Here is a 288358-nt window from a genome sequence, read left to right on the forward strand (position 1 = left end):
CTTGCATAGAAAAGTAAATGGGAAACCCATCTGAGGTAATTTTAATTTATTTGAAAAAATACCCTATTGGAGGATAATGTTTGAAATATTAATAAAACACTGATGAATAGCAGACAGAAAAAATTATTATACTCTTAAGAGTGGCCATATATATGTATGAAGTATTTTTCACAAAAATACCATTAGTAATTAAATAAAAAATAAACTGTCACACCCACTCTATTTTCTTAAAAGCCCTATTTCAAGATCATAGAAATAAATGAAAATATAAATGAGTAACTTAAATCAATCTGTTATGATTTCAATAAACTAGAAATGACGCTTTTGCCTCTTGGATAATTTATTGTTGGGGGGGGGTCTGGCAATCCAACTTTTATTTGTGATTATTTCTCTCCGTTTTAGTTTTAAATATCACCGCTTCGTTTTTACTTTAAAATTCCCTTTTACTTTAAAAACTCTGGGATTGAAGAAGATAAACCCTCAGGACCTAAAGGATATACTACTGCCACTACTAACAACTCATTCCAGCACCAAGGCGCTTGATGCCAACACAGCTGTACAAGGTCCTTCGTTCACCCCCAATCTATCCAAAGTTTTTCTCTCTATTCCCTCACACGAAGTTCAAATTTCCATTCAAATTTCCTCCAACCCATCTATTAAAAGTTTTACTCTCTATTCTCTCACATTAAAGTCAAATTTCCATTCAAATTTCATCGAAGTTTCAAAGTTTTAGTCTCTATTCCCTCACACGAAGTTCAAATTTCCTCAAAGTTTCAGTGTTTTACTTTCTGTTCCCTCAAACGAAGTACAAATTTCAATTCAAATTTCCTCCCACCCAATATATTCAAAATTTCACTCTTTACCCTCCTTCTATGGAGTTCAAAGTTTTTTTTAGATCCCTTCGTATGACCTCTTGCCACCCCATTTGTGGACGATCTTCTTTTCATTTGGACCCAGCTGGATGGCCAAAAACCTAAATCTTCTGTAATCTATCATCTTTTATTTGTAAAAAGTAGCCTAAGTATTTTAGCCTTTGATTCAATTTAACCCTAGAGAGTTGGACCGAATAACATGTCTTTTGCTGCTACAGGATCAGTCAAACGAGCATCTAAAGACGTCCTTATACAATTCCTTTAGAAAACATCTAACTCCAAGCTCCCACAAAACTGGAGGTCCCGACGACTTCATGCTGTCTGGTTATAAGCTGGCTTCAGCATTTTTTGTAGAACTGAGAAGGAGCTATTAGTCTCTGGCTGGCCATTGTTGAACCCTTAGCTTATCTTGAGGTCAGAACAATTTAGATGATTTGAATAATATAATATGGTGACATTAAACTTTACGGTGTGGAATCATAACTACCATTTTTACATTTTTACTGACGAATTCGGATGTTTTGAACTGGGCTTATTATGAATTTGAGGAGTTTTTCCCCCAGGCTTAGGAAACTTAAAATTAAGTATTAAAAATTTGCTAATTCAGGTAGTAGCACTGGGATACTGAGACAGGGAGTAAGGCTCACGGTAAACAAATAAGTTTTTTTTCTTGCAGGACAAAGCGTCTCATGGGTAATTATGACGTTGATAGATGCAAGGGCGAGTATTTGAGAGAAAATTTCATAGTATAGTTAGATATGAACGTAGAGAGTTTGTAGTTTGATAATGGAAAAGATGGAGGGAGTAATTTTGAAAAAAATAGTTAATGAAGATAACAGAAAATGTATTAGGGAGGAAAGTTTGAAAGGCAGCTTTGAATATTAGTGAAAACACTTTAAGCTTAGTAGGAAAAAGAAGTGACTTATGCAAGAGCAGTGCTTCCACTTTTCGATTTCAATTTTCCCTATTTTCATACTAATTTTCCCTAGAAGTCCTCGTGTTTAGGTCTGATTTCTCCCTATTTTTCTCCCTAGAAAAAAGGATATTTTGCCCTAGATTTCCACAGAATTTACATGAGATCTTTTTACTTCAGATAATGATAACAGCATCTTTTACACTAACGAGAATACATACAAAAGTTCAAACTGAGATCTTTTTACTTCAGATAATGATAACATCTTTACAATAACGAGAATACATAAAAAAGTTCAAACAAGTGTTATCTTCAGCACTTCATCGCACGTAGCGTTTGCCTTCGTCTTGAAGCCAGCGACAGCTTTCGGTATACTGACAGTTGATGAAGTTTTATCTTCGTTTTTCAACCAGTAATTGACTCGGATCAGTGAGACTAGGGTGACATTTTCGAGACTATTTCTCATGTCTTTTTTGATCAATTTCAGGAGGCTGAACAAACGTTCAGCTGGAACGTTGCTAAAAGGTAGCGAGAATATCAGTGAAATGCACTTTCGCAGTTCCGGGTACTTGATTTCGCCACTGCGAGTCTTCAGACCAAGTATTTTCTTCCAGTATTGTTCAACTGACAGGTCTTCAACTTGGGCATCTCCCAAATGAAGCTCAGTGACATCAGTCATTGCCTGTGACCCCCATTCTACGTCCGTTTTCTGGAGGGAACACTTTTCTGTTAGAACAGGAAATCTCACAAATAGTGGCCTTAGAGATCTTGGGTTCAAATTTCTTGCATTCCTTGGTTCAACTAAAGCCACAATGTCATAAATTTCGTCTTCAAACTTGAACCGGTCTTTGATCTGCTTGATCAGGACTATATAGTAGTTTCGACACGACTGGTAAAAGAGAGATCAATGTTATCACTTGGCTCTTGAGCATCCTCGAGTTCTTGCATGGAATCGATTGCAGCTATTCCAACATATGTCTGGTTTAAAGCCAGGTACTCACTTGAAAGGTAAGGATCCAGTTCAGTAAACGAACCAACACGGCGAATATAGTCCAATTTCATGAAGTTAGACGCAACATCATTCACAAGTTTGCTGACACTAAGCCTCAGGGAGTGAAGAAATGGGAGTTCGGATTGAAAAACTGTATTGAATTCGTTGGAGAGGCCAAGAGAGTAGTCCATGAATTCAAGGTATGGCTTTGTCAACTTGCTTTGTAATGTCGACAAGATAAGGTCATTTGTTGCAGTTGGGTCTTCAAACGTGGTTTCTACGAAATACTGAATAAGCGCAACCCGTTGCTCAATAAGCCTCTTCACACAGGCCTGAAGGGATAACCAACGGGTCTGTCCCGGAGCAAGAATTCGGTGTGCTTCGCATCGGAAGAACTCCTGAAATTCGGCTAACTTCTCTCGCCTGGAAGCGCTTCTGGAAAAGTGGGCATAGATATTTCGCGCCAAGTCTTCGAGTATCTTGGGAAGTGACAAACATGCATATGACGAGCATAAGTGAATAAGATGGCATGAGCATTTCACATTCAAGATGTGTGGCACCATGGCTTTCATAAGGGTTGAAGCAGATCTGTTGGCTCCAAACATGACGTTAGTTGTATCTGCACAAAATCCAACAATATTTTGCCAGGGAATCGATTTTTCTTCAATGACTTGCTTGATGCGGTTAGTCAGGCCCTCAGCCGATCCATCACTACACTTAACCATATCCAATACTTCGACATGAAGTTTTAGATCTTTCTCGCTAAAAAATACAACCATGATAGCTAGCTGTTTATCAATAGTACGATCAGTGGTTTCGTCAATTATCACAGAGAAAAAAGTGGTTTTGAGCAACTCGACTAACTGGTTCTGTAGCACCAACGAAAAATTCTGTCGCAAAATATTTGTAGCTTTCTGTTTACCCAATGTGACCCCTGCCAGGGCCTGGTCTTTGGGAAATAATTTTCTGAGGAAAGGAATCAAGCTGTCTGCAAGACGTAATGGCAGATTATGTTCTGCCAAAAATATGCAGATGCGCTGTTCAATTTCTTTGGAATGACTGCCTACAGTCAGAAGTTTTTCAATGCTACCAGACTTCGTCTCGATTTCACTGCTTGCTTTTATATGCTGCTTGGTCAGGGCATGCTTCGTCAACTCCGATTTCCCACAATACACATACTTCAAACAGAACTTACAGTATGTTACATAAGTCTTTTTCTTTGACTTGTTTGACACTCTTTTCTCTATCCATTTTTTACACATTGGTAACTGAAGCCACTTGTCAACAAACTTTTGCTCGTATGTTTTCTTTTGAGAATTCTGCCCTGAACCCTGCTTTTTTTTGGAGGAGTCACCAGGAGGTGAACTTCAGGAACATCATCATCTTCGTCATCCAGTCGTCTTTCGGGACTAGATGCAATTTGAAGATTATCTTCCTCTGAGTCAGTACACTGGCTTTCAGACGAACTTTGCATGTCAATGATCTCTAGAAAAAGTTTTTTATTAGTGATCAAAACTGGTCTATTTCTATAATCACTTGTACAAGGGTACACAATAACTAGATCATGCTAAACTATGCTCATGGGCATTAAGGTGCATATCGTCAATTAACTTAAATTACCTCATGTATATTTTAAGTTTGCAGTATGGAGTACGGATGGACCGAAAATTTGCAATGGTTGCATTGCACTAGTTTGCAAAAATCAAAACGAAGTTTTTCCAGCTTGATAAATGATAATTAATTATTTATTATGTTGTTTGTTGGTTGGTTTAGAAAATGGTTAACCTTTACTACTGCACGCCAGCAAAAACGTAGGTTTTTCCATTAGTGCAGTAGATGTAAATAGTAAAGAGTTAAATTGTCTTTATTAATAAAGTAAGTATCAAAGTAAAGTATCTTCGGATTTGGAACACCACTTTAAATGGAAAAAGAAATTTGTGACCGACTTCTTCACTAGAAGAGCTTTGTTTTGATGTCTTCTAACCTAGGAGGGACCAACCCAAGCAAAAACAACACAATAGAAGTTTCTCTGTAAACCTAGCTTAACAAAATACTTTAATTTGCTACTTTCATATCGCTGCAGTCCAAGGCAAAACAGTTTTTCCATTAGTGCAGTAGATGTAAATAGTTAAATTGTCTTTATTAATAAAGTAAGTATCAAAGTAAATTATCTTCAGATTTGGAACACCACTTTAAATGGAAAAAGAAATTTGTGACCCACTTCTTCACTAGAAGAGCTTTGTTTTGATGTCTTCTAACCTAGGAGGGACCAATCCAAGCAAAAACAACACAAAAGAAGTTTCTCTGTAAACCTAGCTTAACAAAATACTTTAATTTGCTACTTTCACATCGCTGCAGTCCAAGGCAAAACAGTTTTTCCATTAGTGCAGTAGATGTAAATAGTAAAGAATTAAATTGTCTTTATTAATAAAGTAAGTATCAAAGTAAAGTATCTTCAGATTTGGAACACCACTTTAAATGGAAAAAGAAATTTGTGACCCACTTCTTCACTAGAAGAGCTTTGTTTTGATGTCTTCTAACCTAGGAGGGACCAACCCAAGCAAAAACAACACAAAAGAAGTTTCTCTGTAAACCTAACTTAACAAAATACTTTAATTTGCTACTTTCATTATGCTGCCGTCCAAGGCAAAACAGTAGATTTTACATGATTCCAAATGGCAAGTGGCAGGCAAGTGGACATGAACAAAAGACTAGACTAAATATTATTGTGTGAATCATCAGATTAAAAATAAGGGTACTCACAGCTAGTTTTAACAGAATGCAGGGTCCTTTATAGACAGTATAGATTTCAACTTTTCTGCAAAAAAGCCACAGTTTGCACCAACACCAGCATCTGTCCCTAAATTTTGACACAGAAGCCACAGTCTGCACATGTTGTATAGGAGGGTGACCTTAGGTCAGTGTCTTTCAAGACCGTACTTGGTAGAAATAAGTCTTTCAACTTCCGTAAATGTCTTGTATACCTTCTTCTATGATCAGATTGTAGCTGGAGCCTTGTTTTTTTTTTTAGCTAAGCAATGGAGAGTGCCATTTTGTGTCAGGATGAAACATCAACGCCTGCCAATTATCAAGTCAAAAACTGTTCTTTCATGGTTTAAATTATATTTTCTTACTTCATAATTAAATTTAAGCCCTTCTGACCTGTTTAAAATTGATGTAGTCACAAAATCAATTAAAATATTCATTTTTTAAGTAGCAGAATTGCTTTTTCTTTTTTACTCCTAAGAGGTCAGATGTGCTTTAACTGGACTGTACAATCATAGAAGGGAATGTATAAAACTGAAAGAAAATTTGAAAAATTATAGTTTCTGACCTTTCACCCATCAACCTAAGGTCACCTCCTTGGGCAGCTGGTGCTGCCCAGGCTCTCGGCTAAGGCAGCTGGTGCTTTATTTGGATAATCCCCTGTGGATTTGCAGATAGATGACCACGGGAAAAGAGGTCACCAGCAGATTGAAAGAATCCCTAATGCTAAGTGCATAGGTCGCATGCTCCTATTCTACAATTGCTGCCTAACCAATACTCTTTATGTTGGGCAGTTTACACCCAATCAAAGGCATTGCTTAAAAATAAACTAAATACTAGGCTACCTAAACTAAATTACTAAATACCTAATGAATGAAAATCCAAGGGATTAAAGTCGTCCCTTCCTAATGAATGTCATTCCACGCTTTAGCTTTTTTTTGAAATTTCGCGCTGATCTTTGCAATATAAGCCAGTGTTGCGGCATAAGTATGTTCAAGAAGACTGAGCATAATCTGCAATCTTTAAGAATTTGTCAGCCTTCGTTTGAAAAATTCGAATTTTCCCTGAAGATCCCTAAAAACCCTTACTTTACCCCAGATTTCCCTGAATCCCTAGATTCAAAATAAGTGTCCCTAAAAGAAGTGATTTTCCCCTAAAATAAGGTAATCTCCCTAGAAGTGGAAGCCCTGTGCAAGAGGTTTCTGAGCAGTGGTGTCAATTCATAAAAATGTAGGAGAAGCGGGGGTATGTATTTTTGAAGATCTGACAGGTATTTTTTCAGTGAAAAAACCTAGTCAAAGATTACAATTAAATGAACTGAAACAATAGTTACAATTCCTGAATTAGCATTAAACGACAAATGCTTCTTACTAGACATTGTTTTTCAATATTTATTTCATTTTCGGTAAAAAAAAGGGCTAGGGCTCTCTTTGCTACGTTGCCCCTGGGGGTGGCGTGATTGGAACGGGACTTCAATTAGCGATTTTGTAATTGTCTAAAAGACATGGGGAAAACATACTGAGAATCCCTTAAACGATGGAGTTGATGTAGAAAAGAATAAAAGTTTCGACAATTCGGAAATGAAGGAATATGTACATCGTAAGGAGGAGTTAGATATAATATTAAAGGGACGAAACATTATAAAGCATCATGTGCTGATAGCATGGTAAATTGGATTTTGAAATAATGTGATTATGAAATCAGAGATAAAAATAAGATTAAGAATATGTTTTTGAAAACGGGGAAATACCTAATGACTTTAGAAAAACTTTAATGAAACCCCTTTTTGAGAAAGGTCCCATCACGTGTGTCATTTTTCATTTAAGCTTTGTCCAATTTTTTTTACTTAAATTTATATCAGCCGTCCTTACATTTGTATTGCAGGTTGGATAATGTAAATCGAGAGCACTTATATAGACTGCTAAGTCAACCATTAGTGGATCGATACTCAAACCAGCCTAAATGTCCGAAATATAAAACAGGCAGAGGATTTACGAAGTATTCAACTTCGCTTAAGCACTTGAAGCCGATACGAAGACGAAAAGACCCGTGAGTCTTGTGTTTTATTCTAAATAGGTAATAAGTCGAATCATTGTAAACCTTCCAGGATTGCTGGGAAGTTAGTCACCAGGTTTTGAGCCAAAATGCTTAAACACATCAATACAGGAAACTTGTAAAAATCATGAGATCGGTTCTCGAACTCCCATTTTTAATGTATGACAATTTGTTTTGTTCATTAATTTTTTATTAGTAATATTTTTCAGCATTAAAGTTTCTCTAAGGGGTTTCCATTGCTCCCTTATCCCAGACCTTCGTGAGTTTGGGAGCTTACGGTCAAACAAATTCCCATGAAATTCCCATTGAAGTGAGGTGGAAAATGCCTAATCCTGCTATAAGTACAAGTACTTTACTCAGGAATCATAGCTTGCTTCCTTACTTTTTTCAACCCAGCTGCATGTTGAAGAATTTCTTGACTGGTCAGGTAGATTTTATTAATGGTATTCGAAGAAAATACCGTACTGGTTACAGCTCTCTTTTCTATTTCGAAATTTTATGAGTACCCGCAAACATTGATTTTACATGCGTGTTTTCTTGTTTTAACTTCCCTTCATTCCGTCCGTTCATATAATATATACAGCATTAGCCATGCTGAGCAGAATTAAAAGTATCAAAGCAACATTGTCACATGTAAGCTAGTAAATAAAAATTGGGAAAAAAGATATATTTCTCAGACTCCATAGTTATGCCTAGTTGCTAGTTGCTAGATGACACTTTCTTCTTCTGGGCGGGTTTGAGTAGCATTTTTCTGAGTCCCCTTCGCAGTCAAATCGTTAGAGCTGATTTAGAACATAAACGCAATTTTGCCGGCCAGCGAAGAAACATTTCCAACTCTGATTGGAAACAGAAGGGAAACAAACTTTCGTCTATACACAGAGATTATTTTATTGAGTGGCGTAAAATCTGGCTGTCAAGGGGAAATCTCCCTCTGGTGAGAACCTAAATTTATAGAAATCAACACCTATTATCATCACTGACAGTATACTGTTACTTAGTTTAACTAAAAAGGTCAAATAAAGCTAATGCTTGAAGCAGTATAGTGACACCCAGTAAAATTTGGAAAGGATAGAAGGGCTTGTGATTTTACTGAGTTATTATAGAAAGGTTAATTGGATTTTTCTAAAGGACTGACCAAAGCTTCCGTTCGTAGCAGTTTCCATGACTCTTTATGTTTCTCTTAAACATATTTTTATTTTGTTCATTTTCATTTTGTTTTTTGCCTTAGTATTCTCTTTGAATTCCAAGTGTTAATATCTCTGGTTTTTAATTGTAAGTTTGATTTTTTGCTCGTGTTTTATCCAAGTTTTTTTTTTTGTTTCTTTTAATTCAGGTATATTTTTTAATTTGTTTTTCTTAGTCTTTATTTTTTTTTTCTTTCTTTTGTCTTGTAATTGATTTTTTGATTTTGCATCTTGATGGAGGTTTCAGCTGTAATAATTGTATTTTCTTCCCTTTCCCACTCGCTAAGCATTTTTTTTTTGTATTTTTTTTCTTATCTTGTTTCACTGTTGCAGTCCGTTCAAGGTTTTAAATTTGTAACTTTAGTGCGTTTTAAATTTAGTATATGTACCTTTTTTCAGGGGATCCTTAATCATGCCTCTGGACAAAGCTGGCTTTTTTTCATTCATGACCTTTTCTTGGATGTGGAAGTTTATCAAAATTGCATATGAGCGTGGATTGGAACCTAACGATCTTCCAGTATGTTCCCAATTGGATAGCTGTGAATACAATTCTCAAAGGTAACTTTTGATACAACCTCAATAACACCTGTTTAAAAAGAATATCATGGCCAAAAGCTTATATAGCTCAACTAAAAAGTCGGTCCAGGCATCTTCAGTTCCCCGTTTTGCCTACAAGTCCAGTGGACATTGTCCGTCACGAGTCAGACCAAAAATATCGGTCATCCCCAATGCATGTGAACAGTCTCAGTTGCCTGCAAGTCATTTAGATATGTTCTGTCATAAATCTTTGAATCATTTCTTTGGGGTCTCCAATTGCCTTCAAATGGGTCAGAGAACTGATTGGCACGTGATCGTTAAGTCACCTGGACGCACAGACGTACAAGCGACCTGAGCCTAATACGCCTGTCCAATTAGAGTCTCATGTGGGTGTCCCTGGAGGTATTTTTTGGGGGGTAAACGCTTAGGCCCGTTGAAACTAGCAACCTCTACTGCGTAGGCGACATTCTTTTAATATCAGACGATTTCCAAGTTCTCTGTGTTTCTTATTTATAGTTTGTCTCAGCAGCTTCCCGTACCTATCAACGTTGGCCCAGCAACTATTTCCGTTTCTTTTTTCTGAAACACTAAAGCGTCCACTTCAGCTCAGCTTTTAAGGCCATGTGTTGGTGCCCGGTCCCTTATTATCAGATAAATGTCCTTTTTCTCCTACATATAGATTTTCCTATAAGGTAATTTTAATTACGCTTTAAATTCTCTTGTAGTAACTAGCCTAGTTAAATATCAATTTAAAGGTACCAATTTCGCAAGAGGGAATAAATTGGCTTGTATAAAAATTCATGCATGAGTCATCTAACTGGTTAGCTAAATATTGGGCCATTGATTCTTAGTTTGTGTATGCTACAAGTTCATTTTTGTGTTTCATTAGCTTGATGCACCAACGCAGATACCTCTTTTGTGTATGTACCTTTAGTTATTTAGTTCCCGTTTAGGGTTCATCAGTAGAGTTTATGTTTGGAGTTGGGATAGATGATACTGGACTTGACATGGGTAAATAAAAGTGAGTGATATTCATATGGTTGTTATTCTTTTCTATGCACTGTGGTAGGATTGAGATGAGAGTATTTCAAGCCACCTTCATTGTAATTTCCACTGCAGGACCCGTTCCCCTCCAAAGAGATATTTATATATAAAATATTGGTGGTACAGACCGTGGCACCGTGGGCCAAATATTGTGGCACATGCTCCCTAGAGGTAGTACACCCGTTGTACCCATGCTGGTCATCGTTGTGGGAAGCCCACAGCACGAATCAGTGAGGGTAGAAGTCGTAGAATCCGTGTCGCATCGGAGTTGACCGTGGCACCGTTAGCCGTGTTACTTACACTAGTGGTATCAGGACTGATAAAACTACTTATACTATTTATAAAGGTAGGTTCATCAACTGCAGTGCTAATTGCGCTACTAGATAAAAACAGTTTTGGATCTGTTTGTAAGCATTTTTGGCCTTATGTCCAAAGCGACAGTGAACTCTTTCTGTTTGACAACGGCATTTTTTTGATGCTGAATTACTGCGTCACTATTTTTGTGCTACTGAGCATGAATCACATCTGAGAGGCTAATGCACAGACACACACCATACTCCTAATAATGGCAAAATTTGTTCGGAGATTATAGGTGGATTCCACCTATTCAATATCGCAACTCTGTCAATGAACTAAAATGTTGTTCTTAATGTTTATTTCCATCTTCTTCATTCTCAAAATATTTGTTTCATGTTCATGCTATAACTCAATTTTTCTTTTTTATTTCATTTTTTCACAACTAAAGTGGATCACTTCAAATTAGTAAATGGATCACTTGGTGACCCGTGGGTCATGGGTTGCTGACCCCTGCCTTGGGTTAGGGCAACCAACAAAAATGATGATTTCTTAAATCTGGCGAGTTGCTTTGTTGTCTAGCTTCTCCCTTACAAGTATCACTGTAAATATTATATTGTCCAACGATTATGATGCATTAGCATTATTTACCGCTTGGTGGACTACCAGTATCTTTTCTTCAAAGAGAAAAGTATTACAAAGATAGGAAGAGTCCACTTATTTGAACTCACTTTATGGTTTCAAATTGATAAAGTTTGACTTTTGTTAAGCTTAATTTCCGCATTTTTTAGGTTTGCACATCTTTGGCTGGAGGAATTACGATGCCAAGGACGTCAGAAAGCTTCCCTAGGCCGTGTTATGTGGCGTTTTTGTAGAACAAGGGTGTTAATAACGATGGGAATCTTTCTTTTATCACTAACTTTGGGATTTCTTGGACCAGTAAGTAATTTAAGGAATTCTTACGTATATAATATTTTGTGTCCAGCATTATTGTTTTAATTTAATTTATGGTTTTATTTTCTAATTTCTTATAATATTGTCCAATTTTTGTATTTGCTGGTTTAGTACATGTAGGCTTCAAGGGTCTGCTCAGAGGTATAGGTAGATAGATTTTGAATTTGGATAATAACAAACTAATATATCATCGTATTCTCTCTGAAAGGCTGTATGGAGGGAAATGTAGGAAGAAAAAACAATAAGAAGCAAACACAATAAATAGACACCAAAAAAGAGAAGAAAATGACGAACTGCCGGTCACGAATTATTGCCCGCCAAAAACCGAGCAAGAGCAAGTACCAAACGCAATAAACAATAGCAGCATTCAATTCCAATTCGGCCCAGAGACATCAATCGCAGAGGGGCATTAAAAAAACTTGACAACATTTAGGGTCAAACAGTTAGTGTAAAATCTTAGAACTGCTCTCTCACGAACCTTCCAGAAGTTCAACCACGCGCTGCACTCCCTCTTAGAATGTTGAGTGTTTAGCTAAAACACCGAAATGAAATTCATGAAAAAAACAAAACAAAAAACATTGAAGTTTTGAAAACAAAGGCAGCAAAAAAAGTAGACTGCAAAACATGGTCTTTTAAAAAATTCTACTTAACATCGAGACTGAAGATATTGGTCGTTAATTAGCCCAATCTCTCTGAGGTCCATCTTTATGTAAAATGGTCACAAGCGGACCGGGAAAAACTCTGATTTCGAAAGAAAGATTTACAGATCGTGTCAAAGAAAAAATAATTTAAGGAAACATGAGTTTGGCTCCTTTTGTGGGCATAAAATCGGGACCAGAAGACACTGAGCTTTTAACTCATTAACAATTCTAGTTATTGTAACCTCAGAAATTGATTTTAAGACTTCAAAGGATCTACCTCAGGCAAGTTTGAATAAGACACAATGTGAAATTAGCTTTAGAAGAAGAGGAGCTTGCTGAAGAAGCAGTGATTTTCTCAGCATTAGCAAAATAAGTGGTAAATACTTCTTGAACGTGAACGTTTCAACTTGAAAAACTGAGCTATCGACTACCCAACTTTTGAGGAATATATGAAAGCAGAGGCCAGAGCTTACGAGGGAATTGATTGCCTGCCGAGTTTTCTGAATATTCTTTCTATAAGTCGGTAATTCTCGAATTTATTAAATAAAAAAAAACAAGTTTTTTCAACTGAAAGTAAGTAGCTACATTAAAACTTAAAACGATCAGAAATTATTACATATATGAGGGGTTCGCCCCCTAGTCAACACCTCGCTCTTTACGCTAAATTTAGAATTTTGTTCCAGTTCTTTAAGAATGATCACTGAATCACAAAGGCTGTTAAATTAAAACAATATGGCTCTTTTGAATGTACTAAAAACACTTTAGCGTAAAGAGTGAGGTATTGACTAGGGGGCGAACCTTCATATACGTAATAATTTCTGTACGTTTTAAGTTTTAATGTTGCCCATTGCTTTCAGTTGAAAAAACTTGTTTTTTTTTATATATTTCTGATCGTTTCTTAAATAATGTTGAAGTAGAAGGGATAAGGGATGAGGAATAATGTTGAGTAGAATAAGGTTGGGGGTAGAAATGTCCCTACCCCCATGAAAACTTCCTTCTTGGAGAGATCCTTCTACTTAAATCCCTCTCCCCCCACCAAAAAAAAATCCACCCTGAAAACGTCTGTATACTTCCCAGTAACCAATACTATCAGAGGAGTGTTGCCTATAGTAAAGGCCATACGGCTCCGATGTTTTATGATTATTATTTTTCCCAGGGGCCCTTCATATGGAACGGGTAGTCGTATAAACTTCGGAGGGGGCTCATTCGATTGAAAATCAGAGATTTTAATCCCCAATTTTAGTCAAAAGTGATCGGAGGGCAACTAGCCCTCCCACACCCCCTTTTCTTCAAAGGCATCAGGTAAAATTTTGAGATAGCCATTTTGTTAGAAATAGTTCTAAAGTATGAGAACAAAATCTCTGGTCTCGACACAACTCCCCAGGAGCCTGAAGCAGGCATTTTAAGTTATGCCCAGGGGGTATATATGGCTCTTATAAAAGGGATACTCGTATAAACTTCAGAGATGGCTCATTTGATTGGAAATTGAAAGTTCTAGTTCAATTTTTAAGAGTCAAAGAGAACTGAGGGCAACTAGCGCCCCCTACCACGCCTTATTTCCCCCAAATACATGAGATAGCTATTTTGCTAAAAATAGTTCAGAGGTCAGATAACAAACACTCTGGTGTCGTCACAACCCCCCAGAGCCCAGGGGCAGGCTTTATAAAGTTATGCCCTGGTGGCATATATGGTTCTTACGGAAGGGATGTTCGTATAAACTTCAGAGAGGGCTCATTTGATTGGAAACTGAAATTTCTAGTTTACTTTTTAAGAGTCAAAAGAGATTTGAGGGCAACTAGCCCCATCGACGCCCTTTTTCCCCTCAGCCCTCAGATAAAAGTTTTGTGAGAGCAATTTTGTTAATAATAGTTCAAAGGTCAGATAACCAAAGCTATGGTTTCGACACAACCCCCCCAGGGCCCAGGGGCAGGCGTTGTAAGTTATGCCATAGGGGTATATATGGTTCTTATGGAAGGGATGCTCGTAAAAACTTCAGAGCGATCATTTCATTGGAAATTGGAAGTTCTAAAAAAAAATTTGACTCTTTCTGTCAACACTACTTTTTAAAACAGCAAAAAACTTTAGCGTAGGCGTTGGGGAGGGAACAGACTACACATAAACTAGACATAGGACGTATGTTGACACCGCAGACAAGAAGTACACGATACAGATGTCAGAGTGCCAGTATTACAACGTAATTAATAGGTTCGGATACCTTTTGGCTATGTGTGATGACGTTAATGCGTGCTAGAAGCATGGGTAAATGAGGGTAGCTTAGCTCAAGCACTAAATTGATTGGTGCCGTTAAATTATTTCAGTTGGACGTCTGTATTTTACATATATTTTGTCAGTAATTGGCACTTTCCTTGTGCTTTTTCTTCCATACCACCAGCAAAGGTTTCCTAAGAGTTTGACTTAGGAAAATCCAGTTATTTAGTTGTTTACTATGCTTCTTTATTACCACCCCTGATTGCCATTGCTCTTGTTTGATGTCTGGCTCGCACATTGCAATGTTTTTTTTACGGTATTAATTTAAGTCAAATAATCTTCCAAGCGTAAAACTACCAGAAATGACTATCAATAAATAAATAAAACTCGAAACGAACAGAAATCAAGGAGGCACACTCGTGCCTCTTTAAAGAGGCGAACCACGACAATGTTAAGCGATCTTCGGTTCCAGTGGTCGCAGACGGACGGGGATCACCCCCCTCCGACTTTTCCTTCATGGGGAAAATCTGGCCGAAAGTTTCGACCCGTCAACCCCAGCCCCCCTTTAACGTTGTTAAACGTTAGCCCCTGAAATTCACAAGTTAAGGTCCCCTAGGGCCCAGGAGCTTATCCGCGAATTTTCAGCTCGATCCGATAACTCCTTCCCTGTTTTCCAGAAACCACGCATAGCCACTTAATGTTCATTTTTTTTTTCCTCGACGCCTACAGGTCACAGCCAACATCGGATCTGGGTGTACGAATACTCATTCGACGCGGAATTCTCCGAGTAAGTGCCCATGAAAGTTTCGTCGGAAAATCTTAACCCCCCGATTTTCTAGCTTAGAAAAACCCATTTTCCCATAAGAGCCCATGTTAATTTTTGAAATTCTTAAAAGTTATTTAAAAGTTATATTTATACATAACCAGGTATTTAGCTCAGTCGGTAGAGCTTGGGACTTTAAATCCTAAAGTCAAGGGTTCAAGTCCCTTATCGGGCGGTTTTTTTTCACAAGATCAAAATAAAAGTGTATAATTTTGATAACACCTGGACTGCTTATCATTTGAGAGATAACCAAATATTAGCTTCTTATGAGCAAATAAACATTTCGGTCATTCTATCTACTTTTTTTTCTATTTTATACAATGATTTAAAAGCGGGGGGGGGGGGGGGGTTGGGGGGCGGCAGCCACCCAACTTCCTCTCCTAATTCCTGTACGAGGAGTACAGGAATTATTAAATTACATCCACCATGGATTGTAGAAAAACGTACAGAAATAATATGAAAAAAACTTCGTTCTCTTAAAGAGTTAAAGAGGCTGCGTCCCAAAGTCGAACCTTAAAACGTACAGGAATTAGGAGAGGCAGTTGGGGGGCTGCCGCCCCCCAAACCTCCCGCTTTTAAAGACTCTTTTGTACAGGTTTTTTGTTGTGGGGGGCTGACACCCCCCTAACCCCCCGCTCTTGGCTTCGGAAAGGCCCTCTTTTAATTAACAAAAAATTGAAATGAATGAATAATGGAATAACTTCGAAAAATGTTAAGCACAAGAGGACAGGAGAACCATTGCGCCGAAACTAGTAATTAGTAACAATGAAGTCCCCCCACAACAAAAAATCTGTACAAAAGTCTTTAAAAGCTGGGGGTTTGGGGGGCGGCAGCCCCCCAACTGCCTCTCCTAATTCCTGTACGTTTTAAGGTTCGACTTTGGGACGCAGCCTCTTTAACTCTTTAAGAAAACGAAGTTTTTTTCGTATTATTACAATAAACAGCCGAGTCAAATTCAAAACGAGCAAAAATTAATATGAGTAGGGCAGATAACCTCTATGCCTTCTCAAGACAAGACCACAATTTGTGGTTTACTGAAAAAAAAACAAACAAAAAAAACGAACAAACAAATGACCGTGGATTATCAGTTAAAATGACATATATTGGCATTTCTTCGTTAAGATTTTGATAATTTTTCATTTATGAAAGTAAAAAAAAGTGAAAACATTTCAAGCGTATTTTGTTTTCAATATAAAACCTAATACCATTCCCAAAAGATTCTATCTATGCTCTTTGACAACCTGGACACATTTACACTCTTTATAATTATCTAAACTGTAAGAACAGAAGTAGTTATGGCAGTATCCCCTTAAGTTTCAACTTAATACCCCAAGTCGTTTTTGATATATTGCTGAAGCGCTTTATTGGCAACCATTTATCTCAATTCCTTTTGGTTTATTTTTATAGCAACATTTAGCTTTAAAGTATAATGGACCAATTGCATAATTGCGAGGGGGGGGGGTTGACATGCCTAATATCCTAAAGACATAATTGCTGGACCGTTCTACTATGCTGAACAAAATGGCTGTCTCAAAATTTTGACAGGATGCGTTTGGGAACTGATTGGGCTTGAGAGAAGGGCTGTTTGCCCTCCAATCTCTTGTTACTCTTAAAAAAGGGCACCCGACACTCGTGCTGTAATTTAGGTGCAAGAGGGAGGACTTCCCCCTTGATATATGAAGTAAAAACATTTTGAACAAGTAAAAACAAAGCGAAGACATTTTAAATATATTTTCTTTTCAGTGAAATGCAAATTATATCCTAGTCTTGTGAAGGCATGGGGGTTGTCAGCCCTACTCATGTTAATTTTTGTTTGTTTTGAGTTTGACTCGGCTCTTTGCTGCATGATTTAGATAAACAAAATACGTTTAAAATTTTTTAACTTTTTAACTTTAATGAATTAAATATTAAAACTGTAAGGAATATATATCAGTAAATTTATACTAAACTGACAATCCACAGTCATTTTTGTTCAATAAAGTGCAAATTATGTTCTGGTCTTGAGAAGGTATGGGGGTTGTCAAAGACATAATTTCCAGACCTTTCAACTACACTGAACAAAATGGCTATCTAAAAATTTTGATTAGATGTGTTTTGGGAATTTATAGGCGTGGGGAGGGGGGCTTGTTGCCCTTCAATCACTTTTGACTAATAAAAATGGCACAAGCCCTTTTAATTTCCAATTGAATGAGCCTTTTTTGAAGTTTCTACGACAGCAAATGGCCATCTCAAAATTTTTGTCAGATGCATTACGGGAAAATGCGAGGCTTAGAGAGGTGTGGGTTATCCACCTTTCGATCGCCCTGAATCTTAAAAAGGGGCAATTGAACTTTTACCAATCCAACGAACCCCTCCGAAGTTTATACGATCACCCTTTCTATATATATATATATATATATATATATATATATATATATATATATATATATATATATATATATATATATATATATATATATTACGACAGTAAATGGCCATCTCAAAATTTCTGTCAGATGCATTACGGGAAAATACGAGGTTTAGAGAGGTGTGGGTTATCCACCCTCCGATCGCTCTGAATCTTAAAAAGGGGCAATTGAACTTTTACCAATCCAACGAACCCCTCCGAAGTTTATACGATCACCCTTTCTATAAGCGTAACTTACCTTGCCCTGAGGGCTGTGGGGTTGTCATTGTCAAAGACGTAATTTCCAGTCCTTTCAATTACGTTAACAAAATGGCTATCTAAAAATTCCGATTGAATGTGTCTGAGGAAATGGTGGGCGAGGGAGGGAGGTTAGTTATCCTCCAACCACTTTCGACTATTAAAAAGGCCACTGGCCCTCTCAATTTCCAATCGAATGAGCTGTTTTCGAAGTTTTTACGTCAACAAATGACCATCTCAAAATTTCTATCAGATGCATTTTGGTAAAATACGAGGCATGGGGGGGGGGGGTATCCACCCTTCGATCACTCTGAGTTTTAAAAAGGGCGCTAGAACTTCTGACTTCGAACCCAATGAGCCGCTTCTGAAGCTTATGCGATCACCCTTTCTATATATACCTTATATGCCCTCAGGGCATAACGTACAACTCTTTCCCTGAGGACTGGGGGGGGGGGTACCATCCTCAAAGACATAATTTCCAGACCTCTCAGTTATGGTGAAAAAAGGCAGTCTCAGAATTTTTATTGGAGGTATTTGGGAAAATGGTGGGCGAATCTTAAAAAGGGCACTAGGACTTCTGATTACCATTCCGATAAGCCCCCTCCGAAGTTTGTACGATCACTCTTTTTATATATACCTTGCCGCTAGGGCATAACTTAGAACCCTTGCCCTGAGGCCTCGGGGGGGGGGGGCTCATACTCAAAGACATAATTTCCGGACATCTGAACTACGTTGAACATAATTGCTATGTCAAAATTATGATAAGATGTGTTTGGGGAAAGGGCGGGCTTGGGAGGGGGTTAGTTGCCCTCTGACCACTTTCGACTATTAAAAAGGGCATTAGCCTTTTCAATTTCCAATCGAAAGAGCCTTTTTCAAATTTTCTACGACAAGAAAAAGCCGTCTCAAAATTTTTATCAGATATATTTTTGGAAAATACGAGGTACGGGGGGGGGGGGGCGTATCCACCCTCCCATCACTCTGGATTTCAAAAAGCGCACTAAAACTTCTTATAAGCAATCCAATGAGCCCCTTCCGAAGCTCATACGGTCTTTCTTTCTATATAAACCTAATATGCCCCAGGACATAAATTGCAACCTTTGTCCTGAGGCTTGGGGGGGGGTCATCCTCAACGACAAAATTTCCAGACCTTTCAACTACCATGAACAAATGGCTATCTCAAATGATTGGATGTGTTTGGGGAAATAGTGGGCGTAGAAGGGGTGTTAGTTGCCCTCCAATCACTTTCGACTGTTAAAACATTTCAATTTGCAGTCAAATGAGCCCTTTTCTAATTTTCTACGACAACTCCTTCAATACAAAGTGCCGTGATCTAAAAGAAAAAAATTGCTTTTTGCCCATATCGCTCTTTACTTAGGTAGCATTTTATTGTTACTATTGCGCTGCCTATCTGTTCCGCCTATGTAATAAATCTATAGCCAAAAATGGAATGAAAAAATTGAAAAACGGGTGAAATCTTAATAAGACAAAAAAATCCAACAAAAATACTTTTCTGTACCAGTAATAATAGAAGTCCAAGATTACGGATTCGTACAGGAAGCCTTTACCAAAAAGAAAAAAAAATGAAAACTTATCTTACGCAAACATATAGAAATGGATGTGAAAAACATGAAGGAAAAACAATGACAATACAAAACAAAGCAAAAAGCTTTAGTCGGCTACTGTTTCTTGGACTTGGAAGTTTTATCTTCTTCCCCATAACATATTTTAATATTCTGACTACAATGTTGTTTTTTTGCACAGAACTGTCGAGTGTTTTATTTTGTTTAGGAAACAGAAATAAATAAATTTTTTAATACTCGTTCTGTAAACGTTTTGTTGCTTTTAGACAATCTTTATGAGGAAACTGCTTGAATATGCAGAGGATCCCGAAGCTCATGTTTCCGATGGATTAATTTGGGCCATTTTATTAGTTATATGTGAATTTGGTCGAACATTTTCTTTCGCCCTTGTTTGGGGAATCAATTACAGGTATGACATTCTAATTGAAAGTGTTTATTGTTGTGTCTTGTGAAAGTACAAATCATTCAAACTATTAGAATTACAAATTAAAAACGTTAACGCTCTTCTCAATATATTAATCTGCGCGTTTTTAATTTACCACCAACAAGTATCATTCAATAATGTTACGCAATAATAATAATAATTTGATTTATTTATCAAAGAAACGTTATCCTCAATAACTAATGCTCAGAGGCTATACCCTGTTAAAGATTAAATAAAGTATTAACAAAAATTATTTTCGGAGTAGGGACAAAAGATGCGAAGAAAAAAAAACAAAAGGAGCTTGACTTACTCGGCCTCAGAGACTCAAACTGCACACACAAAAAACAAAATTTACACTCAAATACAATGCTCTCTCCCCAGCCGGAATAAAAAGTAACTGCTTAGATGGCCGGAAACAGCGCACCATTCATAAACTTCAAAACAAAGCAATTTCAACAAATTGTGGAATTCTGATTGAATATTGCACGATCTTAGACAAATCTTCACAAATCAGAGGCCGAACATATATTGCTTGATATAATAGATCTTGATTTTGTACTAAAGGCCAATCTAGTAGTTATAACAACGGTCACGTATCAAAAAAGAGCTTCGAACATCAGAATTGTAAGATATGATATACACGTGAAAAGAAAAAAAAAGAACGAGTCAATAATCCATGGTGGTGTTTATAAATAAATGAAGCATATAAAAGTTCGAAATTCTTGCCAAAGGTAGTGTATTCAGTTCGTGGTGACGATGCCTTACCGCTACAATTCGGCTATCACGAGTCAAAACTTTTATAGCCATATTCTGAATAACTTGAAGAAGAATAAGGTGACTTACAGAAGTGTTTGACCAACATGTAAAACAATATAACAGAAATGGACGTATCCATAGAGAAATACAATATTCTTATGACAATAATATTCGGTGTTTTCTGTAAAGAGCTAGTTTTGCAAAATTCTATTAACATATTTGTTGGTTTTAATATTCTACTTTACTCTTAACTTCAATCAGAAAACAATTTAATTTTCAAAGTTACATTAGGCTAGTTTTTAGTCTTTTTGAATAAACGTGAATTAGTTTTTTGATAAACCTGAATTAGTTTTTCCTGATAGGTCCTGATCATGCTTCAAAATTGCTTTAGTACAAGTAAAAAATCCATAACTACAACCGGGCTTGTGCGTAGTAACTTTTTTAAATTCATTAGCTAGATGTAGAAACAAAAAAGGAATTCTTACAGAAATTCTTAAATACCCTTTGGAATGTTTATGGGTAAGTGGCGAGGGTGGGGTGGGGTGTAGTATAGTGATAGAAAATTCCCGTTCTTAGTAATTTCTGTTCGTTTTAAGTTTGACTTTAGTATTTGTTTTAGTTTCTATTCGTTTTAGGATTTCATTTTTCATCTATATCAGTATCTGATATCCTACTGTTTGATGTGATTATTTGTTTTGATTTTTGTTTGTTTTGTGTTTCATTTATTCTTTTATAGGAGTGTTTGTCCGTTTTTATTTTGAATTATTATAAAACTTCATTTCTGCTCGTCTTAAGTTTAAGTATGGCTCTTTAATTTTCTTTAAAAAACTTATATTCCTATAGTTAAAACAAAGTTAATAAAAAAATTAATTTGAAAAAGTTAAAAATTACTTTGTTTTTTATTACCGAAATTTTATTATTGGTTCGTATTACGAATTTTTTTTTGTAGTTCTCTAGGTTTTCTACTTCAGAATTAAAATATGGGATTCTAATTTAAATTTTTATGATGCATTAGCCAACTTGAGGGTTGGCTTTGATTGTATTTCAACCTAGTTACTGTATATATTTCGTCCAATTTAAAATCAAGATTTAGCACGGCTCTTGAACTAAGCTTTTTATACGACAACAATCTCTAGATAATATACTCAAAACAATCCTGCTGGAAGAATGTTCAAACGATGACGTTTGAGTTAAAATGGAATAAGAACAATAAATATATTTCAGAAGCATTACTCAGCTCTCTTTATTTCTGACCCTTGCAGCTTTTTTATTTATGACTTAGACGTGAGTATTTACTTAGCGGGGTATGGAAAAGATGTCATTTGACAACCCGAATGCACATAATGTGTTTCGATTGAGTTTAACCCCCCCTCAACATTCTCTGAAAGTTTCAACTTATTACACTAAGCCGTTCTTGAGCTATTTCATATTATTTGACAATCTGAGTGCACATAGTGTCTTTTGGTTTAGTTTAACATCGCCATCAACATTACCTGAAAGTTTCAACTTAATACCCTTAGCTCCAATATACAACAAAGAGAGATACAACTCTACAAAAAAAACCTAAAACGAGACGACGGCGAGACGACGTCTCGTTTGAGTTTTTTTGTAGTGTTTTATCTCTCTTTGTTGTTTATTGTCATGTCTTGCCAGTTCGACTTAAGAACTTTCACCCTTAGCTCCCCTGTGAAGTTTCATCTTAACATTCTTAGCCGCCTTTGAGATATTGCAGACACACCATTTTGAGGGTTCCATTACAACTGAACCACCGTGCAACTGAATCTGTGCAACTCTACCCCCTTTGTAACTGAACTCCCATACAACAGAAGGTGATTTACCTCAGCCCTCGCGCAACCCAACCCTCGTGCAACTCAACCCTATTTAACTAAACCGCCTGAACTGTTGGACCTTTTGACTATCTCGAATAAAACAGCTGTCTCAAAATGCTGATCGAATTTAAGGAGGGGGGAGGGAAGAGCGAGAGAAAGGGGCTGGGTGTCCTCTGACCACTTTCGGCTCTTAAAAAGTGAGTTATAATCTTTCAATTCCCAATCGAATGAGCCCCCTCCAAAATTTTTACTACCACCCTTTCTCTATGAAGCAGCACTGGGAATAATAAATAAATAAGAAATAAATAATGGATTGCAGACTTATGGCTCTTAAACTCAGGCAACTTTAAAGCGTTGCCTCTGGTAAATGTAACTAAGACTTTTGGGTCTAATATTTTCTGTAGATGAGGAGCCGAATGGTTAATTTTTCAGGTGAAATCATTCCTAAATCATACATTCAAGATGGCAGCAGTGTCCAATGTCTCCCGCAGGTTTTGTTTTTGTGGGGTAAATTTAGTGTTGCCCTTGTCTTTCTACAGTCTGGATTTAAATGTTTCGTACTGGCCAATTGTTAAAAATTGCACTGAATTGATGTTTGCTCTACTGTTCAGACCTTAGGGAAGCTATTGTAAATCTGTTGATCATAGGAAGGTGCGAATCAGTTCCAAGCTTTATAATGTGGATTATGTCAAGGCCCATAAAGTTCACTCGCCCGGAGTGCAGACTTCGAGCCGCTAGTGGAACAGTGTAGTGCAGTCGGTGTTTACAGTGGTTTCATCCGAAGTGTGCAGGCATTTTTATTGAGGAGAGAAAACAATGTAGTGAGTGATTATTTTTAAACTGCCAGTCTCTTTAAACTGCATCTCTGAATGGTGACCGGAACCACCTGAAAACAATGTAGTGAGTGATTATGTTTAAACTGCCAGTCTCTTTAAACTGCATTTCTGAATGGTGACCTGAACCAGCTTTAACACCACTTTTTCTACCCCTTGGCTATAAACCACGCTGTACACCCAAGTATGTCACAAAATCAACAACCCAAAAATCAGTTTATAAAAAATCAAGCTTCCCATGTCCCCCCTTGTGTTGAGTGTGTTAACTATATCAAATAGCTTACAGATCTCCAAGTTAAATACAGTTCGCAGTTAGAATTTAGACCATGAAGCAGCCATAGAATATTTGGAAAAACGAGTTGACGGATTTCTTAATGACCAAAAAAGAGTAACGATATGCTCTATGAACGTGACATGGAAATTAAAAAACTAAGTGAAGATATCAACTCCCATAATTCTCATCGCCTTCTTGTGGGAGATAAACTTTTAAATCTACAAAACAATCAAGTGACCCTAAAATTAAAAATCACCATCAGGGAGTCTTTCACTTTATACGGGTTCAAAAATAAATTAAAAATATTTTATTTAAACAATAGATTTTGAAGGTTGGGAGGTTTTTGACGTTTTTTTTGCAATTTTTGGGGTCGGCTGGGGGCTGAAACCAGTAAAAAATAACTAATAGGACTATTTTGTTATTTAGTGTTCATGTGTATGTATCGTTGTTTTTTATATATAAGATAGGCTAGGTGGATAATCATCAGTTGTTATGTTTAGATATTTATTTATAAGATACAAGTTCATAACAGGAATTTACAGCACATGTCCTTAGAACTTCCTTTTTGCTGCAATAATTTATTAATATTGTCATCTTTATTTATGTTTATATTGTGGATTAAAATAAAACCTACCTACCTACTAAATTGCAGGGGGACTTAATAAACAACGAAAGCAATTATTAGTACACTAGGGGATCAACTATTAAAATTTAATAACTCCAGCATTAACTGCAAAGTATCCCAAGAGAGTTTAAAAATACCTACTTGTAGTATGACTACGGATGGGTCAATAGTTCAATGTGACTTCCGGTTTGTTACATAGATTATCAGGTGATAATGAATCAAATGAAAGGAATAGCAAGGTTATTGAGAATTCATTACATGATGATGATATAACTATTATTTTTGCAAAAATTACGAAGGAGAAGGATAAAAGAAAAAGAAATGTAAAAATAAGCAGAAAGGAAAATGTAATCTGTAATCATTTTAATAGTGGTTTCTACAAATTTCGCAAACAATGCAAGTTTCTACATATTTGTCGTCATTTTATTTCGGGAATCTGTGTGTCTGATAAGTGTATTTTGATCATGTTGACCTGTGTTCTGTATTATTTTGTATTAACAAGTCATGTAATTTTGCTCATACATCATCAGGGGCGGAGGGTAGGTTTAAAACCCAACCTTTTTTAAGGTGGCACTGAAAGTATTCATGACCCCCCTCCTCTCCTAAATCGTGTTCCATTCGACTTACACCCTTATCCTCCTGCATACCCGATGCAGAATATTGTACACTAGGAATCCATTCCTCGAAACAATCATCCGCTCCTAGTACTAACGCGTGTCCAGTCAGACCAACTCCTAAAATCACTTTACTCAATTCGGACCATCCCCAAAACCCCCTCACTCACATTCCGCCCAAAAATCCACTTCCTTTCGACTGTTCGTCTCCGTGAGCCCAAGAAGTTACCGGCTGGTTCTGGACTCCACCCATATTTGTCGAAATAAACCCGACCACTCCCCTATCGGACACCCTTCACTGTACTTCCCTCTCACCTCATGATCTTGCCCTCCCATCCTCCCATATAAAGAAAACTCCCAATTTAACTTATTCCCGGATCACCAGGAAACCTTTCCCCCATCCCTTGCACTTTATCCTCCCCTGGCTACCCTACCAGTGTGACCAGTTTGACCGTTCCTGCATGCGAAAATTATCCTGTAGCAAATGGTCCGCCCACCTCTTATTATCCATTCCATCACATCACCCAATTAAAGCTTCACTCTTTCAGTCCAACCATAGATTAGTTAATGCTTCACCGATTACCCGTGATTATTCAGATAAAAGACATAGTTTCCCCTCTATAAATTTAACGAGTTTAACGAGTGTAATTTAACGAGTAAAATTTTACCCGCGACTCTCTCAATCTACCCCCAACTTTTAAAAGTGAACTTCTTCCCTTCCCACTGCAAAACTGATTTAATCGTTCTCTCGTTCCAGGGTGGTGAATGATAAAATTTCGCTTTTAGGGGATGTTCTCCTCACTCCCAGCGTTAATTTTAATGCTTACACCCTGTCAAACTTGCCTCAGAATAAAGCTTTTTAAAGAAATCTGTTGTTAAAGAGTTTGATGGAAAACGTTATCATTTCCCCGTTTTCCTCCTTACGAACGCCGAAAGTTTTAATTTTGAAAAGCTGGTTGAGTTAGAAGCAACAGCAAAATTGAACAATATTGATATAAATGCAGTTACTGAAGTCCAGGCACAAAATCCAGATCTCCTTAAAATGACTGGTTTTCAGGAGTTTATAAAGATACGCCTGTTTGACCACCCACCGGGGAAAAAAGAAGGAGAAGTAATGATTTTTGCAAAGGATTGCCTATCTTCTACCTTTATCCATGTGCCAGGACTAGGCGATCGCGATGAAATCATTTGGATATCTACTAAGCCCAAATAAGCCCTACTAAGCCTTACGCTAATTTAATAATTTGCTCATTTTATTATTCACCCGGACAGAATGTTTGTTCTCGTCGTAATTTTCATGAGTCTTAACTTTGTGACGACAAAGTATCCCAATGCCGGCATTTTTATAGCAGGAAACGCAAACGAACTAAGTCTTAATTATCTGTGCAAAGATCAGAAGCTTAAGCAAATTGTTGATTTCCCTACTACAAAAGGTGGAACCAGTTTGGATGTTATTTGCACGAGCCTTAAAACCTTTTACAATATTCCAACTACCCTCCCCCCTCGGTGGTAGCTATCATTTCAAGCTACATTTGAAACCACTGCTAGTTTTAAAACAAATTACTCAGTTTCTGAATTTTCATACCGGCCAATAATAAGTCAAGGTCTGTTTGATTTTGGATATTGGATTACCTCTGAGAGTTGGGATGATGTTTTGTTGTGTGTAAATCTTAATTCAAAGGTTAGTTTGTTTCAAACAAAATTAATGACAAATTGCAAAAAAATTTTCCCAGAGGTTACCAAGAAGGTATGCTCCTCAAATAAACCTTACATTAATGAAAAAAAAAAAAAAAGGACTAATCCATTTGTAACTAAAAGTTTTTCGCCTCGGAAAATTTTTTATAAACAAATAAAGAAAGGAATACGTCGTGCCGCTTCTCGCTTTGATAAGAATGAAATAAGTTACTTAAACAGAGCAAACCTCAGAAATGGTTTAAGAAAGTGAAAGAAATAGGGGGTCGCTCTTGCAAAAACCTTGATTATTTTTTTTGGATGAACCGCCTGAACAGACAGCCAATGAACTTAATAAAGACCTAGCTAGCGTTGTGCAATCGTTCCCCCCTATCTCAGAAAACCATCTAGTTCCTGAAACTCCAAAAGAAAAAGAATTCTGAAAATTTCAGCGAAGCAAATAATAGAAAACATACGGAAACGGAATAAAACCAGTATTTGTTCCATTGATATCTCAATTGATCTCATAAAAGCATTCCCTGTTAAACTATCATCACCCCTTGTTAGTATTTTTAATGGTATTATCAATTCCGGATGCTACCCGTCGTGCTGAAAGCTAGGGTATATTACTCCAATCTAAAAGAAGGGAGCCCTGAGCGAGATTTTACTGGAGTAAGACCAATCACCTTAACCTCAGTTTTTTCAAAAATGTACGAGGGTTTCTTAGCTAGCTTGTTAAAGGTCGAGATTCTTGAATTCGTTGACTTACGACAATTTGGAAACCTGAAAGAGACATCTACTTTATACTACCTTGTTAGTCCTCTTGACACCGTTCTTAAAAACATTGAAGACATTGATACTTGGTTGATTCTTTCATTAATTGATCTCCAGAAAGCGTTCGACCTAACCACAATATCCTTGTAAAAAACTGATGACGGAGTGTCAAGTGAGTCCCTTTCTAGTTAAAATTGTTCCCTCCTTTTGAACAAATCGCTCTGAAGTGCTTATATATAAAAATGTTTATACCGATCCCCTTCCTATCTTTAGTGTGGTCCCCCAAGGGACTCTGATGGGTCCCGTGTTATTTCTTATAATGGATAATAGCCTCATGACTGATCACACTGAGCGATGGAAGTATGTGGACTACCTATATACACTTGAGTTTTGCCGACGAAATGTTAAAAGATGAATTATGACATTAATTGACGATGTCAAACAGGACATGCCCCCCAAAATTTTCTTGCCTCCCTAAGGATCTTCTACAACTCTATTGATCTTTTATTCGGCCAATACTCGAGTTTGCTTGTCTAGTTTGGCATTTCGGTCTTTCTTCGGAGCATATCTATATGATTGAAAATGTCAAAACGAGCACTTAGAATCATAAATGGTGAAGGGAAGGATCCATATCATTATCTGCTATTTAAGTTCAAGCTCACCTCGTTGACCGAGAGAAGGAACCTTCTGTGCCTTCGTTTCCGTACCAAAACCCTGTCTGCTCTCCGATTACGTTCCATTATTACGATTTCCTTTATTGTAGGGAATTTATGCTGGTCTCATTGATTATAAAAAACAGAGAGCCAAAAAGAAAAAAAAAATGTTGACTAAAATAAAAATTGAAACAGAACTAAATTAAACCAAACTGAACAATCAAAAATTCATTTTTAATGATTTCTTCTTGAATTTTGAAATGTTAAGGTTTTAGTAGTTTTTTTTTGTTGGCAGTCAAATTGATACAACCACTATTTGATGTGCAACCACTTGGCAGTGCTTTTTTTGCTCCAATAAAAAGAGCATGGTGGTAAGTAATCGATGATTACAAAATGGAAAACCCCAAAGGAACTACAGTGAGATAAGACAAATCCTCCAAGTTTCTGAAGCTACTACTGAAAAGTCTCACAACAAACGGGAAACCGAATCTCAAGAATGGGCTTGTCAAGTGTTTATCACGCTTCAAAGTCCTCCTTGACCTCCCATTTTTGGGCCAACAAAGTCTACAAGAGGTTGCCGATAACGTTAACAAAGATTTGTTGGGTGCCGAGCAAATCTGCAGATTTGACCGATTTATGAAGAACATCACGCACAAACGTATTAGTTTCTCACCAGACAAAAATTAGTGATAATGCAGGGGATTCAAGTTCGACGACTGACATATCAGGATGCGAGAGGGAGTCTGAGATGCGAGGTGATGAGTCGACGGTCGCTGGCCCTTCTACACTGTCAAGCGGGACAACAACCAAGTTACCAACCGACTTGCTTGGATGGATTTTGATGTGTTGTAAAATTCTTCATGGGTTCTATGTATAACCAATCTGTGGCACTGAAGGTAGATTCCCCTTCTTCTGACTATAATATGAAAAAAACTTCGTTTTCTTAAAGAGTTAAAGAGGCTGTGTCCCAAAGTCGAACCTTAAAACGTACAGGAATTAGGAGAGGCAGTTGGGGGGGCTGCCGCCCCCCAAACCCCACGCTTTTAAATACTCTTTTGTACAGGTTTTTTGTTGTGGGGGGACTTCATTGTTACTAATTACTAGTTTCGGCGCAATGGTTCTCCTGTCCTCTTGTGCTTAACATTTTTCGAAGTTATTCCATTATTCATTCATTTCAATTTTTTGTTAATTAAAAGAGGGCCTTTCCGAAGCCAAGAGCGGGGGGTTAGGGGGGTGTCAGCCCCCCACACCAAAAAATCTGTACAAAAGAGTCTTTAAAAGCGGGGGATTTGGGGGGCGGCAGCCCCCCCAACTGCCTCTACTAATTCCTGTACGTTTTAAGGTTCTACTTTGGGACGCAGCCTCTTTAACTCTTTAAGAAAACGAAGTTTTTTTTTCATATTATTTCTGTACGTTTTTCTACAATTCATGGTGGATGTAATTTAATAATTCCTGTACTCCTCGTACAGGAATTTGGAGAGAAAATTGGGTGGCTGCTGCCCCCCAACCCACCCCCCCGCTTTTAAATCATTGTATAAAATAGAAAAAAAAAATAGATAGAATGACCGAAATGTTTATTTGCTCATATAAAGCTAATATTCTGTTATCTCTCAAATGATAAGCAGTCCAGGTGTTATCAAAATTATACACTTTTATTTTGATCTTGTGAAAAAAAAACCGCCCGATAAGGGACTTGAACCCTTGACTTTAGGATTTAAAGTCCCACGCTCTACCGACTGAGCTAAATACCTGCTTGTGAATAAATATAACTTTTAAATAACTTTTAAGAATTTCAAAAATTAACATGGGCTCTTGGGAAAATGGGTTTTTCTAAGCTAGAAAATCGGGGGGTTAAGATTTTCCGACGAAACTTTCATGGGCACTTACTCGGAGAATTCCGCGTCGAATGAGTCTTCGTACACCCAGATCCGATGTCGGCTGTGACCTGTAGGCGTCGAGGAAAAAAAAGAAAATGAACATTAAGTGGCTATACGTGGTTTCTGGAAAACAGGGAAGGAGTTTTCGGATCAAGCTGAAATTTCGCGGATAAGCTCCTGGGCCCTAGGGGACCTTAACTTGTGAATTCAGCCCGATCGGACAACGTTAAAGGGGGGCTGGGGTTGACGGGTCGAAACTTTCGGCCAGATTTTCCCCATGAAGGAAAAGTCGGAGGGGGATGAAATTTGGCAGGTTTCTTATTTGGAGCTCGGGCTACGAAATGCATCCCTCCCCATCCCTCTGCGACCACTGGAACCGAAGATCGCTTGACATTGTCGTGGTTCGCCTCTTTAAAGAGGCACGAGTGTGCCTCCTTGACTTACTTAATATGATATGCCTTGGAAACACAAGGATGGATCATTATATTTTTATCAAGGTGAAAGCATTCAAACGTCCGGACCAGATAGAGGGAAATATTCCAGTCCCCTGACTTACCCATAGCATGGCTTATGCTTGATCATGACTTTGGTCGTCTGATGCTGAACTAGTTTTTTTTTCTTTTTTTGGAATAATACTATATTTCTCCTGATAAACAACTTTTTTTTTTTCAACTGGAAATCTTACGCAGTCAGAGTTCAAACTCATCCAACTCCTTGAAAGTTACCTGTCAAACACAACCGGATGTAATTTTGAACATCATTCAAAAATTTGCGTAGCTCTTAGAACATGAAGATCAACAGCTTTGTTCAGTTATTATTTGACGATGAATGACAAATTCCCGATGCACCAACAAACTCTTCGAATAAATACTACTATTACCACTACTACTGACAACTCACCGCAGCACCAAGCCGCCTAAGGCCAACACAGCTATGTACGCTTCTCCTCCATTCTAATCTATTCAAAGTTTCCCTCTTTACACCCTCCCAGGAAGTTCCCGATTTTTTAGTATTTTTAGATCACAGTTATCCCTTTCAACCGTATTTTTATACGTGGGACTTCCTTTGAAAGCGGAGAACTTTTCGATTTTTCTTACCGTAATGGTAATATTCAAAGGGTTTCGATAGGAGAAAAGGGCAATATATTTCTAGGAACACCCTCAGTTCTGCCTATAACGAAATAAAAAATTGTTAATACCATGCATAAAAAAAAAAAATTAGAGCCTACGCTCTAGTGAAGCCTGTAATAAAGAGCCATAAGCCTTCAATGTATAGTTTATGTTTTTCTTCCAGAGCCACTTCAGATGGAAGAGGTACTCGTAGCAACTTTGGATGGGGTTCATTCGATTGAAAACGTTGAAATGCTGAAATTCAGGAGAAATAATTTTGCGTGGTCAAAAATCGTATTGAAGACACTACGCATATTATTTCCTTTGTATGTTGTAATAGTGTCAATTAATGCATAGAGTGAGAACTAAGTTTTTCATTAACCTTCTTTTTATAGGACTGGAATTCGTCTTCGTTCTGCAGTGCTGTCTGTCCTCTATCAGAAACTTGTGAAGCTGCCTAACCTCGGTGATAAATCTATTGGAGAAGTAAGAAAACATCTATTAGTGGAATTTCAAATAATGAAGCGAGTAAATTGGTTAACTATAAAGCAAAATTTGAATGGGAAATTTTAAAGCTATTTGTGATAAATAAACCCTGATTGCCAAAAGCGCCATCGTCATTAATTACACCTAAAATATGGAGAAATTTCCAGACTTCAGTTGACTCATATATAAGGCTTAGCTTGCTTTCTGGCATTATCAACAATATCTTACGAAACAATGGTAACCTAGAAAATTAACCGAATTTGAAAATGTCAGTGCCCTAAGGATTCAAACACGTGGCCCTGCTGTTCAGGAATTCCGAACATTATGATTAATCTAAATCTCCTTATGACTTGTATTTTCCATGATTGTCTGCGGAAATACTTTTTAATCCTTAGACAACAATCAAATATAACCTAGAAAACATAAAGCATCATTGGAAATCCACAAGAAGCAAAAAGAGGTAGTTGAGAGGATAAATAAAGTCTGTGGCTGATTTAGTCGAGATTTCTGTTTATACGTCTATATAAAAGAAGTATTTTCTTGGAAAAATAGTAGCTAGTGGCCAGTTTTTATGCCTGTTTTGTGCCAGGTAAATTTACTGCCGTAATTATTCTGTAACTACAAAAAAAAAAAAAAAAAAAAAAAAACAACTGCAAAGACAGTAACTAAAAAAAAAATCTGTAACAACAAAACAAAAAAAAAACCTAAAGAGCCGTGTTCATAAAAACGCTTTAGATAAAATAGATTAAAACCAAAAAGCTGAAAAGCCTGGCTCATTTAACTGCCTTAGGTAAAACATATTCCCAAATGAATATTGAATAGTTCAATCAATTAAATTAGGTGTGATTGGGTGGATATTTTATTTTACTTTCCATTAAGTTTGTCTTGTTGTTTCGTTTTGTTACTTAATGTAATGTTTTTCTTCTTTCTTTCACTGAGGGCTGCTGAGCGGAGGATCTCGTCCAAAATGTTTGCGTTTTTTTCTTGTTTTCAATTTGGTTGAATTTTTGGTTGAGTTTTTATGGAATTTTTTGGTTGAGTTTTCAACTGGTTGAAAATTTTTCCTTATTAGTTTGCTCAGAGTCTTTATCTTACGCAATGTATAAATATATACTTATTTAGTATATAATTAAAAAGAACTAGACTTCAACCTCTTGCTAAGTTAGTATTTTTTTAGATCCCTTACTTCCTAATTGGGATTTTTGTTGAGTTTAATATTCTATTTCTGTGATTGGGACTGAAAAAAGCCATCCTCTATGCCAGCTAAAGTTTTAAGATTAATTCACTGCTAAATCAAAAGAAGCTGAAACCCTGCTGGTGATCTTCAGAAAGCTGTTCCCCTGGAAGAAAATGAAGTTTTTGAACTTAAATACATAGTTTTGTTTCAACGCTGAATGTTCAAAACGCTGGAAGAGCTAATTAAAGTTTAGATATCACTAAATCTAAAACTTTTTCTCCTTTAGCGCAAGAAATAAACCGACAGAAAGGACAAAAATTTATTCTTCCAATAATAAAAAAAAGAAGAGGACAAAAGAAAAGGAGGAAGGGGGGCTAACTGGAGATTGGGATGATAATCACCATAAAATGTACAAAATATTAGAGTAGCCCACTATGGAATGTCCATAGGAGGCATTCAATACGGAGGTGCCGATATCGAAGGGTTCAGGGATTTTAAATATCTTGGTCTTGGTAGTACACTGATCCACGATTGGAATTATGACAGAGCTTTCGAAAGTCTGACAGTGTCAATTGTTTGTGAAGTGTTGATTATGTTAACAAAAAAGATTTTATATATTTAATAAGTTGATTTCCTAATTATTTCATTGTTATTTATTATGGTAATTTTGTCATCATTTTATGTAAATTATTTGCTATTATTTAATTTACACGCATAGGATTGGTGGAGCATTGTTTTTCGGAATTATGTGATATTGGTTGATCATTTTACAAACCTGAAGCTGTATTTTTGTGGCAACAAATGTCCTGTGTCAAGAGTATAGGTAACTTATAAGAGTGCAAACTTGTACTAGCGCCGGTAAAAATAGAAAAAATACATCAACGCCATCTAGCATTTTGCGACACAAGACTTTCAATCTTTGCAATTATTTTTCTGTCAGGAGCTGAGATCAGTCACTTATTACTACACGAATTTTATCAACTATACAAATTAATTAATTATTCCTATTACTACACTGAAAAAAATGCGAAGTGTCGCCAAACGCTAGATAGCCTTGGGTTTATTTTTGTGGACGCTAGCGCTAGTTCCTATTCTTGTAAATTACCCATACTCTTTGGTCCCGTGGTGAGTTTGATTAAGGTGCCATGATTATTTTAAATGCTGTCATTTTTATTTATGATTTTGAAAAATTGAAATAAAAAAACTCAAATCCCATAATTTCAAATCAGTGTTAGAGACTGTAAGCCATATATGAAACACGCATGCTGCATTCAATACTTTGTTTTGAGACGGCTAAACTGTAATTTTAGTCTCAAGCTTGTGATTAGAAACTTCAAACTAATTTTGGTTAGTATTAAGCACCATTTTGATTTACTTAATATCTGTTTTGTTTTTGGACTTCCATATTGTAACCTAGCCTTGGAATCAACAAGCTAAAAACTCTATGATTAAAAGTAGGTTGGAAATTAGAAATCGTTTTTGAAAAATATGAGTAATACTCTTTCTTGTTTTTAGGACGCTCGTATTTCAATGCTAACATCATATTTCCGATTTATAACTTCAACAAGTATTAAGCGCCAAATTTGATGGAGTTGGCAGAAATTTCAATAAGCATTAAATACCAAATTTGATGGATTTGCATGAATTTCAACTTTGTTCTTAGGAACCTTTAATTGTGTAAACCAAAACATTTTCGTGCCCCCAAGTCCAACAAGACATAACATACCCATTCTTCTACTAATATCGTTTATGAAGCTTTTTTTTTTAAATAGGCTGGTTGTGTAGTGTGATTGACTTGCCCAGGGGTTATAATTACCATTTTACCCGTGGAAATGCATTTTTTTTTTAGCGTTTCAAGAGCTCTGATTGAAATGACTATCTATAATTTTGATCTGATATCAAGTGGAACTGTGATTGTATTTAGGAGAACAAGGGGAGTTGAAAGGTAGATTCGGAAGTCGTTGAATGGCTCCATCAGTAATGAGAAAAGACACTAAATCCCAGAATTTGTGGTCGGATGAGCTATTCCATAACTCTCTACGATCTACGTTTTATTTGAAGAGACCGGAAAAAAAAATGTGAAAACATCGCTTTTACTGATTCTACCAATTATAAAACTTGTAAATAACCTCTTCTGATGCTATATCCATTTGCATTGCTTTATCTTTGACTTATTTTCATTTTTTTTCAGATTGTCAACATATTTTCGAATGACGGCATAAGAATATTTGAGGTTGTAATCTACGCAACGTTGATTGTCGGTGGCCCCTTTGTTGCCATTATTGCCACCTTTTATATATACATTCTTTTGGGGCCGCATGCCCTATTTGGAATACTTACTTTTCTCATTTTTTATCCTGTGCAGGTAAGAAAAAGTCCTACCAGAACTTTATTTACATTGCATTCTTTATCCCCATCTTCAAGTAACAATGTCCCTTTTCCAACTGAATATAATATAATTCACACATGCATGGTACAAATTACGTAAATTTTTGTGAAAAAATCCTAATTAACATGATCTAACGGAAGAGAGGAAGTACTGGACAGAGAGCTCTGAGTACTTGCATTTATAGTATCTGTTTACTTTTAACAAATTAAGGCTTTTTTAGTAATCTTGTTCAGAAAGTCTTGCTAATTTTTTTTCAGTATGAAGCGTTGATTTTAGTATTTTCAACAAGTAGGTCTATGAAAAAAGATCAGAACTAGAGTAATCTGTCTATTGTTTGTTCTCTGATAGTTTCCTGTAGGTCATCGTTGTCATACTCTATTATAGGCAGCGCAATAGCGATGCCTAAGTAAAGACCGATGTGGGCACAATATTTTTTGTTTTGGTTTTAGACAAGGGCACTTCATATTGAAGGAGTTATCGTAGAAACTTTGAAATGGGCTCATTCGATAGGAAATTGAAAGGGCTAGTGCCCTTTTTAGTAGTCGAAAGTGATTGGAAGGCCAATAACCCCCATCCTACGCCCACCATTTCCCCAAACACATCCAATCAAAATTTTGAGATAGCCATTTTTATCAACATAGTTGAAAGGTCCAAAAATTATGTCTGAGGATGACACCCCCCCCCCAGCCGTCAGGGCAAGGGTTGTAATTTATGCCATATAGCTAGTGGCATATAAGGTTTATATATAGAAAGGATGATCGTATAAACTTTGGAGGGTACTCATTGGATTGGTGCCCAAAAGTTCTAGTTTTCTTTAAGATTCAGAGTGATTGGAGAGTGGATACCCCCTCCCCCACCTCGTTTTTTCCCGAAATGCATCTGACACAAATTTTGAGATGACAATTTGTTGTCATAGAATATTCTAAAAGGGCTTATTAGATTGGAAATTGAAAGGGCTAGTGCCCTTTTAATAGTCAAAAGTGATTAGAGGGCAACTAACCCCCCACCTCTCTTACGCCCACCATTTTCAAAACACACCAAATAAAGATTTTGAGATAGCCATTTTGTTCAACGCAAATGAAAGGTCCGAAAATATATCTTTGAGGATTTGAGAACCTTGTATTTTCCCATAATGCATCTGATAGGAATTTGAGATGGCTATTTGATGCCGTAGGAACTTCGAAAAAGGCTTTTTCGATTGGAAATTGAAAGGGCTAGTGCTCTTTTATTAGTATAAAGTGATTGAAGGGCAACAAGCCCCCCCCCCCGCCCATCAATTCCCAAAACATATCGAATCAAAATTTTGAGATAGCCAAATTGTTCAGTGTAGTTAAAAGATCTGGAAATTATGTCTTTGACAAGCCCCATACCTTCTCAAGACGAGAACGTAATTTATAATTTACTGAATAAAAATGGATGTGGATTGTCAGTTTAATATACATATTAAATAAAAAAAACAAGTTTTTTCAACTTAAAGTAAGGAGCGACATTAAAACTTATAACGAACAGAAATTACTTCGTATATGAAAGGAGCTGCTTCCTCATCAACGCCCCGCTCTTTACGCTAAAGTTTGACTCTCTCAACTCTTCTTTTTAAAACAGTAAAAAACTTCAGCGTAAAGAGCAGGGCGTTGATGAGGAAGCAGCCCCTTTCATATACAAAGTAATTTCTGTTCGTTTTAAGTTTTAATGTCGCTCCTTACTTTCAGTTGAAAGAACTTGTTTTTTTTATTTAATTTCTGAACGTTTTTGAATCAATACATGTTTTGATTTTGGCTCTCCGCAGAGGAATTTGCATATTTTTTTTGGGGGGGCTAAATGGCTTTCTCATAATTTTGATCCACAAAAGCCATAGAATAAATAGTTGACATTACTAAAAATACTTTAGCGTAAAGAGCGAGGTATTAGGAGGAAGTGAGCCCCTCATATGGGTAATAATTTCTGTTCGTTTTAAGTTTTAATGCTGCTCCTTACTTCCAGCTGAAAAAACTTTTTCATATTTATTTTTTCATTGTTTTTTTTTAACTAATGCTAGTAAATCCTGCGCTCCCTTCATGGAAATTTTCTTCCCCCATGCCAAATTCCTCGATGGAAAGTTCCTCCAGTATATCCCCCTCTTCTCCTTCCCCCCCAACCAAAAAATCCTCCCAAAAACGCCTGTACACTTCCCAATAACCATTACTATATGTAAGCACTGGTTAAAGTTTGTAACTTGTAGCCCCTCCCACGGGGACTGTGGAGGAGTAAGTCATCTCCAAAGACATAGTTATAAGGTTTTTAGACTACGCTGAATAAAATGGCTATCTCGGAATTTTGATCCGTTGACTTTGGGAAAATAATTAGTGTGGGAGGGGGCTTAGGTGCCCTCCAATTTTTTGGTCACTTAAAAAGGGCACTAGAACTTTTCATTTCCGTTAGAATGAGCCCTCTCGCAACATTCTAGGACAACTGGGTCGATACGATCACCCCTGGGGAAAAGAAAAAAAAAACAAAAAACAAACAAAAAACAAACAAACAAATAAACACGCTTCCGTGATCTGCCTTCTGGCAAAAAAAACAAAATTCCACATTTTTGTAGATAGGAGCTTGAAACTTCTACAGTAGGGTTCTCTGATACGCTGAATCTGATGGTGTAATTTTCGTTAAGATTCTATGACTTTTAGGGGGTGTTTCCCCCTATTTTCTAAAATAACGCAAATTTTCTCAGGCTCTCAACTTTTGATGCTTAAGACTAAACTTGATGAAACTTATATATTTAAAATCACCAGTAAAAGGCGATTCTTTTGATGTAGCTATTGGTATCAAAATTCCATTTTTTAGAGTTTTGGTTTCTATTGAGCCGGGTCGCTCCTTACTACAGTTCGTTACCACGAACTGTTTGATACAGATATACTCATATACTGATAAAATCATATACTCCTTAAAGCTTTAAATATTTTTTGATTTATCATAGTTAAAAAAGTTAAAATATTCTGAACATATTTTATTTATTTAAATAATACAATAAATAACCGAGTCAAACTGAAAACGAGCGAAAAGTAACATGAGTTAGACTGACCAGAACTTAATTTGCATTTTACTGAAAACAAAATATATTTAAAATGTTTTCAATTTGTTTTTACTTAATTTTTTTTTACTAGATAAATTAGGAGGGAATTTCTCCTACCTCTTGCACACCAATTACAATGTGAGCGTCTGGTGCCCTTTTTAAGAGTAGCAAGAGATTAGAGAGCAAGCAGACCTTGTCTCAAGCCTATTCATTTCCCAAACGCATCCAGTCAAAATTTCGAGACAACCATGTTTTTCAGCATAGTTGAACGGTCCACCACCTTTGTCTTCAGGGATATTAGGCATGTCAACCCCCATAATTATGCAATTAGCTCATTATATTTTAAAAATAAATGTTGCTCTAAAAACAAATAAAAAGGCATTATGTTAAATAATTGCCAATAAGACACCTCAGCAATATATCGAGAACGACTGGGGCTATTAAGTTGAAACTTTTGGAGATACTATAGTTACTGCTTCTGTTCTTACAATTTATATAAATAAAAAGAGTGTAAGTGTATCCAGGTTGTCAAAGAGCATAGATAGAATCTTTTGGTAGTTATAATAAGTTTTTATTTTTCAGGTCAACTTCAAAATCTATAAAATTAAATGAAATATGCTCTTTGTGTCATAATTAAAAATTGTTGAAAAAGTTTCTCCAACATACAAATAGCAACCCATACTATGGATTTTTATAGAAGAAAACTGAAAAAAAAATTTTTCCAAGAAAACACTTATGTCAATAAAAAACGCACAGAAATTAAATTTAAAAGACATGTTTTTCAAAGAAAAGTAAAGAGCTCCTTTAAGCCAAGAATGAGCAGAAATAAAATCAAATAAACTAACCACACAAGCCATAAGGCTTATTGGCAAATGTTTTCTTTTTATATTGTTCTTTGTTTGTTGAATAAATTCTCTCTCTCAAAATATAAGTAGACTGGTTGGCAGACGAAAAAGGAACATTTTCCTAAAGTGTCCAAAGGAGATTAACCTGCTGTTACAAGCCATTTCTGCTTGTGATTTTGGGGAGTTTATTTCTTTCTGCCATGTGCAATGAGGCAGAGGAATGATATCAAATGTGCGTCCTAAACTTCGAGCCGTGTCTTTCTGCTAAATGAGCTTATGCTTTGCTCTTTTCTTATTAGATATATTAGAAAGTCAACCCGTGGGACGAAAATGAACTTTTACCTCATTTTGTACCATATTTTTTTTTTGCATAACAATTATTCGTAAAATGCACGATTTCAGTAATTTCGAACAACCGACAATTTTTTTTCTGTGATTATTGACATCATTATTGTGGTCGTTTTAATGGAGATCAAAACTCAGGTAATAACTTAGTGGATATTTTTATTCTGACTTGGGTCTCAATCTGGAAGAGAAAGCTAGCCTGAAAGTCTTGGTGTAAAACGAAGTTCATTTTCTAATTAGTCCCCTCACTGCCGACTTTTCAACAGAAATGTAGACAGGTAGCCCATTGTTTTAAGCCACATCATGCAAGAATATTCAGTTGGTGTGACTAGAAAAGGCAAGAGGACCAGTGGCCCTCCAACACCCTTACCTCTGCAACTTTTTAGCTGACACTTAGACATTTCTTTTATCAAACAGTTCGTGGTAACAAACTGTAGTAAGGAGCGACCCGGCTCAATAGTAAACGAAACTCTAAAAAACGGAATTTTGATGCTAAAAGATACATCAAAACGCTGATTCTCGCTGATTCTAAATATATAAGTTTCAATTAATTTAGTCTTTGTCATCAAAAGTTACGAGCCTGAGAAAATTTGCCTTATTTTGGAAAATGGGGGAAACATCCCCTAAAAGTCATAGAATATCGTTTGACTCTTTGCCACAATTCTACTCTTTAAAACAATTAAAAGCTTTAGCGTAAAGAGCGAGGGATTGCGGAGCGGACAACCCATTTCATATAGGAAGTAATTTCTGTTCGTTTTAAGTTTTAATGTCGCTCCTTACTTTCAGTTAAAAAAACTAGTTTTTTTTATTTATCTTTTTTGAACCGAAGTCATAAAAAAATGCTAATCAGTATTAGTGGGTGCAAAGGAGGTTTGTAGCCCGTCAACGCCACCTGTCTCTCTGCCTGAAAATTATTCAACAGTTTACTTTTTATCCCCCCTTTCCTCACCTCTTACCCTCTACTTCTTAGTAAAACAAGTTGACATGTGGGACCTTAGCCAGAGGCTTAAATTTGTCTATGACCCATCTTAACCCCCCTTTCCACCACCACCAAATTTTTGTGGAAAGGTAAACATGTTGTACCTTTTTAAAACTATACTCCCGCAAGAGTTTTCATATTTAGTGATTAGTGACACCTTCAATAGAATCCCCTCCCTCGCTCTTCCCGTTAATTTTTCAACAGAAAAGTAAGTGTAATTAACCTTTCTTGAAGAGTAATTACGAAAGAATTTTCGATGTGTATTCCTGCAGGTTTCAAGTTCCTGTGATCTCTCTAAGGCCCCCTCCCTATCCGCTTATTTGTCCGCCAAGGATTTAGAAGAAGGATAAGTATGTCCCGCGATTTTTGAAGTGGAATTAAGCAAGATTTTTCAATTCGTGCGATTGAAGATGCAAAGTGGGTTCGTGGTTAATGCAAGAGCCACCGCAACTCTCATCGCAACTTTTTAGAACAAAAGTAGCGCATTTTATATCTTTTTTCAAGCGCAATCTCTGAGTGATTTTAGTCTGTATTATTGGAAGAATAAATCCAAACCATGGCTCCTCCAAAACCCCTGCCCCCCCCCCTACTGCCAACTTTTTAACACACATGTTTTGTATCTTGTATTATTTATAACATGTATTATTGGAAGAATAAATTTAGACCATTGCTCCTCTAAAACTCCTGCCAACTTTTTAACAGAAAGGTGAACATGTTGCATCTTGTTTTAAGCCGAATCACAAGTTGTTTTTAGACCTAGTACAGCCCCCAGCCTTTCCAGCAACTTTGGCCCCGCAAACCTTTTAACGTAGAGACAGACATGTTACAGCTTGATTTAATCGGAATCCTGGAAACATCTTCGATTTGTGCAATTGGATGTCGGGACTACTGTCTCATCAACATTCTATAGCCCTCCAAGAGTGAGCTTCTCTTTTAAAACTTGAATAGACATTCGTAATGTTGTAAAAAAAGTATCCGCCACAACGCGGTTAAAGCCACTTAGTCTTGCTTGGCTGGTCGTTTCAGGGGATTAAATATTATATCTTTGTTCTTCTTCCTCAGAAATCAGGTCAACCAGTCCTTTGATGTGCTTTTTTTTTGTAAACAGCCTATGGGAATAACGAGGAAGTTTGCGGTCGCGAAGGAAAACGTAAACATTTTATCTTCACTGGCTTCCTTTATTCATAAAAGAGCATGCTTTTAGATATTCCACTAGAAATCCCTCTTTTTCCGCCTTGGGAATCTGACGGTGCTTTAGAAAAACACAGCAATTGACTGTTTTCGGATTATTTTTAATAATTGCAATAGTACAAAAAAAAATCATAATGTAATTAATTCCAATATATTCGTTATTAAATTATTCTGTAACGAAAAAAGGGAAGAAGGTGTATATGGAAAAGCAGACAATTTTTCACTGTTTGGGATATATACGCATACAAGAAAAACAGTAAGGAATTGTTGTTGCAGCTATTGCTGATAATCTAGTTAAAAGCAAACTTATTTCCTTTCTGCTTAGTAGAAATTACTTGTTGTTAAGGATTCATCCAAATGTTTTTCAACGAAATGCCAGCCTTTTAGAGACAGGGTTTGTTTGGACAGGTATAAAAAGTGTCAAAAAAATACAAACAAATCACTATTCTCTAGATTTTTCTTTTTGAGCTACTTTTCTGCTCAAGAAATGCTATTGTAAAGAAGAAGAAGATATTGTAAAAGAAGATGGGGAAAAAAGAACAAAAACAATTAAAAAAACATGAAAAATTAGAGCAGGAGAGAGACGAGAAAAGTTACTGTGGGGCGGCAAATTCACAGTATATAATGACAAAAAAAAATGTATGGAATAAGAAGTACCTGTCATCAAGGATAAGTAATGCATTTTCGTAACTTTTTCTTTAAAAGAGGTTGGCTTTTCCGATTTTAAATTTATTATTTAATTTAGGCCTAATTGATGTAGAAGGGATTTGAAATCTCATTGAAAATCTAGCTCTTTCACAATGTACTGAAGGGAGTCTATTATGTTACAAGACGAACCGAAGTATAGGAGCGAGCGAGTGGGAGGAGACAGCAAGAATGTGCGAATCTTAAAGGTTGTTTCCTAGCGACTGAATACCATAATGTCAAAGTGATAACTGCAAACCATTGAGTTGGTTAAGGCTTAGTGTATTAAGAAATAAGAAGAGAGTTTCAGTTTCTGAAAGATTTTGAAGTCTTGAGAGTGATGAAAGAAAGTACCAAGAATTCTTATAGCTTTACTTTGTATTACCTAAGGAGGTTTAAAATGAATCGGGAATGTATAAATAATTGGACAATGTCTTTCGTAAGATTCTATTAACGAATGATAAAGAATATTAATAATTGGAAAAGTAAAAAAGAACATTTTAATCGATGTAAATAACCTCAGTTTTGAACTAGTTTTGAGATCTTACCAAAAGTAAGTTGTACAGTATCGTAATAAAGTCATCAAACAATGCAAACAAATTTTTGATATATGATTCTCAGTATCCATTAATTTTTTTTCAGTATGGTATGTCGCGGTTAACAGGATACTTGCGAAAGCTGAGCGTAAAATCTACTGATTCTCGAGTGAGGTTAATGAATGAAGTATTAACCAGTATCAAGCTCATCAAAATGTATGCTTGGGAGAAGATCTTTGCTTCAAATATCAAAGGTATTTACTTGTCATCCGTCAAAAGTTAAGAAACTATTAAACTTAGCGAATTATTGTTAGTCAACCTAACAATCATAAGTCCTTTTAGACAAATTTTTGCTCAAATTTATGAGCTTTAGTCACACCAAAAATAAATGATAAACTACAGGCGAATCCTATAAACACCTAAGTACCAGCGCTACCGACGCTTTGAGACAAACTGTTCCAGTTTTTATTTTGACCAAAATTGTACCACAAAAAGTGTACCATTATTGTACCGACAAGTGTACCGACGCTTGATATGACCTAAGGTAGGGGTAATACTACTGACGTGGGAGGCATGGGAGTTTATAATAGCATAAAAACTCTACACTTCCAGCAGCATCATCTTATGGTCCTAAATGTGTTATTTTAAATCTCTAGAATGGCATTTTGGAGTACCATGTTTCAGTTTTGAAGTAAATCTGTCCCATTTTTCCAAACGTATCTAAGGGCTTTAAAAAAACAATAACCATGAATTTCCAAAGCTTATCAGAATCTCTTAGCCTTGCTAGTGAAAATTATTAACTCTGGGCGATTGTCCCCATTGTTATTCAGGAAGAATGCATGAAACTGCACTAACAAAGATGTTTTTTTTTAAAGGGTAATATATTTATTGATATTTTATGTGTTTGGCTAGTAAATTATGTTCATTATAATTTTTGTGACGGATCTTTCCTTTTTTCTTTGCTGTAATTTTTACACACTTTTTTGTTTTGCTTTATAATGGTAAGAATTCTTGACGGTAGTAAAAAGTAAAAATTTAACTTCGATCATGCTCGACAAATTGCAGCACTTGCGATAAAATTTTACATACATAATGCTATTTATACATTTCAGTTTGAATATGTACTGCTATCGTGAATCACAGCACACGTCTAAACCAAACATAAGTGATAGTTGGCTTTTAGGCATCAAAAATATTTTCTACTACTCTTAGCACAAAAATCGTCAAAGATATCTTACATATTATATCAAATGATTCGTGGCAACTAGCTGTAAGTAAGGAGTAACTCAATCCAATAGTAACCGGAACTTTAAAAAAAGGAATTTTGATAGCAACTCATACATCAAAAGAATTGTTTTGTTTTTTTGCTGATTCTAAATGTATAAAATTTATGAAGTTTAATTATACCCGTTAATTGCTACCAGTGTGACGAAATTTGCCTGATTTTCGAAAAAGGGAGAAACGTCCCCAAAACGTCTATTGATCTGAATGAAAATCCTACGATCAAATTCAGCATATCAGAAAACCGTATTGTGGATGTTTCAAGCTCTTACTGTAAACATTTGTATTTTTTGTCAGAAGAAAGACAATGTGTGTTTTTTTTTCTTGGGTGAAGATGAACCAATGGTCGTAGAAGGTCGTGAGAATTAATTGATAATATTTTTTCTAATGGTATTTGTTTTTCAACTTTTGTTATATTAAACGATATTTCAGATCACGGTGTGATAATTTCTGAATTTAATTTGGCCAGATCTAAAAAAAATAAACGTAATGAAAAAACAGGTCGTGTAATAAATGATGAATCAATTGCGCGTTTAATTATTAAGCTAGCATATATAGATTGGAAGGAAGTAATCAGGACTGAGGATGCAAACAAGGCATTGGAAATGTTTTATAAATCATCTAATGATGTTTATAATGATATATGTCCAAAAGTTAAAAGGAAAACACCCAAGTCAATGCCACAAAAACCATGGATATCCCCGAGATTGTTAAAATGTATTAATGAAAAAAATAGACTATACAAAATTAAATGCAACTATCCGTCTGATGAAAACATCCAGAAATTCAAATTGTACAAAAATACTCTGACTAGAACTTTGAGATAAAGTTAAAAAATTATTATGAGAAGGAAATATCCTCAGATGCGTCCCAGGAGAAAATGTGGGAAATCTTGTGTGATAAATTAAATAAAAATAAACCAAGAGCAATACCAACTTTTCTTAATAATGGAAATGACGCTAAAGAATCAATTGAAAAAAAGGATATCGCAGAATTAAATACTAAGCATTTCAGTAAAATTGGTGAAGAATTGGTTAGAGATGTTTTGGATGAGTCATCAGATTATACACGATATTTGCCTCAAAACGAAGATAAATCATTGTATATGCTACCAGTATCTTTTGATGAATACCAAAAAGCTATTAGTGATTTAAAGAGAGGAAATTCGGCTTCAGTAGATGATATATCGACAAATCTTTTAAAAAAAATATCGGGAGTAATATATGAACCTCTTGCACATGTTATAAATACGAGCATAAAAAATGGTGTCTTCCCTGATCTTCTGAAAAAGGCTAAAATAATCCCTATATTTAAAAAAGGTGAGGCTCATGATCCCAACAATTACCGTCCTATTGCACTCCTTTCCCCACTGGCTAAAGTTTTTGAAAAAATAATGAAGTATAGACTTACATCACTTCTGGAAAAAATAATTTTTTATTCGAACTTCCAGTTTGGTTTTTTAAAAGAAAGATTGACAGAAAATGTCGTCGCCGCAACATATATTTTCATTAATGATGCTTTAGATGATGATTGTTTAGCAGCTACATTGTTTTTTGATATTAAGAAAGCTTTCAACACTTTAAATCACGAGATTTTATTTAAAAAACTTGAAAATACGGGAATAAGAGGAGTACCTTTAAAATTAATCAAATCATATTTGCACAATCGAAAGTTTGTGGTAGATATTGATGGTGAATATTCGTCTAAGACATCGAATAATAATATCGGTGTACCGTAAGGTTCAATTTTAGGACCTCTATTATTTTTAATATATATAAATGATCTCCCTAAATATACTCCTGAAAATGCAATAACAATTATGTTTGCAGATGATACTGCATCAAGTTTAAAAGCACCAACACTAGATGCACTGAAAGAAAAAATGATTGAAGTTGCAAAATCCATCTCAAATTGGTTCCAAATTAACAAAGTTGCCCCTAATTTTGTTAAAACAGAACTTATTATTTATGGACTTTTGAGGTATGGTTTTTGATCCTACCATGAATTTTAAAACACATATTTCGTTGTTGAGACTAAAATTATCAAGAAATATAGGTTTGCTCCACCGACTAAAATTTTTATTCTCATATAAGGTTCTAAGAATCCTATATTTTTGCCTAATTGGTGCACACCTCCAATATTGCTCAGCTATATTTTTGCTGACTTTTAAATCACATATTAAACCACTACAAACCCCGCAAAACAAAGCTATAAGTTTTTAAAACACCCGAGGAGTACAGATATCCACTCTGAAACACGTACTCCTTACCTGTTTCTAGACATAATGACTCTTACACAGAAATCTCATCTCCTATTATCTAGTTGATTTTTTAAGATTCAACATGTACATAATTTCTTTTTTGACCAGAAATTACTGTCCAAACATCAAAATTCACTGATAACTAGATGTGTTAACCCGTATAAACTACCTCTGGTGAAAAATGAAAGATCCCGTTTCAACCTCCGGCATATGATCCCATCAATAGCCAGCAAATATTCATGAAATAAATTTGTTGTGTTACCAAAAGGATCTTTCAAGAGACGATTAAAAAGTTATATAATGGAATCTGCTTGCAAGAACGGTTGGTATGAAAATTTAATTTTATATTTTATTTTGGACTCACTCCACTTACTCCACATGAAATACTCTCATTAAGGATATTGTTTTTTTTTATTATTTTATTGATGAAATAGTGGTTCATTTTTTGCTTGTTCTGTGTCAATGAGGATTGTTAAATTTTGCTTATATGTCTTACCCAGTGATCGAGCTTGTCTCTCCATTAGGGGAAGTTGAAGATTTTGATGAATATGAATTTTTGAATAAATGAATCTGAATCTGAAGGCTCAAAGGTCCATTAACTATGCCTCTTGAGATGAATTAATCCCCACTTGAAGATTTTGATGAATTTGAATTTTTGAATAAATGAATCTGAATCTGAAGGCTCAAAGGTCCATTAACTATGCCTCTTGAGATGAATTAATCCCCACTGACCTTCCACAAGGCTTAAGCTATAGGATTTGCCATATCTTTACGCATAGTATTTGTTATTGGGAAACATTCAAAAATTTGTCGGGGGAGGGGGGGTGTCGCATGGATGGAATTTTCTTAGGGTAACTTTCCACGGAACCAGTAATTAATTTTATCCCCGCAGCACATTTACTTAATTTTATATTAGTTTATTTTATGCCCTTTTTGCTTAAATGCCACTTTTCTTTAAATTATTATTCCGGCTCTTGCCCCAGCTCTCTTGCTAGAACCACTATAACGGGTGCCGAATCAGATAGCCAAATATCAAGGGAAAGCAGTCAAAAATGAAAAAAATGTTAATAACGATAACCAAGGTCACATCAGATGATGGTTCATCATAATAAATATAAAAAAGGAATTAAATGAAAAGCAGTAAAAGTAGACAAAAATGAAAATACAGTCAATGTGTTGAACTCGGTTATTCGATAGAATAACCGAGGGCAGACCAGATTATGCTTCATAAATACAAATATAAAAAAAGGATTAAATGAAAGAAACAAACGCCCCATGCAAGATAATATTCCATTTAATGAGCTTACAAACAATTGATCAATGCAACAAAAATGAACTTTGGATTTTATATGTCCCTATTCCCACATGCAAGGGACTGTGACACCGTCTATGAACATATTTTGCTTTAATTCACGAATTGTACGAAAGTCGCCTCGCGATTTTGGTCTGATGCTGCCAGATGTATGGAGAGTGGGAAGAAAATATATTGCATTTTCTGGGGAAGTGTAAAGGGTCTTAAGAAAAGAAATTTTTGAAGTGGATGAGGGGGATGAGCCTTGGGTGGAAAAATTGTTGGGAAATGGGTGTTTTATTAGTATTAAAAATCTGGCGCTTTTTATTCGTGTGGGTATACCCATCTTGAGGGTGTTATGTGATGAATTTGTTTGTTTGTCTGTATTAGTATTTTTGAATGATTTTCTGTGCTTTAATCGTTTTGATCAAAAGTTTGAATTGAATCGTTTAATTGTATTTGTTTGTGGTTAACTGTAGTTTTTGTGGCCCTGTGGTTATTTTGTGTGTCAAATATACTACTACTATGCAATAAAATGTAGTAATGTTCATGACCAATCATGTTTAAGCTCAATTAATTGACTTTTGTATAGTTAATCACATCTTTAAAGAATAACGCTGGTTTTTTTCTTTAGGTGTACGCAAGGAAGAACGAGGTCTACTCGAAAAATCGGCATATTTGCAGAGTCTAAGTCTCGCTTTAGCGCCAACAATACCTATTATATCTGTTATAGTGACATTCCTATGTCATACAGCGGCGGGGTTTGGTTTAACGGCTTCTCAGGTAAGTGTCATTATTCTAGAACTCTATATATAATTGAACGAATCGTAGCAAGAATAATTATAAAAATATAGGCTCTCTATTTCCGAAGTTTATTGAGAAAGGATCAAAAGCATATTTCATATTGAAGGAAAGGATATTTCGTATGTGAAAACTAGCAAAGGAGTGCAGACCTGCATATGGGGGAATGGTAAAATTAGAATTTCCTTGAAAAATTGCATTACGGTCGAGAAGTACTTTAACTTTGTGGTTTTAACCCCTCTCCCTTGCAAAAATCTCCAACCCCTTTCCCATAGGAAGGTCGTTTCAAGGTTTTTTAGAGATCAGAAATTGAGGCTACAGAGGTGCTACTCCCACGATCTTCAAACTGTTCATTTTTTTTTTCACTAAATTTCTTTGATTCTCTGTTCAAGCCTTTGTTTTTTCAATAGAATGCTCTCTTTTTATAAGACTTTTAGATTAAAGATCCTCCCCTTGGCTTTGAAAGATTTGCTTATCTTTGCATTTTTGTACTCTGAAATTTAAAATGATATGTCGCAAAAATAAAAAAGATACAAGGAAATAATAGCTAATTTCATGCTGAGTTTTGTGTTTACTTTGAATTTTAAATGCCCTTTTTATACAAGTTTTATGACTAATTATTTAGCCCCTTTGGGCATTATCTTTTATAGTTTTGGTATTTATTCTTGGATAAATAGGATTCAGGTAAAGGTAAACCCGACATTATGTCTACCAAAGGGCCCAGGAAAATGTTGCGAGTCTGAAATATTAGTAGAAAAGAAAGGAAAAGTCAAACCTGATTAGTCTTCAAGCAATAACACATGGAACAAGTTCTATTGGAGGTTGTCCCGGGTAATGTTTAACACAGGAGAAAAATTAGTGCCAGCTGGGAAAAGTTTTCTTGGTCAATAGATGTATCTCTTACCGGCAACTCTCTGCTTGGTTAAAAATTATCGCCTTATAAAATTCTTGTTTTTAGAATTCTTATATATTAACTTTCCTTTTATTCTTATATATTCTTATTTATCTTATTTGTTATGCTTACAAGCTTTTTAGCTTACAAGCTATTGAATGAATAAATAAAACAGATAAATAGAGGATCATCGCTCTTATTAAGTAATAAAGCTTATTCTTACTTTTAGAGTTCGAATTTAATTGTTCACTGAAGGTTCGTAATGTTAAAAGACAGTGTGATCTCACAAGAGTTTTCACATCTTCGATGTTTTCATTGGTTTTCGAAGTTGAAGGCCTCCCTTAACGTTGTTCATCTTCATTATTTTCTCTGCCCTCCAAGAATGTTTTGTATCGGCAAAAAAAATTAGATTGGGATAAAGAACGCTCATCATAGGCTTGTCTTTAACCTTTGTCTTTAACTGCCGACTCTTCTAGCTTAACACAAAATTTAATGGCACAGCGTTGCTCCAAATTCAAATTTTTCATTTTGTGTGACGTATAACATAAGCAAAATTTCATTAATCGCAGTCAAAACGTAGTTAACAGACAGAGTAGAAACTCTAAACTGAGCTATAGAAGTTTCTGAAACGTACGCATGCTCATTCAAGGACAACAGCAACAACGTACACTTGCTGTATCCCCAGTCTCATTACTTTTATGCCACAGCTGGTGTGTGACATTAGCTATGTAGCTTCAACGTGTGCCACCTTTGTTTCTTTTTACGTACTTCTAGTGTAATAATCTACAATTCATAGTCAAAATAATAAAAGCTCAATTTTTAGTCATTTTCAACGCATTGGCTATTCAGTTTTCGGCAAGCCATAAACTATTTCGAATACGGACTTTTAACCCTTGCAGAAATGGGAAGAGTTACAGAACGTGTAAAGGTTTGTTTATGTCAGATTGTTGTTTGAAGGCCTGCATAAGCTTGTATTCGTATCGCTAATATTGCGGTTTGCTTATAAATCTAATAAGAGAAACTAAATCTTATTTGAAACTATTTCATCTATTTAGTCATTTTTTCTTCTTGACTCTCTTCTCTTTTAAGAGTAGAGCTTTTTCGGTACGTTCTCTTCAAGATAAAGGATGGGAGTTCGAAAGAGAGGGGGGCATCCAAAGTTTGGGAGCGAGGAGGTGTAGACCCCCTTCAACCCTTGGAATTTCAAAAACGATAGGAAAATACGTATTTTTGATAATTTACGGTCTGAAATCCCCGTTCCATCATCAGACTTTGACGTTTTCATCTCTCTTTTCTTTAAAGCATTATGACGCTCTAAGGATTGTCCTTGTTTAGAAATGTAAAATGGAGAAATGTAAAATAACATGAGTTAGAGAGGCGAACAAAGTTACGGATTATTTATTTTGTCTTATTTTGACAGTTTTACAATCTTTTCAAATGAGGAACGAAAATAGATAATTTTGAAACTATTTCATTGTAATGTAGTAATCAATGTCGTGAGGAATGGAGATGTGATCTTTAGGTGATTGTGACAAATCTATAGACAATTTTTCCACACATCTGTGTCTGATGACTAACTAAAAGGAGTTTAGTTATAGATCCTTCCAACCGCCTAAAAACGTTTTTGCCGATGTTTTTTTGTTTTCCTATTTATTTACACTATTCCTTTTTAAACCACCTGAAAGTATCACGAGAATTTAAAAAAAAGTATAGAAATAGTTGTATTGTTATTTATAATTTAAGTTATGAGTCATGACACAATAATACCTATCAAATAATTTAACCAAAGTAAAGGTAAACATTTTCTACTGTACGATAAATTTCGCTTTAGATGAACATCTTTTTTGAAGTAGTATATTCATTTTGCAGAGCCTCAAGATGAAATTAAAAGGAATTTTCAGTTTGAGCCCTCTCCCTTCGCTATCAAATTAAAAAATACCCAACATGGAGATTTCTCTCTTTAGATATTTAAGAACAATGGAAAAATGTTCGAATTTTTTCAAGCCTCCCGTTTTTGTTGCGGTTGTTGGTTTTTATTGTTTTCTTTTTCAGTGTCGCTAGTGCTGAGTGGCAATTCTTATTACCTTTTGTGAAATTTTGGGGGAAATATATCTTCATTTGATTGTATGCCAAAAAGTCGGAAAAAAGCTCAAAATCCTTTGCTCACATTGTCGGTAGATGTCCATAATCCCGCAACTAATCAATAATCTTCAATTCTGAAAACAATCACGTGACATTGTATGACGGGTAACTAAAGCCTGCTAGCCAGCGAGTATTTCGTGTTATATAGATTGCATACAGTCAAAAAGTCTCAAAAAGGTGATAAATTTTATTCGTAGTTTTGGTAAGTCTATTCTAATTTTGGATCACGACGGGTGGCGGTATCGAATTAAAACTTCCAGAATTTATCTGGAGGTGGAAGAGAGCTTTGAATTTCATGTTTGGGGAAGGAGGGGAAATACTTTTAATCAGTTGTCGCAAAAAAGTATGCGATACCATTCTCTTTTCTTTTTAAAGCCCGTTGTCCGATAAGCTCTATGGCTTCTTAGCCGTATAGTTTTGTGTACTAATTTTGATTGTTTTAGTGTTACTAGAATAGGATATCATAGAATTTAAAATGGCGCAAAACATGTTCTTTTTCAATTGTCTTTTGGTTTTCAGAAAATAATGTTTGTGACTTATTTTTGAGGAAAATACATCGTCAATTAAATTAATACGTACCCAACTATATTGCCCACATTAGTATTGATAATTCCACGACAATTTAATTTATTTCTGTATTCACAAATTACTAACAATACCTTTTTAGGGATTCTCAGCATTTACTGCAATGTGCTTGGGTCAAACAAGGGCAACTATTGCTTACGTACAGGTTGCATTAGACACATTGGCCACCATTAAAGTTAGCATTAGTAGGATGAAGGTAGTATCTTGTATATGCTAAATAAATACAATTTGGCTTTTGCTGGTGGCAATGTCAAGCTAGAAAAACGTATAAAATTAGCCCTTACCGAAGCTTAGGTGTGTATCTAGGCACTAAAGCATGAATGATTTATAGCCCATTTTTCTCAATTAGTCTTTTTTCTGAATGGACGTTTCTGCACACAAACTAAGAAATTATTAAATTATTATTATTTAATATGAAATAAATTATTAAAATGAAACACTACAGGTGCTTTTGGTTGTCGTATGGAAGCAAATCACGTTATATTTAAACTTTCAAATTGAATGTTAGTGTTCGATTAAGAAAGCTTTGACGAGCTATGGATGTAGATAGTTACGCATGATGAATGTCTACCTGCGCAGTGAAGTGTTTGAGGTGACAAAATCAATCTTGGAAAAACTAATTTCGTGGATGGTGTTATTTTTCTCTCAGTTTCGGACTGAAAATTCCTGTTCCAAGAAAAATCGAAAGCATCACACATTAAACATTACTAAGACATTACCTTGCCTTGAAAGTAAGTGATGGTTGGCCTATGCCAAGCCTAGACATGTGTCAAAAAGATAGTATGTGTCAAAAAGATAGTATGAATATATATTTGCCAAGAAGTTGAAATTCGATGCACATCGCCGAGGTGTGGGTGTAATTGAGGTAGCATATATATGCTGCAGTGCTATGATCCCTACGGTTTTGAATGAAATCTTTGTTTAGCCATTAGTCTGCAACATATACATGTTCAAGGTGAGGTTTTAATACTAATTCAATTGGCAAAGTTGATTTGTCTATATTCTTTCTATTGTCCATTGTCTGTTACTTCAATTAAACCAAGTTGAAAAATAGGATAAATTTTGTCTTTTTTAAAGTCGATGATTTCCACATGCATTCCAATAGTTTTCGTTTTTTACATTTTGCTTGTTTTTTGGTTCTTACAGCACATCTTACCTTTGCTATTGTTGCTTAGGGGAAAAAAAAGCATCAAAGCTGTTATTTGATCTTCTTTAAAATTTAGATTTATCGTTCAGTACATCTTACCTTTACCATTATTACACAGAGGGAATTTATCAGGTTTTCTCGTATAAACATTAAATAACAGGGTAAAATGTTAATATGGATTGATATTCCGGAAAAATTATTGATTCAAGTATATTTGTGTTTTTTAATATTTCTTTATTAAAAGAATCCCTAACATCTTCAACTATGTATGTTAATTTTTTTTTAAAAGGTAATAACCAAGAAAAAAAAAGAATAAGGTTGAGAACATAATATCTATTGTTAGAGATTCAGTTTATAACGATGTCTGATGTCAACCTCTAAGGGGGGGGGGGGGTAGGGAAGCCAAAAATAAGGATTATGCTTCAAAATAAAACCTACCCCTATTATTAAGACCACTATAAATTCCTGCAATAAAATGAGAAGAAGAAGATACAATTCTTTTAGGCATTCACAGCATTTGCTGCAATGACCCAGGGTCAGACAAGGGCTGCTATTGCATACTTTCAGAGATCGTTAGACGCATTGGCCATAACCAAAGTTTGCCATTATAGGATTAAGGTAGTATATCATCTCTATAAATAAATGAAGTTTGCTTTTGCTTTGTGAGTGCTGAGCAGAGAAAGGATGGATTAACAACAATAAAAACAGTTTGCAAAAAACAAGTTTTTTTTCTGGCAGATGCACAAGTTCTGAATGCGGTTAAGTTTTGAATTTTTTATAAATTTTGTCTTATAAAAGATGAAATAGAAAGATTTCCTGTTTATGCCCCCCTCCCCGTACTCATCCTGTGGTTCCTATTGGCTTCTGCAGAGTTGCAAGACAGAATGTTAAAAATTTGCTTTTGTGAATCAAATATGACTCTGACTTTGCCGATTGCACTTTTAATTGAATACCGTTTGCTTGCTACTACAACTATTTTTAACAGCTCGTCGTAGCAAAATCCACTTGAGGCTAATACAACTGCACATGTTCCTCCTACATCCAATTATGCTCAAAATTTCCCTCCATACTCCCCCCAACTCTCTATGAAGTTGTCACTTTCTTTAAACTTTTTCATACGATCTATTATTGTCCCATTACAGGAAGTCCTTGCAATTTAGTCCCTTTCTTTTATTAAAGCCTTAGACAGTGGGATCAAACCACATTTTTCTTACTGGTTTTGTCTAGTAAGAGTCTACCAATAGAATACCTAGACCTATCTCGAGACAGTTCCTCTAGAATTCATCTATCACATCTTTCTCAGCTTTCAGAAGAACCAATGTTCCAAAATTAAACTTGACAGTTGGTATTAACATGGTTTGAACTGCGGAACAACATTTTGCGCTTTGCTATTCTTCAATTTCATTGTTTCTTTCTTCTTTCCCGGTATAATCTCCAACCTTCTACTCCTTATGCAAAAGAATTATCCCCAACTGGCCATTTTTTGCACTCTATAATACTTTCTGCTAGACAGCAGTTGAACTGTAGCGCAAAGGACAGGGATGGAGGTGTGGAGACATGGTTTCTTCTTCTTCCCATCCGATTCGTGGACGTCTGTCTTTACATTTGACTTCATTTAGATTACTAGTCTTAATTATTCTCTCATTATAGCCACTACAAAGTGCATTAAACACCAGTAGGTACACTTTATTGTATGATCCAAGGAAGTTCAAATGAAGGCATAAAACTATTCTTAGAAATTTCTCAGGAAGACATCTACCATATCTTCCACAACTTTTCGAAGCGCAGTTGTCTCACGGATTTACTTGTCCACTGTCTTTACCACGATATCAACTATCCTCATCTCTGTTTTAAGACTTGTCTTATTATTCTTACGAATTTTCCTCAATAATGAAAAGTGCTCTGCGCCTTGGCTATTCTCCTATTTACCTTTCTTCATTATATCCATCATCCTTACTAATAAAAAAGTTTTTATAAATTTTTTGTTACTATTGGCTAGGATTTCTTTCTTTGCTAGGTTGCCTCTAAGAAGGTAACCATGATTAATATATATATTACAAACAGGAAAAAGTATTTAGCTTTTTCCTAATTGGAATAGTAAAGATCGAAGCAACTTTTCAAAAGATACTTGTGTTGTGTTGTCATGTTGAAAGATATGTGTGTTGCATTGTCTTGTTTATGATGATTCAGCTTTCATTCAAAATTGCATGTATTTTAATATTTCGGTTACCTTGGGCTAGAGTTGGGCTTGAATGTTTACTATAACCTGGAGAGAAATAAGTGCAAAAATGATTCAGACCAGTGAAACCAGCAAACTCTTATATATTGAATATGTCGATATCCAAACATTTGGGGGAGGGTTGGATTCAGTTAAACTGAAAGCGAAAATGAAAAGGAAATCGACAAAAATTTTGCGAATGCAATTATAGTTGTCGATATTTTCTTTCTTGAATCTAAAGTACTTCATATATTTTTTTTTTTAGCAAGGCTAAACAGAGATTTTAGAGTTTATTAAAAATACCGATTGATGTGCGGTTTTTTTTAATAATTCCGTTCCTATCTTTATTTTCTTTTTTTCGGTATAACATGATTTGCGGCACAAGCAAAAGTCGATATACGGCTATTCTTGGTACTAACACATTAGATTAATCCTAGCGCTCTAAATGGCTGAGAGTCTCATCTTCAAGAGAAATAGCATTGTACCTTCTCCTCCTGAGAAGGAAGATTGAAGTTCGAGTCGCTCTTCAGTAATGTTGTACTGAATGAATGCTAACTGATATAGTGTCTTAGTGCGCGTGCTGAGTAGTGCAGGTGTACTGTGCGAGTGTTGGTAATGTTCGGATATATAATATGACCAAAACTGAGACTACTGCTTTACAGTTATTGCAGTACAGCGGCTGCTGCTCTTTTGGAAATCTCTCCTCCTGAGACGGAAGATTAAAGTTTGAGTCGCTCTATAGTAATTATTTCCTCTGTCTTGTTGTAGTTAACTTCAAAAGTTTGGTGTTTTTTGTCTTTTTGTCTGTTTTTTCTTTTTCTGTTAAGTGATAAGAACGTTTTGGCCGAGGTCCTTGCCGAATTATCTGCTTTATATTTGTCGTTTCGCTCTTTTCGAACTGGCTGAAAATCACCCTCTTTTTGTTTCTCAATTATTTTTATGTTTGTCTTCGTTTTTTATCAAACATCATATATAGTCAGTGTGTGTTCTTAGAACGTTAGTTTTCGAAACATGTATGAAAGACATGCTTGAAAAAAAATTTATATATCATACGCAAGAAAAAGCTCTTCTTTCCTTGAGAAATTCCACTGTCTTGAGAAAATTTCCCTATTGCTTCTAAGTTGTGTTTGTTTGAAAAGGCTCTCGCCTTTTCTTAATTGGAAACTATTGCAGAACCAACCAAAGTGAGTCTGGCAGCTGAATTATCAAATAATCATCTCTTGTCAATAGATACATGTTTTATAACATGTTGTATGTAAAGATGCTGTCTTTTTGTCTAATTAATTTAAAAAAACAAGTTTTTTGAGGGAAATAAAGAGCGGAGGAAATTGGTAATAGTTATTATGTGATAGAATTTGATGAAGCGACCAACAGTGAAAGCAAAAAGGAGTTGCAGATTAGAATTCGTTTTTAGTTTGAAAAGATGAGTTAGGTGGTAGAGAGGCATCTGGAGACTTGTTTCTTAGGTCATGCCACTGCAGATGACCTAAAATAGGAAATTCTGAACACAACTAATGGTAGCAGTTTGTCCCTCTCTAAGCTGCTTACTTTGAGCAATGACGGCCCGAATGTGAATAAAAAACTGTTCAGACTGATGGACAGTGAGAAACGTAAGGTAACAAATGGTGACAGACTTTTAGACATTGGCACCTGTAGAATCCACATTGTACACAACGCCTTTCACAAAAGCCTAGAAGAGGCTGGGGAGACTTGCTCTAATCTCATTGTGAATGTGTTTTACTTTATTCGTGGGTGGCCTGCGCGGCTGGAAGACTATTCAAAACTTCAGCAGAAAACTGGAGTTCCCAGGTCAAACTTTGTCAAACATGTACCAACCCGATGGCTATCGATTGGTCCTGCTGCTGCTAGGATGATTGAGCAGTGGCCAGCTATTTTCGAGTATTTTACCGTCTTCGTTCTGAAGAAAAATGCTATTTTGATGAGGTCGAACGCATATAAAGAGATTGCAAAACTCCTGAAGCAGTCCACTTTGAAAGCAGAGTTTCAGTTCATTGTTGACAGTTCTAGTCTTTTTAATCGGTTTACTTTGAAGTTTCAGCGCGAAGAACCGTTGGTACATGAAATTCTTATGGAACTGGAGCTTCTTTTTCGGACGCTTGGTGGGCGTATTTTGAAAGCCGAAGCGGCTCAGAAATTGTTAGAAGACTTGAGTCCACGACCGTTCGAAGATGACAAAATATGCTTCCACTGTTGGAAGTTGCTGCCTCTCTAAGTGACGAAGTTCAGACATGTCTCAAAGCTACTGACGAGCTTTCAAAACGTGTGTTTTTGCTGAGTATACATAAGCACTACGCGTCGGCTGCAACGTACATTTTAACGCAAACTTTGAACGGAGAATCTTTGTTGTTCCTGAAAAGCTTGTCTTTCTTGAACCCAAGCCAGTCTTCAAAGTCAAATTCTATTCAGGATTTGTTGTATGTCGCCCAAAAAATGCCCATCCCAGTAAAAATTGATTTGCTGCTAGACGAGTTTAAGTTAGTTCAGATGAATGAGTTCCCATCTGCACCGACAAGGATAGATGGACAATGGAATAGACTCATTGAAGATGGGAAGTATCCAAATTCGGCTGTCATGGTGAAGAATACGTTGATTATTTCTGTGAGCAGAGAGCATCCATGAATGAGTGCACATTAAATTTCAAGCTTTTTGTTGCTGACGGGTTGCGTCGAGTTGGTGGGAGTGCTCAAAAGGTTTGTGTTACTGAAGATTTGATAAAGCTTGCTAAGTTAGCGCGGAAGAGCTATCAAAACTATCTGGAACGGGAGAAAGAGTTGAGAAAAAATGCTGAAGAAGAACAGCAAAAGCAGCAGCTAATCGCTGAAATGTCGTCGAACAAAGAAATGATAAAGACTCTTGAGGAGACTTTGAAAGAGAAAAAGAAAGCAACCGGGACTAAGGAAAAAGCAACTGATCAGATGCTTCAAGAAGCAAAGAATCGACTGCAGAAAGGAATTCAGAAGAACCATATGGTAGAAATCCAGCTTTCTCAGGCAATGCTAGATGGATCATTAGCACTCCTCGATGAACAAACAAAAAAACAAAAAAAACGCAGATTTTGAAAGCGCGCAGACGGCAATCCAGAAAAAGAAGCAGCTGCTCATAACTAGTCTTTTGAAACAGTCAGAAAAGTGAGAAATGTGTTTCATCCAGTTTCAGTTTTTTTTATGCTTTAATATTTTTTTACGTATATATCTGAAATAAAAATACACAATCAAAATTAAAAATGGAAAGAAAGATTGGAGGGTGTTGTGGAAGGACAAATCTGCTCTATAACCCTTCTGAGATGTGATGAAATTCCAGGTGATCTATTTTTTTTTTAGCATCCCTGGCCTCTGATCTTAGCTATCAAAGGGTAAAGCCTACACTACATCTATATTATAGGTTTAGTAGTAACGACCTTAGGTCCCTAAAAGTCCCTTTTTCGGTTCCAAAAAATCCCTAGAGTCCCTTTTTGGTTCCAAAAAGTCCCTAAGTCCCTATTTTCGTGCCGCCAAAGCTATGGCAGCCCTGCCTTTAAGATTAATCGAAATCATTCCTTTATGAGCTTCTAATGGTAATTTTTTCTAATTTGACAGTTTTTCCTGAAAAGTATTTTTAAATTTTTGTTCACTATGAGCCGTGGTTTGTTGTTTAGTTTTTAATGCATTTCTTTTATGTGTTGAGTACTGAGGACGGTTTGACAAAGGTCCTCTCCGAAATATCTGATTTTTATTTTCGCTTTTCCTTTTTTTCCACTGTCTGAAAATAACCTGTGTTTCTTGGTTTCTTAATTAATTAAGAAAAATCTTGTATTTCTATCAAGCGTAGTGTATAGCCAGTGAGGTCTTAGAAAGTAAAGGTATAAAACACATTTGAAAGGCCGCCTTATTTAAAATTCTCCTTGTATCATTTGCTTTAGATACATAGAAATATTATCAAACATAAGAATATTGCTTTACGGTTATTGTTGTGCCGTGGCTATAAATCTTTCCTCATGAAAAGTAAGATTAAAGTTCGAGCCGCTGAATGGTAATAAATTTTTAGATGAAATCACCATCTTATAGATGAAGAAGCAGTTTTTGTCGAAAAGTTGTATTCTTTTTAACATTATGTTTTGATACTTGCGAAAGCACGTAGATATAGCAATTTTCTGTCAAATAAGCCCTTCAATAGCTCTCTGTGATATCCTGATGTCCCGCTAGCAATGAAGGAAAAAGAGCGGACACAAACAAATTGACTTTCCTTGTTGTTCAAGCCAGGGGGCTGTAAGTTTCCTGCCTAGGGCTTTTGGAAACAGCGATTCTAATGGTATTATTTTTGTTTCGACCCGACGCTATTTTTGAGGGGATTCCAGGCTACTTTTTGACATTCCCATTAATTGGTTTTCAAAATAACATTCTACTATTAAGGCTAGTCGAGATAATAGTTACCATTTCTGAATAAATAATTGATGGCAGTTATTTCTTACTAGCCAATAAGATTTAGAACGCGTTTTATTTTTTAATTTTTGGTTACTATAGGCCGTTGTTTCAGAGAATCAGGTAACGGAATCAATCAAGTATGAAGGTAGCGATTTCCTGTCAAATGAGCCGTTTAACTTCTGTCTATGATATTTCAGCGACTAGCGGTGAAAAAAAAAGAATAAGGGAAACCTTCAGAAATAAAAAAGGAGACACGTCACTACTTTCTAATTGGAAAAGTGAGTTTACTTATTACTCAAGATGGGGGACTGGAATTCTCCTAATTTAGGTTTTCTGTTATGGAAATTCCAATGTTATTAATCTGACACCACTTTGCTGGGTTATAGACTATTTTTTGAATTTTCCATGGAATTTTTTGGCCCAGTAATCGTTTACCATTAAGAGTAACTAAAATGATACTTAGAATTTTAAATCACTTTAACTCAATATTTTTTTCAAAACACGTTTTTAAATGTTTGGCTACTATAGGCATGGGTGACCTTGTTATAGCACAATGGACTGGTGCTCTGTCTGGCAATACGGGGTCTGGTGTCCGATCTCCGCCACAACAAGTACGGGCGACAAGCTTGCTACTTGTCCCTGTAAAGAAGCCCCAGCAACTGCAACACTGGTTTGACGCCTTTTTGTGCCAGCAATGGCTCAGGAGGAGCTTTATCCTTTTTTTTAGAGGCTATCGTTCGTTCTCTCTCGGTTGTTCCTAAGGGGACAGCCATGATGATAGGAATGTGTTAAAGGATAATAAGTATTCTAGCATTGAAGGTCTTTCTTTTGCAGTACATTAGCGTGTTGTCTCATATAGTATTTTCAAGTTAGTAGACGTCAGTCAAATTTTTTTTCGAAGATAAGAATGAGAGATACGAATACACGGATATTTTGACATGTATATGATACCATAATTAATTGATCATTTTACATGATTTCCTGCAATGACGTTCACTAAAATTTTTAAAAGGTTAACGCAGTAGACGCCATTGAGATTTTTGTATCAAAGATAAGAATGAGTGTGACGAGTGAAGGGGATTTAAAGCCCTTCAACCGTTCTGTCTGCATCCCTTTGAAAAAATTGTCTGACAATGCCTTAGCTACTAATAAATTTCAGTCTGAATTTGCGATCTATATTCTACAAATTTATTGGTTTAGTGTACTGGGTCATTTCTGTTCAGTTCACTTCACTTTTATTTACAACCAAAAACAATAATTTTGATGGACTTTGTCTGAAGAGCCCAGGAAAGGGAATTGGATTACATGGATCAAATGGGGAAGTAAAATATTCCTGGACTTATATTATGCTGATGATTTAAGCCTCCTGATGAACATTTGAGCAAATGAATAAACTTTTAGAGGTTGAAAATTAATGTTAAGAGGATTAAATCGTTAAGGCTAGGAATAAGTGAAGATGAAAAGGTGACGTTTTGTAACGAAAAGATTTGATGATTTTCTTGGGTCATTTTGATAGTGAAGAATCTGAATTAGTCTAAAGTAATAAATACAGTTTTAAGTACATCTACATAGACAGCTGGAAAAATAAAAAAGGAGACACGTCACTACTTTGTAAGGGGAAAAGTGAGTTTACTTGTTACTCAGCATGGGGGACTGGAATTCTCCTATTTTTGAATTTTCCATGAATATTTTTTTTCCGCCCAGTAAACTTTTACCATTAAGAGTAACTAAAATAATACTTACCATTTTAAAATCATTTTAAATTAATTTTTTTCATAACACGATTTTAAATTTTTGGCCACTATAGGCCATGGTTAACATAGTTGTAGCACAGTGGATAGATGCTCTGTCTGGCAATACGGGGTCCGAGCTTCGATCTCCGCCGCAGCAAGGATGGGCGAAAAGCTTGCTACTTGTCCCTATAAAGAAGAACCAGCAACTGAAATGCCGATTTGACGCCCTTTATGCCAACAATGGCTCAGGAGGAGCTTTGTCCTTTCTTTTTTTTTAGAGGCTATGGTTCGTTCTTACTAGGTTGTCTCTAATGGGACAACCATGGTGATAGAAATTTATAAAAGGATACTAAGTATTCTAGCAACGAAAGTCTTTCGTTTGTAGTACATTCTGTATATGGAATCAGTATGTGGAAAAAGACTGATATATATATATATATATATATATATATATATATATATATATATATATATATATATATATTATATATATATATATATATATATATATATATATATATATATATATATATATATATATATATATATATATATATATGTTTTTTTAATTATGAAAATTAAAATGGCCTGTAAGTGCGCCCATACAATATTCCCCAACCAATGTCTCAAAAACCTCTAACAATTACATGGCTTCTCTTTGAGTATGGGCATAAGAGACTGCAGTGGCTTCTTGTTTTTTTTTTAGGATTAAAATTTGATGGATTGAACTTATCTATGAGTTTATCCTCACAGTCGAATTCCACCTTGTCGCTCTGTAAGAGTGAATTTTGAAAGTTCTTAAGCGCAATGGCCTTGTCATCGCGACCCGTTTCCACAGACTGGTACCCATGACGCTTACTGTGTCTCATATGATGCTTTAGCTTTAATTCGGCATGGAATCTAGAAAGACACATTGGATAATAGTAGCAAGTAAACCCCTTCCCCCTTATTATAATTTGACCCCCCACATAAAATTCGACTTATGTCTGTAATTGGTGAAAAATGTCCGATTAAATCACATTCTCTAGCAAGCGTGTAAAAAGCTTCTGCAATGCAATGGACGGAGCCCTCATTGGAAACATTTCCCCGTTTTTATCTTTGCGCTCACCCTCCTCAAATTCTGTATCATATTGTAAAACATTAACACCAATCTTTAAATGTTCATTAGCCTGCTCAAAAACATATATCCCCTTAAGTGTTACTGGATATTGACCATTTAAACAATTAAAATCCACTTTAAGAAACTGTGCCCCACCCCAATTACCTGCCAATTTGTGCACATGTGTCTTACTAGCATCCCTTGTCTGGGATTTGTGGGCTGCTATAAGGAATGCATATTTGAAACATTTAATCCCATTACCGAAACAAATTTGTTATAAACATTGACAACCCTATAAATCTGAAACATATTTTAAAACTTTATGCTCCCCCTCTCACAGCCTCTTAAAATTAAGTCTTTTTTAAATTAACATTTATTTACATCTAAATTTTCACTAAATAAAACCACTGATCCTTTTCCCCTCTCATTATAGTTATCTAGTTTTGTCACAATATTATAAACTCAGTCAAAAAATACACCTTTAAAATTCTGTAAGTTCGAGGGAAGCATTAGCATTTCTGTTTGCACATGGTGCGAATACACAGTTATTCATCAATATACAAGCTCTGATTGAAGACTGTTGAATATCTCCTGTTTTCAAGGGTTTTTTGTGCAAAAAACCGTGTTGCTCGAGTTTTTTCATTTGTTTAAGCCTGTGAATATGCCTCTTTAGTATGGACAATCTGGTTATAGAGTACGTCTTTCACTGGATTTGGTTGTTAGGGCCTCGTGGATATACGTAAGTTCAAATGGCCTGAAGGACGGTGCTGACCGGACCATCTACAGCATACTACTAGCATCCCTGGTATATTTTTTCTATTTTTCCTGGCATTATATTCTGTATTTTTGGCAAACTCCAATGGCCATAAAAACAAACTGTTTGTTTGGCCGGTCAGTTTCCCTGCCGGGAAACTGAAGCACATAAGAGGGGATAGACTGGGGATTTGCATGTCCATTTTTAAGACGAAAAATATATAAAAGTGTAAGATCTTGTAAAATTTAGACACAAAATAACACTAATTGCAATTTTTCGTTCATCTTTACCCCTTCCAGTGCTTGGAACCATGGAGTTTAGAAAGTGTTCTGGACGAAGCGGTGAAGAATGCTTACCTTTTTTTGGATTCTGGTGAAATTATTTTTTTTTAAAGAATGAATGTACACGAAACTTTCAATAACAATAATAATGGTAAGTATGCATACCTTTTCCCAAGAATATCATTGCTGGGACCTTAAGCACTTAATGGCGTACTTACCTCCTCTCATAGTTTCATCTGGAAATGAGTAATTTATCTTGGTAATAAGTGTTGCCTTTTTTCTAGGGAATGACTGTGTTGACAGCTTTCATGTTTCTTCGGCGTCAACTCAATATTTTAAGAGAGGGAGCTAAATGTTTCTTTGATGCTAAGATTGGAGTGTCTAGAAGCGAGGTATTAATTTTGCAAAATAGGTTGAAGCAAGCTTTCCTCTCTTGGTATTTGTTTAACATTATATATACTACTAATATATGCCAAAAATTTCCTCATGAAAAGCTCAATCGGCAACGAAAATATTTTTTTGAATGATCTTGTCAGATACATAGTGTCGACCTAGTATTTAGAGTCTACCGGAGTACTGCTATTTGATAAGGAGGACCATTTGGCAACAGTTCTAAGGAGGTTCAGGTTGTCCTAATAGAGTGTAAGTTGTATAAGTAAATAGTTTCTTAGATTTATGGTTCTTCAAAGCTTTTGATATTCAAGGTGTTCATCAGGAAGACTTTGTTAATATGAAAAAATGTATAAACCTGTTATATAGGCCACTGGATAATTTTTACCCATGATTTTTTTTTTTTTAAATCTAGGGGATGAAAGTGACTGTAAGTTTATCCAGGTTAAAATTACAACCTTGTCTTTCGAATGGTGGTTCTTCAATTAGAGTTGAGTCTTAATAAACCTAGAACTTAACTCTTCATGTTTTTAAATAATTGTCCTTTCCTTATTACTCTATTCAGGTAGTATGGTGAATTATAGAGGGGATGTCTGAGACCCAGAAAGGTGTCTAAAGTAGGCAAATCCTGCTTAATTAGTTACGGTGGGTAATTTTTTTTGTTTCAAGAAGGGCACTCTCGACCGATAGACGTGTGGCTTCATTTCAAATAGAAGTACCTTTGAGTAGCTATAGAGAAGAAGCTGTGTCACTCTAAAGTACTACACTGAGGGTAGGAATGCGTTATTGTGGGTCATACCTTAATAGAAATAAATATATTGTCGGAAATTGGAAGTATGAATGTGTCTGTGAAAAGACTCGTCACAGAGAGGTATTTAAGTATATCAGAGTAAATTAGGTAGGATTGGGAAAAAACATATTTTTCAAAATCTAGGGTGAGCAGGCTTACTGTTTTTTTTGGGGGGGGGGGGGGCAAGATACCAAACAGGTTTTTATCAAAATCTAGGAGATTGCACAAAAAATCATGGTTTGCCAGTGCCACCCCTCTAATTGGCGCACAACGCCAAGAACTCTTACCTTTATCCATTTAAATCTTGCATAAAAAAAAGAACAAGAAAAAGCTGCCACCCCTCTAATTGGCGCACAACGCCAAGAACTCTTACCTTTATCTATTTAAATCTTCCATAACAAGAAAAAGCTGGTTTAGTGAAAGCCTCGAAATGATCTAAACAATACTTGAAATACGATTTTTAATAATAAGATGTTTTCGATTGTTTAATCTGAAGTGTCACGAAAACTGAACTCTTATTTTCAAACCTTTCAAGTATCATATCGAATGTTCTGTTTATGCACAGAATATAAGCATTTTATGACTATCTATCCTATAACTTATCTGTTTACATCTAAAAGCTTGATTTTAAGGTATTTTTCTACCGATAAGTACTTCTTTGTGTTATAAAATATTATTTGAATTCTCTATTTAGTTGATACATGACGACACATAGGAAGAAATCTTGTAATTTTTAAACAGCTTGTTGCTAAATCCCATGAATTGCTGCCAAGCTTCTGAAACTCATAGCAAGTCCATTTCTTAGCGCCTCAATTCGTCAATCAGATTGTCAACAAGACAATTGCAGTGCTGACCAGAGTGCACTGTAAGATACTTTTCATATCTTTAGTAGAGGCCTCGCCGTGGGGAATTTGAAGGGTGAATGTTCTCGCTTGGATTTCAACCGTGGGGTGAAGACTCACCCCTTCATCTTTCAGCAAGCCAAATTTATTTTGGAACAGAAACATATATTTCAAATGAAAAATGTCTACTCCCCTATCAATGAATGGTAAAAGAGTCAGACTGTAGCTGTTATTATTTTTCTTTGAAACAGTTGCACAGTCTCGAAAGATTTGTTTGATATCTACAAAACTTTTAGGATAAAATTTCACAATATCTATGATATCATGATGTGTATAAAATTTATGATAACTATAAAATCTCTTATAATTATTTGATATTTATGATATCAAAATTATGAATTTGTGTTATATTATGATAACTATACTGTCAGGTAGAAAACTATCCAGGGTTAGAACTTCCATAAATTGATGCTGATTGTAGACCCACAGATTGTTCGCTTTGCTTTTGCTTTTGCTTGCTTGCACATTTTGAATCTGTTATTTTAACTGCTTTTTGTTGAGTTTTTTGTGTGTGTGCAGAATTTTGGATTTATTATTTTATATTTTACCGCTGCTGTAAGTTAATATTTCGTAAAAAAGAAAAAAAAACTAAGCTGCCACATAACTAATGCATCAATACCATTGATTTTGTTTAAAAGAAGGTAAATGGGGGAAAAAATATATATATTTTTGCTTAGATTTAAAAAGCAAGAATTTATGTAGTATAGGTATTGTTTGCGAAGACAGTGGTTAAAATAAAACTAAATCGATTAATTTGTTAATCGGGAAAGCGGCAGAGCGTACTTCTTTTGAAAGTATTTACAAGGAACGCCTTGAATTTTTTTTTCCCTGCCATAGAGATTAAAAAAGGATACATTCTTTGAAAAATACTATCTACTAAGTAAAAGGTGATTCAGTTTAACTTTTCATTAATTCTGGTAGACTTTTAGCACACAGTATAAATAAAAATATTAAATTCAGAAATAGTACTTACCAGAACTTATTGATGTTTTCTCTTTCCTCTTTAGCTATTAGTCTTGAAGTTTTGGCCTAAGTTTTTCTGTTCGATAAAATTTTTCTGGAATATAGTCTTTACCATGCTCTCAAAAATTTTTATTGCCAACTCATAACCCTCCTAAGAAGACAATATTCCTCTGAAACGTCTACTTGCCATTAAGATCCACTGGAATTCATCTTTACACTATCTAGCGCAAAAAAGTGTGCGATAAGCCCTTTCGCTTTGGGCACGACGGCATTCCAGATTGACTTATTTTGTCGTCACTTTAATGATTGAAAGTTCATATTCCCAAGTAACAGGTCGTTAATATGAAAAGCTAGTTCGATTTTCGTGATAATTTTTTATAATGGGCCTAAATTACTGATGTGCTTTCATGCACGAATGTAGGGCTTCGAAAATATGACTCTATTTTTCTGCGTCATCGAAGCATGTGGTGTTAATATTAGTGTTGTGAAGCACACTACTGGTTTACGTCTTCTTTTTTTTCGTGATTGGTGGTATGTTGCCAGGTAACGCTGATAGAAGAAATTCAGGAAGAAAATGCGAGTATGGAGATCGTGAATGTGGAAGAATAGTTTTTATGAAGTAGGTATCTACCTAGGGGGTCGAGAGCTCAGGCCTTCCGATATCCTAAAATTTTTCAAATATCTGGACGTCGTTAATTATTATTATTAACAAAAGAAATTTATTATATACCCCCCTCTTGAAAAAAAACGTTCAACTTTGAAGTATCTCTAGTAATTACCCCCCCCCCCCCCCCGGTCAAAAGAATTTTTCTAGTCAACTGAATAATGTAAACAAGAAGCAAATCGAAACCGTTATAATTCTGAAAGAAAGCCTCTTCGAGATTACGTAGCTCCGTGCTTGCATTTTTCAGACTGCTGCAATTTCGTAAGTATAATAATATAGTTCTAACCAATACAGTATTTGGTCATAAAATGCAAAGATCGCCTTCTAGTACTTGTAGCTGAAAATTTAAGCTGAAATATTGGAAGGGAACCAGCTTCCGGGAAGTTTTGACGTTGGTAGACTCCAGGCACGAGAATTTACGAGAAACTTTCCTGGAACAGTTGAATACTAAACTGGATAGTTTAAAATTTGACAATATGAAATATGGATGGAATAATTTTTGGAAAATAGTTTTGAAGTGGCTCATGTTGTCTGAGGGAAGAAACACAGCTATGAATACTAGTGAAAATGCTTTATTTTTAAAAAAGAAAAGGAGGAGCATATACAAGAACTATTTGAGGGATATCATATGAAAAATAAGGGGAAAATAAAAAAAAACTGGAAAAACTCGAAAAAGTGGATTAAGAAGGTATGAAGTGGCGGCAACGGATAAAATTTCCGAAGCTTAACTTGTCCCAGATGAGGAGCGGGGCCACAATTAGTGAGAAGAAAAATGTTAAAGAAAGATAGGCAAAACATCTTAAGAATGTGCTAAACTGTGATAGATTTACAGGAAAAGATATAGACAAGAATGAAAAAGTCTGTGGCACTTTGGACGTGAAGAAAGATTTATTTTTTTGAGGAAGAATCAGTGACAGTACTTAACAGATAAAAAGCAATAAAGTCCCAGAATTGATAGTATCGTAGATGAGGTTTTTAAATTTGGTAGCTGGGAGGTTAGAGATAAGTTAATTGCAAATTATGAATATGGTTTTTGAAAAAGGGGAAGTACCTAGCTATTTTAGGAAAACTAATTAAACCCCTCCATAAGAAAAGTGATACAAGTGAGTGTGGTAATTATAGAACCATTAGCCTGGTTTCTGTAGCAAGAACAAAGCAAAAGCAATGGGAGAACACGGAATCAAATGGGGAAGTAAAAATATCGTAGACATAGATTATGTTTAGGGTTTAAGCATCGTTAGATAAAAATGTTACCAAAGAGAATGAGTTTCTAGAGAATTTGTGGGTTCAGGGTGCAACAATAGGTTTGAAAATATATGTCAAGGATACTAAGTCGCTAAGACTAGGAATACGTGAAGGTGAAGAGGTGATGTGGGGTAATGAGAAGATCGATCAAATAGACAGCTTCACTTACCTAGTTAGTTTTATTGGTAAAGACGGTGGGTGCAGTGAAGATATTATAAGTAGAATAGCAAAGCCCATTGGTGTCTTTTGAAGTAAGTTTGGAAAAATAGGAAGATAAGTCTGCGAACTAAAATTAGAATATTGGAAGCTACAGTGATGACAGGTATCAAGTATGGTTCAAAAGTGGAAAACGGAGGAAGATTGTTTTTGGTACCTAACTGGTTAACTGTATCTCAGACAGTAAGCTGTACATAAATTGGTGTAAGGTGTTTCCATCCAGACACCCCCAACGGAAAATATTGCTCCTGGATAGTTCTCCCCGAAAAATTCCCTCGCGGAAATTAGCCTCCGGAAAATTACCCCCCCCCGCCAAGTAATTCCCCTATTATTCTCCTTGGTTATTTTCGGATGTTCATTAGTACAGAAACTTAAAGTTCTACTCACCTGTTTAAGTCAGAGGCAACTATATAGCGTTGTTTAAGGTAGAGCCATAAGGCTCCATTGTATTGGTCTATAGTTTTTTCCCAGGGGCACTTCATATGGAAGGATTGGTCTGATAAACTTCGGTGGGGGCTCATTCGATTGCAAATTAAAAGTTTGAGTGCCCTTTTTAAAAGTAAGAAGTGATTGGAGATAACCAGCCTCCCCCTTACGGCCCTTTTCCCCCAAATACTTTCGATAAATATTTTGAGGACCCATTTTGTTTAAAATAGTCCAAACATCAAATAGCCATCCACGAGTGTGGATATCATTATTTTCTATAAATCTCATTTATTTTCTTTTCTGAGAATTTTCACTTTTCCCTCAAAAATTTCGCCGGCTCTCCATAAAAATACATGTTAAAAGTATGATCTTTAGAATTGAAACTGTAAAGTTGGTACCTATAATTATAAATTTTATTACTTTTTTTCTTGTTTACTTCAGGGCCTAGAAATAACTAACTCCAACCCTGTCTCTGCGTAATTCATGTTGCCAGTTTGAATGTACTTATCAAGATGAAACTTTCTAAGATTGTGTTTAGATGGTAAGAGTTGAATTTAACCCATAGATTTTTCGAGTTTACACATTCGCTTCAAAGTAAAGAGCAATATAAAAACTTGAAATATAAATTGTAATATCTCACGGTATTTTACAAAATAAACTTGTTTAATGGTACAATAAGATAGTTCAATACACAGATTAACAGACCGTGATCAAAAACTACCGAAATCTACAATACCCTAAACAAAACAAGTATATATCCGTTAAGAACTTTACGTTATTGATATTCCAATTGAATTTACTCATAGAGATGGAACTTTCTGAGATCGTTAAAGGGGGGTGAACGTTGAATCAAATCCTTAGATTTTTTTTTTAATTTTAGACATTCACAGGAAAGTAAAAAGCAACATCAAAACTTAAAATATGCATTTTAGTATCTCAAAAGATGCTATAAGCTGAAATGTCCTCATGATTCAATAAGATGATTCAATATATAGGATGGCAAATTCTAATGAAAAACTTCCAAATTTAGGTTACCATGAACTAAATAAGAATATTACATTAAGGACTTTAATTCATTTATTAATCTTTAATTGATAACAATAACGTGTGACCAGAGCTTCAATTGTCCATTAACTTTCAAAAAGTCAGAAACACATGAACAGAAATTTGAAAAATTTACAAATACACGAATGGTCAGAAATGTGTTTTATTATTGTTTTTTTTTTGGTAATCTAAGTTTTGATAGTTTTTTGTCAGAATCTGTTAGTCTATATGTTGGACTATCTTATTGTGCCATTAAACAAGTTTGGGTTATAATATCCTTTGATATATTAAAATGCATACTTTAATTTTTGATTATGCTCTTTACTTTCAAGTGAACGTCTGAACTCGGAATTAAGATATTTATGGCTTGAGGAGACCTATCTTCTATGTTGGACTATCTTATTGTACCATTAAACAAGTTCGGCTTATAGTGTCCTTTGAGATATTAAAATGCATAATTTAATTTTTTATTATGCTCTTTACTTTCAAGTGAATGTCTAAACTCGGAAAAATCGATGAATTAAATTCAAATTTCACCCTCTTAACACAATTTTAGAAAGTTTTATTTCGATGAGTACGTTCAAACTGGTGATATGATTTGAATTTTAGATTTGCCTTAAGAGCTTCTCCTCAACAATTTCATTGTTGGTCACGGGTCATGGAGGGCCAGGGGTTTTAAGGAATCTAGATAGTTGTGGTCTACATAGTCCTCTCCTGGAAAAATTTGAGTCCTGAGGGGGAAGGGGAGGATGTAGCCGCAAAGGCCACGGAGGGTTAGTTGTCTTGCAGAATCTAGATAGTTATGGCTTGAGGAGGGACTGGGTCCTATGTTGAAAAGATCTAAGTTCTGAAAAAAACAACAATCTTAGGAATTTTATTGATCATGAGAATTAATACGACGGGAAGTATAAGATTATGTAACGAAGTGAAAGTAAGGGGCCTTCGTGGATTTTACTGTTACCATAAAATTCACATATATGCAAATGTTATGCAATGTGAAACAACCAAGGAAATCTATCTATGTTGATTGATAACATCATATTCCCATTGACGCAAATTTCAAATAATGTGAACTTCCAAAATCATAGTTTTCTTTATAAGAAAAACAGGATAAAACTTTTGAAAATAATGAAACAACAGGGAAATATCAACACTAGAAGAATGAAAACATCACACAATCAAGATAATTGGTACATATGTCTTTCTAGATCATGAAAATAACCTTAGAATTATCGGATAAGCTAAATTCGCATGGGCGTGCTAAGAGTCGTTAATAGCATACTACTGAGGGGAGCTGCCCTTTCTTCATCCCCGACCTTCTCCTCATGGTCATAGGAATTTCGAAGGATGCTCACTCAATCGGAAATTGAGAGTTCTATTTCTTTTCTTTGAGTCAAAAATGATTCAAAACAAACCAGCCCCTGTACTGAAAAGTGTAGGATTTTTAAAAGCCTACACTTAATTTTTATGCGAGCAAATAGCTGAATAACTCCCCTTTCTTTTTATTTCTTTTTTCTTACTGAATTTTCTTTGAGACTCCCTTGAAATGGTATTCGGGCTTCTATCTACTAATTTGCATACACTACATAAATATCAATCATTATTATGAATATTACTACTTTATAGTAAAATGACTATTTTATTTATTTAGTCAGTACTCCTAATGCCAGAAATGACGAAGAATCGAAATTTACCAAAGATGGATGACTTAAGCCTTTCTATTGAATATGGATCATTTTCCCATCAACACCGCTCAGAGTAAGAAAACATTTTATACGTATTTACTTATTTTTCCTTCTTTCAATGTTTAGATTTGACGATTGAAAATTGAAACACTGTGTAGTGAACAGTTTACAGTCACAGTTCTATTGTATTTTAGTTCGTTCCTCTACTTCCTCTTGTATTGTTTGATTCCAGCCTTCAATAACTTAGGCTAAAAGATCGTGACATATGTCTCATCCTCTCTCAAGTAATAATCTATTCTTCTTACTCTATAATGGGTGAACTTTTTCTAAGTTGTTTCATGTATATATTGTTAGGATAAACCATAAATTAGAGTGAGTCCTAATGAAAAAACCTGTTATTTGTCTAATCTTTAATCTACTGATATTTGGATTTTTCAATCAGTTGTCGGAGGCGAATCAATGAAGTTTATTAAATACCAGCAAATATGAAGATTAAATAAAAAGAATATTTTTTCGGAAATGTCAAAATCAGCAAGCAATCACTTTTAATTCTTGAGTCTTCAGAGCCTAGTACGTTGCATGCAGGGACGCAAGCTGTATGGAGGGGGGGGGCTAGGCCTGCTACGACAAATCATATTTGTCGTAGCTTATAAGCATCTCTTTTTCGAATTGAAAAAAAAATCCCTGTGTACGTGCCTGATTACAGATTATTTATTTTTGGTGACAACTAACTAATGTTTCAGATGAAAATATAGCTTTATTTTGCTTCACTAGCCTTTGGAATAATTTAAGTCTAAAAGAGGTTTTGAGAACTTAAAAGATACTATTAAAAACACTTTCCTTTTCTCCAGATCTTACGTTTCGTGTTGGTTTAGATTGACATTTTCGATAAAAAGAAATTTAATTGAACAAATAATTTCAGTACCGATCGAAATTCAAAATGTTGCACCCTGGTTTGAGTAGGTTCTTGATGTTTTAATGCTTGTATTCTTAAACAATAGCTATAAGATACTTTAGAACGGTGCATTATTTTAGCAGCCTGGACGAATGCCATGATGAGGATAGGCTGGGTAGGGTGGGCCTTCCACGATTTTTCCAAACCAAAACCGTGATAGGCTTGAGATTGCGTGTGCACGATTTCGACTCTTGTTGATAGAAGAGCATCGCCAAGTCTAGAATGCCGTGTTGTGACCAAGATGGGCCCAGGACTGCACAAAGCCTCCGTTCAAGATGGAGACCCCAGGGACTTCTTGCTGTTGGGCTCTAATCCGACTTAAGCGCTTCGTGTAGACTTTAGAAGATGTGTTAGTCCCCGTCCTGCACTGGCTCTGGGATTATTGTTTTTCCCGAGGCTACAATAACTCCAATGATTCAAAGAATATGAAAATCGCAACTTGAAATTTTGCAACAACAAGACCCAACTGTATAGACTTTTTGTCTGAAATATATAGAATATAGAATATATGAAATATAGACTTTTTGAAACATGAAATTAGGTGACATAGAATTTATTTACTCAGACAGGAAGGATGGGGTAAATAGGCAGAGAGTAGGGTTTGTGATGAATAAGGAAACTACAAAGTCTTGTTTGGGTATTCTGGAATGTGAAGTTAATAAAAAATCAACAATCATGATATCTTTATATCGCCCACCTTCTGGAAGCATAGATCAATTTTTGATGCAATTTGAAATTCTATTAAATAAAATATCACAGATGAATAAGCAAATATTTATTTTTGGTGATTTCAACCTAGACCTAATGAAAATTCAAGCAAAGCAAAATGATTCGAAGATAAGAGAATTTTTAGAACTAATGCTTTGTCAAGGACTGCTCCCATCATGTCTGACTCCAACTCGAATAGATGATAATGGAGCAACATTAATTGATAATATTTTTTCTAATAGTATTTATTTTTCAACTTTTGTCATATTAAACGATATTTCAGATCACGGTGTGATAATTTCTAAATTTAATTTGGCCAGATCTAAAAAAAATAAACGTAATGAAAAAACAGATCGTATAATAAATGATGAATCAATTACGCGTTTAATTATTAAGCTAGGAGATATAGATTGGAAGGAAGTAGTCAGTACTGAAGATGCAAACAAGGCACTGGAAATGTTTTATAAATCATTTAATGATGTTTATAATGATATATGTCCGAAAGTTAAAAGGAAAACACCCAAGTCAATGCCACAAAAACCATGGATATCCCCGAGACTGTTAAAATGTATTAATGAAAAAAATAGACTATACAAAATTAAATGCAACTATCCATCTGATGAAAACATCCAGAAATTCAAATTGTACAAAAACACTCTGACTAGAACTTTGTGATAAAGTGAAAGAAATTATTATGAGAAGGAAATATCTTCAGCTGCGTCCCAGCAGAAAATGTGGGAAAATCTTGCGTGATAAATTAAATAAAAATAAACAAAGAGCAATACCGACTTTTCTAAATAATGGAAATGACGCTAATAAATCAACTGAAAAAAAGGATATCGCAGAATTATTTGCTAAGCATTTCAGTAAAATTGGTGAAGAATTGGTTAGAGATCTTTTGGATAAGTCATCAGATTATACACGGTTTTTGCCCCAAAAAGAAGATAAATCATTGTATATGCTACCAGTATCATTTGATGAATACCAAAAAGCTATTAGTGATCTAAAGAGAGGAAATTCTGCTTCAGTAGATGATATATTGACAAATCTTTTAAAGAAAATATCAAGTGTAATATATGAACCTCTTGCAGATGTTATAAATAAGAGCATAAAAAATGGTTTCTTCCCTGATCTTCTGAAAAAGGCTAAAATAATCCCTATATTTAAAAAAGGGGAGGCTCAAGATCCCAATAATTACCGTCCTATTGCACTCCTGTCCCCACTGGCTAAAGTTTTTGAAAAAATAATGAAATATAGACTTAAATCATTTCTGGAAAAGATAAATTTTTTTTCGAAGTTCCAATTTGGTTTTTTAAAAGATAGATCGACAGAAGATGCTGTCGCCGCAACACATATTTTCATTAATGGTGCTTTAGATGATGATTGTTTAGCAGCTACATTGTTTTTTGATATTAAGAAAGCTTTCGACACTTTAAATCACGAAATTCTATTTAAAAAACTTGAAAATACGGGAATAAGAGGAGTACCTTTAAAATTAATCAAATCATATTTGCACAATCGAAGGTTTGTGGTAGATATTGATGGCTAATATTCGTCTGAGACATCGAATAATAATATCGGTGTACCGCAAGGCTCAATTTTAGGACCTCTATTATTTTTAATATACATAAATGATCTCCCTAAATCTACTCCTGAAAATGCATTAACAATTATGTTTGCGGATGATACTGCAGCAAGTTTAAAAGCACCAACATTAGATGCACTGAAAGAAAAACTGATTGAAGTTGCAAAATCCATCACATATTGGTTCCAAATTAACAAACTTGTCCCTAATTTTGTTAAAACAGAATTTATTATTTGTGGAAGATCAAATCAAAAGTTGAAAAATATTTCTCTGAATAAAATTACCATTGATACTATTCATGAAATCAAAAGAGTATACACAGCAAAATATTTAGGTATCGTTTTTGACCCTACCATGAATTTTAAAACACATATTTCGTTGTTGAGACTAAAATTATCAAGATATATAGGTTTGTTCCACCGACTAAAATTTTTATTCTCATATAAGGTTCTAAGAATCCTTTATTTTTGCCTAATTGATGCACAAATCCAATATTGCTCAGTTATATTTTTGCTGACTTTTAAATCACATATTAAACCACTAAAAACCCTACAAAACAAAGCTATTCGAATTCTAGATAAGTTTTTACAACACCCGAGGAGTACAGATATCCACTCTGAAACACGTACTTCTTACCTGTTTCTAGACATAATGACTCTTACACAGAAATCTCATCTCCTATTATCTAGTTGGTTTTTTAAGATTCAACATGTACATAATTTCTTTTTTGACCAGAATTTACTGTCCAAACATCAAAATTCACTGATAACTAGATGTGTTAACCCATACAAACTACCTCTTGTGATAATTGAAAGATCCCGTTTCAACCTCCAGTATATGATCCCATCAATAGCCAACAAATATTCATTAAATAATTTTGTTGAGTTACCAAAAGGATCTTTCAAGAGACGATTAAAAGGTTATATAATGGAATCTGCTTGCAAGAACGGTTGGTAATTTTTTTTATTTTTTATTTTATTTTGGCCTCACTCCACTTACTCCACCTTGAATACTCTCATTAAAGATACTGTTTTTTTTTTGTTTTTTTTTTTTGTTTTTTATCGATGAAATAGTGGTTCATTTTTGTTTGTTCTGTATCAATGAGGATTGTTAAATTTTGTTTATACGTCTTGCCCAGTAGTCGAGCTTGTCTCTCCATTTGGGCAAGTTGAAGATTTTGATGTATATGAATTTTTGAATAAATGAATCTGAATCTGAATCTGGGTTGGGTAGGTGTTAATAATAGAATGCAAGTTGCTCATTTTATGATTAAAAAGTGCAGGGTATCAGTCATAGTAGAATATGTCCCTGTAGAACCGACAGATAGAAGTAGTAGTGACTCAGATGAATTTTACTTATAGCTACAGGAACAAGCTTACAGCCCAGGTAAAATATGTTATTTTTATTACAGGAGTGGAATAAGGAATATATGTATATATATATATATATATATATATATATATATATATATATATATATATATATATATATATATATATATATATATATATATATATATATATATATATATATATATATATACATATAGATAGTATCGAAACCTAGGTGAATTTGATGTATGAAATGAAAACAGTAATGGTTACAGACTGCTTCAATTTGGTAGGTATATTAAATTAGTTATAACCGATACAATATTTGATAATAAATGGCCCATAAGTTAACATAGTATTCACATGACGGTAAGACAGCTAACCTTATTGGTTATGTTATTGTAAACCGAAGAGTGGCAGGATCGATACAAGATACTAGGGTATACAGGAATGCTGTTTTTTATGCTAAAAGTAAAGATCACCATCCATTAGTGTCTAGGGTTAATTTAAACTTGAAATTTAGGAAGTGTAACTACCTACCGGGAAGCTATGACGCTGGTACACTCCAGGATAAAAATTTGAGAGAAGCTTTCCTTGAACAATTGAATCAAAACTAAAGAATCGAAAATTTGACAATGTAGAAGATGGATAGAATAATTTTATGGAAATAGCTTGTGAAGTCGCTGATGGTGTCGTATGGAAAGAAGTTAGAAACGCAACTAGGAATATCGGTGCAAATGCTTTATGTTTGATAATGAGGAGGATGGGCTTGTAAAAGAATTACTTGAGTGAATAGATCTTATGAAAATAAGAAGAGCTTATTATTAAGTGATAGAAAATAAAAGGCTCCTCGTGCTGATGGTGTAGTAATTGAGTTTTTTAAATGTGGAAGCCATCAGGTTAAAGATAAATTACTGAAGATTATGACCATGATTTTTGGAAAAGGGGAAGTAACTAGCAACTATAGGAAACCTTTAATTTAATCCTTCTATAAGAAAGGGGATGAGGATGGGTGTGGTAATTATAGAGACATTAGCTTAGTTTATATAGGAAGCATATTACTTTGTATGAAGATACCTTTTAGTCTTGGAGATGATGTAGATAAATTTTTAAGAGAAGTTGTGGGAATTGTGATTTTAGGAAAGCGAGAGGATGCGCCGTATTTGATTCAGCGGATAGAAGAGCTTTAGCGACGGTCCTATCCTTGTATGGCATACCTGGTAAATACATTAAAGTGATTAGTCTCATGTACAAGATTAACATTGCTGCGGTTATAGTAGGAAATGGGGTTAGTAAATGTTTTTGTATTACATCAGGAGTCGAGTAGGCCTGCGTCCTATTCTCTTTTATATGGGTCATTTAGATGGTCTTTGTCGTAAGGAGCAAAGCAAAGGCAATGGGTGTCCCCGGAATCAATTTGAGAAGTAAAACTGTCCTAGACTTAGATCATGCTGATAATTTAAGCATCCTAGATGAAAATCTTGGCAAATTGAATGAGTTTTTAGAGGTTTTTGAGAGTTCAGGCTGCAAGAATAGATGAGTCTATCTTTTCGTCTAGAAGAAGGTTTGTCGGCACCAGTAGCGACAGATGTTGAACCGTGCATTAACCAAGTTAGACTTCTATAGTTAAGAAATAGTGCTTATAAAAGTCCGCAGTTAAACCCCAAGGAAGCTGATTCGTTGCATTTATGTGCCTGGAATTGCCACCTTACCACTTTTTATGAGGATGTGCTGTGATTTCTCTCTGATTCTCAAGGAAAAATTAGTTTTACTGGTATATGTGAAAGCTTTTTTGAGTCAAGAACTCTCTCTCGTTAAATTCTTTTCTTAGTATAATTTAGAGACTAAAAACTGGACATCACTTCATAGAGGGGGAATTGTGTGTTTGATTTCAAAGTCGTCGTCTTACCAAGTAACAAATGATATTGATGTTTGGATAGAGGGAAGTTTGAAAGTCTTAGTCTGGAATTAGATTTAGAAAGTAAAAACTTTTGATTAGTGTTGTGTATAGGCCACCGAGTGCTAGCTGGGGGGGAGCGTGAGTTTGATCAAATTGCACTTGCGGTGTCTCGGACAGGTCTAGATTTTATTTGTATGGGTGATTTCAACTTTGATCTGCTTTCAATGAATGGAGGGAATCTTGATTATTTTAATTTGATGGTTGCTCATGATCTTTTCACCCTTATGAATATTCCAACAAGTGTTACGAGTCATTCAGCCACTCTCAAATATAATATTTTTGTTGGTTTTAAGTATCTGGACCGCAGTTATGCTTATATGGCTCCATACCCTTCTTCGGACCATTTCCCAGTTGTCGCAACGGTACCTTATGGCCGAATAAAAAGAAACGAATTTGAAAAAGTTAAGACTCGGTTGTTAAAAAAAAAGAATTTACTGAGGTTTGGCGAAGAGTTAAGCAGCATTGATTTTAGTGAAGAGGACGCTTCTGGTGCATTTGATCGAATGATGGGGACCGTACATTAATATACGATAAAACTTACCCAGTGAAATGTTTGAAACCACATAAGGATGATCCCAGGAAGCCCTGGATAACTACGAAAGTTCTTGAAGCGTCAGCTTTAATAAATCAATTGTATGTAGACTATTTAAATAGTGAGTGTGTCGAAAAACTGGAAAAATTCTAAATAATACGCAATAAAGTGAACTCGATGAGAAGAAAAGCTAAAAAAGAACACTTTGCGAAACAATTGAGTTTAAGTAAGGATTAAATATAAAAAACAAGTTTTTTTAAATGAAAGTAAGGAGCAACATTAAAACTTAAAACGAACCGAAAGTACTCCGCATATGAAAGGGGCTTTTCCTCCTCAACGCCCCGCTCTTTACGCTAAAGTTTAACTCTTTCTCTCAACTCTACTTTTAACAGTAAAAAACTTTAGCGTAAAGAGCGGGGCGTTGATGAGGAAGCAGCCCCTTTCATATACGAAGTAATTTCTTTTCGTTTTAAGTTTCAATGTCGCTCCTTACTTTCAGTTAAAAAAGCTTGTTTTTTTTATATAATTTCTGAACGTTTTTGAATCAATCCATGTTTTGATTACTCCGCATATGAAAGGGGCTTTTCCTCCTCAACGCCCCGCTCTTTACGCTAAAGTTTGACTCTTTCTCTTTTCTACTTACTACTTTTTAAAACGGTAAGAAACTTTAGCGTAAAGAGTGGGGCGTTGAGGAGGAAAAGCCCTTTCATATGCGGAGTAATTTCTGTTCGTTTTAAGTTTTAATATTGCTCCTTACTTTCATTTAAAAAAAACTTGTTTTTTTTATTTAATTTCTGCACGTTTTTGAATTAATGCATGTTTTGATCTTGGCTCTCTGCACATAAATAATTAAAGCAAAATTGCATATTAATTAATGGTAATTAATCGAAAAATTTTGACAAAAAAGGAGTGAGAGAGGAGGCCTAGTTCCCCTCCAATCTTTTATTACTTAAAAAGGCAACTAGAACTTTTAATATTTTACAAACGTTTTCAATGGTAAAAATTATACATAACTTACGAATTAACGTACGTCATGAAATTCTATATTCGTATGTTTTTATTGCGTATATGAGGGGGTTCAACCCTCGTCAATACCTCGCTCTTTACACTAAAGCTTAAATGTCCCAATTCCTTAAGAATGACCTCTGAATTACAAAGGCCGTAGAATAAATAGTTGAAATTACTAAAAATACTTTAGCGTAAAGAATGAGGTATTATGAGGAGGTAAACCCCTCATATGCGTGATAATTTTTGTTTGTATTAAGTTTTAATGTTGCTCCTTACTTTCAGTAGAAAAAAACTTTTCATATTTATTTTTTAATTTTTTTTTCAAATAATTCTAGAAAATCCTGCGCCCCCCTTCATTGAAATTCTCTTCCCCCATGAGAAGTTCCTTCATGGAAATATCCTCCAACGTACCCCCCCCCTCAACTCTCCACCCTAAACCAAAAATATTCCCCTGAAAACATCTGTACACATCCCAGTAACCATTACTATATGTAAACACAGGTCAAAGTTTGTAACTTGCAGCCCCTCCCACGGGGACTGCGGGGGAGTAAGTCGTCCCTAAGGACATTGTTATTAGGTTGTTTGACTATGGTGAATAAAATGGCTATCTCAGAATTTTGATCCGGTGACTTTCGGGAAAAAATGAGCGTGGGTGGGGCCTAGGTGCCCTCCAATTTTTTCGGTTACTTAATAAGGGGATTAGAACTTTTCATTTCCGTTAGAATGAGCCCTCTCGCGACATTTTAGGACCACTCAGTCGATACGATCACACCTGAGAAAAAAAGAAAAAAAAAACAACAAATAAACAAATAAACACGCATCCGTGATGTGTCTTCTGGCAAAAATGTGAAATTCTACATTTTTGTTGATAGGCGCTTGAAACTTCTACAATAAGGTTCTCTGATACGCTGAATCTGATGGTGTGATTTTCGTTAAGATTGTATGACTTTATATTTTCTAAAATGAGGCAAATTTTCTCAGGCTCGTAATATTTGATAGGTAAGACTAATCTTGATGTAAGTTATATATTTAAAATCAGCATTAAATTGCGATTCTTTTGATGTAACTATTGGTATCAATTTTTTTTTAGAGTTTCGGTTACTATTGAGCCGGGTCGCTCCTTACTAGAATTCTTTACCACGAACTGTTTGATAATACTAAAGGAGCTTTGAAGGTTATTAGTGATCTATTGGGAAAGAAAGAGGCTCAACCCAATTTGTTACTGATTCAAGGAGAAACTATTAATGATGAAACGATTATTACTAAAAGATTTGCTGAGTTTTTTTTTTCAAGTATAAGGGCTGATGAATTCTAATGATGATTTCTTGGACTAAAAATTTGTGGATGATAGACCAACTGGAAGTGAAATTGAATTTCAGCCGTGTACCGGACAAAATTTTGATGGTTGTGAAATCTAAAATTCAGCAGGGACAGATGGCATTAATCTTGTGACTTCTAAATCACTGATGTGTTATTTACTACCATGCCTCGTCCACATAATCTTTCCCTCCAAACCGGTGTATTCCCTGATATACTTAAAAGGGGTAAAGTCATCCCCCTTCACAATGGTGGTTCTCAGCTAGATATCGAAACTTATAGACTCATATCAATCCTACCCCTGTTTTCAAAATCATTTGAATTGTGCATGAAAGTATTTATGATTACCTTGCAAAAACAGGGATGTTAAGTGAAACCCATTTCGGCTTTGTGAAAGGTCACTTGACGTCGGATGCTGTGCATTTCCTCTGTGATACTGTAAATATATACTTTGGACGTGGTGAAATTCCTTTGACTATTTTAGTTGATTTCAGAAAAGCTTTTGATACAGTGGATTTCAAAATTTTACTCAAACGTCTACAGTCCCTTGGAGTTCGTGGTAACCAGCTGAAGTGGTTTGATAGTTTTTTGAGTGGTAGATCTTTTCAAGTTGTATTAAATGATATTTTTTCCTCTCCTTTTCAAGTGAAGTGTTGTGTACCCAAGGGGTCTGCTTTGGGACCACTTCTCTGCCTTGTGAAGGTTGATTCAGTGGGTTTCTACTTTCCTGAGTGTTTTATTACAACTTTTGCGGATGATACTGCTTTAATTGTGTCTAGTCGATCCATTGGTGATTTGTTGTTGAAAGTAAATAGTGTTTTAAAGTCTTTTTTCTTGTATTTACAAGTTTGAACCTTTTGTCTGTGAATGTTAAAAAACAACTAATTTTATGATATTTAGAATAGTTGGTAAGCAGCCAAGAATTGTTTGAGAGATATTTTTTAATGGCAGCGCTTTTTCACAGGTTCGAACGTTATTTGGGCTTCACTTTTGTTGCAGCTAAAGTTGCTAGAGGTCTGGGACTTTGGCGCCGATTGAAGCATGTTTTACCATTATCAGTTCTTCTATTACTGTACCATACTATTGATGCGCCTTATATTTCTTATGATTGTGTTCTTGGGTCTGGTAATTTTTTCGAAAATTTTAAAAGGGTGCATATTCTTCAAGATAAAACAGTTCGTCTTCTTGGTAATTATATAGAAAATGTGAACGATAACGCATCTTGCTTTAAGAATTACGAGTGCTTAATATTGGTCAGATTCGCGATTATCAAGCTGCTGTTTATGCTTATCGATGTTGGAATAATCTATGTCCTACAATTTTACTGATTTGTTTTCGTGTAAATCGTTCGCTCCATAGGTATGCGATTAAGGAGGCGGATAATTTTGTTGTTGAGTGCCAATACACCACACTTGCAGGTTTCGGAATTAGGTATATAGCTCCGGCTATTTGGACTGATATGCCAGCTGGCTTTCGGGAGACTGAACACATTGAGTCACTTAAAGTAAAGTTTAAGAAACATTTTGGTATTTAGTATATTGGTTTAGAATTAGAGGATTGCGGCCGTCCATCATCAGGCTTTTGGAGCCTTCCCTGGGTGGTTGTGCGATTTTGTGTGTATATAGTTTATCTTGTAATTGTTAGTAAATGAAATAAATTTGTCTGAAAATTTGCCTTGCCCAAAAATCATTGTGCTTTGCCATTGTCCTATCATTCCTTCAATGTCGCTTACTCTCTAACGAAAACCTACATTTCTTTTTTTTCGGAAAGATGCAATTCCTTCTGTTACCAGTAGTTGTTGGTCGAATTTCTTTACTAATTCAAATTTTAATTTCTAATTTAGATTAGCAAAAGCTGATGCAATTGAAGAAGCATTGTCACTTAGTAATGGAAGAATTTTACGAACTGAGACTTTTCTTAAACAAATAAATCTGGCGGTTCCGAAGGTAAGGTTTTCATTGATAAATAACTATAGTCTTTAAAATACCTTCTGCTGTCTTCTTGAAGGATTTTTTTTTTGTAATTTCTGATTCATACCTCGGTTTGCTTCATTTTTGGTTTGAGCCTTTGCCCGCTAGTAAAAGGATGCCCGCCTTGTGAGCTCTCATTCAAGCAAAGAGGGATAACTTCGACGAAACAGTCTAGAGATCATGGAATTGTATTTAATAGTATTCGTAGTAGTAGCATTTGGATGCTACTATTATAGATGCTATTATTATAAGTTGTCTGTTCTGTAGATGTTTCATTTCTCAATGCAGTTGGTATACATATGATGGGAACATTGAGAGTTTGACTTAGTAAACATCGCTTGAAATTCCGCTAGCTTGTAAATTCAGTCTAATCTAATATTTTATCCTCTAAAGGTGAAAAAAGTGAATTTTAGTTTTTTCTAATTGATTTTCCTGATCTAATAATTTTTACTGGTGGTTATCTTATCTTAGGGCTAAAAATCTTAATTATATTTGTAATCTGCTCCTGTTTTTTTTTTCTTTCTTTTTTTGTAAAGTAGTTAAGAAAAGATTGAGAACCGAACTGGAAAAAAGACCAGTTTTTTTTTTTTTTTAATTAACATCACTACAAACAAGAATCAAACGGTTCGTTCTAACGAACTGTAAGTAAAGAGCAACTCGGCTCAATTGTTACCAAAACTCAAGTAAGTACATCAAAAGAATCAGCTTATTATGCTGATTCCAAATATATAAGATTCATCAAGTTTAGCGTTACCCATCAAAAGTTACGAGACTGTGAAAACTTGCCTGATTTTTGAAACAGGGGGAAACACCCCTAAAAATTCAAAAAATTTTGATGAAAATCACATCATCAGATTCGGCGTACCAGATAATTCTACCGTAGAAGTTTCAAGCTCCTATATACAAAAACGTGGAATTTGTATTTTTTTTTGCCTGAAGAAAGATCGTGGATGCGTGTTTATTTGTTTTTTCCCCAAGTAGTGATCACTATTTTAGCAGAAGACGGATCATGCGTGTTTGTTTGTTGTTTTTATTTATTATTTTGCTGTTGTTTTTTTCCCAGGGGTGATCTTATTGAAGTAATGGCCCTAGAAGATCGGGAGAGGGCGCATTCGAACGGAAATAAAAAGTTCTAGTACCCTTTATAAGTGACAAAAAAGATTGGAGGGCAACTAGTCCTAGCTTCACTGTTTATATATAGCATTTTTTATTGGTAAGTATACAGACATTTTTCGGGGGAGGGAGGTTTTGTGCTTAGGTGGGTTTTCGTTGGGAGAATCTTCCTTGGGGAGGGATGTTTCTGAGGGGGTGGGGGAATTTTCTATCGAAACTGGGGGGCTTAAGACATAATTCCTATATAAGATTCTTTTTAATTGTCTTGAATTCTCTTTGTCAATTCAGTTTTGCATGTGTAGATTTTCCGTATGAAATATCCGGGGGAAATTTTCCACGTGTTTTGATTTCTTGAAAAAAATATCCACGGAAGGGGGCATTTCCGGAGTGATCGAGAAACCTATTTGAGATTAAAGTCTTTCTCAAATGAAAGTATGCTAAAGACAGTTTTTCAGGTTAAATCATTCGCAAGAAACTTTACTGGGAGGAGAATTTTCAGCGAGGATGGAACAGTCTAGAGGGAACTGGACGGGGGGATGTACTTTAAATTTGATGAAATTTTCGCGGAGGTGTTTCCCGTGAGGGGGGTGGTATGTTTCATTGAGGGTGAGCCAGATTTATCTGCTTAATTTGAAAAACGAAATGAAATTAAATAAAAAAAAACAAGTTTTTTTGACTGAAAGTAAGTAGCAACATTAAAACTAAAAAAGAACAGAAATTATTTTGTATATGAAGGGTTGCCCCCTACTCAACACCTTGATCTTTACGCTAAAGTTTGACTTTTTGTCCAAATTTTCTAAGGACAGCTACTAAAACACAGATACTGTTTAATTAGAATAAGAAACTTTTTTAAAGTGCTAACAGCTTTATCGTAAAGAACAAGGTATTTAGGAGGGGGCAACCCTTCAAATACGGAGTAATTGCTGTTCGTTTTGACTTTTAATGGTGCTCCTTACTTTCATAAAAACAAAAACTTGTTTTTATGGCACTTGGTATTAACCAAGTGACATATAGTAATCGCAAATTCTGTCGGTCTGTCGGTTCCGGTTTTGCTACTTTAGGCACTTCCAGGTAAGCTGGGACGATGAAATTTGGCAGGCGTATCAGTTTTCCCGATTGGACCATCTTGGGGGAGTGGAGGGCCCGTTAATTCAGAAAAAAAAGAAAAAATGAAGTATTTTTAACTTACGAACGGTTGATCAGATCTTAACGAAATTTGATGTTTGGAAGGATATCGTGTCTCAGAGCTGTTATTTTAAACCCCCACCGGATCTGGTGATATCGGGGGGTTGGGGGTTGGGAGGGGGAAACTGAAAATATAGAAAAACACTTAGAATGGAGGGATCGGGATGAAACTTGGTGGGAAAAATAAGCACAAGTCCTAGATACATGGTTGACATAACCAGAACGGGTACGCTCTCTTTGGGGTAGTTGGGGGGGGGGGGGGTTAATTCTGAAATTTTTTACAAAATTAGGTATTTTTAACTTACGAACGGGTGATCGGATCTCAATGAAATTTGATATTTCAAAGGATATCGTGAAATACCGTAATTTGGAAAAATGAGGCATTTGTAACTTACGAAAGGGTGACCAGATCTTAATGAAATTTGATATTTAGAAGGATCTTGTGCTTTAAAGCTCTAATTTTAAATTCCGACCAGATCCTGTGAAATTGAGGGGAGTTGAAGGGGGAAGCCGGAATTCTTGGAAAACATGAAAATTGGGGTATTTTATCTTACGAATAGGTGATCGGATCTTAAAGAAATTTGATATTTAGAAGGAATTCATGTCTTAGAGCTCTTATTTCAAATCCCAACCAGATCTTTTGACATTGGGAGGAGTTGGAGGGAGAAATCTTGGAAAACACTTGGGGTGGAGGGATCGGGATGAAGCTTGGTGGATAGATAAGCTTACCCGTTAAAATAGCAGTATCCGCAACCAAAAAAAAGAAAAAAAAAGAAAATCATACTTATTTTAATATTCGTGAAAAGTCTTAAAAATATCTGATGAATACTTCCATGAGTATTCATGATTTTTGCTCGTTGAGGGAAGCAGACTCAGGCTCTTTGGAAGAGGTCTTTTTAGGTACTATTTAATTGAAAAGTATGTATTTTGTTTTCATTTTTCACGGGTCGGGGAGATTTGGGCTGGGGTTCGATATGATTTTCCTGGATACAACCCTTACCTGCAACTATACACTTATCGATCAAATACCTATACCGTATCAAATCATATATATAAAATGAAACGCTTTATAGTCTTAAATTCAAAGTTAATTAAAATACAGAATACAATAGAACCATATAATAAAAAAAGCCGCTGCAGGACCCGAAAATTTAAAACGTTTCCATCAGGGCCTTATCCGGGATTCTTTTTTTGGGGGGGGGGGATAAAAAAATATTTCTGAGTAGCTTTACAAAAAAAATTAAAAAACGCATCGATAATTTCTTAATTATTTTTGTTACTCTTTTTTATTAGTCCTACAAACATTTTTGGGGGGGGTGGGGGGAGGGTGGTTTAAACCCCCTAACCTTCCCCTGGACACGGCCTTGGTTTCCATAACAATTCAATCAAGTAAAAGAACAAGAACAAAAATAGACCCACAAAATATAAGTGGTGCATAAAAACATAATGTAACTAACGCTTAGATACAGTCATAATATAGCCCATAAGTTCGGAAGCTTTGTCATAAGTTATCATAATGGTTTACTTCGCATAAGTTTCAGTAGGAACTGTACACTTAATCTGTGCTTTGAGTCTTATCTGCGTTTTATGTTTAGCCGTATTTATTATTTTCCTTCCAGGGTGCTTTAGTTGGCATATGTGGCCCAGTTGGCTCTGGGAAATCATCCCTTTTGTCAGCAATTCTGGGTCAACTTAAGTTGGATTCAGGGGAAGTTGGAGTTCGGGGATCTATTGCTTATGTTCCCCAACAAGCATGGATAATGAACGCTACTTTAAAGGAGAATATAATATTTGGTGAAAAATTCGATCCCTTGACGTGAGTACACGTATCTTATGAATAATATACTAAAGGCTGACCTATGACCACATGTAACAACACTCTCTTCAATTCATTTTCGGACGTAAGTTTTAAACACTTTAACAAGTTATTCTCATAAATAAAATGAATCAAAATTTCAGTTCGGGTAAGTTAATAAAGAAGTTTAAAGGCAAACTTTTATTTTAATTTTTAATCAAACAAATAAATTTTCAAATGGTTATAAATACATTTATTTAGACAGTAAAAAAAAAAAAGAAAAGAAAAAACAGGTACAAAAGTCCAAATATTTCGATCACACATACAGCGATAGTCATCAGTAGAATTACTAGAATAATATAATTAAAACTAGCATATTTATGCAATTTATGCAATATCTATGTAATTCTTATCTAAATCCTTTGTAAAAACTGAAGACACCTAGTTTTGCTGAAGACACCTAGTTTTATGCAGGCGAAATATCTGTCGTCTAGTTTGTCTTTTTCTTTCCTTCTGTTGGCCATATACCCGTTGCTTTGTTGTTCATTTTGAGATTTTTTATTTCACTATTTTGCCATGGCTGGCCGGTTCAGCTTTGGATTTCTAAAACTTTTAAAACTTTTTAAACCCAAATTCTTTCTCAGTATTTGAATTAATTTTCCCTATGAACTGCTTGAACACCAAATTGCTTAGATGCGAAATATTCCACAAACTCTTCTATTGCAATCAACTGTATTAGCGAGTATCTTTCTTTTTTTTAGTTTCTACACATTTCGTATTTCAAATTGTGTATTCCCTTTATAGTACCTTATTCACTTTTTTGCAGCTGTATTACATTTATATTTGTAAGCAGTTTTGCTTGGAATTTTCTCTATTTTTCTAGCGAAAATTTTGTTTTAAAGATTTAAAAAGTGTAATTACTTTTAAAATCAGTTCAATTTGAAGATTTCAATATAAAATATGCAGCAAAAATGAGAGCGTTTTGTAGGCTAGCACCGGTAAGAATGATAACTTGGTCGACTAGTTAAAGACCCCCTAAATAATTAAGCTATTTTAGTGACCTTGTAACATAAAAGATTGGATATTATTTTTCGGAAGAAGAAAACGAAGTGCTTTAATGATTTATCTTCAGCCAAGCTGTTATAGCACTCCTAAAATTATCACCTATTAATCAGATCTTTCCTACCCTTGCCTCTTATGTGTACATTGTTTTAGTTTTTCTTTTATTATTATATGTTTTTATTTTTTTTTTTTGGTGCGGGATAGTCAAGTAAGGGTACACCCTCATATGAGTACATATTTGAATGGATATCAATGAAAGAATGTGTTACTTCCCCTTTTCGATTATTCTTTTACTAAAGAATTTTTTTGTTTATGTTTCTGACAAATCTTTAGAATTTATTTCTAAAACAATTTTGGTTTTTAGTTTTAATCACGAACCTTTTTGATATCGGCTGAACATCTAAACAAAGTGAGAATCATCCTAAGATGCTAATGCTTCCTGTCTGACGAATCCATTTGACATTATTTGCATCGAACATCAGACCAGTCATAGAAATTGCATGTCATCCTTTTGCTGAGGCTCCAACTAGCCACATTGCTCCTCTTCAATGTGTCCAAGAGTAGTTCGTGTAGCAACTTTTAGCAGTTCTGCCGCCAAACCCTTGCAGTCGATCTAGGTAGGATTGATTCGACCTGGTGTCTATGTTGGTATTTTATCAATATATGCATTGCTCTTCATCAGAAGAGTTATAAAAGCTCATTCCGGACGGAGCACAGCCTCTGCGATCAACTTACCAAAGCACAGCTCTTCAGGACTACCTTATGCTGAGTCACCGTGCCAGGAGAACTTTGAAACGAGTTTAGCTCGACGATCCGTCACCACTTGGAATGGCCTCTCAGCAGAGGTGCTATCAGAATAATTTCTCTTGAGACCATCAAGAGGAGGTGTAACACATACTCCAAAACAAAAAGTGAGGTAATTTCAGTGCTAGTGCCGTACTATCACTTGTGATGGAGTCATAAAGATCGTAATAAAAAAGCTATGGTTCTAACACCTCCATTTTCTTATGGTCTTGACTGGTCAGTACGTATCCAGCAACCAAATTCCCCCCACCCTATACTAAAAGCTTTACCGTGGGATGTCTATCTGAAAATGTTTTCAAAAAGTTTTTTTTTGTCAAAAAAAACTGTAAAACTTTCTGCAGTCGAATTCATTTTAAAGTGTCATTTCTTTTATTGTTAATACACAAACGAGAAACAAAATGACCGTCTTCAGAATGTCTCGTTGTCACAGTGAAGACACACTGAATGGTGTGACGTTCAAAGGCAGTAGTGTGATGCTACCCTAATCCTTTCCACCTTCTAGTCGAAACCATCAACATTTTGACTTAGTTTGTTTATTTATTATTTTGAACTCCAAATTTAAGTAACGCAAAGTAGTATGTTCTTTAACTATTCTTCTAGATTGCTCACAATTAAATGTACGATTGCCAGTACTAGAAGAAAACTGTTAGTAATATCTTTACGAACGATAGTGTTTTAGTGAACCAAGATAAAATTACTGCTAACAATTTCTAATAAAATCTTTTAAGAATACGAAAGGTCGCTGGAGAACATTAAACATTGCCCTTTCCTCAATACATCGCTCTTTACACTAATTTTTATTTAGTACTATCAAAAATTCTGATTAGCTGTGTTTTTGTTTGAGCAGTCTTTCTTAAAGAAATGTGACAAAAAGTCAAACTTTAGCGTAAAGAAGAAGGTATTGAGGAGTGGACAGCAGTAGTATCCCCATATGCATTTTAAAAACATACATAGGTGCTACTCTTTTCTTCTTCGCCTTTAATCACGAAGAAGTTTAACAGTGATTCCCTCAAGACTTAGGTGTTATTGATTATGCCCTCCTGAGTGTTACATAATGCTTTAGGGAGTGTTTTCTGTTAATATGAGTGTTTGTTCGTAATTGTAAAATTACTGCTGACAATTTCTATTGAAATCTTATAAGAATGCAAAAGGTCGCTGGAGAACATTGTCGACGGATTCACATTTTTGAGAATAAAAAAAGTAAGTTTTTTCATTAAGTGGTTAATTTTTGTGCGTCGATTCAGCCCTCAAAAGTTGCAGCTAACCAAATAACCCTAAATTTTTCATTGTCATGACAATTATAAGTACCTAAGAAGTCGATAAATGAGCAGAAATTATTAAACTAGTAGATTTTAACCGAAAAATAAATAAAATCTTCAAAATGCATAGTTTTAAATTATATTCAAGTTTCAGTGTATAATTTTTATCCCTTTGAAGGCCAACAACTTTCTATGTATTAGTGTTGACATTTCAAATATTCATGAATATTTCTTGATATGTCAGCAATTCACAAAATGTATTTGTGAGTATAGTTATTTTTTCTTACAGTTATTACCGGGTGATGCAATGCAGTGGATTATTTCATGATGTAGAAATATTACCGGCAAGAGAGAATACCGAAATTGGTGAGAGAGGGGTAAACCTTTCAGGTGGTCAAAAACAGAGAGTAGCCTTGGCTCGAGCGGTTTATGCCAATAGGTAAAACTTTTTTCTTTTGCAAATCTAGGGTTTGCTATGTGCTACTAAAAAAAAAATAAGAAGGATGAAAGCTGTATAAATTATGTTTCTTCTTTCTTTTTATTTTTTGGTAAAATTTGAACACGTATTAAGATTTCTCAAAAAAATAAGAACGATTAAAGCTGTATTAATATGTTTTTTTCTTTCTTTCTAGTGTTTGGTGAACTTTGAACATGCATTAAGATTTTTCAAAAAATAAGAATGATGAAAGTTGTATAAAATATGTTTTTTTCTTTCTTTTTAGTTTTTGGTAAAATTTGAGCATGTATTAAGATTTCTCAAAAAATAAGAATGATGAAAGCTGTATAAAATAATTTTTTCTTTCTTTTTAGTGTTTGGTGAAATTTGAACATGTATTAAGATATCTCAAAAAAATAAGAACGATGAAAGCTGTATAAAATATGCTTTTTTTTCTTTTTAGTGCTTGAAAAAATTTGAATATGTATTGACATTTCTAAAAAAAAAATAAGAACGATGAAGGCTGTATAAAATATGTTTTTTTCTTTCTTTTTAGTGTTTGGTAAAATTAGAACATGTATTGACATTTCTCAAAAAATAAGAACGATGAAACCTGTATAAAAAATATTTTTTCTTTCTTTTTAGTGTTTGGAAAATTTGAATATGTATTAAGACTTCTCAAAAAAAAAAGAACGATGAAAGCTGTACAAAATACGCTTTTTTCTTTCTTTTTGGTGTTTGGTAAAATTTGAACATGTATTGAGATTTCTCAAAAAAATAAGAATACTATGCTATCTCAATAGATAATGGTAGATGATGAGTTACAATTATATTATTTTGTTTGTTTAGGCAAACATGAGTAAATGTTCAGTAATTAATGAAACAAGGGACAATAATAAATTCTATCATATTTCAACAAGAAAGCTCTAGAGCTAGTCTACATAGTAACTATCTTTAGATACCACTTCATATTTTACAGGAATAATTAACTTTTCTGGGAATTATTTAGTAGGCGAAGAAGAAAACCAACAACAAGAATAACGAGAAAAATACACGTTTCTCAAAAGACAGAAAAAAGGGGAACTGGAGATACAGATGATAATCACCAAATCACTTACAAAATATTAGAATAGCCCGCTATTGTAAGCTGATAGAATCATCTTCTTTAAACTCTATTCAAGTTGTTATAGTCCGCTGCGGTTGGTGATTTTGGCCGGCCATTTGATTTTAGTGTTTGGAGCTGACCCAGAGGACTGGTCTCACTCGTGCCTCCAAAAATATAATAGTTATGTCATTGCTAGAGAAATTGGAGCTTATTATTTGCTGCTTTTTTAGTCACGATATTAGACAGTCAGCCTCGCGGCAAGAAAATCAAATTTGTGAGCAATACAGATACACTTTTTTTACGCTAGTGAAGAAACCACAATGAGCCACGACATTGGTTTCGAATTTTGTAGGAATTGACGTCTTGATGTTGTAGTAATATTGAGAAAGTCGCGCTTAGTCTTCTTCCAATGCCAAGTTTTTGTCAGAAAGGCTGGCATGTAGTCCGTGTGCAGATTGGGGCCTTGCAATGATTTTCAGTCTGCAATATTGGAGACACATAGAGTAATAATGACTCTTGTATTCCTCCCTCGCTTCTCCGCCAACTTTTTTGCTGAAAAGTGCACTACAACTTATTTGAAATTTAATCACTGTATTGTTTGCAATGTGTCTTGTTAGTGGCATAAAGTGGCCTGGGCAACTTTTATTCCCCATTTGTTTCATCTCTCTGCTATTTTTTTTAAGGAGGGCAAATATGCTTCACCTTGTTCGAAGTGGAATGATATAACGTGCTTCAACCAATGTTATTTACTGCATAAACTGGGTGCCTAGCTCATCTGACATACTCTTTTCCCTCCCTCCACCAATTTTCAAACAGAAAGGTTGGCGTGTTTCACCTTCGTTGAACCAAAATAATGCCACGATTTCGAATCTGTACGATTGAAGGACTAAAGTGGGATGTTGCCACCTCCAACCATGTTGTCCACCCCAAGGCCAACTTGTTAATAGAAAGGTAGGTTTTTGACACTTAAAAAAGGAATTTTAGTAGCGCATTCGCCTTCAGGGGGGTGGGAGTCGGATACTTTTACTTAATGCTTATTTTACTTTTGTGGTCAACATTTGAACATAAGAGAAATTTGTTTTCGTCTCTATCATAGATTGTGTTTTATACATTTATCTTTGGCACGTTTCTTAAATCTTAGAGCAGGTTCATCTTTAGAGGCGAGGGGTCACACACTTATGGGGATTTACTGTACCTTCTTTTTCGTCTATGATATTTTTTCACGGTAAGAAAGTTTTTCGTCATGCAAGTGGCTGTGCAACGATTTTAAATAATGATGCAACGCAATTACGTAGTTTGGAAATTCTTAATGACGTTTGTTGTGGTAATCTCTGTGGTGGATATGAACCAAATTGTTGTGACCATCAAATACATCGGGGAAAAATAAATAGGGGTTATCTATTGATGTAAATCATCCTGGGTGATAAGACACAGGGAATAAAGTTGGCTCTAAGGAGAAACAGCGTGTTTTTATACCATCTTTAAGGAACGTGTCATCATTGCTGGAGGAAAAGAATCTTCGTGTGGTATTCTTTATGATGGTTATATAACTGTTCTCTTGTTTATTTCTTGTTTCATTAATTCCAATTGAACTTTTACTTTAACTATTTTACTAATTGCTCCTTTTCAATATTCTTAATCTTTTCTTCCCGTAAAATTACTGTTCAGATGAAAGTGATGCAAATTACTGTTTTCAACAAAATGTTAAATGAAAAATATTTGTCCCTTTGCAGTTTCTTTAAAAACCCGTTTTTCAAATTTTGGCTAATAAAATTTGGCAAATTTCACTCTTTTTTAGGTTTCAGCTGCTGCTGGGACCATGAACAAAAAGTTGTTTGCTGACAAATACTGTAAATTGTTTTCTGTTAGTAAACGTTTGGTAAATCTTTTATTCATAATGATTTGGCATTTTAGGGATATTTACCTTCTGGATGATATATTTAGTGCTTTGGATGCACATGTCAGTAAACAAGTTTTTGAAGAATGTATAAAGTTAGAGCTGAGAGAAAAAACTATACTCTTAGTTACACATCATTTGACGGTAAGCGAATTTGGCTATTTCAAGAAAATGTTTTCAAAATCTAGGGTGTTTTTGACTAATGACCAGGTTACATTATAGTCACATTTTTAAAATCATAGTCACGCAGGACTAGAGTGTCAATTATGCAATAGAAACTAGCACTGCCTATTTAGGTTTGTAGTTTGATGAGTTGAATGTTTTTCAACTTCCAATAATAAGACTTATGAATGACCAATCACAGTACGAATTTAGGGCATGTTTGACTTTTAAATTAGACAAAATGGAAGCCTGGAAGGTCAATTTTCCTATCTGTAGACTGGAGCTGGAAAAAGATGTTAAGACATGGTTTTATTAAGTAATCCTAGTTGGGAACAAATTAATGTGTTTGCAACATTTAAATCAATATTTCCCAATTTCAATTTTAAGATTCTGTTGCATAAGCATGACGTTATTTTCTGGGGGGAATATGCCTAAAACCTCCAATTTGTATGTTTAGCAGGAGATAGCATAGGCGACTGTGAGATATTTTAGCTGTAAAATCGCTTGGGCCTATAAAGTCACTTGGGCTCTACATGGTGTATATGTATAATCCCGTATATTCAGTGTGCTGTCTGCTTTACTCCGGTGGTATATAGACTTTGCTTAGTTTTATTTTATTAGGATGCCTCCAGAGAAACAAAACATCTAATTTTGCTTTGTAAATTTACCACATTGAGTGTAGTCATAGCAGACGTAAGTTAACAATGGTTGTATATGTGACCTTATGTACTAGTCACTTTAATTACTTGTTTTCAAAATTGTTGTCATGGTGAACAAAACACAATCAAACAAAGCATCAACCCTTGATAATTATTGGAATCACTAGTGATAATATTTCTTAAGAGCAACATTGATTGACCTTTTGCAGAACCAACAAGACTTGACCTTTTGCAGAAATTTTCTGAACAAGAGTATTTTTGGATCTTTTTTTTTTAGAAATTGTGCTTAATTAAATACACTTTTTGTTTGGTGCTTTTCGGGTAATAGCAAGCGAAAGAAAAAGGAAAATTGTTAATCGGATTTGAAGACCAATAAGAGTTATTCCCATGGCAGGGTTAAACAAGTCCATTGAAAACAATATGTTAAAGCTCTACCAAAAAAAGAATACCCTTTGTGGAAAATTTCATATTCCTTTTGCACATTATTTATTAGTGCAAGAAATGCCATGGTCTTCTCAAAACCGGCATCTACAGTTTTTCGTCGCCAAAGGGACTAGGAAACAGAAGGAGATTTTAATTTTATTTTTATAAGACGTCTCTTTTACAAATTAAAGACAATCAATATCAAAAGCGGAATAATGGTACAGAATTGAATAAAAAATAAAAAGAAGCTTATATCTGTTAACGCAACATGTAGTATTTACAGTAATATTTAAAATAAGGTACTTGTATACTTCACCATTTAGGAATGTGTTTACCATTCAGATAAGTTGAAATTTTACTGGGTTTACCTTTGTTTCGCAAAATATCTTCTATGTTTTCCTGATGATTGGTAGTCATTATATTCTAAGAAAGAAGAACATTGCTGGACCAATTAATTGTGTAGTAAAATAATTATCTGTTTACAATCTCTGGTTGTTGAAACTAAGCCGTCCTTATGCTCCACTACTAACCATGTAGTTCCAAAATTTTATTTCAATTTTTTCCACATCTTCCTTTGAAGTGCTTGAATTTCACTAGTATTTTGTGTTTTTCATAGCGTCTATTGCTGCGAGTTATGTATTTTTTCGAAGACCACACCTCTTTAGGACGGAAAAATAAAAATTCAGTTAGGGAGGTATGTTTATCACTGATGTATGTAGTCGAAATATCCAGTATTTTTTGCATCTATTTTTCACTGTCTAATAAAAGGTTTATCCCTATTTGAACTTTTATTTGTTTGCTGTGAGTTACATATATTTTCTTTTTCTCTTCTTTTATTATACTTTCTTCTTTGTAGGATGGATTCGACTCATAGTGATAGTAGTAGATAGTTATTTTATCATAGTTATTGCACTTGTGTTTCAGGCAAACCAAAAGTAAAGCAAACAGAAGATAGAAATGACGATGAAACAAAACTATCTATAGAAACTCGAAAAAAAATTAAAAAAAAAACAATAAAAAAATAATAATAAAAAAGATAAAAAATTAAAACATAAAAATGTTATTTTCTTCGACACTGACTAGGGCTTCCAGTCGCGTAAGTTCCTTATACTCTATTAATAGGAACCGAAGCACTGCTAAATCTCACCGCAGAATTATCATATACTTAGATTTATCGCATACCCCTTAATGTTTATTCTTCATCTCAGACAGACTATTCCATTGGCGTTATTATTTTCTAGTTTCTGTCTCAATGTCATAAAATTCTGGTGATGAAAGACGGTGAAGTTTTAGATTATGGAACGCATGAAGAATTAATGCAAAAATGTGACTATTACAGAAGTTTGCAAGAATTGACAGTTCAGGGAGATGAAGAAAACCATGACGACTGTATAGTTGAGCATGTGTGAGTAATTCTTGCTTATACCGTTTTATCCCAATCGGATGACTCAACAGAATAGCAATGGTGTTAGTAACTTCTTGTTAGTTATGAACTTTTAGACCTTGAGATGGTTTTTAAGCAATAGTTTCAACAAGACCTGTACAATTTTCTTCTTAGGCTAGTTCAGCTCTTAAATTCTAAAGAACTTATACATGCCTGATCATAACAGCACAGGTTTTGTTAAATTTTCCGCTTAAAAATCTATCCGAAAGCTTGAAAATCCATAATCGAGGCGAGATTTAACACTTTTTCCGTAAAATATACTACCTAGTTTAATTTTAACAATTCTATTTTTGGTCTATTCACGAAATTTTAGCTGAACAGCTTGTTCGTCAGATCAGTTGATAATCTTTCGTTTTACAAGGATTAATGATAATCTCCGTCAAGGGATTAATGACTTGGTTGGAGTAAAATATTGTAGTCTTTGCTTGACGTTTTAACCATTTGCCGCTTTTCTACGAATTCTTTCACGGAAGTCTGATTTCAGACACTACACGGACAAGTTTAGTGTTCAATCTGTATCATTCTTGTACACCTTTGCTGCTACGTTGAATGAGAATTTTGTATAATCTTCAATGTATCCTTCAAAAATTTTAGCATGAAAAAGCTTGCATGGTTTACAAGAAAACCCACCAGTAAAACCAGGTTCAACTTCGAAGAAAACTCCACTATCAAGCTTGACATATTCGTGACCCTTAGAGCAGATAAGTCAAGCACTTATATCAAAAATACCATTTTTTTTTTCAAGAAAGACATACATGTTTATTTGTTGCTGTTCTTTCCCGGGTTGTGATTGTGTTGAAAGGGGGGTTAGTCCATTCTTGCCTAAACACAGGTGCAACCGATACGTTCATATAATAGTTCATATAATAATACCAAAGGTTGTACAGTACTAACTATTAATGGGAAGAAGAGTGAACTCTTTGGGGGGGGGGGTCTATTGCCTCAAAAGGCTGTTAGGCACATATTTTTCAATTTCCAAGACAAGTCGATAAGACCAGTATTGAGTGGGGGATTTCTCCCTAACTTGCTTACATGTAGACATATATTTGTTTTAAGCGTGCAATTTATGGGCCGAGGGTGGTGATAACTTCCATTTTTGTTGCAGAGTCGGTATTTTTTGGCGGGAAATGGCTATTTTTAAATACCGAAGCGTTATAATAAAAAGTTGATCTGTAGAGAAATTGCGATAAATTGTGTATAAGGACATTCCGGTCACAAGTCATACTTTCAAAGATAAAATTAATATAGAATTCATGAGGATTCTTAATGACATATGGGGAGAGTCGTGAATAAATCAATTGCCAGATGACAGACAAACTCAATTGAGGAGTTCAGTCTGTAGTGAGGTGCCTAGATCGAACATGTCGGTGATTACTGATCACAGTGACTAAAAATTTATCTTTTTGAAAATGAGCCTTTGATTATAAACTGAAAAATTTGAGACTTCATTTTGTCCTTCTTTTTGTGCTCCCCTTCCCCTGTGATAGAAATTAAAAACCATTATTTGATAATTTTTCCAACAAGATTTTTTTTCTATTTGATATTTCCTCATAGAGTGGAAAAAATTTGAGTAATTTCAGTAACTTCCTTTCCTGCTTTGCCCGGTTATTCAAACTAAACGTTTCAACAGCCTTCATTTTTGCACAAGGGGTCTTAATGAACGACTGGTAATTACAAGATTAGAGAAAGAATACAGAAGGAGATATATTAAGTGGGTTCAGAACTGTTGTTTCCATGCTGTGGTATTTGTGTTTAATTATATGTTTCAAAATACAAGTTTTGATATTTCGTTTAGGAGCCAATAAAATGGAAAGAGGACCATTTATTCTTCTAATCATAATACTTAATTTGTTTAAAGTTTGGAATTTGAAGTAAAGAAAAATTGTTTACCTTATTTAAAGAGCAATGTTACTCTGGATACTTAATAATCACTGCACTGCTTAATGCACTGGTTAACGCACTGCTTAAATATCAGAGGAAAGTATTTTATATTATGATTAGAAAGTGGCTAGTATCGTCTTGAGGCAATCGATTGTTGTGTATTATAATATTGTTTTATGACTAAAAAATAATGAGAATTATTGAGAGATAAAAAAACATATAAGGAACTCAGCAGGAATTTCAAAATTAGTCACACGCAAAATATTCGAAATCACTTCTCGTGTAATTGTCTCGGCGTTTCTCCTTTTTTTATTGTAATTTTTTAACCTGTCTTAATTCTTAACTTGAATTATATCACATATCTAGCTACTTTGGTTTTATTTCCTTTACGCTCTCTATTTTACAGTCTTTTGCCAATTTTTTAAATAGGTCAGAGGGGCTATGCCTGATGTGTAGAGTAGGTGAACGACCCCTTTTCACGTTGAAAATGTCAAAACCATTAAATTTTTCTTCTAATCAAAGCTAGATTAAAAGTAAATAAATATTGAAACTGTCCTGTCAAATATCTTTGATATTATTTCAGCTTTTTTTTTTAGTCTCCTATATTCTAGGAAAGATGCTGTTAAAGATACCACTAGTGCAATTCAAGATGGTTCTCCTCCCCAGAAACCTCCACGTAAATCTGTTTCAGGTACGTCGCGTTTTTGTTTTTCTTTTTTGGTTAATAATAAATTGAAAAATCGGGCAACACATTAATTTCTGGACAGTAAGTCTTAGTTCCAAGATTTTGCAGTTTATTGCATAAAATGGAAAAATAAAACAAGAAAGCCGTCCTTTATATATTTTTTCCGGAAGTAATTTGAAATTAATTCGCAAATTTACGAAGTGATTTGTAGAAATCCATAAAAAATAGTAAAAAGAGTTGTGTGGCGGTTTTCAGATTCGTCTTCTTTTTTTGTCTAAAAAACTGTTGTCCCTGTTTGTCTTTACAGCGGTGAGAATGCACCCTTAATGATTGTTTATTTCATAAATGCTTTGATTGAGTTTCATTACTTATAATTCCAATTTTAGGTCGCATCACAAGTGACGAGGAAAAGGAAAAGGGTTCAATTCCCATTTCTGTATATCTCACCTACGTGAAGTATGCTGGAGGAGGCTTGCTGTCATTTTTCGTGTTTGCTGTAGTAGCCCTGAGTGTTCTCTCCACTGCGGCATCATCTTGGTGGCTCTCCTATTGGATTAAGCAAGGATCTGGTAGCGCTGTAAGCTGCCACTCTGTGATTTTGTTGAGAGAGAGATGGAGAGAGTGAGCAATTTTTTCAAAGAAAATGTTTTAGATTAAAACCTATAAATACAGTTCCTGAAGCCTTTGAATTGCCCGCGAAAAACTTCAATGAAAAAAAAAATTGTTACAGAGTAGAGGGGAGCTGCCGTTCCCATAAACTCTTGTTAAATACACTAAGATATAACTCCCCCCTTGGTAATATTTTCCCTAATATAAGCTAGAAAATATTCACTTTAATGAATTCAGTCTAAATTTCTTGGAATTTTGTGCTATCCCCTGTGTACTGTGAAAAGTTTGATATACCTCATAATTTTGTTTTATGCTTTTAAATTAATTTACTACTTCAAGATGTTAATTTCACCCTTTTAAGGCCAAAACTGTTGTTTCGTGATGAAAGTTTTATAGTGGGAGATGGGCACTTTCTTTTTGTTTAAACTAGCCTTCAGTGACAAAAGTATTGAAGGTGGGTTTTTGCATATTTTGATTGAAATAGAAGAGCTAAAGAAGTCAATCTAGTATTTTGTCAAACAGAGCCAGTGAAGCCATATGATTTCTTTCTCTTGCCTAGGGTGTCTAATTAGAAAGGGGAAAAGACCTCAATATTTGTTCAGTGTTAACCTAATCAATATTAATTTAGTGAATTGTGTCATTAATAAAATTAAGACATTTTATTGTAAATTTTATTATTTCAAGTAGAACAGGAGATTAGCGTGTGTAACTGGTTTAAATGCCATTCATTTGAATGTTTGAGGGTATTTCCTTTGGATTAAAAATTTTTCTTTTTATTTATTTATTATCTTATGCTGTTATGATCTCTATAATATTGTAGGTCTAATTTTTATAAATATTTATTCAGTGTTAACATAATCGATATTAATTCAGCGAATTATGTCATTTATAAAATTAAGCAATTTTTTTATAGATTTTATTATTTCAAATGGAACAGGAGATTAGTATGTGTAACTGGCCTAAATACCATTCGTGAATGTTTGAGGGTTTAAAAACCCTTTGGATTAAAAATGTTTCTTTTTATTTATTTATTATCTTATGCTCTTTTGATCTCTATAATATCGTAGGCCTAAATTTTACTTAATTTTTTATGGTTTCATCTTACGTTATTCACTGTTTTCAAGTTTTTATTTTCCCCCTTTTTTTTACTTTTAGCACAAAAAGTGACTTTGCCTAATAAATTGTACTTTTACTACTGTGTTTGCTTGCTAAAAATTTTCCTCGTTGCTTTTTTATTATTATTATTATTATTACATCGAATTAAGTACATCTTTTGTATAAATACGTTTACTAAATATTCAAGTTTTTCACAAAGTAAGGGGGAAATAAGGTGCTCTTTCTTTAGATGGCATGTATAAAATATTTGGGAATTCAAGGCCGTTTCTGGTTTTCTTTTTTATTTCTGGCACTATGGCTAATGTTGAGGCAAGTTTTTGAGGGCTTGACCCTTTCAAGCCATTATTTCCCGTTCTATTACGGTAAAAAATTGAAAGCCTTCTCTGGAAAGCTCTGGGTCTAAATGACTTTTTAAACATTTTTAGACAGAAACACGCTTGGGTTTTGGTAAGGCCAGTTTAAGAAAAACTTTCCGATTTTTGTTAAGAATTGTGAAATGAATTTAAATTAGCTGTCGCTCTGAAAGTACATTTTCTGTTTTTTAACGGCAACGACTCGCATCCAAGTCTACAAGGATAAGAGACCTCGCTATATACTAATTTTGTTTTTATTCACGTTTCAGAATATGACGGAAATTTCTGGTTTAAATGTTTCTTCAAGTAACTCGACCGCTGTTCGTACACATCCTGGTAGTATAAGCGACAACCCTGAACTGCCCTTCTATAGGAACGTCTATGGATCCTTTATAGCCATCATCTTATTTTCTAGTCTTCTTAGAGGATTCTTATTTACAAAAGTAAGTAAACAAAAAAGAATTATCCTGGGTGAATACAGGGTACGCCACATCCAGTTGGCGTACTGATTACAGCTTCTCATTAGAATCTGAAAAGACACAAAAATACATAGTTTTTGAGCTTGTCATAGCTAAAAAAATTCCACATTTGAACTTCCCCCCTCCCTCCAAAAAAAGACTTAAGCTCACTTCTTCTGCTGAAACAGACGATATAAATGCGAAGTTGGCTTTGAAAAACCAAATGGGCTCATTTAGAGAAAAATTAAACTATTAAAATTAAAAATTAAAATTAAAACTATTTTTTAAAATAATATCGGTTTAAAATTAAGTGACGTATTGTTTGACAATTTTTTTGAATTTAGTGTCGATTTTTTCCTTTCAAAAGAAATGTTAAAGTTCTGTTATTAGAACTTTAGGAGTAAATGAAGACTGATAAAATATTGCATTAGGTAGGATTGTATTCTAGTAAGTCATAAATTAATTAGCAAAAGAGCCTGTTATACGACAGACAAAAACGAAAAAAACAAACACTTTTGTATGGAGGCGAAAACATACGCTGCCTTTCTTCTCTAAAAATACCCCCCCCCCCCCCAAGAAAAATAAGCTCAACTCTTGAACTCAATTCCAACTCCTAACTGTGAGATAAAACAATGAAAGCTACTTGCTATAGCTTTAAAATGCATGAAATGCTCGGTTTCCTGTTAAGCATAAAAAAAACAAAAAAAAAAAAAAAACATATACACTCCCGTTGGCTGCGCTTCAATGAAGATCAGTTCATTTTTTTAGGGCAGAGATTAGGTCTTTTACTGAAAAAAAGAGAAAAAAATGAACATGTTTCCATCGTCCTAACATAAATTGTTAGAAGGTTTTTTGTTTTGTTTTTTAACCAGCAAACGTATTTCCTTGAAATTACGGAAAATGCAGATAGCAGTTGTTGGTGAGCTTTTGATGTTGGTATAAAGTCAGTTATTAAATATACATATTTTTTGATGTTGGTATAAAGTATATACACGTTTTTGATGTTGGTATAAAGCCAGTTATTAAATATACATATTTTTTTTGTCCATATGGACAAGAAATGGCTACCTAAATTTGACAATAAAATTGTTACGACAAAAACTCGCGTCTGATTTACCGAATAAAATTCTGGAAATTGCAAAAGCTTCAATTTCTTTCTATAAGATTTAGCTTAAAAAGCAAATAGATGTGTGGATGGCTGTTATTTCAAATATAAGTATGAGGTTGAACTTTCGAAAACTTTATTATCTTGCTTCCCTTTGTCATTCTGTTTTCTATTTATTTTTTTGCTCTCTAATTATTGAAAAATTCCCACGTTTTAACCTAAGCTTAAAAAAATTTAAATGCCTGAAATTTCAAAATTCCTCTAATAATTCAGTGCTGTATGATTGGTTTTTACAAGAAAGAAGAAGAAAGAGAAAGTTTATTTGAGATCTACGGCCATACACAACATGATTTAATTATACAACACTGCACAGAACACACACTCAATACAAAACAATACTTATTTTCATTCACTCGGGCTCGACTGAGCCTCTCCCGCCTTTTCCACATATCGTGCCATTTTGCGTATGGTTCCAGGCTTCGAAGACCTCAGGATATCAGAAAGTTGCACCAACCGATGGTCCCCCCAAATTTCATCCCTAAGACTTTCAAGCTCCTGGCACTTCATGAGGAAATGGGCTAAATTATTATCCTCTTTTCCGCAATACCCACACTTAGCATTTGTACCCTTTTTTTAATCTCTGTTCACTATGTACTGGAAGGCAATTTCCCCTCAACTGGATCCATGATTTTAAATATTTAAAAGGTAAATTTAACTTAAAATAATATTCTTCTCCAAAAATCTCTTTTACTTTACTATAATCGTTCAGTGTTTCCGACGAACGTACTAAACAACCCCACTCTTGTATCTCTTGGTCTTTCAATCTCTGCATAATTTCTGGAAGGCATTGTGTGTTTCCGGGTCCGTTTCCTTCCATCCACAAATAAGAGAAGCCTAATTTGTCAAGAGATTTCTTGATTTGTTGAGTCCAAGTAGTTTTCCTATTAATTCGAAGCAAATCATTACAAGCTTGTTTAGCCAATCGGTCCTCAGGAAGATGGGTTAATATCAGCCAAAACTTAAATACTTGATAAAGCCGGTGCAGTTTCAGTGAGAAGATGCCGTAGTATCCTTTGATTAGCTGGTTATGTGTTGCCTGGTGCAGCCCGAAAAGTCTTTTGTAGTATCTAAACTGGACTGATTCTAGCTTCTCCGCAGCCTCCAGGCCGCATAGCTCAGCTCCGTAATGGATTGCCGATTTAATTTTCGAATCAAATATTTGCTTATACATTTTTAATGACTTCGACTTTTTCACTAGGTCATTACGTAATATTGCACCCACTGCTGCTTTCCCTTGCTTTGAAATTTCGCTCACATATTCCTTCCAACTGCAGTTAGATGTCAGGGTAAATCCCTGATATTTCGTCTTTTCCACTACCTTAATCTCTTGTCCTTTGAACCGAAATTTTTCACTCTCAACTAAATTCCTTCTTCCTCCTTTATTGAAGATCATTATCTCTGTCTTCCCGAGGTTTAGACGTAGTTTCTTCGATTCAAGGTATTCTGCCATCAGGTCAATTAAAATTTGTAGTTCACGATCTGTTTTCGCTACTAATGCCATGTCGTCGGCGAACAGCAGAGCCGAAATCGTTCTGTTGCCGAGCTTTACGGTTGGGGCCCATCTTTTCTCCAAGAATTCTACAATTTCGTTTACGAATATTCCGAATAGCCGAGGTGACAGGGCACTTCCTTGTTTCACACCTCTTGTCTGTTCAAATATCCTTGAATCTCCTTTTCCAAACACTCTAACGACTGCTTTTTGTACTTCCATACATATTAGCTACCAGCTGTGCAAAATGACCTCGTAGTCCAATTTTAATTAATTCCATTATCAGTAATTCCCTATCCACGCTATCGAAAGCTTTTTTGGAGGTCTACGAAAGCCACGTAAAATTTAATTTTTCCTCTTCCATATTCTTCAGAAAGGGCATGCAGTACAAACATTCTGTTAAGTATAAGTACAGGTTAAGTATGAAATTTGATTTTTATTAGGTCATTTCACGGTGCTTCAAGGGTGCAGGCAGAAAATTTTCCAGGGGGGGGGGGAGGAGCAAAACGCCCAAATATCAGTGGTGGCTGGGTAACAGGGAATATGTTTCAGGAATTTTTTTCGTATGAATAAGTTTATGTTAAATACTTTTAGAAAAAACTCTCAAATAATATAAAACTCTCAATTTGCAAAATGAAACAAAATATAGTACATTACATATTAAACGACAAGGATTCCTGGTAAGGGATCAATTTATTTAATCATAATATATATTGAATTATTATGCATTTAATTTTAAAAGAAAATAAAATTCAAATCAAAATTACAGAAAGATCTGTTGCTTCCGTAGATTATAACAGATGTAGATTTGTCTTTAATCAATTTTCTACGTTTTAGAATAGTTTACAGAAGGAGTAGAGATGCTTAAAAATCATCCTTTTTTTTAAGCCTGCATAAATACCACGTTTCGATTTTATAACGGCCATGTAAAATGTAACTCTTTCATAACAGTACAATTCCCCCCCCCTCGAACTATCCCTCTTATATTCAGATATTTAAAAAATTAGAATATCGAAAGAAAAATAAAACTTTAACTTGCTCCCCAGCTGTTTAATCCAACTGTCAAATTAACCCTCTTTCTTTTTATTGACCTATTCAACTAAATAAAATGAACAGGTTAAAAAAAAATTTCGTCACAAGAGAATCTTATCAAATAGTTTGTTATTAAAAAACTGGAAGTAAAAACTGTCTTTGACCAATATTCACCATAACTAAAAATAAAATTCTTATGACAATCGCTATACCGGCAGTATTGGCTTTTTATGTTGATTCGAAATACATAAAATTCTTTCAGTTTATTGTTACCCACCCAAAACCAAAAATCTGAGAAAATTTGCCTGATTTCCGAAAAAAGGGGAAACACGCTGGAAAAAGCAAGCGATCTTATTGAAAATCCCTTTATTCGATTCATTATATCACAGAACTCTACCATAGAGGTTTCAAGCTCCAATCTTCAAAATGTGGAATTTCGCATTTTTTTCAGAAGAAACATCGTCGATACTTGTTTATTTGTTTTGTTTATTCCCAGGGTTATTGTATCAAACTGAAGGTCCAAGATAATTGGAAGGGGGCTCATTGAAACGCAAATTCAAAGGTCATTTTTAAGTGACCATACAGATTGCGTCAGGGGAAAGTATTGTTTTCTTATTATTTTAGGGCCACAAACTACGACTTTACCCCGAAGAGGACAAATATGCAATCAATTTAAAATTCTGATGAGGTAATTGATTTAAAAGTATCAATAACTATATTTTAGGCTTCCCAGTTGCAAAAGACGTAATGCCACACGATGGCAGTACTGGATTCAACCAAGTTGATTTGCTTTATTTGTGATGAAATTAGGCTTCGTTTGGTAATCTGTAATTTCGTATCAATTATAATGAGGGGGAAGGAGTCTTTGTTTAGGTGGGATAGGGTAGATTCGTAAAGAAGTACATTTTAATGGACAATCTGCTTACTCTTTATGAGGTTTCGGATAAATGTTGAGAGAGGTAGGGTGGGAGGAGGAATCAATTAAATTGTTTCTCTATACAGCTAAAATGTTACATTTCCATATATACCAGCACAGAGGTTGAAAAGGCAAAGCAGATCATCATCACCCCGCTAGGAAACTTCTTGGGGTGGCAAATATTGATAGGACCTTAGTTTTCATCAATTTTAAATGGTATTATTTTCTTTTTCTATTTATATGAAGTACTTTAATGTATTTAAAGAAATGCATGTAATGTATTTGTTGATAAGAAAATCCTATTGTAGAGGCTGGGGCTTCAGTTATATAGAAGATCAAAAGTCGCACAGAATTTCCATCCATACAAACAATAATACTCCTTTTCATCCAAACAAAATTCTTTAGTAGTAATATTAACAAGGACTTTTTACCGAAGTTACTATTCACAGCTAATTCTTCAAGTATATTCAAATCTTAGCCAAAATTGACATTGCAAATTTAAACGTAACAGGGTACTAATCAACGTACAGTTATTATTGACACATTTTAAAAACAATTAACCAGAGATTTAAGGGACCGGTACCTCGAAATATATCTTGGTTAGGCCTGGTATAATTTGGAAAACAATCTGAAATTAAATAAAAAATAGTTTTTCAAATGAAAGCAAGGAACAGATTTGAAAGCTATTTGAACAGATCATTCTTTATATGAAGGGGGCTGTCTTCTCCTTAGCTCCTTACTTTTTACTGTGAAGTTTGGCTGTGAAATTTTTAAAGAAAATTTGCAATTGGAAAGATAAGATTTTTCAAAGCACTAAAAAACTTCTGTTTAATGAGCAAGGTTTTGAGAAGGAGGCAGTCCCCTTACAGAGTAATTTCAAGTTTTAAACTTGCTCCTTACTTTAGTTGAAAAACTTTTCTGTATGTTTAATTACATTTCATGAAACTGTGAAGTTTTATGAATACAATACTTTTGGTAACGCAGAAAAAAACCATCAATATTTCAATGTTCTCTATTTGGATTTTGATAGGTAATCAAACAGTTCGTGGTAACGAACTGTAAGGAGCGATCCGGCTCAATAGTAATTGAAGCTTTAAAAAACAGAATTTTGATGCCTAAAGATATATCAAAAGAATTATACCCATCAAAAGCTAAAAGCCTGAGAAAATATGTCTGATTCTCGAAAAAAGGGGGAAAGACCCCCTCAAAGCAATAGAATTTTAATGAAATTCGCACCATCGGATTCAACTTATCAAGGAACCCTACTTTAGAGGTTTTCAAGCTCATATCTGCAAAAATGTGGAATTTTGTAATTTTTGCCAGAGGAAAGCTCAAGGATGCGTGTTCATTTGTTTCTTTTTTTTTTTTTTCCAGGGGTGATCGTAACGACCCAGTGGCCTAAAACTTCAAGAAAGGACTCGTTATAACGGAAATGAAAAGTACTAGTGCCCTTTTTAAATGAACAAAAATTTGAGGACAACTAGGCCCCCTCCCACACCACTTTTTTCCCAAAACCGTCTGATCAAAATTTTGAGATAGCTTTTTTCTTCACCATAATTGAAAGGCCCAATAACTATGTCTTTTATTGATAAAATGACCCCCTACATCCCCTGGGGAAAGGTTTTTAAATTATGAAATTTGTTCATTGTTTTATTTGCTATTGGGAAGTATGCATACATTTTTGGGTAGGGATGGGAGTAAAAATTTTCTGCTTGGAGGATTTTGCACGGGGAGAATTTTTCATCGAGAGAGAAGTTTCCTGGGGGTGAACTTTTCAGGGGGAGTTTTACACTGGGTTTAATTAGCCAGAATTCCTATGCGAAATTTCTTTATATGTCTTGCTTTCTCTTTACCAATTCAATTTTAGGCATGGAGATGCTAAGGGTAATTATCCAGGGTAAATTTTCGCCAGGATCGAATTACCCAGAGGATATTTCTTTGGGGAGGGGATTTTTCCGTGGAGGTGGAGCCAGGTACCTTGGCGTTATTTGAAAAACGATCAGAAATTAAATTTAAATAAAACAAGTTTTTTTTAGCTGAAAGTAAGGAGTACATTAAAACTAAAAATGAACAGAAATTATTACATACACGAGGGGGTTGCCCCCTCTTCAACACCCTGTTCCTTTCGCTAAAGTTTAAATTTTGTCCCAATTCTTTAAAAACAACTCCTGAAACACAAGGGTCGTTTAATTAGAACAATTAGTAACTTTTTTTTAAAGTGCCAAAACCTGTAGCGTGAGAGTTAGGTGTGAAGGAGGGGGTAACCTCTCTCATATACGTAATGACTTCTGTTGGTTTTAAGTTTTAATGTTGAAAAAAAAATAATTACAAATAAGACACAAAACAATAGACTACTTGCAAAAACTAACATATTAACTCCTTGCATTCAGTTCTGTTGAGCAATGCCAAAGCGCTGGACTGATATTTTTTAACAATATCGATAGTTTTGAACTTGGTTATCAAACACCAAAATATTTAATGCCTTTAGACTCAATTGTTTTTGAAAAGTAACACATTATCAAAGTAGTTTGTCCAGAGTAAAACATTAAAACTAAACTTAAGAAAATGAAATAAAATTGTTAAGTTCAATATTTTTAATCTAATTTTGAATACCAAAAACCAATATATTCGACACCTTTATACTTCATAAACTGTACAAAAATTAAATCTTTTGGAAAGTGACAACTAGATGAATACAATCACTGCTTAAAAAATGATAATAATAAAAAAAAAAAAAAAATGTATCTGTTCAGGGGGAAAATACAAAATTCTCGGCATTCCGTTCAGGAGAAATATTTCTGATTATAGTGGCTTCATATATCAGCTCATGGGTACTCTTGCAACGCAAGCAAAATTGAAGGCATATTTCTACCGAAATCGCCCCTTATTAAGTTGTTTTCCTTGTGTTTTCTATAATTATACGAACTTTCTTGTGTACTAATAACTGCACTAATTACTAGTAAACAAATACATATTTAGGATCACCATAAATAGCTGATTCTTTGATTGAATGTTATCAATAGTTAGGCTCTTATACTTTCGTTATTGACAAGGATCATTATTTACTTACCATTCATTAATATGAAGAAATTGATTTTTTATGGCCCTTGGTATTAACCAAGGTTTAATAGGGGGAGTGGGGGGCCCGTTAATTCGGAAAAAATAGAAAAATTGAAGTATTTTTAACTTACCAACGGTTGATCAGATCTTAATGAAATTTGATGTTCGGAAGGATATCGTGTCTCAGAGCTGTTATTTTAGGTTCCGACCGGATCTGGAGATATTGGGGGGGGGGGGGGGAGTTGGGATGGGGAAACCTAAAATCTTGGAAAACACTTAGAGTGGAGGGATCGGGATGAAACTTGGTGGGAAAAATAAGCACAAGTCCTAGATACATGATTGACGTAACTGGAACGGACCCGCTCTCTTTGGGGTAGTTGGGGGGGGGGGGTAATTCTGAAAAATTAGAAAAAATGAGGTATTTTAAACTTACGAACGGGTGATTGGATCTCAATGAAATTTGATATTTAGAAGGATATCGTGTCTCAGAGCTCTTATTTTAAATCCCGACCGGATCTGGTGACATTGGGGCGGGTGTTGGGAGGGGGAAACGTAAAATCTTGGAAAACACTTAGAGTGGAGGGATCGGGATGAAACTTGGTGGGAAAAATAAGCACAAGTCCTAGATACATGATTGACATAACCGGAACGGATCCGCTCTCTTTGGGTAGTTGGGGGGGGGGGGGGGTTAATTCTGAAAAATTAGAAAAAATGAGGTATTTTTAACTTACGAACGGGTGATCGGATCTCAATGAAATTTGATATTTAGAAGGATATTGTGTCTCAAAGCAATCATTGTAAATCCTGACCAGATCTGGTGACATTGGGGGAAGTTTGGGGTGGGGGAACCTAAAATCATGGAAAACGCTTAGATTGGAGGGATCGGGATGAAACTTGGTGGGGAAAATAATCAGAAGTCTTACATACGTGATTTACATAATTGGAACGGATCCGCTCTATTGGGGGGGGGGGGTTGATTCTGAAAAATAAGAAAAAATGACGTATTTTTAACTTACGAAGGAGTGATCAGATCTTCATGAAACTTCATATTTAGAAGGACCTCGTAACTCAGATCTCTTATTTTAAATCTCAACCGGATCCAGCGTCATTGGGGGGGCAGTTGGGGGGGGGGGGCGGAAATCTTAGAAAATACTTAAAGCGGAGAGATCAGGATGACACTGGATGGGAAGAATAAACACCTGTATAAGATACATGACTGACATAACTGGACCGGATCTGTTCTCTTTGGTGGAGTGGGGGGGGGGGTAATTTTTAAAACTAAGGTATTTGTAACTTACGAAAGGGTGGCCAGATCTTAATGAAATTTGATATTTAGAAGGATATTGTGCTTTAAAGCTCTAATTTTAAATTCAGACCAGATCCTGTGACATTGGGGGAGTTGGAGGGGGAAATCGGAATTCCTGGAAAACGTGAAAATTGGGGTATTTTTATCTTACGAATAGGTGATGGGATCTTAATGAAATTTGATATTTAGAAGGAATTCATGTCTCAGAGCTCATATTTCAAATCCCGACCAGATCTTTTGACATTGGGGGGAGTTGGAGGAGGAAATCTTGGAAAACACAATAAGCAAATGTCCTTGATACGTGATTGACGTAACCGTACTGGATTCGCTCTCTCTGGGGGAGTTGGGGGGAGGGGCTCAGTGATTTGGCGAGTTTGGTGCTTCTGGACGTGCTAGGACGATGAAAATTGGTAGGCGTGTCAGGGAGCTGTACAAATTGACTTGATAAAGTCGTTTTCCCAGATTCGACCATCTGGGGGGCTAAAGGGAGAGGAAAAATTAGAAAAAAATAGGTATCTATAACTTACGAGTGGGTGATCGGATCTTAATGAATTTTGATATTAAGAAGGACATCATGGCTCAGAGCTCTTATTTTAAATCCTGACCGGCATTAAGCCTCTGATTTTCCTTTAAATCAATCTATTGATTCTTAGAATTTTGTTAGAGCTCATACCATATGAGCACTTGGCTCTTAGCTCTTCTTGCCACGTCACAAGTGCCATATGAACTCTTAGCTCTTGTTTCGTTACTCTAACCAAATGATATAGAAATCATATTTGTGGAAAACTGGAAAGGGGTCACTCAGTAACAAAGCAAAACTTAAATTTTCCTTGTTAAGGGTCAAAATCTGTTGGCAGTCAGTCAACAACGGGGCAACACACATTTTCCCCATGTTTTCCCGCTATTCTGCTCTTTTTCCTTTGGTTTCCTAATAATTACTTTATAATCCCAAATTTCCAGGGAAGATCATGCTCCCCTGCCCCCCCCCCTTGCCGGCGCCCATATGGTGTTTATCTATTACTATTAATTTTTTTTTTAATTTTGAAGCCAAAATTTACAAAATATCTTAATCTGAGAAATAGAAGTTCCAATTTTTGAATTGGGAATTGATGAACAAATTAATTTGTTGCATTCTCTGTTATGATTATGTGATGATAATGGTTATTTAATAAATGATTTTCGGCTTTTAAAGAATTAATTATTTTGTGGGTGTTGGTTATTCGAGAACAGAGACCACCAAACGGTCGATCTGCTGGTAGCTCGCAGTGAACTTTTTGGCAGTTGGTGCAAGGTTTTCAGACGCAGTCCGTTGGGTGACTAATCTGATTCGTGCTATTTATCTAAAACCTAAGAATCTCGATAAAAAGGAGAAGTAGTGACCATGCATCTGCCATTCAGTCAGTGTTTGTTCATTTGAGACTAAGGTTATTTTTATCTTGTGTTTTCTGCATACTACAAAAAAAAACACCTTTTTCTACCTTTATTAACATTTGGGCGTTTAGGATTACAGTTGGCATTGCAGTGGTAATCAAGAGATTACTAAGTTAGTATTTTCAAATTGTAAATTTATCTAATTTACTTGTCTAATTTATTTATTTAATCTATTTGTCTAGAGAAGACTGCCACCTGCTGCCAACAAACCCTTTGGAGCTTTCTTAAGAGGTGCTGCAAAGTATTTTGTATACATTTTAAAATAACATTTATCTTATCTTAATGGCATTCCTATTGGCAGCGCGTCGAATCTGATTAGCTTTCTGATTACTTTTTTACCCTGGCGAAGGACACATTCGTATGCTTACTTTGTAATGCAAGTGTATCAGTTGGGAAGAAAGGAAGCGTTGAACATCAGCATAAAATTGTTCACTCTATTATTGAATGGATTTACCTCAGAATTCTTCCTTAAGGAAAGAGATAGTAGTTTAACTAAAATCTTTGTAGAACGCTCAACAATCTCAGTTTTTTGGGTAATTAGACTGCAATAAAGCACCAATTCAGGCGTATTTTTGGGTTTCAAAGATTATTGCTGAAAAGTGAAAAGCCTTACGAAGATCATGGATTGATCAGAACTGCCTTTTTAGAAGCTGAAGATATAACATTTAGAAACTTTAAAAGCAAAGATGAGACAATGTGTGCTATTCAATCTGTGCAACTGCCTAAAAACACATTTAGGAAAAGAGTTGTATAAATGAGTTCTACTGAAGTTTTAAAGCTCAAAGCTGACTTAGATCACTACAGTCATTTCCCTGTAACTTGATTCATCAACTGATATGGTTGATACAGCTTAGTTGCCAATTTTATAAGAGTGGTTTTTGATTACTTCCAGCTAAAAGATGGCACAAGTTGTACAGGATATGACATATATTATGCTTTAAAAAACTCATCGCCACTGAAAATATTTCTGTTCAAAAGTTGGAGGAAATGGCAGCCGATAGAGCTCCCGCTATGATAGATTGGGAGAAAGAATTTATTGCCCTGTGTTTTAAAAACAGCAGCTTCTATCTTACCATTGCATGATTCACCAGCAGTTATTATATTGTCAGTTTTTTAGTATGAGTATCGTGATGAAAGCTGCCTTTAAAGTTGAAAATAAAGTGAGAGATCATGCACTTTAGATACGTTTGTTCAGGACTCGGACTGTGGGATTGCAATGCCAGTATGGTGGCCTAATGGTGCATAAACAAGTTCTTTGGCCTAGCAGAAGTAGAATTTCGCAAAGCTTCAAAGATTTACTTACTGCTTTAGTTGAATTTTTTAAAGAATGAATCATTCCCTGAGCTGTAAGATCCAGTTTGGCTGTGAGACTGCTTTTCTTGTAGACGTAACTGAACAGCTGAATACCCTTAGCTTGCAGCTTCTAGACAAAGAAAAAGATGTTGGTGGTACCATTTCATGTTGTCTCATTCACCAAAAAAGCTGCACCTACGGGGAAAAAATATTACCCAGAATGAATACAAACACTTTGCTGTTTGAAACTGACACAAGCAGTATTGCCATTTTTTCAGACTTGAAAAATCGATTCAGTTATCGCTTTAAAGACTTTTAAACTTTCTATACTAACACCAAAACTGTGCAATTTAGATTTTAGAATCTACATGTTTATCTGATTCAAACATTTTTTTATTTGTGAAAATATATTAGAAGCATATGTTTAAAGGTAATAAACAACCATGTAATTGAGGCGGAAACGTGCATTGTTTTCCTGTATTGTTGGGTAGCTGACGCTAAGGTCTATGATCCGTAAGTTCGGTCAGTCGCTTGAAATTTTGGTCGATCGAATTCAATATTTTTAGTCTAATGATCTAAAAAATTCCGTCGCTTCATTTGAAAACTTTTCCGCTAACTATAGCTTAGATAGGAATATAAAAATACAAATCTTTTTATGAAAAATTTGGAAGTCAGATTCTAACTGCCTTTTAATATTGCGCTTGTATTAGTCCCACTTGAAAAATTCAGTTATAGTGTATAGTTTTTTTCACATTTCCATATCTTACATCTGCTTGTCCTTCCAACAGAACTTCAACGTCTCAATAATTCTAATTTTTCAAAGGGGGACTGGCAATTCAATAACACAGCAAAATTTTTATCTGTATTTATTCTGGAATTATTTGAAAAGTCTTGAAAAATTGAAATTTTCGGATGATTTCTCCATCTCATTACACCTAAATGGTTGTTAAAAAACTAAAATCTGGAGTTTTCCTTTTATAAATTCCTTATTTAAGCCTTTAGCAAACCTTTTGTGTAAAAAAGCTTGCCTTTTATATTTTAGGTGACATTGAGGGCTTCAAATAAGGTTCACAATTACCTAGTTGCAAAAATTTTTCGTGCCCCAACTCGTTTTTTTGAAGCAACCCCAGTTGGAAGACTACTCAACTTATTTTCTCGAGATATGGATGAAAGTATGTTTTTTTTCTGTCCTTTTTCAGATATGATTTAACATGTAGTATTTATGTCTGTATGTTTTAACCTAGCTTAAATGTCTTAATCACTTTCATTTTGGTTTAAAAATTGGCTGAAGATTGATGGGCCTTAGGGAAATTTCTCTCTAGCCCAGGGTCATCATCTCGACCCTGGAATTTTTTTTCTTCGTTGACAAAATTGAAATTGTATTAGAGTCTTTAATACACGTAAGCTACTCTCCAATAGGCTATTTTGTCGTGCTTGTCTTGAGCGTTGACTTTATATCATTACACACTGCACGCATAGTTTAGTTGTTTTTTTTTTTTTTTTTCATTCATTGGCATTACAGATTCCGGATGGTTGTCTCTTGTCAAGCCCGTCACGAAACCGGCTGTTTTGTAATGCCCAAATCAAGGTAGGATGCTTTGGCTGCGTTTGCCTGCCTTCTGTTATTATTATTTTCATTATTGGTAGTATTATTATCTGGAAGCATCATACTTATGTATCATGTTTAAACTACAAATGAAAAATGTACTATGCCATATCATCATCTCAGAATCCAGCTTTTTTGATCTGAGTAGTTTTGCTTTGAGATACACTCATTGGGATTGGAAACTCAATAAATCTCATTTATGAGAAAACGTGTCAAATAGTATTTTTAGGCAAGGCCATGTAATACACGTTTTCAGTCCCTTGATTTTGTTAAAAAGATGCTTAATGCCATGTTTTACTAATTTTCCCTGTTTGCAAATCCCACTTTCTGGTTTTGAAATGTCTGTTTTGTAGAAGTTCTTGTTTGAAAAAATTGTAACAAGAGCAGCATTTACAGGAACAAATATTTTTAAATGCATAAGAATTTATTGTTACTTGTGAGGGTCATTTTTTTTTGTATTTTACTCGAGCACTAAGTAATTTGCATTTCGTGAAAGTTGTAGTTAAATAATCCCAATTACCTTAGTTTCAACCTAAAGTAATAGAGCAGAACTCTACCTAAAAGTACTTGAAGTACTTCATAACACTGGGCGACCTTGTCCAAAATCAGGATTGAACGGAAATCACTCTGTCAAGTTTTCATAATCAATTTGTATAGTGGTTAGGTGTTCAATGCAAAAGCAATGACTGTATGAACAAATGGTCTAATGATCTTGTTTACCAATCGATGTGTAGTTTTCACAGTAAATCTCGGTATGAAAAATCTGAAGCTCTAAGGAATTGGATAAACTATTTTATTTCAGTCTGCCGTCAGGGTGATTCTTCAATTGCATAAAAAAAAAAAAAAAAAAAAAAAAAAAAAAAAAAAAAAAAAAAAAAAAAAAAAAAAAAAAAATCAAGCCAGCCAGTGCTAGAATAGGCCGACCCAAACTGTATTATTCATTATTGAAGATATATCCTACTTTCTAATGAAAGCAGTTCAAAAATATTGGCATAGAATTTTATTTCCAATAGAGTTCTTTGCTGATTATTCCACTCCATTGTGTTACTCTTCTTGGACACTTTATCTCCTACAGCTTAACCAATCCTGTGTTTTTGTAATATAATTTTGACTCTCATTTACCTAATTGGTTCGGGGCTGCTGTACATCTCAAAGAGAGGTAAGCCAAAAAGAGACTTGACGAGATTTTCAGAAGAAGAAAAGATCAGCGCATTCTTTCTGTTAGTTATCAGTTTTTCTTTCTTTATTAGTAGCTGTACCATTTATTTTCAACAGTACTGCAAGATTTTTGAAATTCGTCAGTGATGTCTTCCTTAATTTCATACTCTGTCTTATTATCATTGTTTCTGGCATTTTGTGTTAGCTAAACTACAAACATACTGATGAATGATAGTCCTGACAATGGAACTTAAGCTAGTAGGTCGTAGGTGTCATTGTTTCACGTATATAAAATTTGAATGGTGGGGATGGTTTCAAGTTTCTGTGATAACTGATATTTTGTGAATAAATCTTATAAAGCTGACCTTAATTTTATTAACGCAATCCCTAGGAGAGTTTTAATAAATAGTCCGCAATGACGCAAAAAATATATTTGAAATCATTGATTCGGCTCGAATGAATCTTTTGAAAATTATTTTAAATGATTGGGTATTCTTTGGGAGGTGGCAAAAGTAGAAGGTTTAAGTGGGATGAGACAGAGGAGGAGTGTTTGCCAAAGTGTTGGTTTTTTGGTGGTGTGCAAAGTGTTGGAAAAGTGGCTAGGGCTATTTTGTAACAGTACTGGTAAATCTAACCGTGTTTCTGTTTTGTTTTTCAGTTGACGTTCGTCTCCCGTATACTCTTGAGGCATTCTTGCAGAATATTTTCTTTATAGCCATATCAATTTTGTTACCAGTTATTATTTTTCCCTGGTTTGTTATCATTCTTGCTATTCTCACCGGAATATTTCTTCTTGTTACCCGTTATTTCAGGTTTGTTGTCTTTTTTCTCATTTTTTTTTTATTAGTGTGGGAGTCTTTAAGGAACGGATTATCGTCATTTATATCTTTTTTTTAAGGAAAAACCTATTGTGACAATACAAGTTTAAAAGTTATGAGGGGCTGACATTTAAAAGATTAAATTGATCAATAAAAAACAAAACAAAATGTTGCTCCTGCAACATGCTCAGTTTAAAAAAACATGTTACTTTCTTGTTTCTAAATTCAGTTATTACCTTAGCTGAAGAAAGAGAAGATTAGGCATTATAATTGAATGCACTTACTGTCCATGTCTCTAATATTATCTGTGCCCACTTTAAAATAGAAATTTCCTCAGAAAGCATATAAAAAGAAACACCTAGAAAAAAAAACACACCTCAAAGAGGAAGAAAAAAAAACTATTGTGAAACGCTCAGAGCACCAGTGGTCATTTTTGGAATAACTGAAAGAAAGCTTTTTGCCAAAAAACTTGTATTTTAAAAGAAAAATTACCAAATAGTCTAAAGACCACCTAAGAGAAGAAAGATCCAATAGCTTGGTGATAAGTGAAGGGTTGTGGCAGCCCTAGCGAAAGGAAAATTTTCGTAGATAGGACACTGGCATCTCAAATAAAATCTTATATTTTTGGAATCTTCAAAGCCAATAGGTTTTGTTGGAAAATAGTTTGGAAGAAATGCTCCTATATAAAAACTAATAGTGTTTAAAGGTTTTAATGAAAGTATTATAAGCTTAATGGCAATCGTCAAGCAGCTTCCTAAATTTTTTTCAGACAAATCAGTTTTTTTGCTATTCTAAATACATATCATCGTGCAGTGGATACATCGAACATTATTAAGCTACCGTGCACCGCCTCTGAAAGGGAAATGAAGTGTAACCCTATCAATTCTGACAAATTAGGTAGAACTTTGAACCAAGTAATTTTCTAAATTCATGCTTGTCTCGCTATTGGCATGTCCACTTCTTTGAATTTCAATGCTCATTTTTATAAGGGATATAATGATTAACACTTTTGATTAAGACACTTTGCATAAACAGTAAATAACAAGTAGAACAATAGGTAGTTTTTCTGTAAGACAGCGGAACTCCAGAACTTTAAATGAATATTTCGACCCTGTGGTCCAAGGCCTGTCCTCATTATAACACGAATGAAAATGTAAAAGAGAAAGTTACCATTCAGACTAAGCATATTTCTAAAATTGTGCTAGCGTCCTTACTTCAACGAAGTTCAATAAATTAAATCGTTAGACCAGGTAAACCGTTGAAGTGAAGATGCTCCTTCCCTACCCGTAAAAATAATACTATTATCCTTAACCCTGAGGCTGATTAAGAATAATAAAATGATGTATTGGCCGTCATCTGGTTTCTGGGATACTGACATGACACACTTAATAGTAGACGCCTTCCATGTATTTAGCCTTTTCCAAATCTGAAATGTCTTCGTTTCTTGCTTGCGGAAACTGTTTGATAATGAAGCTTTTGCTTCAAAGTTGTGTTTGCCGGGTCTTACTTGCCTTAGAAAACCACTCTTCTTAACATCTCATCCTCCTTTACAATCAGGTAATATGAAAATCTGATTATTAGGTTTTTAACCTGTTTTGGTCTGATACTGTATCGCTTGAAACGACATTCTAAGTGTCGATCTTTGCTGGGGAAATATGTTTTCATTTCTGAGAAAATTTGAAAACTTTGTATTATCTTAAAAGAAAAGGTAATGTTGCGTCCATCTTTCCATGGATATGCTATTTCGTACAGAAAAAAAGATACGTGAACAAATTGCATATTTGTTCACTCAGGTACTACGTTTGACAATCTCTAGAAAAGCTACGATTTGAGAAGCTCTGCAATCAAATTAACTTTGAATAACTCCATATATTTTGGACTGCTGGCCAGATTAACTAGTTTATCAAGAAAATTGTTCAAGCAGTCCACGTTTCTTGAAAGGCCTATTTCAGCATTGCCAGTAGAAAAGAAGGAAAATGGGAAAAATTTATAATTTGAACATATTTGTAATAGGCAAGATGAAAAAATAATTGTATAGATTTGAGTTTAAGTTATTTATATATGTCTCTCATATTACCATTGTTTTTTTCTGTACTAAGTTATTATTTGCCATTTTCACTGCCTTGTCCTAAGAATCAACCTAAAATATTTCTGCCAACATGCACTGGAGTAGATATCTCATGGTTCTCTTATGAGATTTGGGTAGTTACATGGCAGCTGTTAAAAGTTGAACTTGGACGTGCCTAGGATTATCTGTTGTCCATTACAGAGCTGGAATACGAGACTTGAAGCGAATAGAAAATATTGGCAGATCACCAATATATGGGCACGTGGCCACCACAGTTGCTGGTCTCCCTTCTATACATGCCTTTGGGAAAGAAAGGGACTTCACCTACAAGTAAGTAATTTCATTGTAATTTTGCTTGAGTGTAGAGACAAGAAGTAATCCTATTGATATACGTTGACACAGTTTTTTATTATGAGTAAGGCAAACAAACTACTTATCCAATTAAGTAGGATGTAGTATTTCCCTCGCTCCCTCTCAGGACTGCCACCATGTGCAAAAATGAATAAATAAAAGTATCCAAGTCGTAAAAAATAAAAAGGCTATTGCTGGTCTGAAAAAATTATATATTTTCTGAACCTATAATGAAAAATTATATTATATATATATATATATATATATATATATATATATATATATATATATATATATATATATATATATATATATATATATATATATATATATATATATATATATATATATATATATATCCCCTACTTTTAAAGCAGGGACCCTTATATCTTTTTGTTATTCTTCTGCAGTGTTAGGGGAAGTAAGCATACCTTGGTACTTGCTTAAAATACAAATACTAGCAATACCTGACGAGCAAAAATATTTTTTTTCATATTGAATGTTTATCTTTGTAATAGATATTACACTGTAAATATCTAAAAGGAAATTTATGAGTCATAAAAAAGACCAAAATGAGAGCAAAAGTTGGCCATATTAAGTTGAACAAATCAGAATAAATTACGATTTGTATATTTCATTTCTCTATACTTTCATGTCTTAAGGAGAGGATGTCGAGCTGCATTGCTATTTTGTGATTGAATGCGAATAACATACTTCTTATGAAAAAAAAACTATTCTAGCACATGAGGTTTAACCTCACACAAATACTTTGTCAGAATAAAAAGCTGATAAAATGGATTTTTTTTAAGTGTGTATTTAATGTTTCTTTATGGAACAAAAGGAGACTAGGGTGAACAATATCTTAGTCGAGGGGAAATTTCACCTACCAAAAAATGCAATCGCAGGTAAAATAGAATAAAGGGAAGACAACGGTACTGTTAGATGAAATAATATATATTCATGTCGCTTTCAGAATATGCGGCTTTAAAATGACACTCTTAACAGTCCTTGCCAGTTAAAGGCTGGCTTCACGCTTATGCCTTATTTGTTTGAATTATTCTGGCAAATGCTTGTGAAAATTATACAATGTAACAAGTTTTGTATGTCCAGTCGCAGGTTTGCTTGGTTGTGAAGTTAAGTTGGTTTATAGTCAGTTTGACTGTAACATATATTTTAAGAAGCGGAGATTGAAATGCAAAAAGAAACATTAAAATGCTCCGCATCCTTGAATGAAAATGCTATATATTTAGGAGATACTTGGAATGCGTTATCAAAATAAAAATATATATATATTAACCAGATTTCGATTTATTCAAATTATATCAATGCGCCAAACTTAAGCTAAAGTTTTATTTCGCTGGAACTTACGGCAGAATATTTAAAAAAATTAATTCAGAAAACATAACTCACGAAACTTTCTTAGAAAGACTTTACTTGCAACAGGATCAAGTCCTGTAGACATAAATCATGTCGTAAATCTTTAATCTAAATCTTTCATTAAAATTTTAATCTAAAAATCTTTAATTTAAATCTTCAATAATAATGTCATAAATCTTGTCATAAATCTGTGGACATAAGCATGTCAGTCATAAATCTTTAAAAAGCTTTTATATGGAGGCTTGGATTGCCTTCAAATGGCTCACAATTCTTAAAAACTATTTGAATTACCCTTATTTTAGGCCTATCTACCTTAGTTCTGTCCAAGGATGGATGATAGATTAACTACCAACAAGTAAAATGACATCATTTTTATGCAATTCAGAAAATGGCTTATACCAGCTTTAACTCTCACTCACTGGCTTTTTTCAATTAGCAACTACTCTTAACATTTTTTCATCGCAGTCCACCAACTTGATTTTAATTCAAAATAAATTTTTGAGTCATAAAAAACCTAACCTCTCACTCAGACTATGTGCCTTGGCTTTTTTTTCCAATTAGCCATGGTTGTCAGCATTTTGATAACAGTCCACCAACTTAATCTTAATCCAAAAACTAACGGTTATACTGGTCAAGCTGGTGGACTGTGATGAAAATTGTTTAGAGCCATGGCTAATTGAAAAAACAAAAAAACAAAAACAAAAAAAACAAGGCTGACAGTCTGAGTAAGAGGCGAAGCTTGCATAAGCCTTTTTCAGAATCACAGATAGTGCTGCCTAAGTAAAGAGCAATGTGGGCACAATGGTTATATATATATATATATATATATATATATATATATATATATATATATATATATATACTAGCTGTATATATATATATACTAGCTATATACTATACTATATACTATATACTATATACTATACTATATACTAGCTATATATATATATACTAGCTGTTGGGGTGGCACTTCGTACCACCCTAACATTTAGTTGGTGGGGGTGCTTCCCCCCCCCCTGCGCCCTTAAGTCGTTACGCGCCATATTAGTTACGCGCCATTGTAGTTGTGTCCCTGTGTCCCACCTGTGAATATAGATAGATATATATATGTTTTTAACTACGTAAAACTTGCGAATATACAACATTCTTCGCTGTCCCATCGTCTGTACATATAAATAGATAGTCAGGTTTACCGACTCTTGAACATGCAACATATAATTGTCCATGGGAAAAACAATCCGTATTCAGATCTATACCTCATTATTCTAATGATTGCCCTTAAGCTTTGTTGATGGTGATTGCTAATCGAACATTCTCTGTGTCCCCGTCGCCATTTATATATCCCCCTGTGCCCCCCGTTGTAGTTGTGTCCCTGTGTCCCGGTCATCATTTATATTCCCTGTGTCCCGGTCGTCATTTGTGTCCCGGTGTCCCAGTCTGTAATTTCTCTTTGAGTGTCCCGGTCGTCATTTATATTCCCTGTGTCCCGGTCGTCATTTGTGTCCCGGTGTCCCGGTCTGTAATTTCTCTTCGAACATTCCCTGTGTCCCGGTCGTCATTTATATATCCCCCCTGTGCCCCCGGCGTCCCCGTTGTAGTTGTGTCCCTGTGTCCCGGTCGTCATTTATATTCCCTGTGTCCCGGTGTCCCAGTCTGTAATCTCTCTTTGAATGTCCCGGTCGTCATTTATATTCCCTGTGTCCCGGTCGTCATTTGTGTCCCGTTGTCCCGGTCTGTAATTTCATCAGTTGACAAACATGACGTCAGTCGACAAACAACTTCATGACGACATACAGCTCAATCCTTATAATGACGTCAGTCGACAAACATGACGTCAGTACACAGACAAACAACTTATATCTATCTATATATATAAAAATAAGTTGTCTGTGTGTGGATCTGTGGATTAGGTGACGTCACCTGAAAAAACTGGATCAGGTGACATCAAAACTGAAAAAACTAAAAAAAGGCAAAAACTACAAAAAAAACTAAAAACTAATAAAAAAATAAAAAAGCTAAAAAACTAAAAAAAGGCAAAAACTACAAAAAAAAACTAAAAACTAATAAAAAAGCTAAAAAACTAAAAAAACTAAAAAAGGCAAAAACTACAAAAAAAACTAAAAACTAATAAAAAAAATAAAAAAGCTAAAAAACTAAAAAAACTAAAAAAAGGTAAAAAACTAAAAAAACTAAAAACTAAAAAAAACTAAAAAAAAGGAAAAAACTGAAAAATAAGCTAAAATAAAGGTAAAAACCAATAAAAAACTAAAAAAAAAACTGAAAAAACTAAAAAAAGGCAAAAACTAAAAAAAAAACTAAAAACTAATAAAAAAAGTAAAAAAGCTAAAAAACTAAAAAAACTAAAAAAACTAAAAAAAGGTAAAAAACTAAAAAAAATAAAAAATAAAAAAAAACTAAAAAAAGGAAAAAACTGAAAAATAAGCTAAAATAAAGGTAAAAACCAATAAAAAACTAAAAAGAAAAAAAGGAAAAAACTAAAAAAAATTTTCATCTAAAAAACTAAAAAAAACTAAAAAAGGTAAAAACTAAAAGAACTAAAAAAGAAAAAAATAAATGACGACACTCAAAGAGAAAGCGACCTGGACAAAAGGAATGTTCGATTAGCAATCAACAAAGCACCGGGACACAGGGAGTATAAATGACGACCAGGACATAAGTAAAAAAAAAAAACTAACAAAACTAAAAAGAAGGTAAAAACTACAAAAAAACTAAAAAGAAAAAAACTAAAAAAAGGCAAAAACTACAAAAAAAACTAAAAACTAATAAAAAAGCTAAAAACTAAAAAAACTAAAAAAAGGCAAAAACTACAAAAAAAACTAAAAACTAATAAAAAAAATAAAAAAGCTAAAAAACTAAAAAAACTAAAAAAACTAAAAAAAAGGTAAAAAACTAAAAAAACTAAAAACTAAAAAAAACTAAAAAAAAGGAAAAAACTGAAAAATAAGCTAAAATAAAGGTAAAAACCAATAAAAAACTAAAAAAAAACTGAAAAAACTAAAAAAAGGCAAAAACTACAAAAAAAAAATAAAAACTAATAAAAAAAGTAAAAAAGCTAAAAAACTAAAAAAAACTAAAAAAAGGTAAAAAACTAAAAAAAATAAAAAATAAAAAAAAACTAAAAAAAAGGAAAAAACTGAAAAATAAGCTAAAATAAAGGTAAAAACCAATAAAAAACTAAAAAGAAAAAAAGGAAAAAACTAAAAAAAATTTCATCTAAAAAACTAAAAAAAACTAAAAAAGGTAAAAACTAAAAGAACTAAAAATGAAAAAAATAAATGACGAGACAAAAGGAATGTTCGATTAGCAATCAACAAAGCACCGGGACACAGGGAGTATAAATGACGACCAGGACATAAGTAAAAAAAAAAACTAACAAAACTAAAAAGAAGGTAAAAACTACAAAAAAACTAAAAAGAAAAAAAAAACTAAAAACTAATAAAAAAACTAAAAAATCTAAAAATCTAAATAAACTAAAAAAGAAAAAAAAAAGGAAAAAAATAAAGGAGAAAAACAAAACTAAAAAACGAATGTATATACAGACCGGGACACCGGGATACAAATGACGACCGGGACACAGGGAATATAAATGACGACATATATATATATATATATATATATATATATATATATATATATATATATATATATATATATATATATATATATATATATATATATATCTATATTCACAGGTGGGACATAGGGACACAACTACAATGGCGCGTAACTATTATGGCGCGTAACGACTTACGCGCGCGGGGGGGCTTGGGGGGCGCGAAGCGCCCCCACTAACTAGGTGTTGGGGTGGCGCGAAGCGCCACCCCAACAGCTAGTATATATATATAAATAAGTTGTCTGTCTGTGGATCTGTGGATCAGGTGACGTCATGTTTCTGTGTCGGCTGACGTCATGTTTTCGACTGACGAAATTACGAAATTACATTGGGACACAAATGACGACCAGGACACCGGCACATCTATCTATCTATATATATAAAAATAAGTTGTCTGTCTGTCTGTCTGTGGATCAGGTGACGTCATGTTTCTGTGTCGGCTGACGTCATGTTTTCAACTGACGAAATTACAGACCGGGACATCGGGACACAAATGACGACCGGGACACCGGCACATAGGGAATATAAATGACGACACTCAAAGAGAAAGCGACCGGGACAAAAGGAATGTTCGATTAGCAATCACCATCAACAAAGCACCGGGACACAAATGACGACCGGGACACAGGGAGTATAAATGACGACCAGGACATAAGTAAAAAAAACTAAAAAAAACTAAAAAAAGGTAAAAACTAAAAAAAAACTAAAAAGAAAAAAAAAACTAAAAACTAATAAAAAAACTAAAAAAGCTAAAAAACTAAAAAAAACTAAAAAAGAAAAAAAATAAAAAAGGAAAAAAATGAAAAATAAAGGAGAAAAACAAAACTAAAAAAACGAATGTATATACAGACCGGAACACCGGGATACAAATGACGACCGAGACACAGGGAATATAAATGACGACCGGGACACAGGGACACAACTACAACGGGGACGCCGGGGGGCACAGGGGGATATAAATGACGACCGGGACACCGGGACACAAGGAATATAAATGACGCCTGGGACACTCAAAGAGAAATCACAGACTGGGACACTGGGACACAAATGACGACCGGGACACAGGGACACAACTACAAAGGGGACGCCGGGGGCACATGGGGATATATAAATGACGACAGCGACACAGGGAATGGTCGATTAGCAATCACCATCAACAAAGCTCAAGGGCAATCATTACAATCATGAGGTATAGATCTGAATACGGAAACCTAACAATCTATTTATATGCACTGACAATGGGACAGCAAAGAATGTTGTATATTCGCAAGTTTTACGTAGTTAAAAACATATATATATATATATCTATCTATATTCACAGGTGGGACATAGGGACACAACTATAATGGCGCGTAACTAATATGGCGCGTAACGACTTACGCGCGGGGGGGGGGCTTGGGGGGGCGCGAAGCGCCCCCACCAACTAGGTGTTGGGGTGGCGCAAAGCGCCACCCCAACAGCTAGTATATATATATATATATATATACATATCAAGGCACTTCGTAGAAGGAGTTTTCTTAGAAACTTTGAATGGGGCTAATTTGATTGGAAACTAAAAGGGCTAGTATACTTTTCAATAGTCAAAAGTGATTTGAGGGCGACCAGACCCTCCCCCCTCCTACGCCCATCATTTCTCCAAACATATCTAATCAAAATTCTGAGATATCTGGGGGGCCGAAGGGAGAAGAAAAATTAGAAAAAATGAGGTATTTTTAATTTACGAGCTGGTGATCGGATCTTTATGAATTTTGATATTTAGATGGACCTCGTGGCACATAGCTCTTATTTTAAATCCCGACCGGCATTAAGCCTCTGATTTTCCTTTTAAATCAATCTATTGATTCTTAGATTTTTGCTAGAGCTCATGCCATATGAGCTCTTGGCTCTTCCGACCTCGTCACAAGTGCCATATGAGCTATTGGCTCTTGTTTTTTTATTGCAGGGCACTTCGCAGGGCACTTTTTAATAATTGAAAGTAACAAATATCCCCAAAAAACATCCAATAAAGAACTTGAGATGCCATTTTGTTCAGCGTAGTTAAAAGGTCCAGGAATCATGTCTTTAAGGATGACAACAAGTCCCCCCCCCACGCCCATCAATTCCCAAAACTTATCCAATAAAAATTTTGAAATAGCCATTTTGTTCAGCGTAGTTGAAAGTTCTGGAAAGTATGTCTTTGAGGATGCCAACCCTCCTCCTCCACAACCCCCAGCACAAGGATTGTAAGCTATGCCCCCAAGGGCATATACGTTTTTATAGAAAGGGTGGCCGTATAAACTCCGGATGGGGGCTCATTCGATTGGAAATCAGACGTTCTAGTGCCCTTTATAAGATTCAAAGTTGTAGGGGGCATCCAACCCCCTCCTCTCCCCGCATGTCGTATTTACCCAAATGCATCTGATAGAAATTTTGGGATAGCCATTTGCACAAAAATAGCCCAAAGATCATATAACAAGGCTTTTGGGGTTGACAGAATCCCCCAGAGTCTGGGGGGTAAGACTCATAAGTTATGCCCCAGGGGCATGTAAGGTTTTTATGGAAGGGGTAGTCGTGTGAACTCAAGAAGAGGTTTATTTGATTGGAAATCTATATTTCTAGTTCCCCTTTACCAGTCAAACTTGACGAAGAGCAAGTAGCCCACCTCCCTCCCTGACATCCTCTTTTCCGGAAACGCATTCAATGGAATTGTGAGATAGGCATTTTGTTACCAATAGTCCAAAAATTATTTAATAATGTCTTTAGGGTGGACACAATCACCCAGAGCCCATGGGCAAGGGTTGTAAAAGTTTTCATGAAACGGTTGGTCGCGTAAACTTTGGATCGGACGGAGCTCATTTGATTGAAAGTTGGAAGTTGTAATGCTCTTTTGAAGAGTCAAATATGAACGGAGGGCAATCAGACCCCCTCCCCAGCCTATCATTCCCCAAAACTTGTCCAATCGAATTTTAAGACAGCTATTTTGTTCAGCATTGTTGAAAGGTCTATTAATTGTGTCTTTTGGGACGTTAACCTCCCTACAGTCCTCAGGACAAGAGCTGTAAATCAGGCAATTCGTTCATTATTTGCCCATAGTATTCAGGTGACATTTAGGTGATCTTTTCAGGGAATGCTGAGGGGGGTGTTGAACTAAATCAAAACACTTTATGTTTATACAGATTGTCAAAAGGGTGTAGCACAGGAATAACTTATTATATTGATTGGGAAAATTGTGGAAATACTAAGGAAGATAATCAAAAAGGCGATATTTGTATGCTACCCACACTAATACTATCACCACCACTACTACTACCACCCTACTCCATTTCCAATATTAAGGGGAAATTTGAAATAAAGCAAAAGACACCATGTGCATGCACATTGTCAAAATAGTGTAAAGAATTGATATGCATATTAAGTTGGAGCTTTCAGAGAATGCTTAAAGGGGAAGATCATCTCAGCAAAAGGTAATACATGCACACTACTGCTAATACCACTGTTACTGCTCTATTTACTACTGCTACTACGAATTCTACTTATATTGCAACTAATTGTAAGGCTAAGAGCATTGAAATGAAAATTTCAAGAAGTATATGAACATACGGGTTATCAAAAGGACATATCAGCAATGTCATAGCAATGGCTTATTGTATTAAGTTGAAACTTCTAGGACTTGATGTGAGGGATGCTCTACTAACCAAAAGGCATTATGTTAATGCTATTGCTGCTACTAGTACTACCGCCATTCAATACTATTACTAGTAATATTAATACTACTGCTGTGACTACTATTACAACTATGGCTAAGGATATGAAGATGAAATTTTCAAGAAATTTTGAGGGGGAAGGTGAACTGAATCACAGCACGCCGTCTGTGTGCAGGTTGTCAAAAGGGTTTAACAGCAATATCTTAAGAGCAGTTTGGTGTGTGAAGTTAAAACTAACAAGGCTTTTGTGAGGTATATTAAACTAACCAAAAGAAAATATTTGCATCCTAATGCTATTGCTACTACTCATACTACTTGTACTACTGTTACTATTAGTGCTACTTCTTATACTACTACTGCCATTGAAGCTTAGGCTACTACTATTAATTCTACTGCTATTAAAACTAAGGGTATTAAGGTGAAAAATTCTGGGATATACAGAAACTGTATGGAACTAGTTCGAAACACACTATTCCCACACAGGTTGTCAAGTGGATGCATCAGAAATGCTTCAGGAATGATTGACGGTATTAAACTGAAACTTTCAGCGTGTGTTGAAGGGGATGTTTGAAGAAACCAAAGGTTGTATTATTAAGTTAGACCTTCAAGAGTAAGTTATGGGGGATTTTGAACTAGCCAAAAGGCACTGTGTGTATACTTTTACTACTACCACTACGGTTACCGTAACTAATGACGTTAAGGGTACTAAGAACCAGAGGCGTCATTTGGGCCAAATCTTGCGGTGGGCATGGGGCATTTGACGGAACTTGAGACTTTTATTATGAATCTAACCTACTTTCAAAGTTTGCAATGATTAATAGCAAATAGCGTAATTACCTCAAGGGTCGTCAGGTAATTACGCTCTTTGGCTAATAGGCGTGCAGTTAGTTAGCATTTGAACAGAATGGATTATGTTGGACATAATGGGTAATTATGGCCGGAAAAGGGCCCTTTGTGGTGGAAGCTTGGGCCCACCTGGAAAATCTGGGGTGGGCATTTGCCCACCCCTGACCCCCCTAAATGGTACCTCCGCTAAAAACGTGAAGGAGGTATTAATAACGTGGAACGTGTAGGAGGAGTTTCCATTAAACGAATTATTCGTGCAGGTTTTCGAAAGCTCATATAAGCAATATCGTAGGTAGCACCCCTCTATAATAGCTAGAAATATCATTGAAACTTTTGAAGGAGCTAATTTGATTAAAAATTAAAAGTTCTGGTGCTCTTTTTAAGATTAAAAAGATATTGGAGGGCAAGCAGCCCATCTTTCAAGCTCATTCATTTTCCAAACGCATCTAGTCAAAATTCTGAGACAGCCATTTTGTTCAGCATAGTAAAAAGGTCCAGGAACTATGTCTTTGGGGAAATGGGCATGGTAACCTCCCCCCCCCACAATTATGCAATTGGCTCATTGTGTTTTAAAATTAAATATCGTTTTAAACTAAATCAAAAGGCATTGTGCTTATAGTTGCCAATAAGACACTTCAGCAATATATCGAGAACGACTGGGGGTATTAAGTTGAAACTTTTGGAGATACTACAGTTACTAATTCTGTTCTTACAATTTATATAAATAAAAAGAGTGTAAGTGTATCCAGGTTTCCAAAGAGCATAGATAGAATCTCTTGGGAATGATATCAAGTTTTATTTTTCAGGTCAACTTCCAGAGGTATAAAATTAAATTAAGAATGCTGTTTGTGTCAGGATTAAAAATTGTTGAAAAAGTTTCTCCAACATACAAATAGCAACCCAAACTATGGATTCTTATAGAAAAAAAACGCGAAAAGATAAAAAAAAAATTTCCATGAAAAAGACTATGTCAGTAAAAAGCGAACAGAAATTGATTTAAAAAGCTTTTCTGCAAAACAAGTTTTCAAAGAAAAGAAAAGAGCTCAATTAAGCCAAAAATGAGCAGAAATAAAGCCAAATAATCTTCCAAGCATAAAACTAGCACAAATCACTATCAATAAATAAATGAAACTCAAAGCGAACAGAAATTGCAATAGATAGCTGAATTAAACTCAAAATGAGCAAAAATTAAAATGATTAGGCCTGATAACCCTCATGTCCTCTTGAGACAAGAACATAATTTGCGCTTTACTGAAAACAAAATGTGTTTTGTTCAATTTTTTTACTTTAATTATTAAAAAATTATCAAAAAATTAAAGAATGAATATCAATATATTTCAATTAAGCTGACAATTAACGGTCATTTATTTTTTGTTTTTATTTAAATTTTTTCAGTAAAGCGCAATTTTTTCCCAGTAAAGCTTAATGTAGAAAATGTTTGAAAAACTTGTTTTGTTGAAAGTTTTTTTTTTTTAAATTAATTACAGTAAATAGCCGAGTCAAACTCAAAACGAGCAAAAATTAACGTAAGTTGTGCTTACAGCCCCCATGCCTTCTCAATATTAGAACACAATTTGCACTTTACTGAAAAAACAAAAACGAACAACAAATGACCGGGTATTGTCAGTATAATATACTTATACTATTATTTATTCCTTAAAGTTTTATGAATTTTTTTTATTTATTAAAGTCAAGAAGGTGAAAACATTTAAATTATTTTTGTTTTCAGTAAAGTGCAAATTATGTTCTGTTCTCGAGAAGGCATGGGGGTTATCAGCCCTACTCATATTAATTTTTGCTCATTTTGAGTTTGACTCGGCTATTTATCGCAAATTCTGTTTGTTTTGGGTTTCATTTATTTATTGATGGTGATTTGTGGTAGTTTTACGTTTGAAAGGTCATTTGACTTTATTTCTGCTCATTTTTGGGGTAATGGAACTCTTTACTTTTCTTGAAAAACTTGTTTTGAGGAAAAGTTTTTTAAATGATGTCTTTTCTCTTGTTAATAGATAGGGATGGAATAAGGTAATTCAAGCAGTCTATGAGTTATATGAGCCATTTGAAGGCAATTCGAGACCCAATACGTTAATTTTTGAATTAAAATCAAGTTGTTGGACTGTGATGAAAAATGTTGAGAGCCAAGGATATGAGAGCAAGGAGATAGTTCTGCCCAAGGATAGATGATTGAGAATCTATCATCAAGGGAAATGACGTCATTTTTATACAATTCTGAAAAAAGCTTATGCCAGTTTTACCTCTCACTCAGACTACCTGTCTTGTTTTTTTTTTCAATTAGCTATAACTCTCAACATTTATCATCACAGTCCATCAGCTTGATTTTAATTCATAACCGTTGATTTTTGAATTAATTATCAAGTTGTCGGACTGTGATGAAAAGTGTTGAGAGCCAAGGATATGAGAGCAAGAAAGTAATTCTGCCGAAGGATAGATGATAGAGAATCTATCATAAGGTGAAATGACATTATTTTTATACAATTCTGAAAAAAAGCTTATGCCATTTACCTCTCACTCAGACTATCTGTCTAGGCTTTTTTTTCAATTAGCTATGACTCTCAACATTTTTTCATCACAGTCCGCCAACTTGATTTTAATTTGAAAGAATTTTTTTGTCATAAAAAACCTAACCTCTCACTCAGACTATGCGCCTTGGCTTTATTTCCCATTAGCAATGGCTCTCAACATCTTGATCACAGTCCACCAACTTGATTTCAATTCAAAAACCAACTGTTATGAATTCAAATCAAGCTGGTGGACTGTGATGATAAATTTTTAGAGCCATGGCTAACTGAAAAAAAAAATCCAAGACAGATAGTCTAAGTGAGACACGAAAAAAATTTATCAAAATTGTCATCAGTATTTTTCATTATTGTATAGTGAAATTGTATACTTGTACTTGCAACAAGATCAGGTGTTTTCCACCATATCTGGCATCTAAAATTCAGATGTATCGCAGGAAGGTCTCTTAGAAAAAACATAAGAGAAAAATAGCTTCAAAATCTAAGTTATTATTTATTTTAAATTTGTGTTAAGTTTATTCATTTAAAAGCTTTTAAACTTAGAGTAAGCAGCTTCAGTGATGAGATCTTTTCCCATAAGTGCATGATTTAAAAAAAAATAAAATTCTGACAATAGAAGTGCATTTTTCTTAAACAAATTGCTGAAGTCTTTTTAAAGCATCAAGGACATCAAGATAAAACGTCCCACAGGACCTGATTATATAATAAGGGCAGTACCCCATTTTCGCCAGTTTTGCCATGTTGAACAGTTAAAATAAACAAGAAAAACTAATTAGTCAACTTTGACTGTGACTTTCGTCCATAAAAACTCAAACATTAATCATTTATTGACTTTCAAAGACAACTCCACCTTTAAAGGAAAGCTACATCTTGTTAAGTTGTTTGGTGCCATATGTGTTTAGCTTAATTTGGCTGATTTTCACCCACTTTTCTTTCTTTTTTTTTTATTTGGCATCCACTACTATCAAAAATTACGTAACTGCAGTTTTTTCAGTAAAAATTGAATCCCGTTTTTTCCCAGTTTTATAAGATATATTTGACTGTGCAAGTTTCCACTTAAGTAATTGGTGTAATCAGATTTCATTATCACCGTCCTTAATACTTGGATGTGTGTCATCAGCTACCCTATTCATCACTTATTCTTCTTTTTAATTTAGTTTCGAATAAATCATTATTCTAAGATGCTTACTTTTAGAAAGTAAGTAACAAAGGATTGTCTAAACTTCTTTGGATTATACAAATTTCAAAGCTAACCAAGAGTAGTTTCTTCTTCTTCTTCTTTTAAAGGTTTATGGTGTTACAAGACGAGAACAGTAATTGCTTCTTCCTCTATAACTGCGCTTTAAGATGGCTGGCCGTACGATTAGATATGATTACTGTCGGGATTCTAGCAAGTAATGCTGCCATGGTTCTTGCTTTCCATGGACAGACAGATGCAGCATATGCGGGCCTTGTGTTGGCTTATGCAGCTCAGCTGGGTGGTATGCTGCAGTATACAGTAAGACTTGCGGCTGAGACCGAGTCCCGATTCACTTCCTTCCAAAGACTTTATAACACAGAAAAGGTAATATTGTTTACTAGTATTGGGTACTAAACTAGTTTTAAAATAAAAATTACTAGTATATTTTAAAATATCCCTTGATTTAAGCAGCTCAGGTTGGTGCCAGGGGCGTAGTTTGCTACGGGTTAAGGGGCAACTCCCCCCTCCAGTCCCCTTTGGACCCAGTTTGCCCCTCAGTTGAAATTAAGTTTCTGCAAAAATCCTGTCAAAACTTTCTTTAGTATATCTTTGCCTTTGTGGTACTATATGGCTCATTTTCCAGAAACTATTTTAGTTTCTAAGTTTTTCAGAAACTATTTTACTGCTCTAAGTTTTTTACCAAGAAAATTGATCGAACAGATAACTTAACATTCTAGGTAGCATTATTAGTGAATGTTACCGACGTAATGAAATGTTAAATGTAGAATAGCCAAGGTGGTGGGTGTTTTCGAAGTATGAGAAAAACTGGAAGAATAGGGAAAGATATCTTAGAACTAGAAACCATATTCAAGGATGGTAGAATGGAAGTTGTCAACTCAGGTGCTAAAACATGAGCGCTTTAAAAGTTGAGGAATTATATTCAGAATCTCTATATATATAGCTATATAGATATAGCTATATATATTCTATATATAGATTCTATATAGCTTAGAATCTCTAGCTAGAAATTCTTCAGAGGATGTATCCGCTTAAAGTTTTGGTTCTCCTTCGAGTAACTTTATCAAATAGTAAGCTGCACGAGAAATTTGGTTCGAACCCAACGTTAAGAGCTATTATAACAGAAAGTTTAATATGGTTTAGTCACGGTTTATAGATAATGATATGCTTCCAAAGAATGTGTTTTTTGAGAAGCCAACCAGGGCAAGTGAAAAGCTGGACATCACAAATGAAATAGGAAGAGGTCACGGCGACAAGGTTAAAAGGAAATAAAATTTCTTGTAAGAGAATGAAGACTCAGCCTTGAACAGTCACGGGAGGAGGGGGAATATGCGCAGCTGTGTTTGCCTCCGATATTTTGCTGTTATCATGGGTTTTGAATAGTAGTTATATTGTGTAAAGCCATGTGGCTCAAAATTGAACATTTTGTGCTTGGGGGTCTTTTTTTTTTAGCCTTTTTCCTTAGGTCGTATTTTATGATTTATTTCTAAGATTCTGGATTTGGAAAGTATTGTCAAAACATTATCTCTTGGTAGTCCTTTTTTTAGATGTTGGGTACTTGTATGATATACGCCCTACCCAATGTTCTTCTAATATGTTTCTTTGACGCTCAATCCTAATGAAACATACCAAAGTAAGATAAAAAAAAAGACACTTTAGAAACAAATTTGGGCTATATATTTGGATATTAGGGGGGGGGGATAAATCATAGCGGGTTGTATGCCTAATGTGTTAGGTACAATTATTCTGCCTATTATGTAGTAAGAATTGTTTTCTAGCTTCACACTGTCCAAATACTTTACCCCCGTCTCCCCATCTCTAATGTACAAATATATAGCCCAAATTATATATTTCCCATCTATTCTGTCACTTTTCTTTGTCTTATCTCACGCTAAGCTGAAAGAAACTAGCGAAAAAAACGGATGTATAATGCGTCAATAAATGAACAACTTGGGCGGTAGGGTGTTTATTATACAAGTTCCTAATGTTGCTTTCTAGTTCAGTCAATTTGAAAGTAGGAAGCCTGAACTGTGGACTGTAAATTTTTGGACAAAATTTCATTTTAGAACTTAGGAAATTTGGGTAAGGCATCCTTAATATTGTGATGATAAGTGGCCAAGTCACCTGAAGAATATTGAGGATTTTTAAAATGAATCTTCGTCCAAAATTTTACTCTCCATAATTCAAACCCCTTTTCTGCAGTGTCTGTTTTTAGTTCGCTGTTTGAGTGGAGTGTTCATGCTGTCATTTGTATAAAAATTGAACATTATCTGACGTCCTATTATCACTGGCGTTAATAAAATAATTTTGCTACTATCCAGAGCTGAAGAGAAGTACAGAGGGACCTTCCCATACCATATTACCTAACGGGCGCCCATCCGAGGACCTCTTTCTAACTCATCTAACTTACCTCATCTGAGCAACTCAAAGTTAGCAAAGACGTTACAATATTGGAGCTACATGACTGTTAAATGCATTTGAAAGTATGTTTCTTTGACATTGTTGAAATGGACGCACAGTTTTATTCCGTTCAAGCGGAGATCAGAGAGCTAAGATAAGCGCTTAAAATATATAAATTCAAATTGTGGAAACATAAGAATCCTGTTTCTTTAATTATATGGGATGTCTATGCACCCTGTATATGTAAGATTGTCTTTACCGCTTACACTATCCAAGAAGTGATATCTTCATAAATGATTGAGATATACCTTGGGTCTTTTAGGTGGTATCAGCCAAAATTCCTCTGTCAAAAAGGTCCGACAGTATATGTATTGAAATTTTTTTTTGTATGCCAGTTACCTCCTTTTGCTTGACAGTCGACGACTCAAATTTGGCTAGATATAACAGTGATACCAACATTCGAAAAATTTGTTTTTTTATTTATTTTGTAGACAATGGAAAGTGAAGGTAACACCATAGCCGAAAAGGTTCCTCCAAAGAATTGGCCTAATTCTGGGGAAGTAGAATTTATTGAAGTCAGACTGCGCTATAGAGCTAATCTCCCTCTTGCCTTAAATAGGGTGTCATTCAAAATTCGCTGCAATGAGAAAGTCGGTAAGCCAGTTATTCAAATTTTCCTTGATATGTATATTTTTGAAAAGCTTATAAAATGATAGTTTACTTTCTGAGCGTTCAAATTGCTTTTCTGTATTGAAATTGCTTTAGCTAACCTATCAGTTGCTTAAATGTTATAAATTTATCCTGGACGATCCGTTATTTTTAGTGGATACCAGTACTATTCTAAATTAGATGATTTTTTTATTTTTTTTCTGGGGACGACCAGGAGTCAGAATCACAAACGTATGAAAAACTGCTCGTTAGAGTAAGCTGAACCATGATGTAACTGTATGTGACTGACTATTTAAAGTTAAAACATTAGTCTGATGAGCTATTCTCTTGTGTGATGTATTCATAAAATCAAATTTGTTTTGGCTGTTGTTTCTTCTTCCCTGCTTTTTCATGGTGACATATAGCGATCGCGGATCTTAATGAAACTTGATATATAGAAGAATCTTATGTCTCAGATGCTCCATTTTCAGTTCGAATCGGATCCGGGGAAATAGGGGGTTGGAGGGGGAAACAGAAATCTTGGAAACTGGAAATCTTGGAAAATGCTTAGATAGGAGAAATCGGGACAAAACTTGATGGGAAGAATAAACACAAGTTATAGATACGTGATTGACATAATTGGAACGGATCCGCTCTCTTTGGGGGAGCTCGGGGTTGTTAATTTGGAAAAATTAGAAAAATTGAGGTATTTTTAACTTAAGAACGGGTGACCGGATCTTAATGAAATTTGATATTTAGAAGGAACTCATGTATCAGAGCTCTTATTTCAAATCCCGACCAGATCTGTTGACATTGGGGGGAGTTGGAGGGGGAAACCAGAAATCTTGGAAAGCGCTTAGAGTGGAGAAATCAGGATGAAACTTGGTGGGTAGAATAAGCAAATGTCGTAGATACGTGATTGACGTAACCGGACTGGATCCGATCTCTTTGGGAGAGTAAGGGGGTGGGGTTCAGTGCTTTGGCGAGTTTGGTGCTTCTTGACGTGCTAGGACGATGAAAATTGGTAGGCGTGTCAGGGGGCTGCACAAATTGACTTGGTAAAGTCGTTTTCCTCGATTCGACCATCGGGGGGGGGGCTGAAGGGAGAGGAAAAATTAGAAAATTAAGGTATTTTTAACTTATGAGTGGGTGATCGGATCTTAATGAATTTTGATATTTAGAAGGACCTCATGACTCAGAGCTCTTACTTTAAATCCCGACCGGCATTAAGCCTCTGATTTCTCTTTTAAATCAATCTATTGATTCTTAGAATTTGGCTAGAGCTCATACCGAGCTTTTCCGACCTCGTCACAAGTGCCATATGAGCTCTTAGCTTTTGTTGTTAGCTATTCTTTATTAACACTCCCATTAAATAATCCTAAATTAAATAAATATTTTCTTATTCTACTATGTTAATATGCTAGTATCTATCAAAACGTGTAGATAACAAAATAGAACTTGGACAAGGATATAACATCTGAGTTGCAAAACATTTTACAAATACATTTAATTTTTGACAAAAAACTGTATATAGTAGAAAAGAAATTTATCAAATTTTTTGGTTTAGCCCAAAAAGATGTATTACGATCCTAAAAAATTAAGTAATTTTTCTTAATTTTTCCAAAATCCCCAAGTAAAAAAAAAAAAAACTTTATTAGAACCATAAATTTTGTTCATGAGTCTGAAAAAAGGATTAATTTAGTTCTTCAGTTTTGTCTAGGTTATAAGCTAATTTTCACTAAAATACTACTGCTACTACTTGTATTGCTACTACTACCAGCAACTCACAGCAGCACCAATTTTCCTAAGGCGGACACAACTGCGCCTGCTCCTCCCCCGCCCAAATCTATTCAAAGCTTCACTCTTTACCCTATATCATAAACATCTAATTTCCTGTAAATCTATCTTTTGACCTCTTCTCTAGGTCATTTTATCGAGATTTGGGAACGACAGTCTTTTCTTTTGACCCCAGGTGGACGGATAGCAAAGCACAATCTTTGACAATCTGTTATCCTTCGTCCTTGAAACGTAGCCTAGCCATCCCAACCTTTCTTTCATTTTATCCCTAGAAGCTGAGATTTAACCAATTATATCCTACAGCTTTTTTTTATATACGGTCAGTCAACGAGTGAAAGTTCCAAAATTGACACCGGTTTGCACCAGGTCACAATCTTCTTCTTCTTCTAGCAACTCGCCGCACAACCAAGCCGCGTGAGGCCAACACAGCTACGTTTGCTTCTCATCCATCCCAATCTATTCAAAGCCTCCCTCTTTACACCCTCCCAAGAAGTTCCCATTCCCTTTAAATCGTTCTTTATGACATCCTCCCGCCCCAGACGAGGACGACCTGCTTTCCGTTTAGCCCTAGACGGTTGGCCAAAAAGAACAATATTTGGCAATCTGTCTTTCGTCATTCGCAGAACTTGCCCTAACCACCTCAACCTTTCTTTCAGTATAGCCCTACAAAGCGGGATTGAACCACACTTTTCGTACAGCCTACTGTTTGAAATACGATCAGTCAGGCGGGTACCTAGAATAATCCGTAGGCAATTTCTCTGGAAAACATCTAGTAAATCTTCATCCGCTTTTTGGAGCACCCATGTTTCAGAGCCATATTTGACCACTTTCATCACTATACCTTCCAATATTCTAATCTTGGTCTGCAGATTTATCTCTGTTCTACCAAACTTTTTTTTAATTGTAAAAAATACCACGAGCATTGGCTATTTTACTTTCAACATCTTCACTGCTCCCACCATCTTTACTAATAATACTACCAAGGTAAGCAAAGCTGCCCAACGTCACCTTTTCATCTTCATTTAATCCTAGCCTCAGTGACTTAGTCGTTACCCAACGTCACCTTTTCATCTTCACTTAATCCTAGCCTCAGTGACTTAGTCGTCTTAATATTAATTTTCAAACCTATTCAAATACTCTGAACTCGCAAAACGTCTAAAAGCTTATTTATTTTGCTCAAAATAATTTAAGTCCAGGAGACTTTTTCCTTCCCATTTGATTCCGTGGTGTCCCACTCCCATTATATGATCCATATAAAGGGGGATAGAACACAACCCTGCTTAACTCCTGATTTAATACAAAACCAACTGCTAACCTCATTTTCTACCTTAATCGCAGCAGTATTATTCTCGTACATAGCACTTTTCTTTTTAATAATTTATAGTTTTTAATAATTGTCATGAGTTGACCAATTTTAATCATTATAGTATCTTTTGTAATTCTACTTAAACTTATAGTTGCGACCCTTTTTTTACTCAAGGATACCCTGTTTGTGCCATACCTATGAAAGTGTACATTGTTTCTTAATAGATTATTCGATTTCATTGGATGGGTTCCTAAAACTATACTACCCATCTGAAAAGCAGAAAATTACTGTTATCCTATTATTTTATCAGGAATTGTTGGTAGAACAGGCTCAGGAAAGTCTACCCTTATATCTGCATTATTCCGACTTGTTGAAATTGAAGCAGGAAGCATTCGCATAGATGGCATTAACATCAAAGATGTTGGTTTGGAAGTTTTGAGGAGTCATCTTGCAGTTATTCCTCAAGATCCTGTTCTTTTCATTGGTACTATAAGGTATATAATTTATTGCCTAAATTTGCCAAAGTAGTATTTTTCATAGTTGAAAATATACGATGTCTCAATGGCCATTGCGCTCAGTGGCTTGCCAATATTCATTCGCCTTTGGGATACGTTAAAGTTAATCTTTGAGTGTATATCTACAGTCTTCTTCAAGGGTTTCACTGGGGGAATATACAAAACATAAAGCAAAAACTTATTTTTGTGTATTTGAATCATTCATGGAACATGAAGTAAATTTGATCTAAATAACCGAATCATAACAAAGTATAATTAGATGCTATGCATATTCTCCCCCTCCCGTAAAATCCCCCCGTGTAAAATTACATTTCAAATATAATTTTACATATTCCAAAATATAGGCAGAGTGTATTACATAGAATATCCTATAGTATTTATTCTTAAATTTTATGGAACATGAAGTAGATTTGATTTAAAAAAGGAATCAGAACAAAGTATAAATAGATGCTATGCATGTTCTTCCCTCCCCCTCATAAAATCCCCCTGTGTAAAATTATATTCCAAATATAATTTTACATCTTCTAAAATATAGGCAGAGTGTATTACATAGAATATCCTATAGTATTTGTTCTTAAATTTTTATTTATTTAATTTCTATTTTTTGGGGTGGGGAATGAGTTACCATCTTGGGGCAAGATTAAGGTTAAAGAAAATAATTTGAAAAATATTAAATTAGTTTCAATTGTAGAAGTGTTGCCCAATTGTAGAAATGTTGAAAGTGCACAGAATTCACAGGCTGGGACTAAGAAGTACGAGTAATTACTTCCCTGTGGACTTCGTCTGATATCGACCAGAGGTTATTTTGTATGGATTTTACCGACTGGCTGATCATTTTTATCGGCTGATATGGATGACATTCTTATTAAAATTTCTTCATTTTTGTTATTTACCTGCTTAATGATCTTCTTTCATCGGTTTTACGCAACATATTTTCCATCAACTCATTTGCCTTAATAGAAAAAATTGAGCCAGTAAAATACTGACGCCATGTGCCACCATTGTACCAACTCGAACTTTTTATCCCACTGGTTGAAAAATTGGTGAAGGAGTATCCTCCTCCTCCCCCTACGTGACGTCCCTGCCAAAAACTATACTATATGATGCTGGTTTACCACTTGGGATTATATTTACTCCTGTAAATTGATGATAAAAACATTTTGTTGGTACATTTAGGCTATTTTTACATCAACAAAGCAGATTGATGAGATGGGGATTCAAGTTCAAAATGAAGGAGTTAATTAACATATAAAATATTTCACTTTGTCCTATCCATCTGAATGAAAATGACCTAAGGAGAATCGGTACAATCGAATCAGTGCAATCGATACCATAAATAATTATTGGTTCCAATTCTAAATGACAAGAAATGGTGTAAACTTTTTTTTTTTTTTTTTTTTTTTTTTTTTTTTTTTTTTTTTTTTTTTTTTTTTTTTTTTTTTTTATACAACGAACTACTGTCTCGTAACTGGTCGTGAGCTTCCAGTGCCGTGCCAGGATATTTGAACTTTTCTTCTGTGCAGTTTAACGGTGTAATAATTTCTTGGGGCAGAGAGAATTGGGATCATCTTTATCATAGAACTCAATAGTCGGTTTGTATCTGTGTCTCTTTCAGCATATAGATACTGATTCCAGTACGCAGAAGTTCGATGGAGGTAAGCCAGTGGTGGACCTCGAAACATTGAATTCCGCAAAAAGAAATGAAATTACTTCTAGTGCTTCTCAAAGGTCCCGAGAACTTTAACATGCATCATAACTCGTTGCCCTTCAGCTAATGTTTCAAGTTTCTTAAATATAGTTGGTGACCGCGATCTGGTCTGATCTCAGCTGTTCTAAAGATGTTTTATTGGCTATCCCCGTGATCGGTGGCCCTTTAGGTCAAAGAGCTAAATAACCATCTTAATATTGAAAAAGTCCATTTAAGAGCCACGGCTAGGGTGTAAAATATTATCCATAAGAACATCTGAATGTTTCACTTTATAATCATAATTGTCAGTTAAAAATATCTAATTAAAATGGAATATGAAATCCCTAACCGAACCGACTTGGCGAAAAAAAAATTATGAAGATTATTCACATCTGCGTTCAACAGCTCACAGCACTGCAAAACAAGCCTCCTAATCCTAAACACAATTCCCTCGTATTTTCAACATATTACCAAATAGTTACCGATCGATAACGTTTGATTAATAGCAAATAGAATATCCTATGCGCGTGTAAGACTTCTTCACCTGACACTGCAAATTCATTTCACAAACTTCGTCGGCGAACTATTTTCAAAAAAAAAAAATTCCGGGCAAGTTAAAGGTAGAAATTCTCTCTTAAGTGCTTTGACAGCACAATGGGTTGTAATGCATTCGCGGATATAGCAGCAATATTTCTCACAGATCGCATACCAAATTTTTTGAAAATACGCCAAAAATCAAAGTTTAAAATAGATTGGGGCGAAAAATGTGAGCAAAAAAAGGATGTGAATTGTTTTTCCAATCATTCATGTTGACAGGTTCACGAACACATTTTTTAACGTACTTGTTCTTATTTTTGGGGCTCATTTTGATTTTAGAACATGCATAGTTAGAATGACGACGGGTTTCTCAAGAGACGCACCCGGCTCAGTGAGCCTCAGGTCGCTCACCCCAGGGCTATCCTAATTATTTAGTATTGGCTATTTTCCGTAATCTTCAGTTGTCTGGTTCTATTTAATATTTATGGTCATTAATCATGCCTTGAGTTGACCTAACGGATGTTGTATTCATTTTTGCTGATTGTCCTTGATACTAGATAATATGGTTCTAAATAGTATTTACACATAAGAATCGTGACCTGGCCACAGTGACTTCAATTGAAGTGGATGGGGCGTTTGCCACCCTCCGATTTCAACATATAGTTTTATTCTAGTATTTTCGTCGAACATTGCCTGTTTTGGTATTTTCATAACAAAAGTTGGAAAATTTGCACAATTGACTCCCCCTATATTTTGAAAGATGTAGTTTGCCTCTTCCCCCCCCCCGTGTGCATTTTATTGAACTGAAGTCACTGCCAGACCTGATCTATGGACGTTGTGCTCTATGAACGTTGTATTTTCTTTCCTATGGTTGTATGATTTCCTATGGCTGTTTTTTCCTTGATGCTCAGTAATATGGTTCTGTTTAATATGCGTGCTTGTTAATCAAGACTTGACCTAACCTCAACTGTCTGTGGGTGATGTAATTGGTGTTTGGCTGTTTTTCATTGCTGCTGGGTAATCTGGTTTTGTTCGATATTTATACTTATCAGTCACGACTTGACCTAACCTCAACTGTCCTATGGGTGGTGTAATTGGTGTTTGGCTGTTTTTCATTGCTGCTGGGTAATTTGGTTTTGTTCGATATTTATACTTATTAGTCACGACTTGACCTAACCTCAACTGTCCTATGGGCGGTGTAATTGGTTTTTTGGCTATTTTTCATTGCTGCTGGGTAATCTGGTTTTGTTCGATATTTATACTTATCAGTCACGACTTGACCTAACCTCAACTGTCCTATGGGTGGTGTAATTGGTGTTTGGCTGTTTTTCATTGCTGCTGGGTAATTTGGTTTTGTTCGATATTTATACTTATCAGTCACGGCTTGACCTGACCTCGGCTTTTCTATGAATGTTGAAATGTTTTTTGGCTATTTTTCGTTGCTGCTGGGTAATCTGGTTTTGTTCCAGCTGGTTTGGTTTTATAGACCAGCCTTAGAGATAGCGTGACCCAGGGAAGATATTGAGTATTTTTTTTCTCCCTTCCCCCCTAAAAAAATATCTGTGAAGCCTTCCATAGTTGTTAATTAACAATATATTCTTTTTAAAATGCATCTTTTACTTCGCAGGAGCTTTGGATTCTTTCAGTCAGCTTTAAAATACGAATTTTTGTTTATTGATTTGATGAATTTAGCTGATTATTTAGCATGCATGTTCATCCCCCCTATTATATTCTTTAAATGTTGTCATTATTTGGTCAGTCCCATCTTATATATTGCTTAATATATTTGTTAATTGTATTTATTATTCATCATTCAAATCAATTATCTCATTTAGGTCAAATAAAAGTCTCTTTTTCACTGAGGCGTTAGTTCTGCGTCGTGAATACCCAAGCCACAAGTAAGCTTTAATGCTGCTACCCAATTCCTGGCAAAACAAAAACATTATTGTACTGTTCCATTCTTCCTCTCAATTTAAGTTCTTCTTTTAAAATCTTTGCTGTGTAGAATAAATCTTTTTAAGTTTCGGTGGGTTGATCGATATCCTAGTTGACGAAAAGTAAGAAAAGTTCTTTCCTTTTATTTCTAGAAAACGACAATAATAATATAGCTTTAAAAAATTACAATTAGTATGGGTAAAAACTTAGCTGAGGTGAGGTCAGGTCATGATTAGTAAACTGAAAGACTGAATAAAACCAGATTACTCAGCATCAATGAAAACAACCTCAAACCAGTATAACATCCAAAGATAGCTGAGTTCAGGCGAACCCATAATTAATTTGTGAAAGTGCCAAAAAAATCAGAATGACTACCAACCTTCGTCTCTTATTTTGTTTGACTAAGACGAAAACGCTAAATATTAACTTCCCTCGTTGTTTTCCTACGAACGACTCAAAAAGTGGGTTTGCCTCTACAGAATTGCTGAAACAGTTAGGTTTTGCCATATGGCTAAAAAAGAATTGGATTCTTATGGATCTTCAGTGGTTTAAAATGGACAGATAGGGATTAAAACAACTAGCTCCACTGACAGCATGCCGTCTGGTGACTTCGTTAGAAAGCAGAAAGTTTCAAAGAAAATTTGATATTTGATGTAATTAATCTGCAATGTTTGAGAATTAGAGCTAAAATATCTCTGTATGTGGTATAATTAATGAGCATATTTTTGTTTTCAAGACTTATTATTTTAAGTCAAAATCTAGTCAGCACGAAACAGGACAATGTTAGCATCGGAGTATCTTGCAGTTTGAGCAGAATAGTTGACTTCAGACTGGCATACCTACTGAGGACAGGGTTCTGATTTTTTATTCTCCCCTCTGCATTTTAAAGTAAATGAAAAAAAAAACTGTTCAGCAGTTTATGGTTAAATAAAGTAACTAAAAGTCAGCCGGCGTCAGTAATTTTTTTTGTCGACACTAGCGCCAATTTCCACTCTTGTAAGTTTCCTACTCTTTGATTTTCAAACTTTGAGATATAGCTTACTCAAAAAAATGTTATACAAGTAAAAGAATTGAACTTCGTTTACAAGTAAGTACTGAAAAGAAATGACTTCTGTCTGGCGATAGATACAGTGGCACGTTTACCTAGACTAGTCGCTGTCTGGCGATAGATACAGTGGCACGTTTACCTAGACTAGTCGCAACTCAACTGTACTTTTCTTTAGAAACAATCTTGACCCGTTTGGCCAACATGATGACAACGAATTATGGATGACACTTGAGATGACAAGCATGAAAGAGAAAGTTGAGTCGTTGTCACACGGACTAGATTCTATCGTTTCTGAAGACGGCCAAAATTTTTCTGTTGGTGAAAGACAACTGTTATGCATGGCTCGTGCTCTGTTGAGAAAATCAAAGGTAAGTCCTTCAACCTGTGATGGTGTAGACGCTACAAGTAGTCTTCATTAATCAAGAACAAACGTGGTCCTTGGAGCTAGTCTATCGAAAGCGTATGACTTTTTTTTTTTACAGTTTTATATTAATAGCTAGTTTCTAACTCTTTCCGTGGCTTTATCATCCCCACTTGAAAACTTTAAACCAAGAGACACAAAATCAATGATTTAAAGGTGCGAGTGAACGTAATTTTTACACTGGAGAAACAGGGCATTTATCTGATAATTATAGACAGGGGCCCAACACCTCCCACCTAAGATAAATGGCTGTCACAACATCCCACTGGTCAAAATGTCAAAAGGACAAAAAGAAAACACTAAACATCAATCTTCAATCAACCTCAATTTATTCCTGCAACCAATTTACTTCCTGCTTCTTCAATATGACCTGATCTCCATAAAAGCATTCCTGTGGCACGGGTGTTCCTGTGTGGCCAGCGTCCCTGCTGGAGCTACAGAGCAGCTTGGCTACAAGGTATACTATCATCTACCATGTCTCCAATATAAAACAATTGGGATAATGGGCTGTATAGCCATTGCAACCAGGTTTAGGATTTTGATGAAGGGAATCCGCAACATTAGTGGAAGATAATTGTATCTTCATACAGCTATGTAATTATCAGGCTTTTCCTGAGGGGGGAGGGGGGTTCATTTACCAACCAGTGAAAAGGAAAAACCAAAAAGGGACAATCATTTTATGGGTTCTAGGTTATCACTTATCAGAGATTTATAGCAGGATTATTAACAAAAACTTTCTCGTTCTCTAAAATTTACACTTGAAGGAAACAAAGAATAAGGCCCTGGTATATGGGACGATACCAGGCGTCACGAGGGATTGGCTCAACTATCCTCACCTTCAACGGTGAAACCAAATCCACGTCTGAAAAAAAGCAAAAATTGCCAAATGGCATCGTCTGAAATTACTCTTAATAAAAGATAAAAAGGGTCGTTGGGGATAATTTGAGTTCTGGGAAATGGGGTACAAATCGCAATGAAACATAAAGTAAACTCTTCTGGGTCCTAGCCCATGGGACAGTCATGAAAGGAATCATTGTCGACACCAACACAGAAAACCAAAGAAAAAACACCTTTTCACCTAAATCGGATATTTGTTGCTTTCAGATTTTTATTCTATCCCCTTCAAATACCTTATTTGGAATATAAAAAATATAGCTGTTATACAACCCTAATATCCTCTTAAATACCATTTCTAAGGAATTTCACACCTTGACTTTTTATTCTTTTTTTGACAAGCTTCTCTGGCCTTTGAGAGCAAATTTTTACCGATTCTAATTTGGTGTCCCAACATCAGTTTTAAAATTTAGCTTATGCTTCTTTCTTTATTAATAAAAATTCGTTGTTGTTGCAATTTCTCATAGTTAGAGTCGTTTTCCAGCGTACCGCAGTTACTCGATGAGACAAATAATACTTCTTCCTTTCAGATCATTGTACTTGACGAAGCAACAGCTTCAATTGATGCTCAAACAGATGTGATTATTCAAGAAACACTTAGGAAGGCTTTTATTGACTGCACATTACTTACAATTGCTCATCGACTTGACACAGTTAAAGCTTGTGACAAAATAATGGTCATGGAAGAGGGAAAAGTTCGTATATATACTTTTACTTTATTTTTCTTCATGTCCACTTTTGTACACACTGGAACGGCCTAAATCGTATAGGCTATCGAATACTCATGCAAAAGCATGCCTATACGAATAGATACGAATAGAATAGATTAATATGATTAGGCCTAACTAATGTTTTCAGATTATTGTTCCTTTGCAAGGAAGATTTTAGGAACAGATATAAAAAAAAAAATCGAAAACAAAAATAGGTGTGTAAAATAATGCACGTTATGGATTGTTGTCAGTTGGTGAGTCTGCACTTATTATCATTAATATTAATAATAAATAATTCTTGATAACAAACAATAAAATGAAAAGCATAGTAATTCCTATTGTAGTTTGTTTTCTCATTGACACAATTGCTTTTCTCCATACCAATTTTAATAGCTATTTGTCCTCTTTTGGAGCTTTTCTGGTAAAAAAAAAAAAAAAAAGCTTTTATCTTTTCCTTGAGCATCGACTTTACTAGTTAATCTATCTAATTTGTAACGTAGCTGTAGGATAAGGTCAAACTTGAAGCTAATTTTAAGAAATAGTTTTATAGTTCGATCCAACCATTGATCTATCTACTAATAAGATGTGCAGCCTCAATAGCCTAGTTAAAAATTGGAGTTGTAGCCGATATATTTAAGAAGGCCTGACATCTTGAATTGCTGCTCTCAAGCCTACCAGCTACCACTAAAAGACAACTATACAGAATAAGCTTTAATTTTCTGGGGCATGATAATAATTTCGAGTAGATTAGACAGGTGGTAGTAAGACTTATTCTCGACCTATCTTAACCTGCATAGGGAAAATCGTCGTGAAGGTAAAAAGTGATCAAAGTAGACTTCGGATGGCTTGGCATTTTAAGAAAAAGAAGATAGCACTAAATTTAAAACGTAAAATCAAATATCTCAGTAAAAAATCAAATCAAGTAGATGTTTTTTTTTTTAGTATTAGCCTCTTTGTAAAACCATCGCTAAGTATAAATATACTCTTCCGCGTAATTTTCCAACCTTCAAATTTTAGCATAATTCCATCACATTCTGCTTCTTCTTGAAGGCAGTGTTAATCCGAATCAGAATATCCCAAAATCATTTAAAATGACTGAGTAATAGTTTCTTAAAGGCTAAAAGCGGAACGAAATTACGTTTATATTTGTTTCTACAAGCAGTTTTCTCTAGTAGTAGAGTTTTATTTCTGTCTTATTTCAGCACACAAAAAATCCCCTTAGCTCTTCTTTTAACTTCCCTCGTTGAATCATTGTATTTAAATGACTTGTACATAGGTGGTACTCTATGTCTACTTGGTATGGCCAAATCACAAGAACTTATTTCAATGTTATTGTATTAGATGAATATTAATTGAGTGATTGGATGACGTTGAAAAGAACAGCACAGGACCCTGTTGGTATTGTCATTTTTCTGGCCAAGTTATCCAGTCCGTGTTCTTTTCAATCGCTGCCCAAGAGAAGACCCGCGACCAGTGCCTATTTTGCGCATTTTTACAAAACACTTAAAATATCAACTACAGGGCCAATATATTAAATGTTCAGAACACCAGGGGTTTTAAGATAGGGCTCTTCCAACCCATGTCCACAGTTGCCATGGATCCCACAGTAATTTCTCTCGAGCTCAGCGCAAGGAAAGAAATCACAAAGAGTACAAAACTCTTCAAAACATGGAGCTACATAAGTTGAAGAACTAAACATTTTTGGACTTCAAAATACAATACACTAAAGTCCTGTTAACAGAATTAAGGTCCCCTGAAGTTTAGTAAAAATTGAACATCCTTACTCTTGATAAGAATTGCTTATGAAATTCAAGCTTTTATGTTTTATTTTTGAATACAAGTGATAATTTCAAACCTTGAATGCTAGCAAATCGGAATGTAAGCTTCACAAAACGCGGAGTACCTTGAGGAATCCGTAATTTTTTTTTTTACTGCGATCATTTTCTCATAACAAGGAGGCTTTTGCCAGCAAAATATGGTACCAAACCGTATTTTCGAATTCGCAATATACATTTAGGTTTCAAAGTCTTCCACCATTATGGCGGTTCTTGACGTAGATCACGTTCCATACTAAGAAATAAAATAGCTCACAACTCCTCAAAATAGTGCAAAATCGAAACACTAAGTACATTATTAGAACCGCCCTGTCCGAAACTCCTATATAAGAAAACTTACAGTCTCTTGGCTTGAACAACAAAGAAAATATGTCGACTTGAAAAACAATAAAAGTGGCTTGAACAGCGGTATTCTGCATCGACGGCACTTTTTTTTTCCTTTTTTCTGGGTTGCAGGAGTAGTTGGCAACCTAGTAAGAGACGATCACGTCCCACCCTAAGGAACATAATAACTCTTAACTCCTAAAAATATTGTCAGAACGAAAGACAAAATACGATATTAGAAACGCCATGAATCGCCAAGGTGACCCTTTCTCGTTGACTCTTGCGTTTACCGCAAACATAGCCTCTTAGAACATACTGTGTAGTTATCTGTTTTCTTTTTTTGGGGGGGGGGTGTTAAGTGTAAATAGACATTACTGCTATATTTGGATCCAATGTATCAGGGATGTAGCCTGAATTACTCTACGAAGGGGATTCGAGTAATTTTAGGGTACGTTCAACTATGAAAAAAGTCTTCGTAGTGCATTACATGTTCAAATTTCCGCATTTACCTTTAATATCCTAGATTTTGAGGTGATAATCTGGACCCTGGATCGCCCAATCTCTGTATTGAATAACGTATAATTATGGTTTTTTTTCAGGTTGTTGAATTTGATTCACCGTCAGTGCTACTTAATAAGCCGAACTCTAGTTTCTACAAATTATCTGCTGCCTTTAATAGTCAAATGTTCTAGGAAAATAAGGTCCAATTTTTTGGAAAATGAATTAACTGTTCGTAGTACACTACAATGACTTTTCAATACAACTATTTTCAATATTTGTTTTGTTTTTTTTTGTTTTTTTTCTTTTAAGATGGTTTTTAGGGTGTCTAATTTTAGGATCCAAGACCAGATATCTACTATGGCAAAAACTAGCAGTGACTTGAAAGTAACTGCAATCACAATAGAAGGCCAACGTCTTGAGAAGAAAACACCGATTTTTACCTCACTTTTCTGAATCAACAAGCTCTTCCACTATTATACCAAAGTGTTCTTATCCTGGGAACTCCTTACAAAAAATTTATCCTAATTAGTTTTTAGGTAGGCACGTGTGCACGCAGTAGGGAGGGGGGCTCCCCAAATTTCAATGTTCGTATGGTTTCCCCTATAATTCCTGAGATTTTGATAAAAATCGCTAGTTTTGGCGCACAAATGTACGCCATGTCAAAGAGTAGATTTAAGCCATTAAATATCGAAATTAAACTGTTTCTTGTAGTTTATTTTACCTTTCCAACTTGTTATTATCAGTGAGAAAACTTTACTCTTTGCTGGTTATATTAATAGCATAAAATAGGCAACCCAAGCAACTATTCCAGATGTTGACGTTGCAACCTGAATTTGCATTAGAACTTATCTTGCAATTTTTTCGACCTAACGTTAGAACCTAATATTTATTTAACGTGCCATGGTGTAAGTTTCTTTTTTTACCATGGAGAACGTAACTCTAAGCCATATCATGGTCACAGCAATAGTTGCAACCTAGTAATTTTCTGAAGACCCCTTGCATGGCCGGAGACAGAACATAACAGAATTTCTTAAGCATATGTGCAATTCAAACCAAAAATCTGATCTCTAAAATTTATTTGCTAGTTTATAGTATCAACATTTCTAAAGGCTAAAATGCAATATCTAAGTAATTCTTAGTTTATAGTATCGAATTTGAGTTGTTTAGCTTTTAGTAACAAAGGACAGCTTTCGAACAGAAAAATAGACTATGTGGTCCAAATCGCATTATAAATTTATACTAACAGTAGTGAAAGTCCTATGCTCTTCATTGAAGATTTTTGAAACATATCTAAAACCACACAAGCTAAACCACTCTTCATGACCCCACCTTCGCGCACTCGCGATGATAAATGTTTAGCGCATCACGACGAAAAACTATTGCTCTGACGGTCTGAGAACTTCCTAAACAGCGCGCTATGAATATGTGTTATGTTTGGAAAAAAATTTCGTTACTATTATTATATTTATTAATACTGTGGGTCCAAATACCCATGAATTATCGTAATATTGCTAAAATTTGGAAACCTTTTGTGTCAATTAATAACGCACTGTTCTGTTTAGATTTTCCATATCGATTCGAATTGCAAAGGTTTTAAACAAAACACTCAGGCTTCCAGTATCTGAACACAATTTTGGCTAATCTGTTGATCTGTCTCTTTTCTAATTGATTTTTGACAACACCCCCAAAAAGCAGATTTCAAACAGGAAAATAGGTTTTTCTGCTGAAAATAACCATTATTCCTAACAAATTGCTTACTAAGTATTACACCATTTATATGAATGCTCTTCTAAGCTTAAGCAAACCCTGACAGATACTTCAATGCGTCAAATATTGCTGATAGTTGCTTAGACAGCTCAAATATTAATTTACCTACAGTATGAAAATTTTGTCCTGTCTTTGGTCGGTATCCTTTGGCATCAAACAATAGGAAATAATATGCGGTCATCAGCTCGTCTGTTACTACAGCTATTAGCAGCTGTTTCAGGTTTTGTTCAACAATCTTTAAGATCCAATTAATTAACTCACAACTTAGCATTTCGCCTTGGGGAACGATAGACTCAACCAGGTTTAAAGAAGGGGAGCTGAATTTATTTTTCTGAGTACGTCAACAGACAAGTGTTCTGTCGACATTTAAATTTAAAATTGGTGCATAGAAGCACAATAAAACTTTCTTGAGATAAAAACTGTGTTATCAGTGTTATATATAAAAAAAAACGAGACTAACCTTTCGACGGAAAAGTGCCAATAAGCGATATAATTTATTTCAAGCGTACTAAAAGCAAACAAAATGAGAATCATAAGCCAGACAACATTGCAACATTCAGGATTCAAAGCTCTTGACGCATCTGCAATATAACAAAAACCATTGGTCGTTCCATTCAATATGCAGTCCTTAAGCTACATCCTAAAACAGGAATATTTTTAAGGAACTTGAATGAACTCGTTGATGCCTAACCACAGATCAAATGTATATTTTTCATGCATCGGTGGTATTTAGGACAGCGACTTCTTGAGAAATTGTGTCACAGTTGTCCTGTTGGTCAATGGAAAAAGTTCTAGAAATGAATCTGAAGCCCAAATTATCTTAGAAAAGTATTTCCAAGTTTCTACCTCCACCCCCTCCAAAATAGTAACTTCCAATGAAGACATGAATTGATAGTAATACACAATGATGATACTATATTGTGAAATAACAATAGCAAAATGTGTCATTGAAATATTAGTGCTTTAAAGTAAATAAAGCTATCAATAATAATTCTATATATTACAGCCTTAATAACTATTGAATACTAGATAAAAGAAATAAAGAAGAACTACATAAAGCTTTCGGAAGCTTCACAAGTGAGAAAAATGCGAAGATAGGAAATTAAAAATCCATTTTTAGGACATAACTTTGACTTGGTTGACTTATTCCTCAAAATGTAACATAGAACAACTGGAACACGGCTCCTCGAGATGTCGCTTTCTGGTACTATTTCTGATACATCTTAAATGCTTATCGCTTCATCAATGAGTAACAACATGGAATTCTTATTTATCAGCCTTTTGATTTTATCGTATCAAAACACAACACGTGTCATCCTTTTTCATACAAACCTGCAACTTCAAGCTATAATTACTTATGCCTTGCTTTTTTTCATGTAAAGGATTTTCATCTTAGATTGCTTTTAATACTACTAGGCTTAAATATACCATTAAGACAACAAGAATATGGCGTATGAGCCATCGTCTGAAATGGACCGTGAATATAAAATTCCGAATAAAGGTTTAGTTACAAAGATAACCCAGCGATTCCATGACACTTTCAAGCCCCATCTTAGGATATTTTTCAGGGCAGAAGAAAGAACAATTTCACAAACTGCCTTCTTCTTTGTGTCACGAACATAGAAAAGCAGACTAGAAAGAAAGATGTACAACTTTCATTTAAAATGCGTATACAATACGTGCAGATTTTCCTGTGTTATTATTATTATTATTGTTATTTTTCACCCGCACGATACATAAATATGGCAGAGTAAGAATAAATGAAAAAAAAGAAACACAAAGAGAAAAACAAATACACACACAAAATCATCGAAAGAAACAGATAAGACGGTGGTGAGGGGATAGGCGCCCAGAAGCTGTACTGGAGTTCTGTGTAGAATCTCCAATTTTAAAGTTGGAGGATTTTCAAGATTTCTTCCGGAATCTTGAAAATTTTCTAACAAGAATCCGGTTTTTTGTCCAAGGTGGAAGATACAGAAGAAATTTGCAAAATTTAAAATTTTGCCTACAAGCTTCAAAGATCAACAAACGGTAAAAACCAAGAATTTATGGGTAATAATTATAAAGAAATGTAAAAAAAAAAAAAAAACAAACAAAAAAACAAAACAATGTGGCCGAATTTCATCTGATAGGAACAGTTCGTTTTTATGGAAGACCCTGATTTTGGATAATCAAATTTGGGACAATTCAATGAGGGTAAAGTGGATCTTGTTCGATATCACTCTCGGAGTCTAAGAAGTTGTAAAAACACAACTATTAAAGGAAACCAAGGAAGATTTTGGAGAGAGGGAACAAAGGTAAGGAAATATCCTAGGTTTGGTTGGTAACGGCGGTACTTATTACAATAATACATTTATTTGAGAAGATTATTAGTTAAATTAGATTCGATTAGATTGCTTAGGTAAATTCATTTAGATATATATACATAAAAAAAAGTCAGATGAAATACAAAGAAAAGATTCACCTGTCTCGACAACATTTCCTTGTTGGGGTGTTCTACTATAAGCTGTCTATTCACAGGTGTTCCTCTCAGATCTAATGTGACTTTAGATGTGTCAGGCCAAGTGATTTCCAAGCTATTGCCACAGAAATAAACAAAAAATAGTTAATACAGAGGCAGGCTTCCAGTACAAAGCTACCATCAACGGTAAGACAAATCACCGAAAGACTAACGAAAAAATAACCTAACATCCAAACTGAAGGAAACAAGTCCATAAAGAAGTAAACAAAATATCTATAGGTAGTATATTCTATATCTATTATTCATTCATTTTTCCATTTGCACATTTTTATCGAAAGTTTGAAATGAAGAAAACTGCCTAACTTTACATAAGAGTGAATAAGAATGGTACATAAGTTAAACCTTTTTTAATGCAAAAACCTCATATTACTAGACACTAAGTTACGCTGTTTTTACCGACTTCCAGGATGTTTTTAACCATAAAAAGTTTTTAACCTTTACTTTATTTTTTTGTCCAGAGACAATGTAACTGTTAAAATCTTCGGCATTTCCTTTACCTTACAAGTAATAGTATTAATAATAGTACAATAATTTAATGTAGATACAGAATACAGATAAAAATACTGTCTAGCCCAACAAAAGCTAGCCCGTAAGGGCCTGCTGGGAAGACGATGACAACAAAAATAATTATCAATAGAACTGAATAATTATAACAGTGAAACCATGCACCGAATTGAACACAAACACATAAAAATATTAGATTATTTGATCCTATTTTGCCCATTTTGGTTTAATGGAGATCTTTACTTTTCCTTGAAAAGCTTAGTTTGTGGAAAAAGCTTTTTAATTAATCCATAAGAAAAAACCGAGATAATAGACTACGATTATGCATCATAAAAGATTGAACTAGCACGAGTCAACAATACTAGCATTACTTTTGGTCATCAAACAGTTCAAAAGCTACCCACTCACTCCCACGAAAAAAAATATCTTTTCTATCAATATAGAGTTTATGTAGTGGATTATAAGTGAATTATTGTTATTATTATAGGATAGAATCTCAGCGACATTTTCGTCGATTCCTTGATTCTTCGTAATATTGCACGTACATCACGTGATTTCGACAAGCTATGCAATAGCAATAAATATGAGGTTGAAAGTAATTAGAAAAGTATGTCATATTCTTCTTAACCTTACTCTACCTCCCCCCTCCAAAGAAAAACCTTTTTCTTGAAGTTTCAACTCGAGCTTCCAGGCGTGAGAAATGAGAGAAAACTTTCCAAAAACTACGTAGAAAATTCGTCATATTTAAAAGAAAACTATTGACTATATAACCAACAACAGTTGCTTGGCTTCAGGTATTCGTTATACTAAGTTGCATGAATGTGCTTACAACTGAATATTAGTGATTGGCAGTAAGTTACCGATATAATTAATTATGGGGTAAGGATACTGAATTAAAATGGCTATATACTTGACTCTTTCATGTAAGTTTCAAATTGAAACATTTGTCGCAGCCCTGATCCTCACACATGTGAAATAATGAGTTGGGGGAGCGAGAAAAAAGCAAAAAAAAAAAGACACTAACTTGTTACCTCTTTGGTGAATTCACATTTTTATTTCTATCACCAGATTTGGCACTCGAAGAACCAAGATAAAACTTTGTTGAAATAAAAACACAGTATAATAAGCATACATAGTCCATGATTTCCCGGTATTTATACAAAAACAAAAAAAGCTGAAGAATTACCTTGCAACCGACTCAGTACCAAGACCAAAATGAGCCACAGGCTCCATTTGACACAAATATCCTGATCCGCCATCTATTACCCGTAGAAAGCGTCTCCCTGTTTCAGTTATTAATACAACACGAGCCCCACGAGCAGGGGCACCAAACTGTGTTTTTGGAATGACTCGTAGATACGCATTCTGAGAACCTGAAAACAAAATCGAACGTCAGATATGACCACGAGAGATCCATAGGAGACTTGACAATATAATCACGGGAGATTTACAGGAGTAACTACGAGCTCATTGTTTAAAATAATTCCCGATGGTTTTACCTTTACTATAGACGAGCGTATTGGAGGATTCCATAGATGGAAAGAAATCAATTTGTTAAATAGTTTTTAGAGTAAAGCGTGTCAAACGCTCAAGCCTCAAAGCTGTTTTTTAGACTTTGTGAATATTCACTTACATGCTTTAATCTACTTCCAATGTTTGAACCTAGAATTTCAATCTTTTTTTCTAATGAAATTCGTCACACAGCAGGGTGACGAGCGACAGATTCACCAAACTGAGCTTAGAGGGTACTAGATAAAAGAAGCTTGCATTACTAACACAAAGAGCATTATAGCACAGCACAGTTGACCTGTAAAAAAGTAAAAATAATGCAGTCTCTCTCGGTAACACTACATAGAGTCTTGTACAAGAAACCAACCGAATTTCAATCTTTGGTCTTGCCCCAGTGCACTAGGTTAACTGGGAAATCAAAACAAAACTACAATTAATAAAATTCTTTTGAATCTAAGTATCGATAACTCATTTTCAGTGGTCATAATTTATGCGAGAGATACAAATGGAAAAGTAAAAATGGTAGTGAGTGTTTACTACTCCGGCATTATTTGAATATTTCATGTTAAAACAGTCTTCCCTATACTGTGACCAACAAGGAGAGATGAAATTCAAAAAAGGTTTTTGTGACTGGTTGTTGTAGATAAAGATATGTCTCTGGTTACTTCAATGAACAGAAAATTTAGAATTAAAAGTATATACCTTCTTAAAATTCCCAACGTTGAGAGACCAATTCTGGAAACCGATCGACTAAAATATACATACCTGAAAAGTGATAAAACCCATATATCCTCCTCCATTCCGGAATTCCAAGAAACGTGGTCCACCTTATCAAAGAAATATTCTCTAAATTTCGAAGTCGTGTAATGAATAGTGAAGGTTTCACTGACAGCTTGCAAACGTCCGCAGGAGTCCTTCAAGGATACATATTATCTCCAGAAATGTTTAATCTCTTCCTCACATCAGTTCTATCCCTGTTGGAAACAACTTGTGACACACACATACAGGGTGTCTTGAAATACAAGCTAGCTTATGCTGACAACATCGAAGAAATGGCTGAAACGCCCGTGGATCTACAAGTCGTTGCTAACAAAGTCCTTGAAGCGACTAGCTCTTGTAAAATGATCATAAATTTATCCAAAACAAAGACTATGTGCTGCACACGAAAGCTGCAGGATACATTTAAACCTGGCCTGAAAATTGACGGAGAAAGTATCCAATTGGTTGAAGAGTTCCCCTGCCTTGGCAGTCTAATCACCAATGACAATTGACGGCTCTTCCTCACGAATTCCAGTTTCAAAGCCCTTATGCCCATATGGCGAAGCAAGAATATATCTCTATGACTTAAGACACGACTTTTTGACACTTTGAATATCCCCATCGCAATATACTCATGTGAATCATAAACGTTGAAGGTAGATGACCATTGTAGAAACGTAGCGTTTGAAACTAAATGTCTCTGCTGCACTGCTGGTATTACCTACCTTGATCAAATCTCAAACGCCGAACTCCTTTAGCGCCTTAAAATCCAACCATCAATCCTCACCAAGATCCAACTGAGCAATTTTGGTGGCTCAATCACGTCAAAGGGATGAGGCAGTTCCGTCTCCCAAAAATCCTCTTTGAAGGTCGAAGTCACGGTTCTCGTCCTCATGGTTGTCCCCCAAGGAGGTGGAAGGAAAAATCGTACCGCATCGCCTTTCTTTTTTCGCCAAGCAGAACATAGTGAGGCATACAGAAGAAAAATTCCCGCCATTACAAAGAAAGAAGTCCTAAGACGATCTTCAAGGACAGATTCCAATTTGGCCAGCAGGATAATACTCATTCATAATATACCCTCCAATTACGCCTGTAAATTTGAACAAGACCCAGGTATTCTTGAAGACATGGAACTAAATAGCACAGCGAATAGTAACCCTTACCATAGTTAAACATTATAAAAGTAAACTACCGTCTTTAAAATGTCTATATAATCAGTATAATTACTAAAAGTAATTATAAAGTGTGTTTCTATGCTTTCGTTTAATAGTCTTCTTACCGGGTCCAACTTTGTAAATAGAAAGTGGTTGTCTAGCAGATTCCCCATGGGAAACGATGAGCTCCAGCTTTCCATCACCATCAAAATCTGTCACTGCACCACCTAGAATTGAAGAATATTTGATTCGAACGAACATTATGTTGGCAGGGACAAAGAAAACCAAATTGGTTCTCATGATAATTTATACCTTTTTAAGAGGAGTACCCACAGTTTTGTGCTCAAAAATCACAATTAACCAACTTAAATATTTTTTTGCCAAACTTCAGTACACTTTCAAACGCTCGTTCCATTTAAGCGCTACACGTCTTAGCAAGACAATCGCTTATAGATGGGTTCCAATATTTTTTTTTTATTCTCAATTGATGCTGTTTTTTTTTTTGTTTTTTTTAAACTGTTCAGTACATTTCGTTGGTGATAAACTTTGTTGCCCCCTTAATTTTGAATTGTGACACGAAGTCAGCTACTCAGCTTTTTACATTTTGTCTTTAATATGTCAAATAGCCTAATAGTATAGCCTACTATTATTCAAATACTTTACCAGGCAAAACAATTTCACGTCAAGTCAACCCATATTATAAAAAAAATAAAAAATAAAAATAAAACCATCGAATAAATATACGCGAAACCAAGTATATGGTAACTTGAGAATCGTAAATTATAACGATTTTAGGTGAAAATTTGTTAGATGGGTCAGGTACGTAGTCATCAGCTCCAAAAGGGGAATAGGGGCAGACTCTTTGCTCCTCCGACTTCCCCACTTTCTGGTTAGAAGACCTAAAAGACCTAAAATGCAGACCTAAAATGACACTTTTCTGAACAAAGAAAGTATTTCTTTCAACTTTTCACCATCGCTCTACCATTTTTTACAGGCTATCCCCCAGACCTGAATCACTCCATAGTCATGAATCTAAATAATTTGGGATTCTTCAATATCCCTGACTTAGAAAAAAGAAGAAATACAAGGAAAAAACGATTTATAGAAACTATTCTTGCAGAAATTATACAAAATTATGTTTATATCCAATTATATCCAAAATGGTTATAATCCAATTGGTAATTCCTGGATTCAAGGAGAAACAATCAGACAGGAAAAAGGCGAAAAGGCCTATTTCGACCGTTTTCTGGATAAATTACTGAAGACTTCGGCAATTTATCGGTAATTATCTGAAGACTACCGAAAATTTCGGTAGATAGGCAGTTGATGTTGAAACTGACTATGGAGACTCCTCGTAAACGCCGTTCATTTATTTTGTTTTTCTTTTAGTATTTACAAAGAGTGCTTCATTTAGTGCTCCTCAGCAATCTGGGTATTAAGTTATTATTTTCTTAATTTTGTTGTGCTTTTTCCTACAAGATTCCTGAAACAGCAAATGAGCCTTTAAAACACTTATCCCATTGAAGCCAAACGAAAATAATATTGGTGTGTTCAAATAAGGAAGTAGGGTTAGTCACTGGTTTAGCTACCACACGAAGAGCTAGTTTCACCAACTCTTTGCCTATTCTCTTTCCGCTCGAACCGATTATATCGTTGCCCAATGATAGAAGTGTACAAAGGGACCAGAATGGAACTAAGAAGTAATCACTTCCGATGGGTACCGACCAGAGGAGTCACCAGCCGAGATGTTTGGAGGGAGACAATAGACTTTACCGACTACCTGGCCATTTTTACCGACTGATTTGTGAGATATTACAATTAAAACTACTTCATAAAAAAAAATGCATCTGTGATTCTTCTTCAGGAAAAAAATTATACAGAATTTCACATTTTTGTAAATAAGAACTTGAATTCTCCACATTAGGATTGTCCAATATGCTGAATATAATAGCGTGATTTTTACTACAATCACTTACCTCTTTGGGGTTGTTTCCCCATTTATTGGTAATTAGACTAATTTTCTCAGACTCTGGCGCTTGATGTGTAGCATTAAACTTAATGGACTTATACATTTGGAATCAGCATTAAGACCAACTCTTTTGATGTATTAAGTGTCATCAAAATCCCTTTTCTTAGAGTTTTGGTTAATATTGACCGGAGTCGCTCCTTACTTAAAGTTCGTTACCACGAACCATTTGGTTCTCCACCATATATTGCATTTTGGAACATAGTATAATTTCCAAAATCCCTTCTTTGCTTCATTTTTTTTTCCTTAATTTTCTTTTGGCTGCGGAATTTTACCTGTAGGAAAAATATTCCAGAGTTGTATTGTCGGAGAGCGGAGATTTTTCAGGAGTAAATGGGACTTTCCAGGGGGAATACACCGGATACCATCTAAACAAGCCACAGAGAAAACTCTCCAGGTTCTTCACCTAGCCTATCTCAATTTGCTCAGGCATCCAGCCTTTGGAGTTGAAGGACAGACATCACCAGGTATCGTTACTACAGAGCAGCTTGAACTCAGATATTCCGTTTTGCTAGGAGAGTCTTATGGCCATATGTAGATAGATAAATTCATATAATCAGTCCTGTAGCTGCACAGTGGGCTATCTGTTTGGTAATAAGAGACTCACCTTCTGGAACCCGCTTCAGGATCTCTTCTTCCACCATCATTCTTAATGCCAAATTCTTAAAGTTCTTTAAAACACTTTAAAAAAGAGAGTTCTTTAAAAAAGAGAAATTTTTAAAAACGTATTAAAAAATTATATGCATTTCGTTACTTTTTACGAGTCAGACAATTTTTTCTTTTTTTCTGGGGGGGGGGGATATACGGAATATAGGAGGGTTGGACACTCATTTTTTAACGATCTAAATTATGATTATAATAATAAATAATTCCTCCTGTGCCATATGTGGCGCTTGGAGAAATACTAGTTCTATTTGGTAATAAGAGACCCTGAGTTGTGACTCACCTTCAGGGATCCGCTCCAGGGCCCAGAATTTGATAATTGCGATGAGATTATGCCAAAGCGCCCCCATAACAATCCAAAGAATAAAGAGAAGGAGATACATATAATCCAGAGGTCAACTGTCTGATTATCTATTTATCTCTCCATTCTTCGACGACATAAATGAAATCAAAATAACAAGCTTACATGGATTGACGTTTTCATAATTGCGTGTGGCCTTGGCCTACAGCCCTATCATGGCGTTAATTTTTCTCTTTTTTTTACCTTTTTTAATCAGTGACCACAAACACTCCTTTATATTAAAATAATTGTTTTGTTTATTATAACCCAGAATAAGATGATTACCAGCAGAAAGTTAGTTACCAGAATGCAATGCTAATGACACTTTCTTCTAAAATGTTTGTTTGATTTTCAGTAGCTGAAAAAAACTTAAAGAATAGGAAGTTTAGTAGTAGAATTAAGATTAGGACATCAGAAGTGACATGAATGAGAGTTGTCAAATATAGTTGTTTCGTGTTGGTGGTTCCAAAAATAGAAAAGAGATATATGAGATCTTCCCTAGAGGAATTGTCTAAATTTGTCATATTTACGTGTTAGTGACATTTCTGATTGTTTTCCTGCCTATTTTAGTTTCAATTTCGTAACGTAAAAGAGATGACGCTTCTTAGATAACAGTTGGCAAATAATTCACAGACCTTTTATAGAATGAAAAGCTTACGCTCTCCTTTGGATTCTTTGTATCAATTAAAAGTTAACTTTTTACCATTATTATTTCAGAAAAACTACTCAAACACAAGGGTTAGTGAATTTGAATGTTGCTCCTTACTTTCAATTAATTTTTTTCATTAACTTAATCTAAGAAAGAAAAACCACAGGGAACTATACAGCAGAGTCACTCAAATATGGCATCATAACCCTGAAAATCAGCTTTTCAAAAGATAAGTGTATTGTATTAAATTGTCAAAAAATACGTGTGTCACATCATCTTGTATGTGATAATACAATTTTGTCAAAGATTGTATTTTACTTTGACATTACCTTTTGTTAATTACAACATACACTAGATATAAAAATTCCATTTCAAATGAGCCCTTAAACATCTCTATGTTTTAGCGGCCCACTAAGGCGACTAAAAAAGAAAAAAAAAAGGAGACATCACAGAAATCCATGGAAAAGTGTTTTCACTTGTTACTCAAGATGGGGGACTGTAATTCTCCTAAATGGCGTTTTCGGCTAGGGTGATTCCAACGGTGCAGTTTTTTCATTTTGATCTAACACCGTTTGGTGGGGTTTCAGGCTATTTATCAACATTCCCGCAAATTTGATTTCCCAACGAACTTGTATCATCAAGATTCATCGAAATAATAGTTACCATTCCTGAATAAGGTCCAAGCAGCGCCTCTTCCTCTCTTGGCAGTTTTTTTAAGCGTTTCAAAATTCCAGTTACTGTGGGCTACAGTTAGCTTTTTACAAAGTTATCCCTAAGGGGGAGCCATCATTAATTCGTACTGATCTGCTATTTCATTGCAGCATGGTTAAGGATTTGTTGCAGTGTTTTTCGTTTACACTGTTAGTTAGTGACAAATTGAAACTAAAAAAAATAAAGTAAGAACAAAATGGTCATCTTTAACTACAAAAATATGTGGGACAAAAAAAAAAGAATGAGAAACAAATTTAACTCACCAGTTCCTCTGCCTTGGGGTTCTGAAGCATCACCGATGTCTAATTCTACAATTGATGGATCTGCATTTGCCCTTGGTTCAATTTTGAAGATTCGATTTGGAGCCGCTCCACGGTAGGCTATGTTGTTGAAAAATACCTCGAGCAAACCATCGTTGTCAAAGTCTGCAGCAATCACAGTTCTTATGGGAGACGGGTCCTCAAGAGGTGTACCTGTGGATAAAAGATTGTGGAAGAAGGAAACTGGCATCAGCAATAACAACGATAAGCCGCTGTTTCAGAAATTATCTTTCTTAGCATAAAAAAGGTTGAAACAAGTTTTCAACAAAGTACAAAGTTCCAGGATTTACTTTTTCTATTGGATCAGCCTGTCACATGACAACTTTTTTTTAGAGAGAGAGAGAAAGATGGGTTTATTTATTTATTTTCTTTATTTCCCTCAAAAAATGAGGAGTACGCTACAATATAATATAAAGAAAAAACAAATGATAACACTTACAATCAAAACCTATCAAATATTGATCCAACACTTAAAAAAAAAAAAAAAAAAAAAAAAAAAAAAAAAAAAAAAAAAAAAAAAAAAAAAAAAAAAAAAACACACTTGCTAAATAGATTAGCCTATAAATCATGAAGAGCCAGAACTGTTACTAAAAAACGAAAATAAATTGTGGCCTAAAAGGTTAATTTTCGCCCTATCTTCAAATGTTTTATATTTTTTCTTTATACAGACTACAGGATCCTTCACATTAAGCTTTAAAACAATCTCAGTGTTTCTAAAAGAAAGGGGGAAACCAAGTAAAATTTTACAAAATTTTAAAATAAGAAACTTTAATGGGCGAAAGATCAGAAGGTCTGAAATTTCGGAAGAGGAGGGACGGGAACAATACGTGAGGCAGAGCAACAGCGCTATACATACGACCAAGGACGTCCCGACGGTAAAGACCCCGAAAACGAATTAAAAGACCAAATGCCTTGCGTAGTTTCATCTGAACATGCTGAACCAGGACTGTTTTGAAATCTCTTTTCGAAGCAGCATAAGGTAATCCCAAATAAGTGACTATTGGCGACGACTGAAAAATAACACCATTGCCGCAATCGAGAGTCGCCCTGACATTATCCTCTAAACAATTTACAACAAAAAATTGACATTTTTCAAAACTGATAGAAAGGCCCAAACCTTTTAAACAATTAATTAAAATATTAAAATTAGAAACAAGACTAGACTTGGACCGGCTTAGAAGGATAATGTCATCAGCATATGCAATGTAAGACAGATTTCGAGATAATGAAACAAACGAGCAGGAAAGAGAATTAAGGGCAGTAGCTAAACAAGAATTGAATATATAAAGAGAAATAATTCCTCCTTGTCTAATTCCTCTACCCACTTGAATTAATTTGGACTGAGATGAAGACGAACTCGGACAGATACGGATCTTTAAACCAGAATACCAAGAGCGAAGGACTCGTATGACAGCTAGGGGCAATCCAGCATGGATTAAAGTGAGCAGAGCGGATGCATGAGAAATGTCATCAAAGGCCCCTTTGATATCAATCAAGAGGGCGTATAGCGGTTGACCAGAGATTCTTGCTTCTTCAATAACTTTGCTGAAAGATGCATGGGCATGGTCACATCCCAAACCTTTCTTGAAACCAACTTGATTAGAACCAGTGTCAAGAATTTCAAGAAGATCCTTCAAACACAACTCAAACACTTTCCCAATCATAGAACCCCTAGTAATGGGCCTCCAGGAACTACAAGATGACAAGTCTTTTTTCCCGCTCTTAGGAATAGGCGTAACTAAGCCAATATAGAATGACGATGGTACTAAACCAGTAGTAAGTAAAAGGTTGAAAAATGCCAGTAGAGTAATAAGAAAAGAAGAAGGAGCAAGTTTGAGGTGATTAGCAAAGCCATCATGATCCTTAGCCGACTGCGCCTTTAACGTTTTGATTGATCCGCGTAACATATCCTCAGAAATCCTGTAATCAGTTGAAAAATTCTTCAACCTTTCATCTAATTGCAACACAACACTGTTAGAATCGTACGAAGTCGACAACTTAGAAAAATAATTTTCCCACTCTTTTAGCGATGGTGTGGAATTAGTATCAGGCATGTTAGTCCGCCTATTGCCTCGGAGAACATTCCAAAGGAGATTCTTATCCTTGTCGTTATCAATGTTTGAAGAAGCTTCTTCTATGACCAGTTTATTATGACGACGGAGCTCCGCTTGGAATTCAGCCTTTCTCTTTTTCATTAGCAAAAAAACAGGATGCGAGTCTCTTGGCTTACCGAGGGTCCGCCATTCCCAATACGCTTGTTTAGCCGCCTTATTAGAATTTACCAAAAAAGGATTGAGGCTCCAAAAAGATTTCTGCGCGCCCAATCTTATCCTATTAGTAGGAAAAACTGCCGCAGCACCATACTTTAAGCAATGGATTAATTCAAAATAAAGACAATTAATAGTCAAAGAGGGATTACTATCCATTGAATCCAAACTATCAGGGATATAAACTTTATCAATTAAAGTCCCAACTCTTTCTTGGTAAAGTGGTCTAAAATTTGGATTCCAATCAACCCGATCAAAAAATTTAGGAAGCTTATTACCAGAAAAACGAACTGGGGAAGGACGAGAAGCCAAAGGGGGTAAAAGGAACTGAAGCGGCATGTGGTCACTAACGGGGAAATCTTCGAGTACAGTAACCACAGGCAAAGGATCACTTGGGTTAGAAGAAAAAACATGATCAATATTAGTTGTACTACCACTCCAATGAATATAAGTAAAACCCTGGGACTTCGGTAAAACAGAAAAATTAGGAAGACAAGAAGATAAAATTGTACCCCTTTCATTTGCTATATTTGGATCACAGTTAAAATCACCTAAAATATAAGTACGCAAATTTGACTGTAAACTAGAGACAAAACGACTAAGATTAAAACAGCATTGAGTAAATGCATCAAAAGAAATATCATCATGGTAATCAGTCGGAAAATAACAATTAATTAAAACTACGTTTGAAAAACTACAAGCTAAAAAATTTGTATCAATTGCTAGAATAGCTGCATTAAGAGACTTGGGTAAAATAGTAGCTAAACCACCGGAGGGACGTCCACCAGTCGGTGTAGCGGGAACAGCAAAAATGTCATGCTCAGTAGACAGACTAGAAAGCAGATTCAACGAATGATCAAGGAGGTGGTGTTCCTGAAGACATAATACCGATGATTTTTCATTCAAAAAACTATGAAGTACAGGTAATTTCCCTAACACACCATTTGAATTAAAGGACGTAATACGAAGTAATACATTCATTTACAAAACTTCTTTAAAATCGGACACCTAAAGCTGTAAACTGGATGATCATTCGAGCCACAACTGGCGCATTTAACTGGCGCTTGACATGGGGAGTCTTTAGTCGAAATGTGATTACCGCTACATCGGGCACATTTGAAACATTCAGATTTACACTGATTTTGAACATGGTTAAAAATTTGACATTTAAAACAACACCTAGGCTGAATACGATCACGTTCCACTCGGAAAAGCTCATAACCGAATTTGATGCCATGTTTGATGTAAAAATGCAGGTATTCTTCTGTTTGAAAAATAACTCTTACAGTTTGCAATTTTCCTAGCCGGTTAAACTCGATTATACCCGGAAAGTCCAATGGGTAGGCACTAACATCAAAATCAATGTCCACACTCCTGATAATTCCAAAAAATCGCCGAGGCTCGGAAGTTATTATGCTTTCAGGAAAATTAACCTTTAGATCACAACTGAGCTTCGATGCATCTTGACATGGTACCGATACCATAACACTATCCTTAGTCCCTTTAACATAACGAATATTTGCAAACCCTGTCTTATCAAATTCTTTCTTGCGGCAGACAGGATCCTTCAGTAGGAGAGTGGGTGGGTTTTTTATCACTATGGTCTCTAATGGGACAGTCTTTAGTGGGAGAGGCGGCCATTCATGGTGGGGCACAGTGGGGGGATTGAGATCAAGATCATTGCCAGGCGTTATTTTTTTCTCTAAATTAGATTCGATACGCTCAATAGAAGAAAGTGTTTTTTCAAGCTTTCGGGAATAGTCATAAACAAGTTTATCAAGCTGGACGCTGATGTCAGGCTTTAATACTGGACATTCATTAAAGCTCCGTGGGACGATTACAGGCCATATGAACTGTTTCGAATCAAGTTCTATGATAACACGCATTATGTCCGAGGCAGTAGTCTTTTCAGCTGTTTTTCCTCTCCTTTCTTGCAATCTACCAGCTTTACGACACAGACATGCGAGCAGCGTTTTTGCTACATTCAACTCCTCTAAACGATAGAATCCTGCCATTGCGTTTGATATTTCATCAACACTTATTCCTGCTTTCAACGAATCAAGAGCGAAGAATAATATCGAATTAACTACGACATGTGAAATTCCTGTCTCTGACACAAAAGTCTTATCAAAATCGCATGCATTGACTGGCTGGCTTGTGACGTCAGATATATTGTCACTTGCAATTACTTCAGTGGATGTTTATTTGGTCTTGAAATAGACTGGATTGACAGGTCCACGCTTCGACTGCATGAATTTTCAGCTACAGAATTAGTATTAGCGGGAATGGATTTTTGACTGCTGATTATCGGGGATATACAGGGATTATTATTAGAGATGCAAGATTCATGTACTTCATCGTTATTTGAACAAATTAAGCAAATCCAATTCGGTTTTTCTTTACGCTCAATTGGGGAAATGCCTGCACACTGTGGGTGAAACATCTCGAGACATTTTGTGCATTGCAGGGTGATCCCCTTGCCACAAGATCGACCACAACCAGGACAAATAAATATTGACATTTCTCACTCCTTAGTTCTGGGGTTAAATAAGCAAGGCCAAAAAAACAAAATCGCCTTTAGCGCTCCATTAAGCTTATAATGCAATAGAATCCTTTATGTAGGTCAATAAGTATAGTAGGGATTATGCGTCACTATAATCCCTATTGCGAAATTTTGAGTTTCTTCACATAAAACTTACTGAATTAATAATGTCCATGCAATATCCAATTTAGATGTTGACACTTCGAACTCTGAATTGATACTGACAAAACAAAACAAGCAAATGGCCCGAAGCAAAGCTTGTTTGGGCTTACAACCCCAATACACATACAAATAAAAACAATACGAAAAAAAGAAGAAAAAAAAGAAAAAAGAAAAGGAAAGGAAAAGAAAAAAGAAAAGAAAAGAAGAAAAAAAAATTCAATTACCCTGCATTTCAATCGATACGGAATTACATTTCAAAAAAGACAAAACAAAAAGAAACTAAAACCACTTGACCAGTATCGCCTAAAACAAAACCAACACCATGGCTCCACTTGAGGTCCACTCAACTATCAAAACCATAAATATTAAGGCAAAATAGCTTTAATTCCCACCGAAATTCAAGAAAATTATCCATGTTTCTCAAAGTTATAGGTAAACAATTCCATACGTGGGGTCCTAGATGCCGAATGGAAAATTGAGATCTACGGGTAATAGCGAGCGGACGACAAATTATATCGGACTGTCTTGTAGGATGTGTATGAATATCACTTCCTAATTCAAACATACTTTTAAAACATATTGGTAAACAATTTTGAAAATATTTATATATAAACAGGCTTCGATAAAAAATAATAAGTCCTGCTAAAGGCAAGATTTTGCAATCTATATACCTCTTTTGTACCGAGTCTTTAAAACCCACACCACATAACACTCGAAGCGCTTTATTCTGCAAAACTCGAATATGATGGAGATGAGAAGGAAATGTACTACCCCAAACAATACAACAATATAGCAGATAAGGATGAATTAAGGAATAATACAGTGTTCTTAAAATATCTCTTGGGAAAATATACTTCAACTTTCTAAAAATGCCAACATTCCTAGCGAGTTTAAGACTAATATAATCTGTATGTCCTCTAAAACTGAGACATTTATCAATCAAGTTTCCAGGATTTACTTTTTCTATTGGATCAGCCTGTCACATGACAACTGACCGCCGGACCAAGGTTTTTGTTCGTTTTAAGAGGACTTAAATAACATTCCACCTCCCAACAAAGAGCAAGAAAAATTTACTGAAAACGATTTTTTCTTACTGGCCTACTGGTCTGTTGGTGTTCTTTTTTTTTCATTCTATAGCTCGGTTGGAAATCCCTCCTGTCTGTACTTATTCCCCATTCTCTTCCTTCTATTTTCCTTTAACTTTCTAGCTAATTTTCTTCATTTTCATCATTTTTTTTACAGTAGCTGGGCTTATGGTTAGTATTTGGTTTCTCACAGCCTATCAAACTCTGCTTTCTGCTGAGTTATAGAATAGTACTATATTATAAAGCAAACTCTCAAAACATAAAAACTGCCCAACTTGTTGCCTCCAGTCAGCTAGCCTACATTGTATACAAAAAAAAAAAAAAAAAAAAAAAAAAAAAAAAAAAAAAAAAAAAAAAAAAAAAAAAACATAGGTACATAAGTGAAATATTAAAACATTGCCTACAGCGATGAACCAAACTGGCCTGTCAAATAAAATGAATACAATGAATAAAAATGAGTACTTAAGTACACAAACATAAGTACATAAGTAAAATGTGAGTAAAATAAGTAAATGTAAGTAATATAAATAAAATGTGAATAAATAAGTAAATGTAAGTGATATAAGCAAAATGAATAAAAATGAGGGCATAAGTAAAACACAAGTACATTGTAAAAAACATACAGCGATGAGTCTAACTGGCCTGTCAAATAAAAATAAAAAAGAAAAAAAAACTAACATATTAAAAATACATTAACATATTAAAAATACACATTAACAAATTAACGTGATGAATTACAAATTTCATTTATTTATGATTTCAACAAACCCTGGCATAAAGCTCTTTTTGTAACGCTCAGTTCTTGCATTAATAAGATTTAAAACCAGGATTTTTTGTGCTTTTGATCAGGGTAAACGGGGCTTTGGAGTGCAAAAAGGGGCTGGGAGTATACACTGAAAGCGTGGGTTACGACGCAGATTATTTCCAAAATGTGTACAAAGAGTAACACGTCGGGCTGCCAAGGTAGGGATGCGGAATTCTTTTAATTCCTGAGTATGTAACTGTGTGTGTGTGTTTGTTTTATAGTGATGATGCATGTTTGTCTAATGCACTACTGTTAACATGCATAAGAAAAGAAGAAAACCTATCGGATTGACTGTGACACAAAACAAGACCTTGTACTACGTTAGTATTAGAGTTACTCCTGCTCTACTATTTGTCCTTTACTAGGTTGCAGCCACCCCTACCAACCTAATAGCGAACATAAATATTCAACTTAACATAAATTAGGGCACACCACGACTGCCAGCGAAAATCTAACGATGCGGAAAAAATTCACCGGTGAAAAATTTCAACTTTAAAAAAAATTCCCAAGATACTAAGTAGGTATAATATATGAGCATTTGATATAGATAAAAATGACACACGTTCATACATTTGATATACGTTCAAATGGAACATATACTGCCGAAAAATCATTTAATTTTCATAAAGCAAGTAGAACACAAACTTCTTCGTCAAACCTCACACAAACAAAACTTTTTCAGTTCTGTTCAAGCATTTTCTCACAAAAACTGTAAATAGAAAACAGCTTTGCTTTTAATGATATTGTTATTTTTATTACTATAAATATTTACCTTCGGCAACATTCCTGAATTTTTTTACTCCTTGAACATCTTCCTGTATAAACAATCTATGAGGACCGTTCCAATTTCCATAGACGATATCAACATTTCCATCTTCATTAAAATCAGCCAGTGCAAGTCCTCGTCCATGATTATTAGAGTCGTTTATTCCGCTCAAACCAGCAACATCCTGAAACGTGCCATCTCCCCTATTTTTGAAAAGAAAATTGGGACCATTTTCATTGTCGCAAAAGATATCCGAACGTCCGTTGTCGTTTAGTATAGGGCCAATTGTTACACCTCGACCACCTGTAAATAATAATACATAAAAGATATAGCCCATGGCCCAATTATCTTTGCAGGAATTAATATGCAGCTAGTACCCTAATGCAGTTCCTACATATGGTCAATGGTAATACGACGACGTAAAAGTAATTTACTACCGTAGCTTATCATAATGGTAAATTGATAAACTGTAGGCAAAGAGTCTCCCAGGCAGAAAAAAATGGTACTTACCCTGAAAAAGGATTACTGTTTTCATTCTTTTTTTAGTAACCTATGGGGGGTTATTTCTGTCTTGCTACGCATATAACATGTGTAGCTAGCTGTATTTGCGTCCTATCTGTTTCTGCGATGGGCACATTTTAGAAAAGAACACATAAAATGGACTAATTATACAGAGCAAAAAAATCTGAGACAACATTGTAAATCTCTTGAGATTGTTGTAGGGAGACAGAGGCACAATGTTTATCCCTCAAACAATATAACTTGTGAAAGTAATTAAGTAGAAGGTTGGCACCAGGGATTATGGCACCAGGGCACCAGACGATGGTGGATATGGAAGGCAGGGCACCAGACGATGGTGCTGAACTGAAATAAGATGATCGAGAAAGTCGTGGACATATATGGCGGGGGACACACAAACCATTTTTTGAGAATTAAACGGCACTTGACAGCATGATATATCCCATTCTGATATCAAAAATCCCGTCATTTTTGTGCGATTACTACATTATTTATAAATGACTTACTGAAAGACAGTTTTATCATCAAGTAGAAATCAATCTTCCCATAGTAGATTATTTTTAACTCTTATTTGGAAAATACGAAACTTAAAAAAAAACCTTTAAACGTGCTCATAAAAATGCAGTAAGAATAAATTTTTTCTGTAATGTTTGTCGACTCTTTTTGGCTCAGTTATATAACACCTCTCCAGTAGAGTCTACAAGGCCCAAAAGAATTCAACTTGAGCCAAAAACAACCTCAGATATATTGTAACTGATTTTCTTATAGCTTACAATAAGAAATACAAAATAATGATTATAAAAAGAATGATAGCAATTTTTTCACATAACTAAGGTAATAATGAATGCCTACAAACTTCCTTTAAATTCCCCAAACCTTTTTTTTTATTGATTATTACATTGGTTAGGCACATGCCATAGCATTACATCGTATGTCTTTTCGTTTATTTATTAGAAAAAAAGTATATTATTAAAGTATGCCTGTAATAAAGAGCGAAGAAGGTTTTATGCATCATTTACCCATTTTTGGCCTTTCACCAAGCCTCTCTGTAGGGAAAGGGTTGTCATAAAAGCTTCGAAAGAGATTCTTTCGATTGAAAACTGAAAGTTCTAGAGCCGCTTTTAAGAGCCAAAGTGATTGGAGGCCGACCAATCCCCTCGCAAACCCTTTTATGTCTTTTATTTCCTGTCCTCCCCCAAAGACAACCGATCAAAATTTTTAGACAGCCATCTTGTTCAGCATATTTGACGGGTCAAGAACTATTCCTCTGGCGATGATATGATCCCCACGACAACAATCGGGGTAAAGGCTGTAAGTTATGTAATTTGCCCGTTGTTTACATAGAGGATTTTTTATAGGGTGATGTTGAACTAGATTAAAACACAGTATATGCATGCAGGTTGTTAAAGGGCGTATCAGCAATATCTCAGGAACGGCTTAGAATATTAAGCTAAAACTTTCAGGGCATTTTGAGGGGGATGTTGAGCTAACCAAAAGGTTGTCAATTCAAAATGAACACAAATTAATTTAAACAAACTTTTACCACCAAACAAGTTCTTCATTGAAAAATAAAGAGCTGCATTAAACTTCAGACTATCGGATATACGTCAAATAGTAACTCAATTGTAAAACAAGCATTAAACCTTATCAACAAACAAGTGAACCCAAAACAAACTCAAATTACAATAAATAGTCAAATTAAACTTAAAAACGAAGCAACTACAACAAACACAAGTGGGATTAAGGCCCCTATATCTTGTTTACGACCTGAACGTCATTTGCACTTTACTGAAAATTACTATATTTTAAGCGTTTTCTTTTTTATAACGTTAGTATATGTAAAATTGCAGATATTTTCAGAAGCGAATGTCAATATAAAAAACTATCAATCTGCATCTTCTTAAATGTTTTCATTAATCTAGATAATATGATTTTCCTTCTTTCCTTCTGTTGATGGTGTGACATATAAAAACAGTTCGAAATAAGAATTGCTTTCAGTAAAAAGTGACATTCTGGTCTTTATAAGGCATAGGAGGGGGGGGGGGGTAGCCATGCTTGTTTTTGTGGTATTTTATGTTCGTTTTAAGTTTAAATTGATTACTTATTGTGGTTTAAGTTCATTTCGGGTTTCAATTATGTATTGACAACGATTTATGTTGGTTCTACACTTGAGTTATTATTTGACTTTATTTCCGCTCGCCCTGAGGGTAGCTTTTTAATTTTTCTTTAAAGAACTTCCTTTGTGGAAAAAGTTTTTTAAATTAATTATTTCAAAAAAGTCATACCCAAGAGTTGGATTCCGTATAAAATAGGGACAAGGAGACGATATTTTTTTAGGAATAAATTACTGAATTTACTGACCCATTATTGCCTATTTCATGAAACCTTATTATTTCACAATAGACCATTTTATCTCAAGTTAGTCACATCTGATTGAGATAAAAGACAAAAGCACATATACAGACGATCTTATATTTTTAACAAAAAATATATACCCGTCATTCCTGCTAGACATTAAATAAATAAAAAACAATTTTTTTCAACTGAAAGTAATGAGCGACATTAAAACTTAAAACAAACAGAAATAATTCCGTATATGAAAGGGATTGTCCCCTCCTCGATGCCCCGCTCTTTACACTAAGGTTTGACTCTTTCTCACAACTCTACTTTTTAAACAATAAAAAACTTTAGCGTAAAGAGCGAGGCGTCGAGGAGGGGACAACCTCTTTCATATACGGAGTAATTTCTTTTAGTTTTAATGTTACTCCTTACTTTCAGTTGAAAAAACTTGCTTTTTTTTTATTTAATTTCTGAACAGTTTTGAATACATGTTTTGATTCTGGCTCACCGTACATGAATAAATTAAAACGAAATTTGCCTATTAACTTTTTTTGGCTAAATGGCTTTCTCATAGTTTTGGTCGGATGATTTTTATTAAAAAGGGGGTGGGGAAGGAGGCCTAGTTGCCCTCCCATTTTTGGTTACTTAAAAAGGCAACTAGTACTTTTTATTTTTTTACGATCGTTTTTATTAGTAATAAATATGCGCAACTTTCGAATTAGCTTACGTAACGTACTTTTATATTTGAATATTTTTATTACGTATATGAGGGGGTTCGCCCCGTCGTCAATACCTCGCTCTTTACACTAAAGCTTGAATTTTGTCCCAATTCTTTAAGAATGACCTATGGATCACAAAGTCTGAAGAATAAATAGCTGAAATTACTAAAAATACTTTAGCGTAAAGAGCGAGGTATTGAGGAGGAGACGAACCCCTTTATATACGTAATAATTTCTGTTCGTTTTAAGTTTTAATGCTGCTCCTTACTTCCAGTCGAAAAAACTTTTTTTTTTTATTTTCTCTTTTTTTAAATAATGCTCGAAAATCTTCAAAAATCCCTTCATGAAAATTCTCTTCCCTCATGATAAATTCCTCCATGAAAATACCCTCCCACATGTCTTCTGGCAAAAAATACAAAATTCCGCATTTTTGTAGATAGGAGCTTGAAACTTCTACAATAGGGTTTTCTGATACGCTGAATCTGATGGTGTGATTTTCTTTAAGATTCTACGAATTTTACCACTATTTTCTAAAATAAGACAAATTTTCTCAGGCTCGTAACTTCTAATGAATAAGATTAAACTTAATGAAACTTATGTATTTAAAATCAGCATTAAATGCAAATCTTTTGATGTAACTATTGGTATCAAAATTCCGATTTTTAATATTTGGGTTACTATTGATCCGGGTCGCTCCTTAATACAGTTCGTTACCGCGAACTGTTTGGTTTAAGACGCGTTAAAAAGTCTTGATAGAAATAAATAAAATGACCAATAATAATTTTGCTTGTCATGCCAGAAATAAGCGGACAAGAACATTTTCTTTAAATGTTAGGCAAAATATTTTTTTTACGAAAAATACATTTACAATAAGAAAATTACATTTTAAATTAAATATGCATTTTGAACCCTGTAAGTTGTTATAGAAATGATAATTTTTACGTTTTTATAGCTAGTGAATTGAATGTTAACCCATTTTCAATACCCAGTATTGAAAGAGCACTAATTCAGCACCCTGATATTAATCCCTTATTTTACCACGAGATACTAGATAGTGGTGGAACTTCATCCCTATAAAAAAGATTTTTGCGAAGTTCCCTTTAAAATCACGGATAATAATAATCCTAAAATTCATTCTTGATAGTTGAGACCCCCCCCCCCTATTCTGAAAAATATTTGAAGGAAGGTGAAGAGAATTTCAAAGTCAGTATTCGTGAAAACAGGCCCCAAGAGCGTCAAATAATCTTTGTTGCCAGGTAATTTTATTTTGCAAAACTGGCTAATTTTAATTCAATTAACCTGAAAGCGAACATAAAACTTGGAACTTTTGATACAAAATTTCGATTTTAACCAACTGTTTAGTTTGAACAACTTAGTTTTCACAATTGACAACAGTTTAGTTTGAATAAAAGCGAATTTTTCACGCTAATAATATAATTCGCATCGTCACTCAAGTTCCATCGCCAGTTATTCGTCAATGCTTTATCATTTCAGGGAAGGATCGTCTACTTTACTTAACATTAGATTAAAACTTAAGGTTACAACGAATTTCAAATTTAATGTTTAAGAAACCACTGTAGCTATTCTTATAGCTACTCATGGTAAAACCTTGTTTGACAATGATATGATAGACGGTTGTAGAAACACGCGCTTATTTGCACAGCAGTGCGATGAAAGTGATGAAGAATTTCAACGATTGCTCTTACATACTGAAGTACGCTGGTTATCGAAGGGTGTAGGTTTAACAAGAATTTTACTCAATTTTTGAATCAGTATTAGAGTTTCTGGAAAGTAAAGATCCAGATTTAAGAGAAAACCTGATCAATTCAAAAGCAGACATCGCGTATTTGACAGATTTATTCAAAGAATTTGATGACATTAACTTACAATTACAAGGGGACAGTCTCAATTTAGTAAAAGCAAAGGGTCTAATTTCAGCTTTTCTTGGAAAACTGAAATATATTAAGCAAAATATTAGTCGGTGCGAATTTTACCAGTTTTTAAACTTGTCTCAGGTAGAATGCCTTGATGACGATATTGAGACATACGTTCAACATTTAATTGCCGTGCATGATTTCAAAATCAGATCTGAAGATATTCTAACGACGGAAGTACCACCATGGATCATAAATCCATTTTATGAAACGTAATTGAGCAATGTTATATTACAAGAGGAGCTACTCGAGCTTAGCACTAATGAAGAGCTGAAGGTGAAATTTAAAAGAGGGTATCAAACATTTTGGTTGCAGGCAGAAATACCCAATAAATACCCTGGACTTCTGATAATTTCGAGAAAGCTTTTGATAGTGTTTCCCTTGTCATATCTTGTCGAAAAGAGTTTTAGTGTCGTTACAAACCTTTTAACGGAAAAAAGGAGCAGATTGAATATCACAGAACGGGGAGATTTGCGGTTATTCCTAACCATATTGAACCCTAATATTGATAACTTGCTGTCAATTCATCAAGTACATCCTTCCCATTAACATATGACAATTTTAGGATTTTTGTTTTAGAACTGTAGAACTTACTTTATGTTATTAATTAAAAGTGTAACAATTACATATTTGAATAAATACAACACAAGAAAACATACTTTTTTTTAATTTTTTTTTATTCCAATTATTTCCAATTAAAGTAAGTGATAATTTACTGGTTGCTTGTGCTGTGGGTAGATGTCAAAAAAAAAGTTGAAGGGACACATTTTTTTGATTGGTCAGTCTTACATTTTGACAACCACTCACTGCACAATCAGTTTATTAATAACCAATCAATTCTCACTTTTTTTTTTCTTGAAAACTTTTAATTCGTGGTTGGAACTCATCCACAAAGCAAATTTCCATAGGTATATCGGATCTTCACATTTTTGTCGAGTTCCGGAGATATGGTAAAAATATAGCTGAAGGGGGTCCAGAACCAGTAAAATTTTTAAAGTGCTTTATAAGAAAAAAAAGTTTGGCGATCTATGTAGTAGACGGTGACAAGATTTCTTAATACGTAATTCGGTCAGACCCAATCTTTAATTATTTGTCTCTACTTTTTATGGTTGCCAGACACGCCATCTATTTCACCAAACATTATGGCAGAAATAGAAAGCGTTTGAGCAGATTCAAACAAATTCCTTTTCTGCAAAAAATAGAAATTTATTAACCAAGGAGCCATTAAAGCTATATATTTGTGACGAGATACTAGATGATGGCTTCTTAAAATATCACTCGTTCATGTAGCATCTCAATTTATTTTAGCTGTCATACCAAGAAGCCGGATTGGAAAATTGCTTACTTTTAAAATAATTAGCAGTTTTCAAAGACATATATTGATCACTACTACCCGAACCAGCCCCTCCCAACAGTCAAACTCGGTTACAGAATAAACTTCTACCCCCTAAAGTACGAACTAATCGTTACGCCAACTCATTTTTGCCTTTCTTCACATCAATTTTCAAGGCTGAGCCGTAGTGTGTGATTTTTGTTTAAAAATAAGAATTTGTAAAAAACTGAATTGCGCTATGCTACGATAGTTTTTAATTATACCTATTTCTCTCTCTCACGACAGCATAGATCACAATCATCAGGTCGTATAATATGTCAGATATCGCCATTAGGCGTGACCACGACAATTTTCAATGCTTTCTTTATCAAGAGAGGCTTCACATTTAGGGAATCTTACAGTAATTTTAAAACGGCAGATTAAATTAATTTCGGTTTAATAAGTTCTAATCGGTTTAATAATTACTCACAATGTCTAAAATTAAATCCATCCAGCACTAAAGTTCACACACCAGAAAGCTTACCAAGATAATCGACATTTTAAGCGGCTTCAAAAATATACCCCAACTATTTTTAATATGCATAACATATTCATGTTTGAAGTTTTAAAATTTACAAGCAGTGACAGCTTTGAAACGATTAGCTCAGGTTGAAGCTAGTAGTTGAAATTTTTCCATAACGTACAAAAAGGCGAAGCCTTTTCCGTGTCCTAACTTTTAAGTTTAGGAATAAACCGAAGTCCAAAATTGCATACTGCACAAACAAACCAATAACCTGCACACACCGTCCCAGAAAATTTCTTAGCGCCAGTAAGAGTTTGACTATGTACAATGTAAACCCGTGGTTCGATTTTTCATTTTGCAAGCATTTTCATATTAAGACTGCTTCACCGCCACCTGAATAAGCCATAGTCGTGTTTGACCCTTTAATTTGTCGATGCTCTAATTATTCGTCGACTAAGAGCTTTTGGCTAAGTTGTTGATACACACGTGAATCCTGTCAACCACAAAATATTTTGGAATTATTATTTTCGGCCTCATCAAAGCCCAATAAAATTTTGACAGGATTTGATTGAGATATTTGTTTGTTGCATAACTTGAATTGACGTAAATAAAACTGGCAACCATCATAAAATAAAGTCTGTCCCCAATTTTGAACATATAATTGGCCATTAATAATGGTGGTCGACGATTATAATGGCTTCTTATCCCAATGACACCAGGAAGGATAGTGATCAGCATTTTTGACAATGATTATTTAAGCTTCTTTATAGTACGGATCACAAATTCAGAACATTTACTTATCGTAGTTTTAATGGCAGTATCTAAGTTTGGCGTGCTAACATAAAATAGAAATTAATCAATCAAGGGTTGCCACCTATGACAAAAAAACTCACAAGGTTTTAGGGATTTTTTTGTTGATTTAGTTATTTATTTTTTAGGCAGTACAAAAAATCACTACGTATAGTGATAAATCACTAGAGGCGGCAACCCTGTATCCATACCTCCCCAATATCGTTAAACTGCAGGAAAATAAACACTGTCTGGTTGGCAATAAAAGACTTTTTCCAAAGTTGACTTACCAGTAAACTTGGCAATTCCAACTTCTGGTCCAACGTTCCTTAATGCAATAACCCCTCGCCCGATATCACTCTTACTTGGATCCATTTCAATAAGCGAATGAGGACCAACATTACCTCTTGCATAATTTGCAAGATAAATAGCATATCTACCAGACCCATTTCTATCCACGCATGCAACTGACCGTCCAGCGAAGTAGCTTGCAATATTTCTATTAATACCATCACTCAAGATATCCTCATATTTTCCATTGCGAAGCTTAAATAGCTTATCACTGTAAGTGGCCATTCCAGAATATGCTTGATTTGTGTTCAAAAAATATATTTCTTCGTTACCATCACCATCTATGTCACAGGCAGCAACACCAATTGCGTTACCACCAGGGTCACGCAGGTTATAATAGGGTGACGACGGGTCATTAACAGCTATATTTACAAGCTGAGAGGTTTCCTTGTTGTATTTTAGAACGAGGTTCGGGCCATCATACCTGAAATATGAATAAGATATGAGTATTAATCAATAATGAATATTTTGCTTTGTATGGCTGACCAAGGTCATCTTCCTACTAATTTATGATTGTCATTTGTTTTTAAAAATATAAAAAATTGTACGAGAAAAAGAAATAATAACCTCTTCTTTTTATCATCATTGGGTCATGAATTATTAAGATAATCAAAATTTTCACATTAACCTGAAAGAGATCATATGCTGCAATGAAATGTTGCAATCATAACTTGCGAGATCATACAGACCATATGTTGCAATTCTTGCAATGAAAAAACATTCAAATGCGCAGAAATATGATAATTCCTATAAAGAGTACTACAATGAGGATAGGAATTAAATTGGAAAGAAATAATTTTCGTTTTCTTTACAACATTTTTAAAGTATCAGCAAAAATCGAACATTTTTGAGTATTCTTCTCTGAAAATAAGCTGGATCGCGTAAGTGGGCAAGTTATCCACTTACTTTGATTAATTATTAGCTTGTATTAATGTTTTAGAAGGTCTGACAAACCATACTTTTCTGAGACTAAGCTAGGTTAGTGGACTAGGCATTTTTCCAGTGATCAGTATTCTGAAAACATTTTCAGTAGCAGAAAATACAATTAAGACTAAAGAAAAGTAATAGTTCCACCTAAGGGCTAGGTTATCACCATCGAGATCAACTGAACTCCTCAGAGGAAAACCCTCAAAAGAGTAAAATAATTTTTGTTCAGTGCAACATTATAAGTTTTAGATACAAGAAAGGCGTCATCTCCCTAAGTCTTGAGAAAAATTGTTTATTCGAAGCTCATTTATTTTAATATTAAATGTGTCAAAGGTGTAAAACCAACTAGCAATCATCTATAACCTAGCCTACGGTTTAAGTTTTTCCACACAAATATTGAGGATATGTTCTTTTTTCGTAAGACCTGCATTTTTAGATTAGAAAATTGGTTCTAGACTGAAATCCACGTACAGGTGGATAAAGAATTTTTGTTTTTATTAATGAAAATGTCTAAGTTTATGAATTGAATCAATCGCCCTGCCTGACACTCATTGCGGATGGGCCCAATATGACTTTGGACACTTGTTTGCCTGTCATTCCACGCAAATTAACGGTCCATTGTCAATTCTAAATTCTTTGTCAACCTGCCTAAGACCATAGGTAGGAGTGCCTTGTTTACCTCTCATTGGAGGCAATCTAACGGTCCTACGTCAATTTTAAATTCTTGGTCAACCTGCCTGAGACTCTAGAAGCTAACTAAAAACTAAAAAAACTAAAGAAGCTAACTAACTCATTTCTAAAAGCTAACAAAGAGAATCATACTTACTACCGCCGTTTACCCGTGCCATTTAACCAAACACTTGGAAAACTATTGGTTATATTACTATCTACCTTAGTTTATCTGCCCTAGGAATGATAGATAGACTTATCTATTAACAAATGAACTGACATCATTCTTATACAATCCTAATAAGGGCTTATGCCAGACTTGCCTCTCACTCAATTGGACTAAATGTCTTGGCCTTTTCTACAATTAGCCATGGCTTGATGCCCTCAACTACTCGATTTTAATTCAAAACCAACGGAAGGCGTGAAATTTTTTTCCTTTGTAAATGGGAATTTCCAGTTATGTTTTGTAAAAGTCTGCATTACCATGCTTTGTCTCAGGGTTGTGAGATTGGGTTGAAATACTCAGGGAGCGTTTTGGTTGGGGGACAAGGTAGCTTAGGATTTCTTATGCTTTGTCTATGTGTCCCTGCTTGCTGGTGCATACACAGGGGAGACCTGAAATCTCAAGATTTTGGCTATTTCTTGCATGAGCTCGCTCCTCCCCCGCAATAAAATCCCATATGTCTTACCTATTAAAAAAATACCAGTTTTGTCTCTTTTTTTAATTATAATAATAAAAATTCTTACTTTATAATGAATTGAAAGCCCTTCAAACAATTCTCAATTTTTGACTTAAATGCCATGTCTCTACGAGTATTAGTTATAAAGAGAAGGGATCTGGAATTACTCACCACGTCATTTACCAAATACTAAATTAATAGCGAGTTATTTTTTCAATAGCTTTCATTTTGTTTTTGCATTGCTAGCAGTTAAGCCTGTGAGGCTGTGTTGGGATGTGGGCGGGGACCATTTTTCTCTGATTCTCACAGAACATAAGCTACGGTTTTTTTTAACGACTGTCGTCCGTCAGGCCTTGAAAATAGTTGACCTATAATTGAAATACTTTTATTTCAAGTTTTTTTCCAGTTTTTTAGTAAACGAAATGCTCCAATACCAAAATTATCGCTTCATTACATTCAGCAAATTTTTATTCACTGAGTTTTAACAGTCGCTTCTAGCTTAACCGCATTTCAGCCATCCTCTAATAAGAGGGATGAGAATTTTTCCCCGGTCTGATTCATTTATATAAATATATAAGGCTGGTTACGAAGATAATCATTAAGTGTACAAAGCACCATGTACAACACCTTCTTTCTAAAATAGAAAGTTAAGTTATAGGAGAAATCTTGAAGAAAAACATACTACCCAGCAACAACAATCTCAAATTCTCCATCATTATCCACGTCCGTTACTGCTATGCCATAGTTCAGCTGTACAGGGTTTGACAATGAGCTTCCCCTGGAAGAAAAAGACATTTAATACAAGCATAGCGACTAAGGATTCTGGGGCTATAGCAAAAATAAACACACACACAAAAAAAGAAGAAAAACAGTTGAAAGACAGCAAGATAACATAAGGGTATTTGTTCCTCTTTGTCTCCATCTCTTCTTTTTCTAGCAAAGATCAACAGATTTTCGAAAAAACACAACCTGAAACTGAAATCCCTCCAACAAAATAAATTCATGGATACGTCTCTAAGTAAAAATATTGGACCACTTTACAATTCATTAAAACAACGAGAACGGCCCACCTCCTTATGTCATAAAGACCCCAACCCCTTCCTATTGTATGACTCATGGCTGTGAGGCCCTTCACTTTTATTCTTGGTTGATATCTGGTATCTTTTCTCTAGCTCTTATAAATCTCTTAAAAAAAACATCTGCACAGTTTGACAAAATAACTAATTATTTTAAAGGACTGTCCACTCCTTCCATAGGCTGTTTAATTATAAAGAAAATTATGTCTTACTTACACAAAGAAAATTTATTTACCAAGTTTCGGTTTGGATTATGTGCAGGCCATTTAACTGACCAAGAGGTTAAATGAGTGCCTAGATAGTAATTATCATGTGTTGACTGTTTTCTTTGATACTTTAATAAAATTAAAATGCAGGTATACGAGGAAGGGAACTTGAAAGAGTAAAATCATAAATGAGTGCCTAAATAGTAATTATCATGTGTTAACTGTTTTCTTTGATTAATTGAAAAAAAAAACTTTCTGAAAAAGAAATTCTTCAAAGAAAATTAAATTCCATAATAAACTTAATATCAGCAAAATAAATTCCTACAATAATTCAAACTCAAAATGACCAGAAATTACTATTGAAGAATAAATGAAACCCAAAACGAACAGAAGTTAAATGAACAATCATAACAAACAAACATACAACATATACTAATATAAATGAATAAATAAATCTTAAATCAAGTAGAACTTAAACTGAATACGCAAATCAAGCTTAAAACGAACAAAAATTACTACAAACAAGAGTTTGGCTACTGCTCCCTTCCCAAACCATAAAAGTCTAAGTCTACTGAATCATTAAGTCTAGGAAAATTGTAGAAAAAAGGGGTTAACCTCAAACAAATTACTATACAAAGATTTCTTTCACTACCCGACCCAAAAATATGTGCTGATTCCGAATCCGAAAATTTTACCACTCTAGCTCTTTCAAAAATATGAGTTCTTTAAGGTTGAATTGAGGCAAAAAAATGTTGATTGAGTAAATACCAGCAAATGTGATTAGATATGTCACTTCTACGCTCTGTTTTGCTGATGAACAAGGAACTAAATATTTAAAGTTAAAAGAACTGTTTGGGACTTACAGCTTTGGGAGAGTGAGTTTGGGGGAGATGTCCAAGGGGAGAGTGAGTTTGGGGGAGATGTCCAAGGAAAATTGTGAAAAAAAGGGTCAACCTCAAACAAATTGCTATACAATGCTCGTACAATGATTGTATGTCTTTCGTGCTTTCCACAAAAGATTCAAATTGTGCGAAAGATCTGGTGCAAACAGTCTTGGTAGTTCCTGATATACGATGGAAGGCTTGCTACTTGAATTCCTGTAGTAAAGAATAGGTATTTCTGCCGGCTTCAGTATCTCCTTCACGCAGACTGTTTTTCGTCGTTTGAGCGCTTGTGACGACTGAAGACACGGCGTAACTGCACTTACAGTCCCATAGCGCGGATTGTGTTGCGTCCATCAATCGTTGTTACGTTTAAATCCACATTATTAGCAACGTGATGCATACAGAACTTGCCTTGCAACCCCTGTATTTCGATGTTCGCAGACACTGAAGCATTTCGCTCAAATAAACTGGTCTCGTAGTAAGATGAACAGAAGCCCATAGCGCTGAGAGTATCAACTAGACTGCGACTTCCTCATTGATGATGAACCTTCACTGCGAGTCCTACTTGAAGAGGAGATTTAACAGCCATAGGTCAAGTGGCTTGCATGATGCTTTGGCCAATGGCAGCAATTTTCGGTTTAGTATCTTTACCCACGAACAAGTTCTCCGGGAAGAACTTCAGAGTCTGTGGCAGATAATTCAAATTTTTTTCGAGATTTTTCAGGTCGTCCGGGTCTTCTTCAACGACTCAGCAGCCGCACAAACAACTCATTTTCTTCATTTTCTTCTGGTTTTCGTCGCTATCATTTGGTTGAACATTAAAGTTTCACAGTATAGTTTGAGCCGTGGGCCTTAATGTGACAACACTAGCCTTACCGTCGGTCTCTGCAATCGCTACTCCATCGTCAAACCTCTCCTTGACGAGCCTCTTCATGTAAAGTTGGCTATCCACAGGCTCTTCAGAATCACCGAGAAACTCACTCATCATGTTGACAAAATCACGAACTGTTAAATGTTCGTTATCATTTGCTTCAAAGAACCACGCCACCTCTTCAAATGCTTGCTTTTGATTCATGTCTATTTTCCTATCTTTCTTTTTCTCGAGTAGGCTATGTCAGTCAGATTTCCTGCATGTTTCAAAGGGAGGTTCTTGCCAGATGCAAAGTTGCAGTAACATGTTTTGTGGTATACAACATCTGCTCCATACAGATCCAAATTCACTGCTAGGATTCGGCCTTGAACTTTCTCAGACCAGTGATCATTTCACTTTTGACTAAGTCCCACCAGTGTCTCACCAAACTCCGTTGTGCGGACGCGAAAGCTGTTTTCCTTCTCGTGAGTCTTCTCAAAAACCACTCTGCTCTAACAAAATAAACAATCAGTCTTAAAATCCAATTGTTCTATCAGGCGATTTGAACTCCTCCTCTGCGACTCATTTTGCTTGACTAAGAATTGCAAGTGCTGGTCAATGACCCTTGCATTTGTGTAAGAACTTTGGCATGACTTGTGAAAACAATTTCTTACAACAGCCGTCACATCAGTTCGTCAAAACGAATTATATTACAAATAATTTCTTTTGTACTTATTACAACATTGAAAATTAGAATTAAAATTATAAAGAAATGAAATCTTTAACTGGTGTGCTTTCAATATATATTAAACATAATATATTCACTTTTGAATCTTAAAAAGGGAACTAGAACCTGCAATTTCCAATCAAATAAGCCTTCTGCAAAGTTTATCCAACCAACCCTTCCATAAAAATCTCAAAATTAATGCCCACGGGACATAACTTACAACCTTTGCCCCTGGGGGTTGTGTGACTCCTGGGGGCATTGGTACATGATCTTTGGACTATTTTGAACAAAATCGCTATTTTAAAATTTCGATCGGATCTATTTGGGGAAAAGAAGGTGTAGGGGGAGGGGGTCAGTTGGCCTCCGATCATTTCTGACTCATACAATCCTAGCCCCCGGACTACAGGGGTGGTGTTAACCCCAGACGCATTGCTACATGATTTTTGGACTATTTTAAACAAAAAGGTTATCTCAAAATTTCGATCAGATACATTTTGGGGAAAAGGAGCACGTGAGGGGCTAGCTGCCCTCCAATCACTTTTGACTCTTAAAAAGAGCGCAGGAAATTCCGATTTCCAACCGAATGAACCCCCTCCAAAATTTATACGACCACCCCATCCATATGAAGTGCCTCTGGGAATAAAATAAAGTAACAAAACATTGAAGCCTTATGGCCTTTACTATAGGCAACGCTATACCATTACCTTTGATACTAAAAAGCATTTTAGATTCTGAACCATGATATTTTTCATTCTAAAATTGGAAATGCAGGTATGCGAGGGAGGACACTAGAAACAATAAAATCAAAAGACTTCAGTGTTCCTGGTCAGAGGAGTAGCTCAAGCATTTTTATTGGGGGGGGGCAAGAGGGGTCCATGTCCAGATAGTCAAGGGGAATGGGCTATATAATAGTTTTTTCTTCAAATTATTGGGGGAGGGGCAACTTCCTCGCCCCGAAGCGACGCTCCTGATTCTGGTATGATCTTGAATCTACCTGGTGGTCAGATTATGGTGGATGTTGGTGGTCCTTTAACAAGTGTGCATGACATGACGATAGTGGTGTCCCAGAAGGCTCTGTGCTAGGTCCTCGTCAAATCTTGATGTATATTAATGATCTTCCAAGATCCCTGCAGGAGAAAAACTGTTTTTCGATACTATTTGAAGATGACATAGCTGTATCCATTAAGGTAAGGGACTCGTCTACATTGATTCAAAATTTGATTTTAACAACAAATTTAGAAAACCAGTGATTTATCTGCAACTGTTCGGGACCAAATTTTACAAAACACGAGTTTATAATATTCTGTCATTCAAAACGTGATATTCAAAAAAATTCACGCAAAGACTCCAATTTTTTGAACATAAGATTTGAAGGGTGGATTCCTGCAACTATTTGGGAGTTGCTTTTTTTTACCAATTCCTACTATTTCGAATGCATATTCAACACATTTTTCATTTTCAGACTTAAAACATAATTTATAAGTCATTAATAGAATTTTTTCCCTTGAGGATTTAAGATTTACCAGAGATTTATAGATTTAAGATTATAAGATTTAAGATTTATACCAGAGGTCTCTGTTGATTCTGCCTCCTTCTTCAGTCCAAAGGCCTTCTAGAGCAGATCACCTTTCCTCGTCAATTCCGATAGATTTAGGTTTCAATTAGTTATCAAATATTGTTAATCTCAAATGAAAATAGACTGATTGAAAAAATTCCAACCAAGTCATTTAGGCACAACCAGTATAATATGGAAAAGAAAACATTATATATTATTTAATGAACTATGATGATAAAGTACAATCCGTTTATTTAATCTTGTTTTTCATCGTTTTATTCTTTTTTTTTTAATTGTGCATTTTGGAGTTAACTCATGTACATTGCTTATCTGGCATGGCTTACTTTTGTTTATTTCTTTTTTCTTCTAGCCTTTCAATTTTTAGTTTTGTGGTGTGTTTTCATTTATACATTTACTTTTTGTCATGTTGATGAAGCAAAATTTATGTTTGTTACCCTTACAATTACATACTTTGCTCTCCTTTGGGATGTATTATCATTGTGTTATTATACTGTATTAAGTAGAGGCAATCATTTCATTCATTCATATATAAAATAGAAAGCGAAACAAAAAAAAGTCAAGGAGACAAAAATAGAAAAAGTGAGACAAAAAAGAAACTGTGAGATCATGTACATAGGCACAACACCCAAAGGAGGAATGTCCCAAGGGGTTTTTCCAAAAGGGGCAGCAGGGGGTGAGAACACCAAAAAAGCACATTTGAACCCGACAGCTTTTGCTTCAAAGGGTTCCTTTTATACATCTTGGGAGGATAATTACCATCACAAAATTCTGCATCTGGGTATACACGGGACAATTTAGAAAGGTAACCTTATTTCTGAGAAATAACACCTCTCCTCAATAGCCTAAACTGCGAGAAAATAATGTAATTTTGAACTCCTTTCTTACCCAAAAACTCGCTGAGTAACGTCTGTGAACATAGGGGATCCCGATAAAGATCTTCTTCTTAAGCTATAGTAATTAGACTGACCTTTGACAAGTGTGCTTGCAAGACAGCCAACTGATAAGACTAGAGCTACTACTTTCTTGGAACTCATCTGAAAAAGTTGTATACAAATAAATAAAAAAAAATCCAAAAACTAAACATTGATGCTTAATAATGAAAACAAATACATCACATCTTATTAGCACCTAAATAATAATAAATAAATAAATAAATATTTATTTGTAACCCACTTACATCAAAAAGATAAATAGTGGAGTAAAGACTTGAAGAAAAACGGAAAACAAATAAAAAAAAACAAAAATGTGATACAAAAAAAAAAAAAAACGAGAGTCAACAAAAGACATTAATCATACAAACGGATCAGACCGTGGTGAGGCGACAAATGCCGATACGCCGTTTCTGAGAGCTCTTTGTGTAGATCAGTCAGCTTCTCAGTAATATTCGGAAGATGGAACTTTTTGATTATCTTTCCATTCCTATACCACAGAGGAAGATAGAGAAGAAATTTACAGAAACGGAAATAAGAGGATCGAATATCACTAATATCTTTTTTCTTAAATATAGGGTAAAGCCCAGAAAGGTAAAGAACAGAATGATCGGAAAAAGTAGAATAAAGCTTACCAAGGGCAATACGATTGTATTTCCCTCGATTAGCTACAATTTTAGAGTAACCAATCTGGATTTTCACTCTAGCATCCCAGACAGCACGCTCCCGAAGAGTTTTAAGATTTTTTGTAAGTGTAATACCCAACCATCGGATCGAATCTACATGAGGGATAGAAAAATTTTGAAAAATTAGAGGCCTAGGAGAAGAGGGAATATTGAAAGAAAGATACTCACATTTATCAACATTAAGCGAAAGATCGATTTTAGTAAAAGAAGAAGAAACTTTATGAACCATCTGCGATAGACTGAGTTTAGACCGGCTAATTAGAAGAATGTCATCAGCATAAGCAAGGTAAGAAATATCACTCAAACCAACAAAACACATAGAAGAAATATTCTCAAGAATACCAGAGATACAAAATTTGAAAATACTAGGAGATAACACTCCACCGTGCCGTACGCCACGACGAACAAGAACATTATAAAATGAAAGGGCACCATTAGTTTTAATTCGGAGATAAGAATTACTATACCAAAACTTTAGAAGAAAAATAACTGAAAGGTTAATACCGTGACTATAAAGAGAGTAAAGAGCCTGACTATGTACAACACTATCGAAAGCCTTAGAAAGATCAAGAGCACAAATATGAAGACCATACCCTTTAGCCGAAGCATCTTTAAGAAGGAAAGCAAGAGCACGGTGAGCGTGCTGGCATCCGATGCCAGACCGAAAACCAAACTGATTCTCCCCGAAATTAGCATTCATACTTATGAAAGGAAGTAGGATATATTCAAGGATTTTACTAAAATTACAAGCAACCGTGATAGGCCTGTAAGAAGAACAATCCAAAGGAGTCTTACCTCGTTTAAGTACAGAAGTGACAGTTCCACACAAAAAGCTATCAGGAACGAGGGAACAACAAAGGCACATTTGAAAAAACAACTGTAAATGGAAAAACAAAGACAGGCAATTTATTTTTAGATGACAAGCACTGATACCGTCAATATCAAGAGAACTTGATTTCAATTTCTTAACAGATGCAATTACAGCGTCAACTGAAACGGGAATAACTTGTGCCTGAGTCAGGGAAGGCGGGAGAACCGAATCAAGCAATTTCGAATAAAGCGCGTGCACTGCATAATTCACTTTGGAAAATATAACTGAATAATGGTCAGACCATGCGGAAGGCGTAATGGGGCAATTAGGATTTGCCGAGTTATTTAATTTAGCTGAATTAATCACTTTGTCCCAATCTTTCTTATTGGTAGGACAGTCTAACCCTTTGTAACGGCTCGATCGCAGACATTTCTTAAACTCACGCTTAGTTTTTTGTTTAATTTCAAACACATTCCCAGCTAATGGTCGACCGTTAGCAACCCATATACGCAGCCACAATTTGGCTTTATTTTTCACACTTTTCAGCTCAGGGTCACACGACCAGATTGGTTTCCTTGTACCCTTCCTCACTCGCTCCTGAGGGACAGCGACCTCCTCAGCGCGTTTTAAACACCACACGATTTGGTTGAAATAATGATTCAGATCGTAATTACTTTTAGTAGGACTAACACTCAGCTGGAGTAGATGAAAAGGTACACGTAAAGAACCAAGGAGAATGGCCAGGGTTGAAATATATAATGGCATATTAACATTTTTCCAATTACTCCGCACAAACCATTTAGAGGCAGGAGCACAAGCCTGGTCAGTACTATCTTTTCTAATCGAAAAGCATAGCGATAAAGGAAGGTGATCAATATCTTGCTCATCTTCGTGGACATGCACTGTTGAAGATGTAATGAACGGGGAACAAATCACGTGATCAATATCCGATAAGCTGCCGGAATTATGCACATAATGTATTATATAACTTTTTGAAAGCTATTGTCAAAATAAGCAATTATCCTTCAATTAAAGCGATATCATCACTGGGCCGTCAGACTAAAGCTTAGACAAAATGCTTGGAAAACATTAAAAATGAACACAGGTCTCAAACAAAGGGGGGGGGGGTAGCTAAAAAACAATGCATTTTAGATCTGAATTTGTCAATGCCTGCTTCAAAGGTTAGGAAGAGACCACCACACCGATTTTTGTGGAATTCTCTGCATCCTCTCTCATTTGGAGGCATAAAAATACTAAAACTATGTTGAAGTTCACATACAACACAGCTTAGAGGAATTAAAAGATATTATCAGCTATACGGAAGTCACTCTTAAAGGTTTTTCTATTCTCCTTTTAGGTCGCACATAGGTCCGTGACCTCCATTCCTTAATAACCTCGAAATACTCAGCCCCTCAGATTCAGACCTATGTCCATCTATTCATAGATGCAATTCTATAAACAACAGTTTACACTTTACTGAAAACAAATTGTATTTCAAACACTGTGTTTTCTATTATCATAACATTTACTGCAATAGTAACAGAAAAGAAAATCACAATGCAAATCATGATTTATAATAAGAACTAACACAAATAAGAAGTGCACCACTTCTTACAGCTTAACTTCACTGAAAACAGTATGAATGCCAACAAAGAGAAGAAATCAAAATACTAACCAAGGCTGAAGAAAACAAATTCTTAGAATAAATAAGTTGGTGACCTACAGTCTCATTTCACTATTTTAAAATGGCACTTTTTTTGTCCAAATTCTTTCGTTCGGTCCTATTTCGTTCAAGACTTTATAAGGATAATGACTTAATTTTGGTAATTGCTACCAACGTTTGGTAATAGCATTTGGTAATTGGAAAGGATTATGCAATGAATGTTAACGGACGTATTACTGAAAATTTACAACAAACCAGACTAATGAAACTATATTTATTTTTTTAAATATATTGATATATAAAAGAAAGAATTATTGGATTTTTAAGCAGTTTTTATTTTCAAATTTACAACAATTAAAGAAAAACTGTTTAAATACACCCTGTCGGCTATTAGACGGCTATTATGACGGCTATTAGAGGGTTTAGGTAGAAGTAGTCACATTCCTTTTTGTGGTAATTTCTGATTGTTCAGGGTTTGATTTGATTACTTATTTTAATTTCTGCTTGTTTGAGGTTTCATTTATTCCTTCCTAGAAATACTTGTGTGTTTTAAGTGTGACTTTTTGAATTCCTCTTTTTCCTCATTATAGGTGCTCCTTACCTTTCTTTATTGTTTTGGAAAACATTTTATTAAATTTCCTCATCTATCAATTGACATAGTTCTGTTATGGATTAATTATGAAGTTTTTTTTCTTTCTAGTGAACAACTAAAATGCTGGTTTACAATTGAAATTTTAGGCAAAATTTGAACATCCACAAAAAAAATATTCTATCAGCCATAGTTCTGTCCAATTTCTTTATACTATTTCAACTATAAGTTCGGGGTGGATTAGGGGGAAGATTTTTAATTTTACATATCGAAAACCTGCTTTTTTGGTCCTCTATGGGGCTAAAGCCATCCTAAGGACATTCTTGAAAATCAATACATCTAATCCTGCATGGCATTGAAATGTTCTTCATTTTCTTGTTTTTTGTGACTGTTAGTTTGTTTAAATAAGAACAGGTTTCGGTCATCCATAAAAAGGGTTATGTTTTGTTCCTTAAAAATCTGGAGAAAAGGTTTCAAGAGAAAAGACGGTGTCAAGATTAACCCAAACAATTTTATGCCAGAGGCATATGGAAATTAGAAGAACAACAACACAAGTATATAAACACTGCTGGGGATTATGTTGAAAAGCAGCCAAAGTTCTGGGTTGGTCAAACGAAACTTTTTGAAGCTATAGCAATGGGCCTTGTTGCTTATTGAAAGACCTTCCTAAATAAACTAAGAAGAATCCCTAATAACATTAGTGTTTCATAAAAAAAACGATTTTATTAGATTACTGCTAGTACTGTAGCACCAAGCCACATGAGCCCAACACTGCTATGCACGCTCCTCCTCCATTCCAATCGATCCAAAGCCTCCTTCTTTACACCCTCCCAAGAAGTTCTCATTTCAATTAAATTTTTCTTTACGACATCCTTTCATCCCATTTCGGGATGACGTACTTTTCGTTTGGCCATAGACAGTTGCCCAAAAAGGACTATCTTTGGCAATCTGTCATCCTTCATATGCAGAATGTGCCCTAGCCATCTTAGCATTTCTCCCATTACAGCCCTAGAGCGCATGATTGAACTATATTTTTCGTACAGCTTACTGTTAGAGATATGGTCAGTCAGTTAGATACCCAAAAGAATCCACAAGCAATTGCTTTAGAAAACATCTAGCAAATCCTCCTCTGTCTTTTTGAGCACCCGAGCTTCAGAACCGTACTTGACCACTGTTATTCATATGGCTTCCAATATTCCAATCGTGGTTAGACACAGACTCCTTATCATTCAAAACTTTTTTCAAGCACAAGAAAAATACTATGTGCCTTGTCTATTCTACTTTTAACATCTTCACTATATCCACTGTCTTAGTAATAATACCACCAAGGTCAATCTTGGTCAATCTTGGTTGACCAAGGTCAAACTTGATCAATCTTCTTGTTAGCCAATGTCATCTCTTCCTCCATTCATTATTATTCTTAGCAACTTAAGTCTTCTTAACATTAATTTACAAACCTATTCTTGCACAATGAACTCTCAAAACTTCTAAATATTCATTTATTTTGCCAGCATTTAGCCTGACTAAAAATCTTCGGCATAAATTTAGACTCTGGGCTCATTCCTTAAAGTTGTATTTACCAGCTCAGCTACTTTTCAAGATAGCAGAAAGTTCATCTTCTATAAATTATCTCTAAAATATCCCTCCATAGGCTAAGTAGGATTCTCAATGCTACTCAACAAACAATTCAGCTGGAACTCTCAAGCAGGGGAGTAGCTCCAGCATTTTTATTAGGGGGGGGGAGAGGGGGTCCATATCCAGATAGTCAAGGGGCATGGGCTATAGAACAGATATTTTCTCCAAATTATTGGGCCAACCCCCACCCCCTCGAAACGACGCTCCTACTCTCAATCAAATCTCTTTTTCTAGAATGTCACTAATTCAAAAAAAAATAAAAAATAAAGGGAAATTGTTTATTATGCTCTGTTCCTATATCAGTCATCAATGAGGAGCAGAATCACGAGTGCTGCAAGGAAAGCTCTTATCGAAAGGGGCTGATACTGCCAGGACTATAATACAAGTCCTCATTCTCCTTTTTTTGGTAGCTTTTTTGTACATTTTCCATATATTTAATTAATTTTCTAAATAAAGCAAAAACATGGCATTTAAATTGTCATTCGATGTTCTCTCCTAATACAACAATTGCCTCTGTTATAAATTTTATTTGGAACCCTTAAAGAGTTCCAAACTACATAGTGACTCATGATTCCAATTGTGGTGGAACAAAGAAAAAAAAATCTACTATCTGAGTAAAAAATTAATACTTAGTTGATGTTTGATAGTTACCTATCCCAAATGAATGTCTTTTTTATGACTAATTGTGATACACTTCAAAACTTAACTCTAAACTTCAAAGTTGCTTCAACTTCTTCTTTGTATTAGACCCTAGGCTATACACAAAAGTTAATTTTTGCTTTTTTTCTTTTTTTCAATTAGTATTACAAACCAAACGTTGATGAGAAATAAGAGCAAGGGCAAGGGGAGGTCTGGAATATAATTGGAAGAAAAACAAATATTATTTTTGGAAACAGTACTGAATAGAGAATTGGATAGTATTATTCTTTTGTTGTTACTTTTTGGATGAAGTAGATGAAGGAGCCCATTAACCCTTCCCCACCCTAGCAGTACTCATGAGCAAAACAGTAGCCTAATATAAGCTAAAACAAATCAATTGTGTCCAAGTTACATATATAATGCATTCTGAAAAACATACTATTAGTAATACTGGGTGAATGAACTATCAAAGTAAAGAAGATGCAGAAGAAGGTTCCATTGAGGGAATACCCCTCTACCCCTAAATTGGAGCCACTGGATCGTCAAATGTGGAGTTAAATAGTATTACTCTTTGTTGTTATATTAGCTTGTTCAGAAAAAAAACATACGTCAGGATTACCACAGAAGAAATCCATCTCGAATCTTATATCTAGTCAACTGAATCAAGGAGCAGGCAAGAGACTTCTTGATATTACAACCAATCAATCATCATACATATTACAAAGCATCAATCGGTCAAATTATTTTATCAATGGATTCACAAGAAATAACACTTCAACTCAGTCTCCCCTGTACGGCCATAGACAGAAAAAAAAGAAGGGGAGAATACTTCCTACTGTAGGAGAATTCCTACTTGTTCCTATTTTGTAGCCTACACCTACTATCATCAGTGTGAAGAGCAGTAAACAAGGTTAAAATTCTATTATTTGATGGACACCAGAAGTTTTGCTTTTTTTGGCTTGCAGCACGAGTTGAACGGAATAATTAGGAAAATAGGTTCCACATACAACCAGTTGTCTAGTTATTGTGCACCAAGATCCCTGTCCTGAACTGAGCACTATAGTAACACAAGAGTAGTATCATTTGATGTCCTATTCAACACCTTCTTCCTAATGTATGGTCACTAATGTGGCAACTAAGTTCCAGCCCCCTGTTCCCCACTGTGGCCAGATATTCCCCTAAGCTACACACAAAACTGGTAATTTTACACAATGATTAAGGCACTATAATAGCAAAATAATAGTACTATAAAATTCCTGGTAAGCTTTGAGCTGTTTCCACTACTAAGCTATGTAGAATGTGAATATTCATTTGATGCATCTTTTTATGTCTTATCCAAATATATTGATTGATTTCTTTGCAAATTTTTTTTTGAGTCCTTGAAGGGACAGTTTGTTCACTATACCAGTAAAAAGTTACCAAAGATTATGAAAACTACTTTTTAAAAATCATTAATGCTTACTTGATCTCAATAATAAAAGTCTATTGATTCATTTACCCTCCCTTTGCTGATTGACAAATACACATCCCACAAGAAATATTACAATATTTTTTTCTTAGAATAGCATGAATCTTCATCGTGCTGATTGATAAGCATTTGCAGTATCAAACAGTTCATGATAACAAACTGTAGTAAGGAGCGACCCGGCTCAATAGTAAACAAAACTCTAAAAAATGGAATTTTGATACCAAAAGTTACATCAAAAGAATCGCATTTTAATGCTTTATTCAAATATGTAAGTTTCATCAAGATTAGTTGTACCCATCAAAAGTTACAAGCCTGAGGAAAGTTGCCTCATTTTCGAAAATAGGGGGAAACACCCCCTAAAGGTCATACGATCTTAACGAAAATCAAACCATCAGATTCAGCGTATTAGAGAACCCTGTTGTAGAAGTTTCAAGCTCCTATCTATAATTAAATAAAAAAAAACGAGTTTTTTTAACTGAAAGTAAGGAGCGACATTAAAACTTAAAACGCACAGAAATTACTTCGTATAAGAAAGAGGCTGCTTCCTCATCAACGCCCCGCTCTTTACGCTAAAGTTTGACTCTTTCTCTCAATTCTTCTTTTTAAAACAGTAAAAAACTTTAGCGTAAAGAGCGGGGCGTTGATGAGGAAGCAGCCTCTTTCTTATACGAAGTAATTTCTGTGCGTTTTAAGTTTTAATGTCGCTCCTTACTTTCAGTTAAAAAAACTCGTTTTTTTTATTTAATTTCTGAACGTTTTTGAATCAATGCATGTTTTGATTTTGGCTCTCCGCAGAGGAATAATCAAAACGAAATTTGCATATTTTTTTTTTTTGGGGGGGGGGGCTAAATGGCTTTCTCATAATTTTGATCGAATGATTTTGAGAAAAAAAGAGCGGGGGCGAAGCCTAGTTGCCCTCCGATTTTTTGGTTAATTAAAAAGGCAACTAGAACTTTTAATTTTTTACGAATCTTTTTATTGGTAAAAGATTTACGTAACTTATAAATTAGCTTACGTAAAGAACTTTTGTATTCTCATGTTTTCATTACATATATGAGGGGATTCGCCCCATCGTCAGTACCTCGCTCTTTACACTAAAGCTTAAATTTTATCCCAATTCATTAAGAATGACCCCTGAATCACAAAAGCCGTAGAATAAATAGTTGAAATTACTAAAAATACTTTAGCGTAAAGAGCTAGGTATCATAAGGAGGTGAGCCCCTTATATGGGTAATAATTTCTGTTTGTTTTAAGTTTTATTGCTGTTCCTTACTTCCAGCTGAAAAAGCTTTTTCACATTTATTTTTTAATTTTTTTTTTAAATAATGCTAGTAAATCCTGCTCTCCCTTCATGGAAGTTTTCTTTTCCCATGACAAATTCTCGACGGAAAGTTCCCCCAGCATATCCCCCTCTTCTCAACCCCTCCCCCCAACCAAAAAAATCGTCCTGAAAACGCCTGTATACTTCCCAATAACCATTACTATATGTAAGCACAGGTCAAAGTTTGTAACTTGTTGCCCCTCCCACGGGGACTGTGGGGGAGTAAGTCGTCCCCAAAGACATAGTTATAAGGTTTTTCGACTACGCTGAATAAAATGGCTATCTCAGAATTTTGATCCATTGACTTTGGGAAAATAATTAGCGTGGGAGGGGGCCTAGGTGCCCTCCAATTTTTTTGGTCACTTAAAAAGGGCACTAGAACTTTTCATTTCCGTTAGAATGAGCCCTCTTGCAACATCCTAGGACAACTGGGTCGATACGATCACCCCTGAAAAAAAAAAAAAAAAAAAAAAAAAAAAAAAAAAAAAAAAAAAAAAAAAAAAAAAAACAAATAAACACGCATCCGTGATCTGCCTTCTGGCAAAAAATGCAAAGTTCCACATTTTTGTAGATAGAAGCTCGAAACTTCTACAATAGGGTTCTCTGATACGCTGAATCTGATGGTGTGATTTTCGTTAAGATTCTATGACTTTTAGGGGGTGTTTCCCCCTATTTTCTAAAATAACGCAAATTTTCTCAGGCTCGTAACTTTTGATGGGTAAGACTAAACTTGATGAAACTTATATATTTAAGACCAGCATTAAAATGCAATTCTTTTGATATAGCTATTGGTATCAAAATTCCATTTTTTAGAGTTTTGGTTACTATTGAGCCGGGTCGCTCCTTACTACAGTTCGTTACCACGAACTGTTTGAAAATGTGGAATTTCGCATTTTTGTCAGAATACAGATCACTGATGCATGTTTATTTTTTCCCCAGGGGTGATCGTATCGACCCAGTGGTTCTAGAATCTTGCGAGAGGGCTCATTCTAACGGAAATGAAAAGTTCTAGTGCCCTTTTTAATTGACCAAAAAAATTGGAGGGCACCTAGGCCCCCTCCCACGCCAATTATTTTCCCAAAGTCACCGGATCAAAATTCTGAGATGGCCATTTTATTCACCGTAGTCGAAAAACCTTATAACTATGTCTTTGGGGGCGACTTACTCCCCCACAGTCCCCATGGGAGGGGCTAAAATTACAAACTTTGACAAGTGCTTACATATAGTAATGGTTATTTGGAAGTGTATGGACGTTTTCAGGAGGATTTTTAGGTGGGGGGGGGGGGGTTGAGAAGAGGGAGATATGTTAGGGGAACTGTCCTTAGACGAATTTGTCGTGGGGGAAGAAAATTTTCATGAAGGGAGTGCAGGATTTTCTAGCATTATTTAAAAAAAAAAAACAATGAAAAAATAAATATGAAAAGTTTTTTTCAACTGAAAGTAAGGAGAAGCATTAAAACTTAAAACGAACAGAAATTATTACGCATATGATGGGCTCACCTCCTAATACCCCGCTCTTTACGCTAAAGTATTTTGTAATTTCATACTATTTATTCTATGGCTTTTGTGATTCAGGGGTCATTCTTAAGGAATTGGGACGAAATTTAAGCTTTAGTGTAAAGAGCGAGGGGGTGGACCCCGTCATATACGTAATGAAAACATGAGAATACAAAAGTTCGTTACGTAAGCTAATTTGTAAGTTAAAAATATCTTTTACTAATAAAAACATTCGTAAAAAATTAAAAGTTCTAGTTGCCTTTTTAAGTAACCAAGAAATCGGAGGGCAACTAGGCCTCCTTCCCTGCTCTTTTTTTCTCAAAATCATCCGATCAAAACTCTGAGAAAGCCATTTAGCCAAAAAAAATAAATATGCGAATTTCGTTTTAATTACTCATCTGCGGAGAGCCAAAATCAAAACATGCATTGATTCAAAAAAGTTCAGAAATTAACTAAAAAAACAATTTTTTTTAAACTGAAAGTAAGGAGCGAAATTAAAACTTAAAACGAACAGAAATTACTTCGTATATGAAAGGGGCTGCTTCCTCATCAACGCCCTGTTCTTTACACTAAAGTCTTTTACTGTTTTAAAAAGTAGAGTTGAAAGAGTTAAACTTTAGCGTAAAGAGCGGGGCGTTGATGAGGAAGCAGCCCCTTTCATATACGAAGTAATTTCTGTTCGTTTTAAGTTTTAATGTCGCTTCTTACTTTCAGTTAAAAAAAAAAAAAAACTTTTTTTTTATTTAATAACAATAAGGGAGAAAAGTCTCCCTTATTAAGGAGATCCTTCATCTGTGAAGTTTTTCCCAGTCATCCTAGCTTTTTACTTATTACAGCCCTAGGAAGCACGATAGAACCACATTATTCATACAGCTTAGAGTTTGAAATATAGTCAGTCAAATGGGTACCTAAAACAATCTGTAGACTATTCTCAGGGAAAACATCTAACAAGTTTTCCCTGGGTCCTGAAGCACCCACGTTTCAGAACAGCATTTAGGCTATAACAATATTCTATCTTGCAGAATTATCTTCCTATTCTTCTAAACTTGTTCCAACTGTGGAAAAAAACTGGGCCTTGGTTAATCTAGTTTTAGCATCTTCACTGTATCCACCCTCTTTACTCCTTATACTACCTAGGTAAATAATGCTATCCCTTGGGTCACCTTCTTGTTACCCAACATCACCTCCTCAACTTCATATATTCCAAGTTTAAGAAATTTAGTCTTCTTGACATTAATTTTCAAATCTATTTTTGCACCCTGATCTCTCAGAACCTCAAAAAAACAATTCACTTTGCAAACATTTCTATGTTACAAGGATATGATTCTCACTAAAGCTCTTCAACTCAGTTGAATCATATGCAACTGAAACCCAATTTGACTAAAACCTTCTGCAACTCAACCCCCATGCAACTCAGCCCCATTTAACTAAACCCCACGTAATTGAACCCCTGTGCAACTGAACCACCATGCAACTGGACCGCAGTGCAACTGAACCACTGTATAACTGAACCAACATGCAACTGAACTCTTGTACAACTGAACCAGCATGCAACTGAACCCTTGTATAACTGAATCCTTATGTAACTGAACTCTTGTGCAACTCAAACACCGTATTTACATTGGGTAAAACACAAGTTAGAATCTTTACATGTTCAACCTTATTAGAATTGTTTGCTTTTTAAAGTCATGATATAAATGACTGTCAAGATGATTAACAAAAAAAGCTCTGTTTTATTGTCATAAAAACAAAGAAAACCAGACATCACATGCTCTTAAAGCCAGATTTATTTCTCTTGTTTTATATCTGTTAAGGGGGTTTACCTTCATCCTGTCACTGTCTACAGGCCAAGGCGTTCACCCCTCCCTCTCCCAAGGAAAAACCCTCCCCTTGAAAGCACCCCCTCGCGGAAAATATGGTTCTCTAAATTGGAATGTTTTATTTGGGTTCTGTTAATTTTTTAGTTTAGCTGACAAGTGCTAAGGAAAATGAATAAGAGTAAATTATGGGTAAGTCTTGCCCTCCCCCCTCCATGTAAAAAATGTTTTTATCATGGAAAATCCTCCAGAAACTCTTCCCCTTCATAAAACTACCATGCCAGAAAGGTGCTTCCCAATAACAAGCAGTACCTGTGAGCAAAGGACAAATTACAAAACTTAAAAAGGTACTTCAACTTCTGCAATGTGGTTCTCTGATTGTTTTGTAGCTAGGGAGAGAGGAAGATACCTCAAAGGGTGCATTTTAATGCCAAAACATCTCAACGCTCATTCAATCTTTTGATAAATACAGAAGATCTAGGGGAGAGATAAGAAGAGGATGGATGTAGAAATTAGTTATGATCCCCAGGCAGTTCTAGTCTTTTTTATAAGTCAAAAACTGATCTGATACCAACCAGAGGAGATATTTCACAGGGAGGTCTTTACCATGAGGTGATATTTCCTCAAGGTTTTTCCCAAAGGAGGTGTTTTTCCCAAGAGGGCTGGTTGTCTTCTAATCACATTTTACTCTTAAAAAGGGCAGTAAAAACTTTCCATTTCCAATCAAACAATAAAACGTGATTAATAAATATGATTAACAAAAACCCCATATTTCTTGGGGCAAGAGTTGTAGGTCATTGCAAGTTACCCATTGTTAAAATTTAAGGATTTTATAGAGGAGATGGTTGTACAAACTTTGGAGAAAGCTCAATTGACTGGAAATTGAAATTTCAAGTTCAATTTTGAAAAATCAAAGATAATCAGAGGACAGTCAGCCTCTTAACAGCCATTTTCCCTGCAAATGCATCCAGTCAAACTTTTTTTTCAAAATAGTCTAAAGGTCAAATAACCATGCCTCTAGGGTTAACAACCCTGCCATAAGCTCCTGGAGCAAGCGCTGTAAGTTAAGCTAGTTAGTCAACGTTAACAAAAAAGGTTTTTATTGACAATATTTTTGTATGAACCTGGGGGGGGGGCATTTGATTGGAAATCAATGGTTCCAGTGCACTTTTTAAGAATGAAAAGCAATCAAAGGGCTTCCACCCCACCCTCTTTTTTCCCCAAATACATCTGATCAACAGTTTTGAGATGACCATCTTATTTAAAACAGATCAAAGGTTAATTAACTATGCCTCCAGGGTTCACAGCCCCTAGCCCCTGGTGCAAGGGCTGTAAGTTGTGCAAGTTGCCTATTATTAACATACGAGGTGTTTTTTTTTAATCAAGAAGAGAAGGCATGTTTGATCCAATAAATAAAAAGAAGCATGGAGCATTAAGGTTAAATCATAGGGAAATGTCAAGAAAAATGCCAAACACAATCAAAACATATTTTTTCCTTTATTGGTTGTGAAAAGGAAATACCAGCAAAATATACAATCGCTGATTGTATCAGCCATTACATAGTTTGGAAAATATTTAGGACCATCTTTGACTACACCAAGAGGTACTTTGTGTATCCATTTTTACAAGACAACATATCTGCAATGTGTCAACCTGAGGGTATGAAGTTTAAACTTTCTGGGCATGTTGAAGGAATGTTGAAAAAAAGACTGACGTTGAACCAGTCCCCCTCCCATATCCTTTTTAGCTGTAATCTTCTCAAAGACACCTGATAAAAATTCGTTTTCTTGATTGACAAAGATCACATATTTTAACACATATGTTTATTACTTAACATCTAGAAAGGTCTGATTCATCTAAAAAAAAAAAAGAAGAGAAATAAAATCACCTTTCATGGTTGTGACACTGGAACTTGTTTTTGTAAGAATAACACAAAGCTTTTTTAAGAATGATCTTGAAAGGCATTTGTATCATGAGAAAAAGAAGGCATTTATATTTGAGAAACAAACAATTCCAACAAGGTTGAAAATGCAAAAATTCTAACTGGTGTTTTACCCAATTATATTGCCTCATGTTTTTAGATTAATGAAGAACTGAATTCAGTGGTTCAGTTACACAAGGTTTCAGTTGCATGGTGGTTCAGTTAAATGGGGTTGAGTTGCAAAAGGGATGAGTTAAATGGGGTTCAGTTGCCTGGTGGTTCAGTTGCATAATGGTTCAGTTACATGCACACCCCAGCTAATGATCTATAAAACTGAGGACTAAAGGGACCTGATGACTCAGACACTTCTCAATGATTAATCTAATAGTGAAAATTAATAAATGCATCCTCTCCCCTTCCTAAAGCCACACTTTACTTCTCTCAAAACCTCACTTACAGCATCTCTAAGTCTATATAGCATCATCATACTAAGCAATTTGCTTCCTATAGAAACCAAGCTGGTCCACCTACAATTACCACACTCACTCTTATCACCTTTCTCATAAAGGGGTTTAGGTGAAGCTTTCTTAAATTTGCTAGGTGCTTTCCCTTTTTTAAAAATGATATAGATAATTTTCAGTAGCTTATCTCTAATTTCATAACCAACATATTTAAAACACTAACATAACACACTATCAGCACCTGAGGTCTTATCTGTAGCATCCCAAAAGGTACACCACAGTTTGCTGAGCCACTCCTTGTCCACTGATGACTTAAATTCATTCTGATACAGGTCACTGTTTTTTCGTTGAGGGACTTCCATAAGCTAGCAACTCTATTACAATATACTTATTCCCCCTCAAAAGGCTCCATGGCCAGGGACCACAAATGCTCTTTGAACTGTCTGGTTGGGAAAGGTCAGGAATTGTATTCTTAGGATTTAGAAGCCTTTATGCTGTTATCAAATTGCCTTATATATGATGATATCTTAGAGATAGTTTTTTAAGTTTATGGAGACAGGGTGGACAGGGGACATGATATAGTTCTTTAATACATTTTGTTGTCCTGATTTGGACTGATTCTAAAGATGCATTGTCACTCTTATTGTGGAAATATGTAGCCTTTCCTCTCCTTGCTTGAACCAACTCATAGAGGAGCTAAATATAATTATAGAGCCTAAGAAAACAAAAAAAAATCATATTCTTTCTTATTTAAATTATTTCAAGTCCAATTTCAGATTCCTAGTTATAGGTAGCATTTGATGGCTAAATGATGTTTTACTTACCATCATATGCCATTCTACATGCTAGAGCTACATATCACATTCACATAGCAGTATTAAAGTTACATTAAGACCAAACACTAAGAGAAATTCCAGCAAATTGAAGCTCTCACATAGCTAGTTCTAGACATTAGGCATATGATAACAAACAAGTAGGCTTCTTACGTCGTGATATTTCTCCCCAGAAGGAAAAACCTATTTAACTAATTCTGAAAACTACTTTAAAACATTTTAAAATAGTCTAGAGTACTTACTATGTCAAATCTGAAACCACATCACTTTACTTCACCCTATTTCCCTAATAGACAGAAATATAGCCCAAATTACAAATACTCATTAAATCATCAGCTGACTCTTGTCTTCCTTCTGCTTATTTACTGTTAGGTGAAGTGCTGTTAAAGTGTAGAAAAGAGTCTATGGGAAATTCAAAGACTATACATAACTTGGAATAACATTCTAGTTTAGAGGCTTTTTAACATCTTGGAATCTTGTTAAGTTAGGTGAATAAAACTTTCAGCAATGTGTTCAGAGCCTTTATGATCTGCAGGAGGGTGTTTTAAAGCATGTATCTCTACTCCTTCCTCCATAGGGCACTAACCTTTGAGAACCCTTAATAGGATAAGACCAGTATTTGGCCAGTGCCTAATCTTGGCCAGATGTTCTGGTTAAAAAGTATATTTCCTATACATACACAGCAGGATCCTAATCTAGGACCTTATCTGTATAGGGCTAGATAGTTATGATAGGCTGACAGTTAGGCCTAGACCATTTTGGATTGACTGACAACAATCTGGTAAAACATCTGGTTTTCAAACATTTAAATTTAGACAAAAGTTGCCTTGACACCCTAGTTGTGGGTGCAGTCACTGTTTTGTCTTGAAGGCTATTCCAATCATCATTGACATGTTCAGCAAAATAGTTTTGCTGTATTCATGTCTTCACAGTATGTTTACATTTTTTTTTTTGAATAGCCTCTTGTGTGGTGCTGACTTGCATGTTTTGTGAAGAGAGTATTATTTGGTTGGCTATTATATTTGTAAGTCAGCATCATGTCACCAAGCCAGCATCTGAAGATAAGGGTTAGGAGTTATAGGTCCTCTAGCCTTTTATTGTATGGCATATTTCACAGACCATTTATGCACATTGAGGCATGCCTTTGAATAGGTTAATATCACTCTTATAGAAGGGGTAGGTAAGGTACGTCTCAAAATTCAGAATGGGTCTGACAACAGCCCTATAAAGCCTTAGGAAGACAGACCAAGAGTAGCTGGTGATTGTCTGTTTGAGCAAGACGAGAATTTGCTCTTGCTACTGCTGATAGCCAGTGTTTATAAAATTTAAGTGCCATCAGCTACAACACCCAAACCTCTTTATTCACTGTTAGTCTGCAGCTGGATGTTGGACTGTGATCCCTTGTCAAGCATCATATACTACAGCATAGGTTGTTGTTGCCAAGTGGAGGATGCTGTACTTTGTTGTGGTAAACTCCAACAGCCAATTATTTGGCCAGGTTTGGATTTTCAGGAGACCAAACTGTGGGTTTCAGGTCCAAAGAGCTTGGAATCATAAGTGTAAAGTGTAATGTTATTGATGACTTTCTTCATCATATCATTGATGTAAATGAGAAAGAGGGTAGGGCACAAAACCATACCCTGAGGGACTCCAATGACAACTTCACATGGTAGTAATAAGACTTTGTCTCCATTATTTGTAAAAAGTTGGACCTGCTGCTTCTAATCTGTCAAAAAATTCATAACTCATTTGACCACATCAGTATGGTTGCCAACAGCTCATAACCTTGCTTTAATATGTTTGTGTGGTACCTTGTCAAGATCAAGCAGTATCAAGTCCACTGGTATCCCCTTGTCCAAGAGGTTAGTAATAATATTATAAACCCAGGATGAAGTTGTGCTGGTCTGAGAACAGAATTCTGCTGGACAGGAGATGTGACAGGGTTTCTGTATTGACTAAATATTCAAAGGTTTTAGCTATAGCTAAAGTCAAGCTGATTGGTTGATGATTTTCTGACTTTGTCCTGTCTTCTTTCTTAAAAATTGGAGTGATATGCATGCCCTTCCAGTCTGCAAATACTGTCTTTGATTCAAGAGACTACTGGAATATTTGACCAAGCAGTATACAGATTTTATTTGCCAATTCCTTCAGAAGTCTTGGGTAAATGTTGCCTGGTCCTGCAGACTTATTAGCATCTAGTGCCTCAAGTTTTTCTTGACAAATTCTTAGGAAATGACAATAGGCAGCATGGGGTTGGGTATGACAGAAGTTGCAGTGGGAGAGAGGGGACTATCTGGCTCTTTAGTAATAATTAATGCTCCACTGTTGTCTATCAGTATATTTGAAATTGTTTGTGTTGTATATAGGCCTAGTTAAAATATTCAAGCAAATCACATGCCTTTTAAGCAGATTTTGATATATTCAATGGTGAAAAAAACTACTTTCTAGGTAGTATGAGAGAATTTTACAGTGATTTAGCTCTTGAAGAGTAGATTAGCTGGCCAAGTACTAGGTATCATACCCTTGCCTTGCATTATAAAAGTAAAATCTTACAAAGCAGACCTACTCAAATGCAGCATAAGAAAAGTGCTTTGAGCCTTATACCTTTTGCTTAATCCCAATTTGTAGTTTTAAAGATGTGTAAATCCATTCCTTAAACTTAGGGGGGAAAAATCTTGAGAGGATGAGGCTTAAAATTCTACTGACTATAAGAATATTTTTTTTTTAATTGGAGCCATTAAAAAAAAAAAGGTTGAATACCCAAAATTAAAGTTAAATATTTGGTGCCAATAAGAAGACAGGTTACCTGTCATGTGAGTAATTTTCTAAGCTTTAGAAACAAGAAACAGATAGAGATAGTAGCTTGGTAGCCTAGTACTTTCCTAGACTATAGGCCTGATCTTGGCTACAAATTCACTCCTGAAAGTTTCAGTTGCCTAACTAAACTAGGTCTAGCCTACTTTCCAAAACAGACTAGGCTACCAAGAAGCCCCTAAATTATTATTTTAGCTTAGCCTACATAGCTTAGACTATATATATGCATTAGAGGAAGGGGTATTGGGGTGAATTAAAGTGATATGCTTAAGAATAACATAATTCTTTAAGAATGTTTTAAAGCATGCTGGTTTCCAGGATTTTACAGGCCTAGCAGGTGTCATTCTGAACCTGAAGGCGACTACTAAATAAAAAAAAAACATGCTTAATTCAGAGAGGCGGTCTGTTAGCTTAGGCTTAACCTAAGCTTAAACCCCCTTTTAAGTGAATATGAGTTGAGATAGTGAGTTTTCATGCATAGATGGGAGTAATAACCTTTCTTCTCCTTGCTTGAACCAACTTAGATTTCACATACACTTAGACACAGTTATATAACCTAAGTTATATAATAAAAGCTATTTAAATTACATGTTGTGGTATTTTAAATTAGAGTGTAGGAAATCTTAATTCCAGACCGCCAGTAAACCCACCTTATTCCTTTTTTGTCTTAATTCCTTTTTTTAACCGCCAGTTTGAAAAATACTAGAAAATTGAAAAAAAAAAATACCAAATCAGCAAATAAATCACTAAAATTACAATTTAGATGCTTTAAATGCGTCAGTGGCATCACCAGACAGCCCATTTTAGTCACTTTTTACATTTCTATAAATGTGAGTTTTTTTTTGTAAGTATGCTTAATGTAGGGGCACCAATGGGGAGGGGGTACTATTAATACTTTGATTTTGATAATATATTTGTTTTTTCAGTTTTTAAGCGTACCCCCCCTTGAATTTTTTAAAATGTTTTTCTTTATATATTTCTAAACAGAATTAAAAAAAATCCAAAGTATGTCTCCTGCATTTTTCTGAATTAACACTCTTAGTTTACCCCGCCCCCAAATCTTTGCGATTCGTCTGGCCGGGATTTAGCCGAAATATTCACCTTTTCTCTTCAGAATTGTATCACTATCCACTAAAAACAATAGTTTTTCCCTACCAATTTTGAAACTTTTCTCTACTCTAGCCGAGCTAGTATAATTGTTTGGGCACCAGAGGAAGACTAAAAAAAAAAAAAAAAAAAAAAAAAAAAAAAAAAAAAAAAAAAAAAAAAAAAAAAAAAAACAGAGACTTTAAAGAGACTTGCCCGGCTGGGCAATGGAAAAAAAAAGAACGACGTTCTTAATCATTAAAACCTATGAGAGTCAGTGGTGCCAATTCACAAAATATAGGGAAGGCGGGAATTTTTATATTTATGAATGTTGAAGATAAGTAAATACTGTTCGAAAACTAAGGAGGAAAATTAGTCCCCCTTCCTTCCACAAAATTGCGTCATTGACCATTTTATAGAGGACGAACGATCTAAATAAGAATTTCTAGGTCGCTAAAATGACATACAAAAAATAATGAATTCCCACCTTATAAAAAATATAATGAAAAGCCCCAAGATGTATCACAAAATAGTTTTTATTACATACAAACCCAGTATTTTGATAATAATTATGTGTTTTCTTCCACACCCGGTTTATCAATGATAAAATAATGCTTTAATCGCAAATCTGACACTTGCAAAGAAGAAATTCAGGCAAGAGGCCTTCAAAATGCTGTGGAGGACTGTACACCAAGCATTGTTTTATTTAGTTTTCTCATAGCTTACCTGCAAGTTTCAAAATGATCAAGGACAAGTTTTTCGTTAATTTCCAGATAGCACCCTAATCCCTCCCACCAAAATATGAAATCTCTTATGCGCAGACAATGATAATGGAAAATTTAATTCCAATTAAAAAAAAAAAATTATCTCGTGCCTCAGAATTAGAATAGATTGTGTATGTCAAGGTCCTCTCGTCTGAAGGACTTATGGTTTCAAGCTTTTAAAAAAAGAAGAAAATTATTGGCCACATGATCCTCTTTGCTAGAAACTAATATTTTTTCTCTATTTTTCCTTCTCAATTAGGGTTCCCTTAGTCCAAGGACTTAAGGATAGAATTGTGAAGCTAATAAAAAAAGTGACTCTTTTATGGGAAATGTTATTGAGGAGACGGGGCCTAAAACAACTTCTTTTTTATATATCATGCTACTCTTGGCCCAAGGACTTACGATAGTCAGTATATAACAGATACGGGAAAGATTTTATTAGCCTATTTCTAAGCCCCTAAGTACCCTTCGTCTTCCTTAATAAAAGGTATGATCTTCTCAGCCTAGAAAATGACCCCTAAAATTGTAAATTTAATTGGATGCCCTATATCATGCCCCCTCCCCCTTTTCACAATAGAACCTATCTGAAATCAAAAAGGTTCTGGTATAGTTTACAGCCCTTGCCCCAGGAATTATATGGTTGTGTCATCCTTGGAGGCATATTTATTGCACTTTTCGACTATTCTGAGAAAAGTGGGTAGCTTAAAACTTTGATCACAAATCTTAGGGCTGGGGGGACAGGTAACATAAATTCACAGGAGGGAGGCCGTTTATCCTAACATTACTCATGATCCTAAAAAGAAAGAGAAACTTAATTTATAATCAAAGAACCCCTTCCTAAGTTTGTACAGCCATCCCTTCAAAAAAGTGGTGAAGACACGTTGTTGATGATTTCACGAACTGAAACTTTACTGTGATCTCAAGTTAGGACCTCAAGGAATAGAAACAGCGCAGGAGGGAGGTTATTAGCCCTCCAATCACTTTTTGGCTCTTAAAAGACACACTAGGGCTTGCAGTTTCTGTCCAAATTCCTCCTCTAGAAATCCAACAGTTTCTGGTTCGATAAAATCATTCTTGGCGAAAAGCAAATATAATGCTAAAGAAGGACCATTGAGATGAAAATTAGCTTATGTAGAAGAAGAAACTCAATTTTACATTGAGTCAGTCCACTGATTGGACTCTGCTTGCTTCGGCATGCAGTCAGGTTTACACTATTTTTGCACCCACTTTCCATAAGCCACATTTTCCCCTCCAATATTTCAAGTTTTGAAAACTTTAAATGCCTACCCTTATACTAAAAGGTTGGCAGTGGAGAGAGGGGATGGTGGTAGAGATCAAAAGCTAAATAAATATATTTTAATCAAACGTATCTTAATTCCTTGCGTGAGTCTAATTTTCACATTGTCCAACATGCCCCCTTTTTCTACAAATTAAAATGCAATTGTGAAAGGTGGAGCGTTTGCGTAACTTTTGGGTATTTTGTCAATTGTGAAAGGTATTTTAAGCCCATCTCTTCTGGAGGCATTCCCTTAAAGCGAAGAGGCTGGAACCCTTCTTTTTTTCTTCAAATCAATTAAAAAAAAAACTTTCCGAAAAAGAAGTTTTTCAAAGAAAAGTAGAGGCCATATTCAACTTTAGATCAGAAGAAATAAAAACCTACGATAAGTCAAACCCAAAAAGAACAGAAATTAAAGAAACAATCATACCAAAAAAAAAAAAAACGTACAACAGTTATCAATATAAATGAATAAATAAATCTTAAAGCGAGTGAAGCTTAAATTGAATATTTAAATCAAGCTTAAAACGAAAATAAATATTTTGCTACTGAAGTATAAATGAAACCCAAAACGAACAGAGATTAAACAAAAAATCAAAGAAAACAAATATACAATAGGCGCTAACACAAACGAATAAATAAATCTGAAAACGAATGAAAATTAAATTGAATATGCAAATCAAGCTTGAACCAAAAAAAATCACTAGTCACTAAAAAAAAGTCTGTGTACTGCCTCCTTCTCTCAATGTAAAAGTCTAAAAGCTACTGTGTCATTGGCACTTTACTGAAAACTATATGTCTTGATCAGTCTTGGAAAGTACAAATAAAACCAAATTGAATACTCAATTCATAATGATATTAATTATTGAAAGGTCATCAGTTCATCACTGTAATTTTTATTCTCATTTTCAATGGTGTACTAACTGGAAAAAAAAAATTATAATATAACTTGTTTTCATTGATGCACAAATCAAACAGTAGGCATTAGACTTTTACAGCTAGAGAAGGGGGCAGTAAACAAACAGTAAACAATCTTGGAAAAAACTAATAAAATTAAAGTGAATATTTGACATATAATGATGTTAATTGATGAAAGCTCACCAGTTCAAAATTTAATCTTACTGTAATTCTTATTTTTAATGATGTAATAAGTACAAAAGAACACAGGCTACTTGTAATATAATGCGTTTTCAGTAAAACAGCAACGACGTAGTAGGTTTTAGGCTTTTACAGTGAGAGAAGGAGGCACTACCCAAACTTTTATTTGTAGTGATTTTTAATCGTTTTAAGCTTCATCTCCATAGTCGATTTAAATTTCACTCGTCTTAAGATTTACTTATTCATTTATATTAGTACCTACTGTGTGTTTGTTATCATTGTTTATTTAATATCTGTTCGTTTTGGGTTTCATTTATGCTTCAATAGCAAAATATTTTTTTTCGTTTTAAGCTTGATTTGCGCTTTTAGTTTAAGGTTTAAGATTTATTTATTCATTTATTTTAGTACCTGTTGTTTTTGCTATGATTGTTTCTTGCATTTCTGTTGGTTTTGGGTTTCATTTATTCTTTAGTAGCAATTTCTGGTCGTTTTGAGTTTGAGTTTTTGTAGGTTTATATTTCTTCTGATCTTAAGTTTTATATGGCCTTTACTTTTCTTTGAAAAATGTCTTTTTCGGAAAGTTTTTTTTTTTTTTATTAATTTCTGTTCGTTTTTTATTGGCAAAGTTTCAGGCTTTCAAAATAAAACTATATGTGTCTTGAAGCAGTCCTGACAAGAGGTAATAAAACTAAACTGAATGATATATAATGATATTAACTTCTAAAAGCTCACCAGATCGAGATTTTATTTTGCTGCAATTTTCATTTTATTTTTAATCTTGTAACAAGTACAAAAGAAAATATTTGCAATATAATTCTTTTTAGTAAAACGCCATACACGCAGTGAACTTTATGTTATTACCATTAGAGAAACGGATAGTAGCCAAAATCTTGTTTGTAGTAAAAACAATAGGTGTCTTGAACAGTTTTGGAAAGAGCAAATAAAATTAAACTGAATTTCCATGATTTTAGAAAAGTAATATCGTAAAGTTTCCTTTTTTTTTGGGGGGGGGGGTGCAGGACAGTGGGTAGACGGCCAGGGGTCAGATCCCATGATATCTGTAAAAATATCGTCAAAACGTTTTTTGTGGTGGGGAGAGGGGGGATGAGCAATGAAAAGACGGTCAGGGGCCAACTGCCATGATTTTTAAAATACAACATCGTTAATAAGTTGTTATTTTTAGGGGGGTCGGATCATGAGGGAGGGCCAAAGATTGGATCCCATGATTTTTGGAATTAAATGTTGTTAATAAGTTGTTGCTTTTAGGGAGGGGCATGGAGGGAGGGCCAGGGGTCAGCTCTAATGGTTTTTGGAATAAAATACCGTTAATAGTTTTATTTTTTCAGGGGGGGGGGGATCGGGCAATGAAAAGGGGCCTAGAATTCAGTTCCCATGATTTTAGGAATAGAATATCGCTAATAATTTTTTATGGGGGGGGGGGGAATCGGCCCAAGGATCAGCTCCCGATTTTTAGAATAAAATATCTTTAATATTTTTTTTAAGAGAGGAGGGAGCGCAAGGACATAGAAGGAGGGCCAGGGGTCAGCTACCATGATTTTTAGAATAAAATATCATTAATAACTTTTTTCGGGGGCGGGGTTCTAGCCATGAAGGGAGGACCAGCGGTCGGCTCCCGTGGTTTTTGGAATGAAGAATCGTCAATAAGTTATTTTTTAGGGGGGGGGGGGGTCGGGCCTGAGAGCACCAGGGGTCACTCCTATAAGTTTTGGAATAAAATATCGTTGAGAAGTTGCTTTTTTGGGTAAGGCCATGAAGGAAGCCCAAGGGGTGAGTTCCCTAGTTTTTGGAAAAAATTATCATCAATAATTTTTTGTGGGGGGAGGGTTGGGCCGTGGAGGTAGGGCCAGGGTTCAGCCCCCTTAAGCTTTGGAATAGAATATTGTCAAAAATGTTTTCAGTGAGGGTGAGGATCGGGCTTGTCTAATCTTTCATCTATTTAAAAAAAAAAAAAAAAAAAAAAAAAAAAAAAAAAAAAAAAAAAAAAAAAAAACTCGCCTAAAACCTTTCATACCCCCAGGGAATAATTTACAACACTTGCACCCGGGTTCTTGGGGTTGTGTCGACCCCGGAGTTTTTGTTTTCTGAACTTTTTTTCAACAAAATGGCTATCTTAAAATTCCATCGAGTGGATTTGGGAAAAAGAGGTTAGGGGGGCGCAGTTGCCCTCCAGTTCCTTTTGGCTCTTAAAAAGAAATAGACCTTTTAATTTCTAATCGAATGAGCCCCCCTCCGAATTTTATGCGACCACCCCTACCATAAGAACCTTATATGCCCCGAAGGCATAATTTACACTTGTCCCCGGTTTATAGGGGTTACATAAACCTCGGAGTTTTCATTATATGATATTTGGTCTATTTTGAACAAAATGACTCTCTAAAAATTCAATCGGAGGCATTTGGGGAAAATATGGTTGGTGAGCGGAGGGTGGGCAACTTGTCATCCGAAGCCTTTTGAATCTTAAAAGGGAACTAGAACTTTCATTTTGTAATCATTCAAATCTCCTCTGAAATTTATATGACCACCTCCTCAAAAATACACCTCCAAAAACTTATATATCCCCGGGGCACAAGTTACAACCCGAGCTCTGGGGGGTTATTTTTACCCCAAAGTTTTTGTTATCTGATCGTTGATCTATTTCGAACAAAATGACCATGGCTTCTCAACATTTGGATCGAATGTATTTGAGGAAAAGAGGGTGTGTGATCACTTTTGACTCTTAGAAAAGAACCAAAGCCTTTCAGCTTCCAATCAAAAGAGCCCCCTCTGAAGTTTGTACGATGACTCCTTAGCCTTCGTAAAAACCTTATATGCCCCGAGGCATAACTTGCAACACATACCTTCCTGGCTCTGGAAAGGTTGTATAGACCCCAGAGCTTTTATTATTTCATCTTTGAACTATTTTGAACAGAATAGCTATCTCCAAATTTTGATAGATTTAAGGAACTAAATTGCCCCAGCCCTGGAGGGTTGTGTCAACCCAGCACTTTTTATTATCTCATCTTTGAACTATTTTTAACAAAATGCCTACCTCAAAATTTTTATCAGAAAAATTTGGGAAAAACAGCGTGGGGGCTACTTTTGACTTTCAAAAGAGACACTAAAACTTCCAATTCCCAATAGAATGAGCCCCCCTCTGAAGTCTATACGAACACCTCTTCCATAGGAAGCGCCTCTAAAACATTTAAACATCAAATAAAATATTTGGGCCTTATGGTCTTTACTGTAGGCAAAGCTATAGCGTTGCCTCTGATAAACCAAAACGGACAAAATGAAAAAACATTGTAAAAAAGAAAATGAGCACAAGTCCAAACAGTGAAAGAGAAAAAATAGCATGTAGGTATTTGTTGGTCAAAGCCTCGCTAAATTGTCATCAATACAAGAAAGGAAATAACAAGCAAAAAAAAAAGTGAATTCCCAGGACAATATAAAAAAGTGTCCAAAACCCTATTTGAGAATTAATATATCTAATTACAGGCAAGCAGCAAAAGAATTAGACAAGTAAGATCCCTGAAATTATAATAGCATACCTTTTATTAGCTTTGTTTTGAATTAAGTAAAGAAGCGTTTTTTAGCTGAAAGTATGGAGCAACATTAAAAATTATAACAAATAGATATTATTCCGTGTATGAGGGGGTGCCCCTCCTCAATATCTCTCTCTTCGTGCTAAAGTTATTAAACACTATTATAAAATATTTTCTTATCCTAATTATGTTTTTTTTGTTTCAAGAGTCGTAGTTTAAGAATTGAGACGAAAGGTCTGCCTTTGCCGTAAAAATTAGGATATTGAGAAGAAGGCAACCCCCCTTATACATGGAATAATTTCTGTTCGTTTTATTGTTGCTCCTTACTTTCAGTTGAAAAACTTTTTTTTTGATTTCTGATTGTTTCTAAAATAAAGCCATGAAACCCGCCTCCCCTTCCATTGGAATTCCCATGAAAATATTCCTCAAGGAAAGTTCTATTACGTAAAATGCTTCCCCTGGGAATTCCCTCATTAAACTCCATTCTAGCTAGAAATTCCCCCGAAAAATTTCTTGCTCACGATTCTACTTGAGAAATTTTTCTCTCACTAAAAAAAAAAAAATAAATAAAAAAACACGTGATTTTGTTTTATTTTGGATCATTTTTATGTTCATACCTGAAATTCCCCCAATAGAAAATTCCTCCCCAATCTCCCCTCATATGGAAAGTTTTTCCCGCGGAGAAGTATTCTGGTTGATAATTCTCCATGGAGAAATTTTCCCCAGAAAATCTCACATGTAAAATTGAGCTGCCAAAGAAAAAGTAAGACAAAATGAATTTTTTTTTTTTGTAAAGGGGGGGGGGATCACATACAGAATAAGTTCTGTTCGTTTCAAGTTTTAATGTTGCTGCTTACTTCCAGCTGAAGAAAAAAAATATTTGATTTGTGACGGTTTTTCAAATAATGCCAGGAAATCCTCTCTCCTCCAAGTATAATTTCTCCTGAAAAGCTCCCCTGGAAAATTTTCTTACTTGGAAAATCTCCACCCTAAAAATGTCCATATATATCCCAACGCAAAATTGTGATTAAAATAAACAAAAAAAAAAGTTCAATAAAGGAATTGATTCCTTGACTTTATGATTCAAAGTTGCACACTCTACCTAAGTGGGCTGGTAGTTCAATTTAATTTTTGCTTATTGTAGCGCTATAGTTGCATAGCGTACAGAAGATGGAGGGGCATGTCATTGCCAAAAGCACAGTCATTGGACCTTCCAACTATGCTAAACAAAATCTCAAAGCTTGGACCAGACAGCTTTGGGGGAATGGGGCTTGGGAGAGATGGCTAGCTGCCGACCAATCTTTTTGGTCATTTAAAATTTCCTTGGGATGAGTTTTTTGCCAACCTTCTAGGACTATTGGTTTGAAATATTACACCTGAAAAAAACATACACCCATGATCTTTCTTTTGCTAAGAAATTCCACATTTTTGTAGATGAAAGCTTGAAACCTCTAAAGTATGGCTCTTTGATACACTGAATCTAATGGTGTGAGTTTTCTTAAGATTCACTGACTTTTAGGAGATGTTTCCCCCTTTTCTGAAAATCAGACAAATTTTCTCAGGCTTGTCTCTTTTGATGGGTAACACTAAACTTTATTAATATTACATATTTGGAGCATAATAAGCCAATTCTTTCGATATATGCTATCTATTTATATCAAAATTTCGGTTCTTAGAGTTTAGGTTTACTATTGAGCTGTGTACCCAACATAATAAGAGTTTCCTTGTATCTCCCTATTTTTCCACGGCTGACTTGTCTTATCGTTATATGGTATACCAGAAAAATACATTAAAGTAATCTGCGCTATGTACGAGAATAATACTGCTGCGGTTAAGGTAGGAAATGAGGTTAGCAACTGGTTTTGTATTAAATCAGGAGTTGAGAAGGGTTGTGTTCTATCCCCCCTTTATATGGATCATTTTGATGGACTTCGTCTTAAGGAGCACAGGAAAGGCAATTGGAGACAATGGAATCAAATGGGGAGGAAGAACGCTCCTGGACTTATATTATGCTGATGATTTAAGCATATTAGATGAAAGTGTGAGCAAAATGAATGAATTTTTAGAGGTTTTACGAGTTCAGGGTGCTAAAATAGGCTTGAAAATTAATGTTAAGAAGACTAAGTCACTAAGGCTAGGAATAAGTGCAGATGAACAGGTGACATTAGGTAACGAAAAGATTGATCAGGTTGGGAGCTTCAGTTACCTTGGTAGTATTATTAGTAAAGATGGTGGGAGCAGTGAAGATGTTAAAAGTAGAATAGCTAAAGCTCAGGGTGTTTTTTCACAGTTAAAAAAAGTTTTGAAGAATAGAAAGATAAGCCTACAAACCAAGATTAGAATATTGGAAGCTACAGTGATGACAATGGTCAAATATGGCTCTGAAGCATGGGCACTCCGAAAAGCAGATGAAAATTTACAAGATGTTTTCCAGAGAAATCGCCTACGGATTGTTCTGGGTACCCGGCTGACTGACCGTATTTCAAACAGTAGGTTGTACGAAAAGTGTGGTTCAATCCTGCTTTCTGGGGCTATAATGAAAGAAAGGTTGAGATGGCTAGGCCACGGTCTATGGATGAAGGATGACAGATTACCGAAGATTGTCCTTTTTGGCCAACCGTCTGGGGCTACACGGAAAGCAGGTCGTCCTTGTCTGGGTTGGAAGGATGTCATAAATAAAGATTTAAAGGAAATGGGAACTTCCTGGGAGGGTGTAAGGAGGGAGGCTTTAAATAGATTAGGTTGGAGGAGGAGCGTGCGTAGCTGTGTTGGCCTCAGGCGGCTTGGTGCTGCAGTGAGTTATTAGTATTAGTAGTAGTAGTTAACAGACTTACCATAGTGCTGTTGTCCAAAGCAAAGAAAGACATGGCTCAATGCCATTTCCAGAAGCAACAATTCTCAGGTTAATTATGAGAGATGACAGTCCAATTCAAGTGAAAAGAATATAAATTGAATCCTAAGATTTTAATTGATCTAGAGTTGCAAAACTAGGTATATGATAAAGCTATTTTGAGCTAACTGACGCTTTATTTTTAAAACCAACGGAAAAATTAAGCCTAGCATTCAAATATGATAGACTATCCTAAAATTGAATTTTAAAACTGATTTGTATTGCAAAAAGAGACAGGTATAAATTTAAAACGGTTTACCTCTTATTACTTCTGACAGTAGTTCTGACTATATAATGGTTTAACACAAAAAATACCAACCTTTTCAAGGTTGATGACAAAAACTAATCTTAAATTGTTTCTATAAAATAAAACTTGCACCAAAAAGAGAGAAAAGCTAAAAAGTCCAGATACTTTTATTTCAGAAAAGATTCTCTGATATACTTCGAAGTAATACACATTATTTGAAAAAAAAAAAAAAACTCGGTAGCAGTCCATACACTTTTTACAGCCTTCAGGTATATCTTATTCAGCTCTATACTTTCACTGAAAACTTTATGTGAAAAGCAATATTGTTGGCAACTTCTATTTTTATGCACGTCTTGGGTTAATCAAAACCATGCTTATACAAAAGAGAAAGGGTATTTTACCATCTACAAAAAATCTATCTGATTATTGCCAAAAGGTTGGACCTTCACAAAACTATAATCATAATATCAAAATTATTCATTATTCAGAAATGATGAGTTAATAAAATTAAAAAAAAAGGTGGATATTTTTAACAAATACTTCCTTCTCACCCATTTTTTTTTTTTAAAGAATGTTGCAAATAAAGCTTTAAGAGAGGAACTGTATAATTTTAGGAAAAGAGGAGGATGTGTTGGCCAAATTTTCACTCTTAGATTAATAATTCAGAAGTGTGTTAGTCATCAAACACCTTTAATCCTCAGCTTTATAGATTATGAGCAAGCATTTGATTCAGCAAACATAAGTATTTATGTGAAGGTCCTATCCTTGTATGGACCATACAAATACATTAAAGTGATTAGTGCTATGCATGAGAACAACATTGCTGTGGTTAAAGTAGGCAATAAGGTTATAAACAGATTTTGTATCAAATCAGGAGTTCAGCAGGATTGCTGAACTTACTCTTAGATTACTCATTCAGAAGTGTGTTAGTCATCAAACACCTTTAATCCTCAGCTTTATAGATTATGAGCAAGCATTTGATTCAGCAAACATAAGTATTTATGTGAAGGTCCTATCCTTGTATGGACCATACAAATACATTAAAGTGATTAGTGCTATGCATGAGAACAACATTGCTGTGGTTAAAGTAGGCAATAAGGTTATAAACAGATTTTGTATCAAATCAGGAGTTCAGCAGGATTGTGTTTTATCCCCATTTATATTGATCGTTTTGATCGAGTTGGCCTTAAGGAATACAACAAAGGCAATGGGAGAATTTGGAATCAATTTTAGAAGTAAAACTCTCCTGGACTTTCTGAACTTTTATAGGTTTTGCAAGTTCAGGGTGCTAAAATAGGTCTGAAAATAAACGTTAGAAAGACTAACTTGCTATGGCTAGGAATAAGTGAAGATGATAAGGTGATTTTGGGTAACAAAAAGATTGATGAAGCCAAAAGCTTCACTTACCTAGGTAGAACTATTAGTAAAGATGAAAGGTGCAGTGAAGATGTTAAAAGTGGAATAGCCAAGGCCTAAGGTGTTTTTCACAGTTGAGAAAAATTGAAAGAATAGAAAGGTAAGTCTTCAAACCAAGATTAGCATATTGGAAGGGTGATGACATTAGTGAAGTATGGTTCTGAGTCTATGGCACTCCAAAATGCAGGACAGGATTTGCTATATATTTTCCAGAGAAATGGTCCAAAGATTGTTTTGGGTACCAAACTGACTGACTGCATCTCAAACAGTTGGCTGCACAAAAAGTTTGGTTCAGTCTCGGTTTTCTAGGGCTACAATGAAAGAAACCATGAGACAAATAGGGCACCTTCTGCAGGTAAAGGATGACAGATTGTCCTTTTCAGGCAACCATCTAGGACCAGACAAAAGGTAATTTGTCCCTGGTTAGACTGGAAGGATGTCATAAGGAAAGATTTAAGAGAAATGGGAACTTCCTGGAAGCTTGAAAGAGGAAGACATTAAACATATTGGGATGGAAGAGGACCCTGCATAGGTGCATTGGCCTCAGGTGCCTTGATGCTAAAGTGAGTTGTTAGTAGTAGTAGTAAACCCTTCAAAGGAAAAAAGTAAATGTATAACCCAAATTGTGGTGGCCTTTTTCTAGTTGAAACATCTTATAAAGCTTCTTCAAAACAGAAATGGGAAATATTTAACTTTTGCTGTAACTAAACTGTCCAATATCAACAAGAAAAAATATTTATGTAGCAGGTTCTTTATATGACCTCAGCACAAGATTTTCCCTTGCCTAAGCTTTGTTAACAAAAGATTTTTCAAATTTTCTACAGAGGACCCATTGGCAAACAATGATGGAATCTTTTTGTATGTTTTGATCAATAATCCTAAAAAGCTTAAAATGGAATATAGTTGCTTTCAAATACAGTAAAAAATTGTTTTTAAATATATCGGAACAAAATATCATCTTGATGTAGTAGAATATCAAAGTTCTGATTCTTTTCAATAAACAAAAATAAAATTCATAAATATTACAACCAAACTAAAATGGCCAACAAAATTTAATGTAAACTAGGATTGTATCACTAAAACTTTATTATAAATGATAAGGCTTATAATAACAAATTAATTGCAGATATTTTGAATTAGTGCCCATGGTACATCCTCATGGCCATAAAATGACATACAAAGATAAACTACAAAAAACAGGACCATAAACCTAACAAAAAAAAGACAAAAACTAGTTACCTAACAGAGACTAAAAACCAGAACAAATACACAATCAAATAGTTTTACATTTTAGCCCACATAAAAATCAGCTATCTGCTGAAATTTTCATTAGTTCAGACTGAACATGAAAACTTGATCAAATAAAATGGATAAAACTGTGATTTTGCCTAATCTAACAAATTTTGATTTTCAATATAAAAATTTAGCCCAAAATCAAATTTAGAAATGTAACATTTTGACTTGTTTAATTTGGTTGTCTTTTCAAATCCAATAGTCTTGGAAGGTGTTTTTTTTTAATTTTTAATTTGTAGAGTTATTTAGCTGTACATTACCCTAGTTCTGAAATCTACATCAATGATGACAAATGAAAATCAGTTGCAGTAAATTATATTGAATGCAGGGTTATTTTTTTGCTTCTTTGATTTTAGTTTGTTATGTCAAACAATTTTGTTTTAGTTTTTCTGTGTATTTCATTTTTTATCTGCAGGATGCACCATAACCATTGTCTCAATACATTCTCAAAGATTACTATAGGCTTTATTCGGATCTTTTCTTTTAAACTAGATTTCCTCATCTGTTAGAAATACTTGTATGTAAAATAACATGGCAAACTGGGAACTTATGGTCCCTAGGTTCAACAACATTCATATTACATCAATAAAACAATCAAGCAAATAAAATGCACAAGAGAAATTGACTGGCATATCCAACTTAAAGAAGTACTTCATCATCAACTAACAAAGCTGCAGGGAATTGTTCTATGTTGGTAAGAAGGAGGTCAGAGCTTTCACCTTTCACTTGAGTAGAATAATGATACTGGATTGTTTCACCAACAGTTTTGCTATCATTTCCTTTAAAACTTGACTGAGGATCACATTGCAATATTTTTGTTCCAGTATCACTACCTTTCCTGTATATAACAGAATCAGCACTTAATTGTTCTTTTTCAGAATCTATAATTTTGTTGTATGGATTCCTGCATCCTCTGCACTTACAACCAATGCAAGGTTTCTGTTCAATATAACAGGTACATCTTTGCCCACAGCATGTGAGTTTCCCAGGAAGTGGAGTGGCAACTCCACATCTGCATTTTGGCTTTAAAGTTTTTGCAGCAATTATCTCATCACACACTTCTTTGGCCTTATTAATTCCACTAGCCAACATATTAGACACCTTTTTTGCTGATTCTTGTTGTCTTTTCTTAATGGTGATTTTTGTTGACTTTCCTTCAGAAATTCTAACAACAGTATAATTAGGAACACCTGGTTTTAGATGACTTACATTTGCTGTGGAATGCTTAATCATTGTATCTATATTTTCAGAAGCTTTTTTTCTTTTAGCCCTGTCAATATTAGCAGGTGAAAACAAGGAAGGCAGCATACTATATACTGAACGTGGTAAACCAAGATCATCATTTTGCCTAGGAAATGATTCTTCCTGGGCAGCCCTTTTCACAATTTCTATGAGACTTGAACAGTCACTAGTGCTGACAGCACTTTCAATCTTTCCACTCAAACCTGGCATGGCCAAAATACATTTGCATAACTGCTGAAAACATAAAACTAAACTATTCAGCTGCCTATCTTTCACAAAATTTGAACTGTCCCGGCATGAGTCACAGGTTGATTTTGATCTTCTTTTACCATATACACATGTACTACAAACATAATGCTGGCAAGCACTGTCTTTAGCAGAGTAAGGGTCAGTCAATAGCTGGTCACATACAACACAGCTTAAACATTGATTTAGATAGGGTATCAGTTTAAACAAATCCTGAAGAATAGAGTTATTCTTACTTTCTGCTGCTTTTGCTAATGACTTTGGAAGCTTATTAGCTGCATCTTCATCGTACATCATGACTAGCCGACTCGATGTGACGTACAAACTAGAAGCATTCATATTCGATTTGAATTCTGTTGCTCTTTTTTAAAAGTTCCGCGCAAATTTTCTTCTTCGTCAACTTTAGACTGTATTCTCATGAAATAAATATAGATGTCTGTATCAGATAACACCATGTAAATATTGCAAAGAAAGAGCATAAATGTTTCACAAGTAACTTAACTGGATAAGATGCTGGAAAAACAGATTATTTAGAATCCGTACTCGTGGTGAATGGGAACTGGACCAAACACATTGAATTGCTGATTTCTCGTCAAAATGCACCCACTTGCGCTCTACTTCAACAAAAATACATGATGGGAAATAAGAACATGGAGATACATAAAAACCTTTTTATTAATCCCGATGCCGCACCAAAAACCGGTGGGACACCGTCAAAAATATTTCAGCCCGCCTTGGCCGAAAAAGCTTTTGCGCGCCAGCCAGCCACAAAATTTTTCTAGTGCCAAATTGTTTGCTAAATTTACTGATAGGAAAACATAAATGAAAATCCACTATTCAATGGCACTGGCAAAAATTTTGGATTCCTCTCAAAATATTTTGAATTTATTCGTCTGCTGTGGATTTTAGATTATCTTTCACTGATTTCTCTCCTTTTCAGTACAATATAATAATTTCTAATTAAAACGAGTTTTGACAAGCCCTGATTTTCCTCAAGAACGTTCTTTGCAACTGTTTTCTTCTTTTGGTTGAACAAATATATAAAAATTATACACCAAATTTCTAAGATCACAAGCATTCAAGTTACCGGCTAAATGCTAAAGCTAACATTCGCCAACTGGTTAAGACGCAGTTTATTTTAAACTTTCATTACATTACTCATATGTGAGAAGATTCAATCGTGAAGCAATGAGAAACAATAGTCACAGTAGCCTGGACAATGTAATTTTGGGACGTATCAGCCCCTTTATTGTGTAAGATAATTTTTGATTATTTAATTTCTTACATTGTTCTCTTCTTTCGTACCATTTTTAATATTGGATTCCCATTCAATTTAACTATTATATTCATTACAATTCACCCTTGCCTTTTACACCAAGTTTAAAGTTTGCATTCATGGTGATGCAAAACTAAAAAAACACCTGGAAAAACTCTTGTCTTAAAATTTGTTTACAATTTTTGCATAAGCAACAACAAAAACATCATCGCTTTCGTCTTGTTGTACATCCTCAATGCCCTGACACCATTTAATCAAGCATCCTACTTTTTCTTTGATGTATGATACTAAATTACGAGTAAATTTAGTGTTGCTGTGCTTATGAGGGAACACAAAAGTCACATTTTCACAACTGATTGGGGTAGCTGATCCAGTGACAGCACTGGAGATTACTGGCTTATGTACAACCTCAGGCTGTTATGTTTATATTTTTAGAGGAGGATACACGAGAAAATATTATTCCTGTTGAATCCCCCGTACCGTATAGTGCCGAAATCCACTGGTTGAGGGCAAAAACAAAATAAAAAAACAGTAACTAAATAGGATCTTATCAAACTAAACAGATTAACACGAAAAGCACCTAATATTGTAATGCAAATGTAATGTTTTACTTCAATATAAAAACATATTACAATATTGGGGACTAAAATTCCATTTTACACCCTGATCACATGCATAGTTTAAATATGTTCTCCCAGCTGAAGACAAATTAGAAGTTAAATTCTCTCTCCATATTGATAGGAAAAACTGGTCACGAGAATTTGGTCCTAAAAACTCTAAATTTGAGAGCTTACAGAGCCCCTCCTTCAAAGAAAGAAAATCTGCTGACTGTCCAAACTTTCTTCAAACTTGCGTTGTATGATGCAATTGCGGATAGCCGTCCCACCCTTAATGTGGACTATGTAACTTGATATTTAGAGGCAAATGTGGCGTCATGTAGCATTTTTAACTCTAAAACTAGGACGATATTCATATAGTTTTACAGAAGTCCCAAGCCAATTAGCTATCTCCTAATTTTCTGCCAAAGTCGGGTTAAAATTAACACGCTAGACTTAAACTCCTTTGGGCATGAAGACAATGGTTTGAATCCCGATGTTGTCTGTTATTTAGCTTAGATTGAGGGTAAGTAACGTGATTCTGTATGCATAGTAAATTTCAAGAAGGTAAAGAAGAAGGGTATGCAAAAGCAAAGAATAGATGGCCCCTAGTCTGCATTGCACTTCTTGGCTGAGGGGCCATTAAATGGAGATCATCACCGCCAGAGGGAACTTTAAGGTCCAATGATCTCGAATTTTAAAACCCTTATTTTATCGGATTAATTCAATTTTTAGGCAGTTTAAGTCGTCACTGTCGATTACTTGGATTAAAAGATTTTTTTAGAGAGTTTGAGATTGATGTCTCGTCTTTATTTTGTCCGAGGTTTGGTCATGGTAACAAAGCTGAAAAGGAATTGTGGGGTACAAGAACTCTTGCTTAGAAGGAATTTCGAAGAGGACTAATACCAATTTAGCTTTCAAAACTTTGAAAAGAAACAGAAAAATTATAAAAGTAAATAAAATGCTGATCAATTGACAGCACGCCACCGCCGAGCATAATTGTGCCCACAACAGCCGAATTTTATTTTAAGGCGGCATTGGGGACCACTTTTTATGACTGAGGTTCTACCAGCTACCTATTATGGTTGAGAATTGTTGGGACTGCTATGGTGGGACCATTGGAGTCTAGAAACTTTTATTTTCACTAAAATTTCCATGGCACTGCCAAATTTCTTTGGTATAGTCACATTAATAAGCGACGCAAAAAAAGAAACAAAACTCTAATCAATCCTCCTGACTTTCGTTATAAGTTTTTACAAAACTAGATATAAAGCTCTTTGCTAACCACTGGTGGGCACAGCGTACCGGCTGAAGTTTCTCAACAGGCACTGCAACCCTAAGCGGGAGTTGTTTTGTTGTGGATTGAGGGGGAAAAGGGTTTTGTGGATTGGGTGGATCAGAGATTTTCTTCCGAAATCCATGCAGAGTTTCTCTCTTCTTTTTTCCAGAGTTTGTATTTTGAATTTTGTCAGCAGCTCTTCATTAGACATTTCTGCCTGCTTCAAAACTATTATTAGAGATCTTTTCTGAACTCTTTCGACCCTGGCGCTTTGCTCATCCGTCGGTCCAAAATGTCATACAGGAGCTATATATTCCAGAATTGGGCGAATAAAAGATGTAAATATTTGGAAGAGGTGATCTGGAGGGGACCTAAGTTTCGAAATAAGCTTGAGCATCTGTAGCCCTGCATTATCCCTTTTTACTAGACTAGTTGTGTTTGCTTCCCATTTTAAGTCGCTGGTAATAATTACTCCCAAGAGTTTAATCTTACCGACTTTAAGAGAATCAGAGATAGTTGGTAGGAAATCTATTTTAAATGAATTTAAAAATGAAATAATTAAAATAAAAGATTTACTGTCATCTACTGTCATATTTGAAACGGAAGCTTTAGTTTTCAGGTTATCAATTAAAATTTGAGCGTTGCCTCATTCATTTGTTTCAAAAATTTCTCCAAGGGTAAGGTCATCAACATATTTCCAACGGTTTTAACAGTCATTAGCAGTATCATTAATCATAATCAGAAAAAGAATAGGACCCAGGATGGTACCTTGAGGTACACCACAAAAAACTGGCTCAGGTTCAGAGAAAGACTTCTTATATTTAAAATTTGGAACCTATTTATTAAAAAACTCTGAATGATTTTCACAACAGCAGGGTTCTCTCTAAAATCAGTTAAAAGCTTAGAAATTAAAATGTTATGATCGATCAGATCGAAACGCTTTTTAAAATCAATTGTTATTAAGTTTAACCATTTACCAGACTCATCAACATGCTTAAAAATAAAATGTAAAAGACTGACTAGATAATGGGATGTTGATGTATTCTTTCTTTTACCGTAGTGATGAGGATTAAGGAGGAGTTCAACTTCAGCTTTTAGCCAATTTGCTACAAAGCTTTCGTACATTTTGCTGAACAAAGCGGTCAAAGTGATTATTACGCCATCTACATTAAGTTCAGTATCTTTTCTAGGGATTGGAGTAACATACCCCATTTTCTATATCTGGGGGTAAACTGAAGAAGCTGAAATGCAATTAAAAATTTATATTAGCGGCTTAGTCAATTTATCAGGAAATGGTTTTGTAAGTTCAATCAGAATATCTATGGGAGTTGTACTAGTTCGTTTAAGTTTCTTTATTTTACTAAAAACTTGATCCTCATAAATAGTGAATAAAGGTACCTCAACATATTTCTGATGTTCCTGGATCATTTTATTTACATCATTAGGCGGCAAAAACTGGATTGTTCTGACCAAATGACAATTTAACTGGTTAGCAACTGTTTCATCATTAGAATCCGAACAAAAATCAACATCACTAGGGGATTTTCCACAAATTCGTTTTATTACCTTATACCACATGCTAGGCTTTGATTAGAAAAGGTGATCAATTTTCTTTGATAATACTTAGCTGCAGCTTTTCTTGTCATTTTACATACTTCGTTGTGGAGCATATTAGCATTTCCCATTTTTCCTTCTTTTCTTAGTTGAATTTTATACTGAATCAAATCTTTAATTTCTTGGCTTATGTAAGGACGATCGGTGTTGCACCGCTTGGAAGTTTTCTCAGGGAAGAGTTCTTCATATTTATTTCTTAATTTATCTTGCAGAAATTTAGCTTTTTCATCGGAGGATTCTAAAATTGTAACCTCATCCCAGGACTCGGATATAATCCAATTTCTAAATTTTAATAGACCCCTGTCTGAAGGAGGTCGGTAGGAAACTTTCTCGACTACATATATTACTTTTTGCAAAGGTAGTGGAGCCCACTTGATCATGTAGTGATAGCTACTACCAAGGGGAGGTAGGTCTTGAAGTTCATTATAATATTCTGACAAATTTATGCAAACTAGGTCGAATTTACTATTACCTTTATTGGTCGGAAACCTTTCTATCTGCTCGAGTCCTTGACTTCTGAGGAAGATTTCAATTCTTAGATCGTTCTTATCACCAGTAACGCAAATTCCAACATTCAGGTACTTATAAGAAAATTAACCCACAAATCTAACTCTTCATCAAAGACCTTTTTTTGGAAATATGCCCTACTGGGTGAGCAATAAAACACTCCAATAACAATACCAGGTACAGGTCTCGGAAGCTTTCTTGGTTGAATCATAATCCAAATCATTTCATCATCATCATCAATATGGGAATCTGTAGAAGCCGCGGCACCAACTGCTCAAGTACGAAATACGCTACGCCGCCACCTTTCTTACCTAATGGATGATTCTGATTTCTTAGTTTAATAAACTGTTTGTAACCTTGTATTGTAAGATTCAGGACTTTGTTTATATACTTCTGTAACTGTAATAACATCAGCTCCGGTTACTTGAACATCACCATCAAGTTCACCCATTTTATCAATGCTGAGACTTTCCGCATTTAAAATTAAAAAAGAAGGAAAATGAATATGTGATTAAGGGACTTCTTTTTCAACAAGTTTACGTTTGTTTACTTTTCTCTGTTTTGGGAAGGTCTGTTTATGCGGGAGAAAAACTTCAGGCTCATCTAATTCAATAACTAGACTATATGATTCATCATGAAGGGCTGCAAGACGATTATGAGACAAAAACGGTGACAAGGGAGCAGAAAATATATTAGCGTTCGTCTCACTATTTGAAGTTTTGGAAACTCTGCATGGAACTAATACGTGTGGATCGTTCGGCTTGCTATCTGAAAATTTCTAAAATGGTTGTGCCAGGGCATTGTGGGAAAAGGTGGGAGAAAAGTGCGTACGGAAGGGGGAGGGAAACTGAAAGAAGATACTTAAGTAGGAGTATTCAGAGAGGGGGGGGGGCTTTGGGGATTGAATTCTGGTGATTGAAAGCTTGGCAGAGACTCAACACTATTTCTTGCCTGATATTCGTAAGGCTGTTGATGACACCGGTAAGCGTGTCTATCAGGAAGCTATAATGGTGTGGTTATGACAGTCAGGAGTGACAAGAGTGAAAACACATTCTCTGTTGGTACAAGTTAAAACGCCACCCAAATCTACGCGGTCAAACCTGCAATCATTTTTGTTGCAACATTTTGATCTGAAATTGAAACATATATGAGAAAACCGACACTTTTTCTTCCGTCTGCAAAACCCTCGGTCAAAGAACTGTCAAAGCGTGTTTTATTTACGAGTGGTACTGTCCATTTTACCGTCATACGTTCTTACATCGCTTTTCTTTACGAGTGTTGGAGAGGGTGTATTTGCACCAGCTGATGACGTATCACCAGAATTCATTTCGTCTGATTAGATCGCTCAGTCGTGGGTTGCACTTGGGCTAGATATTATGTTTTGTATTTCAATATCAGGGGGTGCATTTCGGTTAGCAGCAGCGATATCAATGTCCGTTTGTGTTGACAAGGAAACCTGGTCACGGGAAGTTTTCGAAGGGTCGCAAGGCCGGGTTTCGATAGCCACCGAGAGTTCTTGGTTCAGCTGGGCTGTAAGAAAGTCTTTAACCTCCGTTTGACTTGTCAACACTTTAATTTGATTGTTCTTTCCTCCATTTTTGACAGAAACGTTGAGTCCCATGTTCGGACTTCTACATCTTCTGCTTGACATGCCGATAAACTTGCTTCCAGTGTCTTAATTTTCTCACTTAGACGGATTTTTTCGGATTCATAGTTGGGAATGTCTACACTTACCGCAGACGGCTTAGTCCCTTTCGGTAGTTCGGAGTTGGTTTTAGGTCCCATTGTAATTTGTGGTGAAGAGAGGCCGATTCCACTTCCTCTTACAAGTCTCTTCACTATAGGCTTTTGTAGGGGTTGAGATGCTTGCGACTTTGGGGTCACGGGAATTTTTTTGCAAGACATTTTTACAGTTCACATTTTTTTTTTACATTTTTTTTACAGTTCCAAAATAATTAAAAAAATAATTATAAGAACCTCTTTCGGGTTTGCATTCTAGATTGCAACAGTTGACACTGTTGTTGTGGGATATCAAAAAATAGAGCAAAAAATATTCTATTCAACAATCAGAAACTATTTTCTATAATATGTAAATGCTGTCTGCCATCCTTTCCAATATTTTACATATTTGTTTTCTGAAGTCAACAATTCCCATCCAAAGACTAGATGCAGCTGTTATCGGAGCACGTGAGAATGCATAAATTAGACCAAGGACTAACCACTTGGAAAGTTCTTGAGCGATTCAATGAAGTATTAGTTAGTTGTGACCGGTTTAAACAGAGTCAGGAGAATAATTAGCATGGAGACACCAAACTGCCGGTTAATAAACATATAAAAAAATTGTATTTTATAAATAATTACAAGAAGAATTGCTAAGGATAAGCTACGTCTAATCCAAGAGATAAATTGATCACAACACAAGGGTCAAAAAAGAAGCAAAGGTTTTATTTTAAAAAGGATGATTTATTGTTTTGTTTATTATTGTACCATTAAAATAAATTTAGGAGAAATTTATGTATTGTAGTATAAGCACAATTTTGCATAATCTTCGTACTGAAATAAGAATTAAAGATATATAAAACAAGCTCATTAATAACTAATGTAAGCGAAACAAAATTTTCACAGAGTATTTAAATTTGTTATTGCAAGACTCGTGTCTTGTTGTAGAACTACAAGTTTTATATTATGAGCATGAAAAGTAACAATTTTTTTTGTACTCACATCTAAGCCAAGAATAATTAGCATGGAGACACCAAACTGCCGGTTAATAAACATATAAAAAAAATTGTATTTTATAAATAATTACAAGAAGAATTGCTAAGGATAAGCTGCGTCTAATCCTAGAGATAAATTGATCATAACAAGGGTCGAAAAACACATTACCTAGAAACTACTAACACTGACTGCCTTTCCAAATCTACTTTGTATGTTGTTAATTTTATCGTTGTCCCCCCTACCAAATCAGTCAACACAAACAGGTCCAAGGCCTTTCCAAGAAAAATTTCAACCCCTTAGTGAATAAACGCCAATAAAAATGGTCACAACACTTAAAAAATTCTTGCATAGTTCTTGTTATTGACGAGTGTAACATGGGAAAAAAATAAGCGAGGGCTCAATTTGTCAAATGTGCGGGCCCATCGTAAAAAGTTGAAAATTAAATTACCGTGCTAGAGGCAGACCGCGTCCACCAAAGTATTTGTTAGAAGGCTTAACGGTTACTTTGGTCCACGAAGGATCAAGTTCCGAAAAAATTGGAACAAATTCCCCTTTTGCGATGAAAGTTATCACTTCTGGAAGAAATTTGGGATCAGAACTACTCAAAGGCGCACGCTGGATTTCGGATCTACCTTACCTTTTTGAGAATTATGAAAAGCTCGTGATTCGCCATATGTAAGTTTTTTCTTTGTCGTTCATTTTTGGTCATTGATTTACTGCTATCACTAATTATTAGGATGGGGAATCATTCCGGGTTACAATTAATACAACTTGTACCTTAGTGATGTTTGATGATTGTCTTTTCTGCTATAAAGAAAGAATGCTGATAACTTTCAAAGATAATATTCATCCCAAAACAACAGAACGTTCCGACGGTATCTGTTTAGGTTGGTTTAATTTCAGTATTGTTGGTTTTACCAAAAACTTAAAGCTTACATTATTTTTGTTATTTTTTTTAATTTTTTTATTTATTTTCTTTTATTTTTTATACTTTTCCAATTTTCTTTTATTTTTCATTAGTTTTTTTTTCATCACCAAGTCTACGTTAATAAAATAGGTCTCGACCTGGCTACACTGATATAAGTGGTAATTCCTATGATTATGCTGATAGAGGTTACAGTATGCCTATGCTAATATATGCGGCCATGTAAAGTTCAATACTGTAAAATAAGTTTTCCATATGAATTCAAATAAACCGATTTACTTAAGTTGTAATACCTCTGATTACGCCGATTCTACTAATCAATTTAAATTTAAATAGACTATTTACTAAAATGGTCATTCCTCTAGTTACGATTATTCTTCAAGTCCATTTGAATTCAAGTATAATCCCGCAACTGTGCCCTAGCTACCAGATCTCCCATGGATACAAGCAGTTTAAATGCAATCATTTTTTCTATTATCGTCATCCATTATCCATAGAAGATCTGGTTGCTAGGGAACATCATGACAGGATCTGGGTGCTAGGGCAGAAATGTGGGATTACTAAACAGCATACTATTTATGTCAATTAAACTGACAATCTACGGTCATTTGTTTGTTTGTCTTTTAAAAGCGCAAGTTCTGTTCTGGTCTTGAAAGGGCATGGCGGTATAAACAGTAATCATGTTAATTTTCACTCGTTTCGAGTTTGACTTGGCTATTTACTGTAATTTCTGTTGGTTTTCTGTTTCATTTACTTATTGATAGTGATTTGTGGTAGCTTATGCGCTTGGAAGATTTTTTGACTCTATTTCTGCTCATTTTTGGCTTAATGGAGCTATTTACTTAAAAAAAAAAAAATTGTGGAAAAAGCTTTTTAAATTAGTAACCTACAAGCAACTCTTGCTTTTAAGACTTCATACTAAGATTCTTTCTAACTTTCCTTCAAAAAAGCCAGCGCCATAACATTACGCCATAACATAACAAAAAAGCCAACTGTGATCTAAACAGAAAAAGTTTAAAATAGGTTAGGAATGATTCGGACCTGGTCACATTAGAAATACTTCACTTAATAATTATATTTTTATCCTTAATTTGTGTGATTTAACTAAGCCCCTCTCTAGAATTTCTGCCCTGAAAATGAAAGAGGATTTTAATCGATTTGATCTATAAAAACCAACAACAGTGAAAATGAAACAGCATTGAAAAGTTTTGACCGGTATAAGTATCACGAACAGAGACCAAGAAATGAGATTTATCTAGAATTGATCCTTAAAGTACCAACAACAGAGACACTGAAATGAGTATTTCAATCACGAAAGTGTAACAGTTCAAAATAGGGATGATACCTTTTTATTGACAGTGAATAGATATAAAATTATTTAACTGGGTATGAACACTGTATATGTGTTCGAAATATCCAGTTAAATAATTTTATATCTATTCACTGTCAATAAAAAAGTATCATCCCTATTTTGAACTGCTTACTTTCGTCATGGAAAGGCAATGTGGTCTTCGAATCAATTTAATCAGTTAGAGTACCAAGAACAATGAAAATGAAATGGGATTGAAACAGACTGATAATTAAGAGTAGCAAGAAGATTGAAAATGAAAGGGTGATCTGAATCGACTTGACGAGTTAAAGCACCAAGAACCAAGAAAATGAAAAATGGTTTTTAATCAGTTTGATCTGTAAAAGTATCAAGAACAGAGACAATGAAATGATACTTGAATCGCTTTGACCGCTAAAAGTATCAACAACAGAGACAATGAAATGAGATTTGAATGATTTTAACCGTCAAAAGTACCAAGAACTGCCAAAATGAAAGGGGGTTTTAATATGTTTTAATTTGTAAAAGTACTAAGAACAGAGGAAATGAAGCAGGATTTGAATCGATTTGACTACTAAAAGTACAAAGTTCAGAGGCAATGAAATGAGTTTTGAATCAGTTGGATCCGTTAAAGCGCTAAGAACAATGAAAGTGAAATGGGGTTGATACATATTGATCATTAAAAGTAGCGAGAATAGAATCAATTTGAACAGTTAAAGTACCAAAGAGAATAAAAATGAAATAGGGTTGAAACAGATTCTCGATTTCAATCTGTTAAAGCATGAAGAACAGTGAAAATGAAACGGGATTTGAATTGGTTTTATATGTAAAAGTGCATAGAACCATGAAAATGAGGAAGTATTGCAATCGATTTAATCTGTAATATTACCAAGAGCAGTGAAAATGAAACTGATTTTGAATTGTTTTTATGGGTTAGAAGTACCAAGAACACTGAAAATGATAGGGGGTTTAATCATTTTGATCTGTAAAAACACCAAGAACGATGAAAATTAAAAGGGATTTGAATATCTTTGACCAGTATAAGTATCAAGAGCAGAGAAAAAGAAATGAAATTCGAATCGATTTGGCCTTTAAAAGTAGCAACAGCAGAGGCAATAAAATGACTCTTTGAATCAATTTGATCAGTGAAAGTACTCGGAACAATGAAAATAAAATGGGATTGAAAAAGATTGACCATGAAAAAGTAGTAGGAAGAGAATCAATTTGGTCACTTAATGTACCAAGAAAAATGAAAGTGAAATGGGGTGGAAACAGATTGTCAGTTTTGATGTATACATGTACCATGAACAATGAAATTGAAGTGGGATTTGAATATTTTTTTTATGTAAAAGTACCAAAAAAAATGAAGGGGGATTTTAATCAATTTGATTTGTAATAGTACCAAGAATAGAGAATATGAAACGGCGTTTGAATTGGTTATATCGACAAAAGTACCAAAAACCCTGAAAATTAAAAGGGGTTCATATCAATATGACCTGTAAAAGTACTAAGAACAATGAAAATGAAGCGGGATTTGAACAGGTTTGATCCATAAAAGTATCAAGAACAGAAACTATCAAATGAGATTTGAATCGATTGGAACGCTAAAAGTCCCAAGAGCGGGGGCAATAAAACGAGTATTTGAAGCAATTTGATCACTTAAAGTACCAAGGAGAATGAAAGGTAATCGGTTGAACCAGGTTTATCACTGAAAATAGCAAGATTCAGATCAATTTAATCAGTCAAAGTGCCAAGAACACTGAAAACGAGATAGGGTCGAAACAGATTGTTGGTTCGATCTGTAAAAGTACCATGAACAGTGAAAATAAAAAGACTTGAATCAGTTTTATGTGCAAAAACAAGAACCATGAAAATGAAGGAGAACTTTTATCAATTTGGTCTGTAATAGTACCAAGAGCAATGAAAATGAAACGGAGTTTGAATTGGTTTTATCAATAAAAGTGCCATGAAAAATGAAAATAAAACGGGATTTGAACAGGTTTGATCTGTAAAAGTATCAAGAACAGAGAAAAAACACGAAAATACGTGAAAATGAAACAATTTTAAACAATTTTGATGGGTAAAAGTACCAAGAGCAATGAAAATTGAACGAGATTTGTATCGGTTTTATATGTAAAAGTGCCAAGAACCATGAAAATGAAAGGTAATTTTCATTAATTTGATCTGTGAAAATATCAGGACAGTGAAAATGAAACGGGTTTTGAATAAGTTTGAACAGTAAAAGTAACAAGAACAAAAGCAATGAAATGAGAATTAAATCATTTTGTTCACGAAATGTTCCAGAAACAGAGTTAATGAAATATGTATTTGAATCAGTTTGATCTGTTAAAGCACCAAGAACAATGAAAATGAAATGGGGTTGAATCAGATTGATCGTTAGAAGTAGCAAGAAGAATGAAAATGAATGGGTGTTTTGAATCCATCTGACCAGTAAAAGTACCAAGAACAAAGAAAATAAAAGAAGTTTTTAATCAGTTTAATCAGTAAAGATATCAAGAATAGTGACAATGAAATGAGATTTGAATCGATTCGACCAACAAAAGTACCAGCAACAGAGAAAATGAAATAATTATCTTTTGCCGCAGCCCGGATACATGAAGCCTACCTACAACTGTCAGGCGTCCCTGCCACAGGGTTTTCCCCCAGTAAATCCACTAGTAACTGTTGGTTCCATGTTGGGTCATCATCATTGGTGGCCTGAAAAAGAATAACCAATGTTTACTCTCCTGAAGCAATTATGATTTTAAGCTGTGAAAAGAGTATTAATCTGGCTCATATCTCTCTTCTTAGAGGAAACAGTAAAACGCTACTAAAATATTGTTCACATAATCAGGAATTTTCTTGAAAAAAAATATTGGGCAACACCTTCAAATCCCCCTCCCTTCAAAAAACTAAGTTTTCAAAAGTAGAATGCATAATTTTTAGAAGCAGGAAGATCCTAGTTATTCCCACTTTTATTAATCCAAAAGAATTTCTTATTTATAGCTATTTTTTGGGATCTTCCTTCAAAGCCATTAACAGGAAGTGAGGGGTCCTATTGTAAACTAAAAGGAGCGTTACTTTTTAACTAGACCTCCGTTGCCTGTGCAACGGGAAGTGTTGCAGCAACTGTGCCCTGTTCCTTAGGGCACAGTTGCGGAGCAACACGTGCAACTGTGCCCTACGGGACACAGTTGCTATTTCCGGGAAATCTGAAAGAGATACGGAAATAACGTCTTATAGTTTTCTGCTTAACTTTTGATGGTCTATACTAGGAAAATATAAAACAAACCAAATTCACCAAAAAATTTAAATTGCCCCGATGGCATGACAAAACTTCCAAATAGAAAAACCCAAAGAAGTAATTTTATTTCGGAGAAACTATTGTAAGCTCCAGTTGTTAGGAGATCGAGACCTGTCGAACCGCGTTGGAAAAAAAATTCTAGCTGGTCCAGAACAGAAGTTACCTCTAGAACGTCGAAACTTCGGAAATTATTTCTTAGAGAACGAAGCAACTTGGTATATAGAACACTTCACTTCTTCTTGCATACTTTTCATAGCACTACTCGATAAAAATATAAGAAACATCAAAATCGAAAATTTGAGAAAATTCCAAAAAAAATCGGAACGAGATGGACTTTTCCGGAATTATTTCCGGGAAATCTGTAAGAGCTACGGAATTTTGTGCTCCGGTTCTCGAAGAGACAAATGAAAGTTCTACATGAGTTCAGCATAACTGTATTTCTAACAAGTTTATTTCCGAAGCTAGGGTCGTCTTAACTTGACGCCAAACATCGAACGCACAGTTTCTAAGAAAAAAACCGTTTTATTTTTTTTTATGGAAAACTGTTAGAAATTTTAGGAACTTCTCTGGAACTTTTTTACTCTGTTTCACGTTTCCCTTCCCTCTGAAAAATCTCAAATTTTTAACTCTTACCACTTCGGAGCTACAGGTCGCTGATCACGGTGAAAAAAAAAAAAAAAACAAAAAAAACTACGAAAGCAGTAGTGTTGCTCCGCAACACAATTATGGGTAATATCATCAGTGCTTTTAATACTTCCAATAAAAACTTAGTTTTTAGCATTAAACGATAGCGATAGGCCCTTCAAAGCCTTTATTAGGCCGTAAAGAATGTGTTTTTTTAGGACAGGGCAATGCTATTAAGCCTCCCTCTCAGAGGCAGCGAACAAGAGGCAGTATCTTAGTTATTTCTCCCTTTGTTAGTCAGAACAAGAATATACATTAGTTAGAAGAAAGCATAAGCAATATGAAAGAATATCAAAGAATTTACACTTACATTAATATCGGCTTACATTATATCGACTTACTACTTACTTACATTAATATCGACTTACATTAGTGATTTGGCGCATCATGGCCTTGCATGAGGGGACATAGAGGGTCAAACAGCTTCCCTGGCATGAGCTTTGTGCATTCTCGCTGCCTTGTGTAGGTGGGACAGCTCCTGTCCTTGCCCTTTTTGGAGGAGGGGGGCATTGATCCAAATTTTATCAAAAAGAAAATCAATTTTACTTTTTCATAAAGTAAATGAAATACATCTTATGGAAATTCCTTTTTAAGAAATAGGACATATATGGTTAGAAATAACCAGAAATAGCGTATTGATCCCTAACCCACCTTGACGGTAGGGGGGGATGTCATAATGACATGGGACTATGGATGGTAAATGATGTGTAAACCCCTTTCTAGATCATAAATATTTCCTTTTATTCTCTCTATAATATAGTAAAAGAGAACATATAACCCATAAAAGTTTGATACGTTCTGAGACCATACTGGCTATGCATGACGTATGAAAACAAGAAAGGAAATAATAAACGAACAGAGAAAAAACAAATAGGTGAAAAACAAGGATTTTGTCAGCCAGTAGTAAATAAGAAAATCAAACAAATATTTCGACAAGGACCTCCGCCAAGTCGTCCTGAGTGCTAAAAAAAAATAAGAAAAAAAACCCAAATAAACACGCATCCGTGACCTGTCTTCTGGCAAAAAATGCGAAATTCCACATTTTTAAAGATGGGCACTTGAAACTTCTACAGTAGGGTTCTCTGATTTGCTGAATCTGATGGTGCGATTTTCGTTAAGATTGTATGACTTTTAGGGGGTGTTTCCTCCTATTTTCTAAAATGAGGCAAATTCTCCCAGGCTTGTTACTTTTGATGGGTATAACTGATTTTGATGAAACTTATACATTTAAATTAGCATGAAAATTTAATTCTTTTGATGAAACTATAGATATCAAAATTCCAGTTTTTAGAGTTTCGGTTACTTCTGAGCCGGGTCACTCCTTGCTACACTTCGTTACCACGAACTGTTTGATTACAGATAGAGTAAAAAGAAATATTTATGATCTAGAAATGGGTTTACACATCATTTACCATCCATAGTCCCATATCATTATGACATCTTTTGCCCCCCCCCCACCGTCAAGGTGGGTTAGGGATCAATAGGGCTATTTCTGGTTATTTCTAACCATATGTGCCCTATTTATAAAAACTAATTTCAATAAAATGTATTTTATTTACTTCATGAAAAAGTAAAATTGACTTTCTTTTTGCTAAAATTTGGGCCAGTACCCCCGCCCCCCTCTTCCAAAAAGGGCAAGGACAGGAGCTGTTCCACATTCACAAGGCAGCGAGAATGCAGGCACCTCAAGATCTTCGGTCATTGTCTATGCCGGCCCATCGAGATCAACAGCTCCCATACAAGGCTATGATTTACCCCCTTGGCTCTCAAACCTCATGCCAGTGAAGCTAATGGACCTTCTAAGCCCCCTTATGCAAGGCCATGATGCGCCCCCTTCGATCCTCCACATGCAAGCTGCCGATATTAATGTAAGTGTAAATTCTTTGATATTCGTTCATAATTCTTGTGCTTTTTTCTAACTAATGTATATTCTTGTTCAGACTAACAAAGGGAGAAATAACTAGGATATAGGGGGTCTTGTTCGCTGCCTCTGAAAGGGAGGCTTATTGGCATTGCTTTGTCCTAAAATTAACGCATTCTTTTCAACCTAATAAAGGCTTTGAAGGGCCTTTCGCTATGGTTTAATGCTAAAACCTAAATTTTTATGGGAATCATTAAAAAATACTAATGATATTACCCTTCATTAAAAAGTAACGCTCCTTTTAGTTTACAATAGGACTCCTCACCCCCTGTTAGTGGCTTTGAGGGAAAACCCCCAAAAATAGCTAAAAATAAGAAATTCTTTTGGATTAATAAAAGTGGGAATAACGAGGATCTTCCTGCTTCTAAAAATTATGCATTCTACTGTTATAAACTTAGTTAATTGAAGGGAGGGGGACTTGAAGGCGTTGCCCAATATGTTTTTTTTTTCAAGAAAGCCTGAGTGTGTGAACAATATTTTAGTAGCGTTTTACTGTTTCCTCTGTTTGCTTCATTAACTCTGTTTCTGGAACATTTCGTGAACAAGATGATTCAATTCTCATTTCATTGTTTCTCATTTTCTCATTTTCGTTGTAGTTTTTTTTCCTTTTTAATTTTTTTTCTTTCTTTTAGTTTTTTAGCCTTTCTTTATTTTTATGTAGATTTTCCTTTTTCTTTTTTTTAATTTTTTTCCTTTTTAGTTTTTTAGTTTTTTTCTTTTTAGTTTTTTGTTTTTTCTTTTCTTTTCTTTTTTTTTATTTTTTTTTTCTTTTTCAGTTTTTTCTTTTTTTTAGTTTTTTCTTTTTTTGCTTTTTCTTTTTTTCTTTTTTAGTTTTTTATCAAACAGTAAGTCGTAACGAACTGCAGTAAGGAGCGACCCAGCTCTATAATAACCGAAAATCTAAAAATTAAAATTTTGATACCAATAGTTAAATCAAAGAATCGCATTTTATGCTAATTTTAAATATATAAGTTTCATCAAGTTTAGAATTTGAGCAAAATTACCTAATTTAGAAAATAGGGGGAAACATCCCCTAAAAGTCATATTATCTTAACATAAATCACATCATTAGATTCAATGTATCGGAGAACCCTATTGTAGTAGTTGCACTCTCACTCTTTACGCTAAAGTTTTTTATTGTTTTGAAAAGTAGGGTTGTGAGAAAGAGTCAAACTTTAGTGTAAAAAGTGGGGTATTGAGGAGGGTACAACCCCTTTCATATACAGAATAATTTCTGTTCGTTTTAAGTTTTAACGTCACTTCTTACTTGTAGCTAAAAGAAACTTTTTTTTCTTCCTTAATAATGCTACCAAGGTACATGAAGCTACCCCCCTGGTCAATATTTTTGTTAGGTGTTTGGACCTAAGGTGTTTGACAACTAAGGCACTTCTCAATTATTTGCCTAAGAGTGAAAATTTGGTTGACACATCCTCTTCCATTTCTAAAACCGCACTGTTCTTCTCTTAAAACTTTGTTTACAGCATCTCCAGTCTAAAAAGTATTCTGTTACAAAGTAATTTGCTACCTATAGAGATCAGACTAATGCCTCGATAATTGTGACATTCATTCTGTATATCTGTAACTGTATCTCAATTAGAACACTCTGAAAATGTTCGGCCAATCTCTCTTTAGCTCTAACCTTATCACTAATGGTGTCCTCGTTCTTATTTTTAACTAGGAAAAGTCCGGATTGACTACTCCCACTTAATTTATTAACGTACAAGTATAATATTTCACTATTATGCTGTCTAGCTGCATCTTCCAGATCATTGGCAATTTTATGCATGGTCTCCACTTCACACCTCCTTAGTTCATATTTTAATGCTTTCTCCACTTTCTTTACATTCCTTTTGTTTTCATATTATCTATCACTGAAATAATTCTTGTACAAAACCCCTTCTCTTATATTTTAAAAATAAGACTTTTTCACTAATATTCCTGGCTGCAATCTTAATTTTCTTCCCTAAGACACCATCAGCAACTTCACGAATGGTTTTTCTAAAATTATTCCAAACACCTTCAATAATGTCAAATTTTATACTCTCAGTTTGAGTATTCAACCGTTCCTGGAAAGTTTCTATCAAATTCTCATCCTAGATTATACTAACATTATAACTTCCCAGAAGGTAGTTTACCTTTCAGAAATTAGATGGTGATCACCATCTACTAGATGGTGATCTTCACTTTTAACATCAATAACAGCACTCCTAAATACCTTAGTATCTTGTATTGATCTTGCCCTTCTTCTAGTTCTTTGTACGAAGGGGCATGGTTCGAATCCTAGACTGGCTAGCCATTTTGTTTGAGACGAGGGCCGCATCCTTTTACCTTTTTTACCTATTGGCCCTGATATCATTCACCATCTTGTATACAAAAATGTATTTTTTTTTGCATCCAATGGATCGTTACATCATTAACTATCTAGTATACGAAAATGCAGGTTTAAAAAAAAATATGTTTTAGATATCATTTTATGTTAAGATATCCTTTTTATCGAGCCAATAGGTTTTCCTTATTGTTGAAGTAAAAGATCTTAAGTTTGTTATGTAGGGTTTTCGGGCAAGGCAGTTCCGATGGTCTGCTATTTTTCGTTTGGGCTGTTTGTTTTGTTTACTATGCGATGTTTTCGGGTTTTACTAGGTTGCAGCTATCACTGCAGCCACGATCGATTGGTATATTTTTTCAGTACGTTTTTAAATTTTTGGCTACTTCTGGCTAAATTTCATTCTTTACTATGTTGCTGCCAAAGATTCAGATTCAAAAAGATACCAAGTATTAAGTAGTGCATCGAACATTCAATGGAGTTTTGGCAAGGAAAAAAATATACAAAATACAAAAAAAAATTCGCTTTCAGTTGGAAAATAACTTACTTTTTCAAACAGTCCGTGGCAACGAACTGTAGAAATAAAATGAATATAAAAATATCTAAGCTCTTTATTGCTTTAAAGGTAGAATTGTAACAAAGAGTCAAATCAGTATCGTGTAGGATGAAAACGTTATTGAAGTTGGAAGAAAGATGTTCGAATTTAAGCCTTTCTGATGATCAAATAGAAAGAGTATGTGCAACGTTACTAAAAGAAATAGAAAATGGACTGCGCCAGAAGACAAACGGTGTAGCTGACATAAAATGCTATCCCACCTACGTTAGGAATTTGCCAAATGGCGAGGAAAAGGGAAAATTCTTGGCCCTCGATCTAGGCGGGACCCATTTTAGAGTGCTTATGATCCATTTAGGTGAAGCTACACCTGAAAAGGAATTTGTGTCAAGAATTTTTGCTATGCCAACTCGAATAATAACGGGATCAGGTGAATCCCTTTTTGATCACATCGCAGAATGCCTTGCACTATTTTTAAAGGAGTACAAGGTTGACAAAGAAGTGATTCCCTTGGGTTTCACCTTCAGTTTTCCCTGTCGGCAAGAAGGCTTGACAAAAGCTAGACTTGTCCAGTGGACTAAAGGATTCACCTGCGCTAATGTGGAGGGCGAAGACGTTGTAGAACTACTACGGAGAGCAATTCATAAAAGAGGAGATGTCATGATTGAAGTGGTGGCTGTTCTGAACGACACAACAGGAACTTTGATGGCTTGCGCTTACAAACAGCCTGCCTGCCGGATAGGACTCATAGTTGGTACCGGTCTAAATGCTTGCTATGTCGAGAAGCTAGAGAATATTGAATGTTGGGATGGTGATTTTGATGATCCTAAGCAGTGTATAATTAACACTGAGTGGGGAGCATTTGGAGACAATGGCTGTTTGGATTTTGTTAGGACAGAATATGACAAAGCTCTTGATGACGCTTCTTTGAACCGTGGAAGGCAATTATATGAAAAGATGGTTAGTGGGATGTATATGGGTGAAATCGTCCGTCATGTTTTAGTATCACTGGCGAAAGAAGGTTTTATTTTAAATGGTAGTTCGTATCGACATTTACTGAAACCTGGAAAATTTCTTACTAAGTACATAAGTAAAATCGAAGACAGCCCAGAAGGGGATTTTACTAATTGCAAATGTGTTTTAGAGAAGCTTGGGCTCATGAATTTTACTCCTGAAGACTGTGCTAAAATTAGGTATGTTTGTCAACTTGTATCGCAGAGGGCTGCTTTTATGGCTGCTGCTGGAGTGGCAACACTGATTAACAAAATTAATGAGAAGCATGTTGTCGTAGCAGTCGACGGATCGGTCTATAGATTCCACCCTCATTTCCATAATTTGATGGTACAAAAAATCAATCAGCTGATAAATCCGGGTTTGACTTTTGAGCTGATGCTTTCAAAAGATGGAAGCGGCAGAGGGGCTGCCTTAGTAGCAGCCGTTGCGGCCAGGGTGGAGAGGGAAGAAACAGAGGAGAATTTACAGAAGAACACACTATCGTAACCTCTCTGTTCCAAGTGATTACAAGGTGCAATTTGTAGATTTATTGTTATATGTTCTTTAATTTCGGCCATGTGGGTGTTTCCAGAGTTAGTATTAAAAGAATTGAAATTTCGTGTTACGGTTTAATTTTATTTTTGATGAATTTTAGTATTGACGAGAAATGCGTATGAAAGTCTTATGGGGGCTTTTATATTTGAAATATAGGCCCGGTATATTGGCTATTATTTTTTATGTTTTCATGCACTGTTATGCTTTTGGTCACTCGGGTCACTGCGACTGGACTAGCCTAACGGTCAACTGCCTGAAGTGAATCTTTCTCGGGGGTCTTTAACGTTCCCTAAGGCGAGCCTGCCGGTTTTAAAACACCCAGTAAAAGCGGCCACAAGCGTTGCATAACACCACAGTCTAGCCTAGCCCGAATGATAAGCCAAGTATGCGCTGGTCCTGACCGAGTTCAAACCAAGGAAATTCAAGGTTCTTTTTCAACTACTGTATTAACTGAAAATGCAAGGCAAGCACGAGATAACCAATAGAACTTATAAAAACGCCTAACAAAACCTAAAACACCTAAACCACACTTACTTAAGACTTATGCTATATCCTTTTGATTGCAATATAGTTAGACTACAGATGACTTAAAACAAAGAAAGCCAAGGCTAGAAAACTTTGATTTCTATACTTTTCCAAAAAACCACATTTTTCCAGCCAGCTACTTTTCTGTGGTTAATTGACGCGCGCCGATCCGGCTAAAGCTTGGTAAAACTTTTCGAATAGGATTTAATTGGATTTTTGAAAAGGAATATTTTTTTCAAATTTATTCAATGATATTCATTTAGTTATACTTATTACAAACTAGCTGTTGGTGTGGCGCTTCGCACCACACCAATACCTAGTTTATAGGGGCCCTTTGCACCCCCCAAGCCCCCTCGTGCGTAAGTCGTTACTCGCCGTATTAGTTACGCGCCATTGTAGTTGTGTCCCTGTTTTCCACCTGTGAATATAGATAGATATATATATATATATATATATATATATATATATATATATATATATATATATATATATATATATATATATATATATATATATATATATATATATATATATATATATATATATATATATATATATATATATATATATATATATATATATATATATATATATATATGTCTTTACTACGTAAAACTTGCGAATATACAACACTGTTCGCTGTCCCATTGTCTGCGGGTATAAATAGATTGTCAGGTTTATCGACTCTTGAACATGCAACATATAATTGTCCATGGGAAAAATAATCTGTATTCAGATCTATACCGAATTTTTTTAATGATTGCCTTTGAGATTTGTTGATGGTGATTGTTAATTGAATATTCCCTGTGTCCCCATAGTCATTTATGTATCCCCCGTGTGCCACCCCCCGCCTCGGCGTCCCCGTTGTAGCTGTGTCCCTGTGTCCCAGTCGTCATTTATATTTCCTGTGTCCCGGTCGTCATTTGTGTCCCGGTGTCCCGGTCTGTAATTTCTCTTTGAGTGTCCCGGTCGTCAGTTATATTCCTTGTGTCCTGGTGTACCCGTCACCGCAAACCTGTTTTCACGTTGCTCTTGTGATTCCTCGGCACGATTTTTTTTCGGTAATTTCTCGTTGAGCCGCAAGCTTGTTTTCATGCTGTCTTGTGATTTTTCGGCCCGTTTTCTTTTGGCATTATCTATTTGAGCCGAAAGCCTGTTTTCACGTTGTTCTTGTTATTCCTCGGCACAATTTTGTTTGGTAATTTCTCTTTGAGCCGCAAGCCTGTTTTGCGTTGCTCTTGTTTGGCATTATCTCTTTGAGCCGCAAGCCTGTTTGATTCCTCGGCACGATTTGATTCCTCAGCTGTTTCTTCTGCCATTGTAGTATTTATGCTAAATATTCTCTTAGAATCGTAAGCCTTATATACTTATAATGACGTCAACTTGTGATGACGTCATGTACGAAACCTTATATACTTATTATGACGTCATATACAACCCTCAAACAAACAAAAAACATACATACTACTTTTTTTAAGTTTTAATGTTGCTCCTTACTTGCAGTTACAAAAAACTGATTTTTTATTTAATTTATGCAAAAGCAAAGCCTAAGACAGACATCTGCCATGTTTAACTTTCGTAATAGAATTTGGTAGGTGGTAATAGGCAAAGTAAAGGGAGTCTTCCATAATTATATTAAATGGATCTAATTTATAAAGTTGAACAATTAGTAAAAGATCATCTTGCTTACAAAAATGCAGTATTTTGAAAACAAATCTTATTTTAAATATCATTCTATGTTAATTCCTTAAGGGACTAGATACATAATTCTTTTTTAAGTTGAGCCTTTGATTAGTTATTTGTGATGGTCTATTGACCAGCTAACTGGGGAGAAAAGAAAAACACATGCTTATGTGGCATTTCGTGGTTCCAGCCACTTTTTCATTTTTTCAAGCTAATAAATTTTTCTTGTTGTTCAAGTCTGGGGTCCGTGAATTTCTTGTATAGTGTTTTGAGTGAAGTGGTTCTCAAGGCGTACTTATTGTTTCGTTCGAAACCTTACTTAGGGGTTTTGGGTAATTTAGTTTGTTATTATGGGACGTTTCTGGTTTTTAGTAATTTCCCGAGTTGCTTATTATGTTTATTAGGTTTTCGATTTTGACCGTGACGACATTATTTTATTTTTGGATATATTCCATCTCTGGGAAAAGATTCCAAAGAAGAAGCTAGGGATAGACATAAAAGAAAAATTAAAGCTAGAAATTGGAGAAATAATTCTTTAAAAGGGAGGTTGTAATCCCAAAGATTTTGAGGTACTATTCGAGGAAAAGAAAAGGAGAACACAACTCGGACACAAGGAGAACACAGGAGAGGATATAGAACTCATCTTGTTTGAAAACATAAATAAAAATAAAGATGCTTCGAACGAAACTGTACAAAAATAAGGAATAGGAATATTGTAAGGTTAGTCTTGGCTGGCGTAGCTGACCACGTGCTTTTTTGATTGAGTATTAAACCGCATTTTTAACCAACAACCTGAGATTTCTAAAATACTGATCCTGTTTTTGTTGAAACGTTCATTCTATTGAATTCTCCTTTTGTTCCTATTTTTTATTATTGTTCCATTTTCTTGTTTTTTCAACAGGTTTTTGAATAAATTAAAAAGTTAAGCCGACTTCGAGCAAATATTATCAGAGAGAAGAAAAATGTTAGCACTAGTCATGGCTGGAGCAGCAGCACAATGATTTTTTCCTTTTATGCTTCAACATTGAGCCAATATTTGTAACCGACCCCTTCCGAGCACTTGAGTATTGATATTGATATAGTTCAAATACCTGAAGGGAATAAAACCGACTAAATTGTCACTTTAGAATTCAAGAATGCAATATTAGCATCAAATTCCTAATCAACATCCTTAAAATCCCTAAATATCAGCTTGGGTAGAAATTCAATATCTATAAGAAAATCAGCTTTGATTTTGGACAATAATTAGTTGTTTAAACATTTTACCCTTTTGGGTTGTTACTCAAGAATTCTGTTATTTTTCAAGAGTAGAATAGAGAGTTTGTTCATTCGTGAATTTAATGGTTGCAAGAGAGTTATATTCAGAAACTTGCTTTTCAACAGATAAATAAAAAAAAACAAATTTTTTTAAATGAAAGTAAGGAGCAGCATTAGAACTTAAAACGAACAGAAATTACTCCGTATATGAAAAGTGCTTCTCCTCAACGCCTCGCTCTTTACGCTAAAGTACACTCGCTCTTTCCCTTAACTCTATTTTAAAAACAGTAAGAAACTTTAGCGTAAAGAGCGGGGCGTTGACGATGAAGTTTGATGGGTATAACTGATCTTGATGAAACTTATATATTTAAAGTCAGCATTAGAATGCAATTCTTTTGATGTAACTATTGGTATCAAAATTCCATTTTTTGGAGTTTCGGTTACTGTTGAGCCGGGTCGCTCCTTACTACAGTTCGTTACCACGAACTGTTTGATATAAAAGGGTCAGCTATGCTGAATTTTCTAACATGATAAGAAATGCGATTCCATATGGGGAAAGTAGAAGATATTTTCAAAACGAAAGAAAACTGAAGTTAATTCCGAATTTTCAATTTTAGTAGACACTTTCCAAATTGGCGCTGTAAGTAAACAGCATGGTTATGCAACTGCGTTAATAAGTTTTAAAAGAATACTTTGGATGAAGCTTAGCGTATCAAACAGTTCGTGGTAACGAACTGTAGTAAGGAGCGACCCGGCTCAATAGTAATCGAAACTATAAAACACGGAATTTTTATACCAATAGTTACATAAAAAGAATTTTATTTTAATGCTGATTTTAAATATTTAAGTTTCATCAAGTTTAGTCTTAGCCTACCCATCAAAAGTTACGCGCCTGAAAAAGTTTGCCTTATTTTAGAAAATAGGGGAAAACACCCCTTAAAAGTAATAGAATTTTAACAAAAATCACACCATCAGAATCAGCCAACAATTCACACCATCAGAGAACCCAACAATTGAAGTTTCAAGCTTATCTACAAAAATGTGGAATTTTGTATTTTTTGCCACAAGACAGATCACGGATGCGCGTTTATTTGTTTGTTTTTGTTTTTTTCCCAGGGGTGATCGTATCGACACAGCGGTCCTAGAATATTGCAAGAGGGCTCATTCTGACGAAAGTTAAAAGTTTTAGTGCCCTTTTTGAGTGACCAAAAAGATTGGAGGGCACCTAGGCCCCCTCTCACGCGAATTTTTTCCCCAAAGTCAACGGATCAAAATTCTGAGATAGCCATTTTATTCAGCGTAGTCGAAAAACTTTATAACGATGTCTTTGGGGACGACTTACTCCCCCACAGTTCCCATGGGAGGGGCTGCAAGTTACAAACTTTGACCAGTGTTTATATATAGTAATGGTTATTGGGAAGCGTAGAGATGTTTTCACGTGAATTTTTTGGCTGGTGGAGGGAGGGAGTTGAGGGGTGGGGGCTATCTGGGGGGATCTTCCCATGATTTTTATATTATTTTAGAAAAAAGGGGGAAACACCCCTTAAAAGTAATAGAATCTTAACGAATTTGTCATGGGGGAAGAGAATTTCCATGAAGGAGGCGCAGAATTTTCAAGCATTTAAAATTAATGAAAAAATAAATATGAAAAGCTTTTTTCAACTGGGAGCATGGAGCGGCATTAAAACTCGAAACGAACAGAAATTATTACGTATGTGAGGGATTCACTTCCTCCTAATACCTCGCTCTTTAAGCTAAAGGATTTTTAGTAATTTCAACTATTTATTCTACGGCCTTTGTGATTCAGGGGCCATTCTTAAGGAATTGGGACGAAATTTAAGCCTTAGTGTGAAGAGCGAGGTATTCACGAGGGGGTGAGCCCCCTCATATCAGTAGTAAAAACGTACGAATATAGAAGTTAGTTACGTAAATTAATTCGTAAGTTACGTATATTTTTACGAATAAAAACGTTTGTAAAAAAATTAAAAGTTCTAGGTGCCATTTTTAAGTAGCCAAAAATTGAAAAGTAACTAGGCCTCCTCCTCCGCTCTTTTTTTCTAAAAATTGTCCTATCAAAATTATGAGAAAGCCACTTAGCCAAAAAAAAAAAAATTATGCAAATTTCGTTTTAATTATTCCTGTGCGGAGAGCCAAAATCAAAGCATGTATTAATTAAAAAACGTTCAGAAATTAGATAAATAAAACAAGTTTTTTTTAACTGAAAGTAAGGGGCGACATTAAAACTTAAAACGAACAGAAATTACTCCGTATATGAAAGGGGCTGTTCTTTCTTCAGCACCCCGCTCTTTACGCTAAAGTTTTTTAATGTTTTAAAAAGTAGAGTGGAGAGAAAGAGTCAAACTTTAGCGTAAAGAGCGGGGTGTTGAAGAGGGAACGGCCCCTTTCATATACGGAGTAATTTCTGGTTGGTAGTGCCTGCTTCCCGTTGTAGAATGCTACTTCCAGCTCATCAGCATTGAATTCAATACTATGTTTTGCATACCCAGATTTTAGCGATGTAAAAACGTCCGTAATGCGCTGGATAGTACAATTGAAGTTCAAAATGTTGTTTGCATAACCTACGAAACCGCTTTCTGTAAAAAACATATTTATCCCAAGGGCATAACCTACAATCTTTGTCCTGAGGCCGCAGAAGGGGAGAGGGTTTTCATCCTAAGAAACATAATTTGCAGACTCTTCAACTATGTTGAACAAAATGACTATATAAATATTATGATCAGAAATATTTGGGGAAATGATGGGCGTAGTGTCACCCTCCGATCATTTTTTACTATTAAAAAGGGCGCTAGCCTTCTTAATATCCATAACTTAGAACCTTTGCCTCTGAGGGCTGAGGTTGGGGGGTTTAAATAAATAAATAATACATTTTTCGAACATCGTTCTTTGCTTAGGCGTCGCTATTGCGTTACCTATGATATGACCTTATATCTGTTGTTTTGTTCAGGTTTTTTCTACAAAAAACTTGTGAAAATCACTTATGTAGATCGTTAATACTTTTCTGTGCAAATTCAAATATATATGGCCTATCTACAAGACCAATTTGGAAACTTTCAAATAAATAAAAAATAAGTTAAAACCAGCAGGAGACATAAAAACACTTACAATGGTATGAGGATATTATAAGGAAAAAGACAATTCTTACTTACGCTGTTAAAGGTTTTAGAGAAGAAATTTTTTCAAATTTTGTTTTCAAGTAGCTTTATCAGTTGTGCAATAGCTTCAAAATAGCAAAATTAGTACTTGCATGATAAAGTGCCCTACCGCTCAAGCTGGTCATTCATTGAAGCCTTGTAAAACTTGTTTTCTTTAGTTTCTTTTAGCTTAGCGTGAGACAAGACTAAGAGAAGTGACAGAATAATTGAAAATATAGAATTTGAGGCACATATTGGCCCATTAGCGGGAGTGGAAGTAAAGTAAGCGGACATTGTGAAGTTAGAAAATAATTCTTACTTAATAATATGCAGAATAATTGTGCCTAGCACATTAGGCATTTAGACTCACTGTACTTCCCCCCCCCTAATGTGCAAATATATAACCCAAATTTCCCAAAAATATTATTTATAACAATTTCAAGCAACAACCCTGTTATTTAATTTCACAGTGATAAACATTAGTTATGTTGGTTTTAAGAAGTTTGATTGGATTTCATTCATAACAAAATGTTCTTTCTCCTTAGTCCCTGTTTTAGTATGTGTGTGTTTGTGTGTGTGTGTGTGTGTGTGTGTGTGTGTGTGTGTGTGTGTGTGTGTGTGTGTGTGTGTGTGTGTGTGTGTGCGTGTGTGTCTGTGTGTGTGTGTGTGTCTGTGTGTGTGTGTGTGTGTGTGTGTGTGTGTGTGTGTGTGTGTGTGTGTGTGTGTGTGTGTGTGTGTGTGTGTGTGTGTGTGTGTGTGTGTGTGTGTGTGGGTGTGTTTGGGCTGGGGATTATCCACCCTCTGATCACTGTGTGTGTGTGTGTTTGTGTGTATGTGGGCTGGGGATTATCCACCCTATGATCACTATGAATCTTGAAAAGGGCACTAGAACTTACGATTATCCTATCCAGTGAATCCCCTCCGAAGTTTATACGATCACCCTATCTATATATATATACCTTATATGTCGGTTGGGAATAACCTACAATCCCTGCCCTGAAGGCTGTAAGGGGGAGGGTGGTTGTCATCCTCAAAGACCAAATCTACAGGTCTTTTAATTTCGTTGAACAAAATGGATATCTCAAAATTTGGTTGGATGTTTTTGGGGAGATGAGAGCGTGGGAGAGGGGCTATTTGCCCTCCAATCACTTTCGAATACTAAAAAGGGTACTATCCTTTTCAATTTCCAATCGAATCAGCTCTTTTCGAAGTTTCTATGAAAACAAATGGCAATCTTAAAATTTCTATCAGATACATTTTGGGAAAATACGACGTGTAGGGGGGTATTCACCTTCCGATCAATCTAAATCTCAAAAGGGCACTAGAACTCTTGATTAATCATCCAATGAGTCTCGTTCAAAGTTTGTGCGATCACCCTTTCTATATATACCTTATATGTCCTCATAGCGTAGCCTATACCCCTTGTCTGAGGGCTGGAGGGGGGGGGCTGTCATCCTCAAAGACATAATTTCCGGACCTTTCAGTTATGTTGAATATTAATTGGATGTGTTTTGGGAAATAGTGGGCGCGGGAGTGGGTTAATTGCCGTCCTATCACTTTTGAATATCAAAACGGGCAATAGTCCTTTCAGTTTCCAATCGAATGAGCTCTTTTTGAAGTTTCTACGACAACTACTTCGATACGAAGCCCTGGTCTAAAGCCAAAAAATAAATAATTCATTGTGCCCATATCGCTCTTTACTTAGGCAGCATTATAACACTGCTTATTATACAGAGAGCAAAAAACGATTGTAGAGTTTACCAAAGATCAAAATTAGTAAAATAATAATTTTGAAATATCTTTATTATTTTAACGCCTATATTTCCAAAGTTACTACAGGGAAAGAATTGTTCGGAGAAATACCGCTGCTCTCCGCCTATTATCGTTAACGCAACTTTGTCATCAAACTAAAAAACATCTTTTTCATTTTTTTTCTGTTATTAACAAAAGATATATTGGATTGTCTGTTTTTGTATATTATACTTTTTCTGGGAACAAGGTGGGTGAGTTTAAGTTATTAAATAGGTAATCACTTGTTGATGAGCCCTGTTTTAAGGTATGAGTATTATTTCGACATAATATTTAACATTTAAAAAAATAGAAATGTGTTACTCATTTTTGAAAAATTTTGGAATACTACGAATTTTCTAATTCACCTTGGTCTTTTCTTCACCCCTCCCTCCCACCTGCATAAGGAAATCAGGCCTCACATATTCTTTGGGCCTAAAATTTATAGCTTTCGATTAAAATAAAGTCGTCGATTATAATCCAATTGAGAATTTTATTGTAGTGGAGAATCTCCTATTGCTCATCATCGTTGTGCTCTTATTCATTACAAGTCTAGTCTCTTGGGTTTTATAACTATTCTCCCAAACCTGGTTTGGAATATTTTATTTCTGGCGAAAGAACCTCTCGACTGTTGCTTGGCTGCATCACCAGTATAAAAAAAGCCTTTTTCACCATCTAACGGCTGGTCAGATGAGACGGTATCAGCAGAGGCTGTCAAGTGAGCGGAAGCTGGGCATTTGGCAGGGTTGTCTTCAGATACTGTCACACATGGCCGAGGATTTTCTGCCTGCTCATATTCGTGTCTTTGCTAACCGATTTCTCTACAATCTGCTGTCTTATGAGATAATCTGACTTCGTTTGCATCAAATTACTGATCTGTCATCGATGACAGCCGTATATGATCGTGACTGAGGGCAGAGTTGGATAATATTGCCCCTCATCCAAGGACTAACTGGTGTCATCTGAACATGTACTTTCAATCCTACTTTGATTTCTGCCATGGCTTTGGTTCTTATACCTAGTACATCTTCTGACGCACTCTATAGTTTTTTCTTTGATAGCGAAAGTTTTCTTCACGTACAAGTTCCTTCCCTAAATACTGCTGCATAACAGGATGAACTTACCGACACTGGCGACAGGGATGGTGCTGTCACGGTGTTGATTGGGGTGTGTTGTGGTATTCAAGGATGCAGATACATGGATACTGCCCGCTTATCACGCCCTTGTTGTATGTACTTTTCGACGATTTCATTTGATATGGGATGATCAGGGCAAGACGTTTGGTTTTCGATGCTCAACTTAATGTGAATAACCCTAATTCACTGGAGTTGAACTGAACTTTTAAAGATTAAATTTTTTTATGTTGAGAAGTCCTGACGAAGGCTCCAGCCTTTAATTACTTTTCAGGGCATGACTTACCGTAATCAGGCCATTTCTCTAGAATTTTCGGTGGTTGCATCTCATGATCTGCAGTTGTCTCTTGTCTGATTTGTTCAAGTATGCTATCAGTAGCAGCTATTCTTTCACAAACGAGTTTAAAAAGACTTTGATTTCCTTTTTCATTTTTGGTCGATATCTGGAAATTTAGGTCTGGAAAATGCGTCAGTAACAGAAATTCCTTTACCGGCTATATATATAAAAGTCAAGTCACATGGCTGGGTTTACGTTATGAAGCGTCGAATCCTTGGTGGTTCTTCATGAAGAGGCTTTCTTAATTTTGATCAGAAGGGTTGATGTACCGTAACTACCTGCACTACGCTTTCCTTCCGTACAGGTACAGATGAAAGTAACAACAATTGTAAACTATGGCAAATAGCTTTTTTTCTAGTTGAGAGTAGTTCTGTTCAGATTGGATCAGTGATCTTGATGTATACGCGAAGGTATACACGCAGAAATTTGTGCTCTCGGTCCATGTATTGAGGCATCAAACTCAAGATCTAGGATTGGGCCTGCGCTGTCAAAGAGAGCCAAGTTAGTTACTACAGGTTCTTTAATCTTGTTTAAGCAAGCGGTTTGACAGTCTTTCCACTAAAATTAATCAAGAACTTCAATGGTTGATTCTGAGTTGCCAGGTTTGGTATATATCTTGAGAGAAAATTAGGCATTTTGAAAGAGTTTGGAGCTCGTCTTTGAATTTTGAGATGTTATATTTTGATCGCGCATAGTCTCTCAGGGACAATATGAAATCAGGAGGTGCGAAGAAGAAACTGCGGATAAAATTGCCGAGGATCTTGAAGATACAGCTAGGCAAGATAATAAAATGTTGCACAGCCATTTTAATAAAATGAGAGGGAGAAGTCAATCTGGACTTGTGCCAGTTACAAATTTTTGTTCGTTTTAAGCTTGATTTTCATATTCAACTTAAGCTTTACTTATTTTAAAATTTATTGATTCATTTATATTAGTACCTGTTGAATATTTTTTGGCTATGATTTTTTATTTAATTTCTGTTCGTTTTGGGTTTAATTTATTGTTTAACAGTAATTTCTGATCGTTTTGAGTTTGAGTTATTGTAGGTTTCTGTTTCTTCTGATCTTAAGTTTAATATGGCCTTTACTTTTCTTTAGAAAACTTCTTTTTTGGAATTTTTTTTAATCAATTTCTGTTCGTTTTTGATTGCCAAAGTTTCAGTCTGAGGTTTTCAAAATAATTTTAATTCAAAACAAACGAACAGTTTTTGCAAGAACTAATAAAATTACTGAATATTTGACATATGATGATACTAAACTCTGAAAGCACACCCACTCAAGATTTTGTTTTACCCAGGGCCGGATTTAAAGCTTTGACGTTTCTAGGCCAAAGCGTTTATAGCCACTCCCCTTCGGCAAGATTTTCTGGGAAACCCCAAAACTTCGGGAATAGCGAAAGCTACGGGGTCTAGTGGACCTATTGGTAAATCCTGGTCTGGTTTCACTGTAATTTAGTATCTGAAGTAAAACTTTCTTGAGGTTTTGTAAAAAAAAGAGCATTATCTATTGAATTCCGGTGCTCAATAAAACGTTCCACAAATTGCTGGTGTGTTCGACCGACGTAAAATATTCCGCAAGAACAAGGAATTCTATATACTCCACTTGCCAAACTGTTATGTGTTATATCTTTTCTAGAATTTAGAAAGTTACTCAATGGTCTGACCGATTTAAAACAAGTTCATATATTATGTTTTAACAAATCCTTTTAACTTTCTCCCCGAGAATCGGTATGTATGGATATGAAACGTATTTGTTGGAAATTGTAGGATCCAAAAGATGAGAACCTTCATTTTTATAACTTTTTCCATATTTAATCTGCCTTTCCTTTACTATTTCATTTACAAATTTTACAGAATATCTATTGCAAAACAAAACATCCCTCAAATACAATTGTTCGCTTTCAATATACTACGGGGAACAAATTTGAAAAACTCTTTAAAAAAAATGATATGATCGTTCTTTTTTCTGCTGAAATTGGGTGAGATGAACGAAAATTTAAATGCCTGTTATTATCAGTTGGATTTCTATAAAATGAAAAAAGTGTACCATTGTCACGTTTTTTATCAATTTAATATCTAAAAAGGCTAGCCTTTCTTATTTATGCAGCTCTAGCGTAAATTTAATATTTTTGTCAAATCTTTTTAAATGATCAAGAAAAAAATTTAAGGAATCGAATCCATGTTCCCAGAAACATAAAACATTATCCATAAACCTCCCCCGCAAACAAGGAGACAGACCAAAACACTGAATGGCTGACATTTCTATAGAGTCCAATAATAAATTAGCCAGGATTGGGCTTTAAGGTACGTCCATTGCTAAACCGAAGACGTGTTGATAAAATTCTCCTCTAAAACCGAAATAAAAGGAATACCTGTTTACCAACGTGACCAATTTCATAATGACTTCAACGTCCATGCTTTGCAAACTGCTACTTCTAATAATAACTCACTGCAGCACCAAGCTACCTGAGGTCAACACAGCTACGCACGCTCCTCCTCCAACCCAATCTATTCAATGCCTCCCTCTTTACACCCTCCCAGGAAGTTAAAGTTACATCTTTTATCAATTCGAAATATTTTTGTTAACAGGTATCTTAATTTTCGTTCGTCTCACCCTATTTCAGTAAAAAGGGAACAGTCATATCATTGGTTGATAGAGTTTTAAAATTTGTTCCCCGGAGTATACTGACTGAGAGCGAACGGTTGTATTTGAGGGATGTTTTACTTTGCAACCGGTATTCTCTAAATTTGTAAATGAAATAGTAAAGAAAAGGCAGATTAAGCACGAAAAAGATAATAAAAACGAAGGCTCTCAACTTTTGGACCCTAAAATATCCAATAGATACGTTTCATTAACTTACATACAAATTTTTGGCGAGATTAAATTGAAAAAAAACTAGTTTTTTTTAACTGAAAGTAAGGAGCGACATTAAAGCTTAAAACGAAAACAAATAACCCCGTGTATGAAAGGGGCTGTTCCCTTCTCAACGCCCCGCTCTTTACGCTAAAGTTTGACTCTTTCTCTCAATTATACTTTATTAAACAGTTAAATACTTCTCTCCCCCCATGGCGTATTCCTCCAGGGAAAGATCCTTCCACATAGCCCCCTCCCCTCAACCCCCCCCCCCCAAACCAAAAAGATCCCCCTGAAAACGTCTGTACATTTCCCAATAACCATTACTGTATGTAAACACTGGTCAAAATTTGTAACTTACAGCCCCTCCCCCGGGGACTGTGGGGGATTAAATCATCCCAAAGACATAATTATTAAGATATTCAGCTATGCTGAACAAAATGGCTATCTAAAAATTTTGATCCGTTGACTTTGGGAAAAGATAGCGCGGGAGGGGGCCTAGGTGCCTTCCAATTCTTTGGTCGCTTGAAAAGGGCAAGAAGACTTTTCATTTACGTTAGAATGAGCCCTCTTGCGACATTCTAAAACCAATTGGTCGATAAGATGACCCCTGGGGAAAAAAAACAAATAAAACGCACCCGTGTTCGGTCTTCTGGCAAAAAATACGAAGTTCCGCATTTGGATAAGAGCTTGAAACTTTTGCAATAGGGTTCTCTGATATTCTGAATGAAATGGTGGTATTTTTGTTAAGATTCTATGACTTTTAGGGTGTGTTTTCCCCTATTTTCCAAAATGCGGCAAATTTTCTCATGCTTGTAACTTTTGATGACAAACACTAAATTTGCTGAAACTTATACATTTAAAATCAGCATGAAATTCCGATTCTTTTGATGTATATTTTAGTATCAAAATTTCGTTTTTTAGAGTTTCATTTACTATTGAGCCGGGTCGCTCCTTTCTACAGTTCGTTACCACGAACTGTTTGAAAATTAAATAGACTTTATTTAAACATAATGTATCAACTTGTTTTAAATCAATCAAACCATTGAGTAGCTTTTTAAATTCTGGAAAATATATAACACGTAACAGTTTGGCAAGTAGAGTGTATAGCATTCCTTGCTCTTGCGGAAAATTTTACGTCGATTGAACACACCAGCAATTTGTGGAACGTTTTATTGAGCATCGTAATTCAATAGATAATGCTCTAAAATTTATAAAACCTCAAGAAAGTTTTACTTCAGCTATAGCAGAACATATCTTTAATAACCCGGACCATTTTGCGCCGTTCGAGGAGGCAACAGCCATTTCCAAAGATAAAGGTTTCACTCAATGGGCTCTTGAAGCATTAGAAATAAAGAAAAAATTAACAATTAACAGAGATACTGGTAATATAAATATTGATCTTATTTAAGAAAAAAAATGAACCCATATTTAAAGTAAAGTATTGCAATATGTCCCAGGGGCTAGTTTAAAGAACAAACCTAAGCAAATAGCAGCATCACAAGCTTGACAAAAAATTATGTCGCAATAATATATTCCTATTCCGTTTGTTATTTTAAAAATTTTAATCCTGCTACTTTTGTGGTTTGATGAGGATATCTACAAAGTGTACATGCTGATTAATTGTATAATATATATTTTAGGTTAGTCTACTTTAGTTATATATATATTTTTTGTTTTCCTAGACTGAAGACGCCTTGTTAGATACGGGTGAAATATTCGTTTGAGTTTTTGTTTTCATTTATTGGCTATAGGGCCGTTTATCGTCTTAATATTTTTTGCTTTGTGTTTTTTGTCATGGCTGGCCGGTTCGGCTTTAAATCTTTTATTATTAAACAGAGCTACTTATTCTAATTAAACGGCCTTTGAGATTCCCGAAATATTCTTGAAGAATTGGGACAAAATTCGAATTTTAGCTTAAAGAGCATGGTATTGACAAGGGGGCGACCCCCTCATATACGTAATAATTTATGTTTATTTTAGGTTTTAATGCTGCTCATTACTTTCGGTCAAAAAAACTTGTTTTTTAGTTAATATGTGACTAAAATGGTAGTCAGTATGTCCCGAAGTAGCCAAAATGTCAAATTTAGCAAGAAAAGATGTTGTTTTGTTTTTATTTCCTTGTATGATCCTTTGTTTCATGTTCTCGTTTGAACGATTTAGTTCAGTGTCCTAAATTGAAAAAAATCTTTGGATGGGGGTGGGCAAACTACTAAAATGTTTCCTACACTGCGGAGGAAATTTATCATGAACAGATAAATCACCAATGCAACAGCACAAACACACACACACACACAAAAAAAAGAAAAAAAAGAAAAAAGAGAGAGACAGAAGGAGAAAAGGAAGACTGTTTTCCTAAATAAATTAGTGATTAATATAGACCAGCACTTGAATGAGGCCTTAACCCTACTCATCCATACAATCACATAGGTCAAACAGCATAGCCATACACAATCAACCATAAAGAATAATCCATGGACAGGCAGTCATGTCGTCAATAAGTATAAGTCGTCATTTACCAAACAATAGAAAAAATAATAAAGACAAATAATTCAGAGGCAACAACCCAACACAAGGGCTCATCAGGAGAATACGCTGGCCTATATAGGGTTTCGCCACTTTAAATTCTCTACCCAGCCAAGTGTTGTGGCTACCACAAAATATCCATGGAATCCCCGTGTCAGGTATCACCCCCAAAATACATGCCTATGAAAGGAAAAAAAAACAGCAAATGTAAAACAACCAAGTAACACCAAAACAAGCCATATCAAACTAAATATAATAAATTTTACCAAATCACAAATATTAACACATTACAAAAAACCTGAATGAACTAAACAACTATAGAATTCATCTTTACCATGCGGCTAATTTTTAAAAAAATCCGCTCAATTAGAAACACAATTCAAAATAAATGGCGCTGCAACAACATTTCTCGAACCTCCGAAATTAGTTGAAAATTTCTTTAAGTATTTCTAGATAATTCTTTTGATATTTATTTAAAAGTTCGTTATAATGAAAACTAAATTTTTTAAAATGCCAAGTTAATTTATTTGCAGAAAAACCTCTTGATATCAATTTTTGGCTTAAGATTTTACATCTATTCTTAAAATCAATATAATTACTACAAATCCTTGCATAACGAAGTAACTGTGAGAAAAACGCTGAATATGTGATATTTGAGTGTATATTACTTTCAGGGAATGGGAAACTAATCACTTCAAAATCAAAATCATCCGTTTTATTATACACTTTAAAACTTAATTTATTATTATCACACATATTAATATTTAAATCTAAGAAATGATCTTCATGACCAGCGCCATGACTAGGTTCAAGAATAAGCTCTGATGGATATATATTTTTAGAAATATCAATGAAATCCATACAATTTAAGACCAAAATATCATCTAAATATCTTTTATTATTTGACAAAACATGTTTTAAATTAATTGGATTATTCTTATCCATCATATATTCATATTCTAGTTGACTTAAAAACAAGTCAGCCATAAATGGGCTGGCATTCCCCCCCCCCATGGGAATTCCCACGATTTGCTTGTACAAATCACCACCAAATCTTATATAAGTATTGTATAAAACAAATTCTAATAACTCAAAAATCATGTCCAAGCTGTAACATCTTTAGTTAACTGTAGTATTAAAGCAATTTGTCCATATAGCTTTTTTATTATAAGTGTCTATTTTTATATTTAGATTTCTTGATAACAGTTTTTAAATTATCAAACACTACATTAAGTGATAAATTAGTATACATTGTCGCAAAGGATATTTTCTATCTAAAAGCATATTTCTTGCAATTTTTACAACTTAAATACAACAGCAGATACAGGATTTCACGAAGAGGGGGGGGGGTAGATCGGTTAAAACAAAAATATATTCTTGTCTCAAGTAGTTATAGCTGTAGTCTAGGGTGTCATTAACCCCTTTTCTTGTGAACCTTTGCAGAAATGTGTCAAAAAATCAAAAACATGCAGACTATAAAATTAAAAAAAAAAAGGTTGGAGTGGCGAAAACTTTTTATAAACGAAAACTTTTTATAAATGTATTTGTAAAATGACCATATTTTTTCCGAAGCCATCTTATTTACTCAAACAAGCGTATATAACCAAACAGTTCGTGGCAGCGAACTATAAGTAAGGACTGACGCGGCTTAGTAGTAACAGAAACTCTAAAAACAAAATTTGATACCGGTATACATATATTAAAAGAATTGGCTTATTGTGCTGATTCCAAACATATAAGTTTCACTGAGTTTAGTGTTACATATCAAAGGTTACGAGTCCGGAAAAATTTGATTGATTTCCCAAAAAGGGGGAAACACCCTCTAAGACTTAAAGAATCTTAATGAAATTAACACCGTCAAATTCAGCGTGTCATAAAATCGTATTTCAGATATTTCAACTTCCTATCTGGAAAAATGAGGAATTTTCTATTTTTTGTCGGAAGAAATATCATGGATGCTTTTTTTTTACCCAGGGGTGGTCATATTGACCCAGTTGTCTTAAAGTATCAAGATAGAGATCATTCAAACGGAAATTAAAAGCTCTTATGTCCTTTTTAAGTGACTAAAAAGATCGGAGGGCAAATAGGCCCCCTCTCCCGCCCCTTTTTCCCAAAATCGTCCGATCAAAATTTGAGATAGCCATTGTGTTCATCATAGTTAAAAAGCCCAATAACTATACCTTTGGATATAAAATGCATCCCCCCCCCCTACAGTCCTAGGGCCAAGGTCTTTAAGTTATAAAATGTGCCTATTGTTTACGCATAGTATTTGTTATTGGGAAGCATGCATAGATTTTGGTGTATGGGAGGACAAATTTTCTGCTTGGGGTTTTTTCACGAGGGGTGTTTCCGTGGGGGAAGTTAATTGGTGGATATCTCTCTAAGACGTTGTTCGAGAGATATTTGAAAGTACTGTGTCCTCGTCACGCTGTCAGTGTCGCTCCAAACCTTACCTTGACCACTCATTTTATTTCTAAGCAAATAAACAAAATGAAATTCCTATGTTCTCAATTTTAAAAATCTTAGACCCTTCGTGGCATAATATTTATTTTGAGGTTTCACCTACTTAAAAATTAGCCTTTTTTAAGATGTAAATACACATAGCAAAGCCAAAGTCTGGTGGTGGGGTGGGGGGTACCTATCCCCTGCGTCATAGTTATTTACACAACTACTTAAGATGCCTTCCAAACCTAGAGGAGGTTTCCATTTTGAAATTACCCTTAGTACGACCTCGCAATTAGACAGCCTCTCATGTTGGTAAAAAACTTGAACTACTTCCAGCAATGCTCAAAAAACCATAACAGCTTCAACATGTTTCGAATCTGACAAATATAAAAAGGTGGGAAAGAAGTCTAAAAGATTCAGATAATTCTGAAGTTTTGGCCAACTACTGGGTTAAGGAACATAATTTGTGTAAATTCCCAACCGGTCACGATAATGAAAAGCAGCTCTAACGTGCTAGGGGAATGGGGACTGGCTTTATGAGAACCTCGAACTATATTGCTGAATAACACAAACTTTGAAGGTTTTCCAACTAAAATTTGTGTCGTTGTCACTGTCAGTAATTTGCGTCACTGTCACTATCAGCAATCTCAGCAGCTTCAACCTATCATAACTATCTATTTTATTTGTATAGTCATAATACTCGAAACAGTCATAATTTCATTATTCCTAATTATTCGTAATTGTTATTCGTAATTCATAATTTCATCATTCGAAACAGTCATAACTCGAAACAAGTCATAATTATTGACAGTTGCCACTGTCAGTAATTTGCGTCGCTGTCACTGTCAGGAATCTCAGCAACTTCAACCTATCATAACTATCTATTTTATTTGTATAGTCATAATACTCGAAACAGTCATAATTTCATTATTCCTAATTATTTTATTCGTAATTCATAATTTCATCATTCTAAACAGTCATAACTCGAAACAAGTCATAATTACTGACAGTTGTCACTGTCAGTAATTTGCGTCGCTGTCACTGTCAGCAATCTCAGCAACTTCAACCTATCATAACTTTTATTGTCATAATATCGTACTGTTTGTGTGTATATATTTCTCACGTTCAGTGTATATCCATTCTTATTCCGTTTCTAGTGCTCCGCTCCTTTTTTTTCTCGTTTTTGTGATGGATTTTATAATAATGAACAATAATGATAAAAATGACATAAATTTTACAAATTGAAAATCGTTCTGGGCTTAAATAGGAAAACAGCAAGAAATCTTGTACTCTTATTCAATTTATGATACACTTCTGTTGCATAAACTGAATTGAAAACACCCTTTGTAAAATTTTTCGTAAATTTATGAATCTTTTGACAAATTTGGACTCCCCCATTCTTTGCCAGCAATGCTTGTTTACCTCAAGGTTTACGACTGATCTTTGTGTCATAATTTCACCGACTTCAAAAAAAAAAGAGAAAGGATGATTACAGTCTGCATAAATGATTTTTCCATTGAAAATCTATTTTATGTCCCCGAAAATTCCATGAATTTTTAAAATTTATTTCTGAATTCGAAAAAAAAGAGAGTAGATGTACTTTGTCGCCCTCTGACTAGAAAGCTGGGCTCTTACACGCTGGTAATAAGAAGATAAAATAAAAAAACAAAAATTTTACACAAAGAGTATGAAAATGTTGAGAAGAAAAAGCGAACAGAAAAAACCTATCCATTTCAAATGTCTACAATTCCTAGAAATGTTCCAAACGTTCAACATGAAAGAAAATATCCAATATAAGTCTCAAAACATAGTTTTGATTTCACTCAGATTTGTAAAAATAGCTTGTTTTGCTATTTTACCTTTCTAAATACAGCATTTTTTCCTCTCATTTTCCACTTGAGTGGCTTCTATAACCCAGCTGTTAGCATTTTCTCAGCGTTTAAACTAAGTCTAAAATTCTAAGTGAAATTCTATCATCCCAAAGCTTCTTCCACTTCCGAAGGTCTTTGTGAAAGTTCAGAATATCCTTTCATTTAGCACTATGACTGCCATTATACGTTGTTGTCTGCTTATTACTTTAACAGCAAGGAATTTTCTTTATCAAGTTTTAAATTTGGGTTGAACAAATTAACATGTTAAAAAAGAAAAAAAATTATCAATTAGGCGACCCTTAATCATAGATATCAGAAAAGTTTCCTCACACCAATGTCTGACCATTCAATCATTGCTCTTTTACTACTTTGATTGACAGTCGCCCGGGTTAAGAACCCTTCAGTAATTAAGTTCTGACTGTGACTGTTTTATTGTTGTTAGGGTTTTAATTCTTATAATTTTTTGGGTGTTATTGAATTTTATTTATATATATATATTTTTTTTTTTATTGACTTTCCGTGTTTGTTTTGTTGTTTTTTCGGCATTTTCCATGAATATATTATTTTGTTCGAAATAATTTGAACAAAATCGAACGGTCGAGGCCGTTGTTCTCTCGAAATATTCGCTTTGTGTGTTTTTTTTCCAGCATTTTCGCTTGGCCTTAAGAGCCCCATTTTTAATCGTTTGCTTTCTTTATATTATGGCAGGCCAATGTGGTCTAAGAAATTATTTTTGGTATTTATAACGCATGTAAAATTATACAATATTCTGAATAAATCCTAACACCAAAAGTAAAGGTGTGGAACAAGTGACAGCGAAACTCACATTAGATCGCAAAGAAAAATGTCGCGCAACGAAACCTGTGGTTAGAAGACAAAAATCGAAGTTACGATGTAACACAAAATTCTACAAGATATTGAATGAATCCAGATATTGAACAGCTAAAGTCAAAGTTATAGAAAAAGTGTTAGATAATGATGAATTTCAATGAAGCCCAAAAAAATCTCTGGTTAGAAGACAATGATTCTTCAAGAAGCAACACAACGAATCACAAATGAAAATGATGAACAACGACGTGTGCAATTAGAAGACAAGCTATAGCGAGGACCAAATCTAATCGCAAACGAAAATGACGCCCAACGAAATCTGCTGTCACAGAGAAGCACCAGTGAGAATCAAAACGAACCACAAACGAAAATAATGGAAAACAGAATATGTACTTAGAAGACTAGTGGCAACGAATTAAAAACAAAAATCAGATAGCAAATAAAATTCACATTGAAATCTGCGGTTAGAAGACAAGTGACATAGAGAATCACATTGAGCCGCAAACGACAATGTCAAACAACAGTATCTGCGGTTAGAAGATATGTGACAAAGAGTAGGATCATTTGAATAGAAATCAGGCACATGCGCACTTATTCAAGGTGACGAATAACTCCAAACAGCTAATTCAAACGACATGAAGCAAGTGACAGCGAGAATCACACTGAATCAAAAACAAAAGTTGCACAGCGAAATCTACGACAAGATGGAAAATAAAACCTGCAATGTCATGCAAAATTATACAAGATGATGAGTGAATACGAACAATTAAAGCAAAAGGCGTTGAAAAACGTCTGAGGCAATGATGAACGAAAATGAAGCACAACAGAATCTGCTGGTAAAAGCCATGCGACAACAAGCATCACAATAATGACAAATGAAAATTATGGAAATCTTAATCTGCTGTTAAAAGCCAAGTGACAGTGAGGATCCCATCGAATAATAAAGGAAATGACGCACAACGAGAGAGAGAATAAAAACGAGTTGCAAACGAAGTAAAATCAATTTTTTAACAAGATAATTAAAGCAAAAAAAAAAATACTGGGAAAAAATATGGCATACAAATCACATTTGTCTGTGGTTAGAAGACGAGTTCTGAGCAGTTCAGTATCACCTGATTTGCGTTGACCAATGGTCGTAATTGGCATGAGGCTCTATTTTATTCTTTTTTTCTGTTCAATCATTTAGTTCAAACTTGTATATTTTTTTCTCTTTCCCTGTTTTGAAGCCATGGAGCCGACTTTGGGAGGGGGGTTTCAAATTATGAGCTTTTCGTTGCATGGATATATTTTTAATAAACAAACTTGAACTTCTTGAAAGTTCTTTGAAACATTTGGTATTTGTCTCCTCAAAAAATTGTGTGATTTGATATGTCTAAAAGTAAGCCTACTTTCAACACTTTTTTTACCAATTGGGCTAACCGGAAAGAATTAAAGCATACTCAATTAAACAATTTTAATGATAATTTGCGCAACCGCTAACCAAACGAAAAAAAGAAAAAAAACGATAATCTATTATTACACAAGTAATACTTCAAAATCAATTCGACACATTAAATAAGCTTTGAGCCTTTGAGTTTGACACAACCAAAAAATGTTTTGCTTTGTTCGACAACATACACCCGTTGAGGCTCAACGTCTCTCATAAAAATTCTGTCACCGTCGTTCAGAAATGTCACAGCAGAGGTATGGCAAGTTTGACCAACTGCTGAATGTTCTTTTGCGACTGCACAGTGCAAAAATGGCTCATTATTGATGAAGACTTCATAGGAGTTTAACTTATGAGGATCTGCGTAATAAACCTGGAAAATATCAGTTATATTCATAACAATAATAATACAGCACACACCTTTTTGAAGAAATACAAATTCATAAAAGTATTTCTGGGTTGTTGTTTGTAGAAAGCTGGGCTTGAAGGTTGACAAAAGGGACAGGGAGAAGAAGCTCCTGCTAAAAAAAACTTGCTTCTTAGAACACTTCTAAAAAGCTATTGAAAAGATACGTTCTAACAGAGGACATTAATTACCTTAGTTGCAGTTGGAAGATTGGTTTTATTTAAAAGGTTGTGGTTTTAGTGTGATTTTGAGCAATAGAGGTTAAAACTGTGCGATTGAATGAATGTAGTCCCATTTTCTCATAAAAACATGTTTTTAGCTATTAATGTGTTTAAAAGAAAAAGTTGCAGCCCTCACCAGGGCGTCAGAAGCAATTCCAACCTTAAGCATTCCTTAAAAAGAATTCTTACAAAGAATTATGGACATACTGATTTTTTCTTTCTAAGGAAAAAATTTCCCCTTGTGGGATTCCCCTCACCTGGGAAAATTTCCCCTCACCTGGGCCCAAAAGAAATTTTTGATAGAATTTATTGCTCTATATGTTATCCTTAATTTTCGTTTGTATTTCCTCCTTATGATGCATCGTTTTACCCAAGATAAGTGAGACTTGAAGAGGTACTTAAAATTCAAGTATCTATAGTACCCCATGATAAACCATGTTTGGTGTTTTTTTTTTTTTTTTTTTTTTTTTTTTTTTTTTTTTTTTTTTTTTTTTTTTTAAAGTTTCTTAACGTATTGTCAAACAGTTCGTGGTAACGAACAGTAGTAAGGAGCGACCCGGCTCAATAGTAAACGAAACTCTAAAAAACGGAATTTTGATACTAAAAGTTACATCAAAAGAATCGGAATTTTATGCTTATTTTAAATATATAGGTTTCATCAAACTTAGTCTTTGTCATCAAAAGTTACGAGACTCAGAAAATTTGCCTTATTTTGGAAAAAAGAATCTTAACAAAAATCACACAATCACATTCAGCGTATCAGAGAACCCTACTGTAAAAGTTTCAAGCTCCTATCTACAAAAATGTGGAACTTCGTATTTTTTGCCAGAAGACCGCTGACGGGTGCGTGTTTATTTTTTATTTTTTTCCAGGGGTCATCATATCGATCGAATGGTCCTAGAATGTCGCAAGAGGGCTCCTTCTGACGGAAATGAAAAGTTCTAGTGTCCCTTTTAAGTGACCAAAAAATTGGAGGGCACCTAGGCCCCCTCCCTCACTCATGTTTTCCCAAAGGCAACGGATCAAAATTTGGAGATAGCCATTTTTTCACCATAGTCGAAAACCATAATAACTATGTCTTTGCGATGACTTACTGCCCCACAGTCCCCAGGGGAGGGGCTACAAGTTACAAACTTAGACCAGTGTTTACATACAGTAATGGTTATTGGAAGTGTACGGACGTTTTTCAGGGGGATTTTTTTGGTTTGGGGGGGGGGTTAAGGGTAGGGGGCTATGTGGGAGGATCTTCCCTTGGAGGAATATGTCATGGGGGAAGAGAAATTCAATGAAGGGGGCGCTGGATTTTCTAGCATTTTTATAAAAAAAAATGAAAAAATAAATATGAAAAAGTTTTTTCAACTGAAGGTAAGGAGCAGCATTAAAACTTAAAACGAACAGAGATTATAACGCATATGAGGGGTTCTTCTCTCCCTAAATTCCTCGCTCTTTACGCTTAAGTATTTTTTGTAATTTCAAGTATTTATTTTACGGCCTTTCTGATTCAGGGGTCATTTTTAAAGAGTTGGTACAAAATTTAAGCTTTATTGTAAAGAGTGAGGTATGGACGAGGGGACAAATCCCGTCATATATATAATAAAAATATAAGAATATAAAAGTTTGTCAGGTAAGTTAATTCTATAATTCTATAATACGTATATTTTTTACTAATAAAAACGTTCGTTAAAAATTAAAAGTTCTAGTTGCCTTTTCAAGTAACAAAAAATTGGAGAGCAGCTAGGCCTCCTCCCCCACCCCTTTTTTATCAAAATCGTCTGATCAAAACTAAGAGAAAGCCACTTAGCTAAAAAAAGAAATTAATATGCAAACTTCATTTTAATAATTTATGTGCGGATAGCCAAAATCAAACATGCATTAATTCAAAAAGGTTCAGAAATTAAATTAAAAAAAACTTGTTTTTTTAACTGAAAGTAAGGAGCGATATTAAAACTTAAAACGAGCAGAAATTACTCCGTGTATGAAAGGGGCTGTTCCCTTCTCAACGCCCAGCTCTTTATGCTAAAGTTTTTTACTTTTTAATTATAATTAAGTATATTATAGTCAATTATAATAAAGTATAATTGAGAGAAATTATCAAACTTTAGCGTAAAGAGCGGGGTGTTGAGAAGGGAACATCCTCTTTCATATACGGAGTAATTTCTGTTCGTTTTAAGTTTTAAAGTCGCTCCTTACTTTCAGTTAAAAAAACAAGTTTTTTTTTAAATCGCACAATAGACAAAAAATTAGTAGAGTCACTAGTTGCTACATACACGGTGTGTCCCCAAATTGTTTTGGGCAGGCAGAGTATGGGCAATTCTTTTCATTTTTTTTTACGCTGTTATTATTTTCCGTACGAGAAATTTTTCGCAACTTTCGTCCAGGAAACTTTTGTCCTTGTTTTTCCACTAAACTTACCAAAGAAAAGTAAAGAGCTCCTAAAGTCGAATCATCTTCGAATATTAAAAATAACACAAATCGCCATTAATAAGCAGATGACACCCACAGTATAAACAAATAACCCAATCAAACTCAAAATGAGCAAAAATTAACATGAGTAATGCTGAAAACCCTCATACTTTCTCAAGATCAGAACATAATTTGTACTTTACTGAATACAAAATACATTTCCAATGTATTTACGTTTTTTACTTTAATAAATAAAAAATTATTGAAATTTTTAGAAATAAATATCAGTATACGCATATTAAGCTGACAACCCAAGTAGTGGGGGCTTTCAGTTTCAAACGACCAGATAGCGGATATACTACTGGAATTACCAATCCTTCAAGATGCTATTACGCACGCCTGGGTCTTGCGAAATACTATGGTACAACTGTTTGTAATGTAATATTAAAGTACATCTGATTGTTGACGTAATAGGGATTATTTGTTTACTTATGCAAATGTTTTCTTTAAGATATAGGTGTTTGGTACGTAGTAGGGAATATTTCTTATTTGATTATTACATAAATGGAGTTGCTGGTTACGCAATAGGGATTGTCTGTTTACTTATGTAAATGATTTCGTCAAGATTTCATTGGTTAATCTGTCAATTACTTAAAAACCGGAGTATGTAGGGAGGAATCGTCTGGGCCCACCAGTGGGGAGCCTTTAAGACTCAGGGACCTAGCAACCAATTCTAACAGAGGGCCCTAGCAAGCAATTCCAACAGGACCCTAGCATCCAATTATACTGAAGCCCTAACAACCGATTCAACAGGGCCCTAGCAGGTAATTCAAACGGGGGCTTTAGCGAGTGACTCGTCTGGGACCCCTAGCATGTAATTCCACGGAGCCCTTGCATCAAATTTCAACGGGCCTCTAGCTTCCAATTCCAATGAGGTGTCCGCTAGTCGAGTGGGAAACACCGGGTTGTAACTGAGGATGACGTAATCTTACGTGACCCGTGAGAGCTCAAGGCCTTTGGGGACCCCCCTGCTCGTAACTGAGGATGATGTAATCTCGCGTGACTCGCTAGAGCCGAGGGCTAGCTACTCAAGTGGGGAGCCCCCGGTCGTAACTGAGGATGGCAAAAACACGGGTATTACATAATGACAGCACACACATAGGTGTTATATAATGACGGCAAAAACGTGAGTGTTACGTAATGGTGGCGCACACACGGTGTTATCTAATACTTTAGGAAATGTTTTTCTTTTCTTCAAGGCGATTTTTTTCTTTGAGATGTTTTTTTCTTTTTCTTCAGGATGTTTTTTCAAGAAATTTTCCACAGGGAATCTTCATAATTCGTCATCAAATATTTGTGAAAGTTCTAGGAATCGAATATAAAACCAGAGACTTTCCCAATGGAACGCTACATTACATACCTGAACTAATATGAAATTAATGTTGTTATGATTCAGAGAATACATTCAATGCAAATGCCATCATTTTTCACAGAAAGACACAGAAGGAGAAAAAGACAGAAAAGACACACACAAAAAAAAACACTGATATACAGACACACACAGGCAACTGCACGACGTCAGAAACACAGGCACATGGAGACAGGCAAACAGACGGTCACACACACACAGGCACAAAGAGAGACAGAAACACTCAAACACAGACAAAGTCCAACCTACAATCATGCAAAAAGACGCAGAGACAGGCATACTGACACTCATATACATAGGCACAGAGAGAGACAGAAGCACAAACAAAGAGAGTAAGACACACAAACACAAAGACAGACACAGGCAAAGGAGATTATACTCTCAGACACAAGGGTTCAGAGACAGACAAACCCACACTCGAACATATAAAAATACACAAAGTAAGACACACAGACATGCAAACAGACACAGAGACAGGCAAACAGGCTAAGAAACAGAGGCACAGAGAAAAAGAGGAAGACACACAAAAACACATAGTCCAACACACAAAGACAGGCACAGAGCAAGGCAAACATGTGGTCAGATACACAGACACGGAGAGAGAGACAAAACCTGCATACAAATATGGAAAGAGTCAATTACAAAAACACACGAACGCCAGAAAAGGCACGGAGAAGGACAGAAAATACCCTCAAACAAACACAGACAGATACCAAGACAGTCAAACACACAGTCAGACACACAGGCACGAAGACAGACAGACATAAAACACGAAAAAACACACAGAGTCAGACACACCAGCACGTAATGAGAGATACAGAGACAGGCAAACACTGTCAGATACACAGGCACGGTGAGATTGAGAGACATATAATACGCAAACACACAGAATCAGCAACAACAACAAACCAAGACAGACACAGAGACAGGCAAACACATGGTGAAACACTCAGGCACGGAGAGAGAGTCGAATAATACACACAAATACACAAAGTCAGACAGAAAAACGCACAAAGACAGACACAGAGACATGCAAACACACGATCAGACACACAGGCGTGGAGAGAGAGAGACAAAAACACACACAAACACACAAAGTTAGACACATAAAGACACAAAGACAGACACAGAGACAGGCAAACACACAGTCAGGCAGTTAGGTACGGAGAGGGAGAGACAAAAAGCACACACAAATACAGAGAGTCAGACACACAAACACACAAAGAGACACAGAGACGGGCAAACGCACATTCAGACACACACAAACGGAAACAGGGAGAGAAAAAATACCACACAAACACACAGAGCCAGACACACAAACGAACAAAGACAAACATGAAGCCAGGCAAACACACAGACATATACACAGGCACAGTGATAAAGAGGTCAGGTTAGATCAGATTGTACGACATATAACCTAGCCTATCCTCTCATGTGTAGGTCAGGTTAACCTACACACGAGGTCAGAAAAAGGCTGAATCCTTAAAAACGGTGCGACAAAGAGGCAAGGAGAGACAAAGAAAAACAGACCCAGAAACACACAGAGTCAGACACAGATACAGGCAAACACACAGTAAGACACACTGGAATGGAGAGGAAGAGGGACAAATACCCTCTTTTTCTCTCCGTGCTCTTTTTTCTAAGCGTCTATCTGCCATTCTGTTTGTGTGTCTTCGTCTATTTCTGTGTCTGAGTCTGTGTGTTTGTTTGTATTTTTGTCTCTCTCTCTCTCTCTCTCTTTCTCTCTCTCTCTCTTTCTCTCTCTCTTTTTCTCTCTGTCTGTCTGTCTCTGTCTCTCCCTCTCTATCTCTCTCTTTCTCTTTCTCTCTCTCTCTCTCTCCCCTCCCTCTCTCTCTCTCTCTCTCTCTCTCTCTCTCTCTCTCTCTCTCTCTCTCTCTCTCTCTCTCTCTCTCTCTCTCTCTCTCTCTCTCTCTCTCTCTCTCTCTCTGCCTGTGTGTCTGATTGTCTGTTTTTTGTCTCTGTGTTAGTTTTTGTGGGATTTTGTGTCTCACTCTGAGTGTCTGTATGCTTTTTTGTCTCTCTTGCTCTTAGCCTATGTATGAGCGTCTGTTTCACTGTCTCTGTGTCTGTCTTTGTGTATCTGCCTCTGTCTGTGACCAAGGAAGGGCGCGTTCGAGTTTTGAGTAAAAGAAAAAGATTGATTAGTGAATCCGAGCAACCTCTCATAGCTAACGAGGGTGAACCATCGCATACCTTCGATCTTTTTTAGGCTCTTAGACTGAAAAATGTCTTAGGAATTAAAATTACAGTTAATGATTGCCCGGTCTTAGCTTCGTAGGACATTATAGCTTCGATGACAGCATCCAATGCCCCCAGTAGAAAACAGATGGGATATTCTCAATTGCAGCTCAGATAGGAGTCAGTCATCAGAGAAAACTATAGAGCTCAAGTTAGTGAGCATCAGAACAACTCTAATGCGTGTGGTGTTGACCAAGATGACTGGAGAGTCTTCAGCAGGAGAGGATGGACAATGGCAATGGTTATTGTGTTCTTCCAGTCTGAACTCCAACTTCTGCTGCTTTAGCCTGCAAAATTCAATTCACTTCCAACAGTTGCTCTATGGATTCCATCAGAATGGCATAAACGTCAGTGTCTGAGATAACACAATCCTTGAACTTGAGTCCAAACCTTAGACGAGAATTAGTCTTTGTCATAATATGGTGTGTGAAGACATTGAAGAATTTTGGGGTCGCTCCACATTCTTGCTGCAATCCCTTAATTATCATAAAGAACGGGATGCACTGGCCGTTCACATGACCGCAGCTTTCGATCTAATGGTGCAGATCCTCTAATAGTCTTCAATATTTCACTGGGAGGACTGTCATCACAAACACTCGCCATATGGCTAGTCAGTAAACTGAATCAAACGTAGCATGAAAGTCTATATAGGCAATAAATGCTTTCTATCGGCACTCCTGCCCTTTTCTACTATTTGTCGAATCGTGAAAATATGCTTAATTGTTGAACGATCCTATTTAAAATCAAATTGTTCTGGTCTCCAAGTTTTGCGAATAATGTTTCTATATCGATCTAGCATAGTCATTGAAAAAGTTTCTTCGTTGACAGAAAAAAGGGGTCCCAGGTAATTAGCGCAGTCACTTCTAGACCCCATCCTTTTCATCCTTCCACCAATCTTTGAGAGTGTTCTCAGTTTACTAAATTTTAGAGAACAAAGTGTGCAAGGACAGGATCATTGCAGGTTCGGCCTATTTTTAGTAATTTTAGGTAGATTGGCGGGGGTCAGTAGCTTCATTATTTTAGCGTTGTATTATGCTCCCAATTCCTGAAAGGCTGAAAACTTGTCTGGAGGAGCATCTTCTTCAGATATCTAGGTTGAATAGGACTATTTTTACAAAGGTGAAGAGGGGCTAGGATTGTAAGGGAGTGAGCAGAATTGAACCTACCTACGATCAAGGCAATAACCGATGTCAGAAAGGATAGTCCCATTCCTCAGTATAAAAGGTGCCAAAGTGAGAGTTTCATTTTCTGTAGGATTCCAGAGAGGCTTAATAAGACAGCCCTTGTCTTACCTTCACTGCCTTGCTAAATTGTCATCTAAATTTGCTTTACTATGAGAAAAGTATTCGATAAAGTTCAGTAGTTCTAGGCAAGACGTTACTAGTATGAATATCCTAGATGTTACCAGTAGGGCAAACAATGGGCTCATGGAGCAAATTTTTTTGTCCCCTCCCACCCCCTCCCTTTTTATCGAGAATTTCTTTTATAACTGATATTTCGATATTAAAAAATAAATAATGTATTTTCGCACTCGGCTGCTTATAGGCTTGGGCTGGAGGACTCGATCTCTATGTCTGTCAACAGTCCGGATGAGCAGTTCTGACGAGTCTTTGAAAAATTTCAAATATTAATATTTTTTACTTTAAGTTTGCATTTTTGTTTCGTTTTGATGATTTCAAGTTCAAGTTCTATTTATTTTCATAAAATAACAATAACAAAAACAATATCCCAAAGGGCTTTTGGTAATTTATTTAGTAATTTTCTTCTTTTTCTAGAGAGGACGGCAAATTGGTGAGTAGATTGTGTCGTCTGGATTATACCGGCACTCTATACCTTTAATAGAAAGTAAGTAGCCTCTAGCTTGTCCATGTCATACCCTAATGCACTCCTGAATAACAATGAAGTCCTACGTAATTGATCTATATGTTAGTTGCGCAAAAATATAACCCTAAGGCATTCTTGAGGATCAATGAACTCTGACACAATCGATTTTTCCGTTAGTTATGCAATGATATAGCCTTAAGGCACTCTTGAGGATCAATGGACTCTTGCACAATCGATTTCTCTGGCCTTGAGAGTTATTTGCTCAATGATTTAACCCTTAGGCAAATGAAGGATCAATTAACTTCGAGTAAGGGTTGTAGTTAAGTTGCGTAACAAATTTTACGCTTTTTTTGCATACAATAGATGCTGAGAGTCTTATGACTCCTCCCCTTAATTAATTCTACAGGTTTTGTGAACTTTCCCCACAATGAATTGTACAGGTTTTAGAACTAACAAGTTGATGGTAATAAATCGTTCTTAGAAATACGTTGACAAAACCCTTGCATATCACCTTATGAATTAGTAATTAAATGAAATGAGTTATAGCCTATTAATACGTCCGACCATGCCCATAACCACTACTGTTTTCTTCCTTATTGGTTTAAGATCACGAATAATGTTTAACGGTGATTCCTTAAGGCACTCTTGAGAATGAATGAACTCTAACGTAACTGATTTATCTTTCAGTCAAGTAATAATATAGCTTTTAGGCATTCTTGAGGATCAATTAGCTGTGACACAATCGATTTTTCTGTTATTGTGCAACGATATTTACTGTTATTGTGCAACGATATATTCTAAGGCACTTTGAAGATTTTTATGAATACTCCCCGCAAAGAATTCTACGGGTTTTATGACTCCTCGCAGTGATGAATTCAGACGGTTTTGAGTTTCCAGGGAAAAAATCAATTTGTTCACCGAGTTTATTTTATCAATGAAATAACAAACTGGACTCAGTGAGCCAGTACCCACGACGTAACTGTTGAAGTGACAAGATGCGTAATGAACGAAGTTATGATATATACTCTAAGATGTAATTGGAGGATATCTTTTTTTGTACTCTAATGTACCAAGCAGTCTTCTTTTTGATTCTTTTGATGATCAATGACACTTGTATCGATGTCAAAAATTATAATGACAACAGCTGACAATTTATCTTTATTTGCAATGTAATGGTCCCGAGGATACTGGTTTTCCATTATCGAGCTTCCGCATGAGTTTGGGCCCCCAAGTACCCAGACCCCCAAATGCCCTCGTCCAACCTAAATTTGGACCCCTCGCACCATTTTTTCCTTGTATTATTTTTTCTTAGACTTGTTCCTTTGAAATCCTTTTTTTCCTTTTGTTACATAACTTTTGGGACTTGAAATGTCCTATGACATGTATATGCACATGACATATTCATTTAAGACATGGGCATGTCTTAAAATGACATATAATCTTTGGTGAAAATCGTTTTTGGATCTTTTTATGCGGCCGTCCTCGTTGTTCTCTGTGCTTGGTCATCTAAAGTATTTGGTTTATTGTGTGTTTTTGATCAATATTAATTGTGCACTGGAAAGGAAAAACACATCCGTATTATTTTAAAAACTAAAAATGAAATATTTCAAGAAAATATGTTGTAGGTAGGGTTTTCGTAGCATTTAATGGTGGCAAGAACAAATGTTTGAACAACGAAACAAGCACTAATTGTGACACTACTATAAATGTATGCGAGCATTGTCATGGTACCGATGGATTAAATTTTTTGGAGTAACGAAAAAATTCAAATGTAGTAATGGTGGATATAACAGAATAAAATTTCCAGAGGTGATAGTGCTTAAAGAGAATAGTTGACAACCAGGGTCAACCTCTTTCCTATGGTTCTGGTAACTCGTCACCCCTTGATAAATCGTATCACCATCTTTCGGGTATTAGCATTTAACAGAGGGTAAAAAGAAGACAGGCACATTGCTGCAACAATTTCAAAAATCATATATTTCAAGCACTAATGGTGGCACCATTGGAAAAATATGTGGACATTATCATGATAGTGAGAGATTAAATTTCTTTAGACTACAAAACAATTCAAGATTACTGACTTTGAATATACTAGAATAAAATTTCTAGAGATGATACTGCTTAAAGATAATGCCTGTCAAAGGTAATAGTTGACAACGAGGGTCAACTTCTTGTTTATGATTCTGGTAAAAAAAATTGCCTCTTGGTAAATACTATCCCCTTTTTCGGGTATTAGCATTCAACAAAAAGACAGGCGTACTGCTGCACCAATGTCATACTAATTTGGTCCTAGATTTTTTATTAAAGCTGGGTTAAGGAGTAACAAAACCACAGAAAAAGAGGGTTTACTAGAGTCTGGAATACGTGGATAGGATTTTTACCAAAGTCTGAGAGAAATGAATTGGATTCTTTTTAGAGTTAGAGACATATGAAGTGGGGATTTATTCTAGGAAAGAGTTAAACTTCTGTTCTGAATTATTTCAAAAGAAGAGAAATTTCATGCTTCACTTCTGAATTTTCCGAAGAAGAGAAAAAATTCAACTTGTGTTCCGAATTTTCTAAAGAAGAGATAGAATTACAAGTTACTAGAGAAGAGATAAAATTTACACTTCGGTTCTGATTTCCCACAAAACAGTGAAAAAACTCCAAGTTCTGTTCTGAATTTTTTCATAGAAGCGAAAAAACTTACACTTTCACACGGAATTTAAGGTTCAACTTCTTTTATGAATCTTTCTAAGAGAAGAGAACTGTCACGCTTCACTTATGAATTTTCTCAAAGAAGAACAAAATCTGCTTCTGTTCTGAATTTTTTCTAAAGAAGAGAAAAAGTTACACTTCTCTTCTGATTTCCTCCAAAATAGTGAAAAAAATTTCCGGTTCTGTTCTCAATTTTTCTATAGAAAGAGAAAATACGTACATTTCAGTTCTGAATTTTTCAAAACAAGAGAAAAAGTTACACTTCTGCACTAAATTTTCCCATTGCAAAAGCCACCATATGGTCTTGTTTTCATACCTTGAGATCTTTGTTTCAGGGGATTTCTTGGCACCATTCCAAAAACACAGACTGATTTGACATGGCTGCTAAGCAGTTTCTCATGATATGTCATAAAGGATACCATGACACACGACCATCTGAACATATTATGAATTTTCTAGAACGGATGGTCATAGAAGAAGAAATTCGTTGATGAAATAACAAAATGAATCTGACTTTGTTTTACAAAGCAAAAATATACATCCTAAACAATCAACAACTGCCTAAGAAATCACAAGTTGTTAAAATAACACAAAACGCTTCTTACAAAACAAAAAATTAATCTTACAAAACAAAATACATCCTAAAATATCACAAAAAACTTCTTACAAAACAATAAGTAGTTCTTCATCCTAAATACATCCTAAGAAATTACGAAAATTGTTTTTACAAAACACAAAATACTTCTTTTAAAACCAAACTAATTCTTACAAAACAAAAATCACTCTAAAAATTCACAAATTGTTCTTACAAACTACAAAATACTCCACATAAGACCAAAACTAATTTAAAAAATGAAAACAAAAATCTTACAAATATTCGTCCTAAACAGAATTGCAACTTTTTTCTCTTCTTTAGAACTGAAAAAATTCAGAACTGGAGTGTAAGTTTTTACTCTTCTATGAAAAAATTCAGATCAGAACTTGAACTTCTTTTCATTGATTTGGAGGATATCAGAACAGAAGTGCAACTTGTTTCTCTTCTTTAGAAATATTCAGAACCATACTTGAAAATTCAATCTTTTCTTAAAAAAGATCTCAGAACAGAAGTATAATTTTTTTTCTTCTTCGAAAAAATTAGGAACTAAAGTGAAAGTTTTTACTCTTCTATCAAAATTTCACATGAGAACTAGAACTTTATTTCGTTGTTTTGAGGGAAATTGGAACGGAAGTGTAACTTTGTTGTCTTCTTTGGGACAATCCATAACCGAATTTGAAATTCAATCTATTCTTTAGAAAAATTTAGAAGAAGAAGTTGAATTTTTTCCTCTTCTTTGGGAAGATTCAGAGGTAAAGTGTGACTTTTCTCTTCTTTTAGAAAAATTCAGAACAGAACTTTAGCTTTTTTCTTGAATACATCCCCACTCCAAATTTCTCTAACTCTAAAAAGAATCCGGTTCATCTCTTGTTTTATTAGACTTTTATCAAACTTTTATCAAAGTTTTATCAAACTTTGATAAAAACTTTATACACGTTTTTCAGACTCTTGTCAACCTTCTGTTTTTTCCTTTTTTACTCCTTAACACAGCTCTAATGAAAATCTAAAACCAAACTAATATAGTAAAAAAGATTTATTGCAGTTATATAAGCAAAAAACATTCCTGTAAGAGCCGTCTCAGGGCATAGCAACAAGACCTGATGGTTACTTTTGCAGTGCAGATGGGAAAATTCAGAACAGAAGTATAACTTTTTTATCTCTTCTTTTGAAAAATTCAGAACTGAAGTGTAGGTTTTTCCTCTTCTACGAAAAGTTCAAAACTGAACTTGAACGTTTTTTTTCGCTGTTTTGGGGGAAATCAGAACGAAGTGTAGCTTTTTGCTCTTTTACAGAAAAATTTAGAACAGAAGTTGAATTTTCTTCTGTTATTTAGGAAAATCAGAAAGGAAGTGTGAAATTTCTCTTCTTTTAGAAAAACTCAGAAAAGAATTTGAACTTTTTATTGAAAAAAAGAATTCCATTTATCTTTCTCAGACTTTTGCAAAAACCTAACTCACCTATTTCAGACTCTAGTATACCACTTATGACCTGATAATAGTGCTTTTTTTTACTGAATCTTGAAAAATTCCCATTTAATGTTTTTAAGTCAAAAAAGAATCCTGTTTATCTCTCTCAGACTCTGATAAAAACCTTATCCACGTATTTAAGACTCTAGTAAACCCCCTTTTTACTGCATAATCCAGCTCTAGGGAAAACCTACTGTATCTGTGTGTCTGACAGTCTGTTTGCCTGTGTGTCTGTAGATTTTGGAAAAAATCCCGCTCATGAATCTCAGACTATGTGAAAAACCCTGTTCACCTATCTCAGATTCTAGCAGACCCCCTATGAGCCCACTAGTAGTACATATGTCTCTGAAAATACCTGTTCTTGCATCTTCATTTTTATATAAGAGTTTTCAACGATGGAGTTGCTATCGTAGCCTAAAAATAATTGAAAAAACAAGGTTATGCAATGAAATATTTTTTATTGATATAATTGAACAGAATATAATCATAAAAAATTTGGATCTTTCGAGTCTATTCGAAATATTTCATTTATATTTTCTCTTGACATGGCACTTGTTTCATTTCGGGGTCATATACGACTTTTAGTATGGTTTCACTTACAAGTTCTTCACATATTTCATAATTGCTATTATTCTGTTCAATGATAATAGCTGATGGTAAACTACCAATGAAATGATTAACATATACCGATACTTAGCTTTTCATTGATTTGTCTTTAATTTCTTCGAAGATATTATCTGCCACTGTCCTTTACATTTTGCCAAAGATTTCACTGTCTATTACCGCATTGTTTTTAAACGGTTAACAGTTCCGGCACTAAGAAAAGATATGATTTACGACATTTTTGCAGCAGTGCTCCTGTCCTCTTTTTACCTTTCGTTAAATGCTAATACCTCAAAGATGGTTATAGGATTTATCAAGGAGTAACGTTTACCAGAACCATAGGCAAGAGGTGATAGTCATTGTCAATTATTACCATTATAATTGCAGTATCTTTAGGTAGCATCATCTCTGGATACGACACTACCCATGTGTATTACCAATGGTATCGCCATTAGTGCCTGTTTTGTAGTTCAAATATTTGTCTCTGTCAGAATTCAATTCAATAATAATTCTATCATTTCCACATTTTTACGTCAATTATTTTATCTTCGTTTTTCATCAATGCTATTATCCTTTTCAATGACGGTATCTGTTGATAAACTACCTATGATGCTATTAACGTTCAGCGATGCTTTGTTTTTCATTAAATTGTGTTTAATTTCCATGGCGACTTTATCCGCAAATGTTCTTTTCATTTTTTTCGCGGTTTCACTGTCTATTACCGTATTATTTTTACACAGGTAACAGTTCGAACACAAAGATAAGATATGGTTTAGGATATTGATAGAAGGGTGTACTTTTCTTCTTTTTACCTTCCATTAAATGTTAAGGCCTGAAAGATGGCAATAGGGGTTATCAAAAAGTAGCGTGCCATCACTAGCACTAGCAAGAGGTTGACCCAGGTTGTCAACTATTAGTTTTAGCCTTGCATTATCTTTAAGCACTATCATCTCTGGCAATTTTACTCTGTTTTATTCACCACTAAAACATTAGAATTTTTCGTACCTCGAAAGAAATTTAATTCCACACTGCCATGACAATACTCACATACATTCCCAATGATGTAACCATTAGTGCTTGTTTCACAGTCCAAACATTGGTCTTTGTCAGCATTCAATGCTACAACTACTCTATGATGTAGACCCACTTTTTTGAAATATTTCACCTCTACTTGTTTAAATATGATGGAAAGCTTTATCCTTCTAGTCCACAATTAATATTGGTAAAAAAAAAAACAATAACCCAAGTACTGTTGATGACCAAGCACAGAGGAACACAAGGACGGTAGCATTAAAAAAATCCAAAAAAACATACTCACCAGAGATTACATGCCATTCTAAGACATAAAAAAAAATTGAAAAAAAAGTTAAAAAAAGAAAAAATTAAGTTAAAACAATTTTTAGTCCCCCCAAAAAGTCTAAGTCCAAAAAAAATTGTTCAGAAAAACTCCCCGCAAAAAATTTCTTAGTCCGAAAATACGGGGCGGGGGCAAAAGATTTTGGGTAGGAGGGCGTTGGGGGCCCTGGAGGCGGACATTAGGCTCTAAAGGGAGACAATGGGGCCCAGCTCACACGCAAGCCTGGTAATGGAAAACCAGTGTGTTTTCCAAATTCGAGAATTTAATTTGAGTTTTTTTCCATAGGGGAGAAGAATTTGATACTTGTGTATTATACGACACTCATTCAAGTTTATACTGTGTAAAACTCGAGATCGAACAGGTTTCTTCGTTAGCTTCTGTTTAGTATGAGACAAGACAAAGACAAGTGACAGAATAGAGGGGAAATATATAATTTGGGCTATGTATTTGCATTTGAGGGAGGGGAGGGGGTAAAGCATTTGGACATTTGGGATATTTATAGGGGGATATTTTCCAAGGGGGGAATTTTCTGCGAGCAATTTTCCGTGGTGGGGTATTTTCCAGGGGGGGGGGGTATTTTCCGGATTGGGGGTAAACGCCTAGAACCAAGAAGAAGACATGATGTCATGAGTTTTTTTTATTCTTTATAGAAATTGTATGCAATTTTGCTGTTTTGACTGCTTACTGCGAATAATAGCGCTTTTGGCATTAAGCATTAGCATTTTTGGCATTAAGGCGGTAATAGTGTGAATTCTTGACCATTCCTCCAGTTAAGACTCAGTAAACCCCCAGCAAAAGTTCTGTTAATACTTGCCCCCCCCCCCCCCCCCTGTGAAAAACTCCCAAAGACGTCATGGTTTGTCCCCTCATTTTTTTTTATCTCTGCCTCATAGGTTACAAAATTAGTTGTGATCAAAACAAAAATAAGTTTTTATTTATTTGAATATGCGTGAAATTCAGAATATCCAGTTATCCAAGTACGTAAAAATTCATGCAGATTCCCAGAATTAGGGGGAAAAATTTTTTCCCAATTTTTACCAGACATCATTGGTTGAAGAATGATGTTAGTGTTCAATAGGTAAAGAAAATTATCAAATTGAGCAGTTTATCGACTATAGTACATCATTTTCGTATGCTTAATTGACAAGCTATTCATCAATTCACATATTTACTTTTCTGCAAAAGGATTATGTTCATGAAGCACAAAAGAATATCGGGTGCAGCTCAGCCGCCCAAAATAAAAAACAAAAACTGATGACAATTAAAGCAGAATGTATATAAATAGCTCTACATGCCATTACTTTACTGGTGAAAAGAAAAAAGATGTGCATACTATACATTTTATAAGCTTTTTAATAGACAGGAACTCTTGACGAAAGTGAATAAACATTCAAGATAAGATTTTTTATTCATTTATTTGTATTACTATTTTAGCAATAACTTTGGGTGTGTGTTGACTACCACTATTATTGAGCGATCACCACACTCGTCTCCACTGGTAGATCCCGAGGAACCGGGGGGATCTGGCCTCCAAGATTTTTCTGGTGCCCTCATTCTATGTTTTTTTTCTATTTATCACTCTTTATTTTAGAATAAACTTGTCAATCTGGTCAATTACTGGCGCACTTGTCCCATTCCCCCCATCCCCAAGGTTTGGCTCTAGATTCAACTACGCTTCTCCAAATGGATTTTAAGAAAGAAATGTATAAAAGGGCTTTTAAGCAGAATATCAGGCATTTAGGTTGAATGGCTCCATAATTCATTTAATCTGAAACACTGAAAAAATATGCATTTAATATTTTGATTTCTGATGGTTTCAGAGGATGGCTATTATTGATCTAATCCTTTTCATTGATCGGACTATTAAACTGGTTAGCTTGCATGGCACTCATCTGTGTTTTGTCACCCAAATTTACGATCTGGAATGCATTGAGTCGACGCGATCACAAGTTTTCTTTCAATTTGCAAGAAATGCCATGTCTTTCAACACTTGTCAACAAAGAGATAAATCTTCTATACGGTTTAATATAAGGGAAATACTGTAATCAACATATCAATAACTCAAATGGCATCGTTAATTACGTTTCTAGGTATTGTAATTAATGTAATTGGGTAATTATGTTTGACAACATATCATATTATTTGTTGGATGCAGTGCCAAAAAGGAAAAACAAGGAGGGAGGCGAAAACTAAGATTAAAATTATGTTTTTCTGTGGATAGGAATAGACATTCTGAAGAATACTGTTCTTCTGAGTTTTATAGAATTAAACGAAACAAGTTCTGAAAAATTGTAATAAAAACAAATTTTTTTCAACTGAAAGTAAGGAGCAAAGATTAAAACTTATAACGAACGGAAATTAGTACTTATAAGAGGGGGGTTACCCCCTTCTCAACACCTCACTCTTTATGCTAAAGTTCCCAATTCTTTAAGAACGGCTTCTGAAACACAAGAGTCGTTTAATTAGAAGCATAAGAAGTTTTTTAAAAGTACTAGAAAAACTTCAGTGTGAATAGCGAGGTGTTAAGGAGGGGCCAATTCCCCTAAAATACGGAATAACTTCTGCTCGTTTTAAGTTTTAATATTGCTCCTTACTTTCAGTTGAAAAAAATTTCTTTTTTTATTTAATCCAGAAGAAAGATCACGGATGTTTTTATTTGTTCTTTTTTTCCCAGGGCGTACCGAAGCAATGTTCCTAGAAGATCGGGAGATCGTTCATTCGAACGAAAATCAAAATTTACAATGCACTTTTTGAGAGACCGAAGACAATGGAGAGCAGCTAGCCCCCATCCTACGACTTGGATGTAAGTTATGCAATTTGACAATTGTTTACAAATGGTATTCGTTATTGGGAAATACACATAAATTTTTTGGGAGGGTTTTCCACCGGGGCAAGGGGGAGGTCCCACTGGGAGAATATTTCATGGGAAAAGTTTTTGAGGCTAATTTTATAGGTAAATTTCACATGAAGGAGGAGACTGCATGTTGCGCAATTTGCCCATTGTTTGCATATAGTATTTGTAATTTGGAAAATACACGGAAATCTTTAATGAATGAACTCTCCTTGAGATGGGGAATTTTCCGGGAAAATTTTCCATGGAGGGAAGGGGAGTCCCTGACCTGATTTCAAAAACTTTTAGAAATTAAATACAGATAGAATAATCCCGAACTAAAGTAAGACGAATTTTCCTGGGGGAATTTTCAGCGACAAGGGATTGGTCTGGGGAGAATTTTCCAGGGGAGGGGGCAAGTTAATCCGGGTAAAGTTTCTGAGAGGGAAATTTTCGTTGGGAAGGAATTTCCCTAGAATAAATGTTTCATAGAGAGGGGAAACAGATATCCCGGTATGACTCGAAAAACGATCAGAAATTAGATATGAGAAACAAGTTTATTCAACTGAAAGTAAGGAGAAACATTAAAGCTTAAAAAGAATAGAAATTATTTCCTAAATCATGTAAGCTCTTCCTCAACCCTCGCTCTTTGAACTGAGTTTGAATTGTTAGCCCAAATCCCAAAACTAATCCGGAAACACAAGGGTCGTTTAATTGGAATAAGAAGCTTGTTTAAAGCACCATACAACTTTAGCATAACGAACGAGGGCTGAAGAAGGGACAGCTTCCCACATATACAGAATAATTTCTGATCGTTTTAAGTTTTATTATTGCTCTTTATATTCAGTCGAAATTCTTTTTCCAATTTAATACCGCATAAGTACTGCTAGTCTGAGTATGATCCAGACCAGTGGTGCCCATCTGATTTTTGGCTATGCCACACCTAGGCATTTTTAAAATCCTGATCCTGAATACACGCAAAAATCCTGATAGATGCCCTCATTATGCTTAAATTCTGTTATTCATATTTTTACATGTATTCAGCTGAAGAAGGCTTAAAATGTCATTAACTTGGTATATCTTTTCGGGTCGTCCTCTTGACATATTTAATATTAATGGAAAACACTGTCTGAATGCAATACCTTTGGTATGATGTACGATATCACTGCAATACTATCATGTATCGTTTTCGCCTTTTAAATGCACATAATATGAAAAAAAAACTTCGTTTTCTTAAAGAGTTAAAGAGGCTGCGTCCCAAAGTCGAACCTTAAAACGTACAGGAATTAGGAGAGGCAGTTGGGTGGCTGCCGCCCCCAAACCCCCCGCTTTTAAAGACTCTTTTGTACAGGTTTTTTGTTGTGGGGGACTGCCGCCCCCTAACCCCCCGCTCTTGGCTTCGGAAAGGCCCTCTTTTAATTAACAAAACAAAAAACCCGTACAAAAGAGTCTTTAAAAGGGGGGGGGGGGTTTGGGCGGCGGCAGCCCCCCAACTGCCTCTCTTAATTCCTGTACGTTTTAAGGTTCGACTTTGGGACGCAGCCTCTTTAACTCTATAAGAAAACGAAGTTGTTTTCATATTATTTCTTTACGTTTTTCTACAATCCATGGTGGATGTAATTTAATAATTCCTGTACTCCTCGTACAGGAATTAGGACTGCCTCTCCTAATTCCTGTACGTTTTAAGGTTCGACTTTGCGACGCAGCCTCTTTAACTCTTTAAGAAAACGAAGTTTTTTTCATATTTTGTGAAAAAAAACCGCCCGATAAGGGACTTGAACCCTTGACCTTAGTATTAAAAATCCCACGCTCTACCGACTGAGCTAACTGGGTAGCTAACAGTTAACGTGAGCTAACAGTTAAAAATAACTTTTAAGAATTTCAAAAATTAACATGGGCTCTTATGGGGAAATGGGTTTTTCTAAGCTAGAAAATCGGGGGGGGGGGTTAAGATTTTCCGACGAAACTTTCCAGGGCACTTACTCGGAGAATTCCGCGTCGAATGAGTCTTCGCACACCCAGATCCGATGTCGGCTGTGACCTGTAGGCGTGGCAGAAAAAAAACAAAAGGAGAACATGAACATTATGTGGCTATGCGTGGTTTCTGGAGTTATCGGATCGAGCTGAAATTTCGCGGATAAGCTCCTGGGCCCTAACTTGTGAATTTCAGCCCGATCGGACAACGTTAAAGGGGGGCTGGGATCTTCGGTCGAAACTTTCGGCCAGATTTTCCCCATGAAGGAAAAGTCGGAGGGGGATGAAATTTGGCAGGTTTCTTAGTTGGAGCTCGGGCTACGAAATGCATCCCTCCCCATCCCTCTGTAACCACTGGAACCGAAGATTGCTTAACATTGTCGTGGTTCGCCTCTTTATAGAGGCACGAGTATGCCTCCTTGATAGATATGAAATCGTTTTTTTTTTTTTTTTTGTTGAAATAAATGAATACCATTAGACGAACGATGCTATGTGAAGTGCCGTTCAACAAAGCAGTAATTCTGTGTTTGGTAAAGTGTTGTGCTGAGCAAACAAAATGATAGGTTTATCATAACTATGTGTTTTCTTTTTTCTTATGATGTATTCCAGTTGAACAGTAAAAAACCGAAGATGGAGAATTTTTTAAAGTATGTTTGAAATAAAGGGACAGAAATTTACTAATAATTTCTGTTCCCGAGAAAACCCCAAAAAGAAATATGAAACGTTTGAAATTATCAAAATATCGAATCACAAAACATTGATTCAAGAACTGACTCCTGGAGATTTTCTTTCTCATAAACTGTGATTAAAGAAAGGCTTTTCGTCGATGGTCAATTAATCATGTTTAAAATTAAAATTGCTATTTCTGACTGTTTTAGCCAAGCCAGGGTATATCATACACATTAGATTTTTTTTTCTGACGCTAAGAAAAGAGGCAAGGAAAATTTAATACTACTTATCTTAACCAAACATACTTTGAATTAAATACCATGACTTCACATCTTACTTATTTATCCCAAATTTTTAATTCATGAAATCAGGCTATTTCAGGCCTTTGGGATGTATTATGTTTCCCATTCCCAACCAATTTAGGGACATGCCCTGCCTAGGAATTTCTAAAATAATGACGCCCCCTCGTTATATTTAAATTTCGTTATTAAAAAATTTACATGTATTCATCTGAAGGAAGCTTAAAAAGCCATTAACTTGGTATTTTTGGGGGTTGTTCTATAGGCGCACCGTCAACCGGGGTGACTTTTAAATATTCTTCAACTTTAAGACCCACTAGGAGTTAGCTGGGTCGTGATAAAAATTTGAAACAAGTGCTAAAATTGCGACCAGTGCTATGAGATGGCAGCCTGAGACAATTCATATTGCATTTCTGACGCAAGTACTTTATTTTTAACAATAATGTCGATTATCAAAGTCACCCGGTTTAGGGGTTACTTTGAAAACCAGCTTGTAGCATCAGCTTTAAGACCGTTAGTTTTGCTGTAAAACTCGTTTATTGGTATCAAATGTATCAAAAGCGATAAAAAACATCGGTTATTACAAAATATAGAAAAAAAAACTATAAACCAGCCTTCAAAACTGACCAAATCAGTTGCTTCAGTAAAGGAATAACCCTAGGTGGTTATAAAACTGGACAGATCCACCCCAAAACCAACTGACTAGAGGTTCACGGCGTGTTGTCGACCTCGGAAGGCTTTGGCAAAACCATTTCCATCTGGCTTGTACAGACACAGGTTGTTTTTTCTGTCAGCACGAACTTGTCGCTCGAAGAAGCTACGCACTTTAGAAATGTAATTTCCAAATCGACGTCGATTCCAGCGTTTCTATTTTCATCCTCGCTCAGATTAAATTGTCTGTCAACTCTGGCTACGTATTGTAATGTGGACTTCGTTCGAGCCAAATTGATCACAACAGAGCCAACCGTTTGCCTGACTCTGTCTGTCAAGGTCTTCTGCAGGTCCCATGCTGATATCATAGTTCGAACCGTCGTCGAACTGAGGGTCCTCTGGTAAATTGTCGGAACTAACATCATCTTGAAGAAACTTTGGGGATGTTCTCTTCAAAGTTTGGATTTCTTATATCTGGTACTTTTACTCTCTTCAGGAGTATCATTCGAGTCAGAATCGCTGTTATCTCTGGCATTAGTCATCTGCTTCCCTTTCTTTTTTCGCTCCTCTTGGCTGTGGTATTTATAACGTCTTCAGACGAGATACTTTTTCCAGGTGTAATTTCCAATCTTCGACGCCACCGCTGTGTATATAATCTTTCCCATAGTACATACGCGCAAGTATCTCTGTAACTGCATGTCCGACAGTTTTGACAGCGTCGCTCGTAGTTGAGTCGTCTCTGGATATTTTTTAAATGACGGCATCTTTGTCGATGAGAAATACTGAACAAGGCTTGATTCCGTTTTTTCTAGTCTCTGCAGATGTTTCCCCCATCTCATCCCGTAGTCGAACGGTTAGGATCTTAAAGTGCTCTTTGGAAACTGTGGACTTGTTTGGATAGCGTGTCTTATATTCTGTTATGAACTTACACCATACGCGTTTCATCGGACCAAACAGGGCAACACCTAGTGGCTGAAGAAGATGGGTTGAGTTTGGTGGGATACAAACAAATCTGATATTGTTTTCAGTACGAAGACCTTCATATCGATATGCGATGAAAGATTGTCACCGATCCAGACTTTTGGTTCATCTGGGCTGAACTTCTTCAACCACGGGACGATGAATCAAAGCAATCATGGAAGCAAGTTGAATCAAACCACCCAGACTTTGATCTGCGGACTCGAAAGCCCTTTGGAGCTCCTTCAATCCACGTATCCCAAAGATTTTCCGATTTAAAGACATTATACCTCGGAAAAAGCCCTCCACTAGCAGTAGCTGCTACCATTATAGATATTGCTGACTTTCGTCTGATTCATTACTCACTCGCGATATTTTAATTTGCGTTTAAAGATAGCCTTTACTCGTCCTAGATTATGAGACAGGTTGGTTTCCTCGTAATTGACAATGCATTCAGGCTTAACGTCGCAAAGCGTCTCCTCCAGGCAATCAATGTACGAGCTCAAAGTCCCGTAGTCAACTTTGCTGCGGCTTGAGCTAGTGTTCTGGCAGATTCTGTTACTCGGTTAATTCGAGTGTCTTAAAAAAGATTCTGGCCCAGTCGTCTCCCCAGAGGTTATTCTTGAAGCGCGGTTCATTCAGCTTTCTTTTTTTTTTATCAAGAAACGACCTAACAAGGAGACGGAGATCAAATTTTGTTAGCGGAAGTCCCCACTCAGACTGACGAATCAGATGGTGAGTAAAAACTAATTCTTCGTTCATTCCGAGAACTGTCTACCCACCGATTTTTTTTTTTATGCAGGCCTCTGGTGTGGCTCCGAAGACTACTGTACGGCACTCCGTAGTCTTTCGCTGCAGTGTAGATTTTTGCCCCATTCTTCACAGCTTTAACTGCCTTCTCAAATACTTCTTGGAAAAAGCCTTGTACGGACGAGTGTCAAGCTTTCGTTCTCAAGTTCTTGTCACCTGAAAAGGAAAATAAAAACTTAGAGAAAACCACAGTAAACCAATCGTGACCGTTTAAACTCAGTTAGATAGATATACAGATAGGTTTTTTATTTCATACAAATAAAAACACAAACAAATGAATAAATAAAGCCAACAGGGAGCTAAGTTCAAAAAGAAGGCTATCAATTATTATAATAATTTCAAATATACCAAAAATAAAGATAAAAAAGATAAACCGAAAAACATTATAACATATAAAAGGAGAAGGACAAAGGAGGCTACCGATTATTATTATATTATAGTTTCAAGTAGAATCTTCCCATCATCAAAAGTTAATAACATTTTCTACTAATCTAGTCTGTAAAAGTGATCGGCTGTTAAAATTTTTAAATTTAGTATTCAATTTAAGACTATTTGCTATAAATAAGCTTATCTGCCTATTTATAAGCTATTAATTGGCTTATTTGTTATCGTATTGAAAATGTGTCTCTTTCACAGTTAACCGACGGAATTCTATACACTCCAAAACGAGTCGACAAAGAAGCGAGTGAGCGAAAGGGGTGGCAAGAGTATGTGATCCATAAGAATAACTCGTCGGAGACTGAATATCATAATACTAGGGCGATAATTGTAAATCCTTAAGTTGACTAAGGTTTAATACATGAAGAAATAAAAATAAAGTTTTCGTTTCAGAAACACTTTGAAGTCGTGCAGAACGATGAAAGAAAGTACCAAGGATTCTTATGGCTTTATTTTGCTGGAGGGGTTTAAAATGAATAGGAAATGTATTTAGGTGAATAATGGAACAATATCTTAGGCATGATTCTATTTAAGAATGATAAAGGAAGAAATAAAAGAGGACATGAAAAGAAAAAAGATTACAAAATTAAACCAAAACACTTCGGGAGTGACCTTGAGAACTGTTAAAGTCAACTCCAAGGGTTGACTTAGACAACTCGCCCATCTCCTTCCGTTTTAAGGTAAGTCCCTAAATACTTGCTTGGTCGCTCTCTGATAATATTTACAAGCCTACTAATGCCCCAAAACAAAAAAGAACAGTCACCTGTTTTTTGATGATCAGATGAATTTTCAGTACCCCTAAACATAACGAAAAGTACTTACTTTACATCACCAGTTCACAGACAGAAACTCTTTACTCGATGAACGCCATTTCCACATTGACGAAAATAGCATAAAGAGCCATCTAGAATTTCCTCGGATTTTTTCGTCGCACCACCTGTCGTCAAAAGTCAAAAGAAACACTTTTCCGTTGTTGTGTCAATGTCACCCTGATTATAAATCTCACCCCTGTTGAGGGTATTTTACGCTAATGAAAAATATTGTCTGGATAAAACATCTTTTATACAAGGCTTGACGTTGTTGAAGAACTACCTTGAATCTTTTTTGCTCTTTAAAAGCAGATAAATGTGACGTGATTCAAATTAATTTTTTTTTTAAATTAACGCTCTGAAGTATCGTCAGCTAAAGGATGCACAACCCACTAAACTATTGCTATGTCCCACTGGCGAGGTCTGCATCCCGTGTTAGGAATCACGAAAATAGATATTTATATTTTTGAATTCATTAGTCTCATGCCTACTAATCACCAAGCCAGAATTATTATGTTACTTAGAAATTTTATCAGAGAAGATTCTAAATCTGCAAAAAGTAGGAACATTATCTTTTTTTTCTGCGATTTTCATAAATTCTTCAATGTATTTTTAATCTAAAAAACATTGTACACCAAGTTTCAACCGTAGGAGAACAGAAAAATATCATACTAAAACTTGCACACAGAACGTAAGCCTTAATGTCATAAAACGTTATTGATTCTTAACTTTGCAAGTTCATAAGGAAATTCTCTATGAATGCGACAGTACAAATTAATACCTCAGGGATATAATAAAGATTAGCGATTAACATATGAAGAATATACCTTTTTAGACAGTTTCTTGCATTACTTTAGAAACACAAGATCATTTTTCCTTCAGTTCTAAATTATTTTTTTTCGAAAATTCTATATCTCGTGTAATTATATGAGATTCCATGTACCATTACTACGTTACTACAAACCCGCTGAGTTAGTTAAGCCGATTGAGGAAAACGGAATGTTGGACACCCTTCTTCCATCCCACCTTGTCTAAGACTTTGGCTACCTTCCAGGAAATACTAAAGGATTTATGGTAAACATACATTATTAAAGATATATATCGATTCCGATATATCGGATAAGAACCTTGAATGCAAGGGATCATCACCTTTAGGATACTGACCTGTGAATATAACAAGTAGACTCCACTTTCTCTAATCATAAATGTTCCATCCTCTTGCTGGACTATATGACGCCTAACCAGACCAAAAC

The 288358-nt window shown here is 35.2% G+C and overlaps 5 protein-coding genes and 1 long non-coding RNA gene across 24 annotated transcripts in view; 3 read left to right on the forward strand and 3 right to left on the reverse strand.

The window, feature by feature from the left end:
• Positions 1-7426: 7426 nt before the first annotated feature.
• LOC136037189 (ATP-binding cassette sub-family C member 5-like) lies at positions 7427-149471 on the forward strand (the record flags this gene model as incomplete). Of its 14 annotated transcripts, XM_065719749.1 has the most annotated exon segments (30): positions 7427-7591; positions 9181-9339; positions 11448-11595; positions 19776-19918; positions 31344-31434; positions 34803-34976; positions 42736-42883; positions 48096-48244; positions 49978-50082; positions 51964-52077; positions 53533-53646; positions 63819-63926; positions 71826-71932; positions 83099-83201; positions 87143-87339; positions 90733-90882; positions 93899-94025; positions 96367-96530; positions 99062-99141; positions 99522-99712; positions 101483-101656; positions 114406-114535; positions 116786-116939; positions 119215-119343; positions 132729-133005; positions 135531-135693; positions 139101-139284; positions 144688-144880; positions 146358-146522; positions 149296-149471. In XM_065719749.1, coding segments are annotated over 30 exon segments (4399 nt in total), but the record flags the coding sequence as incomplete, so codon positions are not given.
• On the forward strand, positions 121643-124978 carry LOC136037195 (uncharacterized). The gene is made up of 2 exons (XR_010619882.1): positions 121643-123120; positions 123843-124978. It is a non-coding gene; the product is annotated as an uncharacterized LOC136037195 (long non-coding RNA).
• Positions 145625-205595, reverse strand: LOC136037190 (cartilage acidic protein 1-like). Of its 6 annotated transcripts, XM_065719764.1 has the most exons (11): positions 201508-201603; positions 186715-186863; positions 181196-181288; positions 178174-178658; positions 169754-170050; positions 162064-162273; positions 157537-157638; positions 155176-155362; positions 153429-153540; positions 151425-151597; positions 145625-145795 (listed from the first exon to the last, which is right to left on the reverse strand). In XM_065719764.1, the coding sequence occupies exons 1-11, from the start codon at positions 201586-201588 to the stop codon at positions 145756-145758; spliced, it is 1929 nt and encodes a 642-aa protein (XP_065575836.1). In that variant the 5' UTR covers positions 201589-201603; the 3' UTR covers positions 145625-145755. The 6 variants fall into 6 exon arrangements, with proteins under 6 accessions (XP_065575836.1, XP_065575842.1, XP_065575839.1 ...); XM_065719770.1 differs by lacking the exons at positions 145625-145795; positions 201508-201603 and adding an exon at positions 205502-205595 and having other exon boundaries at positions 151446-151604; XM_065719767.1 differs by lacking the exons at positions 145625-145795; positions 201508-201603 and adding an exon at positions 205409-205557 and having other exon boundaries at positions 151446-151545.
• Positions 205596-218300: 12705 nt separating this feature from the next.
• On the reverse strand, positions 218301-220383 carry LOC136037196 (E3 ubiquitin-protein ligase MSL2-like). The gene has a single exon (XM_065719773.1). It carries the CDS (start codon positions 220350-220352, stop codon positions 219165-219167), a length of 1188 nt encoding a protein of 395 aa, XP_065575845.1. The 5' UTR covers positions 220353-220383; the 3' UTR covers positions 218301-219164.
• An 18765-nt stretch (positions 220384-239148) lies between these two features.
• On the forward strand, positions 239149-240801 carry LOC136036915 (hexokinase type 2-like). The gene has a single exon (XM_065719293.1). It carries the CDS (start codon positions 239149-239151, stop codon positions 240535-240537), a length of 1389 nt encoding a protein of 462 aa, XP_065575365.1. The 3' UTR covers positions 240538-240801.
• Positions 240802-262420: 21619 nt separating this feature from the next.
• Positions 262421-288358, reverse strand: part of LOC136037197 (uncharacterized) — a 136263-nt gene continuing 110325 nt past the window's right edge. Inside the window, exon 5 of the mRNA XM_065719774.1 lies at positions 262421-262781. Coding sequence (XP_065575846.1) covers positions 262533-262781 — 249 coding nt within the window. The 3' untranslated portion in view covers positions 262421-262532. The remainder of the gene's footprint in view (positions 262782-288358) is intronic.

The sequence above is a fragment of the Artemia franciscana genome, chromosome 16 (assembly GCF_032884065.1).
Source record: "Artemia franciscana chromosome 16, ASM3288406v1, whole genome shotgun sequence".
Taxonomy (NCBI): domain Eukaryota; kingdom Metazoa; phylum Arthropoda; class Branchiopoda; order Anostraca; family Artemiidae; genus Artemia; species Artemia franciscana.

What these genes read in the sequence shown, in the direction of transcription:
- LOC136037190 (XM_065719764.1), bottom strand. Translation starts at nt 201,588, where the DNA reads ATGAATTTAAGTCATCAGTGGACAAGGAGTGGCTCAGCAAACTGTGGT. An exon ending in TGCTACAGATAAGACCTCAG is followed by an intron (nt 186,864 to 201,507) that starts GTGCTGATAGTG and finishes CAACTTTTTCAG; the next exon opens with ATGAGTTCCAAGAAAGTAGT. An exon ending in ACCCCAAGGCAGAGGAACTG is followed by an intron (nt 157,639 to 162,063) that starts GTGAGTTAAATT and finishes CTTCAATTCTAG; the next exon opens with GTGGTGCAGTGACAGATTTT.
- LOC136037196 (XM_065719773.1), bottom strand. Translation starts at nt 220,352, where the DNA reads ATGAATGCTTCTAGTTTGTACGTCACATCGAGTCGGCTAGTCATGATG.
- LOC136036915 (XM_065719293.1), top strand. Translation starts at nt 239,149, where the DNA reads ATGAAAACGTTATTGAAGTTGGAAGAAAGATGTTCGAATTTAAGCCTT.